Source organism: Panthera tigris, chromosome X (assembly GCF_018350195.1).
Source record: "Panthera tigris isolate Pti1 chromosome X, P.tigris_Pti1_mat1.1, whole genome shotgun sequence".
NCBI classification, from domain to species: Eukaryota; Metazoa; Chordata; class Mammalia; order Carnivora; family Felidae; genus Panthera; species Panthera tigris.
The window spans coordinates 37,941,809-38,230,166 of record NC_056677.1 but is presented as its reverse complement, the minus strand read 5'-3'; the positions used below and the strand labels follow the sequence as shown (position 1 = coordinate 38,230,166).

The 288,358-nt window shown below is 44.0% G+C and overlaps 2 protein-coding genes and 1 non-coding gene across 3 annotated transcripts; 1 reads left to right on the top strand and 2 right to left on the bottom strand.

The window, feature by feature from the left end:
• Positions 1–109,833: 109,833 nt before the first annotated feature.
• On the top strand, positions 109,834–179,848 carry MAOB (monoamine oxidase B). The gene is made up of 14 exons (XM_042975057.1): positions 109,834–109,928; positions 111,136–111,273; positions 149,584–149,688; positions 150,388–150,479; positions 155,839–155,980; positions 157,575–157,724; positions 158,761–158,920; positions 164,607–164,703; positions 165,749–165,802; positions 169,118–169,175; positions 171,889–171,986; positions 176,353–176,464; positions 177,499–177,561; positions 178,844–179,848. Exons 1-14 carry the CDS (start codon positions 109,836–109,838, stop codon positions 178,994–178,996), a joined length of 1,515 nt encoding a protein of 504 aa, XP_042830991.1. The 5' UTR covers positions 109,834–109,835; the 3' UTR covers positions 178,997–179,848.
• Positions 179,849–200,530: 20,682 nt separating this feature from the next.
• LOC102961954 lies at positions 200,531–270,388 on the bottom strand. The gene is made up of 15 exons (XM_015538513.2): positions 268,308–270,388; positions 249,276–249,370; positions 241,070–241,207; positions 222,070–222,174; positions 221,279–221,370; positions 216,556–216,697; positions 215,729–215,878; positions 215,272–215,431; positions 213,357–213,453; positions 209,705–209,758; positions 204,746–204,803; positions 203,585–203,682; positions 201,300–201,411; positions 201,026–201,088; positions 200,531–200,869 (listed from the first exon to the last, which is right to left on the bottom strand). Exons 1-15 carry the CDS (start codon positions 270,088–270,090, stop codon positions 200,723–200,725), a joined length of 3,294 nt encoding a protein of 1,097 aa, XP_015393999.2. The 5' UTR covers positions 270,091–270,388; the 3' UTR covers positions 200,531–200,722.
• LOC122235656 lies at positions 252,992–253,098 on the bottom strand. Its single transcript, XR_006213682.1, has one exon. It is a non-coding gene; the product is annotated as a U6 spliceosomal RNA (small nuclear RNA).
• Positions 270,389–288,358: the final 17,970 nt, after the last annotated feature.

Here is a 288,358-nt window from a genome sequence, read left to right as displayed (position 1 = left end):
ACGACTTTTTGGGTACCTGCTGTTGGAAGAGGCCATAAGAAACCATGGTACTAACATCAACACTGAAGAGGCACATGGAAGGCATGTGGTTCACCTCTCTCATTTTATAGAGGTTTTTGATTCTGTGTCTTCTGACTGCTCCACCAGTACTCACGCTGTTGGCCAATGCGATGTTCCCAATTCTTCTTGCCTGACGACCCCTCACGCACAATACACAAGCATTCTTCGCTATTGTCCTTGAAACTGACATCCTAAGATTTTGTTTTGACTGTTTGCCCCCTTTCACTGACTAATTCGTAGTGCTCAGCACACATACTGTTGCATGTTAAGAGCATTGGGCACCTGGGTGGCTCAGTCGGTTGAGCGTCCAACTTCAGCTCAGGTCATGATCTCGCAGTTTGTGAGTTCAAGCCCCGCACTGGGGTCTGTGCTGGTAGCTCAGAGCCTAGAGCCTGCTTCGCCAGACTGCCTAAGTTCACATCTCTGCTCTGCTGTTTCGGAGTCATTTGACTTTCAGACAAGTTATTTGGCCTTTTTGTGCCTTGGATTCTGCCTCTGTAAGTATGTATAAACTTCATGGTACTGTTATGAGGATTAAAGCGAGTGAATGGGTGATGTGTAGAAATCTAGAACCTTACCTGACGCCAGAAAGCAGTCAGAAGTATCAGCTACCATTTACACTACCCATTCATAGTTCAAGCAAGCTGTAACTTCTCAAATATAGCTTCGCTGAGGCTGAACATTCTGCTTACCCATATTTTTTCCCAGCAAAAAATATGCATTCTTAGGATTTCTTGTTATATGACTCTGCAATAAAAAGTTTTAGGTTTTTTTTTTTTTTTTTTTAAGGTTATAGTACTACATTGATAGAAATAAATCAGAGCAGGCTGCTATTTTATAGCTCAATTTTTAGCCTGGGTATTCTGCCTGAAAATTACATTCACGCTACCGGCCGAAGATACCTATTAGATCATTTTATTTGCCCTCCTATGTGCCTGAATCAGGCTTCTGTGGAAACAACCAAGGCAATGAAACGTACAAGTTTCTCAGTACCTTTTCTGGGAAATTAATTTACTCCGAAATAAATGTATAGCCTTCTTATCCTCCAATTATCCGATTACTCTCAGAAACACTGTTCTCTCTCCCTTTCTCCCTTCGTGTCCCCCACCTTTCCCCACCCTTTAACAATTCCTCTTACAGGTTTGACCTAACAAGCCTAGTCTGAAGTATGGCCTGAGTACTGGCCTGCTGAAAGAACCCCATGAAGGTACATGTTTCATGTACGTGTTCCACCCCAAGGAAGGGAGGATTATAGTAAACAGTACAAGTCCAGACATCGAAATCATTTATTTCTTAAGCTTAGCACAGCTTAGTACACCTGAGTCATTTCTCTCTTACATTAATCCTATTTATCCAAAACTGCAATCTTTTATCCAGAGCCTAAATCCATGCCACCTGATAGAAATGTAATGTGAGCCACATAAATCATTTAAAATTTTGTAGTAGCCACATTAAAAACAATAACTATAGGGGCGCCTGGGTGGCTCAGTCGGTTAAGCGTCCGACTTCGGCTCAGGTCATGATCACGCGGTCCGTGGGTTCGAGCCCCGTGTCGGGCTCTGTGCTGACAGCCCGGAGCCTGGAGCCTGTTTCGGATTCTGTGTCTCCCTTTCTCTCTGACCCTCCCCCATTCATGCTCTGTCTCTCTCTGTCTCAAAAATAAATAAATGTTAAAAAAAATTAAAAAAAAAAATTGAAGCATAGTTAACACAATGTTGCATTAGTTCAAAGTGTACAACGTAGTGATTTGACAAATCTAGATGTGATGCCATGCTCACCATCGGTCTAAAGGAGCTTTTAAAAGAGAAGAGGGGTGGGGACACCTGGGTGGCTCGGTTGGTTAAGCATCTGACTCTTGGTCTCGGCTCAGGTCAACATCTCTCTGTTCGTGAGTTCAAACCCCGCATTGGGCTCCGCACTGGCAGTGCAGAGCCCGCTTGGGATTCTCTGTCTCCCTCTCTCTCCCCCTCTCTCTCTGTCCCTCCCTTGCTTGTGTTCTCTCTCTCTCTCTCTCTCTCTCTCTCTCAAAATAAATAAAATAAACTTGAAAAAATAAAAGAAGAATAAAAAAGAGAAGAGAGGGAAACAAACCACAAGAGACTCTTAACAATAGAGAACAGACTGGGGGTTGACGGAGGGAGGTGGGTGGGGGGTGGGCTGGATGGGCGATGGGTACTCAGGAGGGCACTCTTGTGATGAACACTGGGTGTTGTATGTAAGTGATGAATCACTCAATCCTCCTGAAAGCAATATTACACTGTATGTGAACTAACTAGACTTTAAATTCACAAAAAAAGTAAAAGAAATAAAGAAAACCAAAAAAGGAGCTTTTAAAACATCTGTTGTGTTTTTCACCACTAAAAAACCTTATATTTTTGCCTATCAAGTTTCTCCGTTTTGCCTTTTCTTCGTTTCAAGAGTTGTGCATGGTGATGTTTTATATAAGGGATTAAAACAACGGGAGTGAGCTCATTAAAATCCTGCTTTGACTGATCTCGGAACATGGTGAGTTGCTGATAATGCCTCGTTCATTTTGAGAATTAAAAGAATTTTTAAATACGGTATATTTCATGCAAAATGGATTAAATGTTTCCTTTTCTTTACCCTGCCCCCCAGCTCACTTTTCCTCCTTTCCATTCTAACAAAGGCAGTGAGCCGCAGGTCGCTGGGGAGAGATCGGAGGTCATTCAGTAGGTGGGTGGATGGGTCAGCCATCCTTCTGCTTTTGTGCATTGAGGCCCTGGATAGATGCCAAGGGTATTTGAGGAAACAAGAGAGCAATACAGGCCTTCAGGCAGAGCGCTCATTCATAATTAAGTTGCTTAGTTGCAGGGCCATCAAAGGAAACTTCAAATACCCTGACAGCAAAGCCACCTGGGCTAAAAGCAGAAGCAGGATCATGCCCAAAAAAGGCAGGGCCAATAGCAGATACTCAGGAAGCACCAAGCAGAGAGGACATTTTGAAATATAAAACCAAGAGCCTTGGGGGCGCCTGGGTGGCTCAGTTGAGCATCCGACTTCAGCCCAGGTCGTGATCTCGCGGTCCGTGGGTTCGAGCCCCGCGTCGGGATCTGTGCTGACAGCTCCGAGCCTGGTGCCTGCTTCGGATTCTGTGTCTCCCTCTCTCTGTCCCTTCCCCGTCGTGCTCTGTCTCTCTGTCTCTCAAAAATAAACATAAAAAAAAAAACCAGGAGAGTGATTTCAAAATAATAAGCCGATGACGTCACTCGTGGAATATTGACTGTGCATTGAGTATTGTGCCACACACGACGAGCACAATATCTAATTTCTTCCTCTCGACAACTTTGTTGTTAGCTGCGTTTCACAGAGAGAGAAATCAAAGCCCAGAGAGGCCGAATGATTTGTCCTGAGTCTCAGAATCGGCACGGGGCCGAGGCAAACTGACCACAGATGTCTCCGCTCTGCTTAGTAGCTGGAGATTCTTTTTCTCTTTGCTCCATCCACCCTGTGTCCCCACACCCACCTAGGTTTGACCCTTGAACCGACACATTCCCACTAGATGATAACTCATCAAAGGGTGAGGATCAAAGGTCAATCTATTCTAAAAAAAAAAAAAAACCAAAAAAAAAAAAAACCAACAAAAAACCTCCTACCACTCAAGTCTTTAAAAGACTAGCCCCTCTTCCTAAAAGGTCCCCGGGAGCTTCTAGGAAATCTAGGGACTCCAGCTAACCACTGGGGCCTCGTAAACTTGCCAAGGAAACTTTCGGTCAGTATTTCCTTGGCCTTGAATCCAAAGGGTTTGGGTGAAACTAAGCTGGGCTTAAGAACACCATAAACAGAAGCCTGCCTAGATCGTTTTATTTCACTCACTACAATGATAATGATAGAAGGAGAGGTAGGGGACCATGTCATTTTACATGGGCTTCCCAGAACCCAGGGTCACACTGATGGTAGAACAGGAGAGATCCCTAGAGAAAATCTAGTTGAAGGGCCTTGTTTTATGCATGACAGGCTCAGAGACATTTAGGTCACAAACCTAGCAAACAGCATCATGGGACTGGAGCCCCCATATCTCCCACGAAGGCAAACGGCTACTGGATGGCTACTCCAATCTCCTCCCCCTAACCTGATCCACCCCCCCCACCCCTCCTCCGGCCCCAATGCTCCCGTTCAACTCCAAGTTCAGACTAGGCCCAGCGGCGGGGTGAATTTCCTGAGCTCAAGAATGACGGATACCTAGGTAAGCAAGCAAGCAAACACAACTTCTGATAAATGTGACCTACTCTTTCTAACAGGCATTCCTCTCTAGGAATGTCACGGTCACAGCCACGTAGCACACAGTAGGGGCCCCCTGCTTCCTTCTGTGGCGCTCATAGCAAACAGCGTTTTGAGAAACATTCACATTGCCAAGACATTTGGTACATAGCCTTTAGATGGTGCTAATGTTCTATTATAACACAGAACCTGCAAGAAGTCTATGCTCAGACCTCCTGAGGCAGACTATGGAAACACACCCACAGGCACTTTTTGGAGGTGTCTCGATAAAAGTACCTTTCCGGGGCTTTCACTCCCACAGCAGGGGTTTGGTAATGCTAAACGTAGGAGACTAGCCTAAACAGGTCTCACGAGATCCGCGCCCTCAGTCCGTGTTCAAATGTGAACACACGCTCTCAGAACTCAGATTCATCTTGCGTCTTTGTGCGTGGACTAGAGTTTGTGGCAATCTTGCTTCAAAATGTCCAACTGGGTCGCTGGATTGTGTGGTGGAGCCGTTCATTTTGTGAGGCTGTTTTCTTCGGGAAACCCTCTTTCATTCACTTAAGAAAGAGCTGGTGAAATCCAGCATCATTCTTCAACCCCCTCCCACCCCACCCCCCGCCCCCGGCTCTGAAAAGAGGGGTGGGAAAAAACACATCACGCCATAGCAACCTTTCTTTCATTTCTTCTCCCTTCCACACATTGTGAGGTCCTAAGGCTCTATTTGCCTCATAGTTCTGCCAAAAGACACGATTCTTCGCTATCCAGTTTTTCTTTGCCAATGCAGCGGGTGACAGGCTGTGTCACAGTTGCATTGAGAAGCCCTGGACGTTGTTGAGGTTTTCTATGCAGGGGAGAAAATAACTCCTTGCCCATTCACACGGATGGCTCTGCGCATGTGGGAGCTGACAGAGATTTCCAAAGTGGGACATTATAGTCAGTATATGGGTACGTGTGTGTGTGTGTGTGTGCCCACCTTGAGTAGAGGAGGCCTAGGGATCGGGCAGCCGTGAAAGTCAGGAGGGAGGTAAAGTTCCCATCTGGATCATCTGGTGATAACAAGTCTGGGAGAATCATGATACCGTTATTCTCATGTCTGAAATTCTAGTACAATGGGGAAAAATCAATTTATTCAGAAAGATCATATAAGGAGCAGAATTAGAACCGAAGGAATAGAGGGGGGCCAGAGTGGCTCAGTCAGTTAAGCGTCCCACTCTTGATTTCGGCTCAAGTCATGATCTCACTGTTCATGAGTTTGAGCCCCTCGTTGGGCTCCACACTGACAGTGTGGGATTCTCTCTAAATCTCTCTCTGCCCCTCCCCTGCTTATTCTTTCTCTCTCTCTTTCTCTCAAAACAAATAAACTTAAAAAAAAAAAAAAAAAAAGAACAGGGGCTCCTGAGTGGCTCAGTCACTTAAGCATCCACTTTGGCTCACGTCACGATCTCGTGTTTTGTGGGTTTGAGCCCCGCATCGGGCTCTGTGCTGACAGCTCGGAACCTGGTGCCTGCTTTGGATTCTGTGTCTCCCTCTCTCTCTCTGTCCCTCCCCTGCTCATGCTCTGTCTCTCTCTCTCAAAGATAAATAACAAAAAAAAAAAAAAAAAAAAAAGAAAGAAAGAAAGAAAAGGAAAAGGAAAAGAAAATAACCAAAGGAATTGGAATTTTTAAAGAATAGATTGCAATTCAATTTCAGAAAGAACTTTTTAGTTTTTAAAATTAAAAAAATATTCTAACTTACAGAATCATTGCAAAAAAAGTACAAAGAATGCCCATATGCTGCTAATCTAGATTCCTCAATTGTTGATATTTTTGCCACATGTGACTTCTATCTCTTTCACTCATTTGTGTATTGGTATTTTCTTGAACTTCTTGAGAGTAAATGGCATTATAAATTCCCTATATTCCTAAATATCTCATCATGGAGTTCCTAAGAACACCGTCTTGCATAACCAGACTAAAATTATATACTCCATATTCAAATTTTAGCAAATTGTCCCAATCATGTTCTTTTTTCAGTATTTTTTCCCCTGACCCAGGATCCATTAAGATATATTACTGGTGATGTTTAATAAGTATAAACTTTTTAAGCTTTAGGGTTTTCAAAGAAAAGCAAAGCTGGAGGCATCACAATTACAGACTTCAAGTTATACTATAAAGCTGTAGTAATGAAAACAGTGTGGTACTGGCATAAAAATAGACACATAGATCAATGGAACAGAATAGAAAACCCAGGAATGAACCCACAACTATATGATCAACGAATCTCCGACAAAGCTGGAAAGAATATCCAATGGGAAAAAAAAACTGTCTCTTCAACAAACGGTATTGGGAGAACTGGACAGCGACATGCAAAAGAATGAAACAGAGCCACTTTCTTATGCCATACACAAAAACAAATTCAAAATGGATGAACGACCTAAATGTGAGACCTAAAACCATAAAATCCTAGCAGTAGCGACTTCTTTATAGATGTGTCTCCTGAAACAAGGGAAACAAAGGCAAAAAATATGTATCTGTATTGGGACTCCATCAAAATAGAAAGCTTCTGCACAGCAAAGGAAACGATCAACAAAACTGAAAGGCAGCCTGCAGAATGGGAGAAGATATTTGCAAATGACATATCTAATAAAGGGTTACTATCCAAAACATATAAAGAACTTATCAAGCTCGACACCCAAAAAATGAATAGTCCAATTAAAAAACGGGCAGAAGACATGAACAGACATCTCTCCAAAGAAGGCATCCAGATGGCCAACAGACACGTGAAAAGATGCTCACTATCACTCCTCGTCAGGGAAATACAGACCTTTGAAACTACAGTGAGAGATCACTTCACACCTGTCAGAATGGCTAAAATCAACAACACAAGAAGCAACAGGTGTCAGTGGGGATGTGGAGAAAGGCGAACCCTCTCGCACTGTTGGTAGGAATGCAAACTGGTGCAGCCACTCTGGAAAACGGTATGGAGGTTCCTCAAGTAGTTAAAAATAGACCTACCCTGCAATCCAGCAATTGCATTACTAGGTATTTACCCAAAGAATATAAAAATCCTAACTCAAAAGGTTACATGTACCCCGCTGGTTATTGCATATATATATATGTATATATATATATATGTGTATATATGTGTATATATATATGTATATATATATACATATATATGTATATACATGTATATACATATATATACATATGTATATACATGTATATACATATACATATATATACATATACATATATATGTATATATATATGTGTATATATATATAATATTCCATCGGATATATACATATATATATATATACACACATATATATATGTATATATCCGATGGAATATTATTCAGCCATGAAAAAGAATGAACTCTTACCATTCACAATGACATGGATGGATCCAAAGAGTATGATGCTAAGCAAAAAAGTCAGTCGGGAAAAGACAAATACCATACGATTTCACTCATATGTGGAATTTAAGAAACAAAACAAATGAGCAAAGGGGAAAGAGAGAGAGAGACAAGCAAACCAAGGAGTGGACTCTTAACTATAGAGAACAAACTGACGGCTACCAGAATGAAGTGGGGTGGGGGGCGGCCATAGGTGGTGCGGATGAAGGAGGGCACTTGTTGTGATGAGCGCTGGGTGATGTATGGAGGTGCTAAATCACCATATTATACACCTGAAACTGATATTATGCTGTATGTTAACTAACTGGAATTTAAATAAAACCTTAAAAATTATTTAGGATTTTCAGAAATGAAAGGGGCTGTATCAAATTTTAAACATCAGCTTGGCAAGTATATCATGTAGTTTACCAACTCAACGCGTGGTGGCAGAATAAACAATGTATGTAAATAAATAACCGAAAACACCAAAAACAGTGAAGGCTTTCTGTGTCACGTGCGAAATTTGCCTGCCCCGAAGTCATGGAAATCCCCTCTAAGTCTTCTGGAAGCTTTATAGTCCCAAGTTTTACATTTAGGTTTATGATAACACCCCAAATAAATTTTTTGGTGAATGGAGTGAAGTAGGGGGTCGGGGTTCTTTACAAAAATTTTCTTTTTCTATACTACTGTTCCAGTTCCTTTTTTTTTTTTTTTTTTTAAATTTTAGAACATCAGGCCTCTCTCTGCTAATCACCAGGCGTGTTTCATAGACAAAGAGATTTGGCCAAAGACTTGCATCCAGATGTAGAGCTGAGCAGAGAGGGCATGGCATTGGAAGGATGCGGTCATAGGAGGGGCATTGCTTTGCATTGAACCTCAGTGTTGGGGGTTAGTCCCGGAGCTCTGAGGTGTCACTTGAGGTCTTTGTGCTGAATTTCCGAAGACAGCGAAGGACTTGCCTGCTGCCGAAAAAAACCACAAAAAAACAAAGAACAAAAAAACCATCTATCAGTGGACTGGCCAAATAAGCTATCACTCAGGTGAAGGTATGGCTGCCCAAGGGTCCAGCAGTGCCCAAATCACCAAAACTCGGGAATTCCAACATGGATTTAACGTGAAAAGGACGAAAACCATGCAGAGTCGTTTCAGAGCATGGGCTAACTTAGAAGAGACACTGAGGCTGAGGCTGAAGGATGGGCAGGAGAAAGCAGGTGGAGAGGAGGCTCAAGATGGCACCAGCATGCACCGGCAGCCATGGACGTGGGGTGTGGGAAGAGTGAGGCAGAGGGTGAAGGAGCACGGAAACAGCATGGGCAGGCAGGCGGGAACTGACCTGCCTCTGCAGGGACTTCTGTCATGCTAGGAATCTTAGACTGGATTTTAGGGACATTACGAAGTCTCTGAACATTTTTTTTTTTAAGTTTATTTATTTATTTTGAGAGAGAGAGAGACAGTGAGTGGAGGAAGGGCAGAGAGAGGGAGAGACAGAATCCCAAGCAGGCTCGGTGCCGTCAGTGTAGAGCCGGATGGGGGCTCGAACCCACAAACCGTGAGATCATGACCTGAGCCGAGATCAACAGTCGGACGTTTAACCCACTGAGCCACCCAGGCGCCCCACCTCTGAACATTTTTAAATGTTGGTGACTTTTCTGTCCAGAGAGCTTTCGTGCACAAAAACATTCTTACAATTACTTCCGCCTTACTATTTAACGTTTCCGTGTAAGAGAAATAAAAACCTACATGTTTTAAGATTTGAAGCTTACCTTGTATTTATACTCTGGGTGATTTTTTTTGTAAGAAAAAGAACAATCAACTTAACTGGTTATTTGATTCGTGTACACTCATTTCATAAATGTGACAGATCAGATTCAAAATGGATGAAAAACCTAAATGTGAGACAAGAAACCATCAAAATCCTAGAGGAGAGCACAGGCAGCCACCTCTTTGACCTCGGCCACAGCAACTTCTTACTAGACACGTCACCGGAGGCAAGGGGAAACAAAAGCAAAAATGAACTAGTGGGACTTCGTCAAGATAAAAATCTTCTGTATATGGGAATGCAAGCTGGTGCAGCCACTCTGGAAAACAGTATGGAGGTTCCTCAAAAAATTAAAAATAGAACGACCCTACCACCCAGCAATTGTACTACTAGGTATTTCTCCAAGGGATACAGGGGTGCTGTTTCGAAGGGGCACGTGCACCCCCATGTTTATAGCAGCACTATCGACAATAGCCAACGTATAGAAAGAGCCCCAATGCCCATCGACGGATAAGTGGACAAAGAAGATGTGGTATATAAATATAATGGAGTATTACTCGGCAATCAAAAAGAATGAAATCTTGCCATTTGCAACTACGTGGATGGAACTGGAGGGTATTATGCTGAGTGAAATTAATCAGTCAGAGAAAGACAAAAATCATATGACTTCGCTCATATGATGACTTTAAGAGACAAAACAGATGAACATAAGGGAAGGGACACAAAAATAATGTAAAAACAGGGAGGGGGACAAAACAGAAGAGACTCATAAATATGGAGAACAAACTGAGGGTTGCTGGAGGGGGGATGGGAGGGGGAATGGGCTGAATGGGTAAGGGGCATAAGGAATCTACTCCTGAAATCATTGTTGCACTATATGCTAACTAATTTGGATGTAAATTTAAAATAATAAAATTTAATTAAAAAAAAGTGAAATAAGCTAATAATGTCTCATTTTCTTAGTTTTATGTAACTTTATACTTTCTGAAAATCAAAACCCCCTTAATATATGTGTACTCGAAAAAAAAATCTTCTCCATAGTGAAAGGAACAACCAACAGAACTAAAAGGCAGCCTACGGAATGGGAAAATATATTTGTAAATGACATATCTGATAAGGGTTAATATCTAAAATATATAAAGAACCTCTCAGGGTGCCTGGGTGGTTCAGTCAGACGAGCGTCCAACTTCAGCTCAGGTCATAATCTCACAATTCGTGGATTCGAGCCCCGCATACGGCATTGTACTGACAGCTCAGAGCCTGGAGCCTGCTTCGGATTCTGTGTCTCCCTCTCTCTCCCTCTCCCCTACTTGTGCTCTGTCTCTCTCTCTCAAAAATAAATAAACACTAAAAAAATTTAAAAAAAAATGAACTTCTCAAACTCAACACTCAAAAAACAAATAATCCAGTTAAGAAACGGGCAGAAGACACAAATAGACTTTTTTCCAAAGAAGACATCCAGATGGCCAATAGACACACGAAAAGACGCTCATCACCACTCATCATCAGGGAAATACAAATCAAAACCACATTGAGATTCCACCTCACATCCGTCAGAACGGCTAAAATTAACAACACAGGAAACAACAGATGTTGGCAAGGATACAGAGAAAGAGGAACCCTCTTACACTGTTGGTGGGAATGCAAACTGATGCAGCCACTCTGGAAAACAGTATAGAGGTCCTTCAAAACGTTAAGAATAGAACTACCTTACGACCCAGCAATTGCACTACTAGGTATTTACCCAAAGGACACAAAAATACAGGTTCGAAGGGGTACGTGCACCCTGATGTCTATAGCAGCATTATCTGCAATAGCCAAACTGTGGAAAGAGCCCAAGTGTCCATCAATGGATGAAAGGATAAAGAAGATGTGGCATATACATATACGTGATGGAATATTATTCAATAGTCAAAAAGAATTGAAATCTTGCCATTTGCAATGAGATGAATGGAGCTAGAGGGTATTACGCTACGTGGAATAAGTCAGTAGGAGAAAGGCAAATACCATATGATTGCACTCATATGGAATTTAGAAAATAAAACAAATGAACATATGGGAAGGGGGAAAAACGAGAGAGAGAGAGGGAAGCAAACCATAAGAGACTTTTAGTGACAGAGAACAAGCTGAGTGTTGATGGAGGGGAGGGATGGGCTAAATGGGTGACGGGCATTAAGGAGGGCACTTGTTATGATGGGCACTGGGTGTTCTATGTAAGTGATGAATCACTGGGTTCTACTCCTGAAGCCACAGCATTCTTTGGCTCACGGACCCCTTCCTGCATTTTTAAAGCCAGCAAAGGTGAGTAGGTTCTAACAAAAACATAAGACTTCCTAAGTTTCAAAATATATCCTCCCCCCCCAAAAGAAGGTGCAAATGAAATATAAGATTGAAGAGGAAATTGTGGCTCAGAGGTAAATGAGCTAGTAATCTATAGACCCAGGGTTCAAACCTAGAATGTTTGATTCCCAATCTCTTGCTTTTTATTGCTTTACGTGATAAAGTTCAAAGACACATCTCTTAAGAAGTGGAATAATGGGGGCACCTGGCTGGCTCAGTAGGTACAGTGTGCAACTCTTGATCTCAGGGTCGTGAGTTCAAGCCCCATGTTGGGTGTGAAGTCTACTTAAAAAAAAATGCCTTCGTGGGGCGCCTGGGTGGCTCAGTCGGTTAAGCGTCCAACTTTAGCTCAGGTCATAATCTCACGGTTTTTGAGTTCGAGCCCCGCGTCGGGCTCTGGGCTGACAGCTCAGAGCCTGGAACCTGCCTCAGATTCTGTGTCTCCCTCTCTCTCTGCCCCTCCCCTGCTCATGCTCTGTCTCTCTCTGTCTCTCAATCATAAATAAAAACATTAAAAAAATTAATTAAAAAAAAAGAGGAGCCAAAGGGATAATTACTATCTTGAAATATATAATAGGATTTTCATGGAGATGAAGTGGGTCATTTTTCTTTATTTTCTTAGAAGACAGAAGTACAGTAATAGATTTAAGTTAAAATTGCAGGAAGTGAGATCTTCATCAGAAAGAAAAGTCTTTTAAGAGCAAACACTGGAAGAGGCCTCCAGTGGAAAAGATAAGGGCTCTCTACATAGGGAACCTTGAGAAAGGAACAGAATAACAACTCGGGAGAGGTGGAGGCAATTCCCCAGTGAAGGTCAAGCAAGACCGATGATTTCTGGGGACGTCTCTTCATTCTAGTAAGAGATAACAAGATTCTGAGCGTAGAGAGTGTCATGGCCCAAACTCAAACTGCTGTTGTGCCTGACAGTCACTGGGTCACCGGGAAAACTCATCAGGCCAAAGCACAAAGGAAAGTTTGGGTATCAAGCATTTGGAAAGTAAATGCTTCTTGTTTTGAAGGGATGAGAGGACAACAATGGGAGAAATACCTACATTACTTTTCCAGTCTTGAAGGAAGCAGTGGGACCATGTTTTGGGTTTCTATTCTGATTCTGTCATTTACTAGCTGCGTGATTAGGCAATTGACTGAACTTCTCTGAGCCTCAGTTTTCTGGCCTGTCAAATGGGCATTATAATATATCTACCAAAGAGATTTTAGGAAGACTAAATGAGGGAAAGGAAGGTGGGCCTACACATGACAGACACTCAGTTAACGGTATTCCCTTTCCTCCAAGCAAACCATGAAACAGGCTGCATTTGATTTGAGATGTTTTCGTGCTGCCATGAACTGGCCTGAGTGACACCTCCCTGAGAATGTGCCCTCCATGCCTACGTTTGCTCCCTCCCCCGCCACCGTATTCATATCCCCACCCCAAATTTACATTTGAGTGATCCTTCAACAGATGTTGGGTGAATAAGACATGCTCCTACTCTCAATGACAAGAAGAAAACAGACACAAAGAGACCATTATAAGCATGTATTTGTTTGTTTGTTTATTTTGAGAGAGAGAGAGAGAGCGAGCGGGAGAGGGGCAGAGAGAGAAGGAGATTGAGAATTCCAAGCAGGCTCTGCTATCAGCATGAAGCCCGATGCAGGGCTCCAACTCATGAACCGGGAGATCATGACCTGAGCCGAAACCAAGAATCGGACGCTTAACTGACTGAGCCATGCAGCCCCCCCCCCCCCCCCCCCCGCCCCAGAAACCATTATAAAACAACACGAAAGCCCCATGAGACGTGTTGAGAGCGGCCAGCAGACCTTATGGTCATGACATGCTTGGCAAGGTGGCAGGTGGTAAATCTGAGCTATAAGTTGTGCTTTCTGCTGGCCTGGCTGCACTTTGATTGGGTAGGTGCTCCTGGGGACAGGTGCCTCCGTATTGTTAACTCCAAAGACGCGGCTCTAATGGTGGAAGATACGCTGTTGGTAGTGACTGATGCTTTTGGACCAATTGGGTCCTTTCTCCTTCTCAGATTACCCTACTTGGTCCCTTATAAGATGCATATGGTGGCGATCTCTCCAGGGCCATCTAACCTCATCCTAGAAAGAACCTTTCATCCTTAGTATATATTGTGGAAGATCATTCAGATAAATGAATTACGGTTGGCTGTGAGCTACAGGATCACAAATTCTTCCCCTCCCACCAACAGGTGTAGTCTATTTTTGCACCCTTTGAATTTGGGTTGGCCTTGTGATTTGCTTTGGCTAATAGGAAGTTAGCAAACAGGATGCTTGAAAAGCAGTTGCTATTTCAGCTAACCCCATTCTAGACCAGCCAGCCCACAGCCAACAGGCATCCGACCCTAGACCAGGGGTTGGCAACTATTGTTTACTAGACAGCTGCCTGTTTTTATAAATAAAGTTTTATTGGAAAGCAGCCATGCTCATTCATTCACTACCTATGGCTTCTTCAGTACCATACTTGCAGGGTTGAAGAGTTGTGACAGAGGCTGTATGGCCTACAAAACCTAAAATATCTACTATTTGGCCCTTTTCAGAAAAAGTTTGCTGACCTTTGCCCTGGACACATAAGAAAGCCCAGCCAAGGGCAGCAGAAGAACCCCCCCTAGCCTGTCCCAGCCCAAGATGCCAATCCATAGAATTATAAGCTCAACAGTGATTGGGGTGCCCGATTGGCTCAGTCGGTTAAGCATCCGACTTCGGCTCAAGTCATGACCTCACAGCTCGTGAGTTCGAGCCCCACGTCGGGCTCTGTGCTGACAGCTCAGAGCCTGGAGCCTGCTTCGGATTCTGTCTCCGTCTCTCTCTGCCCCATGCCTGCTTGCACTCTGGATCTCTCTCTCTCTCTCAAATATAAATAAGCGTTAAAAAAATTAGTATATAGGCTAAACAATGATTGCTTTAAGCAGCTTAATTTTGGAGTAGTTACTTGTGGAGCCAAAACTAACTGGTACAGTCACATGAGGATTTCTTAGAGAAGTTTGAGAACGACATGTTCCTTCAGAAGTCAAAGGAAGCCAGTGCAATATTTTCGCCTTTAGCCTTTGACAGTGTTTTGGAAGAGGAAATTGATTTATTTTCATAATATCTCCGCACACATATATGAATTGAAAACAGAGCAATTTGTTACCGGAGTTATACATACGGTCCCACACCTGTTAATCTATGAACACCTATAGACAGATTACATACTTGGGGGGCACAGCCATCAGAGACAGAGAATTTGCAAATCAAGACCCTCGGATATTACATTTTGACAAAACTTTTGTTAAAACCGGTGAGACTCGGCTTTTCATGATAACTATGAATACTGAGACGTGGTCATTAGCATACACTTAACCCAAAACTTAAAAAAAGGCTGTTTGGTGGTTTTTTAGTGTCTCAAGGAAAGATCGTCTGTGTGGTAAGAAAAATGAAGATCTTCTGTTTAACTCCCCAAAAGCAGATGTATTATTTCTATTTCAGCAAGTAGCACTATACTTCCCCGGTCCCATACTCCGGGCCCCCAACTTCTCACAAGGACAATGCCTTTGGGAGAAAAGATCACTTCATCATGTCTATGCAAATTGCTTCTTCTTCTTTTTTTTTTTTTTGCAAATTGCTTATTCTTAATCATTCTTTGTGTCTGTTTTGCAAAAGTTCAAGTAAACATAGAGACCACGTGTGCGTAGCTAGAACTAAAAGCCTGAAATAACTAAATACTGATTGGTCAGTTGATGGATTTCCTAAACCAACATTTATCCAGGTGTATGTGAGAAAATAAGGAATTGTGATCTTCCATTGTGTAAGGGACTAAAGCCAAAAGTTACATAAAACCATTCAAGGAACTCTCATTAAATCTAAGTTTGGTGCCCACAGTTCTTGGAGCCCATCCCAAAGTTAAAACGTCTACATATGAACTGGTGGGGGGGGGGGGTGGTTACATAATTCAGCCCATAAGGCCAGGCTACTGTAAATCCATATCCCTCTGTCACGCTCTAGCTCACTCGTTACACTACTAGATTATGCTTAGAAGTTCCTTCCTGTTGGGGAGCCTGGGTGGCTCAGTTGGTTGAAGGTCTGACTTCAGATCAGGTCACGATCTCACAGCTCCTGAGTTCCAGCCCCGTGTGGGGCTCTGTGCTGACAGCTCAGAGCCTGGGGCTTGCTTTGGATTCTGTGTCTCTCTCTCTCTCTCTCTGCCCCTCCCCGCTCACGCTCTGCCTCTGTCTCCTTCAAATATAAAAAGTAAACATTAAAAAAAAAATTTAGGGGCGCCTGGGTGGCTAAGTCAGTTAAGCATCCGACTTCAGCCTAGGTCATGATCTCGCGCCATTCCCGAGTTCGAGCCCCGCGTCGGGCTCTGTGCTGACAGCTCAGAGTCCGGAGCCTGTTTCAGATTCTGTGTCTCCCCCTCGCTCTCTGCCCCTCCCCCGCTCGCACTCTGGCTCTATCTCTCAAAAATAAACATTAAAAAATAATAAATAAATAAAATGTTAAAAAATTTTTTAAAAATTAAAAAGAAAAAAGAAGTTCCTTCTTGTTAAGAGAAGCAAACAAGACACAGAAAGACAAGTCCTGCATGATCTCATTTATATGCAGAATCTAAAATAGTCAAACACGCAAAAGCGGAGAATAGAATGGTGGTTGCCAGGGACCGGGTGGAGGGGGAAATGGGAAGGTCTTGGTCAAAGGGTACAAAATTTCAATAATGCAAAAGAACGAAGTTCCGTAGATCTATTGCACAACCTAGAGCCTACGATTAACAATACTGAGCCGCATCCTTAAAAATTTGCTAAGAAAATAGATCTTATGTGAAGTGCTTTTACCATACAAGGAAGAAGAAAATAACAAAGAGAGTAGGAGGAAACTTCCCGAGGTGATAACCAAGTTGATGGCATTAATAACACATCAAATTGTATACATTAAATATCTACAGCTTTTTGTAAACAGACAAAGACATATTATACAACACTAAAGTGATTTTTGAAACCCTCCTTCTTTGGGTGAAGATCTTGTCCCTTTAAGTATCTTGTTAAAAATATTACTTGTGGGAAGAGCAAGTTATGTAAACAACAATGCACAACCATATATCTCAGGATTTTCTTACTGTTTTGCCAAAGAGTGTAACTGATTGCATAGTTTCAGTGTGAATCCCTTCCATTAGTCAGCAAGAAGTGTCTGTTTAGCCCTTACTCTACAAAATATTACTACTGACAATTGATCATAGCTACGATTTGTTGAATACCTACTAAGTGATTGGTTGTTTGTGTATGCTATTTTAACACTTAGCAATTGTAGGAAGTGAGTTTTATTGTCTCCATTTTGCAGGTGAAAATCCTGAGACAGAAAAGTTTATTAGCAGGGCGTCTGAATGGCTCAGTTGGTTAACGGACCAACTCTTGGTTTCATTTCGGGTCACGATCTCATGATTCGTGAGTTCAAGCCCCGCATCGGGCTCTGTGCTGACAGCACGGGGCCTGCTTGGGATTCTGTCTCCTCTCTCTTTCTGCCTCTCCCCGACTCACACACTCTCCCTGTCTCAAAAATAAATAAATAAACACTTAAAAAAAAAGAAGAAGGGGCGCCTGCCTGGGCGGCTCAGTCGGTTAAGCGTCTGACTTTGGCTCAGGTCATGATCTTGCAGTTCACGACTTTGAGCCCCACGTCGGGCTCTGTGCTGACAGCTCAGAGCCTGGAGCCTGCTTCCGATTCTGTGTCTCCCTCTCTCTCTCTCTGCCCCTCCCCTGCTCGCTCTCTCTCTCCCTCTCTCTCAAAAGTAAGTAAACATTTAAAAATATTTTTTTTAAAGAAAGAAAAGTTTATTAGCTTGTCCAGATGTACAGCCGGTAAATTTAAATCCTGGTCTACTTGTTAGTACTTCCTTTCCTCTCTATTTCGGAACTGATTCTGACAAAGATTTTACTCTCAGGAACCTGGCATGCTACTAAATGAGCTAAAAAATAGAAATAAAGTAGGAAGAATAGACATGCATGAGGATAGAACTCCTTCCTTAGAAGTAAATTACTGCCCAAACATTTTTTCACTAATGGGGTTTTATCTTCAGCTCCAGGAGGTGATAAAAATGTTAATAATGCTAACAATAATGATAATTCTTAGACCAGGAAATTTGAAGATCTTCATACTTTATCAGTAAAACTACCCAGAGGACACCAAGCATGAGATCTAATTTAAAAATTTTTTAATTGTTTATTATTTTTGAGCGAGAAAGAGAGAGAGAGAGACTGAGAGCAAGCAGGGAAGGGGCAGAGAGAGGGAGACACAGAATCGGAAGCAGGTTCCAGGCTCTGAGCGCTCAGGACAGAGCCGGACGCAGGTCTCAGCCTCAAACTCGCAGATGGAGAGATCATGACCTGAGCTACAGTCGGCCATCCAACCGATTGAGCCACCCAAGCACCCCGAAATCTATTTTATCTAAAAAAAATTTTTTTAATGTTTATTTATTTCTGAGACAGAGAGAGAGACAGAGCATGAGTGGGGGAGGGGCAGAGAGCGAGGGGGACACAGAATCCCAAGCAGGCTCCAGGCTCTGAGCTGTCAGCACAGAGCCCGATGCGGGGCTCGAACTCACAGAGTGTGACATCATGACCTGAGCTACAGTCGGCCACCCAACCGAGAGAGCCACCCAGGTGCCCCGAAATCTATTTTAAAGTAGACATTGTAAGAAAGTTTAAGTCCATCTTGAAAATTGGTATTTTTCTCTGTCACATTTTTGCTGATTATCCAAATAATACATGTTCATTGTTAAAACTGGGAATGGGGCGCCTAGGTGACTCAGTCAGTTGAGTGTTTGATTCTTGATTTCGGCTCAGGTCATGAGCTCACAGTTGTGGGATCAAGTCCTGTGTCGGGCTCCAAGCTGAGCATGGAGACTGCTTGAGATTCTCTCTCTCTCCCTTTGCCCCTCATTTGCATGCTCTCTCTCTCTAAAAATAAAATTAAAAATAATTAAAAGTAAAAATATTTTAAAAACTGGAGAAGCATGAGGAAGAAAATACAAGAGTCTATATTCTTACTTCCAGTGATAATAATCAATGATGTATTTGTAACATCGTACTCATAAGTTCCATGAAATTTTAACGTGGTTGTATAGCTACTGTACGTTTGATTTTGTTCCAGTTTTTTAACCTTAATCACTACGTTTTGTCCCTAAATTCTTTGTGAACATTATTCATGATATCACACCATTTTATTATTGAGATATATCATTTATTTAATCAATATTATATTATTTCCAGTTTCTTATAATTTGAACTTTTTCATGTACAAACAGATTTTTGCATTTAGAATTATTTTTGCTTAAGGGTAGTTTCCCAGGAAAGGAACTAGGGAATCAGAAGAGAGGAACGCTTCTAAGACTGTTGATAAATATTGCCAAATTGCTTTCACAGGGAGAATTCTTATTTTTATTTCCACTGGCAATACAGACAAGCACTCATATAATTTCCTCCACCTTGCCAACTTTGGATTTCATCTTTTCTTAATCTTCTTTAATTTGATAGGTAAAAATAAATTATTTTTTTTTAATATAATTTACCATCAAGTTAGCTAACATACAGTGTATATAGTGTGCTTTTGGCTTCGGGAGTAGATTCCTGTGATTCATTACATCCATACAACACCCAGTGCTCGTCCCAACAAGCACCCTCACCCATTTTCCCCTCCCCTTCATCCCCCCACCAACTCTCAGTTTGTTCTCTGTATTTAAGAGTCTCTTATGGTTTGCCTCCCTCTCTGTTTGCAAGTATTTTTTTTCCTTTCCCTCCCCCCATGGTCCTCTGTTAAGTTTCTCAATTTCCATGTATGAGAGAAAGCATAGATTCTCATTCTTACTTTTAGTTTGTAGTTATTTGATTACTCCCTTTATCAGTAATTTATCACAAGCTTATTCAGTAATTGAATTCAACATTTTGAAGAATATATACTTGTAACGTGGACTCATTTGCATTTGGGGTCATATTCATTTTTGTGTTAATTTCAATTTCTCTTTAATGTATACAAAGTTATGAACACTTTGTATGTAAATGTTTACTGAAAATAGTTTTCTCATTTGCATTTAATATTTCTTGAAATGTAGTTTTTGGTTTTTTTTTTACTTTCTATCAATCAGATCTATTACCCTGTGTTTCCTAACACAGTTTTTAACTTAAACTTAGAAACTGTGCATGGAGGAATTAAATACATGTTTGTATTTATTTCTTTTAATTTTTTTCAATGTTTATTTATTTTTGAGAGACAGAGACAGAGTGTGAGTGGGGGAGGGTCAGAGAGAGAAGGAGACATAGAATCTGAAGCAGGATCCAGGCTCTGAGCTGTCAGTACAGAGCCCGATGTGGGGCTTGAACCCAAGAACCATGAGATCATGACCTGAGCCAAGGTCAGACACTTAACTAACTGAGCCACCCAGGTGCCCCTGTTTGTATCTATTTTTGTATTTTTTTTTCTATTTTTTCCATTTTGTTTTTAATTTACAGTAATTTTTTGTTCTGACATTTACTTCAAGTATTTTGTGTGGTGAGGATAAAAACTGATTTTGTTCCTAAATAGCTGGTAATTTTCTGGCTCATTTTGCTGATTAATTCCTCCTTTTGGTCATTGATCCACACTGCCACCTTTATTACCCATTACATGACTATCTGTCAACAAAATACAGATTTATTGACTGTCAAGGAATTCTTGCATTGGTTAAAGAAAGGTTTAATCATTACCCCTTCATGGTGCATATTAAAAAATGTTTATTTGGGATTTCTGCTTCCATTCAAAATGAAATAACAAGAACACGTGACTTTTTTTGAAGGGAAAAAAATACATATGAAACAATAGTTTTCAAACATTGGACATTAGTGCAGAATGGTAATCCCTGAGAGATTGTAAACGAGCTGAGTCCCATGACTGCCCCCACTTGCTGCTCAGAGAATTTCCTGGCAACAATGTGGGGAGGGGGAAACTTGATGAAGCCCGGTGATCTCCTTGAGTTGAGTTTGCAGGACAGATTACTGAAGAAGAGAGTCTCCAAAAAGAGTTTTCCAGAAATCTTCAGAGGGCCCCCTTGACTCTTCAACTGAGATCTGATCCATGCATGTGCAGAAGGGAACTACCAGAGGCTGGGGAGAAGAACAACCCAAGAATAGCAGAAGAAAATCTCCAGAATTCACACAAGGTCACGAATACTTTGTGTTCCCACCAGCCAGAGAGGCATAACTCATAATTCACAGGGCATCAGAGAGTGTAATTACATGGAATTGACTGACTAACTCATGAGACAAAATGAGACCTATGCTAAAGGTTACCAGGTCTCATCTAACAAGCCTTAAGACAAAGCCTCACAATTATCATCTGTTTCCAAATCACTTAACTACATACGAGAACAAAGCTCACCACGTTTTGGGGGGAACACGAAAGTAAGCAACCACTAATAAGGTAAAATTCACAATGTCTAACAGCCAATCACAAATTATCAGGCATTCAGAGATGCAGGGGACTATGAGCCTAAATGAAGAGAAAAATACACTAAGCAAAATGTATCCACAAATGGCAGAGAAAATAGAATGAGTAGACAAGGATGTTAAAACTATTATAGCTATATTCCATGTGTTGTAAGGTAGAAGATGGCCAAGCATATTAAGTACAGGTATGGAAGAAACAGAAAAGGCTCAAATGGAATGTAAGGGATAAAAATGGAAATTTTTTTTTAACTTTTTAAAAATTTACATTGAAATTAGTTAGCATATAGTGAAACAATGATTTCAGGAGTAGATTCCTTAATGCCCCTTACCCATTCAGCCCACCCTCCTTCCCACAACCCCTCCAGCAACCCTCAGTTTGTTCTTCATATTTATGAGTCTCTTCTGTTTTGTCCCCCCTCTGTTTTTATATTATTTTTGTTTCCCTTCCCTTATGTTCATCTGTTTTGTCTCTGAAAGTCCTCATATGAGTGAAGTCGTATGATATTTGTCTTTCTCTGACTGACTAATTTCACTCAGCATAATACCCTCCAGTTCCATCCATGTAGTTGCAAATGGCAAGATTTCATTCTTTTTGATTGCCGAGTAATACTCCATTGTATATATATACCACATCTTCTTTATCCATTCATCCATTGTTGGACATTTGGGCTCTTTCCATACTTTGGCTATTGTCGATAGTGCTGCTATAAACATGGGGGTGCATGTGTCCCTTTCAAACAGCACCCCTGTATCCCATGGATAAATGCCTAGTAGTGCAACTGCTGGGTCATAGGGTTGTTCTATTTTTAGTTTTTTGAGGAACCTCCATACTGTTTTCCAGAATGGCTGCACCAGCTGGCATTCCCACCAACAATGCAAAAGAGATCCTCTTTCTCTGCATCCTTGCCAATATCTGTTGTTGCCTGAGTTGTTCATGTTAGCCATTCTGACAGGTGTCAGGTGGTATCTCATTGTGGTTTTGGTTTGTATTTCCCTGATGATGACTGATGTTGAGCCTTTTTTCAAGTGTCGGTTGGCCATCTGGATGTCTTCCTTGGAGAAGTGTCTATTCATGTCTTTTGCCCATTTCTTCACTGGATTCTTTGTTTTTTGAGTGTTGAGTTTGATAAGTTCTTTATAGATTTTGGATACTGAACCTTTATCTGATATGTCATTTGTAAATATCTTCTCCCATTCTGTTGGTTGCCTTTTAGTTTTGCTGATTGTTTCCTTTGCTGTGCAGAAGCTTTTTATTTTGATGTCCCAGTAGTTCATTTTTGCTTTTGTTTTCCTTGCCTCCGGAGACGTGTTGAGTAAGAAGTTGCTGCAGGCAAGATCAAAGAGGTTTTTGCCTGCTTTCTCCTCGAGGATTTTGATGGCTTCCTGTCTTACATCGAGGTCTTTCATTCATTTTGAGTTTATTTTTGTGTCTGGTGTAAGAAAGAGGTCCAGATTCATTCTTCTGCATGTCACTGTCCAGTTTTCCCAGCACCACTTGCTGAAGAGACTGTCTTGATTCCATTGGATATTCTTTCCTGCTTTGTCAAAGATTAATTGGCCATACGTTTGTGGGTCCATTTCTGGGCTCTCTATTCTGTTCCACTGATCTGAGTGTCTGTTCTTGTGCCAGTACCATACTGCCTTGATGATTAAAGCTTTGCAATACAACTTGAAGTCTGGGATTGTGATGCCTCCCGCTTTGGTTTTCTTTTTCAAGATTGCTTTGGCTATTCGGGGTCTTTTCTGGTTCCATACAAATTTTAGGATTATTTGTTCTAGCTCTGTGAAGAATGCTGGTGTTATTTTGATAGGGATTGCACTGAATATGTAGATTGCTTTGGGTAGTATTGACATTTTAACAATATTTGTTCTTCCTATCCAGGAGCATGGAATCTTTTTCCATTTTTTTGTGTTGTCTTCAATTTCTTTCATAAGCTTTCTATAGTTTTCAGTGTATAGATTTTTCACCTCTTTGGTTAGATTTATTCCTAGGTATTTTATGGTTTTTGGTGCAATTGCAAATGGGATCAATTCCTTGATTTCTCTTTCTGTTGCTTCATTGTTGGTGAATAGGAATGCAACCGATTTCTGTGCATTGATTTTATATCCTGCAACTTTGCTGAATTCATGAATCAGTTCTAGCAGTTTTTTGGTGGAATCTTTTGGGTTTTCCGTATAGAGTATCATGTCATCTGCGAAGAGTGAAAGTTTGACCTCTTCCTGGCCAGTTTGGATGCCTTTTATTTCTTTGTGTTGTCTGATTGCAGAGGCTGACTTTCAATACTATGTTGAATAACAGTGGCGAGAGTGGACATCCCTGTCTTGTTCCTCACCTTAGGGGGAAGCTCTCAGTTTTTCCCCATTGAGGATGATATTAGTGTTGGGTCTTTTGTATATGGCCTTTATGATCTCATGGTGTGAGGTGTGATCCTTCTATCCCTACTTTCTTGAGGGTTTTTATCAAGAAAGGTACTGTATTTTGTCAAATGCTTTCTCTGCATCTATTGAGAGGATCATATGGTTCTTGTTCTTTCTTTTATTGATGTGATGAATCACTTAATTGTTTTGTGGATATTGAACCAGCCCTGCATCCCAGGTATAATCCCACTTGCTCGTGGTGAATAATTTTTTAAATGTATTGTTGGATCCAGTTGGCTAATATTTTGTTGAGGATTTTGCATCCATGTTCATCAGGGAAATTGGTCTATAGTTCTCCTTTTTAGTGGGGTCTCTGTCTGGTTTTGGAATCAAGGTAATGCTAGCTTCATAGAAAGAGTTTGGAAGTTTTCCTTCCATTTCTATTTTTTGGAACAGTTTCAAGAGAATAGGTGTTAAGTCTTCCTTAAATATTTGGTAGAATTCCCCCGGAAAGCCATCTGGCCCTGGACTCTTGTTTTTTGGCAGATTTTTGATTACTAATTCGATTTCCTTACTGGTTATGGGTCTGTTCAAACTTTCTATTTCTTCCTCTTTCAGTTTTGGTAGTGTATATGTGTCTAGGAATTTTTCCATTTCTTCCAGATTGCCCGTTTTATTGGCATATAACTGCTCATAATATTCTCTTATGATTGTTTTTATTTCTGTTGTGTTGGTTGTGATCTCTCCTCTTTCATACTTGATTTTATTTATTTGGGTCCTTTCCTTTTTCTTTTTGATCAAACTGGCTAGTGGTTTATCAATTTTGTTAATTCTTTCAAAGAACCAGCTTCTGGTTTCATTGATCTGTTCTACTGTTTTTTTGGTTTCGATAGCATTAATTTCTGCTCTAATCTTTATTATTTCCTGTCTTCTTCTGGTTTTGGGTTTTATCTGCTGTTCTTTTTCCAGCTCCTTAAGGCGTAAGGTTAGGTTGTGTATCTGAGATCTTTCTTCCTTCTTTAGGAAGGCCTGGATTGCTATATACTTTCCTGTTATGACCGCCTTTGCTGCATCCCAGAGGTTTTGGGCTGTGGTGTTATCATTTTCATTGACTTCCATATACTTTTAATTTCCTCTTTAACTGCTTGGTTAGCCCATTCATTCTTTAGTAAGATGTTCTTCAGTCTCCAGGTATTTGTTACCTTTCCAAATTTTTTCTTGTGGTTGATTTCGAGTTTCATAGCGTTGTCATCTGAAAATATGCACGGTATGATCTCGATCTTTTTGTACTTACTTAGGGCTGATTTGTGTCCCAGTATATGGTCTATTCTGGAGAATGTTCCATGTGCACTGGAGAAGAATGTACATTCTGCTGCTTTAGGATGAAATGTTCTGAATATATCTGTTAAGTCCATCTGGTCCAGTGTGTCATTCAAAGCCATTGTTTCCTTGTTGATTTTTTGATTAGATGATCTGTGCATTGCTGTGAGTGGGGGGTTGAAGTCTCCTACTATTATGGTATTACTATCTGTGAGTTTCTTTATGTTTGTGATTAATTGATTTATATATTTTGGTGCATCCACATTTGGCGCATAAATGTTTATAATTGTTAGGTCTTCTTGGTCTATAGACCCCTTGATTATGATACAATGCCCTTCTGCATCCCTTGATACAGTCTTTCTTTTAAAGTCTAGATTGTCTGATAGAAGTATGGCTACTCCGGCTTTCTTTTGTTGACCATTAGCATGATAGATGACTCTCCATCCCCTTATTTTCAATCTGAAGGTGTCTTTAGGTCTAAAGTGGGTCTCTTGTAAACAGCATATAGATGGATCTTGTTTTCTTATCCATTCTGTTACCCTATGTCTTTTGACTGGAGCATTGAGTCCATTGACGTTTAGAGTGATTACTGAAAGATATGAATTTATTGCCATTATGATGATTGTAGAGTTGGAGTTTCTGGTGGTGTTCTCTGGTCCTTTCTAATCTTTTGTTGCTTTTGATATTATTTATTTATTTATTTATTTATTTATTTAATTTTTTCATCTTTTCTCCCCTCAGAAAGTCCCCCTTAAAATTTCTTGCAGGGCTGGTTTAGTGGTCACAAACTCCTTTAATTTTTGTTTGTCTGGGAAACTTTTTATCTCTCCTTCTATTTTGAATAACAGCCTTGCTGGATAAAGAATTCTTGGCTGCATATTTTTCTGATTCAGCACACTGAATATATCCCGCCACTCCTTTCTGGCCTGCCAAGTTTCTGTGGTAGGTCTGCTGCAAACCTGATCTGTCTTCCCTTGTATGTTAGGGAGTTTTTTTCCCTTGCTGCTTTCATGATTCTCTCCTTGCCTGAGTATTTTGTGAATTTGACTATGACACGCCTTGTTGATGGTCGGTTTTTGTTGAATCTAATGGGGGTCCTCTGTGCTTCCTGGATTTTGATGTCTGTATCTTTCCCCAGGTTAGGAAAGTTTTCTGCTATGATTTGCTCACATAACCCTTCTACCCCTATTTCTTTCTCTTCCTCTTCTGGGACCCCTATGATTCTGATGTTGTTCTTTTTTAATGAGTCACTGATTTCTCCAATTCTTAAATCGTGCTCTTTTGCCTTAATCTCCTTCTTTTTTTCTGCTTCGTTATTCTCTATAAGTTTGTCCTCTATATCGCTGATTCTCTGTTCTGCCTCATCCATCCTTGCCGACTCAGCATCCATCCGTGATTGCAGCTCAGTTATAGCATTTTTAATTTCATTCTATTTTTTACTTCTTTTATCTCTGCAGAAAGGGATTCTAATCTATTTTCAACTCCAGCTAGTATTCTTATTATGATGATTCTAAATTCTGGTTCAGACATCTTGCTTGTATCTGTGTTGGTTAAAGCCCTGGCTGTCGTTTATTCGTGCTCTTTCTTTTGGGGTGAATTCCTTCGTTTTGTCATTTTGAAGGGAGAAAAGGAATTAATGAGGTAGAAAAATTGAAATTAAAAAATATTAAAATTAAAAATTAAACACACACACACACACACACAAATCAAATAGATGATGCTAGATCCTAGGTGTGTTTTGGTCTGGGTGTTGAAAGTGGTTTGACAAATTACAGAAAAAAAAGGGGGGGGGGGAAAAAAAGGAAATTGTTCGAGAATTTTAAAAAATGAGTACACTGAAGTAGACTAAAATGGGATGATGGGGATAAAATAGAATTTGAAAAAAATATACACAAAAGTAAAGAATATGGTAGAAAAAATTAAAGAAAAATATTTTTAATAAAAATTAAAAATAAATATGAATTTTTTTGTTTTCTGTATTTAAGAAAAAGGAAAAGAAAAAGAAAAAGAGAAAAAAAGAAAAAAGAAATCGTTTGAAAATTGGAAAAGTGAATACACTGTAGTAGACTAAAATAAAATGATGGGAGTAAGATAGAATTTGAAAAAATTTACATAAAAGAAAAAATATAGTCATAAAAATTAAATAAAAATATTTTTAAAAGAAATTGAAAGTAAAAATGAAGTTTTTCTCTTTCTGCATTCAAGAAGAAGAAAAGAAATGAAAAAGAGAAAAAAGAAAAATAATAAAAAAAAAGGAAATTGTTTGAAAATTTGAAAAGGTGAGTACACTGAAGTAGATTAAGATAAAATGATGGAAGTAAAGTAGAATTTGAAAAAAATTACACAAAAGTAAAAATTATAGTAATAAAAATTAAAGAAAGATATTTTTAATAAAAAATGAAAATAAAAATGAATTTTTTTCTCTTTCTGCATTCAAGAAAAAGAATTGTAAAAGAGAAAAAGGAAAAAGAAAAAAAATTGAATAGATGAGCCTGCTAACAGATTGAAGTAGGACTGAAATTGCTTCGTTTTCCCTTAGAGGTCAGTCTATGTAGCTCTTTATAGTCCGTAAATTAAGCCGGCGGTGAGACTTGTGTTCTTGAAGACGGCAGTTGGCCCAGTTGGGCGGGACTCAGTGTAACACCTCCGCCCACCACTAGATGGCGCTGCTAGCCTACTGGGGTGGATTGTTGCCAGGCTCGTAGGTGCGTATGTGCATGCGAGGGAGCAGTGAAAATGGCGTCACCCAGCTACCCAGTCTGTTCCCCCGGATTGGCAATCGAGCACCCGTCCTCTGTCTTCAGCTTTCGTCCACTCCCCACTTTTACACTATCCGTCACCCAGCCTCAGGTAGTACCTCTCTCCCGAGTTTTGTCTCAGATGCGACTGTTTTCCCTGGCCCCTTGCTTCTGAGGGACTGCGGCTTTGATCTGCTCCGCCCCTCTGTGGGAGGGTCTTACCGAGCAATGGCCGAATGCCGGCTGCGCCCAGGAACGCTTGTGGGACCCTGCTGCTGCCGGTGCCCAGAGACTGCTGTCAGCCCGCCCCACAAAAACTTCAAGAGGTAGTGTAGCAGCAGCGCCTCAGGGATTATGGAAAATCACAACACGCATCTGGCCCCAGGCTTCACCCTTCATGACCTTTTTCCGGCACCAGCGAATGTGGCCGTTCTCTGGGTTCTGCTGGGCCCAGGTGGCCTCACAGCCTCTACCAAATGTCCTTCCAGCAGTGGAACCGCTTTTCCCCGTGTGGCCCGAGAACCTCCCGGACCCCACTCTGCTCCTGGGGATTCGCCCTTCCCACCAGAGCACCGCCAGGTATCGAGCTGTGGAGTTGCAGCCTCTGCGCTCCCCTTGTTTCCAGTCTTAATGGAATGTAAACCCTCTCCTTTCTCCTTTCTCCCTTTTTAGTTTAGTCCCTGCGGCTGTTTCCAATTTTCCACTTTCTCTCCAGCTGCTTTTGGGGAGGGGTGCTTTTCCCGTATTCTCCCCCCTTCTCCAGTTTCCGTCCTCTCTCTGCCCGCAAAAGCGGTTCCCTACCTTTTGCGACTTCTCACTCCCCAAGTTCAGCTCTCTGTGCCTCACACCTGCTGAATTCTGTGGTTCAGGTTGTGCAGATTGTTGTGTCAATCCTCCAATCAGTTTTCTAGGCGTGTAGGATGGTTTATTGTTGGTCTGGCTGTATTTCATGGACACGAGATACACACAAAGCTTCCATGCTGTTCCCCCATCTTGGCTCCTCCCCCTAAAAATGGAAATATTTGAGGTGGAAAACACTGTACACGGGATTAACAGTACATTAAACTTTGCAAAGGAAAAGATTGGTGAACTTGACACACAATGATAGTAATTATCAACAATGAAATAGAAAAAGGACTGAAAAGATAAATAAAAATGACATACCAATTATGAGGAAAACAATAAACCCACAAATTCAGGAAGCTCAATGAACTCCAGGATAAGAAACATTTTAAAAACTACAAAATTTAGGGGCGCCTGGGTGGTGCAGTCGGTTGAGCGTCCGACTTCAGCCAGGTCACGATCTCGCGGTCCGTGAGTTTGAGCCCCGCGTCAGGCTCTGGGCTGATGGCTCGGAGCCTGGAGCCTGCTTCCGATTCTGTGTCTCCCTCTCTCTCTGCCCCTCCCCCGTTCATGCTCTCTCTCTCTGTCCCCCCCCCCCAAAAAAAAAAAACTACAAAATTTAGGGGTGCCTGGGTGGCTCAGTCGGTTAAGCGGCCGACTTCAGCTCAGGTCACGATCTTGCAGTCCGTGAGTTTGAGCCCCGCGTTGGGCTCTGGGCTGACGGCTCAGAGCCTGGAGCCTGCTTCCGATTCTGTGTCTCCCTCTCTCTCTGCCCCTCCCCCGTTCATGCTCTGTCTCTCTCTGTCTCAAAAATAAATAAAACGTTAAAAAAAAATAAAAATAAATAAATAAAAACTACAAAATTTAGAACATAATCAAATTGCTTAAAAACAGGGATTTTTCTCATTCTCATTATGAATTAGACTTTATTACTCAATTAGTAAATAGTAACTATATAAAAGTCTGAAAATTCAAATAAGCAGAAGAAAAAAGAATTGTAATTTTCATTAGCTATGACAAGTATATAAAAAAGACAATGCTTTTGTATACTTTTTATTGATCCCCTGTGATAAATTCACTCATTAATTATAATAATTTTCCAGTTGATTTCCTTGGAATTTTCAGGAAAATATTATGTAGTATCCCAATAATGGTTATTTCAACATTTTTCATTAAAATGCTACCTCTCTTGGGGTGTCTGGGTGGCTCAGCCTGTCGAACGTCCGACTTCACCTCAAGTCATGATCTCATGGTTGGTGAGTTCGAGCCCCGCACCAGGCTCTGTCCTGACAGCTCAGAGCCTGGAGCCTGCTTCGGATTCTGCGTCTCCCTCTTTCCCTGCCCTTCCCGTGTTTGCGCTCTGTCTCTCTCTCAAAAATAAATAAACATTAAAAAATTTTTTTAAACTGGTACCTCTCTCTTTTTATTTTATAAGTATACTATTATGGCAGCTATACTGACCAGTATTTAAAGCAGATTTTCTTCACCCTCTTTTTCCAACCAAAAAATTTAGAGATACTTTCTTTCTCTACTTTGGGTGAACATTATAAAAGGGAACCTCTTGTCTTGTATAGATAGTCTTTAAAAATTTTGGCTATTTTTTTCACTTATTCCTTCTTTTGTCTTCTTATTTTCTTTAAATTTTCTTCTTAATGTTTATTTATTTTTGACAGAGAGAGAGAGAGAGCTGGGGAGGAACAGAGAGAGGGGGAGACACAGAATCTGAAACAGGCTCCAGCCTCTGAGCTGTCAGCACAGAGCCCGACACGGGGCTCGAACCCAGAGACCATGAGATCATGACCTGAGCCGAAGTCGGACGCTTAACCGACTGAGCCACCCAGGCGCCCCTTCTTTTTACTTTTTGTTTGCCACCTCTTTGTCTTTGTATTAGTTTCCTGTTGCTACATTAAAAAAAAAAAATTACCGCAAACTTATTGGCTTAAAACAACACAAACCTCTTACAGTTCCGGAGTCAGGAGTTTAAAGTCATCTGAATCAGGTGTGAGTTAGAGGGCATGGTCCACCCTGGGGCAAAATTCTTCTCCGTCTATGAATCTGAGAAACCAGACAACAAGCTAACTGCTTCCAAAAGTCAGTGATAGAATATAACACAGGCTAGACATTCCCATTCCAAAAGGGAGAAATTGAAAGGAAAAAAGGGATCATGGGTCCCAAGGAAGTTCAAAATTCAACAGGAAAAAGTCCATTCGATTTCAAGGCTTGCGAATAAAATTCTCTGTGGCTTCATGCTCTGTCTTTCCTGCCCACTGGGACAGCCTTGACCTTTTGGCCCTGGGTCGCAGCCCTACCCACTGACCCTGAGTGATGGCCCTGCGCTCTGGAACTGAGGCGGTCCCGTTGACTCAGGCCTGTGTGTCTGTGGCTCTGCCCGTCTTCCTTCATGTTATCCCATCTCTGTCTCTTCCATTCCAGGCTGGCAGAGTTTCTGCTCGTGGAAAGTTGTCTAGTGTCCTCCAGGGGCGCCTGGGTGGCTCAGTGGGTTAAGCTTCAGACTTCAGCTCAGGTCATGATCTCATGGTTTGTGGGTTTGAGCCCCGCATCAGGCTCTGTATGGACAGAGCCTGCTTTGGATTCTGTGTCTCCCTCTCTCTCTGCCCTTCACCACTCATGCTCTGTATCTCTCTCCTTCAGATATAAATAAACATTAAAAAAAAGAAGTCCTAGCTAGTGTGCTAAGGAAAGGAACCAGAAAAAATATATATAAACATACGAAACAAAGAATTAAAGCTGTTTTTAAATGCAGATGACATGATTGCATACGCGTGTACATAGCAAATATTTTTTAATGTATTTTGTATTTTTTATGTGTAATAATTTGTATATAGCAAATCTTAAGGATTCTACAAAAAGATGGGGACAACTAATAAATGAATTTAGCAAACCATACAATATAAGGCCAATACAAAAACATCAATTGTATTTTTATATACTTATAACAAACATTGAAACACAAAATTTGAAAAGAACACATGGAACAGTGTCAAAGCATGTAATATGCATAGAAATAAACTTAAAGATGGGGCGCCTGGGTGGCTCAGTTGGTTGAGCGGCCGACTGTAGATCAGGTCATGGTCTCACGGTCCGTGAGTTCGAGCCCCGCGTCGGGCTCTGTGCTGACAGCTCGGAGCCTGGAGCCTGCTTCAGGTTCTGTGTCTCCCTCTCTCTCTGCCCCTCCCCTACTCATGCTCTGTCTCTCTCTGTCTTGGAAATGAATAAATATTAAAAAAAATTTTTTTTAAAGAAATAAACTTAAAGAAAAATACGGAAGCTTTCTTTGCTACAAACTATAAAACATTGCTGACTGAAATGACAGAAGGTTTAAATACATGGAGACCAATATTTTCACTGAAGAGGAAACGGAATATTGTTAAGATGTCAATTTCCTACAAATTGCTTTATAGATTTAATGCAATCTCAATCATAATGATAGCAGGTTTCTTGTTCTGAGTCAAAACGGACATGCTGACTCTAAAATTTACATAGAAAGCAAAGGACATAGAATAGTCAAAGCAACTTTTTAAAATAGAGGAAAGTTGGACAACTTAACACAGTTTGATTTCAAGGCTCACTATAAAGCTCATCCAGTGTGGTTTAGCATAAGGATAGATAAAAAGATCAATGGGATATAATAGAATTCAGAAAAAGACTCATACCCATACAATCAAGTGGTTTTTCAACAAAAGCACAAAGTTTATTTAATGGGGAAAGTAAAGTATATTGAATAAGCTGTTCTTAAACAATTGTGTACTTCTATGGAATAAAATGAACCATATCTTGTACCTCATCCTGTGCCTGAAAATAAATTTGAGATAGCCTTAGACTTAAACGTAAAATCTAAAGCTATACAGTCTCTAACACATAAGAGTGTATCTTCATAACCTTAGGCTAAGCAACATTTCTGATGGAGGACACAAAATCACGAATCATAAACCATCAAGGATAAAATTAATAAATTGGATTTTATCAAAATTCACAACTTTGGCTAATCAAAATCTACCATTAAAGGAGTGAGAAGCCAATTCATTGACTGGGAGAATATACGCATGATACATATATATGATAAAGACATATTCAGAATATATTTTTTAAACTCCCAAGAAAATTTGTAATGTATTTGATTTAGTTCTATATATCCCAAATGTCACAATTTCAACCTCTAATCAACATAAAAGTCATTAAGGGGCATCTGGGTAGCTCAGTTGGTCAAGCATCTGACTCTTGATCTCAGCTCAGGTCATGATCTTGCAGTCGTGGGATTAAACCCATGTAAAATATTAAAAATATGTATTATGTATATGTATATGTACCTATATGTCATTAAGGAGGAATTTTACACTTTTTTTGGTAGAAAGTCTTCAAAATCCAGCGTGTATTTTCCATTTACACTATGTCTCCATTTGGGCTAACCACATTTCAAGTGCTCAACAACTACCACATTCAACAGGCAGATCTAAGGGATAAAGACATTTTTTTAAAGCTTATTTATTTATTTTGAGAGACAGAGTGTGCACGTGCGAGCAAGGGAGGGGCAGAGAGAGAGAGAGAGAGAGAGAGAGAGAGAGAGAGAATCCCACTCAGGCTCCGTGCTGTCGGCACAGAGCTGGATGTGGGGCTTGAACGCACAAACCATGAGATCATGACCTGAGCTGAAATCAGGAGTTGGAGGCTTAACCGACTGAGTCACCCTGGCGCCCCAGGGATAGACATTCTTCATCAAGACTTGAAACTCAGAAACCACTGAGCACAATATAGATATTTTGACTATATCTTGGGACAAATGTTACCTGAAAGAGTTAGTAATGAAATTTGAACAAATATGTGCAATATGGAGGGCAGACAGAAGGTCGATGTCTATTACAAAGGGCTCTTATGATTGGACAAGAGGAGTAGTCAAAGGATATGAATAGACAATTGACAGAAGAGCAAATATGAAGACCCAACAGATGCATGAAAAGATGCAAATTGAATTAACAATGAGATTTCACTTTGTTCTATCAACTTAGCAAAAGTTAAAAGGCTTAATAACAACTACTGCTCTCATACACTGCTGTTCAAAATAGAAAAGATTAAAGTCATTTTAGAAAACAATCTGGCGACGTTTCTTACATTAAAAAATGCATATGCCCTTCGACTGAATGCCTCAGTCTTGGAAATCTCCTCCTTAAAAATAAATTACCGGTATATAAGGATATTTGTGCAAGGATGCTTATTGCTGCGTGGCTCATGGAGATAAAACACTGGAAACAAATGGAATCAAAAGGGGGAATCGTTGAATATATATTATGTCCATCCACTATAGACAATTATCTAACCATTAAGAAGAAGGTACCACTTGATTTGAAGGGATTTTTATAGGAATGTTAAGGAAAAAGATGATACAATAGTAGGAGTGTAATACGATCCACTTTTAATAAATAAACAATGACAAACACCCAAATGTGTGTATGTGTATATACGATTATGTAAACTTGGTAAGAAATATGGACGGATGCATACTAAGTAGTCAACAAGGTGCATGTGTGTGTGTGTGTGTGTGCGCGCGTGCGTGTAGGAGAGGTGATTGTGGGTCAGGGTAGACAAAGGAGGTTAATAGAGGAGCCAAGCAAAAATGGGAAAGGCAACAAAAAGTTGGCATTAATAAAATACGTGCATCTGAAAACATACATGAATTGGCATATGATTTTAAAACATATTTTTAAAAAGAATGTTATAAAGTTTTGCAGGCTTCATATCCATACTTAAAACACTTTTGGGATTTGAAGTTCACTCCTACAGATGTCTTTTGTTTTGAGAGACTTGAGCTAAATAAAGGAAACACTGTTTTCCTCTAAGAAGGATTTCAGGACCATGTAGTTCATAACTTCTGATCTTAGTGCCAAGAAAATATCAGAACCTCAATCTATGAAATCCACCCTTTGTTTTATGTCCTCATATACCATCCCCTACCCCCATTGCCTTGTTTCAGGCATAAACCTCTGGCCAACTTATTTTAAAAATGTTTGTTGTTGTTATGAACAGAATTAAATATTCTATGGCTGTTACTGAAGCCACTGAAAGACAATGTAATGAAATTTGTCCCAGATAAAATTTTTCATTGCTTTGGATGGTTTGGGTCGGAGCAATTACCTTGAGAAATCAAATAAGCAAGCTCTGTTTTCCCTCTAGAATTTAAATAACACCTGCTTTTTCTCAGAACAGTTGGATCAAGCCCTGTCATATGCTATTTACTATAAAGAGGTCCTAGATATGAAGCATCTTGGGCACTGACGTAATTCAGAATGACTTAAAGTGCACTCACTGAAAGAAAGGTCTTGAATCAACAGACTGGCTCAGGAGCATAGGAAACACACAGGAAGTATTTAAGTTTGACGCCCACAGGACAATGTACTAGCTGCTGCTCCTCACACCCCCAAACTCAAGTGAACAAACAAAGCCAGAAGGCTTCTTAAGGGGAAGTGAGATTCTCTGGGGTATTCAAAGAAATGGAGGGACTATTCGTCACTGTTTTTATACGGAAACGAGAGAAGGATGTGAAGAAGAAAGATAAAAAATAGAATTCAGGCACAACTGTTTAAAATCTAACAATCCTGGAAACCTGCTGCTATTGAAACTGATATATGATATTTATTGGGTTTTTTTAATGTTTATTTATTTATTTTGAGAGAGAGCATACATGAGCAGGGGAGGGACAGAGAGAGAGAGAGAGGGAGAGAGAGAATCCCAAGCAGGCTCCACCCTGTCAGCGCAGAGCCTGACGCGGGGCTCAATCCCATGACCGTCAGATCATGACCTGAGCCAAAATCAAGAGTCAGACGCTCAACGAACTGAGCCCCCCAGGCGCCCCTGAAACTAACAGATATTTGAATCTCAGCAACTAGCAGTTTTGTAGAAAGTTAACTTCCAGTTTAATTATGTCTCTTCATCCAGAATTCTAATCATACTGCAGGGGTTAACTTGCCTGCGAATCTAAATATGTGGGACCTTATAAATCAAAATATTAATTTTGTGAATTTATTTGTCTTTAAGGTAATACTCTAATGTGTCTGGACTGTACATGTCAGTGAACTGTGGAACTACATGCACATGTTTCTTTGTGCAACATTTACATTCGTCTTTATGCCCACCAAGTGCATGTAGGGTCAGAAAGAAGGTGCATTGGAGCGCCTGGGGGGCTCAGTCAGTTAAGCGTCCAACTTCAGCTCGGTTCATGGCCTCACAGTCCATGGGATCGAGCCCCACGTGGGGCTCTGTGCTGACAGCCCAGAGCCTGGAGCCTGCTTCGGATTCTGTGTCTCCCTCTCTCTCTGCCCCTTCTCCACTCACACTCTCTCTCTGTGTCTCAAAAATGAATAAATGTTATAAAAAATGTATAAATATTGAAAGAAAGAAAGAAAGAAAGAAAGAAAGAAAGAAAGAAAGAAAGAAAGAAAGAAAGATGCATTCAGCTGACCCCAAATAGTACTTTCCACTGGAAATGTATACTTAAAAGCTAACTCTTAAGTGAGGTGCACCAACACTCAAAATAGCCCCAAATTCTGGGCATTCCAAGTAACTTTAGTTTTGTTGATTGTTTCCTTTGCTGTGCAGAAGCTTTTTATTTTGATGTAGTCCCAATAGTTTATTTTTGCTTTTGTTTCCCTTGGCTCAGGAGACATATCTAGAAAGAAGTTGCTACAGCTGATGTCAAAAGAGTTACTGTCTCTATTCTCTTCTAGGATTTTTACGGTTTCAGGTCTCATATTTAGGTCTTTAACCCATTTTGAATTTATTTTTGTGTACGAAAGACTGGTCCAGTTTCATTCTTTTTTATGTTTCTGTCCAGTTTTCCCAACACCATTTGTTGAAGAGACATTCTTTTTCCCATTTGATATTCTTCTCTGTTTAACCATGTTGAAGATTGATTGACCATGTAATTGTGGGTTCGTTTCTGGGTTTTCTATTCTGTTCTATTGATCTATATGTCTATTTTTGTGCCAGTATTATAATGTTTTCATGACCGAAGCTTTGTAATATAACTTGAAGTCTGTAATTGTGATGCCTTCAGCTTTGGTTTTCTTTTTCAAGGTTGCTTTGGCTAGTCTGGGTCTTTGATGGTTCCATACCAATTTTAAGATTGCTTGTTCCAGCCCTGTAAAAAGTGCTGTTGATATTTTGATAGGGATTGCATTAAATGTATGGACTGCTTTGGGTAGTATAGACATTTTAACAATATTTGTTCTACCAATCCATGAGCATGGAATACCTTTCCATTTCTTTGTGTCATCTTCAATGTCTTTCATCAGTGTTTTATACTTTTCCAAGTATAAGTCTTTCAACTTTTTGATTAGATTTATTCCTAGGTTTCTTGTATTTGGTGCAGTTGTAAATGGGATTGATTCCTTAATTCCTCTTCCTGCTGCTTCATTATTGGTGTATAGAAATGCAACAGATGGGGCGCCTGGGTGGCTCAGTTGGTTAAGTGTCCGACTTCAGCTCAGGTCACGATCTCGTGGTCCGTGAGTTCGAGCCCCACATCGGGCTCTGGGCTGATGGCTCAGAGCCTGGAGCCTGCTTCCGATTCTGTGTCTCCCTCTCTCTCTGCCCCTCCCCTGTTCATGCTCTGTCTCTCTCTGTCTCAAAAATAAATTTTAAAAAAAAGTTAAAAAAATTTAGAAATGCAACAGGTTTCTGTACTTCAATTTTGTATCTTGCAACTTTATTGAGTTCGTTTATCAGTTCGAGCAGTTTTTTGGTGGAGTCTTTTGGGATTTCTATATAGAATATCATGTCATCTGCAAATAGTGAAAGTTTTACTTGTTTCTTGCTGATTTGGATGCCTTTTATTTTTGTTGTTGTTGTTGTCATTGTCTGATTGCTGTAGCTAGGACTTCGATTACTTCGTTACATAAAAGTGGTGAGAGTGGACATCCCTGTCTTTTTCCTGACAGCAGAGGAAAAGGTCTCAGTTTTTCTCCATTTAGGATGATATTAGCTGTGAGTTTTTCATAGATAGCTTTTATTATGTTGAGGTATGTTCCCTCTAAACCTACTTTGTTGAGGGTTTTTATCATGAATTGATGTGGTATATTGTCAAATGCTTTTTTTGCATCTATTTAAATGGTCATGTGGTTCTAAGCCTTTCCTTAAATCTTTTTTTTAAATGTTTATTCATTTTTGAGAGAGAGAAAGCATGAGCAGGGGGAGGGGCAGAGAGGGAGGGTGACAGAGGATCTGAAGCAGGCTCTGCACTGACAGCACAGAGCCCAATGTGGGGCTCACACTCACAAACCATGAGATCATGACCTGAGCTGAAGTCGGATACTCAACTGCTTGAGCCAGCCAGGCACCCAAGCCTTTCTTTTATTAATGTGATGCATCATGTTGTTTGATTTCCGTATATTGAATCGCACTTGCGACCCAGGAATAAGTCCCTCTTGATCATGGCGAATGATTTTTTTAATGTATTGTTGGATTTGGTTTGGTAGTATTTTATTGAGAATTTACGCATCCATATCATCAGGGATATTGGCCTGTAGTTCTCCTTCTTAGTGGTGTCTTTATCTCGTTTTGGTATCAGGGTAATGCTGGCTTCATCCAATGAGTTTGGAAATTTTCCTTCCTTTTCTATTTTTTGGAATAGTTAAAAAAGAATATGTATTAATTCTTCTTTAAATGTTTAGTAGAATTTGCCTGCGAAGCAATCTGGTTCTGGACTTTTGCTTGTTGGGAGTTTTTTGATTACTGATTCAATTTTTTTGCTGATTATTGGTCTGTTCACGTTTTCTATTCCTTCCTGTTTTGGTTTTGGTAATCTATGTGTTTCCAGGAATTCATCTGTTTCTTCTGGGTTGTCCAATTGTTGCCATACAGTTTTTCAATAATATTCTCTTATAATTGTTTGTGTTTCTGTGGTGTTGGTTGTTATTTCTCCTCTCTCATTTGTGATTTTATTTATTTGGGTCCTTTCTATTTTCTTTTTTATAAATATAGCTAGAGGTTTATCAATTTTATTAATTTTTTCTAAGAAACAGTTCCTGGTTTCATTGATCTATTCTATTGTGGGTTTTGTTTTTTTAGTTTCTATATCATTTATTTCTGCTCTAAACTTTATGTTTTCCTTTCTTCTGCTGGCTTTAGGCTTTATTGGTTGTGCTTTTTCTACTCCTTTAAGTGTAAGGGTTTATCTGAGACTTTTCTTGCTTCTTGAGGTAGGCCTGCATTATTATATACTTCCCTCTCAGAGTACATTTTGGTGCATCTCAAAGGTTTTGGACCGTTGAGTTTTCATTTTCATTTGTTTCCATGTATGTTTTTATTTCTTCTTTGACTTACTGTTTGATCCATTCATTGTTTAGGAGCATGTTATTTAATCTCCATTTATTTGTGGTCTTTCCAGACTCTTTCTTGTGATTAACTTCTAGTTTCATAGTGTTGTGGTCAGAAAAGTTGCATAGTATGATGTCAATCTTTTTGTATTTGTTGAGGCATGTTTTGTGACCTAATATGTGATCTATTCTGGGGAATGTTCCATGTACACTTGAAAAGAATGTAAATTCTGCTGTTTTACGATGGAATGTTCTCAATATATCTGTTAAGTCTATCTGGTCTATTGAGTCATTCAAAGGCATTGTTCCCTTGTTGATTTTCTCTTTAGATGATCTGTCCGTTGATGTAAGTGTAGTGTTAAAGTTCCCTACTATTATTGTATTATTATCAATTAGTTCTTTTGTGTTTGTTATTGTTTTATTTATTTGGGTGCTTCCACATTGGTGCATACATATTTACAATTGTTATATCTTCTTGTTGGATTGTCCCCTTTATTATTATAAAATGCCCTTCTTTGGGGCACCTGGGTGGCTCAGTAAGTTAAGTGTCCGACTTTGGCTCAGGTCATAATCTCGTGGTTCATGAGTTCGAGCCCCGCGTTGGGCTCTGGGCTGACAGCTCAGAGCCTGGAGTCTGCTTCCAATTCTGTGTCTCCCTGTCTCTGCCCTTCCCCTGCTCACACTCTGTCTCTCCCTCTCTCTGTCTCTCAAAAATAAATAAATACTTAAATATATATATATATAAATTTAAATGCCCTTCTTTGTCTCTTGTTACAGTCTTTGCTTTAAAGTCTAGTTTGTCCAATAAAAGTATTGCTACTCTGTTTCTCCATCTCCCTCACCTTTAACTTGCATGTGTCTTTAGGTCTGAAATGAGCCTCTTGTAGGCAGCATATACATAGGACTTGTTTTTTATCCATTCTGACATTCTGTGTCTTTTGATTGAAGGGTTTAGTTCATTTACATTCAAAGTAATTATGAGTACATATATATTTATTACCATTTTATTACTTGTTTCATGGTTGCTTCTGGAAATTTTCTCTGGTCCTTTCTTGTCTTTGTCTCTTTCATGCTTTGCTGATTTTATTTAGTCATATATTTGAATTTCTTTCTCTTTGTTGTTTGCATATTTATTAGTGGTTATAGATATATGATTACCATTAGGTTTGTATATAAACTCCTCTGCATCTAGCAGTCTGTATTAAGTTGATGGTCACTTAAATTTGAACCCATTCTTTTCTTCACTCCTCCTCATGTTTTAGGTATATGTTATTATATTTTATATCCTTTGTGTGTGGGGGTGAGTTCCTTGACTGATTTTTACAGAAATATTCACTTTTACTGCTTTTGGGTTTTCTGCCTTTATACTTTCGCTTTTAGTCTCTTCTTTCCACTCAAAGAGTCCCCTTTAATATTTCTTGCAAGGCTGGTTTAGTGGCCATGAACTCCTTTAGTTTTTGTTTGTCTAGGAAACTCTTTATCTCTCCTGTTCTGAATGATAGTCTTGCTGGATAGAATATTCTTGGCTGCATATTTTTCTCATTCAGAACTTTGAATATATCATGCCACTCCCTTGTGGCTTGGCAAGTGTCTGTTGAGAAATCTGCAGCTAGGTCTTTCCTTGTATATTAAGGACTTCTTTTTTTATGTATAATTTTAAAATGTTTATTTATTTATTTTGAGAGAGAAAGAGAGAGTGTGTGAGCAACAGAGTGGCAAAGAGAGAGGAAGAAAGAGAATCCCAAGCAGGCTCCATGCTGTCAGGGCTCGACCTCATGAATCGTGATATCATGACCTGAGTTGTTATCAAGAGTCAGACACTTAACCTACTGAGCTACCCAGCCGCCCCAACGACTTCTTTTGTCTTGCTTCTTTTAAGACTTTTTCTTTATCACTGTATTTTGCAAATTTAAATACAATATGTCTCCATGTCGGCCTGCTTTTGTTGATTTTGATGGGATTTCTCTGTGCCTCCTGCATCTGGATGTCTCTTTCCTTCCTCAGATTAGGGAAGTTTTCAGCTATTATTTTTTCAGATAAATGTTCTGCCCCCTTTTCTCACTCTTCTTCTTCTGGGACTCCTATAGTACGAATGTTATTATGTTTGAGGAAGTCACTGAGTTCCCTAAGTCTATTCTAGTTTTGCAGAATTCTTTCTCTTTTTTGTTCAGCTTCATTACTTCCATTATTTTGTCTTCTAGGTCACTAATTTGTTCCTCTGCTTCTTCCAGCCTTTTGTTCATTGTATCAAGCCTGTTTCCAATCTCATTTATTACATTCTTCACTTCTAATTGATTTTTTTTTGAAGCTTATTTATTTATTTTGAGAGAGAGAGTGTGGGTGGAGGAGGGGTGGAGAGAGAATCCCAAGCAGGCTCCACACAGTGCAGGGCCTGATGCGGGGTTCAAATCCACAAACCAAGAGATGATGACCTGAGCCAAAGTCAGTTGCTTAACTGACTAAGCTGCCCAGGTGTGCTGATTGATCCTCTTTTTAAAAATTTTTTTTTTAACATTTATTTATTGTTGAGACAGAGAGAGACAGAGCATGAACGGGGGAGGGTCAAAGAGAGAGGGAGACACAGAATCTGAAACAGGCTCCAGGCTCTGAGCAGTCAGCACAGAGCCCGACGCGGGGCTCGAACTCACGGACCGTGAGATCATGACCTGAGCCGAAGTCGGACGCTTAACCGACTGAGCCACCCAGGCGCCCCGATCCTTTTTTAATTCTTTTAGCTCTGTGGTAAGGCTCTCACTGATGTCTTCTGTTCTTTTCTTAAGCCCAGTGACTATCCTTATGATCATTTCTTTAAATTCTCCATCAGGCATGTTACTTATAGGTATTTCATTTAGACCTCTGCCCATCTTGTTCTTTCATTTGGGATAAATTCTTCTGTCTTCCAACTTTGTCTGAGTCTCTGCCTTGTTCTATGTATTAGAAAAACCATTTATGTCTCCTGCTCCTGAAGTAAGGGCCTTATGAAGAAGAAGTCATGTAGTGTACAGGGCCTGGTGCTTCAGGGGGTGTCTCCAGTGTATGCTGTGTATGCTCTACTGTTGTGTTTTGGCTGCTCTATCCTTCAGGCCGGTTGTCTGCAGAAGCTATCCTCGCCTGCTGTGGGCACTGTTTGGTCAGTGGCCTGAATGTGGTGAATTTTAACCAAAGGTGCTCTGGTCTGCTTGTGAAATGATTCCTGTCACCACCTCCACTATAACGGAGGCTCTGCAAATGTCTCTGGCTGGAAGATGTGGTGTGGGCAGGGGTTTGTGCTGGTCTTCTGGGGGAAGGGCCCACTGCACTGGGACTGAGGCAAGTGAGACTGAGAAGGGCAGTTCCACTGGAGCACATGGGGTTGGGACTTGGTGTAAACAAGTTAGGCATCCTGTGTCAGTACTGCACTGCTTTCCACAGGTGGCTTGGCATTTATGCTGAGGGGTGGGGAGGGAAATGGTGCTGGCTGGCTCCTTTGTTCCCAGAGAGTTATTACCATGAACACTGCCTCTCAGGGACAAGTTCTGAGAAGAGCAGGTAATCTCCCCACTTTGTGCCCCAGGCCCTCTTCTGATCGCTTTTTCCATTACATCTGTCCCCAGGTTGTTTGCCTGCCTTCTCTCCAGAAGCAGGACCATGCCCTCTGGGATCTATCCCATCCAAGCCTGCTGACCTTTAAAACTCCTGGTCTTAAGCCCTGCTGATTGCAAGAACTTGCAAAACTCAGCCCTTCTCATTTTACAAGCTAATGGCTCTGGGGAAACATTCTCCTTGTGTGTTCCCCTGTGTGCTCCTCTGGCTCTCTCACCCTTGTCTGAGACCATGGCTCCCTCCATTCCACAGTAACCAAGATGTGTTTCTCCCCTAAACCGCATCTCTGTACTTCCTACCTTCTTTGATGTGCCCTCTTCTCTCCCTTTAGTTGTGGAGTTTGTTCTGTCAGTCTTCAGGCCAATTTCTGGGGTATTTAGGATGATTTGATAGTTATCTAGTTGTGCTCATGGGACGAGGCGAGCTTAAGGTCCTCCTATTCTGTGGCCATCTTCCTCGGTTCCTTTCATAAATCCAGTATCTTAACAATCTAGAGTACCCCAGATCTTATTAGGTTGTTGAAGTTACCATGATCAGTCTGAAATACAAAGCCCTTTTCCAGCTTAAAATTATTCAGTGATTTCCCTTTTTTTTCAGATGTGCTTCAAATTCCTTATCCTTAATATGCAAGATACAACATGATTATGCTCCCATCTGTCTCTTCACCTTCTCCTCTATCACACCCTCAGGTTCTTTTCTTTTTGTGAACATTGAGACATCTCGGATGTTATGCTGCATCCATTGAGCTGCTATACCCTTCCAACACAATACTGAGTTTTCCAAAAACACTCTTTCATCTCATAAACTTCTACTTTCTACAAAAATGAATTTTTGTCTATAACATCCCCCAGAAAGCCTTCCCAGCTGGGACTTAACTTTCAAGTCATTTTCAAGATACCACTTAGAGCTTGGTTAAGAGGCTGGGGGGTGGGTTATAAGGGTCAAGAAAAGGACTAGAAACAGGAACTAAGAAGCCATTAAAACCTCTAGGAGTCCTGGGGCACCTGGGTGGCTCAGTCAGTTAAGCGTCCAACTTCGGCTCAGGTCATGATCTCACGGTTTGTGGGTTCGAGCCCTGTGTTGGGCTCTGTGTGGACAGCGTGAAGCCTGCTTGGGATTTTCTCTCTCTCCCTCTCTCTGTCTCTGCCCCTCCCTGAGTCATGCTTTCTCTCTCTTTCAAAATAAATAAATAAACTTAAGAAAAAAACCCTCTAGGAGTCCTGGCATCTTTTCACTTTTCATGGTTTATTTATCCCATTTCCTCTCTGCCAATTACTCCTTCCATGCTTTTAGCTACCTTGAAACATGAAAGATAATCTCTAAGACTCAGTTTCTCAGCTGTAAAATGGGTAAGAATACTAGTTAACTCACAGAAATGCTGCAAAATTTAAAGAAAATGATGCTTGTAAAGGGCTTAGTTCATCCATCAGCATGCAGTAGACACTGGTTGTTATCTTATTAGACAAATCAAAATGGATCATTAGAAAACTAAGGTTCTGGATACATTCTACTCACTTCCAAAGACATTGTAAGAATTCAACACTGAATTAAGTAATACACAAAAGTAAAATGAGCAATGTATTTTATCATATACTTTGGCAACAAAATATAAAACTAAATGAATCTATTTTGGAGTCAGAGTGATATTTCCATTTTCAAAAGCAAAGACAGGGGTGCCTGGGTGGCTCAGTCAGTTGAGTGTCTGACTTCGGCTCAGGTCATGATCTCGTAAACTGTGAGTTCGAACCCCATGTCGGGCTCTGTGCTGACAGCTCAGAGTCTGGAGCCTGGAGCCTGCTTTGGATTCTGTGTCTCCTCCTCTCTCTCTGCCCCTCCCCTGCTCGTGCTCTTTCTCTCTGTGTGTCAAAAATAAACATTTTTTAAAAATGTTTATTTATTTTTGACGCAGAAAGACAGCACAGAGCCCCACGCAGGGCTCGAACTCATGAACCGTGAGATCATGACCTGAGCCGAAGTCGGACGCTTCACCGACTGAGCAACCCAGGCACCCCAAAAATAAACATTTTTTTAAAAAAATTTAAAAAAAGAAAGCAAGGACAAATGGGTTCTGGAACCCAGGGAGGAATGTTCTTGATGGAATTGCTCAGCAAAACTCTCAAACAGATATCAGAGAGATAGTTTGGGGTACACAAATGGAAGGCATGGCCACTGTGTTGGAATGAGATCACCAACAAACAAGTCAAGTTTTGTTTCTTTGTTAATAGTGTTCATGAAACTGGTAACTGAGGGATTTTGCAGGCCTGGTGAATTTAAATTCAACAGGGTACTTGACAAGTCATTTAGTTATGTATTTGCAGAAAAAAATTTTGGATTAGTAGCGATTTGAACAGTTTTGCCCAAAGGATAACGAAGTGATACCAGTCAGGTGTGTCCAGGAGAGAACTCCAGGGCTCTGTACTTAGCCTGGCTTTATTCATTTAACCCCTACAACAACCCTGTGAAGTAGATAGTATTTTTACAATGAGTAATAGAAGCACAGCAAGGTAAGAAATTTGTGCAAAGCCTCACAACTAGTAAATCAGAAGACCTTCCTGGAGGAAGATTCTATCAGCCAACACCATGCGATCTTGGGTAAATTACTCAACTGCTATGGAAATCAACTTCTTCCTTGGTGAAATGTGGATAGTAATGCTTACTACAGGTTAGGATGATGAGGTTGCTTTTATCTATTCATTAAACAAATACCAATCATTGTGCAAGATGTTGGGGATACACTATGGGGGGGGGTGGAGACAGACATCCAAGGAGGAGGAAGGGAGACATATAATACCAAGTAAACAAGCAAATAAATATCAGTTGCAAATTGTATTAGTACAATGAGGCAAAGGTACAGGTGTTGTGAGAAAGAAAACCAGGTAGAAAATGATTTAAATTATAAGAGTTTAGGAATCATGCTTTAGTCGGCAAAGTGTCATAGGAAAGAGAGGGATTTTAAGCTAAACCTTTAAGAATGGGGAGGATTTGGATCATTACGGGAGGAGAGGCAGCCATTCTTAGGCAAGAGGGAGAGGTTCAGGGATGCCTGGGTGTCTCAATCAGTTAAGCCCCCAACTCTTGGTTTCGGCTCAGATCATGATCTCGCAGTTTGTGGGTTCAAGCCCTGCATCGGGCTCTGTGCTGACAGTGCAGAGACTGCTTGGGATTCTCTCTCTCCTTCTCTGTCTGCCCCTCCCCTGCTTGTGTTTTATCTCTCTTTCTCTCTCTCTCTCTCAAAGTAAATAAATAAACATGAAAAAAAATTTTTAAGAGGGAGAGGTTCAAACAAAACAAGATGAATTTAATATTTATTCTGTCCCCCACTAGTACAGCTAATGAGTAGATATTCGTGTTTACCCACTTTAAGTTAAAATATAAGCATCATGTACCTTTAAAGATTATTAAATAAACCTATAAGGAAATTTCACTAAGAAGATAAGCTTGTGTTATTACAGGGCAATTACAGGTTTTGTAGATTAAAAATGAGGACAATACGTACAACAAAACCGAGAGGGAGATTAAGTAAAATGGATATTGAAAATTGAGTGAGAATTGGACAAGAAGGAGCTCTAAACTTAACTTCTTTGAAATTTAATACACTTTGCCCTAGGTAAGATTTATGGCCTGCATGCTTGTGGTTTTGCATTCTTAATAAACTACACCTAAGGCAGAGCATAAAGATAGCAAAGAGGATGAATTTAAGCAAAGTTTTTGGACAAGGAAGCCCTTTAAGGTGTAGGACACACGAGATATTAATGCCTAGATATGGGGCAGAGGTGTTGGGATCTTAGTGCACGTTCTAGTGATAGCAATAAAACCATGTCATGATTTGAGTGGATGGCATTACCATGAGTCAGTAATAGAAAGCCATTTTCTGCACCTTTTTTTCCCCCCTTTGAAAGCCATGCGGTCACAAACTGTATAGGGATGCATGAAAATGCACAGATGGAAGTTGTTTTTTTGTTTATTCTCAAACTGGGTAGATCCATAGTAAAATGGCATATCCATTCTCTGCTTTCAAAAGTGTAGAAGGGGCTAAAGACCCAGGTAATAGATCAAAGGAGGGTCACTTTGGCCAGGAGAACAAACTCCATTAAAAAACTGTTTCTAGGGGCGCTTGGGTGGCTCAATCGGTTAGGCATCCAACTTTGGCTCAGGTCACAATCTCGCGGTTGGTGAGTTCCAGCCCCACGTAGGGCTCTGTGCTGACAGCTCAGAGCCTGGAGCCTGCTTTGGACTCTGTCTCAGTCTCTCCCCGTTCTCTCTCTCTCTCTCTCTCTCTCAAAAATAAATAAACATTGAAAACAAAAACTGTTTCTATTGGGGCACCTGGGTGTCTCATTCGGTTAAGCATCCAACTCTTGGTTTCGGCTCAGGTCATGATCTCACGGTTTGTGGGTTTGAGCCTGCTTGGGGCTCTGTGCTGACACGATTCAGAGCCTGCTTGAGATTCTCTCTCTCCCTCTGTCTCTCTGCCCCTCACCTGCTCTCTATCCCTCTCTCTTTCAAAATAAATACATAAACATTTTTAAAAACCTGTTTATTTTTCCTGAGAATGAGGTGAGCTAATGGGTCACCTTAATACTGCTTTAAATATATAAAGCACTGGGGCACCTGGGTGGCTCAGTCGGTTGAGCGTCTGACTTCAGCTCAGGTCATGATCCCACAGTTTGTGAGTTCAGGTCCCATGTCGGGCTCTGTGCTGACAGTTCGGAGCCTGGAGCCCGCTTCAGATTCTGTGTCTCCCCCTCTCTCTGTCCTCCCTTGCTCATGCTCTATCTCTCTCTATCTCTCAAAAATATACATTAAAAAAAAAAATATATATATATGTATATATATATATACACAAAGCACAGGTTGACAAGAATAAAGCTTAGTTTTCCTTTTCATTGAAAGACGAACCAAACGGAAGACTTCAGCCCAGTTAAGATGGAAGGAAAGAAGGAACCTTTGACAATAATGGTCTTCTAATAAACACCTGACTGGATTACTTGATGATCTTGGAAATCTTCTATTACACCAGTGCTAGGCTGGGGATCAGAAGACCTTTAAGCTTAGTTATTAACGAGTTCCATGACCTTGGGCAAGTTACTTAGCCTCTCTGGGTCCTAATTTCTTCCAAATTTCTTTAAAATGACAGCCTTTGGACTACCAAAGGACACTTTGGATTCTTAGCTGGATTTTCGTCTTTCTGAGCCGATCCCTACCTCATGCCAAGGAAATGAGCTAGATTTCCCTGCTAAGGCTATTCCATGGTTTGTAGTAATGCTTTCCTCTTAAAGCACCAATTCCTTCACATTTTCTCATCATTTCAACCATCCTCTGAGACAGAAAAATGCAAAATGTCTTGTTTCTAACCTTTCTTATCAAACATATATTTACTCTGAAAGGTCAAACTTCTATGTTGTTTGCACTTCGACGCTTTGCCGAGAGTACTATCTGCTCTCTTGGAACACTTTACAACCGCCCTTTACATTCATTCAGTACCAGGGATGAGGTGCGGGCTCAGCTCGCAGAGTCTTGCGTTTCTTTTATGGCCCGAGACACAGAGAACGTAATGAGAATCTTTTCTTCTTCTTCTTTTTTAAGTTTATTTATTTTTGACAGAGAGAGAGAGAGAAGAAGCATGAGCAGGGGAGGGGCGTAGAGAGAGGGGGACAGAGGATCCAAAGAAGGCTCTTTGCTGACAGCAGAGGGCCCGACGTGGGGCTCGAACTCAGGGACTGTGAGATCATGACCTGAGCTGAAGTCGGATGCTTAATCGACTGAGCCACGCAGGCACCTGACAATCTTTTCTTTTAAGCCTCTTTGGGCTGGTACCTTTGGGGTGTTTCCTTGCAAGGCTGCAGATCTACTCGTACAGATACTGATTAATGTCAACTGACATTTCTCACACGGGTTTCATGCTGGGAATACACACAACACAACACCGCTTCTAAAGAGAACGTCACAAAAATGTGCTATATTCTATGATGGAGGCACACACATAGGCCCACAAGGGCCCTGAAGAAGACGTTCAGGCCAACCCAGGGTTTTAGGGAAGGCTTCCTGGAGGACAGGACCCTTGAAATGTGTCCCAAAGAATGACTACGACAGCATTCCCAGCTAGGGTAGCTAGATACAATATGGGACCCACGGTTACATCTGAATTTCACATAATAAACAATTTTTAGCATCTTTTTTGGTATAAACATGTCCCAAATATTGTGTTGGACCCGATTACACCAAACAAAGTCGTCACTGTTCACCTGAAATTCAAATGTAAGTGGGCGTCCTGCATTTTGATTTGTTAATTCCGACGACTCTAGTTTCGGCCTCTATCTGCTTTTTATGCCCCTGACATACTAAAGTACTCATCTGTCCCCAGGGCAGGTTCTGGGGAGCCTCACCCCTTCCTCCTATAGCTTCTTCCCAGAACAGCCATTGCTTACTAGTGCGCCCCGCCCACATTAAGTTAATTACTCTCCCCCTTGTGCTAAACCATCCCTTTAACATTAATTTCTGCATAAAGACTAATCATACTGTATGGCAATTATTTATGTAGTGTCTCCCTTACTATTAGAACATAAGCTTCTGGAAGGGCACCTGGGTGGTTCAGTCAGTTAAGCGTCCAAGTCCTGATTTTGTCTCAGGTCATGATCTCACGGTTTCATGAGTTTGAGCCCCATATAGGGCTCTGTGCGCAGACTGCACAGAGCCTGCTTGGGATTCTCTGTCTCCCTCTTTCTCTGTCCCTCCCCTGCTCACGCTCTCTCTGTCTCTCTCCCAAAATACATAAATAAACGTAAAAAAAAAAAGAACAGAAGCATCTGGAAAAAGATGCCTTATTCATCTTGGTATGTTCAAAGTACCTGGAAGCATATAGATCTCTGTGAACATTTGTTGCCTAAATGAATATACGGATATATATATATATATATATATATATATATATAGGAGTGAATGGGTCCACGTAGCTCCGATTTCCCGCACTAATCAGAGGACAAATAGGAATGACACTTTGAACAGGACTGTTTATATATTTTTTTCTATTTTCCTTTGCAAGTTGAGTATATTGGATGTTTATCACGTAGTGGACACCTTTCTCCCTTTTGACTACCCAGGATCTAAACTCCTTTCTTGCGTTTGGGGAATCTGCCATTGAATTCACACAATGACATGGTGAAGGACAATCTACGGGCAGCTGCGTGACTGTGATAGTCTTGAAGGCTGTTTGCCAAGTATCTCCAGTTCTTTCCTTTGGGGTACATGGTACAATTTCATTTCCCGATGGCCCTGGGGTTGAGTGCAGCCATAAGACCTGTTATGGCTAATGAATTGGCCCGGAAGTAGTCATTGCTAGCTCAGGGCTGAGAATTTAATTGAGACCCTCTGGAGTCCCCTTTTCTTTCTGGCAAGGCAAGGTTTGAGATGGTGGCTGCCTTATCAGTTTGGGGCCCCAAGCGACTACGTTGAGCAGAGGCACTCTGTCAAGCCAAGATGGACCTGTGGATAGAGCAAGAAATAAGCCTTTATTGGTTTACGTTGCTGGAACAACCCAGCCAGGCTTGTAACTTGGGTTTCTGTTTATTTCTTAGCCTGGTTCTTTAGTAATCCCACTGATTCTGTGAGCCAATCTCTATCTCTCCAACAACTTCTTTCCTTCTTAACATAGAAATGAGGGGCATCTGGAGCAGAAGGGAGTCTCCGGAGTCAAGCGCAGACCAGAGGCCCACGGAAGAGGGTAGGAAGGGCGGCGAGGCGGTGCGCGCTCCACGGACTGGCGGGAGGGAGCCGGGGCGGAGGGGCGGCTCGCTGGCCAAGCAGAGCCCCCGAGTCGGGCTGGCAAAAGCGGAGGGGCCGGACAGACTGTGTTCCGACAGCAAGCGCGACTTAGCGTCTGGGAGGTCATAAGTTAACAGCTCTGCTCGGAAAGCGGGAAGGCTGGAGGACAAAGGGAGGGAGAGCTGCTGAGCCCCCGGACGGCAGAGCTCAGCTTGGCGGGGAACAAAGGCGCCAGCGCCATCTCCCCCGCCCATCCCTCAGCCAAAATCCCAAAGGGAACCAGTTCCTGCCAGGGAACTTGCTCGCTCCGCGCAAACACCCAACTCTGTGCTTCTGCGGAGCCAAACCTCCGGCAGCGGATCTGACTCCCTCCCGCTGCCACAGGGCCCCTCCTGAAGTGGATCACCTAAGGAGAAGCGAGCTAAGCCTGCCCCTCCAGCCCCCGTGCACCTTGCCTACCCACCCCAGCTAATACGCCAGATCCCCAGCAACACAAGCCTGGCAGTGTGCAAGTAGCCCAGACGGGACACGCCACCCCACAGTGAATCCCGCCCCTAGGAGAGGGGAAGAGAAGGCACACACCAGTCTGACTGTGGCCCCAGCAGTGGGCTGGGGGCAGACATCGGGTTGGACTGCGGCCCCGCCCACTAACTCCAGTTATACACCACAGCACAGGGGAAGTGCACTGCAGGTCCTCACCACGCCAGGGACTCTCCAAAATGACCAAACGGAAGAATTCCCCTCAGAAGAATCTCCAGGAAATAACAACAGCTAATGAACTGATCAAAAAGGATTTAAATAATATAACAGAAAGTGAATTTAGAATAATAGTCATAAAATTAATCGCTGGGCTTGAAAACAGTATACAGGACAGCAGAGAATCTCTTGCCACAAAGATCGAGGGACTAAGGAACAGTCACGAGGAGTTGAAAAACGCTTTAAACGAATTGCAAAACAAAATGGAATCCACGATGGCTCGGCTTGAAGAGGCAGAGGAGAGAATAGGTGAACTAGAAGATAAAGTTATGGAGAAAGAGGAAGCTGAAAGAAAGAGAGATAAAAAAATCCAGGAGTATGAGGGGAAAATTAGAGAACTAAGTGATACACTAAAAAAAAATAATATACGCATAATTGGTATCCCAGAGGAGGAAGAGAGAGGGAAGGGTGCTGAAGGGGTACTTGAACAAATTATAGCTGAGAACTTCCCTGAACTGGGGAAGGAAAAAGGCATTGAAATCCAAGAGGCACAGAGAACTCCCTTCAGACGTAACTTGAATCGATCTTCTGCACGACATATCATAGTGAAACTGGCAAAATACAAGGATAAAGAGAAAATTCTGAAAGCAGCAAGGGATAAACGTGCCCTCACATATAAAGGGAGACCTATAAGACTCGTGACTGATCTCTCCTTTGAAACTTGGCAGGCCAGAAAGGCTTGGCACGATATCTACAGTGTGCTAAACAGAAAAAATATGCAGCCGAGAATCCTTTATCCAGCAAGTCTGTCATTTAGAATAGAAGGAGAGATAAAGGTCTTCCCAAACAAACAAAAACTGAAGGAATTTGTCACCACGAAACCAGCCCTACAAGAGATCCTAAGGGGGATCCTGTGAGACAAAGTACCAGAGACATCACTACAAGCATAAAACATACAGACATCACAATGACTCTAAACCCATATCTTTCTATAATAACACTGAATGTAAATGGATTAAATGCGCCAACCAAAAGACATAGGGTATCAGAATGGATAAAAAAACAAGACCCATCTATTTGCTGTCTACAAGAGACTCATTTTAGATCTGAGGACACCTTTAGATTGAGAGTGAGGGGATGGAGAACTATTTATCATGCTCCTGGAAGCCAAAAGAAAGCTGGAGTAGCCATACTTATATCAGACAAACTAGACTTTAAATTAAAGGCTGTAACAAGAGATGAAGAAGGGCATTATATAATAATCACAGGGTCTATCCACCAGGAAGAGCTAACTATTATAAATGTCTATGCACCAAATACCCGAGCCCCCAGATATATAAAACAATTACTCATAAACATAAGCAACCTTATTGATAAGAATGTGGTCATTGCAGGGGACTTTAACACCCCACTTACAGAAATGGATAGATCATCTAGACACACAGTCAATAAAGAAACAAGGGCCCTGAATGATACATTGGATCAGATGGACTTGACAGATATATTTAGAACTCTGCATCCCAAAGCAACAGAATATACTTTCTTCTCGAGTGCACATGGAACATTCTCCAAGATAGATCATATACTGGGTCACAAAACAGCCCTTCATAAGTTTACAAGAATTGAAATTATACCATGCATACTTTCAGACCACAATGCTATGAAGCTTGAAATCAACCACAGGAAAAAGTCTGGAAAACCTCCAAAAGCATGGAGGTTAAAGAACACCCTACTAACGAATGAGTGGGTCAACCAGGCAATCAGAGAAGAAATTAAAACATATATGGAAACAAACGAAAATGAAAATACAACAATCCAAACGCTTTGGGATGCAGCGAAGGCAGTCCTGAGAGGAAAATACATTGCAATCCAGGCCTATCTCAAGAAACAAGAAAAATCCCAAATACAAAATCTAACAGCACACCTAAAGGAAATAGAAGCAGAACAGCAAAGGCAGCCTAAACCCAGCAGAAGAAGAGAAATAATAAAGATCAGAGCAGAAATAAACAATATAGAATCTAAAAAAACTGTAGAGCAGATCAACGAAACCAAGAGTTGGTTTTTTGAAAAAATAAACAAAATTGACAAACCTCTAGCCAGGCTTCTCAAAAAGAAAAGGGAGATGACCCAAATAGATAAAATCATGAATGAAAATGGAATGATTACAACCAATCCCTCAGAGATACAAACAATTATCAGGGAATACTATGAAAAATTATATGCCAGCAAATTGGACAACCTGGAGGGGCATCTGTGTGGCTCGGTCGCTTGAGCATCTGACTTCAGCTTGGGTCATGATCGCACAGCTCGTGGGTTCGAGCCCTACATTGGGCTCTGTGCTGACGGCTCGGAGCCTGGAGCCTGCTAAGTATTTTGTGTCTCCCTCTCTTTCTGCCTCTCCCCTGCTCTCGCTCTTGCGCTCTCTCTCTCTCTCTCTCTCTCTCTCTCTCTCAAATAAATAAACATTTAAAAAAATTGTTTTAAAGATAGAATTGATTTTAGTTGTTTAGTACCAAGAATATCAAGTGGTCCATTAGAAATACACTGACAACTATACCAGAAGCTGCTCGTTGCAGTGTCCCAGCTTTAGTTTGTAAGAAGAGAGTCCTTTTGGCCTAAGAGCTGTTTTCAAATTATTGTGGACAAGAAGTAGAATATCCAGGGGTGCCTGGGTGGCTCAGTTGGTTGAGCCTCTGACTGTTGATTTGGCTCAAGTCATGATCTCGAGGTTCGTGAGATCAAGCCCCCGAGTTGAGCTCTGCGATAACAGCACAGAGCCTTCTTGGGATTCTCTCGCTCCCTCTCTCCATCCCTCCTCCGCTTGCATTGTCTCTCTCTCTCTCTCTCTCTCTCTCTCTCTCCCTCAAAATAAAAAAAAAAATAAACTTAAAAAAAAAAAAAAAAAGAACATCCCGGAGGAAAGAACATCACTAGAAATCTTAACATTCTATGGCTTGGGAGCTGTGCCTCCTTTCGAAGATAGCTGCCACTTTACCTTTTGAAACCCATTCTTCTGAGTTTGGTGTGAAGGTCAAACAAGAAATGCCACGTGAAAATGTCCTGTAATTTTAGCAGGGCCTTGCGAACGTGGCAGTTCGTACCTGTCCCAGGCTGGGACGGAGCCAGTCCAAGTCGCGGAGAATTTAAGGAGTCCCACGGCAGTAACGCTTGAGATTGAATTACTAAGTGATTATGCAAAGAACAGATCACTGCAGCCATTGTGTAAATGCCAAGAGGAGATTAGGGACCTTGGGAAGGGATGGGCCCTAAGACATCAGCTGTAGTTTCAGCTGGGCTTAGGTGCCTGAGGTGTTAGAACACCTGCCCTCCCACCCAAGCTGTCGCTAGAATGAGACCAGAATGGCTAATGGGAAGGGCGTCGCATCCAACGAGAACTTCACCTGAAAACTTGTTTCTTACGATGCAGCAACTGCTTCTGGATTCTTCTTCTACTGGACAAACGCATTGTAGCAGACCCTTCAGGTGCATTGCCTCACCTCCTCCCAGCACACCTTTATGCCCCGGCCGTTGGAGTGGCAGCCAGTTCTGCACAAGTATAAACTCACAGCACCTCATTTCAACGGCAGCTTGAACGTCTCGCTTTCTGTCCCCGGAGTTCCTGTGACACCACTGTAGGAAACTCCTGCAGAAACCCTCTTAGCACTCATAGATGCACAAGCTACAAGTGTGGGAGAAGTAGCCCGTGGGCAACCCTTGGCCAGTGGAGGATGTGAGTCAGTGGACAAATGCCCTCTTCTTCTGGACCACTGGCAGACAACTGTGAGGCTCATTCCGTACAGTTCCCCGGAAGGTTCCAGTGAGACTGAAGCCCAGGTGCCCATGTTGTGTCCCTCCTTCCTTATTTCCCTTTTCCCAACCCACAATACCATTCTCTGGAGTCACTACCCCCAGATGAGCTGTCTGCGCGATAGCTGTCCCAGGGTGTGCTTTCCATGGCAACCCAGGCTAAGGAGAGCCCCATATTTATGCAAAGCCTAGACGGGACATCGCTGCTCTCCAGGCTCACCTGTCCTAGCCTCTCCCCTGCTCGTTCCCAGAACTCCTATCTAAAACTCCCATATTCCACACTGGCCTTCCCTGTTTCTCTCTTTCTCTGTTTCTTTCTCGTTCTCTTTCGTGCACCCTCACACACACGCACGGCAACTGCTGGCACTCTTTTATTAAGATCTGCTATTTTTTTGTCTCTGAGACTCAGAATACTCAGAGTTGGCCATTCCACAGACTGATAGAAGTTCCTTAATTATAACAGTAATAATAAATTGGTTGCCTGGTGGGAGGCTGTTAAATTTTAATTGTACCAAGTAAAGGTATTCTAGCGACTATCTATTGTTGACATTATTTCATAAAAGAAAGGACATGAGGGGCGCCTGGGTGGCTCAGTCGGTGAAGCGTCCGACTTCGGCTCAGGTCATGATCTCACAGCTCATGAGTTCAAGGCCCCGCATCGGGCTCTGTGCTGACAGTTCAGTGCCTGGAGCCTGCTTCCGATTCTGTCTCCCTCTCTCTCTGCCCCTCCCCTGCTTGAGCGCACATGCTCACTCTCGCTCTCTCTCTCTCAATAATAAACACTAAAAAAGTTAAAAAAAAGGACATGATAACACCCCAAAAAGCCAGAAGGATATAATCTCCCATTAGGTGATGGTCTCCAAATTAGCATAATCTTAGTTTCCTGAACATTTCACTGCTGTGTTCTTAGCTTTCCCGTTTTGGGGAGGGTAGATAATACATGGTGAGCACAGGCATTATCTGTTACCTCTGGGCTCCCACATGCCCTCTGCTGCTCCCTTCTCAAACTCTTTGCACCCCCTTTTTCTTTGATCTCTGTGTCCCCTCCCCCCATCTCTCTCGGTATTGCCAGCCAGCTCTGTTCCCTGTGCTATGCGTCATTCTTCAGTTGTGTGATGTCCCGGAAAGTCCCAACCTTGGTAGGCACAGTGTCCTTATACTGTCACATGTCCTTACCTGTGTGTTTTTACCAAAGGGGTGACTGGGGTGTTAAGTGATCTTGTAAATAACCAAAGGGTAGGGCTAGAACCTGTGGAATTTGGACTCTGCTGCCCTGCCCCTCTGACATTGACAGCCTCTGCCCAAGCCCCACCCTGGGGCCACCCTGGGGCATGGCCATTCCTGTTAGAAATTGTTAATAATTCTGTCATGGGGCGTGCGACTGTTCTCTTGAAACTTATCCGTAGCTTGGCGTTCTGTCGGTTTTGAACACTCTTCCTCTGGTTAGCCTGTTTTAAATTACTTTTCTACAATTTGCACTCTTTTTTCTTTTCTGCTCTTTGGCTTTCTAAGATTTGCGCTTTTAAAAACTCTTCCCTTGGATTATCTCTAAAATTTATATGATCTTTTATGTCTTCAATCACCTTTATATGTTTTTATGTTTTCCCTTTTTCCTTCCGCTGCACTAACAAGCCCTTTTGATTTCAACTCCTTACATGTTTACCATCTTGTTTGGTTTGACATAATAGTTTAATATGATAAATATCCTCTTTAATTCTAAGTCGTTGACCGTTACCCTTCCCTGTCTGTCATTTCTACCATCCATCGTAACCTGCTGTTATGGTTTTTCAGGAAGAAACAGCTATTTTATTTTATTATTTTCTTCACATCCAGATCCCAAGCCAAGCAAAGTTCTTTTTTATTCTTCCTTTCAAGAAGGTGGCTTGTGTCCAATGAGCCTTCTTATTGACTCATTCTTTTTAGTGTTTGGGCTTCATTCAGGGGTCTCAGTTCTGACATCTCATGCAGCGTGAGTCCAAAGCACTGCCTCCTGTCCTGTGCTGCCTTTAAAGGTCACTTCCTGGGGTTAGGAAAGTCATCAAAGACCCCAGCGTAGCTGTAGTTATACAGAATCACTTGTATTTCCATCTGCCTCTTAAGTTTTGGTCCCTCGTGATTTTTATCACTTTCTTATTAACTTGGCTATACATTGAAAACAAGGTTCGTTATGTCTCGCTATACATTTTACTGAGATGACATTCACAAAGCATGAAATGAACCATTTTGAAATGTACAATCCAATGACATTTAGCACATTCACCATGTTGTCCAACCAGCACCTCTGTCTACTTCCAAAACATTTTCATCACCCCAAGAGGGAAACTTTTACCCAATGAGCAGTTAATTCCCCATTTCTCCCTCCCCCGAGCCCCTGGCAACTATCGTTCTGCTTTATGTCTTTATAGATTTACCTATTCTGGATATTTCATATAAATTGTATCATACAGTATGTAAACTTTTGTGTCTGGCTTCTTTTATTTATTTCTTTATTTTTAAGTGTTTATTTTTGAGAGAGAGGGAGAGGGAGGGATCGAGCACAAGCGAGGGAGGGGCAGAGAGAGAGAGGGGGATAGGGAATCTGAAGCAGGCTCTGGGTCGACAGCAGAGAGTTCGATGAGGGCTCGAACTCAGGAACTGTAAGATCATGACCTGAGCTAAAGTCGGACACCTAACCGGTTGAGCCACCCAGGTGCCTCCGGCTTCTTTTATTTAATACAACGTGATGTTTGTTATGTTTTATGTAGAGTTTTTAGCTATTTTGTATTAGGAGAATTTTCTATGTTTCTGGAAATAGAAGTCCTATATCTGATTATTATTTAATGTTATTATTAACTCATGTACCATGAGTGGGAAATTAAAATTGAAAATTCCTTTTTTTTGAGAGAGAGAACTGGAAAGACAGAGCACACAAGTGGGGGAGAGGCAGAGAGACAGGGAGAGAGAGAATCCCAAGCAGGCTCTGCATTGCCAACTCACATCCAGATGTGGGGCTTGAACCCACAAACCACGAGATCACGAGCTGAAGTCAAAAGCTGGGCGCTTAACCAACTGAGCCACCCAGGTGCCTCAAAAATTCCTTTTAACTGATATTTATCTTTCAAAGCTTCAAAACTTTCACTCAATGCTTTACATTAAAAAAAAAAACAGCAAGGAGAAGAGTTTTTCCTAATATTTGATCAATAATTCCCTAAAACAGTGAACATTCAAAATATAAATTCATTTTATCTTATTTTGAACCCCATATTAAACTTTAGTTAATAAATTATCAGAAAGATGGTTTTTTTTCTAATTTCACCATAGGAAAAAATAATTTCTTGAATCAGGAAAAATACACTGATTTAAAAATACACTTGCTTTTCTTTGCCATAGGAATCAATTCTTGGGAGATGCCAGATTTTCAAGGGTCTCTCTCCTTTTCTTTTATCTCTGGCAATTTTTCTTCTGCCCCAAATTGTGGATGTAAAAGCATTTATTAAAGGTAATCATCTCTGTGATTAACCAATAATGACTTGCTTTTTATTGTCAGGTCCGTCTATTTCAATGAGCGAACCTGACTGAGGCTGGCCCAGGATCACTGAAGTCAGGACCTTTGAAGTGAACATATGTGATCTCAACGGATATAGTTCATCATTTTCCTTTTCATCATCTAGTACTCACGTCTGGCAGCACTTTTATTCATCTTAGAGACAAGCTTCTCAAATGCATAGGCTTTATTTGCACAAATTGTCCCTTATTTGTCTCATTTGGAGAGGAAAAGAATTACATTAGAGGCTTCTTAGACATCCAGTTCAACTGGTACAGTGGGCTTTCATCTAGACTAACGGTTCTCAACAGGGGGGTAATTTTTCTCTCCCAGGGGATACTTGACCATGTCTGGAGACATTTTTGTTTGTCCCAAACAAATGGGGAAGGGGGCAGTCGTGGAACTTCTCAGCCTTCACAAGTGTGCAAGCCAATTCCTAACTAACAGAACCAGTAGGATGGAGAGATGATAGAGATAGAGATAGAGATAGAGATAGAGATAGAGAGATATATAATGAAGAATTGTCTCGCACACTTGCGAAGGCTGAGAAGTTCCACGATCTGCCATCTGCAAGCTGGAGACCCAGGAAAGCCAGTGGTGTAATTCAGTCCAACTCCAAAAGCCTGAGAACCAGAGGAGCCAATGGTTCCCATTTTAGTCTGAGGGCCAGAGAAGATGAGAGGAGATGTCCCAAGTCAAGCAGGCAGTCAGGAAGCAAGAGGGGCAAATTCTTCTTTCCTCCATCTTTTGTTCTATGTCAGCCCCCAGTGGATTGGATGATGCCCACCCACGTTGGGGAGGGCAGCCTGCTTTAGTAAATCCACCAATTCAAATGCGAATCTCATCGGGAAAGACTCTCACAGATATACTCAGAGATGCTTCATCTGGGCATTCTGTGGCCAGTCAAGCTGACGCACAAAATTGACCATCACACCAGGAATACCGCTAAGCATCCTACAATGCACAAAACAGCCCCCATAACGAAGAGTTTTTCTGTCCAAAATGTCAACTGTGCAGAAATTGAGAAACTCTGATCTAGCCTGAAGCAATTCTAGAGTTCAAATCTTGTTCCTTCTTGGGCTCAGATGCTTTTAAATGACTTTTTAAAGTGCATTCAAAGTCTGCCAGGCCAGAGAATATGCTCTTAACACTTCATACCAAAATGTTAAAAATCTAAGATTTAGTCTCTCAACTTTTCGTTTTTCCAGCTCGAGAGACTTCACACCTACATTCTAGTTGAACATTGCTCAAAATACAGTCCTTGGGTCACCAATGGGTGACAGGGTTCCCCTGGAGAATCGTAGGCAGACCTCCCAATGTGTTTCCAGAAGCATCGCATGCCATTCTGTAGACTTTAATTTTGTTTCCCTAGTTCTTTTTCTACTGGAAAGTGCAGCGAGTAGAGTCGGCAGCTGTGGGATCTCTTGCTCTGCCGAAGTCATTCTCGGTCACAAAAAAGTTTGAGAACCACCGCTATTGAAACTCTTCTTTGTAACAGCTTCAAGACCCACCTCAAGTTCCCCTCAAACTGATTAACGTATTCATTTATTCATTCATTACACACATTGAGACTCTACTCAACATCACCACCACCATGCTAAGGGCTGAGGACATAGGAAGACCGTCCCCCCAAAGACGGAGTTCCTTGAGTAGCTCATTGTTGGAGGAATTCTGATCTCTGTTAACCCTGCCCTTTCCCTGCACTCCACAATTTAATACGTGCTCGTAGATGACTGTGTTACTCTCAAATTGACCTCTTTGTGTTGATTTCTCCTCCTGAACCAGGGCATAGTATCTTTCCTGGCTAGGGTTGCCAGATAAAGTGTGGGGCATCTAGTTAAATTTGAATTGCAGATAAATAATGAATGATTTTTTTTTTGTATGAGTATGTTGCAAATGTTGCAGGGGACACATTTATATGAAAAGAGACAATTCATTGACCTTCAAATGCTAATTGGGCATCCTGTATTTTTTATGTGCTAAATCTGACGGCCCTGTTTCAGGCAAGGGTTCTCTAATATTTTCCCTACATCTCCAAGGACATATGAGAGAGGTCTGGACGCACAGCTGGTCCTCAAATAAGCACTCATACAAGCAGGTGTCTCATTACTTTGAGGTAGACAGAAAGTTAAAATATTCTTCCTCGCAAGGTAGGGACAGTGAGTGATTTCTTCTAGCACCCTTGGCATTGTTAAATCAGTTGTGATCTGAAGGCAGGGCAGGCTTCCAGGAAATGGTGGGGTTTAAAATATAGCTTCTAAATACCAAATCAGGACAGGAGAGAATCCAGGACCCAGGGAAATTTTTTCCCCCGGGGGAGGAGACGGTGGGTGAGTCTGTCTTTTAGTCCTGAACGTTCACACAGGGCATTGGTATATTGACAATGCCAGGAAATAACTTTAACTTGTCTCCAGTCTCAATTACTGAGATAACTAACCATGGAAATTTCCATAACCATGGAAATTTAACCCTCAATAGTATTGCTTTTTCATCTAGCATCTTGCCATCAGTGAACATTATGCTGTTTCTCTACAGTAGACATTGTGGGTGAATGTACTTTGAGCTGCTCCTGAAAGCATAAACAGCTATTGCTAAATGGCATTCATTCTTTCTGATCCCAGTGGATCAGAGTTTCCGTTTGCAACACCAACAGCAAGTATTGCCTTTCTGGAGCCCGAAAATGCCCTGCTATCTGGAATTTGTCAGTAAATGTTACATGCCCAGTCAAATATTATACAAACAGGGACTCCAGTCACATAAAATGCCACGACAACTGGAAAACACGTGAGCTTTTTCATGTGTTTTTTGTTTTGTTTTGTTTTGTTTTTTTAATAACCAGGAGTCCTGCGTTCTAATCTCGGCTGTCAAAAATCGCTGTCGGGGCACCTGGGTGGCTCGCTTGGTTGAGCGTCTGACTTCGGCTCAGGTCATGGTCTCATGGTTCGTGAGTATGAGCCCTGCGTCGGACTTTCTGCTGTCAGCACAGAGCACACTTCGGATCCTCTGTCCCATTCTCTCTCTGTCCCTCTGTTGCTTGCACTCTCTCAAAAATAAATATTAAAAAAAAAATGTGTGCTGTTGGTTGCAGAAGGAAGGGGTTTCCTATGCAGGCATAGTATGTATTTGAATTATTATATCCAATATTATTTTATTTCAGAGACCTGCTCAGGTTTTCTACCTTTTAGAATACATTTCAGGTTTTTGCAGCATCTGGCCCACTTTTTACTTCACTTCTTTTTATAACTGTCCCTAGTTGAAACCTTTAATGAGTCCCAACATCCATAGTGAAAAACAAATTTTGTTCTTTTTTTTTTTTACATTTATTTACTTTTTTGAGAGAGAGAAAGAGAGAGAGACAGAATACAAGTGGGGGAAGGCAGAGAGAGGGAGACACAGAATCCAAAGCAGGCTCCAGACTCTGAGCTGTCCACACAGAGCCCAATGCGAGGCTCGAACCCACAAACCGTGAGATCATGACCTGAGCTGAAGTCGGACGCTTAACCTACTGAGCCACCCAGGCGCCCCACAACAAATTTTGTTCTTAAACACTTTCATTTGAATCATGTCTATAAACTGGATTTCTATTGAAGAAAAGACCTCAAATCAACTCAAGCCCCAGCTATTAGCATCATTTTGTACCGTGTAACTGTCCTCATCGGGAATGTGACCTGAGTGGCAGCCATTTGTCAGGGGGTCCCTCTTGTCATCTGATTCCTAGAATCACCAGACTCTTGATTGCAATCATCATCTGGAGTGTACATGACACAAATATCTACTTATAAGAAAACATGGAGAGATGATTTCACCCCGGACTACATAAAGGTAACCAAAGGATCGATTCTGTGTCGGTGATCTCACACTACGAAATTAGAATCATCCGTGTAAGAATAATTAATTAAAAGTAATACTGTTCAACAACCCATAATTAGTATCCAGTGGGGCCGCAATCATAATTTCTAATCTCCTCTTCCCCAAAGAATTTGTGAAAACCTTCACGCCGGCATTCTTGGGCAATGTCCGTTCTGGTAGTCTCTTCTTCCTGAGCCAAACGGTTGCCTGTTTGCGCTTCCTCCATGTGTCCCATACAGCCTCCGTCACACCATCTGTTGTGGTATGTCAGGCCTTATGATAAAGTGATTAGGAGCCCATATTACCATTTGGAGAGATAGTCTTAGTCGCGGCACTAGTCACTGCAAAAAAATCACTTTGAGGACAGTTGGTTTAGCACTTACTTTGCAAATAAGGTTTGGTTTTTGTTGACATGCTTTGCCACGTGTCTATAGGTGTGACCTCTATCTTCCTGAAGTCTTGGAGCTTGGGGTCTCTGCCTGACTCCCTATGTCTGTCTCCCTTGGCCTCTGCCCTGCCCGTGCTGTGGAAATCAGGCCACAGGGGACAGAGCCCCACTCCGGTTCTATGGGCGGGAAGATTTCTCTTCCATCTCAACCTTGTGTCTATAAGCCAGCTTGGCACATGCCCACAGCTGTTGGCCTGTTAAGGCAAGTCATGAACACCCACCTGTCGCCTGGCTTGTTCCCTCCAACTCTACTCAGGCCGGTTCCTGACCGGCACCCTGGCCCTGGAACACGTCTTTCCTTTGGCATCTTAAATCAGCCTCTGTACTTTGACTCGGATCTCCAGCTTCTAGCCCAAGGTCCAGTGAAGGGCTTTGGCTTCGATTGAAGCTGGGTGCCCCCTAACTCTTGGGCTGCTTGAGGATGTGGCTCCCCTCTAAACAAGTCCTTGAGGCCAAAAGCGAGGTCTTGGCCCATTGAAAAGTCACCTATTGCCTCCTCGTTGTCCCCAAGGAGGGGATCTGGACACTCAGATTAGGATCCAAGCTGATGATGGATACCTCACTGGGTAGAATCAGAGGTCCTAGAACACTTAACAATTGTTAAACTGTTAAAATTCCAATTTAACATTGTTCAAGAACTGTCCTGGCTGCAGTGACTGACCCTTTCATCATTCGATCCCTCAGTGTATGTTTTTCAAAAGATTAACAAAGAAGTTGGGGGAAAAAACACGGTAGGCTCTAAATCTCATTTTGAAACAAATTTTCCAGCCCCGGTCAAACCTCCAGTGTTCAAAACCAGTGAAATGCACAACATAGATAATATCTGGTGAACTCTGTTCTGCACAGCCTGTCTCTTTATTGAAACCTTTTGTGGCATCACAAAAGACTCGCTGAAATATCCATTCATGAAAAGCTGGACGGCAAGAAAGAAGTAATAAGGACCTTTTATTACCTTGGCAGTGTTCTAATAAAAAATGACAGGAAAGTAAGTTCCTTTTAATTGACGAAGCACGGATATCATGAAGTTGGAAAGGCAAAGAAACACTGCTTGGGGCAAACGGCATTTCTGTGCGCTTCTTAGGTAGAAGTGTTGAACGCGGCTCCCCAGCAACATGAGTTAGGTTTGCTGTAATTGTCCATTTTCATGCTTGTTTTTTGGAAGATTCTTGTTTATAAGGGCGTATGTCCAGTGATGAGTACACGACACAGAGTTGGTGCTCAATAAATCATTCTTGGATGGATGAATGAAAGAGGGCGCATGATCCCTTTCTGCAGGAATCTGTTACCTACTTGGGAAAAGAAGACACACCCAAGGTTAGATGGTGCTTCCTATCGTTTTATTCATTGTTGATTTTTCCCCGTTCCATTCTTATTATGCACTATTAGTTTTTGCGGTACGTGTAATAAGTCTTAAAGGCGGTCAAAGACGTTCTTTGTTCACTGGACTGTGTCCAGTCCTCCCAATGCTCCAGCCTCGTACTCTGCCTGGTGTGCTCATCCTCAATAGTTGATTAACCCCGGTTCATCCTTCAAGTCCCAGCGAAAAAGTCATTTCCTCCTGGAGGTCCTCCTCGATTGCCTGGGCTAAGTTCTCTCGCCCTGCTACGTGTCCCGGAGCAACATTCAGAATTACGCTTGTGATTACCCCTCCTAGATGTCTTCTCTGATGCAGTGTGAACCCCGAGAGGGCAGAGGGCAGGGGCAGCTCTGTTCTTGTCCATCAATTCCCCAGGGCTCAGCATAGCATTTATGGAAGACGTATAACGACCAGACAGCTTCTCATTAGGACCACCTTGAGACAGGTCAGGGGCTCTGGAGTGTGGAGCTGGTTCTGGAACTGTTGGAAGAGTAGAGGCCTGGAGGAGAGGAGAATGTGCCCAAGGCCTGTGGACCAGCAGCACTAGCATCACCTGTTGCTTATTAGAAATGCAGCTTCTCAGGCCCCACCCCAGACCTGGGTGCTTTATACTTACATTCAAGTTTGAGAAGCACTGCTCTTAGAGGCTTTGTGCAGAGAGAGAAGAGGAACCTTGGGAGGTATCCCCTGTAGGAGACGGACCCTGAGCAGGCCTGAACGACCCCTTGCATGCAGGGATAAGGTGACCTCAGAGATCCTCTGAAGGCTCCTGAGTTCTCAAGCCGGTTTTGACCTCACGGAGCACAAGGTTCACTGACTACCTTCGCCTGGGGAAAATGCTGTTTGCCGGTAAGTTTTCTCCAAAGACGCCACGGTTCCTCTCCCGGCCTTGTTGCCAGGTGGACATCGAGAAAGGATAAGTTGGTCAGCCTGCCTTGAACTCAAAGCTTCAGATGCCCCGGGGCCTCCTGCTGACTCCGTATTTTTGGACCCACGCCAAAGAGATCCCAGGCAGACCCTACAAGTATCCCCTCCACCCATCTCACCCCACCCCACTGGACATGGGATTCACTGGCAAGATAGGTGAGGGGCCAGAGTGTCCACAGCTAAGAAGCCCGAAGCTTTAGGGCCCTGTGGACAGAGGCAGACAGGTAAGGCTTAGCGATGAGGAGGCCAGCCCGGGCTCTCTTCGGGATGGGGCAGTAGGGACCTAGGTTCAGGCCCAGGGGCTGTTTAATTAATTAATTAATTAATTATATTTTCATTTATTTATCTTCGGGGGAGCACAAGTGGGGGAAGGGCAGCGAGAGGGGGACAGAGGATCTGAGGCGGGCCCTGTGCGGACAGCCGATGAGGTGGAGGCTTGTTTCAAACAATTCGCTAGGCCTGGAGCCTGCCCCCACCAAACCTGCAGCTCCCCTGCCCTGAACCGAAGCCCTTGACACAATTAGTTCTTGAAAAGCCATCCCACATTGCTTCTTTTGACTTTGGGAAAGGTGGCTAAACACCTGTAATATTGTTGAACCCCCCCCCCACCACCCCCCCCCATGTTTGGCAAAGCCAAGGTCCCTAGACCCACATCCCAGGGCCACAAATAACTCCGCTTGCTGCTTTAGCCTCCCGGAGCTAATTGCGGACATAAGGGCAGAGGGAGTGGGGGAGGGGGAGAGGTGGGTATTTGGAAGGAGGACGAGAGGGGCGGAGAATGCCTCCCCAGTACATGCCAAGATAGTGGCAATACCGGGTGGTGGAGCAAAGTGAGTCTCGGAGCCTCGCTGGCCTTTTTACCTACTTTATCTCGCTTTTCTCATCTGTGAAATGGGTTGTTAGAAGGCTTAACCGGAATCATGCAGGCAAAGCGCTTAATGCGGTGCTTGGGACCTGGAAAACGCTCAACGAACGAAAAGTCCGGTGTTCTTTGCATTGCTCTATTTGGGGGAATAATTGCAGGGGGCTGGAGGCAGACACCCAAAGGGGCCACCGCCCACCCCCCAGCCCCCCAGCCCCCCAAGCTCAATAACGCACTACGGAGGCTGATGGAGAAATAAAGGCCGTGCTGAAGGCCCAGGGGAGGTGTCCCTCCCCCCTCCAGGCTCCCCGTGCGGGCCCCAGGTGATCTCTCCGCCCCCGCGCCCGCCCTCCCCAGGTCTGGGCGGCGGAGCTCCGGGCGGGGGGCGGGGCTCGGCGGCGGGCGATATAGCGGCTGGGCGGCGGCGCCAGTGCGCGGGGGCAGCGCGGCGGGCGGGGGCCGAGACCCAGACCGCGGAGCGGCGGGCACCGGGGCGGCCCGGAGCGGGGCGAGCACCATGAGCCACAAATGCGACGTGATCGTGGTGGGGGGCGGTATCTCAGGTCAGTCGCGGCAGCGGCCCTCCTTCTTCCTCCTGCGTCCGAACAGGTGGCCGCCTGGGTGGGGTGGGGGGCGCGGGCGGACGAGGGCCTTGGGGGCGGGGGCCGACCCCGGGAGCCTCGAGCCTGTCCGTGTGCGCGGGCGGGGATCTCGCGGGCCCCGAGTGCCGCGCACGGAAGCTCCCACGAGGGGAAGGATTTGGTGCGGTCCTGGACAGAAGGCGGGGGAGGGGGGCGGAGGGACGAAAGTCTGTGGACGGGCCGGGGCCAGGCTTTGAACTTCTCCCTCCGAAGGCTGCTGGGCCTGCGCTTGCGGGAATTTTCGAGGCGAAGAGAAAGGGGGCTGGTTAGCGCGCGGGAGGTTTCTGCTAGGGGGTGGCGCAAAGGTCCGTCACTTTTTCCAAGCAAAAGTCAGTCATCTGCTCCAACCTGCCCTGGGCGCTCGGCACCCCAGCTTGAAGCAGGCGTGCACCACAGCGTACTATAACCCTGGCAGCAGGGGAAACGACCTTGAACAGTTAGCTCCTGGTTCAGAAAGCAGGGGTTGGACCCTGGGGCGATTGATTGACAAATACCGTCCTGACCCTGATTCTCTGTGGTTCTGTGATTGTCACGGGTCTCTCCCTGGGGCTGCAGGGCCTTTTGAGCAAATAGCTCTTCTCACCACTACCCGCTTCCAGAACAGGCTGAACAAACTGTCCAGTGGGGCTGGGGTGGGGAAACTTGACTCTCTGGCCCAGCCTATGTTTGGCAGGTTGGAGACTACCCTCTCAGACACAGGGAGGCTGTGTGCGCAGCAGGGCGCAAAGACAGAAGCCAGAGGGAGGGATGGAGTGGGTGGAGAAACCCATCCTCTAACGAGGGTCAGGCGGATCCTATGGGTGGGGGTTAGTGAGAATAAGCAGTGTTCCCAGAGCGGCCTAACAGCCCCCTGGGGCCGCTTTGGCCCCAATCCCGGGGCCTCCTGGTTCCTGAGAAGTAATTGGGATGCTTCCCAAATCCATGGATATGTTGCCCAACCCTTGGCCCTAACCAGGTCTCAGGAGCAGGGTTAGCCTTTGCTCTCCATGGAGTGGGCAGGGCAGAGGTGCCCCGACTGCTGTACCTGGTGAGGAAACCAAGACCTTGGATGTTGGGGGCTGATCCTGGTCTTGTGCCGCTCCCTCCACTGCAGCCCTCCTCACCTTTGGGTCGAGTCTCAGGCTACCATTTGTGTTCGCGTGGCCCTCCTGGACTCACTCAGGCCAGGCCCTGTGTCCCGTGCTGCAGGGTACACAGACGCATAAGACAGTGGCACGCCAAGGTGGGCCAAGGGTAGGTTGATTTGGCTTGCTTTCAGTATTTTTGACATCTCTTCTCCTATGGGAACTTGGACTTCAAAGCATATGTAGAAAATATTATTCAGGGGCACCTGAAGTTCTCTTGCCAGGCCCCCGAGGTCCTGTTTTCGCCCAAAGTCTAATGGGTTCAGATTTTTCTACTTCCCCCCCACACCCCTTATTTTGCCCTGTCTGATTCATACTCCAAACCTTCAAGATCACTCAAATAAATCATGTTAGACTCGTTCAGGAAGGGTAGATAAGGGTTTGGCTATTTCCACAAGCAGTGGTGAACTTTTCTATTGACCCTCAAACTCTGAAGACAGGGGTCAGGTGACTAGATCTGCCTTCTTCTCAGGAACATTCCATGGAACAGTCGTTGTTCTAAAAAGCAAGAAAACAGGGTTCCAAGGCCTTACTCAACTGCTTTATCTGCTGCATGAGGATAACACCAACTAGTCACAGCTAGATGATGACAGCATCACGGTGAAGGGCAAGAGCAACAATGCATGTGAAAATAGCTTTGCAAAGGCTGACATGACAAGAGGTCCTACAAGAATTGTACTCACTTATTCAAACAGTAGGCATTAGAGTAGGCTGTGGTAGGGGATGCAAAATTGGGTCACATTGCTTTTGAAGATGTGTCAATCCAGGAGGGGAGAGGAGATACCCAAACAAAGACAACACAAGGTAGGCAGTGGTGCATGTGATAGATGCTTTAGTGGTGCATGCACAGAGTCCTAGGGAAGGTGATTGGAGAGAATCTCCAACTCTGCTGAGAAAATCTGGGCAGACTTCACAGAGGAGGTGACATTTGAAGTAGGTGGGAAAGGAGGACTATGAATTCAGCGGGAGACTAGATGAGGAAAGCATTTTGAGCTAAGGAACCGCTTATATAAAAACACAAACGTGTGAAGGAACACGGTAGCCAGGCTTAGGAAACCTCGAGAACTTCCGTGTGGAGAGGTGAGGGAGGGAAGGTGTGGTGGCACGAACTTTGGGGAGTTTTGCGCATCATCCGCAGAAGGTGCCGTTCTTTCTGTGGTCGGTGAACGCCAATGGGGATTTTTCATTCCCAGAAATACAGGGATGGTACTAACCAAAAGAGGGAGGTGAAGGGGGAAGAGCAGGTTTAGGAGAAGGATGGGGCACGTGGAGTCAGAGGTGCTGGGAGGACCACGGGAGAGGTGTCTGGCAGGTGGATATTCAGGGAAGTTGGGCTCAGAGATACGTGCACGCGAGAGAAGTTTGAGCTGAAGCCACTGATGCAAATGAAATGACCCAAGCCGAGAGAGAGGAGAGAGGAAGTCTGGAACAGACTAGATGAGAGGGTGGAGGAGAGGAAGGTGTGTCCATCATTCTCTGTTGTCTGAGGACCGAGAGGAGGAAACCGAGACACCGGAAGACACTTAGTTAACCTCACAGCTTAGCTGAGATATCATCTCCCAAGGCTGCCCTTCCGAATCCCCCCAGATTGGGTTAGATGACTCCGTTTTATTCTCCCCTGCCGCCTGGTCCTTTTCCCTGAGGTGTTAATGGCTCACTTTCCCCTCCACTAGACTGTGAGCCTCCAGAGCCCAGGGAAGTGTCCCTTTTTCTCTGCAGAGAACCCCCAGCCCCCAGCTCCAGAGCCCTGCCTGGCCCAGTTGGCACTGAGGACTTGCTGTTGGCTTAATGGACTTTACACCAACAAAGTAGCAACTGATTGGATTTGAAACTCACATCCACTGTAACCACCAATCTTTTGCATTTCCCTCCAAATCACCCTGACAGCAGGAGAAGCAGTCAGATCGGAATTTTAGAATTAGTAGGTGACCGACCCAGTGTTTACATTTAGAAGTGTCTGAATTTGACTCTGCTTTTTAAAGTTTGTTAGTTGTTAAGCTTGGGGCGTTCTGCTAATTCTCTAATCGTTTTTGAAAGCCGTCAGCAAATTTTCATCACTCCCTTTAGGATAAACACAGATAATGGGAGGGTCAGCCAGTTAATATACAACCTTCTTTTTTGATGTTTGAAAACTTCCAGGGCAGCTGTAGAATAGTTTTTTTAAGAAATGTGTGCGCTATATGAATACATACTTACTGAAATCTCTTCCACTGAAGGAGCAGGTGATCCCTGGAGTTTTGACAGAGTAACAGCATTTCCCACATGGAGCTGGACAGCAGCATTTTGTTTCTGTCCCGAGTCTCGGTTTCAGTGTTTGGGTTGGTGAAACCATGGAAACTATCTTTTGCAAATCTGGATTGGCTCTTGCTGAATCCTCAGGAAAAAGCACCAAAAAAGGGAAATTTGAAGCAGAAAGGACAGTGTTTTTGCCAGGCTTGCGAGAGGAGAGTCAGCTGTCTGGGGTTAGTGGGCACTTAGCCGAGATCCCGCAGAGCTGGGAGCCAGCCTTCCAAGTTGTGACCAACACCTGGCGAGGAGAGCAAGCCCGGTACCGGCTGGTGGGCCCGGTCTGGGCAGGGTGGTGTCACAGATGGCCCAGGAGGGATCATGAGTTGAGTTGGAACACAGTCGGCAGATGTGGCCTGTGTGTTAATGGCAGAGCTTCATCTAGAACCCACCCGAATGTTCTGAAAAATAATAACTGTGTAGAAGTTGCTTGGAAATCTGTCTGTCCCCATCAAAGAGAGGCTATAGAGAGGCAGTATGGCAATGTTAAAATGATATATATAGTTTGGTATCAAACAGACTCATTCTACACTTATCCTACTGTGTTACCCTGAAAGTTCCATCACCTCCCTGTTCTTCAGCGACTTCATCTTTTTTTTTAACGTTTTTTTATTTATTTTGAGAGAGAGAGAGAGAGAGAGAGAGAGAGGCAGAGACAGAGCATGTGAGCGGGGGAGGAACAGAGAGAGAGAGGGAGAGAGAGAGAATCCCACCCAGGCTCTGCAATGGCAGCACAGAGTCTGACGGGGCTCAAACTCCTGAACCTCGAGATCATGACCTGAGCCGAAACCAAGAGTCGGACGCCAAACCGTCTGAGCCACCCAGGCACCCCCAGCGACCTCATGTTTTAAATGAGACTCCTAATGCGTTTATTGGCAAGAGGGGGTTGTTGCTAGGATTAGAAAGAATGTACATTGGCAGTCACATGGCTTCAGCTTACACGTTTTGGAAAATATATCCTTGTTTAGACCCTAGGATTTTCCGGTCTGTGGGAGGAGAAGCAGGCATTTCTGCGTAATCACTTCGTCCTCTTCACCCCTTACAAAGGCTACGTATATGTGCAGGCATCCGTCGGGGCCCGTCTGGTTGCAGCCCCATCCTGACCCACCCCATCTCTTTACTCCCTGCACCGAAGGGCCTCAGGAGCTCAGGCTCACCTCGGGTTCAGGAAAAATGTTGGCGGCCCCAGATCTGCATTTCAGCCGCACCCCAGCCCGGCTGTTATTCAGATTCTGACCAGGTCCTCATTCCCAGCTACCTCACTCCCATCTTCGTGATGATAACAAGTGCATTCATAATGAATGCAAATCTTATTTATTTAACAGGATCAGTTGTTTCTTAAGAATAAATAGTAACAAGAGTTAGCATTTCGAGGGCCGTCCACAGGCTGGGCAAGGCGTTGGGAGCTTAACTTTTCACGGCAGCTCTGTGCGGGTTGAAAATGACAAAGCCCTGTACCTTCTGCTTGATTCTAATACTTGGGGTGCGTTTATGGGAGGCGCCTGCTTGGTTGGCCATGTGGGCAGAGCCAGGGGCCACTAGAATGACAATTTCTAAGTCCTTCTGTATCTTCCAGGTTTAAGGCTTGGCTTGGCCATTCTCCATGGCAGCAATTTCCTTGGCTTATGGCTGGATGTTGAGGTCTAGGCTCCGTGTCACACAGGGCACACGGAGCATAGAGCATAGTGTTAAGAGCGTCGCGTCTACCCTGGTTCCACCAACTAGCTGTGCTACCTTAAGCGAAATTGGTGACCCTTTCACGTCTTAGTTTGCTCATCTGGAAGATAAGGATAATAATGGTATCCAGTTCAAAAAGTGGTTGAGAGGATAACAAGAGAAAATGCATGCAAACGGCTTAGCATCTGGCAAGCACTCGGTAGATACTGGTTATTATTCTTCATCAGGCTGACAAAATGGCCACTAACCACAGACGGGTCTGAACAGGCACCTTGCCAGCTGACTCCACTGTCAGAGTTTGGGTTGAGGAAATGGTTAGTGACCGTGCGGGCAGTAACATGCACACACGCACACACACATACACACACACACACACATTCATGGACTATTATCTTATATAGGGATGTTGCTTTGCAGCTCTACTTTCTTGGCTTGTATATGATATGAAAACACAGATGATATAAGAAAGCCAGCAGCGGGGCTCCTGGGGGGCTCAGTCGGTTAAGCGTCTGACTTTGGCTCAAGTCGTGATTTTGAGGTTCGTGAGTTCGAGCCCCGTATCGGGCTCTGTGCGGACAGCTCGGAGCCTGGAGCCCGCTTCGGATTCTGTGTCTCCCTCTCTCTCTGCCCCTCCCCTGCTTGCACTCTGTCTCTCTCTCTAAAAAATAAAAAATAAACATGAAAAAAAAAAGAAAGCCAGCAGCAAAATTCAAAAGGCTTAAACTCTAATGACTTTGAATATGTACGTGAGAGAAATACGTGAGAAATTCTGAACACAGGACACCTTTCTATATGGACGCTTCTAACCCGCTTGGTACCCTGAAGATGTTAATATTAGGCTCACCCCCACTGTTACTCAGTTTCACATTTGTTTCCTTGTTTGATGTCTTCTACTCCCGTGTAAATGTCATCATGGGAAGCAGCTGGTTCCAGTCTGTTAACCTTTCCCCATCATCACATCACTTGTTCACACATTTGTTCACACTCACACAGGTGCAAAGGCACACACACATTGAGAGGATTTTACCGATGCGGCTGCTAATGTGTGCCATCAAAATGTGTTTTAAAACACGACAGCTTAGAAAATTCGCTGCTTTAGGGTTTCTTGCATTTTTGATAATAAACACACAGGTGGCCCCTCTGGTCAGATCTATCTTATGAACTTGAAGAGATCATTTAGTTTTATCATTTTATTTTAAGTAGGCTTCGTGCCCAGCCTGGAGCCCAACGTGGGGCTTGAACTCACGACCCTGAAATCAAGACCTGAGCTAAGGGACGCCTGGGTGGCTCAGTTGGTTGAGTGTCTGACTCTTGATTTCGGCTCAGGTCATGATCTCACGGTTCATGAGTTCGAGCCCCAAGTTGGGCTCTGTGCTGAGCATGGATCCTGTTTGGGATTCTCTCTCTCTGCCCCTCCCCTGCTCTCTCTATCTCTCAAAATAAATAAATAAACTTTAAAAAATAATATGTAAGTGAGCTCTGTACTGTGTAAGCCAAGGGCTAAGTTAGATAGAAGGAATGAATCATTGAAGACCCAAGGGGTTGGAGAAGGTGCCATTAAGCAAATGGAATGTGAACAGGTGCTGAAGAACAGCAATAAGGTGAATCATAGGGCCATGGGCTCCAGTTAACAGCTAATATTTCTATTTATAGGAAGGTAGAAATCCCAGCAAGGCAAGAGTAATAGGGATGGGGACATGTGGGTAATAAACTTAGTAGAAGGAGGGAATCAAACAGCGAGACATTGAAAAGCCAAGTGACGAACCTGGCTGGTTCAGTCAGTAGAGCATGCAACTCTGGATCTCAGGATTGTGAGTTCAAGCCCCAGGTTGGGTGTAGAGATGACTTAAAAATAAAATCTTAAAGGGGCGCCCGGGTAAATCAGTCAGTTGAGCATCCAACTGTTGATTTCCGCTCACGTCATGATCCCAGGGTCGTGGGACCGAGTCCCATGTCAGGCTCCAGGCTGAGGGTGGAGCCGGCTTAAGATTCTCTGCCTCCCTCCCACTGCCCCTCTCCCCAGCTTGCACTCTTGTGGTCTCTCTCTCTCTCTCTCTCAAATAAATAAAATCTTAAAAAAAAAAAAAAAGGAAAGAAAAGCCAAGTGAATAGATAGGGTTTTCTGTGATTGGAAACAGGGAGCCACTGAAAATTTGTGTATAAAGATAAAGGGGGCAGTTATGTGCCTGACAGGTGGAAGGCAGCAACCCTAGGAGCCAGAGAAGCCAAGAAATGAGTAGCAATTCTGGAACAGGTTGAAAGGTGACCAGCTGCTGAGAATGAATTGGGTTATCCTGACCCCCAAGGCTAGTTGTGAGAGAAAGTGGGGGAGGGGAGGCAAGAAGGGAAGAGGTCTTCGAGGGCACTTGGCTTTCTTCTGTTTTGCCGAGAGCTGACCCAGAGGAAGTATCACAAAATAAGTAATTCATGTTTTCTCTCTGAAGTTTTATAACTAGAATCGAAGGACATGACTGTATTTACATTTTTTTTTTTTTTAAATCAAAGAGATTTTCTACCCAGGGCTTTGACCCAGCTTACTAAGTGACAAACACACATCTTGGGCAATCAGAAACATGAAGTGAAGAGTTCATCCTATTTGTTACGTCAAAGTTGTCCTTGAAACCTACGGTTTCGTAAAAAGAAAAAAAAATTAACAAAAAAGGGGGGAGGTGCCTGGGTGGCTCAGTCAGTTAAGTGTCCAACTTCGGCTCAGGTCATGACCTCAAAGTCCATGAGTTCGAGCCCCATGTCAGGCTCTGTGCTGACAGCTGGGAGCCTGGAGCCTGGAGCCTGCTTCAGATTCTGTGTCTTCCTCTCTCTCTCTGCCCCTCCCCCGATCGAGCTCGCTCTCTCTCTCTCTCTCTCTCTCTCAAAAATAAATAAATGTTAAAAAGAAAATTGAAACATACTGTTTTATGAGAGAGAGGGCACAGTCAGAAAGTACCTTCGGGTAGGAATGACCTTTCAAATGTTAGTAATGTCACCATAACCTCTGTTTAATGGTATCTTAAATGGCATGTTCCAGTTAACTTCCACTTTATGTCAGAAGGGTAAGCTCTTGATCCGATGTTAATCATCTCTTCCATAGGCCATTTTTTAACTCTGGCCACATCCTCCCTCTCAACATTTATCAGAATTGGACAACAGGGAGGTTCGCTCTCCTTCCAGCCCGAATAACCACTCCCTTTGGGTGTATTTCTCAAATGTCTCCAATGATCCTTTTATGTTGAATTCTGACTCCTACCTCATGCTTTGTAGTTAGAGCTACTTTCTTTCTTTCTTTCTTTTATATTTTTTAATTTATTTTTGAGACAGAGAGAGACAGAGCCTGAGTAGGGGAGGGGCAGAGAAAGAGAGGGAGACACAGAATCTGAAGCAGGCTCCAGGCTCTGAGCTGTCAGCACAGAGCCCGATGCGGGGCTCGAACTCATGAACTGTGAGATCATGACCTGAGCCGAAGTGGGATGCCCAACCGACTGAGCCACCCAGGTGCCCCGAGCTACTTTCTATTCTTGTGATCCCAGTTGTGTTTCTGTCTTAAATTGTGTCTTTATAATTATGTCTTTAATTCCATCTCACTTGTATGGATTATTTCCCGGTTTTCTACATTAAAACAAGTTCTTTGGGAAAGCTTTTGTTATCCAACAGAGCCCCTTTTTCAGATAATTTAAGATAAAGTAAATAATTAAGAGGCAAATTAATTACTAACCAAAATTCCCACCAAAAGTTTTAAGGAGAGGGGTGCCTGGGTGGCTCAGTGGGTTAAGCATCTGACTTTGGCTCAGGTCATGATCTCTCACAGTTTGTGAGTTTGAGCACCGTGTTAGGCTCAGGGCTGACAGCTCAGAGCCTGGAGCTCTCTCTCTCTCTCTCTCTCTCTCTCTCTCTCTCTGGCCCTCTCCTGGTCGTGCTCTGTCTCTCTCTCTCTCTGTCTCTCTCTCTCAAAAATAAATAAATATCTAAAAAAAATTTTTTTAAGTTTTAAGAAGATAAGCCACTGATACAAAGGAAAGATGAAATCACATTTTTTTCTTGGTGATTTATAGTTTAAGGACTTTTTTGGAGACATGGAACATTTTTTAATAACCTGAATTGTAGAAATAATACCTGTTTATTATGAAAATCTGTAAATTGCAGAAAAGGACAAAAAGAAAATGAAAATCATCCATAATTGTTTTCTACAAAAAAAACTAACCACTGTTATTAATGCCACCTGTATTTTCTTTTTGTAAACCACCTGTTGGATCTATTTGTCTGTTTTTATTTTTTTAATGTTTATTTTGAGAGACACAGAGAGAGTGAGAGAGCATGTGCAAGCAAGGGAGGAACAGAGAGAGAATCCCAAGCAGGCTCCAAGCTGTGATCTCACAAACCCTGCGATCATGACCTGAGATGAAATCAAGAGTTGGACAGTTGGGGCCCCTGGGTGGCTTAGTCGGTTAAGCGTTGGAGTCTTAGTTTGGCTCAGGCCGTGATCTCACAGTTTCATGAGTTTGAGCTGGCAAGGTGGAGCCTACTTGGGATTCTCTCTCTCCCTCTTTCTCTGCCCCTCCCCCACTTGCGCTGTCTCTCTCTAAATATAAATAAATAAACTTCAAAAACAAAAAAGAGTTGGACATTTAACCGACTGAGCCACCCAGGTGCCTTTATTTGTTTATTTTTAAATAAATAATAACATGACCATTTAATCATGTCTTAAGTGCTCTTTTCCCATAAGATCTTGAGAACTTTCTATTTCTCCATATGATTGTATTTATTTACCCAGTCTCCTATTACTGGAGATTTGCATTTCCAAACTTCTGCTATTTGAAAGAAAGCTGTTATAAATATCATTACACCTAAACCAAATTGTGCATGATTCTGATGATTTCTTTTGGAACCTTCTAGAAATAAATGTTGGGAATCCTTTGAAGGCATTTAATAATTATTGCAAAACCGTCATTCCCAAGAGAATTTCACACTTACTTTAGAGTGGAATTGTAATAATGGGCTTCTTGGTTACCTCAACAGGCAACTGACATCCGCCCCCCCCCCCCAACTCTGGCACAATACCGAGAAAGCCATGGTTCTTCACGAGCTCATAGCTGTAATTTAATGAAGTTGTAAAATCACAACCCTCTTCTGTTTTGTAAAATTTGTAAATTTCAGTGGTGGCAAGTAAATTTTGCTCTCTGCAACTGATTTCTGCAATTACGGCTTTATGCCCGCCATTATTTACTAGGAACATACCTTTTTTAGAGTACCTCTAAATTCTTTGGGTGCCATTTATCCGCTGCGTCTAGAAGTTTGCCATCCTCAGTTAGATCATTCTGGTGTGTTTCAGTGCCACAAAGCAAACAGCCCGGTGACAAATCACTTTCTATGATTAATTATTTTTACCCCTCTAGATAAGACATGAATATAGCCTTTGTCCGCAGTCTGTTTTAACGGCTGATCAAACAGCTGTTTCATGTTTTACATTTTAATTTCCTCTCTAGTTTGCCTTCACATCTGCCATGGATTTTAGTTTATTTAGGAGTCCTGTCCGATGCAGTTGACGGTCTCAGAATAGCCCTTTTGTGCTATGCCAGTTAGTCAAAATCAAACAGCCCTTGTTAAATACTGAAGATAAGCACGCACAAAGGCGTACACGCAAATGAGCCCCTCATTTCATCGAACGTGGTGCCCTATCTTGTTGTTTCTGCAGGGGAGAAAAAGAAGGCACGTTTGCTCATTTCCTCGATGCGCTCACTCGTTCAATAAACGCTTATCGAATGCCCCATTTGCCAAGCATTGGGGTGGCGGGGGGGCGAACACATGGGTTATGCGTGTTTCCGTCCCGTACAGCTACACACAGGTGAATGCTCTGAGGGGGCATGGGTGCTGAGAAAGAGAAGTGCATCTGGTTCAGATGCCACAGAGGAGAGAAGGATGACGGCGTCACCTCGGGGCCTCAAAGAACCCGCTGGAACATTCAGTGACAGGATTTGCCGGAGAGTTGATGGGCCAATTCAGATATTGTTCCGTAAACTGTAGCTTTAAGTGGTTGAGATTTCAATCTACATTCTAATGTACACAGGCCGTTGAAATGGCAGTTTCGCCCTTCCTACTGTAGGGCCTAAAATGGCAGCACAGGGGATGCTGTGGTTGGCTGTTCGAGCCCCCTTCGGGGCAGTGATTCCCTCACCTGCTCAGAGGGTTGGCCGCCCGCTGGTGCACTGCTGAGTCCATCTCTGGAGATTGCCCTTGACTGAGGGGAGCCAACTCACCCAAGAGCTTGCCCCTTCCTTTGGGGACACCCTCACATCAGGACGACTCGGACAGGCCCTCTCAGCTTCTGTTGTTCAACTCCTCCCTGTGACCACTCCTGCCTCTCTTACTGCCTGACACGTGTTGAACCCCGATGAAGCTCCTACGTACAAATCTGTCTCAGAGGCTGCCGGCCATGAACCTTAATCTAAACAGACAGTAGTTGAACAGTATTTTTGTTCTGTACATCACAAGATGTTCTAACCATGAAGCGTTAGTCACTTGGAGGTGGACGCCTGGAGAGAGGGCTGAGCCTCCAGAACAGGGTGGAGGGTGGAGGCCGACCTCTACCTCAGCTCAAACAAGCTCCAGGGAATCTAATTCTCTTACCACTCTGTGGGCTGATTTAGAGCTGAGATGCATAGCCTCTTATCTGGAATTTGCTATAAACAATTAGAAACACTTGTGGCAGTGGAACCAAGGGGTGAATTATGAAACACACAGCCCTAATCAGTGAAGACTGGACACAGAAGGTCATGGACTGTCCATCTATCCTAAGCTACCATTTTGGATCCAGCTCAGATTCTGGGTTCTTGGCAAAATAGTTCTGTTGGTGTGCGCCTCTAGTCTTCCCATAATCCTACTACTATTTCATTCAGCCTCCTATGGCCTTTCTCACAAGGAATTGTAGCGATTGTAGAAATTGGACGACACAACCCAAGATGGGCAAGGCAAAAAGGGAGCTGGTTGGTGGTGTTTGAGTGGAGAGGTTAGAGGTTGGGGGTCTTTGGTCCAAGGACATTCATATTAGAGGGAATTGACAAAGGAACTAGAAAAGCTAGATCGTGATCGTGAAGGAGTGCATTGTGGAGTTTTCACAGGTAACCTTTAGAATGTCCTCTTGGAAATGACCACTGATAGCATTTACACGAGTTGCAGCCTTCTGAATCGGCATGCCCAGAGATACGATCCTCTGTGCGATTCAACAATTGATTTGGGGGGGGGGGGAGAGAAAGAGAGAGATCCTGTTCTTTCCATGCCCCACCAAGCCAAACCTTACAGAACTAGACTATTAGTATTACAAGGACATTAACACTTTGAGGGGTGTGTTCTCTGATTGGAAAAAGACCTAGCACATTACTTACAGAAATATCTGTAAAAGGAAATTGTGAGCTAGATGGCTGCCCATCTCTTTCCATCTGCCTGCGGTTAGTTTTTTACTTAGAAAACAAGAAGTGAGTGCCTTCTACGTGCTAGGTGCCAGGAATGAACAATCCAGAAACAATTCCAGCTTGACACATGCACACACACAAGAAATGATGTGAAATTACATTTCCCGTGCCTATTAACTGTTGGCTCACGCACACACAGCAATGTACTTTTTTAAGTAAAAGACGCCTCTGTATACCTTTACAGGGCTCCCATCTGAACCGAGTCAGAACAGATGCTGAGACAACTCGGGTTTGGGCTTCTAGGTGTTGTGTCATCCGCTAACTTTGCAGGCTTTACTCATAGGTGGTGTGATATTCCTGGCCTTCTGAGGGGTAAGTCAAATATCATACATGCCTTTTATGCCGTCGGAAATCGGCTGCATGCCGGAGTGGTCAGAGGCTGAAAGGAAATCACATGGTCCCAGCTGATAAAAGCCAGCACATCCAAAATACACTGCCTGTGATCCGTTTTTCTCTCCCTTGTTCCTTTCTCTCTGATATCATGGAGAGTGCGTCCAAGGGGAAAATGAGTTTTCTGTAGATAAATCAGTCTGCCGGTCCACAATATCGAGCTTCCAGCAGACAGGTCTGAGAAATGGAATAAAAGTACAAAGAGGTTAAGATGACTGTGAGGTAGGAAGGGAAGCAAAACCGTTTTGTGTGCAGAAGAAAAACCATTTGGGACTTAGGCATGCTTTCATTTCTGGGTTTTAGTATGTGAACAAAAACCCGTGAAAAGCTGATGAAAATGACAAAACAGTTCTTTCCTCCTCCTGTGTTGTCTTCAAGGTATGTTTCAGGAAGCCCTTCTTCTAAATCTGGCTCCCTTCCCTATGGATGAATTCCTTTGAAAGGAATTTGCAGGTTTAAAGATGGCTTGAGAGTAAGTTTAAAAACCAACCTTTAAAATGAAAAGCATTCGCGAATGTTACGTTTCCAGTGAAGGTACATGTGCGCGCTGAGGTGTTGGAATACGTTTTCTTTGACAATAGAGATTTAGAGAAAAAAAAATGGGGGCACTTGGAACTTAAACCCGTGTTCAAACCCACGCTTTCTCTATATAAATTCTTGGCATCATTTTGCAGTATTTTTCAAATACAACGGATGAAGGCTTCAGTGCCAGTGAACAGTGACGTTTGCAAGTCATTTGCAAAGTGCAAGCTTACTCAGTCTTGCTGTTAAAATAATTGCGGTGTCCGTGCAGAGCCCAACTCGGAGCCCGAACTCACGGACCACGAGACCATGACCTGAGACCAGGAGTCAGACGCTTAACCGACGGAGCCATCCAGGCGCCCCTGGTTGAATACTGTTTGCTGCATGTTTGGCATTTTAGCTGTGTGGTGCAGAGCGGTATAGGGTTTTCGGTCCCTGTAAACCGCTGTTGAATGACTAGTGTTTTCCGAAGAAGTTCCCACGATCCAAGAAAAGATTTTCCAGCTTCTCGTGCTGTATATTAGCCGGGCGTTTGAAAGCATCACTTCTTTCCACCTCCCTTCCAGTTTCCCGCTGCCCTCCCACCTTTCGAGCTGCTCCTTCAGACTCCTTCACCCGCTCCCACCTGCTTCTCCTTCAGTATTCGCTGTTCCGGGAAACAGAACCGCCTTCAGATCAGTTTTTAAGCCAAGACCCCTGACATTTGGAGCAGACACTGTAAGGGTCCTACCATTGCCCCTCAGCACCCGTTCCCGTACACGGGGACCTGTGGCTTCTGGCAGCTCCAAGTCTTTGCCCGAGGCCTTTCTCCGGCCACTGGGGCCCCCCACCCCACCCCACTCCACCTTGGCTCCCACCCCGGCCGCCATCTGCTCCTAGGACTGGCCTGCTCAGTAGCCTGGATTCCTCATCTGTCAGTTGGAACCACTGAGGCATGTTCTTTACTGTCTCCCAGAGGCCCCCAAGTGGGATGGAGCCCTAGTTGGCCACCGTGGCGTCCTGCTCAACTCTGCAGCCCTTATTGCCTACCCTCTCTTCCTTGTCTCACCTCCCCAGAGCCTACGAGGCTTCTTGAGGTCACTTCCCAAACCAGCTGTTGGCAACCAACTGCCTTGTTTCAAGGACTGCCTTTGGATACTAGATACTAGAGGTTTTCTTCTCTACTCCCCGTTATTAACCGCTAAAGCCCTGTTAGTTCCGGTTTCAAAATATGGCTCAGACAAGTCCACCTCACTGTCTCCGTGCCCTCCCCTGACCTGGGCTTCCTCACGTGGACCAATGTAGTTCCCAGAGTCTGCTCATTTGTATCCTGCCGTAGGGTCCAGCCCTCTCTATTCCTTTTTTTTCTTTTTTTTTATGATAAAATATACAGAACATAAAATGCACCATCTGGACTATTTTCAAAAAAAAATTTAATGTTTACTTATTAATTTATTTTGAGAGAGAGAGAGAGAGAGAGAATGCACGCAGGAGAGGGTCAGAGTTAGAGGGTGATAGAGAATCCCAAGCAGGCTCCGCCCTCTGAGCACAGAGCCCGATGAGGGGCGCGAACTCACGAACCGTGAGATCATGACCTGAGCTGAAATCAAAAGCCGGACATGTAACCGACTGAGCCACCCAGGTGCCCCTGGACCATTTTTAAGTGTACAGTTCAGCCCCATTAAGTACATCCACGCTGTTGTGCAACCCAGAATTTTGCCATCGTCCTAAACTGACACTCTGTCCCCATTTAACAGTCACTCCCATTCCTTGCTCTCCTCGGCCCCTGGCAACCCCCATTCTGCTTTCGGCCTCCACGAATTTGACTATTTGTCCTTTCATGTCCGGCTAATTTCACTCACCATAACGTCTTCAGGGTTTTATCTACCTGAAGTAGTGTCGATTCTTACACGAAAGGAAGAATAATTTGGCTTTAATGAGAACAAAATTCAACCTTTGATGTTTTTGATGTTTTCAAGCCACGGAAAGATGTTTACTGTCAGAAGTGAAGCAAATGAAGTTGTTCAGAGACAAAGCTAACTATCCGTTGGCCTTCACCCCATCCTGACCCTCTTGAGGTGACCCCGGTTAACAACCTGTCATGTATCCTTCCAGAATGTCCTCCCGGCGGGGCAAACTTTCTAAAATGTAAGTGTCATGAGGTTACTCCTCTGCTTCAGAGCCTTCAGTGGCTTCCATTAACATCAGGATTAAGTCCAAAATGATGACTCTGGCCCAGACGCACTGGAGATCTGACCCCTGCCCACCTCAGAAAGGACATCGGCCACCACTGTCTTTGCTCTGCCTCTGCACCGGCCGACTGTTGAATCCTCGAATAATCTACCTCAGGCTCTGGCCTTCTGTTGCCACCAGACTTTCAGCAACAAGTTAATATATGGGAGTCTCGATAAAGTTTCCCAGTTTGAAGCTTTTGATATTTTCACGGCAGCGTTTCAGTGACATCTGCTTTTCTGTCCCTCAGGGTAGGAACATCACATAAACTCAACCCCAGAGGAAGTACTTGCACTTCTCCATGTGGAAACTCTTTCTAGCTCTTCTCCCCGCTCCACTCCCTTGCCACTTTGGTGACTCTTGACCATCTTTCAGAACTTAGTTTGTTATTTTTTTAATTAACTTTTGAGAGAGAGAGAGAGAGAGAGCAAACACGAATGGGGGAGGGACAGAGAGAAATCCCAAGCAGGCTCCGCACTGTCCACTCAGTGCCTGACTTGGAGCTCAAACCCACGAACCGCAAGACCATGACCCAAGCTGAAATCAAGAGTCGGCTGCTTAGGGGCGCCTGGGTGGCTCAGTCAGTTAAGCGTCCGACTTCAGCTCAGGTCACGATCTCGCAATCTCTCAGTCCGTGAGTTCGAGCCCCGCGTCGGGCTCTGGGCTGATGGCTCAGAGCCTGGAGCCTGCTTCCGATTCTGTGTCTCCCTCTCTCTCTGCTCCTCCCCCGTTCATGCTCTGTCTCTCTCTCTGTCTCAAAAATAAATAAACGTTAAAAAAAAAAAAAAAAGAGTCGGCTGCTTAATTGACTGAGCCACCCAGCTGCCCCCAGAACTTACTTTAAAACTTTTTTTTTTTCTTAGATCTCCGTGTCTGACAGCCTTCTGCACACAACGTGCTGCCCACACCACCCCCCGTTCTACCCTCCTGGGGCACTCGGTTTTACACCTTTTCTGTCCACCCTTCCGGAAGCTCCGGGAGGGCAAGGACCCCATCTGTCTTCTTCACCACCTAGGACGGTGCCTGTACCTCCTGGACTTCACAGTCGATATTAATTTGTTTATTGAATCTTTCTTTGAGAGCTTCATGAAGAGCCTTGGTTCTATATTGCATTTGTCCCTCTCTGTGTGGGCCCCCTCTTCTGAGTTTTCTTGTCCCGTGCCCAACACCCTCGTCCTCAGCACTCATTTGATGGCAGCGACAGCTGGCACAGGACTGTTACATAATACATGCCTCTATACCGTTTTGTCCCTTTAAAAAATCTGAAAGTAATTGAAATTCTGCAATGCATTCAGTTCCCAAGGTTTCCAATCATGGAAGTCTTTTAAAATAGAAACTAGGAGGGGGCACCCGGCTGGCTCATGTCGGTTGAGCGTCCGACTTTGGCTCAGGTCATGATCGTATGTTTCGTGAGTTTGAGCCCCGCGTTGGGCTGTCTGCTCTCAGCGTGGAGCCCGCTTTGGATCCCCTGCCTCCCTCTCCCTGCCCCTTCCCCTTTTGCGCGTGTCCGTGTGCTCTCTCAAAAATAAATGAGTAAAAAAATAAAATAGAAACTAAGAGGAGGGCATACATTGAAAAATACAATACCTAAAATGAGATGGGCGTATACTGTTACGTTCATCACGAGGTTTTTGTTTGTTAGTTGGTTTTTTGCTAATGCATGTGGCTCATTGTTCTCAACAAAGACCTAACCGTTCCCACCAGACTTTCAGCAACAAGTTAATATAGTATCCCAGTTTTAAGCTTTTGATATTTTCATGGCAGTGTTCCAATGACATCTGCTTTTCTGCCCCTCAGAGTAGGAACATGACATAAACTCAACCCCAGAGGAAAAAGAGGGTTCCCTACTCACCAAAAAGTTTGCCTGACTCTGGAACCTTCCATGTGCTGGACTCTGACAGCCCCGGTGTCCCTGAGCTGCTCCGCTGAAGCCCTTGTTGCTGTTTCCATGGGCCGGAGACACAGTTGATGTTTCTGCAGCCCTGAGCTGGGAGCTGCTCTTTTTACACGTGTAGGGTAATGCCCCAGAATCCTCTGGTCTGAGCCCCCAGGGGAGACAGTGGCTCCAGAGACCGATGCTTCGGAGGCCACCACGTTTCACATACAGCCTGGTACTTAAGATGGGCCACAGCCATTATGGCAATTTAGGGAAACTCCGCATTATTTGTAAACATGAGTCAACAAAATCTAATTCTAAAGCTAGCTCTCTGTGTTGGTGAAACGTAGCCACAGAAATGTTCTTTTAATGACTTGACCCATTATCACTTCAGATCTTTCTAGGGAAGCAAGATACAAATATTAGTTGAGAAGGGAGGAGAGAGTAATGTGTATTGTGGCTTGGCTTCCCCTAGAAGCTGACCCTGAGATGGAATGTGAGCGGAAGTCATATATTTGGGGAGTGATCTCAGCATCAGCAAGCAGGAGTAGAGGGGGCAAGGAGGTCAGGAAAGGGTGATGTTCAGGTCTGTTTCCACTGTGGGTGGCCAGAGCCCAGTCCTCCTGGGGACCTTGGAGAGACAATGCAAGCTCCTGTTCAGTTTATCCCGCACTGAGGTATGAGGCAGTTGGGGCACCTAACGTTCTAAGTGGTGACAGAAGCTGGAAACAAGCTGTGGGACAGAGTCAGTCACTGGCTCAAGTCTGTGAGAAGGCAGAGGGTATGTGGGGGGGGGGGCATCCACAACACCTCTTGCAACATCTTTCATTAAAACTTCAAAATAGGGGCACCTGGGTGGCTCAGTCAGTTAAGCGTCCGACTCTTGATTTCGGCTCAGGTCAAGCCCCACATCTGGCTCCACACGGATGGTGCGGAGCATGTTTGGGATTCTCTCTCTCTCTCTCTCTCTCTCTGCCCCTCCCCAGCTTCTAAATAAATAAATAAATAAATAAATAAATAAGCATTTAAAAAAATGCATATGACCAAGAGGGAAATCGGCCTGTGTTTAGTATTTACATTGAACACCAGTTTCATAATCACTGCCTTACATGAAAACTGGTTAAAAATAATAAAATAAAATAAAATAAAATAAAATAAAATAAAACAAAACAAAATAAAACGAAACAAAATAAACTGGTGGGGAATTCTGTAACCTCTTTGCTGTTTTGATACCTGCTTTTTGTTTTGTAAAAATGATAAAGTTCAGAAAATAAAATGTCAGTGTTGAATTAAAAAAAAAAACAAATAAGACCTCAAAATAACGCCTGGGTGGCTCAGTTGGTTAAGCGTCCGACTTCAGCTCGGGTCACGATCTCGCGGTCCGTGAGTTCGAGCCCCGCGTCGGGCTCTGGGCTGACAGCTCAGAGCCTGGAGCCTGCTTCGGATTCTGTGTCTTCCTCTCTCTCTCTGCCCCTCCCCTGTTCATGCTCTGTCTCTCTCTGTCTCAAAAATAAATGTTAAACAAAAATAAGAAGAATGATAGACCTTATTGAATTCTGAAGTTTCATCTTAATTGTTTTGTTTCTTAAATTCCACACGTGAGTGAAATCATATGATATCTGTCTTTCTCTGACTGACTGATTTCACTTAGCATGATACTCTCTAGCTCCATCCGTCAGAGCAAATGGTAAGACTTCATTCTTTTTTTTTTCAAGTTTTCATTTATTTACTTTGAGATAGAGAATGAGAGAATGAGTGAGAGAGGGGCAGAGAGAGAGAGAGATAGAGAGAGAGAGAATCCCAAGCAAGCTCCACACTGTCAGCTCAAAGCCCGATGTGGGGCTTGAACTCAGGAACCGCGAGAGCATGACCTGACCCGAAACCAAGAGTTGGATGCTTAACCAACTGAGCGACCCAGGTACCCCAAGATATCATTCTTTTTTATGGGTGAATAATATTTCATTATATATATATATGAATATATATACACATACATATATATAATATTCCATTAGATACGTAGATAGATAGATACACACACCACATCTTCTTTATCCATGTATCTATGGACACATGGGCTGCTCCCATAATTTAGCTATCGTAAATGATGCTGCTATAAGCATAGGAGTACATATAGCCCTTTGAATTCGTGTTTTTGTATTTTGGGAGTAAATACTCAGTGGTGCAATTACCATATTGTAGGGTAGTTTTATTTTTAACTTTTTGAGGAGCCTCCGTACTGTTGTCCACAGTGGCTGTACGGGTGTGCATTCCCACCAACAGTGCACGAGGGTTCCTTTCTCTCCACGTCCTCACCGACACTCGTTCCTCGTGTTGATTGTAGCCACTCTGACCGGCGTGAGGTGGTATCTCATTGTGGTTTTGATGTGCATTTCCCTGATGAGGAGTGATGTTGAGCATCTTTTCATGTGCCTGTTGGCCATCTGGATGTCTTCTTTGGAGAAGTGTCTATTCATGTCCTCTGCCCGTTTTTAAGTTGGATTATTTGTTTGGGGGGTATTGAATTGTATCAGTTGTTTATATACTTTAGATACTCACCCTTTATCGGGTATGTCATCAGCAAATATCTTCTCCCATCCCATAGGTTGCCTTTTAGTTTTGTTGATTGTTTCCTTCACCGTGCAGAAGCTTTTTATCTTGATGTAGTCCCAATAGTTTAGTTTTGCTTTTGTCTCCCTTGCCTCAGGAGACATGATTAGAAAAACATTGCTACAGCCCATGTCAGAGAATTTACTGCCTGTTCTCTCTTCTAGGATTTTTATGGTTTCAGGTCTCACATTTAGGTCCTTAATCCATTTTGAGTGTATTTTTGCATATGGTGTATGAAAGTTGTCCAGTTTCATTCTTTTGCATGTAGTTGACCAGTTTTCCCAATACCATTTGCTCATTAGTTGAAGAGACTGTCTTCTCCCCATTGTATATTCTTGCTTCTTTTGTCAAAGATGAAGTGACCATATAATCATAGGGGTTTTTTTGTGGGCTCTCTATCCTGTTCCATTGATCTATGTGTCTGTTTTGTGCCAGTACCATACTGTCTTGATTACTACAGCTCTATAATATCACCTAAAATCTGGAATTGTGATGCTTCCATGCGATGCTTCCAGATTTTTCCATGCTTTTTTTTTTTTTTCAAGAGTGTTTTTGCTGTTTGGAGTCTTTTATGGTTCTATACAAATTTTAGGATGATTTTTTCTAGTTCCATGAAAAATGCTGTTGGTATTCTGATAAAGATTGCATTATATCTGTAGATTGCTTTGGGTAGTATGGACATTTTAACAGTATTTGTTCTTCAATCCAAGAGCATGGGTTATCATTCTATTTGTTTGTGTCATGGAACACATTTCCACTTATTTATGTCATCTTCAATTTCTTTCATCAGTGTTTTATACCTTTCAAAGTACAGTTCCTTCACCTCTTTGGTTAAATTTATTCCTGGACATTTTATTATTTTTGGTGCAATTGTACATAGGATTGCTTTCGTAATTTCTCTTTCTGTTGCTTCATTATTAGTTTATCATTTTAAATTTTTTAAATAACAGCTTTATTGAAGGGTGCCTGGGTGGCTCAGTCAGTTAAGCATCTGACTCTTGATTTTGGCTCAGGTCATGATCTTGAGGTCGTGAGATCGAGCCTGGCATGGAGCCTGCTTAGGCGTCTCTCTCTCCCTCTCACTCTGCCCCTCTCCCTGCTCTAAAAAAAATACACACACACACACACACACACACACACACAATCCACGTACCATACATTCATTTAAAGTATACAATTTAATGCTTTGTAACATATTCACGAGGTTGTATAATCATGACTCCAATGCAGCTTTCGAATATTTTTGTCTCCCCAAAAGAAAACTCCACACCCATTAGCAGTCATTCACTATTTCCCAACACCATCACCACCACCGCCAAACCCTCCCTGCCCCAACCCCTGACAACCACTAATATACTCCCTGTCTCTAGATACTTGCCTGTTCTGGACATTTCATATAAATGGAACCATACCATATATGACCTTTGGTGTCTGGTTTCTTTTCAGTCAGCATGTTTCCAAGGTTCACGCATGTCGTAGCATGCACCAGTACTTCATTCCTATTTATGGCAAAATAATATTCCCTTGTATGGATAGAGCACATTTTGTTGATCTATTCACTAGTTGATAGGCATTTGGGCTGTTTCCACTTTTTGGCTATTGTGAATTATGCCACTCTGAACATTCGCGTGTAATTTTTTGTGTGGACGTAAGTTTTCACTTCTCTTGGGTGTATGCCTAGGAGTGGAATTGCTGAGTCATATGGTTACTCTGTGTTTGACCTTTTGAGAATCATCTGAAAATTTTAAAATGTGATCCTCAGTGATTTTTTTTTTTCTGGATACCACTTAGTGTGGGTGCTCCTGGAAAGTAATTATTTGGTATTGCCTTCTGGAAAGAGGAGCCGTTGACTTATGAATCAAGAAGACTGGAAGGAGACAGGAGGGGCCTGGCTTTCCCCAGATGGTTGGGATGGGAACAGATCTTTTGGGAAAAATGCCCCAACATGAAAACCTCTGCCAAAGAAAATCCTTTCCTGTTTATTTAAATATATGCTTATATATAAAGTGTGATATTTACATGAATAGATCTGTGTGTACATTTAGGTATTACATTTAACATACAGTAAGTATTTTCCTTTCTGCAGCTTTCCCATGAATTTCAGGGGGCATGTTAGTTTCAGTTCGTGATGCCAAATTCAGTCCCTTAACTGGTGAACAGTAATTGCTCTGTATACAGCAGTTTAGAAGGCACCATATAAATAATGTTATTAAGTTCCAAATTTTACAGGGTAATCTAATAATGATATATTGGTGGTATTGAAAGAAAAAAACAATTAAGGGAAACAGCTCCCAAGCCTTGAAAAAATACCGTACATCTTTCTCTCCCTTCCCCAACCTGATCCTTAGGTTGTAACTGAAGTAAATTTCATAAAATGTCACGTAATTGCTTTCATTTTGATTTGATTTGATTTGGTATACAGTTGACTCCTCGGAAAGCATTTCTATCAGTGAGCTTGCCTAGAATTTTTTTTTCTGAAAAAAAAAAAAAGGTCAGTGGCGATACGAAGAAGATAGACTGTGCTTTATAGATAATTTATGCAGTTATGTGGCTCTGCTTAATTTTAGGTCTCTAAATTTTATAAACTTGTAACAAAAGTCAGTCATTTATACAGCAAATCCTGGAAATAGTCTAGTAAGTGAAACGACTCACATGATATCATGACCAAATAAGTTATTTTTTTATACTAATTCTGGATGGATTATCTTTAAAATTTAATTTTTAAGTCCTACCGTCCAAAAACAACCACTGTTAATATTTGGGTATATTTTCTCCCAGGCTTTTTTCTGTATTTGTTTTCTTTGAGAGTGTGTGTGTGTGTGTGTGTCTGCTTGCGCACACCTGTGCCACACGTTTATGTTGTAGACACTATTTAATATCTTTCACCTGATATTAAAACACAAGCATTTTTCACAATATTGCAGTCTTTCTGCACATAATTTAATTAATATCAAATAGCTGTGCTATAGCTTACTTAATACTAGATTATTGGACATTATGGATATGTGTGCTATTGCAAATGACACTGCCCTGAATCTTGAGGAATAATAAGTTTTCCATATTTGGTATCATTTCTTAGAATTGAATCATAGAGCAATCATTTCTGATTTAAAGACGGACACGGGGCGTCTGGGTGGCTCAGTCGGTTGGGCGGCCGACTTCCGCTCGGGTCATGATCTCGCGGTCCATGAGTTCGAGCCCCGCGTCGGGCTCTGTGCTGACCGCTAGGAGTCTGGAGCCCGTTTCGGATTCTGTGTCTCCCTCTCTCTCTGACCCTCCCCCGTTCATGCTCTGTCTCTCTCTGTCTCAAAAATAAATAAACGTTAAAACAAAATTAAAAAAAAAATAAAGATATGGACAGTAGAGGGACGCCTGGGTGGCTCAGTCAGTTAAGCCTCCAACTTCGACTCAGGTCACGATCTCGCTGTCCCTGAGTTCGAGCCCTGTGTCGGGCTCTGTGCTGACAGCTCGGAGCCTGGAAAGTTCTTCAGATTCTGTCTCTCCCTCTCTCTCTGCCCCTCCCATACTTGCCCTCTGTCTCTGTCTCTGTCTCTCTCTCTCTCTCTCTCTCTCCCTCGAAATAAATAAACATTAAAAAATAATTAAAGATATGGACAATAGAAAGTTTTTGCCAGATACTGCCACAGCGTTTTTCTCAAATGTTTTAACAATGCACATTTCAGCCAGATTTGTTTCATCACATTGCTGGCAACATTTAATATCCTCTCTCTCTCTCTTTTTTTTTTTTCAATTTTTCTCAGACAGCATAAAAATGCTATTTCTCGGTTTCTCAAACTGAGAAGTGAAAATGGGCGTTTCTCATTTTTAATTACTAGCCAAGTTGAACATTCTTCTTGCAGCCAGAATAGGGGGTGGGATCCATTCTTCTTTCTGAATCACCCGGTGTGTGTATGTTTCTGTTTCTGAACCGATAGGCAGCTAATACTAGAAACATCTTAGCCAAGATGTTGAAGTGCTCTGTTAGGAGACCCATGATGCCTTTCCGATGCACGGAGTCCTCCGTGAGCCTCTCGACCACTTTTGGTGCACAGATTTCACACCCAGGTGTGTGGCCGTTTGCCACAGGATGATTCTGATACCGCAATTAAAATGGCCTAATCCAATAAGGAAACTTCCTTGAACGTGTTTTTCTTGTGGTATTCTTCTACATAAAGTTCGTATTGTGAGTCTACTTTTACAGAACTCCAGGGGAGCTCAGTGGTTTCAGAACTCACCTGTACTAAGGTGACCTCCAAATCCCTGTATTTTGGCCCAGTCAACATTTGGGAAAATAAAGAACTAACTATTGGCTTTGTATTTGGGTCAGCTGAGAGAGAGAAGAGGAATTGGGGAGGTGGGGGACACAGATGGACATAGTGAGACCCAGAGCCAAGAAAGCGCATGGAGGGGTGCCTGGGTGGCTCAGTCGCTTAGGCGTCCGACTCTTGACTTCGGCTCAGGTCGTGATCTCGTGGTTTGTGGGTTCAGGCCCCGCATCGGGCTCTGCGCTGACAGTGCGGAGCCTGCTTGGGATTCCCTCTCCCTGTCTCTCTCTGCCCCTCTCCTGCTCTCGCCCGCATTAGTGCTCTCTCTCTCTCTCTCTCTCTCTCTCTCAAAATAAATGAATAAACATTAAAAAAAACTTTTTTAAAGTACATGGAGACTGTCACGAAGATATATACAGAATAAAGGAGTCCCAAAAGTGAAGACTCGTGGAATCAAACAGAAACTCAGAGGGACCAAGGGGCACAGAAGAACATGACATGACAGCATGATTTTCCAGATTTAAAATGTTGTCACTAGGGGCACCTGGGTGGCTCAGTCCGTTAAGTGTCCAACTTCAGCTCAGGTCACGATCTCACGGTTCATGGGTTCGAGCCCCACGTTGGGCTCTGTGCTGACAGCTCGGAGCCTGGAGCCTGCTTCGGGTTCTGTGTCTCCCTCTCTCTCTGCCCCTCCCCTGCCCTCTCCCTCTCTCTCAAAAATAAATAAACATTAAGAAAAAGAGATTTTTAAAAAAATGTTGCCCACTAAAGGCTTTTAAATGTATTTTTTGCTACCGTGGGTACAAGTGGTGACATTGGCACTTTTAGTTCCATTTGCTCCTTTGTTTAAGAGGAATTGGTCCAGGATTGTAGGATGTCCAGGTGTGGCTTACACTTCCTTTCAACAAGATGGAATTGGCCTCTTCCATTAGAGGTGGCTTTACCTTTCAAGGTGGAATGCTGACTGATATCACAGTTTTGGGCTATGCCCAAAGCTTAAGTACAAAGGGTTTGTTTAAGGTACTTAAACACACACAGACACACACACACACACACACACACACACACACACACGCATACACATACCCACACAAATATTTCAGCTATAGCATGAAATAGGAGAAATTTAACACAGGAGAAATTTCGGTGAGTAACTAATACATCATAGCGCGAAGTATCTTTCTGTTCCATAATCTAATGGTGCAGGCACAGGCTTTAAATGCTCCTGAGGAATTAAGAATGAGCAAAGCCCTTAAAACACCTCTTTAAAATATCAGATGCTCAGCTGACCACTGGCAGAAGAAACAGTTTAATTTTCCGACCAGGTGCCCGGATGGTGTTATTGATTAAAGAAAACTCTAGAGACTTTAGATGTGGGGCAGAGGGAGTGCGGCGTATTGTCAATATTTCGGGACCTCTTTGAATCCTTGGCATTTTTTTTTCCATATTGGCATTTTTTTTCCTCGCAAAAATTTTGTGTTATATTTGTAATTTAAAAGATATGGGGGGGGGCGCCTGGGTGGCTTGGTCCACTGAGCATCCAACTTTGGCTCAGGACATGAGCTCACGGTTTGTGGGTTCGAGTCCCACGTTGGGCTCTGTGCTGACAGCTCAGAGCCCGCAGCCTGCCTCAGATTCTGTATCTCCCTATCTCTCTGCCCCTCCCCTGCTTGTTCTCTCTCTCTCTCTCTCTCTCTCTCTCTCTCTCTCTCTCATAAAAAACATTAAAAAATGTTTTGGAAGATATTTGGATCAGAAAATTGGGGGCTGAGAAATTTGAAGGACACCTGTGATCAAATGAGCACATGGACATTGAAATAAGTTTTGTGATACAGCACTTTTTGTGTAGAAATGCATTCTGAGGAAGCCACCAGAATAAGTTCTTTGCAAAATGAACCCCTCTTCATCCTTCACAGATGAGCTAATTGATTCATCTGAGTTCTTTCATGCCAACAATAAATAGTTATTTTTTTAAATGTTCATTTATTTTTGAGAGACGGAGAGAGAGCACAAGCAGGGGAGGGCACAGAGAGGGAGACGGAGGACCTGAAGTGGCTCCGAGCCGACAGCAGACCGCCCGATGTGGGGCGTGAACTCATGAACACGAGATCATGGCATGAACCCAAGTTGGTTGCTTAACCGGCTGAGCCACCCAGGCACCCCAGCAACAAATATTTATTGAGAACATCTATGTGCCAAGTATTCGGCCAGGTCCTGGGGATAAAACAGGGAACAAAAGAAATAATCTAGTGAGGAAGGACACACAATAAATAACCAATGAGTCAACCAAATAAACACCTATCTACTTACCTACGTATATTCAAAGTACTTCCAGTAGTAAGTAGTCCATGAAGAATAAAACAGATGGGGTGATGGAGCACAGTCCCGGAATGCCTCTTCCTTAGAGATGAAGTATAAGCTGAGATATAAGATGTTGAACATGTAAGTATCAGGGGGAAGAGTATTATTGGAGATGGGAACAGTTGGTGCAAAGCCCCATGTTAGGAACGAGTTTGACACGTTCAAAAAACAGGAAGCAAATCACGATGGCTGGATTGGAATGAGCAAGGGGTAGTAAGATAAGATAGGTAAGCGGAAGATGAGGTCATATGGGGCCTTATAAATTAAGCAATGGTAGGCTCACCTCTTTACAATGTAAGTCACTGGGGGATTTGAAACAAGGAGGTGCCACGAATTTGATTTTGTTTTAAAAGATATTCTGGGGGCGCCCGGTGGCTGAGTTGGTTGAGCGTCCAACGCTTGATTTCGGCTCAGGTCTCGATCTCACAGTTTGTGGGGTCGAGCCCCACGTCAACTCCGCGCTGATGGTACCAATCCTGCTTGGGATCCTCTCCCTTTGTCTGCCCCCCTCCCTCAAAATAAGTAAATAAACTTAAAAAAATTATTCTGTGCTTTGTAAATGGAAACATTACAGGAGAAATGGTGTCATCTTAGACCAACGTGGTGGTAGGAATGGTTCAAAGAAACAGTTGTATTCAGGTAGAATTGACCCACTGATGGAGTGACTGGAGGGTGAGGTGGTCAGGGGAAAAAAAGAATCAAGCATGATTCCTGAATTTTGGCCTGAACAACTGGGTCATTTGTGGTACCATTACTGAAATGGAAAATACTGGAAAAGAACTGTTTTGGGGGAAGGGACTCAAGAGCTCTGTTAAGTTCAAGATGATAATTACATAGCAGAAGGCACTATTGAGTCGGTAATGTATATATCAGACTTGGAGCTTCAAGGCTATGGGATTAGGTGAGATCACTTGGGAATGATGTTAAAAAAAAAAAAAATAGGTCCAAGGGCTATAGTCCTGGGGCTCTCCAACATTTAGAGGTTGGGAAGAGGAGAAGGATCCAGCAAAACATCTGAGAAGGAACAATGAGACAGAGAGGGAGAAACCCAAGGAAGTGTGTGGCCCAGAAGCAGAGTGAAGACAGGAAGACAAGAGCAAAAGTTGCTAAGAGAATAAGTAGTTTAAGGACAAAGACTTGACCAGTTGGATTTGGCAGTGTGAAAATCACTGGTGTCCCTGACAAGAACCGTCTAGGCAGACTGGTAGGGATGAAACCCTGCCTGGAGCAAGGTGGAGAAAGAGAGGCGATGCGTGTAGATAACTCTTAGAAGAAGTGTTACTGGGGGGCGCCTGGGTGGCCCAGTCGGTTAAGCATGGAACTCTTGGTTTCTGCTCAGGTCATGATCTCACAGTTTGTGAGATCGAGCCCCACGTCAGGCTCTGCACGGACAGCCAGGAGCCTGCTTGGGATTCTCGCTTTTCCTCTCCCTCTGCGCTCAAAATAAATAAACAAAACCTTAGAAAACGGAAAAGGAAGTGTTACAAAGGGATGCACGGCAGGGGGAGGGGTGGTTATAGGCAGAAGATGTTGGGCCACATTTAGGTTTTTTGGAAATGAGAGCTCCCAGAGCAGGTTTGCATACTGATGACCCTGACCCGGGAGAGAGGCAGCAATTGGTGATGCAGGAGAGAAGTACATGATGAGCAGATCAAACCCTGGAGGGAATAGGATCCAAACGAGCGGGGAGGGGTGGCTTCCGTAAGGAAGTCCTCTAAGTCCTCAGACGTAAAGCAGGGCATACAGGCACAGGTGAAGGTGTATCTGCATTTATTGTGAGAAGATGAATGTGTTCTTTCATTTTCCCGATAAAAGATGCAGAGTCACCAGCTGCAAAGGGCTGGGATGGGTAGTGTCGTGTAGGAAGTTTACGAAAAGGTACGAAATAGCCATTTTGGACAGCGAGAAAGCACACAGTGAAGTTCAAAAGTATTATTCGTTTAATGACATGAATTCGTTCGAATTCATTCATTCGAATGACATGTCATTCGTTTAATGACAGGATATCTGTCAAATACAGTGGTCTTAATGTGAGCAAAGAGATGTTAAAATATTATTTCTGGTGATGATCAATCAAAAGATACTGCTTAGATTGTTCCAAGTCCGTGATGAAAATGTTATCAACAGAGAAAAAAATTGCTTTACCTCTTCTCTGCTAGGGTCGGTGGGCATTCATGTAGCTCATGATATAATTTATCCAATTCCTTTTTATAGGTGGGAAAAAAAGTAGTTTAAAACCAGGTCATTTTGGGGGGCGCCTGGGTGGCTCAGTCAGTTAGCGTCCAACTCCTGATTTCAGCTCGAGTTATGATCTCAGGGTTTCTGAGTTCGAGCCACACGTCAGACTTTGCACCAACAGTGTGGAACCTGCTTGTGATTCTCTCTCTCTACAGCCCCCGCTCATGCTCTCTCTCTCTCTCTCAAGATAAATAGATAAAACTTAAAAAAAAATAGAAATATATCACATAATTTTTTTTGGTGTGCAATGTACAATTTGAAAAAATATTAAAACCTAGGAGGTTATGCTAATATTTAAAGATATGGCCTTATAGATAGGGGCTCCGGGGTGACTCAGTCGGTTGAGCGTTTGGCTTCAACTCAGGTCATGATCTCACAGTTTGTGAATTCGAGCCCCACGTTGGGCTCTGTGCTGACAGCTCAGAGCCTCGAGCCTGCTTCGGATTCTGTGTCTCCCTCTCTCTCTGCCCCTCCCCTGCTCACGCTCCGTCTCAAAAATAAGTAACACATTCTCTCTGCCCCTCCCCTGCTCACGATCTGTCTCTCTCTCTCTCTCTCTCTCTCAAAAATAAATAAACATTAAAAAAAATTTTTTTTTAAAAAGGGGCGCCTGGGTGGCTCAGTCGGTTGAGCATCCGACTTCGGCTCAGGTCATGGTCTTTCAGTCTGTGGGTTCAAGCCCCGCGTCAGACTCTGTGCTGACAGCTCAGAGCCTGGAGCCTGCTTTGGATTCTGTGTCTTCCTCTCTCTCTCTGCCCCTCCCCTGCTCACGATCTGTCTCTCTCTCAAAAATAAATAAACATAAAAAAAATTTTTAAAAATAAGTAACACATTAAAAAATTAAAAGACATAGCCTATAGATAAATCATCTATACTGAATCAAAACTTGATGAGGCGGTACAAAAATCATGAAGTTGTCAGTATTTGTAGGGAGGTGGAAGTGAAGGAGAAGTAGAGGCAGAATTAATTTCCAAGCCCAGCCTGCCTGTCACCCGGTAACAGCAGGCCCAGTATATGCAAGTAATTTTGTGCACATAATCTTTGCATCAACTCCACCTGCAAGGTATCATCCCGTTTTACAAACCGGAGTTGGGAGGAGTTCAGAAGTTCCTTGCCCAAGACTGTACGGTGCCTAAGAGACCAAGGGGGTGGAACTTAATTCTTCCAATTTCAAAGCCAAATACTTCTTATTTATTTATTTATTTATTTATTTATTTATTTATTTCAATATATGAAGTTTATTGCCAAATTGGTTTCCATACAACACCCAGTGCTCATCCCAAAAGGTGCCCTCCTCAATACCCATCAGCCACCCTCCCCTCCCTCCCACCCCCCATCAACCCTCAGTTTGTTCTCAGTTTTTAACAGTACAAAGCCAAATACTTCTTTTTTTTTTTTTTAATTTTTTTTTCAACGTTTTTTATTTATTTTGGGGACAGAGAGAGACAGAGCATGAACGGGGGAGGGGCAGAGAAAGAGGGAGACACAGAATCGGAAACAGGCTCCAGGCTCCGAGCCATCAGCCCAGAGCCTGACGCGGGGCTCAAACTCACGGACCGCGAGATCGTGACCTGGCTGAAGTCGGACGCTTAACCGACTGCGCCACCCAGGCGCCCCCAAAGCCAAATACTTCTAAAGATGTTGGACTCATCCGTTCATTGAAGAGATACTGTTGGGTATTTACCATGCAACAGGCAATGTGCTGACTGAACACTTATAAATTTTGCCTGAATCACCTTTCACGACTGCTCAGTGAGTTAAGGAATAAATATTTTTACTCTTTTACACGTTAGGAAGTTGAGATTCGAAGAAGGGGGTAAATTTGATCACCTAACTCCTAGCAGACCCAGACCACGAGACATGTTTAATTTTGTAGAAAGGTTAAAATTTCCTTTTTGGGGTAATAACAAAGCAATTTAACATGAGGAATTAATCAAGACAGCATGAAATCTGGATATTCTGGCTCAAAGTGCCTGAATTTGTTTTTGATTTGGGGTAACTGAGCAGATGTCCGAAAATCAGTGGGGAAGCTGGATCCCGGCTACAGACGCGTCTGAAATCATTTTCCCAAATAGCAATAGATATTTTGTTTTTCTGCAAATGTTTGCCCTAGTGTTAATTTCTGTGTGGCAGGCCCTCTTCCGATACTAACTTTGACAATTGAATCCAGGACTTCCCACGGGAATTTCGAGTATAATTTTCCCTGAGAAGAATTGAATCTAATAAACATGGAAGTAATTTCATCTGAGTTCCATTTGAGGCCTTGTCTACACAAACATTGCCAGCTTATTCGGGCTTTCTGTTAAATCTTTTATCAAGCCACAAGCTGGGTTTGGGCCAGACCCGAAGAGATTTCAACCTATCTCTGATCTGTTGGTTTCAAATAACAGGAAAAGGCTCTTGTGGGGCATTGAGGATAGGATGGGATGAGGGACCAGGAAAACTCACAGAAGGAGCCCCGGTTTTAGACTGGACTCCTCGGTAGATGACTGGGCCTAAGTAATAAATCAGAAAAAAAAAAAAAAAACGGGAAAATGGCTAGGATTTGATCACTCGTTGGTTTCCGGTTTGTCATTTTTCCTTACATGCTGAATATGATGAAAACTAGAGATATTCTGAGTGGGTTGATGAAGAGGCCTGCTTTGGAATAGGGAGAGCCGCCATCTTTGAAGCCATGCTAAGAGCTGAGGTATCAGTGAGGACCCGGGAAAATGGCGCCCTGCGCTGGAGCCCCATCCCTGTTAACGAGACGAGGCCCAGAAAGTAACTTACAGCAGAGGTTCTAAACTGGTAGCCCACAGGCCAAGTCTTCCACAATCTGGGGATGGCTCTCCAGGGTTTTTCAAATGTAGGTGCTTTTATTCGAGCCACAGTCTTCGGCTCTCCACAGCCCTCGGCCCTGGCTGTTGTTTTTCACCTTCCCACTTCACACCCTTTACCTGCTCTCCCCTGCTCCCCATTGTTTCTGGATTTCCAGTCCCTGACTTGGAAGGAAAAGTAAGGCAAGGTCTTGCCAGAACCTCAGTATCCATAACTGAGAAATAAACCCAGGCAATGTAACTTCCAGAGGCTAGCACTCGCGAGGTGTGAGGTAGAAGTGGTTTACCAGAGCATCTAGGAAAGTGGAAGAAAATTCTTTGCAGCCACATCAGCAAGTACTTTTTCTTACTCTGAAAGGCGGATGCCAGAGTGAGAGGTGCCACGTTTGGGGAAAGTGCTTTTGGGCTATCAGCTGCGCGTAGAGTTCCAATTTTGTGTTGAGATGGTCACAGAATGGGCAACCTGTTTCAACATGCTGGAAGGCACTTTCTAGTCAATACTGATGGTGGGATGCTGGGGGTAGGGGAAGGCTCTGGATCCACTACTTTCTATTTTAAAAGAAAGACACGCCACATAATTAAAATTTTTGTAAAATGGAACACAGAAGAGAAAATACAGTGAAAGAACACAAAGCTTCATGTAAAAGCTGCTATACTTAAGTTTTTCAAACACTATGATTTCAACAGGGTCTTTAACGAAAATTAAAATAGTTGAGGCGTGCCTGGGTGGCTCAGTCGGTTAAGCGTCTGACTTCGGCTCAGGTCACGATCTCATTATTCGTGAGTTCGAGCCTCACACAGGGGGCCCTGTGCCGACAGTGCAGATCTCTTTGGGATTCTCTCTTTTTCTGTCTCTCCCCCACTTGCGTGCACACTCTCTCTCTCTCAAAATAAATAACACTTAAAACCCTAACACCATGCTACCCAAATTCACTCGTCTGGTTGTCCCTTGGCTAACTTACAACACCAGAGAGGTGGCCGCCCACTTTCCCCATTTTCTGAGACTCTAGCTGTGGCCCTGCTCCCAGGCTTTCCAGATTCCTGGACTTCCCTTCTCTCCTTGGCCTGCCTTCTCCTGGGCAGTCCGACTGCACCGCATGTAGGACTAGAAGAAAGAAGGAACCTTCTGTCTCCTCTCTTGGTAAGATGCTGTCTTTTTCCTTCTCCATGTTCCACTTTTCAATAACTCAGCTGAACCAAGGACACTTCCTGCCTCCCAAGGAAGCCCTCTTTCCAGATCCATTACAGTCACTGTCCTCCCATCCCCATGGTGCCTCTCTTGTTAAGCTTGGTTCTCTTCCAGAAGCAAGTCCTGCTTAGACATCAACCCGTTGATAACATGCAGCCTAAGGAGGACAGTGGTGTGGTTGAGAATGTTTGATTTGTTGAGGGAAGAGGGGAGGATTCTGTGACAAAACTACCACCACTTGTGGTCGCACTGACCGAGTGAACTAATTGCTTTAGGTAATATTTCCCAAAATATGTCAGGAGACGTTTCTTCCCTTCTCGAAAATCCCTTCCACCCCCTGTTCCCCAATAAATTATAAAGATGAGCATGTAGTACATTAAAGTCTCTGACAAGTTCAGCTGAACAGAGATTGGCTTAACTTTGTGTGTGTGTGTGTGTGTGTGTGTGTATTCATTTTTATTTTATTTTATAACAGCTTGGTAGCATATTACTAACAACCAATTATTGATATACAAAAGGTCAGCAAACGTTTCAGCATTTGTACTTGAACAATATTTCACTCACCTTTAAGTTGGGTAAACCTTCAGTATTTTGCAGTTGAAAATATAAGGGCGCCTGGGTGGCTCAGCTGGTTGAGTGTCTGACTCATGATTTCGGCTCCGGTCATGATCTCACAGCTGGTGGGATCGAGCCCTGCATCGGGCTGTGAGCTGACAGTGTGGAGTCGGCTTGGGATTCTCTCTCTCTCACTGTCTCTCTGCTCCTCGTCTCACTCATACACATGGTCTCTCTCTCTCTCTCTCTCTCCAAATAAACATTATATATCTGTATCTATATCTATATCTATATCTATATCTATAGATAGATAGAGCGATTGATCTGGAGTGCCTGGGTGGTTCAGTCACTTAAGCCTCTAACTCTTGATTTCAGCTCAAGCCATGATCTCACAGTTGTGAGATCGAGCCTCACATCGAGCTCACACTGGGAATAGAGACTGCTTAAGATTCTCCCTCCTTCCCTTCCCCTCTGCTCTTCCCCCACTTGCACTGTGTCTCTAAAAAATATATATTATATATATTCTAATATATATATAATTATATAATATATATACATATTCTAAGAAAATCCACACATTTCAAATTTTTTTAATGTTTATTTTTGACGGAGAGAGAGACAGAGTGTGAGCAGGGTAGGGGCAGAGAGAGAGGGAGACACAGAATCCGAAGCAGGCTCCAGGCTCCGAGCTGTCAGCACAGAGCCCAATGCGGGGCTCGAACTCATGAACTGTGAGATCATGACCTGAGCCGAAGTCGGCCGCTCAACCGACTGAGCCACCCAGGCGCCCCTAAATCCACACATTTTAAATTACAAATAACCATCTCCATAATTTTGATTTCATGGACAATTTTTTAAAAAAATTGAGATGTAATTAACATATATTAGCTTCAGGTGTATGACCTAATGATTCACTATTTGTATATATTACAAAATGATCACCACAACAAGTGTAGTTAACATCCATCACATATAATTACAAAAACTTTGTTCTTGTGATGAGAACTTTTAAGATCTACTCTCTTAGCAAGTTTCAACTATTAATACAGTATTAGTGACTAGAATCACTATGCTGTACATTACATTCCCATTATTTATTTATTTTATGACTGAAAGTTTGCTCCTTTTGACTACTCACTTTAACTTTTTTCCAGAATGTTCTGGTTACGAAAATTTTCAGAGAATTATACAGTTAAGACTCATGTACCTACCAACCATCTAGATTCTGTAATTAACATTTTTGCTACATTTGCTTTATTCCATTGTACCCATCTATCCATCTCTCGTCCATCTATCAATCCCTCATATTTTCTGATGTATTTTAGAGTAAGTCACAGGCATCAGGACCTTTTGTCCCAAAGACCTCAGCACACTTATCCTTAACCAGCTTTGTTCACAAATTTGCCCAGCGGCGTTGCTAATCTTCTCTGTATTATTCCCATGTTAGTATATGTGCCTGCCAAAGTGAGCACAAGCCAGCTTCGTTTCAATCAGCACTTCCTTGTCCCACAAAAATCAGCGTTCTTTTACTAACACCTATTGATGTCACCCAAATTTCATGTGGCACGGGGCAGTCTTTGGACTAGATGCTTTGGGGGTTATGAAATCTCAGCTTTATTTAAAAGCATTGTCCTGTCTCATTTAGATTGTCACAGAATGGGAAGGGCCAAAATTAATCACAGATGAAGAAAGTGAGGCCCTGAAGGTCAGGGCCTCCAAGGTCAAATAGCCAGACTGTGGCCTATTAGCTATAGAGCTTTTTCTACAAAATGGCGGTGTTCTGCCCTTGTCCTTGAATCCGGTGACATTTTCCTTCTACTCTGGTCATTGCACACTGTTGACTGCCTTGGGCTTTGGCTCACAGAAGTGTTTCAGGGGAGGACAAAGTAAAGCTCCTGGGCTGAGCTCCACACTAGGCTCCCAGAAGATGGAGGGAGGGGCAGGCTTTGGCATAGATGAATGAGTCCTTTGTAATTCCATTTCTTCTGGTTACTTGTTACATCTCACCCAGATTTCTTTTCCTTGGCTGTGCCCACATTTTATCCTCTCCTTCCAGAATTCCTAAAATTCGTCATTTCATTTTTGGTGAAAAAAGATGTTTACATGGAGAAATATTCAAGGCAATCTACAGCAGGCCTCTGGCCCTCTTCAGGGCATTTGTAACACCCAGCTCTTTCAGAGACTAAGATCTAGGGTGTGTGTGAGCCTAAGGGGGAATGATAGCGCTCCAATTTTATATCCTACCTGAAAAAATGTTTGTGATTCTAAAACTCATGCTGGGATTCCATAAGAGGGCCTGTGTCACAGCAATGAGGTATTTCATCCTCAGAGTACAGTCGAGGAAACTATCATGGCATCCTATGGTTACCATCCTATGATACTTCCAAAACAGGGTTTTTTAGTATTTAATTTCTCTCCTAATGATTGGATGTATCTCAGGAAAATTGCTCTTCGACCGATGTCTAGGATTTCTAGTAGTAATTATTATTTTTATAGCACTAATCTTTTCAACATTTGAGGCTAAGCAAATTTAACTCTTTGTTTTCTGCTAATGTCTTCTTCATCTGAGAATTATGTTCTTGGTAATAATGATTGTTGGGATCCCAGTTATTATAACCTATTTTTTAAAGTTTATTTATTTATTTTGAGAGAGCGAGAGAGCCAGGGAGGGGCAAAGAGAGAGGGAGAGAGAGAATCCCAAGCAGTCTCAGTGTTGTCAGCGTAGAGCCTGACACGGGGCTCGATCTCACTAACTGTGAGATCATGACCTGAGCCGAGATCAAGAGCCTGACGCTTAACTGACTGAGCCACCCAGATACCCCACCAACTATTATAACGTAGTAAAGATTCTGTAATTATTGACTGGTTACTATTGATTGATCGATTGATTTGAATTCCAGTATAATTAATATATGGGGTTCTATTAGTTTCAGACGTACCTTATCATGATTGAACAATTCTGCACATGACTCAGTGCTCATCACAGAAATGTACTCTTCGTCTCCTTATTTATACACATTCCATGGAATTTCCAAAAGGATTTGAGGCCAGTGAATGAAACATTTATTTTTCTGTAACAAGTTCTTGTGTTACATTCTTCATTTAAAGAAACTGCGACAAAGCTGTAACTTCTGGGTTTGCATTGTTTTTTTCATGGGACTCCATATTGAGGTAACGTGAAAATAAAGTTTGTCTGCCCCAATTACAATATTACAAAAGCTCTCCCACTCTTTTCCAACAACAAAGGGTAAAAACAAAAACTTGGTTCTGAAATAAGACTTACCGTGATTGCTGACATTTTAGGAAATTGTAATCATTTATATATATATAAAGCATGATGAAGAAACCATTTTTATGGCTTTAGACATATTCTCAAAAGCCCTGGAAGCAATCTTATTCTAGTATCATCTGGAGAAAGGTTTCTATGGCAACTCAGGAATGCTTGGTGTCTTTTATCCTTTTCAAGAGCATAAATCATCCTATGGTCCGAGGCTTCGGTAAAGGTCTCTTTTATTTTACAAACTATTGCCATTTGTTTTTCTGATATGTTTTGACGGTCTTAGGGAAAACAGAGCAAAGGGCTTCCAAGAAAGCTTGGAATCTGTTTCGCATTTGCGAGCAAGACGTGAATAGCTTAAATCTAGACTTTGCTTCTTAGTGATGAGAATGACGGTAGACTTTCGGTAGCTTGGTCTCTCTTTTCCAAAAAGTGGCGAGTGGTGCATTGTCAGGAAAGACAAGTCGGTCTGTACTTAAGGAGAAGGAGCTATTTGGTCAAAGCACTTCTTAAGGAATAGTTCAGTGGAGGTGACCTTGAGGGCACTGCATTGATCTAGAAGCTTTCAGATCGTCCTGTAATGATAGGGTCTCAGGGCTTTGGGCATGACAAGCTGCAGGTGATTTTTATCCATGTAGCCTTTCCAAGAAAACTAATAAAGATAGATTCTAATTTTAAAATTTGGCATCCCTAGAGAAATTTTTAAACATAGGCCATGTTAAAAAAAACAAAATTTTTTAAACATAGGCCCTGTATGTTATAGGAAGTAGTGGGACTAGTGAAAAATACATCGGGCCGAGAAACAGAACTGGATTTTAGATCTACCTCTGCCGTAGCTGGTTGTATGAGGCTGAGCAAAAAATAGGAACAATAATGCCAGCCTCACGGGTCATTGTTAAGGACTGAATGGGTGTGAATACAGAAATCTGCAATGCTGTACAAATCTAAGGTGGCTAACATGATCAGTTGGCTGGCTTTCTTTCCAGCTCCTTCCCTTTGAAAAAGTCCAAGGTGTCCTTTACCATTTCGGGTGTCACCAGAGCAAATCAGTTTCAGCGTGTGCAAATATTTTGGTGTCTTATACCATATTAAATACACCCTGTTTACGCAGATGCCATCGCCGCCATTTATCTATTTATTTATTTATTTATTGCCTAAGTAATTAAATGTCATCTTTGTGGAAGGGTAGTAAATGAATCCATTCAACAATCACGTAAGGGCCAACCGTGTACTGGCACGGGGGAGACAAAGAACAGATAATTAAATTCTTATCATTCAGGAAATAAGTTTTCTGAGTTTCAAGGCCACAGCGCAGTCTCTTCAGGCAGTGCCCTGCACAAGCTCGCCCGGCTGATGCAGTCAAAGAGGGGATGCGATCCAGCCCACCTTTTGCCGGCCCAAGCCACTTGTACCGGTGGGTGCTGCATTTCACCGGAAAGGAAGGACACCATTTTGAAATTTACCTGCCAGGCGCCTGCCTCTTCTTGTAATTTACACAAAGGCATGGAATGTGCTGGCAGTGGCCTGTGATGTTTAATGGAAGGCTTTCAGTGTTTCACGGTTTAGTATGAGGAAGGCTGATGGGCATGTTTGTTATCTGAAGTCAGAGCGCCTGCGTTTGAATGTTGACTCAGTCCCTTGGTAGCTGTGAGACCTCGGGCATGTTACTGGGCCTCTCTGTGCTTCACTTTCTACATCTACCCACTTCATAGAGTTGTTGAGAGGATAAACAAATTCTTACATGTAAAACACTTAAGAGTAGAAGCTGGCATACACTCAGTGCTCAAAATGTTGGCTGTTTTGTGGTATCTTTACCTGGGTCTCTGTGTTGAAAAGTTCAGCAATTAACAACTGAATTCCACCTACAAATACCATTTTCCTTTAATGAATTTATTTCACAAAGGGGATATTTTTCTCCTTAACCCAGACCTTGTGTGTGTGTGTGTGTGTGTGTGTGTGTGTGTGTGTGTATTTGCGTTAAATAGCTAAAAGGCATTCTCTTTAGAGACATTAAAGAATCTCACTTCTTTGATCCGAAGGTCACTTGGTTGTTTCCAGAATTTTCTCATAAAGCCTTTTCTTTGTCGGAAGTGACAGAGGTGTTGAAGGCTATTTTCATATTTTTGCCTTTCATCCCTCCTGGGGAAATGCTTGTATCTTTTACCAAGGTTATAAGGTTAGAGATGCTTTGAGGTACAGTGAATTTTTTTGTCAGTTTTGGTTAGCGTGATACTTTTTTTGGTGGGGGAGTGCCTTTAAACTGAGAAAAAGTCCTCCCATGGTATTGAAGTATTGATGTTTCATAATGTTTTCAAAACAATTAACTTTGCATTTTATTAATAAACATTTTTTAAATGTTTATGTCTTATTTATTTTGAAAGCGAGAGAGCGAGCGTGCACATGAGCGAGGCCGGGGGGCAGAGAGAGAGGGAGAGAGAGAATCCCAAGCAGGCTCTGCACTGTCAGCACAGAGCCCGATGGGGGGCTCGAACTCACGAACCGTGAGATCATGACCTGAGCCGAAATCAAGAAGTCAGATGCTTAACCAACTAAGCCACCCAGGCGCCCCAATTGACATTGTGTTTTAAAACTCTGAAAAAGTTTTGTTAAGTGTCAGGTTTTGATACGAAGGACGTGAGCCAGATTGACAAAGCAAAGCATGGGGCAAGAGGTGATTGTGATTTTTCTCTTCCTTCTGCATCCTAACCCCTTCTCTGCTCCTAAAACGCCTTGAAGCACCCCTTCTGTTACCAGCACTGCATATTTTACCATCTCCTCGCATCATCCAACTTCTGGGTTGTTTTTCCGTGACACATAAAAAACCTGGAAGCATTGAATGCTAATAATGCTGCACACCACTGATACTTAGATATTTAAAATCATTTGCACGCCTAATCCAAACCGAAGTATGCAAATGGTCGAGGCAGTCATCACTTTGGTGAAACCTTTTCCAAGTAAATTACCTGAGAAGAAAGACACAGTGTTTTTATAATTTCATGGAATTAGGCATCAGTCCATCATTGTGCTGTGCTATTCGTCATTCATCCAAGGAAGCCTCTTTGAGCCCAAACACCGTGGACCCTGCACTATCTGGAGTCTACAAATGAGATGATCTTATCAGGAGCCTGTGCAGGGCACAGAGGAGCTGCTGCTGAATATGCCAGCGATAATCCGTTTGTGAAATATTAATTGATACTGCGCATTAAGTTCTGGTTTAATTAACTTTTTAAAAGCACAAAGCAGGGGTGCCTGCCTGGGTGGCTCAGCCGGTTAAGCGTCGGGCTTCGGCTCGGGTCATGATCTCACGGTCCGTGGGTTCAAGCCCCGAGTCGGGCTCTGTGCTGACAGCTCAGAGCCTGGAGCCTGTTTCAGATTCTGTGTCTCCCTCTCTCTCTGCCCCTCCCTGGCTCATGCTCTCTCTTTCTCTCTCTCTCAAAAATAAACATTAAAAAAAATTAAAAAAAAAAAAAAGAAGTACTCCCAGGGACTCCTCCCTGATGACTGGGGAAAGGACTGATAGTTTAGCCGATGGAAGAATTAATAAGCCAAGCAATGAACTCTACAGAGCTGTCCAGCCTACGACAGGACTCTTTCTCAAGAGTTCATGTCTCTGCCGATTTGGGGGAACTTGAAACACATTTTGCCATAGAACAAAAATATGAGGGATGGTGCATTCTCTGGGAGGTCTGGGGATTTTAAAATGCAATACTAGGGGCAAAAAAGAAAAAAAAAAAGCCCAAATCAGAAAGTAGCAGAAATATATTTGCCCTAAAACACCAGACAGTGTCATGGGCGCTGTTTAAACACTTAAGCAATCATTTCCTGACACGTTAAAAAACTACAGCAGGTTCTTTTTAAACAGAAAATAACAGGCACTGTCATAAAACACAGCATTCGTTTTATTCCGTGTGAGGCACTTTATAAGCAAAGCTCATCTGATCTTCACAGTGCTGAAAAAAAAATTTTTTTAAGAAAAAAATGGAGGTTTAAAGACATTCACTGACTTGCCGTTGATTACACAATCAGTAAACAGCAGCATCAGAGTTCAGCCCCAAACCTGAACTCTTAACTACTATCCTTGAACCAAAGAGGAAAAATGAAAAATACAGTAACTCCATTACAGTGAGTCACATGAAATATCTTAAAGCATTCCGCTCTCCATCTAAATATAAGAATCTTAAAGTGCCAGTTTTTCTTATACATGGATATTTAACTTTTGTAACCCATTTAAGAGCGAGCTTATAATTGCTTTGTACTTTTAATTTTGTCAGCATTTATTTATTTATTGAGAGAAAGACAGAGCGTGACCTGGGGAGTGGCGGAGAGAGACACAGAATCTGAAGCAGGTTCCAGGCTCCGAGCTGTCAGCACAGAGCGTGACGCAGGGCTCAAACTCACGGACCATGAGATCATGACCTGAGCCAAAGTGGGATGCTTAACCGACTGAGAGCCACCCAGGCGCCCCCTGGAGAGCTACTTCTTAATCGCCTCCTGACCAGACTCCCAAATCCTCCGTTTCTTAAGTCTTCTGAAATTCCCTTCTCCTAAACCACAGTGACTTCTTTAAGCCACCCATAATCGGACCAATTATTTTCCAAATCCATTTTTGCCACTTGATGTCCGGCAAGCAATTGAACACCCCCGCACTCCCCCCATGGTGAATATTAAGCAAATTGTGGGGTATTTCCAACCACATACCCTCGTATTGCCCTGTTTAAAGATATTTTTGTAAGTTTCTGGGTATGACTTTTTAAGGCACACAAGCACAGAGAACTGTCTATCGAATGGTTTGATAAGACCCTGGCTTGTTTTAATAACTGTTCGTGTTTAGCATCAGATACTGTTGGGTAACTGCACAGACCAAAAGACAGTGCCTTTTGTGGAACAGAAAATGCTAGCATGTGTGAGCGATGTTGTATTTCATTCTGAACCCTTTTGTTTAAGCCTGGGCGTGCTCAGCGGGTCTGTCTGAATTCCCTGATAACAGCGGTTACTATGGCTGCGTGTTATTTCATATTTCATTTGTTGAACTGATGCTTGATAAGAGAAATGGCGTTGAATCGTCTGCAATTTTGAAATTGTGTTCTATCTAAATAGAAATGTTTTCTCCTTTTTTTTCCTCATGGAGGTCAAATTAGCACTGGGGTTAAAAATCCAAGCCTTATATTTCTAAATGAGGGTGTGCAATCCCGTATGCACTGCGTGGGTGGTTGGGGACTTTGGGACCCTAACTCTGCCACCAGCTGAAAGCCTCCTGCCTCCAAGGACAGGGCATGAAAGACAGATTAACTCCAATAATGAAATGTCAGATCAGATCAGCCTTTTTTTCTAAAAAAAAAAAAAAAAAAAATGGGTTTCCTCTTTTAGGGTAGCTGATAGACAATGAACAGAGCCCTGACTTTTCTTTATGGCTTTTACGGGTGGGCTCATATTTTATGTTTTATGGATTCTTATCGGACCACAAGATACAAGTGTGTTTCTAAAATGTGTTGATCCAAATAAAGTAAAAAATATCTTTTGAAATGTAATTTCCCCCCGGCGCAGAAATGGGAAGATGCCATCTCTGGAGACGATGGCCGGGAGGCTCCGTGGAAAACAGTGCGTGTGGTTAGGAATCCTGACCCGGGAGTGAAATTGCCTGGCTTGGCTTTGCTGGCTCGACGTGAGACCTTGTGTGTTTCAGTGTCCTTGGCCATAAAATGCAAAGATCAACAGTGCCTTTTCTCAATGGGTTTTTGTGAGAATTCACTGAATTAATATATAAAAACAGAACAGGGTCTCAAATGGTAGGGAGTATTAGCTCTTTTTATAGGAATCTTTCTCTCTCTCTCTCTCTCTTTTACTTTGCACCCAGTGGGGTCTAAAAATCCCAGAACTATTATTTTTGAAAGACAAGATAGAAGCCAGTTTCATTTCTCTGTAACGCACAGCGTCTTGGCATTTCCTCGATTTTGTTTGTTCTCAGAAAGCAAATGATTAAGGTAATTAGAACTGAGGAAATTCAGTCATCATGGTAAGGGCTCCAGAGCTCTCCTGTCTGAGAAAGATCTTACTGAGCTATGTAAGGTGGTTTTAAAGATGCACGATTTTAAGATCTCCGAGGTCAAAAACTGCACCTAGGGAGGCCTGGGTGGCTCAGTCGGTTGCGTGTCCGACTCTTGATTTGGGCTCAGGTCATGATCCCGAGGTCATGGGATCGAGCCCCTCATAGGGGCTGCTTCGCATTCTCTCTCTCTTCCTCTGCCCCTCTCTGCCACTTGCTGTCTGTCTGTCTGTCTGTCTCTCTCTTTCTAAAATTAAAATTAAAAGAAAAAAAAAGAGAAATAAGTCAATGGCTACATTTGGTCTGGTGTTGACTGGGGCTTGTGCTTTTAAGTGTGGCCTTGTGTTTCCGTTTGTACTGTCAGACACGTAATCGTGCGATTTAGTCCTTAAAGATAGACATTTTGATACAGTGACCGAGGATGTTTTTAAGATTTGAGACATTTACCGAAAACGAAATCCCTTTTGTTCTTGCTAGAAAGACCAGTTGGTTTCCCATTCTTGGAATCTGGGCCTCTATTGAGAAACCCCAGCCACCTGTAAGGTGCACGTAACGGTAAGCCATGTGTGTGAGCCATCGTGGGCTTTTCTCATCGACGTTAACATGAGGCGCTTACCCGGAATCCCTGTGAGGTCTTTGATGGTGATTGTATTTTCTCCCAGGTATGGCGGCAGCCAAGCTTCTGCATGACTCTGGCCTGAATGTGGTTGTTCTGGAAGCCCGGGACCGAGTAGGAGGCAGGACTTACACCATCAGGGTAAGTAAGACATTAAGGGTGGGATGGAGAAATGTAGGACGGAAGCAGAGTTACTGTGTCTTTTTTTTTCTTTTCTAGAAGTCTTGAATTTCATTTGACTCTTACTAAAAGAAACATTCTCCACAGCCTCTCAATTTGCTACCTTTTCCACATGTGCTTCTGTCTCTTTTCTTACCTCACGATGCCCCATAAATTATTGCACCAATAAGGAGGTGTTTGGAATACATCAGTAAATAAACTAAAGATTCCCGCCTTTGTGAAAGTTATGTTCTCTTCGGGGACAGGGGGAGCTAGACAACAAAAGAAAACAAGAAACACCTTCTATGGTGTCCCCGGCTGATAGGTATCTGGTTATGCCTGGACGTGTTCAGACATAGGGAGCTTTTGTGGTTACTTCTTCTTCTTCAAAGATTGGTCCTTCATCATTGGAAACGAAGCTGATTTGTAACCATATGGAAGACTTGTTTATGAACATAGGAGAGCAATTTCAAAGGTTCACATTATGGCCAAAATATTCCCTGATGCTATCTTTCAAATGTCTGGATTAACCACAGAAGTGATCATTTCCTTTCTTCGTTTTTCTCTAGCATTAAGTGGCTCAAAATTAGCCTGAAGTACCAAGTAAAGAGAAATGCATCAACGATTCATAGCTTACAAATTCAAGGCACTAGAAAACAAACCATGAGGTGGTATATATTGTGAGTGATGGCATTCAGAAGTCTCCTGCCTATTTAAAATTCAATCCAGGGGCACCTGGGTGGCTCAGTTGGTTAAGCGTCCGACTTCGACTCAGGTCATAATCTCATGGCTCATGAGTTTGAGCCCCATGTCGGGCTCCGTGCTGCCAGCCCAGAGCCTGGAACCTGCTTTGGATTCTTTGTCTCTCTCTCTCTCTCCCTCTCTCTCTCTCTCTCTCTCTGCCCTTCCCCCACTCACACTCTGTCTCTCTCTCCCTCAAGAATAAATAAACCTTAAAAAAAAAAAGTAAAGTTCAATCCAGTTTGCTTTAAATTGCAGAATGGTTTAAGGACAGGTAAGTCACATGAATGAAGTACAGTTGAAAATAGAATCCCATTTTCCACGGATACACCTCAAGGTCTGTGAAATACCCATTTATTGATTTCAGAGCTCTCTCTTTTTTTTTTTTTAATCTAGGAAGAACATTTCCGCAAATATTTATTTCTGGTTTTTTTCCCTGGGAAAACAGAACCAAGAGGTTAAATACGTGGACCTCGGAGGATCTTATGTTGGGCCAACTCAGAATCGAATCTTAAGATTAGCCAAGGAGCTGGGATTGGAGACCTACAAAGTGAATGAAGTGGAACATCTCATCCACCATGTAAAGGTAGGCCTGGGCCAGCCTTTGAAAGGTTTGAAGACTTCTCTATGGGTCTTTCCATATATGAATTCCAGATCCTTCACTCAGAGAATCTACTGTAGTCCTCAATGATGTATGTGTACTTTATAAGTGTATTTTAACCATTGTGAAAATGTTTTCGCTGCCACCAAAGGAGAATTAAGATGAGAATTCTAACCTATTTGGGAAGGTTGTTGACAAAGCGGCATTGCCCATTTGGCAAAAAGTTTCACAAAACCAAGAGAGAAAAAAATGCAGTCAATTTATTAAGTGCCTCTATTTAAATATCTGGGTTCTTTCATGTGATAGAGTACAGTTTTATAAAGGCTGCCCTAGACTTCATGTTGTAAAGAGTATTTGTAGTATGCCTAACGTAATATTTTGAAATATGTCATTGTATTCTACATATCATTAAAGGTTACTCTTCTTTGGAGATTTACATAAAAGTGGCTCAAGTCCCAAATTCCATCTATTGTGGGGAACCTCCACTGATCTCCCCAAAATTTCTGTGAGTTGACTGGGTCTCCCATTCCCATGATCATTTGTGGCTCATGGTTCTTGCTTCCATGATGCCTCTGCTCATTCACATCTTATGGCCTGTGACTCTTTCTCTTCCCTTCGCTTTATGCCAGCCTGTGTTCAGATTCACCTCTTCATCTTGATTTTCTTCAGACCACCCCAAGCATTTGTGTTGGACACACTTGACTGAAGTTTTGAGCTCTGGGGGTGGGAGGTTTAACTGCAGAAACAAACAGCTAAGAATCGAATATTGGACATTCTTACTCTAATAAGCTATTAGACCAGTGAGCCCCTGGGGATTTCTTACCGGCCACACTTCTCTGTGCATCCAAGTCACCCACCATGGTGATGTCTCCAGACTCCTCTCATATCTCCCTGATCCTTGTTTTCCCAGCATCATTGTCTTCGTCCAAAAAGTCACTGTTGTTCTCTGACCAATAGAGTCACCTGTTCTGGGCCCCATCCTGGAGTCCCATAGAAGAACTGTTAGAGGTTTTGAACTTCAGCTTTTCCTCTCTTCCATACTTGCCTTTGTAGGTGGAAGTGAGAATACAGAGACATACTCCTCCGTGGTAGAAATCCTCCCTTTAGAAGACAGAAGAAACTAGCAGCAGGCAGTTTTGATTTATATTCACAATGTTGACACCCTGATATTCTTTGTGAGTGATAATATCAAGAAGGACAAATAACAGACTGTACATTATGAGTTATTTAATAAAAGGGGAAATAAACATCTACATGCGGGTAAAAGATTTCCTTGATTTTTACATAAATGTTTGGTTGACCTTCAGATTTTGTTTTATAAGCCTTTTCGCCTTGCTTTCCATCTGTGTCTAGCGGAAGAAGGGACACATGAATTAGAAATGAAAATGTAGCATGGTGATAGTGCGATTTGTTGAGCATCAATCCACAAGCTTAGCAAAGATCTTTCATTGGGTTCCTTGCTTTTATTTTTATTTTTTTAAATGTTTTTTTATTTTTGAGACAGAGAGAGAGCATGAGCAGGGGAGGGGCAGAGAGAGAGGGAAACACAGAATCCGAAGCAGGCTCCAGGCTCTGAGCTGTCAGCACAGAGCCCGACGTGGGGCTCGAACTCACGGACTGTGAGATCATGACCCGAGCCAAAGTCGGACGCTCAACCGACTGAGCCACCCAGGCGCCCCGGGTTCCTTGCTTTTAAATGTAGGTCACGCTGACTGATTTCTTTGACTTCCCAGAACACTAGGATCTCTTTTAGGTTTTTTCAGACAAAGGAAACGATGTTACACTGAAATAATTTTTCAGGGCTATGGCCAGACGTGCTGCTTTCTTAGACGATTTCAAATAATCTATGTGCAGCTAAGAAAAAAATACAAATAATTAACCAGTATCCCTGACTTGATACAGGATAAATACATATGCCGACTGTGCTCCTTATGAAATTTCAAATAAATGCCATTGCGTTTTAATTATCACAAAAGTACAAATATAATTAGAAAAGGCGGGTAAAGGAAAACAATTTAAAAACCCTTCCATGATCCTATCTAGAGAAAATCATGCTAAGTATTCTTCGGTTCATAGATTTTCATATTCCTGTATTGCTATTTTCTGACCTCTACTGGAAGAAATGAGAAATATCAGTACACTTAAAAATATTGCATACATATGCATATATGTATATGTATTTGACATACTGACTTACTCTGTAATTTATTCTCACTGCCAGGACAATTGAAACGCTAATGAGTCTACATGAAGGTCTTTTTCAGTGTTGATAGAGGTGCTAATTTGACCTCCTGTGGTCATATCCAGTGAGGAGCTGCATTATAATAAATGATAAAGAACTGATACCTAAGAAGTCCTCCCAAAACTAAATATTTGTCCTCCACCATCACCACCTCCATGTCTCTGGTAGCATGTCATTTTTTTTTTTTTTTTGCTTAATGTTTATATTTCTTCTTAAGACAGAGAGAGACAGAGCATGAGCAGGGGAGGGACAAAGACAGAGTGGGAGACACAGAATCCGAAACAGGCTCCAGGCTCTGAGCTGTCAGCACAGACACCCATGCGGGGCTCGAACTCCTCAACCGCGAGATCATGACCTGAGCTGAAGTCGGATGCTCAATCGACTGAGCCACCCAAGCGCCCCTCATTTTTCTTATTTTTAACCTGTGAAAGCATTTTGGATGGCTACATCCATTTCTGGAATCACTGATAACAACTCTAGTGTTCTATCTCCTACTACATGCCAAAGAATATCGTTCAGAAATTTGTCTCCTCTGTCCTGGTAGGCAGTACTGTAGGCGTTTGGATGTTACTCTCTCTTGCCTATTTCAATAACTACTGTTCCCAAGTGCAAAGTATGGTTCACGCATATATATAGTACATTTATGCCTTGTTTCATCAGCGGACCCATGTGTGTTTCTTAACCCAAAGCCTGAGAGTATTAAGTATGCTACTTACCGTATTGTCAGATCCTGCTCTTCAAATCCGCCTGCTCGAGGAATCTGCTTTTCAGATTTTTTACATGGACGTTAATGGAAAACAGTTTTATGGGCAGCTTTAATACCATTCGGCTAAGGAATTTGACTATGTTGCAACCAGCAGTTTCAAATTGAAACTGGCGAGGGACACCTGAGTGGCTCAGTCAGTTGAGGGTCTGCCTCTTGATTTCGGCTCAGATCATGATCCCAGGATGGTGGGATGAAACCTTGAGTCGGACTTCGAACTAAGCATGGAACCTGCTTAAGATTCTCTCTCTCTCCCTCTCCCCACTCACGCACTCTCTTTCTCAAAAACGAACAAACAATCAGTGAAACAAACAAACATAAAGAAACTGGTGAAATGGAGCTACTCATAAAAGCAGGAGGGTCCAGGGACACCTGGGTGGCTCAGTCGGTTTAGTGTCCAACTCTTGATTCTGGCACGGGTCATGATCTCATGGTTCATGAGTTAGAGCCCCGAATCAGGCTCTGCGCTGGCAGCATGGAGCCTGATTGGGATTCTCTCTCTCTCCCTCTCTCTCTTCCCCTCCCCCACTTGCATTTTCTCTCTCTCTCTCTTTCTTTCTCTGTGTCTTCTCTCAAAATAAATAAATTAACTTTAAAAAAAAAAAGCAGGAGGGTCCAGCATCTCCCAATGGGCTAGCTCTCCAAAGGAAGGGTGTCTTTCTCAAGAAATGATGACTCCCAGTATCACCAGTTCCCTGGTATCTGTGGAAGAAATAGTCTGCTGATAGATGGGGTATGTTCATGCCATGCCCCATAACCAGCATCCACACGCTCTTGGTTTGCTGTGATATGCAGCCTCTGTCCTGTCTGCCTCTGATCTGTCAGAAATGTTTATTACTACTGAGCGGCATTCGTTTTTAGTACTACAATAGATCTGTCTTATGTGGCTAAAATGTGGTTTTCTAAAGCCTTGCTCGTGAATAAAAGATGTGATCTCAAGCTATGTTGGGATTTAATTATCAGTGGGAAAAGTGATCACTTCAGCTCATGTCTTTATAATTTAGAAGGTGTTTTCCTCACTTCCAAAATCTGTAATGTGGCGGTTAGTGCTTAACAGTACTGAAATTTTTAATCTGTTTTGCATGCTAATTTCGTTTGTTAAATATTTTTTAGTGTTTATTTTTGAGAGAGAGAGAGAGCACAAGCAGGGGAGGGGCAGAGAGAGAGAGGGAGGCACAGAATCGGAAGCAGGCTCCAGGATCTGACCTGCCAGCACAGAGCCCAACGTGGGGCTTGAACTCACGAACCGTGAGATCATGACCCGAGCCGAAGTTGGCCGCTTAACCTTAGACTGAGCCACCCAGGCACCCCTGGTCATGCTAATGTCTGCTAGTATAGTTTAGAAGGCAACTGTTTAGATACCTTGAAAGTGACTTGTAAAACTTGTTCCCTTTTGGGGACTATCTCATAATTTAAAAAAAGAAGACAAAAAATAAAAACTTAAGAAGGATCTTCACAATATTTTGATTTATACCCCTTTCTCTTTCATTGTGTGTGTGTGTTTGTGTGCGTGCATGTGTGGTGGTTCTCATTCATCTTTTTGTTCTCTTGGGCTCTTCTCTTAAAGAAAGTGGAGAAAAGTCTTGTACAACTTAGGCTATCGGCAAATACAGTTTCTCTGTTTCAGAAACTTCTGTAAGTCTGAACTTTGGAACCAGAGTCTAGTCCAGCATGAAACTGCTTTAGCCCAACTCCACACTGATAATCCTTTCCAAACCTCAGCCATCTGGAGAAACTGAGGTGGGGGGGAAGATCCTCTGGTCTTAGTCTGCTTCCCAGCAGGCAGAAGCCAAGCTCATTGTTAACGTCCCTTGTGTGTATGTCTGGGGTCAGCCTCAGTGCTTGAGGCCTGCAAATGAGACCCCTCTCAAATATATTGCACCATTTGGCTCAGCACCTGTTTATTGGGAACCCAGAAATCCACTGGAAAATACCACGCGCAAGAAGCACATAAAAGACAGAGAACAGAGACTGGATCTCTATCAACAAGACCTGTTCTGTGAATTTCTCCAAAGAGATCACAGGTGCTGAAATGCCTATCGGTTTTGGGGAACAGCAACGGAAGGAGAGCCCAGGGGCCCCTGGGTGGCTCAGTCGGTTAAGCTTCTGACTCTTGATATTGGCTCAGGTCATGATCTCACCGTTCATGGGATTGAGACCCATGCTGGGCTCTGCACTGACAGCGCGGAGCCTGCTTGGGATTCTCTGTCTTCTCTCTCTGACCCTCCCCCACTCCTCCCTCCCTCCCTCTCTTCTCTCTCTCACTCAAAATAAATAACTCAACTTTAAAAAAAGAATGAGAGGGGCGCCTGGGTGGCTCAGTCGGTTGAGCGTCCAACTTCAGCTCAGGTCATGATCTCACGGTCCATGAGTTCGAGCCCCGCGTCGGGCTCTGTGCTGACAGCCCGGAGGCTGGAGCCTGCTTCAGATTCTGTGTGTGTGTCTCTCTCTATCTGCCCCTCACCCACTGATTCTCTCTGTCTCTCTCTCCGTCTCTCTGTCAAAAATAAATAAACATTGAAAAAAAATTTTAATAAATAGAAAGAAAGAATGAGAGCCCAAATACTGAGAAATAAAATTTTCAAATTAACATTGTATTTGGCAAACAGAAACTATCCTGTCGTGAAGGACCTCAGCATCTCTCAGAAATCAGCAAATCAGAAGTGTTGGGTCTTCTTCAGGCTCTTAATATTCCCTTCTCCACACCTTTATCTCCAGTCCTATTAATCCAGGGAAGCCTGGATCAAAGTCCAGAGTGCACTCGCTTCTCTTATGATGACAGAAGCCCCCGGGAACAGGTTAGACAAACTCTTGGATTTCACACAGGAACAGCTGCCCATTTCACATGAACTTCACACATGCCACACAGAGCTCACTGGCTCCGAGAGTCTGCCCTAGCCGAGATGGGCTTTGGGAACCTTCTTTTCCCCTCCTACCTATATGCCAAGACATTTCTTTTTTTGCTGGAGACAAATATCTCTTAATCATCGTGGGAGATTTTTTTTTCAATGTGGAGAATAGTCATTTCCTCTTCAGCAAGTGGAACCCATTTGTCTAGTGATCATTCTGAAGCTTATTTTAAGTTGTTCAAGAAACCATAGTGCCCATTTGTGTTATTTAAAAAATACGGTGGGGGCGACCGGGTGGCTCAGTCAGTTAAGCGTCCGACTTCAGCTCAGGTGAGGATCTTGTGGTTCACGAGTTTGAGCCCCGCATCGGGCACTGTGCTGACAGCTCAGATCCTGGAGCCTGCTTTGGATTTTGTGTCTCCCTCTCTCTCTGCCCCTCCCCTGCTCATACTCTGTCTCTCTCTCATAAATAAATAAAACATTAAAAAATTTTTTTTGATAAAAAAAAGAAAATACAGCGGCTTTTTGGCATGTAATAATTCGCTGAAAATTATGCTTTCAGTGGCTGCATTTGGAGCACTATTTTGAGATAGGAGATGAATTTATTCTAGGGCCTCAAGGTTTCCATTTGGAACTGAATTTATGATAAAATCAGTAAACATATTCTCTATGTACAAACATATACATATGCACATTCGGATAAACTTAAGAGGGGCTAGAGTAGCACAGAGTTACTTTTAGATCTAACCTGCTGAAGGTGGAGGGCAGAGAATGTATAGAATTCAGTTACAGTGGGGTGCCTGGGTGGCTCAGTCGCTTAAGCATCCAACTTCGGCTCAGGTCATGATTTCACGGTCGGTCTGTGAGTTCAAGCCCCGCGTCGGGCTCTGTGCCGACAGCTCAGAGCCCAGAGCCTGCTTCCGATTCTGTGTCTCCCTCCCTCTCTGCCCCTCCGCCATTCATGCTCTGTGTCTCTCTGTCTTAAAAATAAATAAACATTTTAAAAAATTAAAAAAAAAATCAGTTACAGTGGTGAAATTCACTAAAGGAATAGGCCTGCAGCTTAACTCTTGTGCCACATTTTACAGCCCCTGTACCGTGTCATTGTGGGGTGTGGCCAAGTAGTCCAAGGAAGATGCAAGGAAAGGGTCACATCTTGCCAAAGAACGGTGGCGAATAAGGGCAACCTTGTCACAGGTCAAAGAGCGTTAGCAGCCTGCACGTACCGAGGGAGTGACAGGACGTACAAAATGGCCTAAACGATGTTGGCCTGCCTTGCCACACCCTCAGCAGCAGCCTGCGGAGAGACTTAGATGCAGATTCTGAGTCCACTGCTCACAGAGCACTTGCCTTTCTCGTGGCCTTTGCTACAACCAGCAAATAATAACAATGGTAACACTACTGGGATATGGACGTCTGGCTCCTACCAAGTACGTGATTTTACACATGCCATCTAATTGGTGAGTCCCAAATAACCAGAAGTTATTTGGTTGTGAACTCAAAGTTTTGGCCCCATTTCACAGGTAAGAACATAAAGGCTAAAGCGATTAATTGCATATGGCAGAAAGCGATGGGTTCAGAGCATGAACCAAGGTCTTGGGGTGCCAGAAATACACCATAAGGAGTTTGCCGTCCCCTGGATGAGAAGCTTTCCGTCGTTTCCTTCTGAGCCCCAGCCCCTGGCTTGCCCGCCTGCCTTCCTTCCAAATGTACACTCTCGCATCTTAGAAAAATCCAATTCAACATTTTCCTTTCCTTAAAAATTTCTGCAGTTGACTACAGTTACTCCACTGGTTCCTTCCCAAGCCCTGTTTCTTCCTCACTTTCCTGATTATACTTTCTCACAAACCCTGTTGGAAAGTAAGATGAATAGCGTTCCATTATTTGTGCTTCAAGATTACACACACACATACATACACACACAGAGCATATTTTGCTTATATTTAACATTCTTGGATCCCTATTTTCATACTTTCACATTAAGAAAGTTTTTAGGTCTGGAGCACCTGGCTTGCTCAGTCGGTTAAGCGTCCAACTTCGGCTCAGGTCATGATCTTGCAGTTCATGAGTTCGAGCCCCACATTGGGCCCTGTGCTGACAGCTCAGAGCCTGGAGCCTGCTTCGGATTCTGTGTCTCCCTCTCTCTCTGCCTTTCCTTTGCTCATGCTCTGTCTCTCTCTCTCTCTATCCTTCAAAAATAAATAAATACTAAAAAAATTTTTTAAAAAGGAGAGTTTTTAGGTCTGCTTTTTCACTCGTAAATATTTCACGAATACTTTCCAATGTCGTTAAAAGTTCTTTGTTAAAAAAAAAGTTCTTTATAGATCCCATTTTATTTTTTTTTAATTTTTAAAATGTTTATTTGTTTTTGAGAGAGAGACAGACAGACTGTGAAAGGGGCAGGGGCAGAGAGAGAGGGAGACACAGAATCCGAAGCAGGCTCCAGGCTCCAAGCTGTCAGCACAGAGCCTGACACGGGGCTCAATCTCACAAACCGTGAGATCAAGACCTGAGCTGCAGTTGGATGCTTAACCAACTGAGCCACCCAGGCGCCCCTGTAGATCCCATTTTAAACAGATACATAATATTCTGTTGCAAGAACACTCTGTAATATGGTGGATATTGTGCCAATCAGTTCCAATTAATTAGGCATCTATATTCAAATCGTTACTAGCATGCGAGGCACTGGGCTAAGTAATTGAATTTGAGACAGTTTGGGCTACAGTCAGTATGAGAGTGGTGAGATCAAAGATTTCCCTGTCAGTGTAAAAGGAAATGCTTCTAATCCTGGCTGCTGAATCCCAGAGTTCAACTGTTGCTGAAAACGTACATATTACAAGTAAAAGCCAATGATCACAAACGCTTCAACAATTTCCCTTAGAGCCCCAAGACTGGTAAGTACTTGGTCTGCCTTTCAGATTATCCAGACAACAGTTTTACCAATGCCTTTCCACTTTCTCTACCTCTTAATCCAGTGGCACCCTAGGTGGGTAGGTAGGTAGGTAGGTAGGTAGGTAGGTAGGTAGTTTTTATTTTAATCTCAGTTAATATACTCTTACAGCATTACATTAGTTTCAGGTGTACAATATAGTGATTCAGCAGTTCTGTACATCACCTTGTGTCATCAGACAAATGCACTCCTTAATTTCCATCACCTGTTTAATCCAGTGGCACCATATTTGAAATTTGGTCATGGGGCACCTGCGTGGCTTAATTGGTTGAGCGTCCAGCTCTTGATTTCGGCTCAGGTCGTGATCTCATGGCCGTGAGATCACGCCCCCCCATTGGTCTCCTCACTGGGCATGGAGCCTGCTTGAGATTCTTCTTTCCCTCTCTCTTTCTGCCCCTCCCCCACTCATGTGAGTGCACATGTATGCTCTCTCTCTCTTTCCCTCTCTCTAAAAAAAAAAGTCATAAGAACACTTCACTTTAAGGTATCATCAAATGGGATCCAAAGAACTCAGGAATGGGTAAACTTTGGTGAAATTGTTGCCAAACAGTAAACACATTTAAATAAAGACTTAAATTTAAAGAATTAGGAGATTTGTGGTTAGAGTACAGAATGTACTACAGACTGTATTTTTCAAAAAAACTTTATATTATAAAAAATGATATAATCTATAGAATCAGAATGTGGGGAAGGTGAGAAGGTAAGAAGTATAAGCAAATGGAGTGCTAGTGACGTCTTAGTTCATTAGCATGGAATCGGTGTGTACCAAAATTAAACTTGTAGTCAATAAAGAAACACAGACTCAAATCGCCTAATGGTTTTTATGATCTTTTCATTTTCTGCTACAGGGCTCTTTCAGGAACTCCTATTTCTTAGGGTTATGCAAGATTTATTTGAAATTTAGTACTTCCTTCAGCTCACTTGAGTTTGTGTTTCTTCCATTAAATTTGAGTACATTTAGGTCATTAAAACTGGAAAATACAATACGATTTGATTCTCAAATATTTGCATTTCTTTCTTTGCCCCTTCCTCCTTTCCTTCCTCCCTTTTTCTTTCCTTCTTCCCTTCCTTCCCTTTTTGTTTCCTTTCTCTGTCAGTCACCCACTTGTGCATTTATCCATCCATCCATCCATCCACCCACCCATCGATCCATACTTCCATCCATCCATCCATCCATCCATCCATCCATCCATCCACCCATCCATCTTTCTATCTTGTAGATGCTTATAAAAGGGTCTGGAATGTCATGCACCAAATGTTACAGCTATTTTGTTAACCTGGATGGTGTGATTTGAGATAATTTGCTCCATTCTTCTTTGTATTTTTTAGTACTGCTGGAACTTTTTTATAAAGAGCTCCTCTCGTTTTTATTTTTAAAAATGTAATTAGACACAGACTCTACTTTTGAGAGCTTATGGACTATGAGAGGAAATTGGGCTCTGTGACTCTCATCTGCCCAGCAGTGGTCTCCCGGGTTATATATCTATTAACAATGACCAAACTGCTTCCAGCTGGGCTTAGTGACTGAGCTTCAACCCTTTGAGTTCAGACGGTCTAGATCCCAAAGCAGCTGTTTGAATGCAGAACCACAAAGGCTCTTATCCTGGTATTACTGGGCTGCAGAATTTCCCCTGTCTGATACACACACACACACACACACACACACACACACACACATTCATTGTTGACCCTTTGTGCTTTAATTTCTCTATTTGCAAAAAAAGAATATTTGTACCTGTGCTGACTAGTGCCTTGAGCCTTTAAAGAGACAAGATGTTAACAGAAGACACTGATTAACATTATTCTCGCCAACAAGGGGGGTACGATACACTGAAGATACTAAGACTGTCTCGGTAGGAAGGCTTGAGTCTATTTACTTTCCTTTAGAAAAACTTTTCTAATACACTGTGCAGATTCTCACTCCCAAGTATTTGAATGGCCAGGTGCCAGCTGGGATGAAACTGTACACATTCTTAGCAGAAGAGAACCAGGCCAGTAAACTCATCCTGCAGATATTTTTATAGGCTCCTTATATACTGAACTATAACTCTTCCTGCTTTTAAATCCAGCCTTCTTGTCTTCTTTACCTGTATCCCATGTTATTAATAGGCTAGGCCATCAGCATTTGGCTGCAACTAAACTCACGTGCCCAGACAAACAATAAATAGATAATAGAAGAGAGGGAAGAAAATCTCCTTTCCTGGTTGTTTGCCTTCTATGTTTCCTTCAGCTCTCCTCTGATTTCTTTAAACCCTAGCATATGAGGCCCCCTTGGCAACCTTCCTTTCAGCTTACTGAGTAGCAATGCTGGTGTTCTTTTAGAACTTTCAGGGGACCGTGGGCATGTCAGAGTTGACGAATCTATAAATAACCTAAGTTCAGAGGATCAAAACACGTTATTTCTTTTTTTTTTTTTTTGACATAGGCATGAAATCTGGGAATACTCAGTAAAATAGCTTAGAACAGCACTGTCCGATAGAAATAGATGTGCACGTGTGTCATTTAAATTTTCTAGAAACCATATTGGAAAGTAAACCAAGGAATAGGTGAGGCTAACTTTTAATAGTATGTTTTATTTAACCCAGTATATTCAAAAGAGCATTGTCTCAACATGTAGTCAATATAAAATGTGATCAAGAAGGTATTTTACATTCTTTTTTTTTGTACTAAGCCTTTGACCTCTGGGTGTGTATTTTATACTTCTAGCACATCTCAGTTTGGACTAGCCACATACCAAATGCTCAGTAACCACATAGGCTAGAGGCTACTGTACTGGATAGCACAGACCTCAAAGGTTAGCAGACCGCGTGTATTTTTGCAAACACTTCTCATACATCTTCAATTTTGTAGAAACCTGTACAAAACATACACCTAGATCCCATCACATAAATGCTACACGATGGCCCAGATTCACTTCACTTATTCTGGCATCTTCAAATATCTGGCATCACAAAGAACTTGGAAGTAAAACAGAATGAAATTCCTCCTATGTATTTTGCTTCCTTGTGGCAAACCAGCCTTGAATCACATTTTTAAAAATGTTTTATTTATTTTTGAGAGAGAGAGAGAGTGGGGGTGAGGCAGAGAGAGAGGGAGACACAGAATCCGAAGCAGGCTCCAGGCTCTGAGCTGTCAGCACAGAGCCTGACACGGGGCTCGAACTCACAAACCACAAGATCATGACCTGAGCCGAAGCTGGATGTTCAACTGACTGAGCCACCCAGGCGCTCCTTGAATCACATTTTAAAACTCTCCTAGGTGCACAGGGAGGTACCGTGTGTCTGTTATCTTTACGCATGAGACAGTGAGCAAATTGGAACTATGTGAGGTCAAGGTGGTCAGAGACACTGCCATAGACAATGTTGTGAACACTTCTCAAAACCTCGAAGGACATCGCTAAATAAATTTACGGGGATCACTTTATGGAGAGCACAAAGACTTTTTGTATACAAGCATCATTATCTTAAAAAATCGTCAAATTGTCCCTGACTACGACTAACTCAGGGGGAACCATAGAACTGGCCCAAAGTACTCTAAATGATTATTGTCTTAAAACACAGCGAGAGAAGATTCCCGCAAGTACTGAGTTGTAGAGAAGATAAGCCTGTGGTTCGTTGCATAAACTCATTTATTTACTCATTTCATCTTTCAGCACACATGCTCCATGCAAAACTCTCAGCAAAAGGGCTGCAGAGTGGCCCGGAGCTTTTTACTGCTGACATTTACTGTTTCCCCTTTTTTAAGTTGGCAAATGTTAAGGGCAGCTGCCACAGACCGTGTCTGGTCATGTGCAAACCAAGAAAAATAAATCCATAATTCATAATCACCAATAGTTTAGGCTCCCACATTGAGCCCAACACACATGTGCCTCATGGCCCCTGGCGATTCAGGCCAAAACTGAATTTAATAATGACAAGAGCCAACATCTTTTGAGATTTCGATATATACCAAGCACTATTCTAAGCATTTGATACGCATTATCTCACTAATACTCAGAAAAGCCTGACGGTTATGATTATCCCTTATTTACAAATGAGGGCATGGAAACCCGAAGCGTCTGGGTGATTTGCTCAAGATCCCCCAGTTGGTAAGTGATGGAGTGGGGTCTCACTCCGGAGTTTGGGTACTTGGCTCGAGAGCCGAGGTGCTGACCCGCGCAGAAATCGTACATAAGGGTGGGGAAGTCTCCAGAGAGACGAGAAAAGGGTACGGGTGCAGAGAACGGAACCCTCCTCGTCTTTCTAATCAGGTTCTTGCTGCCTCCTGCTGCGTTTTTCTGTCTTACGCCCCATTGCTGATTTTTGTGTAATCCTCATTTGACCTTCTGGGACCTCCCTGATCTCCTAGTGGTAGTAGGAGCTCGTGGAGGCCAGTGACATGAACTGACCCGTTTGGTTAAATCAAGAGCTATTGGGAGACAGTGGGGTCATCTTATTTCATTCCTAATCCAAAAATTTTTTTTTTAATGTTTATTTATGTTGAGAGAGAGAGAGAGAACGTGCGAGGGGCAGACAGAGAGTGAGAGAGAGAGAATCCCAAGCAGGATCCACACTGTCAGCTCGGAGCCTGATGCAGGGCTCGATCTCACAAATCGCGAGATCATGACCTGAGCCGACACCAAGGGCCGGACTCAACCAACTGAGCCCCTTAATCCAAAAACTCTTAAAGCATATGAAAGGTGCTCATTCTGGGGAGCCTGCTGGAACCCTGTGTCACATGAAATACACACGAGAGTAGACAGCCGTACACACATCCGGGGCTCGTTTCACTTTTCCATTGCAAAGTATAATCACAATAAAGTGACAAGAAGCGTTGCTTTATAGAAACGGCTTCAACCTTAGGCAGAACAGAGAAGATAAAACTATACATTTAAGGGTGACCTGTGTACAGGAGATGTTTGGCGGTCAAGGGGTATCATTATAATGATACCTAATGACATTGATCCCTTTGGATTAAAAAGAATGAGAGTCCATCTAAAAACAACAGGTTGTGTTAAGCTGCTACTGCTCTTTCTCAGCCCAGGATGCTTGTACTGCTGCTATTTTAGCGGCCTCATTATTTCTCCCTTATTGGTTCCAGGCATCTCTCCCAGATCTCTCCTGACATCTTGTCTATGTATCCAGGCTGGAGCCACGGTTTCTTGACTGTAGAACCCTAGCGCAGAAAAACGCAATACAAAACGATTCGAAACATGAATAAAATTAAATTGTCAGCGTGGCCTACAAGCACCTGGAGGGTATGTGCTTACCACGATCCCGACCCAGTGCACTCTAGACCACCCACTCTGGATTCTAGTAAGTCAAGTATATTCCTGCTGTAGGGCATTTGCACCTGAAGACAGGCCAAAGATGGTCACAGATCCTCTGACACTCCTCCCATAGAGAGGCAGAGGTGGGTTCTGTGCACCCTCCCTTTGAATCTTAGGGGGGGCTCTGTCATTGCTTAGACCAGTAGATATGGCCGAAGTGATGTTGTTCCAGTTTGGGCGTTCAGGCCTTAAGAAGCTGGTGTTCTCTCTTGGTCCTGTCTGACGCAGCCCCACGCGTGAGCTCAAGCAAGAACCGCCCAGCTGAGCCCAGTCAACCCACAGACCCGTGAGCGATAATATTGGATTAACGTTTTAAGCCCTGAAGCCGTGGGGTTACTTCTTTGTGCAGCAACGGATAACCAAAACACGCCTGCTGTTTCCTCCCCTGGGGATGCCCTTTCTCCTCTCTCAACTCAAACACCTCCTCTTCAGAGAGGCCTTCCCCGATAACTCTATCCTAAGGAATTGCCTCTCCCACCCCACCTGGTATTCTCTATCCCTAATTTGTCCCTTTTCTACTTCATTGTTTTCCCATAGCACTTGCAAATGCTTAACATCGGGGCGCCTGGGTGGCTCAGTCATTTGAGCATCCGACTTTGGATTTCGGCTCAGGTCATGATCTCACAGTTTGTGGGTTCAAGCCCTGTGTCCGGCTCTGCACTGACAGTGCTGAGCCTGCTTGGGATTCTCTCTTTTTCCCTCTCTCTCTCTGCCCCTCCCCTGCTCTCTCTCTCTCGCTCTCTCAAAATAAATAAACATTTAAAAATTTCAAAAAACAAACAAATGCTTAACATCACATTATATATGTATATGTTTTTGATCTGCTTTCTCCTGGTAAGTTGTAAGCTCCATTTGGGCAGAAATTTTTTTTTTCTATTTTGTCCACTGCCCTATCTCTAGCACTCAGATTGGAACCTAGCACATAGTAAGCTTTAGATAAATGTTTTTTGCATGCATGATTGAAAGAAAGGGTCTTTGCGTCTCTGCGTCTCTGCGAGTCTGTCCCTTTTATTTATTTAAAAAATGTTTTTAATGTTTATTATTTTTTGAGAGAGAGAGACGGAGCGTGAGCAGGGGAGGGGCAGAGAGAGAGGGAGACACAGAATCCGAAGCAGGTTCCAGGCTCCGAGCTGTCAGCACAGAGCCTGACACGGGGCTCGAACTCACGGACCAAGAGATCATGACCTGAGCCAAAGACGGAGGCTTAGTAGACTGAGCCACCCAGGCGCCCCAAGCCTGTCCCTTTTAGAGCACAGTTGAGCAGACCTTGATTTGTATTGCGCTTAGGGCAAAACGGAACCATTTAAGTCACAAGTAATGTGGTCCTATAAGGAAGATGAGTGCCCTACCATCTCAACACCAGCTCCCGTCAAAATTCCACAGCTGAAGACTATTTTCTTTGTCCACACAGCCAAGTCACAAAAACTTACAAACACAGAGGCAAACAACACGGAAAAATCTTTGTCCTCGTGGAGCTTACGTGTTGGCTGGGGAAGACAGGCGATAAACAAACAAACTATATAGAAGGAACAAGTGATATACCTAAAATAGAATTCGAATTTGCCATGCTTGATTTTATATTGTGTTTCACATTCAGTTAGCAGGCCCAATTAAGACATACGGTGTAGTGCAAAATAAAAAAGATGGATTTGCTTAGCATGAAGTTAATTCAGAGGTATAAAAATTCATGTATTGCTTTGTCTGAAACTTTAAAAATGTTAATTTTGTTGGGGCGCCTGCATGGTTCAGTCGATTAACCACCTGACTCTTGATTTTGGCTCAGGCCATCTGACGGTTCGTGAGTTCGAGCCCCACATTGGGCTCTGCACTGGCATCACAGAGCCAGCTTGGGATTCTTTCTCCCTGTCTCTCTGCCCCACCCCTGCTCGTGCTCTCTCTCAAAATAAATAAACATTTTAAGTATTAAAAAATGTTAATTTAGTTTTACACTCTCAATTCTAATAGGTATGTGAGCTGACTTTCAAATGTGTTTTAGAGTTAAAATTCAGTTAATCAGAATTATGCAAAAAGCTTGGGGTTTTAAAATCTGTTACTTTTCCCATGTTAAGATTGAATAATTTCGACAAAGGGTTTGAGCTTTTTAGCCAGATCTGTTAAATCTCTCATATACATTAAAAGCAACGTGTAACACGGGGCGCCTGGGTGGCTCAGTCGGGTAAGCGTCCGACTTCGGCTCAGGTCACGATCTCTTGGTCCGTGAGTTCGAGCCCCGTGTCAGGCTCTGTGCTGACAGCTCGGAACCTGGAACCTGCTTCGGATTCTGTGTCTCCCTCTCTCTCTGCCCCTCCCCTGCTCACGCTGTCTCTCTCTGTCTCTCAAAAATAAATAAATGTAAAAAAAAAAAAAAGCAATGTGTAATAAAACATCCGCTCAGCCACATTTGAAAAAAGTATACATACAGTTGACCTTTGAACAACATGGGTTTGAATTGCATGGGTCCGCTTATATACGTGGAAATGTATTTCTCTTCCTTATGATATTTCTTACTAACATTTTCTTTTCCCTAGCTTACTGTATCGTAAAAATATGGTGTATGATACATGAAATGTACAAAGCATGTGTTAATCGACTGTTCATGTGACCTGTAAGGCTTCCAGTAGACAGTAGGCCATTAGTAGTTAAGTTTTTGGAGTCGAAAGTTATTTATAGGCAGATTTTCAATTATACATGTCATCAGAAGGTCATGAGTGCTACGGAGAATGAGAGGCTTCGGGAGCGGTGTGAGACAGTGGGATCCTGTTTCAAATAGAGTAGTCCGGGAGGAGGTAACATCTCAACAAAAACTTAACTCTCATTGTAGGGTTTGCATGGTGTCCATACTTCACCCCACAGTTCATGGTAACCCACCGACTTGTCACTGAACGAAGAGCTGGGGGATGAGGACAGCCAGTTCTCCCAAGCCAATATGTGTGGATACCAGCACGACACGGGAAGGTCAGAGAGGTGTATAGACAATTATGAGAACATTGGCGTATACTCTAGGCGATATGAAAAGCCATTGGAAGGTATTAAGTTTGCTCAGGAGCAAATAAAGACAGGATGTGTGTGTGTCTGCGCGCGCGTGTGTATGTGCACATTTGCACACACATGAACTCGTGGGTATGTGTGTATTTCTTCTTCATAGATGTCAATTCACTCCAGCCACCGTTCTGCTCTTTTTGAGGGGCAGAGACCAAAGATGAATATACATCCTTCCCTGTGAAGAGTTGATTCTCTTTCTTCATTCATGCCTGTAACCAAGAACCCTCTAAAATAAAAATGCCATGGGGCGCCTGGGTGGCTCCTCCGGTTAAGCATCCGACTTCGGCTCAGGTCACGATCTCGATCTCGCGGTCCGTGAGTTCGAGCCCCGCATCGGGCTCTGGGCTGACAGCTCGGAGCCTGGAGCCCGCTTCGGATTCTGTGTCTCCCTCTCTCCCTGCCCCTCTCCGGCTCATGCTCTGTCTCTCTCTGTCTCAAAAATAAATAAAAATATTTTAAAGAAATTTTTTAAATACAAATGCCATGTGTCATCGTGATTTTTAAGAATACGTGGCTTATTCGACCTAGAGCTTCTCATAAAAGTGAAGTGCAGCACAGGTCGCGAAGGCTTAAGTTGTCATCACAATTAGTTCCATTATTTCATCTCATTAATTGGTGGTGAAAGGATCCTTGGGATCCTGCTCGGAAGCTCATAACGTTCTATTGAATGTTATTCTATTCAGTTCTATCCTGATGGGTGTATACTTGGGAAACTTAAGGGTTTTCAGCAGACATTCAGTAATTTTGAAGGGGAACATTTTGAAAGTGTGTTTAGACCACTCTGCATTTCTGATTGCCACGGCCATCGTTTAAACTAACTGCAGGTCAGCGTAAGGTGGCTATCACCCTGTGGCCTGCCTTGGAGTGTGAAGTAATCATATGAAACAGTATCCTTGAACAGCATTCTAAAATTGAAGTTATGCATAGGCATGGCGTCGGAGGTATTATAGGAACATCCTAGGTCAGTAGATTAATTTTGAGGGAGTCTAAATGACACAGATGAGAGAAGGACAAAATACTTGTACAGTGACAGACTTCCTGAGCATAAATACATAGGCTTGAGCATGGAAAAAGCGAGATAGTTGAAAAGAATTTCAGGGAAGAGAAAGAGGTAAACGCTTACAAACTCAACATAAGCCGTGAATTCTAATATATCTTAAAAAGCATTTCTCCCAGCTATGAAAGAGATAGGCTTTGCTCTAGTAGTTTTTACTAATATCTTCCAACAGCTCCAAGGTATGTTGGAATTATCATATCAGAGCTCCTCTAGCCATATATATATGTCATGGGGGCACTTGAGTGGCTCTGTTGGTTAAGCATCTGACTTTGGATTTCGGCTCAGGCCATGATCTCACGGTTCATGGGATCGAGCCCTGCATCAGGCTCTGCACTGATGGCACAGAACCTGCTTGGGATTCTCTCTCTCTCTCTCTCTCTCTCTGATTCTCTCTCTCTCTTTCTCAAAATAAATAAATAAACTTAAATACACACACATACACACACACACACATACACACACACACACACACACACATATATATGTTATCAACTTTTAAACTTAAAATATCAAACTTATCAAACTTTAAAATATTTATTTATTTATTTATTTATTTATTTATTTATTTAATCAAGTGTATTTGGGGGGGGAGTCAAAAGATAAAACACCCAGTCCATCCATGATAACATAGAGACTGAGATCACAGACCTAAAACCCAGAGGCCTGGATTCAATTTTCCGACTCACTACTTAGCTGTGTGATTGGAGGCAAGTGTCTTAACGACGCTGTACCTTTGTTTCTTAATCTAAAAAAAAAAAAAATGAGGATAACAATAACCCCTTCTTCATATGGTTGTTGAGAGAAAGAGATGAATTAAATTTGTAAAATCTTGAAAGAGTCCCCAGCACATAGCAAGTGTTCAGGCAGCGTTAGCCATGATAGGGGCCCCTGGGTGGTTCAGTCAATGAAGCGTCCGACTCACGGTTTCAGCTCAGTTCATGATCTCAAGGTTCATGAGTTCGAGCCCTGCGTCAGTCTCTGTGCTGACATTTCAGAGCCTGCTTGGGATTTTCTCTCTCCCTCTCTCTCTGCCCCTCCCCCGCTTGCGCTCTCTGTCTCTCTCTCAAAAGAAATAAGTGCGTTTTTAAAATTTTTTAAAAGGGAGTGTTAGACATGATGGTGGTGGTGGTGGTGATGGTAATTATGATGCTTTCTCTCATCATCCTTATTTCTCTTACCCATTTTCTTATAGCTCATGACTTCTCCTTTGCAATGCTTTTCTTTTTTTTTAGAATATGGATGTCAATCCAAAAAAGTACCACTTAAGTGAATTTCTTTGAAAACTCTTTCTTCCTGAAAATAATTGTCTCAAATAACTGGGATAATCCTTTCATCTCAGTACAATTCATAAAGTTTGAATTCCTTAAAGTGTCTCCAGGGTGTCATCCATGTAAAATTCACAAGTCGCCTCTTTCCCATACTTGCCTCTTCCTTCGTCTGAATCTCGCTCCAGATTTCTCCTGCCACATCATTTCTTTACTAGACCCCAGATGTTCCTCTAACTGGAATCTGCCCAGCACCCTTCTCACTGTCTCGACAAGGGATCGTCCCTTAAGTCAACACAGTTTCGCTACAAGGGATTAATGTTCATAGCAGCAAAGCTCCTTTGGGGGCCAAGGAAACCCTTTTATCTATGCATAAGTCTCTTTTGATTTATTTCAAAGTAGAGTTCTTATATCGAAGCATTGAGCTTCTTTTGGGAGGAATTTTCTGACTCAGCGAAGTAAATCATCATTTTGGTTTCTACCATTAGAGAAAGTAAACATGTTCCTCAAACAATTCATGGAGTGAAAAGTTGGTATCTTTGCCAGTATTGATCAGAGCCTGACTCTGGAACTGAGTGAGTTACTCAATGGAGTGTACAGAGAGCAAATTGTGGGTACAATCGAGCATCTGAATTTCCATCTTGTGACAACCTCTCTGTAGAGAAATACAGACTAAGTCCGGAGTCACAGGCTTCTGTCAGAGTCCTGGGCTTTCAGTAGATTCACCATGGATCGTGGCCATGCAATTTACGGATTCCTAGAATGTTCAATTCCTATCTATTAAATGGAACTATTAGTTTCTACCTCCCAGTGTGGTCATCGAAAGTGAATACGATAATATATGTAATGACTTTATAAACATTAGGTATTTTCACCATTGGATTTGTGTCTTATATGGTAGAGAAAGTCTTTAGGAGGGAATTGTTTTTGATAATTTGCTATTTTATTTTTTTAAGTTTATTTAGAGGGAGTGCAAGCAAGGGAGGGGCAGAGAGAGGGGGGAGAGAGAGAATCCCAAGCAGGTTCTGTGCTATCAACTCTGAGCCTGATGCAGGGCTGGAACTCACAAACCGTGAGATCATGACCTGAGCTGAAACCAAGAGTTTGACACTTAGCTGCCTGAGCCACCCAGGCGCCCCAGTAATTTGCTGTTTAGATGCAATTTTTCCAGACTTCGGTCATCACAGATCCTCAGATTTCAAAATGATAGTCTGGTAACCCAAAGATGATAATTGACATCTGAAGAATGACTCCTTTTGAGAAAAATCCTTTGTTTTTAGAAGTCCTTATTTCTCTTTCTTTCTCCTTCCCTCCTTTCTTCCCTCCTTCCTTTCTTTTTTTTCTTCTCTCTTTTCTTTCTTTCCTCGCTCTCTTACCTCTCTCTCTCTCTTTCTGTCTCCATACCTCCCTCTGTTTCTCTCTCCTTTTATATTGTACTGTGTCTATATCCAGGTTACTAAGAGCTTTTTCATCATCTCATCACTCTACACAGTTTAGGGACATCAAAAGCATTTGGATCATATCTTTGAAAGACCAGGGATGCACCTGTCGTCTGGCACCTGTGACCCCAGGGAGGCTATAGTTGAGCTAGGAAAGGGGTGCATTTGTTGGGGATTAGCTGAGCCACTCTCTGAGGCTGGGGTTCAGTGTCTGGTCCTGGAGGTTCAGAGAGGGCTTGATAGAGAAGGTGACTGACGAGCACCTGCCCTGACAAGAGGGTGCTGGGGTGAGCAGTCGGAGACTGGTTTTTCTGCTGGTAAATCCCAGCATGACAAGGGACGCTGTGAGAGCAAGAAGCTTCATGTTTCCTCCCACCAAGTCTTCTGTCGCTCACACAGTGGGATTCCCCTGCAGGGCCTGGAGAACCTCCCTTCGTGGGAAGCTCAAGATATGACATCTGGCGATACCTTTCACGGAAGGAAGAGCATAGGGACGGTAGCGATGATATTAGTCAGTATTGACACACTTACTTTGCGTGGAAATCTCTTCGTGGAGATGCATATACATCATCTCACTCATCGCTGGCAGTGACACCGTGACATTGGTTCTGTTTACGTCCACATTATAGAGAAGTGTGTTGGGGAGGAAGAATTTCCTCCGACCTTCAAGGTCCTTCTCTCTGGACCAGGAATCAAAGAGACACGAGACAGATTAACAGGAGAAAATCACATCTAATAGGCGTGCTTCGACACAGACGTGGAAATTCCAAAGACACTGAGGCAACATGAAGCTTTAGGAGCTAAGGAGAAGGATAGGCGTCTGAGGCCACCCCAGAGCCCCGAGACTGAGATTCTTTAGACCTTGCTACAGTCTGTTGTGCCCCTTCCAGTGAAGGGCTGTTGCAGGAAGTTCCCCAGGAAGCAGGGTCTGAGACAGAGATTAGCACGCAGGAGGGGATAATATTTTTCTGAGGTACTCTGGGAATCAACAGCTGTGGATAGGAGGGAAAGAGCCAGCAGAGGGAGAAGCCAAACTGTGATGCAGTTTCAATGGAAGCCTCAGCCAACCCCACAAGGGATTCTGAAGATGGGGTGACCCCTCAGAGCTGTCCTGAGTGGGGCAGAAGGGTGGACAAGAACTTTATACCCTCCTATCAGTCAGTCATTGGAAGTGAGCTGCCCAGAGAAGGCGGCCTAACCTTGGACAAAGTGGGTTTTTTTGCAGCTGGGGTAGTGTCTGAAGGAGGCTAAGAACCAAGGGCTGCCTGCCAGGAATAATGCAAGCAGCCGAAGAAATAACTCCCTTACTTCCAAATGGGGATGTGGGCAAGCTTATCACAGCATCCGCCACATTGACCACTGGATAGACCCCTCTCCTCTTGAGGAATTCTAGGCCAAGCTTTACTTATTGGGGCTTCCGTAGACCTTGTCACCTGGCTAACAGGTTGGCTCTGGGCAGAGACGCGTAGGAGTGTCTCATATAAGATAGATGCTAACCGCACTCTCGGTGAAATAGCCCCCTTTCCTCCAAAGACTCCGGGTTTCATCAAGGGACGTTATAACCATGGTGCAGTCATTCTCTGCTTCCGTGAACCTGCCTCTCCCCAACTAGACTTTGGAACTCCGAGAGGCTGGGACTGTGTCTTACTTCATTTTTGTATCTTCAGAGCATTACATGGTGGCTGTTTCATACCTCGTGGTTAATACATTTTTGCTGAATGAAAGAAGACATTGCCCAAGCGTCAGCAGCACTTAAAATTATGATGCTTAAAAATTATTCCTTAAAAAGGAATGAAATTCTGATACACGCTGCAACACTGGAAAACATGCTAAGTGAAATAAGATACAAAATCCACTTAAAGAGTTATCTAGAATAGGCAAATTCAGGGCGCCTGGGTGGCTCAGTCGGTTAAGCGTCCGACTTCAGCTCAGGTCATGATCTCACGGTCCATGAGTTGGAGCCCCGCGTCGGGCTCTGTGCTGACAGCTCAGAGCCCGGAGCCTGCTTCGGATTCTGTGTCTCCCTCTCTCTCTGCCCCTCCCCGGCTCATGCTCTGTCTCTCTCTGTCTCAAAAATAAATAAAAACATTAAAAAAAATTTTTAGAATAGGCAAATTCATAAAGACAGAAAGTAAAATAGAGGTTACCAGGAATGGAGAGGAGTTAAGATGGCGGAGAAGTAGGGGGAACCCTGGACTTTCCTCGTCCCTCCAACACAGCTCTATTGAGGTCAGGTCACTCAGAACACCCAGGAAATCACTCTGTGGCGTGGCAGAAGGATCTCCGCAGTTGAAGGGGAGCAGCTCGGCAGGTGCAAGGTGGGTGGAGGTTACCAGGATGTGATGGGAGGGGGAAATGAGGAGATAGTATTCAGTGGGTATGAAGTTTCTGTTTGGGATGATGAAAATGGATAGTGGCGATGGTTGCACAACATTGTGAATGTACTTAATGGGGTCAGCTAATCTATGCTTCTTAAGACATTCTAGGGCTCCTTTTCTGGGCGCTAACCTTCCTCACCCTGAGTTCAGACGTTACATCAACCATCAGTTTTTTTAAAGCCACTTCATTAAAATAGAATTCACAAAGTATGCAGTTGTCCCGCTTAAAGTGCACAATTCAATGGTTTTTAGTCTATTCAGAGTATGTCAATTTTTACTGGTGGACAACATGTCTACAGAAAAGGAGACCTCCATAAAGGTACAGCTGGATGAATGTCCCCAAAGCGAACACAGCCATGAAGCACCCAGACCAAGAAACAGAACATGATCAGCCCCCAGAAGCTTCCGCACGCTCCCGTGCTAACACTATCCTATCCCCAGGGATAACCGCTATCACGACTTCTGTTACTTCGGGAGATTAATTTCGCCTGTTTTAGAACTTTATACAAACGGAATCTTCCAGCCTGTCATCTTTGGCTTGGCTTCTTTTGTGCATTTATGTTGTGAAATTCATATTTGTTACCATGGGTCATTGTAGATCATTCCCGTTGCTTTATGGTGTTCCACTGTGGGACTATAATTCAATTTAGTCATCCATACTACGATCCGAGGACATTTAACATTCTTGTGTGTTGTTTGGAGAACATTTTCCTGGGCATCAAGAAATGGGCCGTAAGCTACGCACAACATTCAGCTTTAGTAAACATTGCCAAACAGTTTTGCCAAGTGGTTAGACTATGTTACGGTCCCATTATCCAGGTGTAATACTGTCATCACACTTGTAATTTGCAAAATTGTTTTTCATGTTTATTTCTTTTTGAAAGAGAGAGAGCACGTGTGTCAGGAAGGGGAAGAGAGAGAGAGAGAGAGGGACAAGAGAGAGAGAATCCCAAGCGGGCTCCGCACCGTCAGCTCAGAGCCCAGTGAGAGGCTCGAACCCACGGACCGTGAGATCATGTCCTGAGCTGAGGTCGGACGCATAACTGACTGAGCCACTCAGGCGCCCTGTCATCACACTTTTATAACCTCAAATTCCTGCACTCTTGGCGAAGGACCCACGGGGGCGTGCCAGACACACTCAGGATTTTATGCAAGGTGGCCTGTATGCGTGCCCTTGACTGGAGAGATTCCATGGTTTTCAACAGATTTGCAGGGAGGCCCTCGTCCCAGAGAAGGTCAAGAACCCTGGCATTGTGATGGCACAGCATTTTGTGTGAACCAGGACTTCTCCCGGGAAAGCTAACACTGCCGGGTAGTCCTCCTATTTTTGAAAAGTACATTATTCAGGGCCAGAGCATTCTGGAACTTTGCTAGTGCTGGCACATGTTGGGTAATGCGTCGTTCAGAAATTATATGCCCTCAATAGAGGGATGGTATTTATTGGGATATTTTAGATGCCTGTGCTATTTGGTCAAATAAACGCTTATGTGTCTACTAATTCAAAGACTGAAAAAAATTGGCACAGGAAAACAGATTTTAGCTGCGGGCATTATTCTGCTTTGGAAACAACCTCTTGGCTTCAATGGTGTGTCCTTGATGGTTTGCAACGTGATATAGCTGGAAGTGGCTGATGTAAGCAGCACGTGATTAAAGGCATGAAGCTTCATGCCTTTCCAGGGATGCCTGACTCGGTCGGTGGAGCGTGCAACTCTTGATCTCAAGAGTTGTGAGTTCGAGCCCCACGTTGGGTGTCGAGGTCACTTAAAAATAAAATCTTTAGGCCAGGGCAGCTGGGTGGCCCAGTTGGTTGAGCGCCTGACTCTTGACTTGGGCTCAGGCCATGATCTCCCGGTCTGTGAGTTCGAACCCCACATCAGGCTCTACGCTGACAGTGCACAGCCTGCTTGTGATTCTGTCTCTCCCTCTCTCTCTGCCCCTTCCCCGCTTGCTCTCTATCTCTCTCTCTCAAAATAAAAAAAATTTTTTTTTGGTTAAAAAAGAAACAAAATCTTTAGGGGAGCCTGAGTGGCTTCATTGGTTTAAGCCTCCACCTCTTGATTTCGGCTCAGGTCATGATCTTGAGGTTTGTGAGATCCAGTCCCACGTCAGGTTCTGCACTGATACGAGGAGCCTGCTTGGGATTGTCTGTCTGTCTGTCTGTCTGTCTCTCTCTCTGTCTCTGCCCCTTCCATGCTTGTTTGCTCTCTCTCTCTCAAAAATAAATAGACATTAACAAAAAAACTCTCCATATTTCTCAACATGCTTATTCTTTGAGGTAAATGTATGAGCTAATTTTGGAGACCCTTCCCTGTGGAACTCAGGGTCTGTCCCCATTGGCAGGTGTATTGATAACAGATTGTGAAGATAAAGAGGACAAAGACATTGATTAGGCCTTTGGGGGGAGGAGTCACAATTTCCAGCTTCCTACTCGGAGCACTTTATGTTTTTAAAAAAGAAATTTTTTTAACGTTTATTTATTTTTGAGACGGAGAGAGACAGAGCATGAACGGGGGAGGGTCAGAGAGAGGGAGACACAGAATCGGAAGCAGGCTCCAGGCTCTGAGCTGTCAGCACAGAGCCCGACGCGGGGCTCGAACTCACGGACCGCGAGATCATGACCTGAGCCGAAGTCGGCCGCTTAACCGACTGAGCCACCCAGGTGCCCCACACTTTATGTTTTTCAGGAGAAATTAATTTTGATTATGTTCAGAAAACACTCAGGGCCCCTCTCCTAAAAACTGTCACACGGGAGGTTAGGTTTCAACATACGAGTGGTGTGGGAAGGACACGAACATTCAATTTCCAGTCACCCGTCTATCCGTCCGTTCCTCCATTCAATCATCCAAAGCTTGTCAAACACTGATTGAATATATAACGCTCGTAAGCGTTATGGGAGCATTCAGATGATTGATTCCTTTCCTGAAGGGACCGGAAAGAGAAGAGATACCCACTCGGAACACCTAGAGAATGCTATCCAGATAACAAAGTGGACAGGTGCTGGCCAACACAGTAGGGGCTCATAATGGAGTGAACTTTATGTTTAGTGCACCGATTGGGGGTGAGGTGAATTTTGGAAGGCTTCTAGAAGAACCTGTCTTGTGCTGGGCATAGAAAGCTTTGCACCGACGGAGATCAGAAAGCAACGAATCTTCGAGGGAAGAAGCGGCAGTAACGCAGGGGTGACGACGGGCTGCTAAGATCGGGGAAACTTGTCCGCCTGACCAGAGCACAGAGGCCATCTCCTCGGCAGTCACCTCCAGAAACAGACTCAGGTGCCTGGATTTGTTCCAGGGAGCAAGGGCGCATCCCAGTAGCAGGGATGAGATGGAACTGGCCTCCTTCCTTTCCCTTCTGAAGTTCAGGAATACGCCCATGTCAGGACACTGTTCCCTGCCCTCCCAGAGAGTCCCACGGTTCTCTGTCCTCTTTTATCTTTTCCCTCAAATGTCACCTTCTCAGCGAGGTCTTCCTTGACCACCTTATTAAAATTGCAATCAGGGGCACCTGGGTGGCTCAGTCGGTTAAGTGCCTGACTTCGGCTCAGGTCATGATCTCACGGTTCCTGGGTTCCAGCCCACAGCGTTGGGCTCTGTGCTGTCTCTCAAAAATAAATAAGCATTTAAAAAATAAAAAAATAAAATAAATAAAAATAAGTAAATAACAAAAAGTTAAAATATAAAACTAAATTACTTAAAAATTTTTTTAATAAAAAAGTTTTAATCAAAAAAGAAAATCTCAAGTGGTTACTGGATCGAACTGGCCTTCCAGAGACCTTCTTTAAGTGAACTGAGCAGAGGCTCATAGAGCAGAGACCTAAGTAAGAGCTTGAGCCCTGAATACATGAACCCGAGGTTAAATTCTGTTCTCACTGCATGCAAGCTGTGTGACCTTGAACAAATTACTCAACCTCTCTGTGTTTCAGAACTCATTTGTAAAATGAAACCTACAATAAGCAGCTTACGCATGGAGTTGTTGTGAGCATTAAATTAAATACTTTAATGGAAACTGTTAGCCCTGTGGTGTTTAATAATTATAATCAAGAGGCTGGGAAGCTTCATGATCAAGAGTAGTGGCCTTTGAATGTCTGAATTTATATCCCGCTGCTGCTTATTACTTATGAGACCTTGAGCAAATGGTCATGATTTCATCTGCCTCAGCCTCTCCTTCTGAAAGGGTTGTTGTGAAAATTAATGAGTCAGTACAGGCAAAGTGCCTAAGAGAACAAGGTACACACTCCGTGTTAGCTGTTGTCTTACTGTTTGTTATCATTATTCCTGCAGGGTTTTGCTTAATATCTTAGCCATCACCACCCCCATTTCTCCCTGCATGGACGGTTCCAGGCCTTTCACGGGCTATCGTGCTGCTGGCTGGTTCCAAAGACCTTGCCATTGTCTACCCGCTCCCTCCAGCTTTCCCATGTGGTGATGTAATCAGAAGACAGTGTCGGGGCGCCTGGGTGGCGCAGTCGGTTAAGCGTCCGACTTCAGCCAGGTCACGATCTTGCGGTCCGTGAGTTCGAGCCCCGCGTCAGGCTCTGGGCTGATGGCTCGGAGCCTGGAGCCTGTTTCCGATTCTGTGTCTCCCTCTCTCTCTGCCCCTCCCCCGTTCATGCTCTGTCTCTCTCTGTCCCAAAAATAAATAAAAAACGTTGAAAAAAAAAATTAAAAAAAATAAAATAAAATAAAAAAAAAAAAAAAGACAGTGTCAATGCCAGCTCACGGTGCTTAGAAATGTGAACTCAAAGGGGCACCTGGGTGGCTCAGTCAGTTAAGCGTCCGACTTCGGCTCAGGTCATGATCTCGCAGTTCACGAGTTAGGCATCTGGCTTCAGCTCAGGTCATGATCTCACAATTTGTGAGTTTGAGCTCCACATCAGGCTCTGTGCTGACAGCTCGGAGCGTGGAGCCTGCTTCGGATTCTGTGTCTCCCTTTCTCTCTGCACCCCCCCGCCTCAAAAATAAACATAAAAGAAAAGAAATGTGAGCTCATGAACAGAGGAAGAAAACCATTTGCTAAGTAAAGCTTATAGGACTTCCTTCCTCTCTCCCCCATGGGCAAGAATCCGTTTCTTTTCTTCCAAACTGGAAGTATAGACTGACAGTAAAGCTTGGTCCTCCAAATTTGTTTATGGCCTAAGCATAGTCCTTGCTGATAGCTATAAAAGTGACTGAGTTCTGGAGGGCTGGGTGGCCTTCTCTGGCTCCCCGCAGGGAAGGAGGGCAAGATTCCCATGAACAGCAGAGAAAACCCCCTGAGAGGAAAAGGTCACTCTCGAGGAGCTGGATCTAAGAAGAGCCAGGCCACCTGTTCCTACTGGCTGAGACTGAGGTCAGTGCTGGGAATAAAATGGCAGAGGGACTTCCCTGATGGGACAGAAATCAGGATGCAGGGTCTTTGCCTCCAGACAACAAGAGCAGGACATCTGGAGCATTGAGAGTGATATTAGTGATGTGGTGTCACTAAGCCAGCCTGTTTCTGAGAGCTTCTCACCTGCTTTGGTAGGTGGGGAATCCAGAAGGCAGATTTCAGATGTCTTTCCTGAGTTGGCTGAGGCTCACAGACTACAAAATAGGGTCACGTGATCATTAAGTCAGTTGCTTTTTTTTTTATAATGCTCATTTATTTATTTTGAGAGAGAGAGAGAGAGCAAGGGAGGGGCAGAGAAAGGGAGAAAGAGAATCCCAAGCAGGCTCTACACTATCAGCACGGAGCCGGACTCGGGGCTCAAACTCAGGAGCAGTGAGATCATGACCTGAGCCAGAATCAGGACTCAGACCCTTAACGAACTGAGCCACCCAGGCGCCCCTGAACTGTTTTTCTTAACACAAGCACTGATGGCATAAATTTCACTTAACATCTGCTTGGAATATTGTGTTTTCTTTTTCTTTTGTTTTGAGGCGTATTTTGATTTACCGTTCGATTTCTTATTTGACCTGTTGCTTGTGCAATAGTGTGCTGCTTAATATTTACATATTAAATATTTAATATTTACATTGTCAATTTTCCAGCTCTGTTTTATTGTCGGTCTTTAGTTTTTGTGGTTGGAAAATGTACTTGGTATGGTTTCAGTCTTCTTAAATTTATAATATTTGTTATGTCTCTTTTTATGTGATTTAACTGGGGGATTCTTCTGTGTGTACTTGAGGAAAATGTGTTTTCTATTTTTCTTGGGTGGAATGTTTTATATATATATATATATCTTTTAGAACCAAGTAAAAAGTCTTCATGCCAAGAATTTTCGATTCTAAGAATTTATCCAAAGGAGGTTAATCAAAAATATGGATGTGGATGTATGGGTAAGAGGTGGGTGGTTGTGTAAATGACGGGACATTTATCATGATCACAAAGCCATCAGCAACATCTGTTTAATGAGCATATTTTGTTTGCTATGTATAAACTCACTTAATGCCTATAAAGCCCCTGTGAGATGGGTGCCATTATTCCAAATCTACAGTTAAGAGAACATAAATGTCAAGCGACTAGCCTGTAGTCACACAGCTATCAAGTTTCAAGAGTCCATTTAAGTCAGTTGTGTTGGCCTCTTAAAAGCCATCCTGTGTCCCTTGCGGTGCTCTTCAAACTTTTACATTCTTTAAAAAATTTTGTTAATGTTTATTTATTTTTGAGAGACAGAGAGACACAGAGTGAGTGGGGGAGGGGCAGAGAGAGAAGGAGGCACAGAATCCGAAGCAGGCTCCGGGCTCCGAGCTGTCAGCACAGAGCCCGATGTGGGGCTCGAACCCACAAACTGCGAGATTATGACCTGAGCCGAAGTCGAACGCCCAACCGACTGAGCCACTCAGGTGCTCCCAAACTTTTACCTTCCTAAACATGAAGAACTTCGAGTAGCTTTTGCCCATGTGACTCTGTCTATCTTTACTATATTAGAAATTAAAATTGAGGATTGTTTGAATATTAATTCACCGAAAATAACAATAACCCAATTACTGTCTGATATAACATATTTGTACGAAATGCATAGTTTCCAAAACAAAAAAAAAATGCGTGAGTGGCATCGATTTACATTCTGCATATCTTTTTCACGTCTGCTTGATAGCCGAGAGCTGGATTCTCGTATCTGTGTTGGCATTCAGTCCATTGCAGCGTGTTGTTTGGGTTGAAATAAATAAAGGAAGTCTTCCTTCACATGTGCTTGGAAAAGGGAGACCCTCACAGACTCTCTGAATGTACTTTAGGGAGCCCGAGGGGGTCCTTGGATCACAGTTTGAGAAACTCCTGGTCTCTGCGTGGTGTGGAATGTTACGTAATCATCAAGGGAAGTATGCTTCTCGGGGACATAAATGACATGGGAAGTGTTGAGGATACGGTATTGACTGGATGCTAGCAGGGCGGTAATTGTGTGGACGGTAGGGCCTCAAGTGTAGAATTGTGAAAATACATGAAAGAATGCAAGAAACATAGCTGAAATGTTCATACCCACTATAGATTTCCGCTTGGTGGGATTTCAGGAATACCTACTGTTTCTTTATTTTCTTTGTCATGTAAAACTCCTGTAGTAGAACACACACACATATACACATCCCTATGATGTGTCACATCAAGCATGGTTCCTGGGATTCACCTTCTCCCCACCAGCAAGATGTATGCCTTTCAGCCATGAAGTGACCCCCAAAGAGCTTGGACTGCTCTGTACCATGTGTTTGCCGCTCACTTCGCTCCACTGTTTATTCTAGAAAGCCCGTAAGACAACGTGCCTTGGTCTCAAATCCTTCCTCATGGTGCTTGCTACGATGCTTACTCAACTTGTATCACGGGGTGGGGCGCCTCGGTGGCTCAGTCGGTTAAACGTCCAACTCCTGATTTCAGCTCAGGTCACGATCTCACGGTTCGTGAGATCAAGCCCCGCATTGGGCTGTCTGCTAACAGTGCGGAGCCTGCTTGGGGTTCTCTCTCCCTTTCTCTCTGCCCTCCTCAGCTTGTTCTCTCTCTCTCTTTCTCTGTCAAAAAAATAAATAAACAGGGGCGCCTGGGTGGCAAAGTCGGTTGGGCATCCGACTTTGGCTCAGGTCATGATCTCGTGGTTTGTGTGTTCGAGCCCCGCGTCGGGCTCTATGCTGACAGCTCGGAGCCTGAAGACTGCTTCGGATTCTGTGTCTCCCTCCCTCTGTCCGTCCCCGACTCGTGCTCTGTTTCTGTCTCCTAAAAATAAATAAACATTAAAAAAATGTTTTTTAACAAAAAAAATTTTAAAAATAAATAAATAAACCAAAAAAAGTTTTTCAATTTGTATTGCAGGGATTTTGATATTAGCCACCAATATATACTTACTGGCTGGTGGATGGCTCATGATGATTTGCCAGACATTTCCCATCCATTCCCCGCTACACTCACTGTGACTGTGACAGAAAGAGATAAAGCCACAAGCAGATGGAACAGTCACCCCTTCCATGGGAAGAAAAAACCACCACCACCAAAAAACCCTTAGGACCAAGATGGAGGGAAAGAAAATAGTACTCAGCCAAACAGTTGAGCTCTCTGGGGGTTTTGTGTGTGTGTTTGTCTTCAGCAACACTTTGGTTCTGCCAGAAATCACCAGCGCGGGGCTTAAAGAAAAGTACAAACAAGCCCAGCAGAATTGGTTAGTTGGGGTCTGCTGCATCACTGCCAGGATCTGCACCAATGGCCAGGGCTGCTCCTGGGAACATAAAGACAGTTGTTTCAAAATCTGAGAACTCTAAAGACGCCTGGGGGGCTCAGTCGATTAAGCGTCTGACCTCGGCTCAGGTCACGATCTTGCGGTTCATGGGTTTGAGCTCCGCGTCGGGCTCTGTGCTGACAGCTCAGAGCCTGGAGCCTGCTTAGGATTTGGTCTCCTTCTCTCTTTTTGCCCGTCCCCTGCTCGCGTGCTCAAAAATAAATATTTTTTTAAAATCTGAGAACTCTATTCTGACTCATGCATGGAGCTTGCCCTGGGGAAAGGTGAAGAACACCTTTTGGGTGAGGGTAGAGTTTCCGATCCCCTTCGGCCACACTGAGGAGTCTAGGGAGATGTCTTTGTTTCCCAGTCTTGGATGCACTCTGCCCCTGGTAGGTAGCCTGACTTGCTTCTTGAATACTGAAGTTCTGTCCCTCACCCTCTTTCCTTAAGTACCTTGTGCGCATGGTGGGAAGGGGGTCAGGGGCTGGCACTCCTCTCTTGGCGGGAATTGGCAACCGCCAGAGTAGGTCTGGGCTCAGTGGCAGACTTGAAAAGAAGAAGGTTGGGGCACCTGGGTGGCTCAGTTGGTTAAGTGTCCGACTTCAGCTCAGGTCACGATCTCATGGTTCGTGGGTTCGAGCCCCACGTCGGACTCTGTGCTGACAGTTCAGAGCCTGGAACCTGCTTCAGATTATGTGCCTCCTTCTCTCTCTGCCCCTCCTCTGCTCGCACTCTCTCTCTCTCAAAAATAAAATAAACACTAAAAAAATTAAAAGAAAAAAAGTAGGAAGTTAATAATAGTGTTAAGAAATCTGCTCTACACTGAATGTGGCTCCCCCAAATTCACATGTTGAAATCCTGACCCACAATGCGAAAGCATGAGGAGATGGGGCCTTTGGGAGTGACTGGGTCCTGAGCTGGAGCCCTCCCGAATGAGCTCAGTGCCCTTATAAAATTATGAAACCCCAGGGAGATAGATCCCTTGTCTCTTCTGCCATGGGAGGACACAGCAAGAAGACCGCCATCTATAAACCGTGAAGCGGCCCCCACCAGACACTTAAGCTGCCAGCACCTTGATCTTGGACTTCCCAGCCTCCAGAACCGTGGGAGAGAAATATCTATGGTACTTTGTTATGGCAGCCCAAAAGGACTAAGAAAAAAACCTAAGTACAAACGATCATTGTGGGAATTGAGGACGTTGGGTGTCGAGCAAATAGCCAGTTCAAGGTCCTACTGCTGAGATGAACTCACCTGTCCATCGCAGCAGTCCCCAGGCATGCGGAGGTTAGGATCACGACAGTAGCAGCTGCAGCAATAGCAACACAACATTTATGGAGAACCTCCCGCGTGCTGGCCAGCGTCCAAAGTGACTTACGTGGCTCAGCTCACTTCATTGTCCCAGCACATCCGTGAGGAAGCCGCTGTCGTTCCGTTTTACACACGGCTAGACTGAGGCCCAGAGAGGCTAAGCAACTTAACACAGCTGGTGGCTGGCAGACAGACCCATCACTTGACCGAGGTAGGCCAACTGCAGAGCCCATGCTCTTACAGCTGAGATCCCAGGGGGTGACACAGAATGAGAAATACACGAAGCTGGTGCAGTGGAGACAGTGGCAGATGAATGGTAAATGGAGAGCTCTGGGACACTGAGAAGGCTCCCTAACCCAGCCGTTTAAGGTAATCTGGGCGTACTTCCTGGAGGAAGGTGATGCGGCCAACAGATGTTGAGTTGGAAAGGTGCCGTCTGGGGCCCAAGGAGATTAAGCAACTCACTTGCTCTGTGTCAATCAACTTAGGAAAAGGCAAAGCCGGAACGGGGACTCAGGCGTCCTTTGTGGAGAGTGATCCCGTGGGTCGGTCACAGATCTCCACTACGTTCTGTGTGCTGAACACTGATACAGGCATAAGGAGAGGTTTTAAAAAGTCAGCATGTGAATTGTATGATATGGTAGAAGAATTATATCCCAATAGAGCTGTTTTTTTTTTTTTTAAGTCAGCATACCTGGAGCAGCCAGAAGCTGCTTCCTTTTTGTTTTTTAATTTTTTTTAACGTTTACTTATTTTTGACAGAGAGCGAGAGAGAGACAGAGCTTGAGCGGGGAAGGGACAGGGAGAAGAGGGAGACACAGAATCTGAAGCAGGCTCCCGGCTCTGAACTGTCAGCACAGAGCCTGACGTGGGGCTCGAACTTACAAACTGCAAGATCGTGACCCGAGCCAAAGTTGGACACTTAACTGACCGAGCCATCTGGGCACCCACTACTTTTTTTTTTTTTTAATTTTTAACTTTATTTTAGAGAGAGAGAGAGCACGAGCAGGGGAAAGGGCAGAAGGGGAGAGAGAGAGAGAGAGAGAGAGAGGGAGAGAGAGAGAGAATCCCAGGCAGGCTCCATGCACAGCATGAGTCCTACGAAGGGCTCAAGCCCATGACCCAGGAATCATGACCTGACCCCATATCAAGAGTTGGACACTCAACCAACTGAGCCACTCAGGCACCCCCCAGGAGTTGCTTCTAAATATCATTCTTTTGCTAAAAGGAATGAAGTCTCCTTGAAAAAAACAGCAGATCATAGGGTTGAGGCAGAGTTAATAGAAGAGGAGGCCAGAGAATCTTCTAGTGCCAGAAGTCGAGGAAGTGCTCAAGAAACAAAACGATGGGGTCATTGCAAAGGACACAAGAGCCAGCCTGAATGAGCTCCTTGTGGACACGAGTGGAACAATTTGAACAACAAAATAAATAATACAGTATTAGATTACAATCCAGAGTATGAAGCAAATATATGAGTCCATAGTGATGCAAATAGGTGATTGAACAAATAAATAACAAGGGGGAAGGAGGCAAATCTTCCTTAGAGAAGAATTTTAATTTTTTTTAGCGTTTACTTATTTTTGAGACAGAGAGAGACAGAGCATGAATGGGGGAAGGGCAGAGAGAGAAGGAGACACAGAATCTGAAACAGGCTCCAGGCTCCGAGCCATCAGCACAGAGCCCGACGCAGGGCTTGAACTCAAGAGCCGTGAGATCATGACCTGAGCCATGTCAGACGCTTAACTGACTGAGCCACCCGGGAGCGCCCCCCCTCTCCTATCTCCTCTTGAGGTTGGACTGAAATTAGCGACTCTCTTCCAAAGGACAGAGCACGGAAAGGGGAAAATGGTAAGTTTACAGTGGAGAAAGTGGACAGGAGCCACCCTTAACCAAGGGATCAAGATTAATATCATCAGTGGTAAGTCATGTGCTTCTGAATGAGGTGATGAGAAGGGCACTTTGCAAGAGAGTAGTTCTCATCACAAGGAAAAACCCAGTTTTGTCTTTTTTTGGTGTCTATATAAGGCGATAGGTGTTAACTAAACTATGTAATCACTTCATAGCATATGTAAATCAAGTCATGAGGCTGTACATTTTAAACTTCCACAGAGTTTTATGTCAGTTATATCTCAGTAGAACTGAAAGAAGGAGCACCTGCGTGGCTCAGTCATTTAAGCATCCAACTTCGGCTTGGGTCACGATCTTGCAGTTTGGGAGTTCGAGCCCCGTGTCGGGCTCTGGGCTGACCACTCAGAGCCCGCTTCAGATCCTCTCTCTCTGCCTCTCTCCCCCCTCTCTCTTTCTTTCTCTCTCAAAAATAAATATTTATTAAAAACTGAAAGAAGACATGTAAACTTAACAAACCAGAAGTGACGGTTGTGTGACCACAAATTAAAGTTACTATTTTGGGGGCCCCTCCAGAGGCCCAGGCAGCTAAGCTTCCGACTTGGCTCAGGTCATGATCTCGCAGTTTGTGGGTTCAAGCCCCGTGTCAGGGTCTGTGCTGACAGATTAGAGGTTGAAGTCTGCCTCAGATTCTGTGTCTCCCTCTCTCCCTGCCCCTCCCCTACTCGTGATCTGTCTCTCTCTCTCTCTCCCTCAAAAATAAACAAAACATTAAAAAAAATAAAGTTACTATTTTGTTTTGTGTGACAATAAAGAAAAGGAGGGGCAGGAATTGATTGGCAAGGGACAAAGGAGAACTTTCTATGGGGTGATGGGAATGTTTTCTATCTTGATCATGGTGGTAGTGACATGGGTGCATACATGTGTCAAAACTCCCCAAATTGTACATTTAAAATGGTTGCATTGTATGTAAATTATGCCTTAATAAAGTTAATTAAAAACTGTGATGGTTAATGTGTTAACTTGGCTAGGCCACAATAACAATATTTGGTCAAACACTATCCTAGATGTTTCCATGAAGGTATTTTTAGGTGAGATTAACATTGAAATCAGTAGACTTTGAGGGGGGGCGGTGCCTGGGTGGCCCAGTGAGTTAAGCGTCCTTCTTCAGCTCAGGTCATGATCTCATGGTTTGTGGGTTCAAGCCCCGCGTCAGGCTCTGTGCTGACAGCTCAGAGCCTGGAGCCTGCTTGGGATTCTGTGTCTCCCTCTGTCTCTGCCCTCTCTGCTCTGTCCCCTGCTCGCTCGCTCTCTCTCTCTCTCTCTCTCTCTCTTTCATACACACACACACACACACACACACATAAACATTAAAAAATTAAAAAAAAAGAAATCAGTAGACTTTGAGCAAAGTAGATGAGCCTCCATAATGAGAGTGGGCCTCGTCTAATCAGTTGAAGGCCTTAATAGAAAAAGACCACGGTCCTGGAAGGAAGAGGAAATTCTGCCAGCAGACAGCCTTTGGACATGAAGTGCAGTTCTCTGGCTCTCCAACCTGCTGGCCTCCCCTGCAGATTTTGGACTTGACAAGCCTCCACAATTGTGTGAGCCAATTTTTTAAAATAAATCTCCTTCTCCACACCCTGCCACACACACACACACACACACACACACACACACACACACACAATGGTCTTGGTTCTGTTTCTCTGGAGAACTCTACATAACACAAGAAGAAAAGTAAGCCTGCATCATAAATCTTCCCTGAGAACTTTACGGCCTCGTTCGAAAGAGAAGACCAGCATGACCACAGAATGAATACAAGAATGAGCACAAAATGTCTTCTCATTTCCCAACTCATTTCTCTGCCTACAAAATCAGTGTGAGATGAGTCTTTCCTGACCGACTCAGAGTTACGGTGACATTTTGGCTGACCACAGACCTTGAGTTATCCCACGTTGGGGGAAAGATGATGTCAGAAGCACAGCCTGACTTGTGACTCAGGCTTTCAGGTTAACCCAAAGTGCTTTTTGTGCGTGTCCCCAACTGCCATTGGGTTAAACTTCCCAGAGATGATTTACAGGCTGTCTTATCACTAATCTTTGGAGAAATGTGTGTCCTTTATCTCTGTGTTGAGGTGTCCCTACCCTGCTGGGAGAACCAGGTAGTACAAATATGTTCCCAAGAGAGGCTTGAAACTGTTTCTTCTTGGGGCGCCTGGGTGGCTCAGTCGGTTGAGCGTCCAACTTCGGCTCAGGTCATGATCTCACGGGTTCATGGGTTCGAGGCCCGCATCAGGCTCTGTGCTGACAGCTCAGAGCCTGGAGCCTGCTTTGGATTCTGTGTTTCCCTCTCTCTCTGCCGCTCCCCCACTCATGCTCTGTCTCAAAAATAAACATTAAAAGAAAAAAGAAATTGTCTCTTCTTTATTTTTTTTTTTAATTTTAGAGGGGGTGGGGAGCAGGTGGAGGGAGGGGGAGAGAGAGAGAGAGACAGAGAGAGAGAGAGAGAGAGAGAGAGAGAGAGAGAGAATCTTAAGCAGGTTCCACACTTAGCATGGAGCCTGACAAGGGGCTCAATCCCATGACCCCGAGATCATGACCTGAGCCGAAATCACGAATTGGACGATTAACCAACTCAACCACCCAGGTGCCTCTGAATTGTGTCTTCTTTCTGCTTTGACCTTGAAATTCCTCCGGGAACTCCTTGTTGACCTAGCACCTATGATTGCTTGGAAAAGCTTGCTGGGCTCTGTCTTACGGCTCTTCCTACATATGCTTACATCCCTACAGTCGGTTTTTCATCTTCTTCTACCTTGTGTAACATTTATAGTTGTAATTTTCTGATCCTCCAGACCCATAGGGTCCCATCACTCTGAGGTATTTGCAAGTATCACTGGCAAATGAGATAACTTTTGGTAACCCCACTAATGTACCGGCATTTAAATTTTTCGTGGTAGGGGTTCTAATTTCAGAGAGAAACCTTTTTATTGTTTTTTTGGGGGGGTTGGCACCAAATTTATTTAGGTAACAGAGAATTGAGCTGGAAATTTCTATGCTGAAAAGCTAAGTAGGGTTCTAAGGACACAAGGAATTAAAACACTTAAGTGTATGTCACAAATTGACAAGGAATTTGAGTATTTTTACATTATAGTGAATGTTTCCTTTTAAAAATACCTTCTATCTCACAGGGCAAATCATACCCCTTCAGGGGCCCCTTCCCACCTGTGTGGAACCCAATTGTGTACCTAGATCATAACAACCTGTGGAGGACGATGGATGACATGGGACGAGAGGTAAAGCTCACTAAAGCTTCTTTGACTGCATTTGTATTTTTCATAAGCTTAGTCCTTAAGAGAAGGAAAGGATTATGTATCAGTAATGCCTAGCGTATGGCTTCGTACAGAAGGTATCTCCGTGCAGATTTACGAAATGGGCGAATGAACCTGTTTCTACCCTCTAAACGAGTAAGACGTCCACCAGAGTGCTGTCTGTGTATCACCGGTGAGGGGGGGAGAAGACGATATACCACTCAGCCTTCCTGGCAGGACGTTTCTAATTTAGAAAGTCCTCAGGACATAGCAGAATAAGACTCCTAAGGTCTTTTGACACACACGGAGCTTGACCTGCAACTCCAATTTAGGTGTGACTTAGTACGCCTGTCTGGTCCTGGTTAAAGAGCTAAATTTATGAATGCTGCCTCTAAAGGAGTAACTTGGTCATCGACTTTTGCAAGTGGCCCGATTTCAACGTAGCCTCCGTTGATTGTGCGGGGCGTGTTACCGGAAATTAAATATGGATCCGGTGGTGTAGACCGATAATAGGAACGCTACACAAACCGCTTCAGTCAGGCAGTAAAAATCCTTACTGGGAGAATTTGGAAAGCTTACGTTTTCTTTCTTCAAGGTAGAGTTTTTAATACTATTGAGAGCGATATTTAAAATGGAAAGTTACATTTGTGTTTCCCCCCCCCCCGAACCCTTACCTGAGTGTAGATCCCCAGTGATGCCCCGTGGAAGGCACCCCTTGCAGAGGAGTGGGACCACATGACCATGAAGGAGCTGCTAGACAAGATCTGCTGGACAGAGTAAGACTCCCCACGCAGGCATTTACTCCGACCATCTTTCAGGTTTATTTAGCGGCACCATTCAATGGCTCTGGAACTGCTTTGTGTCTAAAACCACGGCATTCGGCCCCATGGAATGCTGAGAAATTTTGGAAGTGGCTTCGGTCCTGAAGATGTCTAGACATCTTTAGAATAGCTATGCATCACAGAGGGGGTATTACCCCCCCCCCCCAAAAGTCCTCAGAACAGACCAGAATGTGCCACCATCTTTATGTAGAACAACTTATGGGGTGCCTGGGTGGCTCAGTCGGTTAAGTGTCCGACTTCAGCTCGGGTCATGAACTCACAGTCCGTGAGTTCAAGCCCCGAGTCGGGCTCTGTGCTGACAGCTCAGAGCCTGGAGCCTGCTTTGGATTCTGTGTCTCCCTCTCTCTCTGCCCCACCCCCACTCATGCTCTGTCTCTCTCTGTCTCAAAAATAAATAAAAACATTAAAAAAAAATTAAAAAAAAAAGAAGGACGGAGAAAAGAAGAGCAGGAGAAAGGCATACAGGGAGAAGGGGAAAAAGAAGGAGATTCAAAGCATTAATTTTAAAAGGGAAAATTTATATGTTCCCAAAACAAAAGATTGGTTAAATTAATAACGGGGCACCCAAGAACTAGAATACTCTGGTCTTTTAAAATCATGTTGTAGGGGCTCCTGGGTGGCTCAGTGGGTTAAGTGTCCCAACTCTTGATTTCAGTTCAGGTTATGATCTCGGAGTCCGTGGGTTTGTGTCCTGTGTCCGGTTCTGCACCGATGGTGTGGAGTCCACTTGGGATTCTCTCTCTCCTCCTCTGTCCCTCCCCCTTGCGCGCATGCACGCACACAAAAAAAAGTTTTTTTGATCATGTCGTGGAAAAATATTTAATGGCTTGGAAAAACTTTATATTAAACACATATATGATGTCATTTTTAAAGAGGAAACTATATATGTAATGCAAAAGCAATGGACATCCATCAAAATGTTTTTAATACTGAATACTACAGCGCAAACATTGATCCATGTCATTAAAAATGCCTCATTAACTATCATATATTATGATTGCAGAATATTCCATGGAAAGCAAGTGCTATAGTGCATTTATCCCTTATCTTCCTGATGGACATTTTGGTCACCTCCAGTTTTTCATAATTTTTGTTATTATAGAATATTCTGTTCAAAACATCTCTGTGCTTCTCCGATATTTTCAACCTTTGAAAACAACCAATTCTGGAATAGTAAAATCCTTTCATTATCATGAAATCAATGCCTATTATTAATGATATCTTTAAAAAAAATTTTTTTTTACATTTATTTATTTTTGAGAGACAGAGAGAGACAGAGCACACGTGGGGGTGGGGCAGAGAGAGAGGGAGACACAGAATCCGAAGCAGGCTCCAGGCTCCGAGCTGTCGGCACAGAGCCCGATGTGGGGCTCGAACTCACAAACCGTGAGATCGTGACGTGAGCTGAAGTCGGACGCTCAACTGACTGAGCCACCCAGGCGCCCCAAATGATATCTTTTTAAACGCTTAAGCTATTTACCACGTTTTTTTGAGAATGCAGTTTGCAATACAACTTATTTATATTGTAGTCCAATTTCAATATTTTAAATTCTATACATTAGATTTTCAAAATATAGTGAGGATTTAATTATCTGCATTTATTTTATAACTTCCATTACAAAACGCTTTTCATAAAGTCAGTAAGGTTTTTTCTTTTCCAAGAGAGCTTTGAAGCTCCTTGAAGAAGGCACGCATTGTATTTCCTTGGGATTATAGAGATCTGACTTTTTCTACCATAGGCCTTGGCCTAAACCCCCCATTCGTGAATATTCTAGGTTGTTGGTTGACAAAATAAAACACTCTGAGATACTAAGATTATATGAACACAAGGTAATTTTTAAATTTTTCTAGGCAAGATCTACGTGGTATCATTTTCTTGTTTTAAAGGAGATAATCCCCAAAACATCCAACTTATTGTTACTCAAACTAAAGCACAGTTATATGTTCCAAGAATAATGTTGATCAGTCTTCCAGTTATTACCATTTAAAAAGTGTTTTTCAAAAAAAAAAAAAGTACTTTTCAGAAACAAGTTAAATTTACAATGTGGTCAAGGTTATGTAAATACACTTTCCAAAGCCTGTAAACTAAAAAAAAGTCCCAAAATGAAACCAGTGATTACCTTTTGGGGGGCAGAAATATGGAAGATACTCATTCCCTCACCTTCTTATTTTATGAATTTTCCAAATTTTATATAATGTGTATGTATTTTTCATGTAGAAAAATATAACATTTATCTTCTAAAAAGTCAACAGGGCAAAGAACATGAAAATATTATTGCACAAGCTTCCTTGACCTGTTCTTCTCATTTCTTTTCTCACTAAAGCTCCCAGAGCAAATCAAATAAAGGATTAGGAATGGCCTGGCCCTCCAAAGAGAATTACTTTTAGATCTCCCTCCATTTCAAACCAGGATTATTTGTCTCCCACCCAGTTGGCAACAATAATACCTAGAATCGCAGCAGTGTTTTTGTGTTTAATCTTGGCCGTCTAGCTGGGCCACTGCTAAATTTTACTTATTTATTACTCCCCTTACCTCATGCCCCCCAAGTTCACTTACAAGTCAAGGAACAAAATAAATAGGACATGGGGAGACAGCAAAGAATGTTTTCACTTTGAAGTAATATTTTATTTTATTTTTTAAGTTTATCTGTTTATTTCGAGAGAGACAGAGACAGAGAGAGCACGAGCTGGGGAGGGGCAGAGAGAGAGAAAATCCCAAGCAGGCTCCGCCCTTTCAGTGCAGAACCCCACGCGGGGGTCAAACTCACCAACCGCGAGATCATGACCTGAGCCGAAATCAACAGTCAGACCCTCCACCGACTGAGCCACCCAGGCGCCCCTCAAGTAATATTTCAAACTAATGTCGGGGTGTTTGCTTTACACACATGCCACCAATTGCCTTTGCAAAGAAAGCCTGGGTCAACAATCGCCATCCCTTCGGTTATCATGAGGAATCTTAGGAAACTAACTTTAAGCCGCTTCAACATAGATTATTGTACTAGTTTCAGGCTAATGGGACTGTCAGCTCATTATAAAGCATTTCGAGGCCTTAAAAGCATGAGGTTTGAAGCAGGTACGATCTGGTGTGAAGTCGTACCGTTTGGTGCACCTTGTAAGACATATTTACTAGCCTCTCTGAGACGCGGTTTTCAGGCTTGTAACCTGGGAGCAAACTGCTGTCTTATAGAGTTGTTACGACATTTCAGTGCAACAGGTTTGAAAACCAGGGAGTAGGGGGGGTGCCTGGGTGGCTCCGTCAGGTGAGCATTCGGCTCAAGTCACGATCTCACAGTTCATGGGTTTGAACCTCACATCGGTTCTTGGGATTGTCTCCCTCTGTCCACCCACTGTCAACGCTACCAGGTGCCAAGCTCTGCCTCAGATATAAGCAGAGTAACATCATGCACGCTTTCCGTCAAAGCCAAAAGGGGGATTGATTCTTATTAAAGATGTCTCAGAGTACACATCTGTACTAGTGAATTTTAGGAAGTGTTAGATAGGGGCACCTGGGTGGCTCAGTCGGTTGAGCGTCCGACTTCAGCTCAGGTCACGATCTCGCAGTTCACGAGTTCGAGCCGCGCATCGGGCTCTGTGCTGACACAGCTCAGAGCCTGGAGCCTGCTTCGGATTCTGTGTCTCCCTCTCTCTCTGCACCTCCACCCCTCCCCACCCCCGCCTCGCTTATGCTCTGTCTCTCTCTCTCTCTCTCTCTCTCTCTCGCTCTCAAAAATAAATACACACTTAAAAAATTTTCAAAGAAGAAAGTGTTAGCCATAACTGAGTCGTTGGAGTTACATGAGATCCTTCACTTTCTTGTTGGCCTCCAGATACGATATATCCTTCCGCTATTGAACTGCCAGCCCCAAGCAAAAGTTCACCTCTCTATGCTCTGTTAATTGCTTTTTCCCCTTATCCATCTTTTGAGCTTATCTTCCATGAGACACTAAAATAACTGAATAAATAATCACGACTATTTCTGTGGTTGGGACAGCACCCTAGCATATCCTTTGCACATTCTTGGTAATTTTAAAATAATGTTTAACTGATAACTGTTCATGCATTCAGTCATCCAACAAGTAATTGTTGAGTGCTTACTATGCGCCAGACACTGTTTTATTAAGATTCCTGTTCCCATTGATTGATATTATAATGGGGGACACATTATGATGTCAATAGAACACAGTGAAATTTAATTTAAGACAGCAAAAAGGGTTCTAAAGACACCATACAATGGTAAAGTGATAGAGAATGCCAGGGTTCTGGGTATGTGGGAGCTGGTGTTCGTCTTCATGGACCCAGAAGAGTTCATCTTTCTGAGGAGACATTAGAAGAAGTAGAGAGGGGGGACACATGAGTGGCTCAGTCAGTTGAGCATCCAACTCTTGATTTCAGCCCAAGTCATGATCCCAGGGTCATGGGATTGAGCCCCCAAGTCAGGCTCTTCACTGAGTGTGGAACCTGCTTAAGATTCTCATTCTCTCTCTCTCTCTCTCTCTCTCTCTCTCTCTCTCTCTCTCTGTCTCTCAACAAATGTTAAAAAAGAAGAAGAGAGGGTACAGAACAAGGTAGAAAAAGGAGGCCTGGGCTAGGTCACTTAGGGCTTTGCAGGCAAAGGGGAAAGATCCAAATTCTATTCTGGTTTTGATAGGATGCCATTGTGAAGGGTTTAAAACAGGAGAAGGACATGGCTTGATTTACACTACAGAAGGAACACCACAGTGGGGAGTGGGTAAAAAGCTTCTGGCTTTGAGTGCCGTGAATGAACACCAGGTAATGATGAGTGGAGGCAGAGAGACCAGTCTAGAAGAAATAATTACAGTACTCCTGGCAAGAGAGGATGCTAAATTGGTAGTGGTGAAGGTGGAGTGGTGTAGCGAGAGACAACGTGACTTCCTGATTGAGTGGATTGGGGGGCGAGTGATGGAAAGAGAGAAATCAGGGTTGCTTTCTAGAGCGTTGGCCTTAGCAGCTGGGTGAATGATGTTGCCTTTCACTGAGATGGGGACCACGGGAAGAGGAGCTGGTATATGGAGAGAAATCATGACAGCACCCCAAATGGAATACAAGCTGAGTCTCAGTAAGCCGTTTGGGGTAAGGGGAAAATCAATCTCATTCCCCCAAGCTCTCTGATGTCGTGTTTTATAATACTGGACTCTAGTGACGATTTCTAGTGACGACACAGCCAAACTGCGCTACAGTTAGCCAAGTAAGTTTATTGCCTGAATAATTTCCAGGGTATGAAGAAGATGCCCTCCCACGTTTGCTCACTGTGCTCTTGTTTCTTCCTGAGCAGATCTGCCAAGCAGCTTGCCACTCTCTTTGTGAACCTGTGTGTCACTGCGGAGACCCACGAGGTCTCTGCTCTCTGGTTCCTGTGGTATGTGAAGCAGTGTGGGGGCACGACCAGGATCATCTCAACAACCAATGGAGGGCAGGTACCCATCCATTCCCCCACCATTCCAGCAGAAAACCGCCACGCCTAAATAAAAGAGTGGTATCATGAATGGATGGTATTCACGATGGATGAAGCAGGAGGCAGGCTCGTGGACGTTGGAACTTCACGATGGCAGCTCCGAGTGGCTTTGGTTAAGGGACAGCCTGTTCAGTACACAGCGTGAGAGCCCAGCAGCCAATGTGGTTTTAAGTTTAGGCTTACGTCTCTAACATACTTTTGCAGTCAGAAATGCACTTTCAATCGCAAACACACATACCACACAAAATTCATTCACTCATGCCTTCATTCATTCATTCATTCATTCATTCATTCCTTGCTTCCTGAGCCCCAGCATTGTGTGAAGCCCTGTGCCAGGCCCAGTAGGAAGTGAATTAGAGATCTTACATAATCTGCTTGGTGGTCAATTTCCTTCTTTCCCCTTCCTCATTCTCCCCCCCCGCCCCCCGCCGCTTCCCCTCCTCCCCCTCCTTCTTCTCTGAGTCCATTTCCTCTATCGCTTTGTCCTTCTCCTTTTCCTTCGTCTCAGACCCATTTGAAATAATCTTTTAAAAACTCAACTGAACCGCAAACCATAAGACACTCTTAGACGCAGAGAACAAACTGAGGGTTGCTGGAGGGGCTGTGGGTGGGGGGATGGGCTAAATGGGTGAGGGGTATTGAGGAGGGCACTTGTTGGGATGAGCACTGGGTGTTGTATGTCAGTGATGAGTCACTCAATGCTACTCCCGACTGAGATCATTATTACACTCTATGTTAACTAACTTGGATTTAGATAAAATTTTAAACAAATGACTGAACTGAAAATTTAGGAGAAAGCAGTCAGCTCAACCGTGCGCACAGCCACGCAGAACATTCAGAAGCAACAGGCACCTGACCCAGGATGAGATCGGTAGCCTGCAACAGAGAGTCAGGTGGCCTGGGGGTAGCTGGGCCAGGGAGGTTCTCAGCCTGAGAAGCAAGGAAGGGAAAAACAGGCTTAAGTGTGCTCAGGCAAGCAGTGGCCCAGCTGCGACTGGAACTTCACCAGACCTGGCCACCCAACCGAAGGATGCAGGTGGGACACGAGGCAGGGGCAGCGGCCGGGCAGGTGGGTACATGGGGGCCAGGCTGAGGATGTCCAGCAGAGGGTGAAGCCTGGGAATCCACAAAAAACAGTCACCTTGTTAGAAGGCCTGTAATTTTGTCCAAAGCCAGCAATCACTAGTTAGAAAACAATGACCAAAGACGCTGTTGGCAGGGGGCGCCTGGGTGGCTCAGTCAGTTGAGTGTCTGACTTCAGCTCAGGTCATGATGTCGCGGTTCATGAGTTGGAGCCTGCTTCTGATTCTGTGTCTCCCTCTCTCTCTGCCCCTCCCCTGCTCGTGCATGAGCTCTCTCTCCCTCTCTCTCTCTCTGTCTCTCTCTCAAAAATAAATAAACATTTAAAAAAATTGTTTAAAGAAGACACTATTGGCAACAGCAAAATGCAACCTTTCGTGTGTTGCATAGAGATGTATGAGAAAATCTAGCAACTTAATAATTGAAACCCATTCCTATATTTCCTGCCCATCTCTTGAGTCCCCTTTTCTCTGCAGGAGAGGAAATTTGTGGGCGGATCTGGTCAAGTGAGTGAGCGGATAATGGACCTCCTTGGGGACCAAGTGAAGCTGGAGAGGCCTGTGACCCACATTGACCAGACAGGAGAAAATGTCCTTGTGGAGACCCTAAACCAGGAGGTGTATGAGGTAACCAAGAGCCCTAAACTATGGGAAGTGGCCAGAGTCCCATTGATAACCAAAGCTTAAATAAAGCCAAGAATATTCCAGACTTTACAGACATTCCCTTTGCCAAAAGGGTGTGAAAGAAGGGAAAAGAGAACCAGAATATCGGAGGAGAGGGCAGAGTTACAAAATCATATTCAACCCTCTGTATTGGGCTCCTATGTAAGTAGATACCAAAGAAAATATTTATTTAATAAATATCAAGCACCTTCTATGTGTCTGGCATTATTCTAGGAACTGGGAACAGAACAGGGAACAAAAATAAAATTCTCTGCCCTCATGTGGCTTACATTCTAGTGAAGAAGAAAGGGCATAATATGTGGTTAAGATACAAAGTATGGCACATAGTGGTAAGTACTGTGGCAAAAAATCAATCAGCAAGGAGAAGAAGGTGTGTCAGAAGGTAGGGTGAGGGGGTTGGTCATGCAATTTTAAATAAGGTCATAAGATGATACAAAATGAGAGGTTGCGCCATGTGGCTCTCTGAGGAAAGAGTGTTCCGAGTAGACGGAACAGCCAGTGCAAAGGCCCTGAGGTGGAAGCGAGCCTGGCATGATGAAGGAACAGCAAGCGGTCAAGTGGCAGAATCAAAGGAGTGAGGGGAAGATTAATAGGAGATCAGAGCTGTAACAGGAGTTCATTTCACGCATGGCCTTGGAGGTGAGTGTGGGGGACTTGGCTTTGACTCCAGGTGTGATGGAAAGTCATTGGAAGGTTCCAACTAGAGAACAATAAGGGCTAATTTTGGTTTTAACATGATTCTTCCAGTTTTTCTGTTAAGCAGACACTCGAGGGACACCTGGCTGGCTCAGTCAGTGGAGCGTGCGACTCTTGATCTCGGGGCTGTGGGTTCGAGCCCCATGTCAGGTGTAGAGATTACTTAAATCCTTTGGGGGGAAAAAAAGAGAAGATACTCAAAGGGAGCCAAGGGTAAAATAAAGGAGAAACATTAGGAAAAAAAAAACCCCACGAACTCTGTTTAACCACGTTTTTCTTTCAGGCTAAGTATGTGATTAGTGCTATTCCTCCTATTCTGGGCATGAAGATCCATTTCAATCCCCCTCTGCCCATGATGAGAAACCAGCTGATCACTCGCGTCCCTTTGGGATCAGTCATCAAATGCATAGTTTATTATAAAGAGCCCTTCTGGAGGAAAAAGGGTGAGTATTATCAGGAAAAGGTCCGGGAAACTTGGTGCAAAGACATGTATTTGCACGTAACTGGTTTTATTAGAATGCTGGGTATAAAACATTAGTCCAGGTTCTGAGTACAATTCTATCAAATAAAACATATTGGCGCAAACTCATGGAATTCACGTCCCTTGGAATATGACTCTTCTTATAATTTAATATGTAAAGTTTTGCTTTATCCTGCCACAAAATCTTGTGAAAATAGTTATTACTGGGGCACCTGGGTGGCTCAGTCAGTTGAGTGTCTGACTTTCGATTTCAGCTCAAGTCATGATCCCAGGGTCATGGGGTCGAGCCCCGCATCAGGCTCCATACTGATCGTGGAGCCTGCTTGGGATTCTCACTCTCCCTCTGCCACCTCTCCCCCATGCCCTCTGTCTCTCTAAAATAAAAAAGAAAAGAAAAGAAGTAGCTATTACTTTCTAATACAGTTTTTTAAAGTATGAGTTTATAGAGCCATTCACCAAAATAAGATTCTGAAAATTTCCAGGCAGCCTCTCACTTGTGTTGAGATTCCACTATATTAAATTAAGGCAATTTGAGCGTCTGACTTGGCTCAGGCCATGATCTCGTGGTTCGTGAGATCGAGCCCCACATCGGGCTCTGCCCTGACAGCATGGAGCCTGCTTGAGATTCTGTCTGCCTCTCTCTCTGCCCCTCCTTCATTCACGTTCTCCCCTCCTTTGTCTCAAAATAAATAAGCATTTTTTTTAAAATAAAAAATTACAGAAGTGAATCTGTAAAACTTAAAAGTAAAATTTACAAAAACAATAAAAATGTCCCTCTCCTATGGTATGTGTCCTGGCATGTCCTCCCCTTAAGGAACAACTACTAAAACTTGAAGTTGTTTATCTTTAGAAATGTAGCATATGCACAGGTAATACTTTAATTTTTTTTAATGTTTATTTTTGAGAGAGAGAGAGAGGACACAGAGTGTGAGCAGCGGAGGGGTAGAGAGAGAGGGAGACACAGAATCCGAAGCAGGCTCCAGGCTCTGAGCTGTCAGCACAGAGGCCGATGTGGGGCTCGAACTCTCGAACGGCAAGATCATGAACTGAGCCGAAGTCGGCTGCTTAACTGACTGAGCCACCCAGGTGCCCCGATAATACTTTAAATGTATGTGTACACATATGTATTAAAATATATATATATATATATACACTTCATAAATAAATAAGTATATATATACTTTAAATATATATTAAATAATATGTAACATTTACATGCAAATATAATTTTAAATAAACATGTTCTATATTTTTCCAAAAACATTTATTTTAAAAAATTTTTTTTTTAACATTTAATTATTATTGAAAGACAGAGAGAGTCAGAACGTGAGCAGGGGAGGGGCAGAGGGAGAGGGAGACACAGAATCCGAAGCAGGTTCCAGCCTCTGAGCTGTCAGCACAGAGCCCGACACGGGGCTCGAACTCACAGACCGCGAGATCATGACCTGAGCCGAAGTTGGACGCTTAACTGACTGAGCCACCCAGGCACCCCTCAAAAACATTTCTTTTAAAAACGAGATATATACTAAACAAGATATTTGCTTTTTTTCGGTTAACAATACACCATAGACATTTCTCCGCATCAGTGCATTTAAATCTACCTCATTTTGAGAACAATCTGAGGGTTGATCAGGGTGGGGGGGAGGGAAATACGGATGATGGGCATTGAGGAGGGCACTTGTTGGGATGAGCACTGGGTGTTGTATGTAAGTGATGAATCACGGGACTCTACCCCCGAAGCCAAGAGCACACTGTCTACACTGTATGTTAGCCAACTTGACAATAAATTCTATTTAAAGTTAAAAAATAACATAAAAATCAATCAATCTACCTCATTTCAACAACTGAATAAACAGTGTTTCGTTGTACAGCTCCATCAGAATTTACCGCATAGGTCTGCTCTTGATAAGCATGTCAAGTGTTTCCAAGTTTTTGCTATTACCCAACTATGCTGCAGTAAAATGCATTCTTCAGATAGCTCCGCAAATCTGTATAGGACCACTGCCTTTTGATAAATTTGTCAAAGTGGCATTTTGAAGTCGATTGACATGGGTAGATGTTTGAAAATTTTGTTAGGGTTCCTGTCCTTGCCCACTAATCAATCACATTTTCAACATTTTGGTGGTCAATAGAGGAAAATATCCCATTTATCTAGAATTTGTAAGTTTTATTTATTTATTTATTTGGTGCAAAAAAAGGTGATTTTAGTAAAGCACAGGGACAGGACCCATGGGCAGAAAGAGCTGCCTAGAATTTGTAAGTTTTAATCATTAAGAAGGTCTTGAGGCTAGGGTAACTACCTGGATGGCTCAGTTGGTTAAGCATCCGACTTCGGCTCAGGTCATGATCTCATGGCTTGTGGTTTCGAGCTCCGTGTCAGGCTCTATGCTGACAGCTCAGAGCCTGGAACCTGCTTCGTATTCTGTGTCCCCTTCTCTCTCTGCCCCTCCCCCACTCGTGCTCTGTCTCTGTCTCTCAAAAATAAATAAATGTTAAAAATTTTTTTAAAGAAGGTTGAGGCTATATTAAATTATTTTGTAAATTACCTATTTATCCTTTGCCTATTCAGCTGTTTTCTTTTTAAAAAAAAATTTTTTTTTAACGTTTATTTATTTTTGAGAAAGGGAGAGACAGCATGAATGGGGGAGGGTCAGAGAGAGGGGGGGAGACACAGAACCTGAAACAGGGTCCAGGCTCTGAGCTGTCAGCACAGAGCCTGATGCGGGGCTCGAACTCCCGGACCGCGAGATCATGACCTGAGCCGAAGTCGGATGCTTAACCGACTGAGCCACCCAGGCGCCCCTATTCAGCTGTTTTCTGTATATGTTGCAGATTGTCTTTAAAATTTGTTTATGATGGTTTCAGCCTACTGAACTCCCGTATATACGTGGGGCTTTTCTGGATTAACCCTTTCCCCTGTCTTTGTCGCTGGGCTCCAGATTTTGTTTGTAGCCCAATACATAAAAAAAACGTAAACATTGATGACCAGTGTATATGTTTATTCCTAAGTTATGGACATGGACCTCTGGAAAATGCATTGTTATAATTATAAAATATACAAAAGTAGACTTTTTTGAAAAGGTGGATTAAAAAGCAAGAATTTCGAACAACTTCCCCCGCTATCTAGGCGCGCAATCTATGTGTGCACATCCCAGTTTGGAGAGCACATATTTATATTATCCAATCCTGTGAAGTGCCTGTACTGGTTTTCTTTAATGTTTATTTATTTATTTTTTAGAGAGAGAGAGAGAGAGAGAGAGAGCATGCAAGCAGGGGTGGGGCAGAAAGAGAAGGAGAGAGAGAATCCCAAGCAGGCTCCGCGATATCGCTGCAGAGCCCAACGCGGGGCTCGATCCCACACACTGTGGCATCACGACCTGAGCCAAAATCAAGAGTCAGAGGCTTCGCCAACTGAGCCACCCAGGCACCCCAGTGCTGTACTGTTTGGATGACTGTGGCTTTATAATATGTTTGGCATCTGATAGGACATTCTTCCTTATTTTTCCTTCAGTTGTGTCTTTGGTGAACTTCAGTTATTCTTTCAGAGGAGGGTGATCGTTTTCTCTAAACTTCTCCCTCCACACCCCCACACTCAAAAAATCCCATTAAATTATTTTAGCCTGCATATTCCTCTTTTTCACCTCCGATGACTGTCATATCTTCTCCTTTCTCCCTGAGAATGTTACTTACCTCTTTCAGAGAGATGTCTTCTACTCGCTGAATCATTGTCTTGTCTTCCCCAAGAGTTCCTTCTTTGTCCTGGCATATACGGGACTCTTCTCTCTGCCCCTTGTTCCTTCACTTGCGCCCAGTGTGCCTGCATGGCTCAGAGGCCAGCATTGCTCTGGGAAGAGGTGTCTAAAGAACCACTCCATCCAAAAAGCAGGGCCTCCATTCGGGACAGCTGGTGTCCTTCACAAGCTCTCTGTCCAGTCCAGCTGACCCACACACCATCAGTGTGCACTCTTTCTTTTCTCTGGCTCTCTTTTTTTTTTTATTTTGAGAGAGAGGGAGAGAGCGAGAATTCCGAGCAGGCTCCGCACTGTCAGCACAGAGCCCGATTCAGGGCTGGAACCCACGAACCGCGAGATCCTGACCTGAGTCGAAATCAAGAGTTGGACGCTTAACTGACTGAGCCACCCGGGCGCCCCTCTTTCTTTTCTCTTATCACATCCTGTCCTGTTTGTCTTTTCTTTCTTGTCGTCTTATAATGGAGGATTCGTTGGCTATTTCTCTTGGATCCTTAAATCTTCTGGAGTTCTTGGATGGACTTAAGACATTTCTTCTTCCCATACTTCAGCTTTTCTCAACATTTTTCCTGTCCCTGCACCCTGGAGCGGTAGGCAAGCACTGCCCCGTGCAGTGGCTGACTGAGACTTTGATTCTCATGGGTGCACAGCCGGGGGAACGTGGAAGGAGAGAGAGAGAGAAGCAGGTGTAGGTACAAAAAAGCCTTCAGGTATGTCTGCTCACACACAGGTTGAGGGCGGTGTATACCCTCAGGGTCCGTTCTCTGTTTTTTCTTTCTCCTTTTCAAACACTCTCATTGCATTTTCTGCACAACATTTGTTTCAGATCCACCTTAAGTTCGTTCAAACAACCTCAGATTTGCCAGGAAATGATGGGGGGGACTGAGAGAAGCGCTTTTGCCCGGAATGAGCAGATGTTTCGCAAGTTGTTCTGGAGATCGTGTAGCAAATGAGGGTTTGGGACTCTGTGCCCTGTCTCCAGAAAATCAACAACAGTTGGCTTAGTCTAAGTGGCTTCCCCTAAAATGTGAACATTCAGTCCCTTCTATTTTACAATTGACTAGTGTTGTTTTTTTGTTTTTTTTTTTTTTTACACATCTTCGGGTTTATCTGATTTTTTTTTTAATTTTTTTTTTAACGTTTATTTATTTTTCAGACAGAGAGAGACAGAGCATGAACGGGGGAGGGTCAGAGAGAGAGGGAGACACAGAATCTGAAACAGGCTCCAGGCTCTGAGCTGTCAGCACAGAGCCCGACGCGGGGCTCGAACTCACGGACCGTGAGACCATGACCTGGGCTGAAGTCGGCCGCTCAACCGACTGAGCCACCCAGGCGCCCCAGGGTTTATCTGATTTCTTATGAAAGAGGAAATGGGACAGGACCCAGTCTTAGCATGAAAATAAGATTTTATTGAATTGTGGCCTGGAGTCATTCATAACATCACATTGCTTTATTCTGTGCAGAGAGGTGTCTACAGTTTGATTTTTCACAAAATGTTGGCTACTTACCCCTCCTTTTGACATCAGTTTGGTCTGCCTTCATTATTGAGAGTGTAACATCTTATATTTGGCCTTTGGGCTTCTTTTTTTATTTTTCTATTTTTATTTACAAAAATGTTTTTAAGTTTATTCATTTATTTTGAGAGAGAGAGAGAGAGAGAGAGCGCAAGCGGGGATGGGGCAGAGAGAGAAGGAAAGAGAATGGACGCAGGGCTCGAACAAACGAACCGTGAGATCATGACCTTCGCCAAAACCCAACAGGTCAGGTGCTTAACCAACGGAGCCACCCAGGCACCCTGGCCTTTGGGCTTCTTACGTTGAAAATGTATGCTTTGCAGTAACTGTTCTGGGTAGTTTGACAGAGTGATGACTATCTTTTTCCGTTTTGCGCTTCTCCAAGATTACTGTGGAACCATGATTATTGAAGGAGAGGAAGCTCCAATTGCCTACACGTTGGATGATACCAAACCTGATGGCAACTATGCCGCCATAATGGGGTAAGGCATGCTTATGGTGGTGTGGATGCCATTCGGTGTTGCCAAAATATCCCCAGGCTCTTCATAAATGTGCCCCAAACATTGTTAAATAATTTTTTACCCAATGGCACTATTCTCCAAATCCGGCAGTAGAAAAATTCTTAATGCTTTTAGAAAAAAATAATAATGTGTTCCAATGGATAGATATTTAGAAAAGAAGTAGAATACTAAAAATATTTTAAAGTTTGTTATATCCATTTTCTGCTTCGTATTTAGTGCTGGGGAGTAGCTATATTTTGGTGGCCTATCTTTTATGAAAGCATAATATGAAGATGATGTGGGGTGTTTTACTAAAAGGGCTTCTTGTGGATGCCGTATGGGCATCCATGGTACTTAGGTGGGATGCTGAGATTTTCCAAGTCCTGCTAGAGAGGATCTGAGGCCGGCCCAGCCCTCTGCTTGGCAGGGAAAAGCGGCACAGATTGGGGATGTCTTAGTGGTCAGAACCAGTCCAGATTGGTGATTACCTGAAGCAGCCGAAACTGACATGGGCCCTGAGATATATACAAATTTATTTCCAAGAGAAGCACGAGCGACAACAGGGAAATCAAAGCCAGTTGTTAAGTTGAAGGCGATTATAGAGCTACAAATGGAGGCAGATTTTCCGAGTCTGGGCACTAGGGAGACACCATCATGGGGACAGAATCAAAGAGCAAGGGCTGGATGAAGTTGAAAAAGCTCCAACCTTAGATGAGCATTTGAGACCCAAGGGCTCATTCTTGTTGGCCATCAGCCACGTGGGGGAGGTAGGTAATCATAGTCATTATCTTAGGCAGAAATTATGGCCATCATCTGTGTTTAGTCCCTCACATCCCAGAAGCTAGAAGGTGCTTGTCAATGTCAAGGATGCAGCACGTAAATAGTAAAACATTGAACAAGATAAATTAGTATAGAATGTGTTTCTTCTGGTCAACTTTTCGATTGCACTCGAGGCACATGTGTGGCTGTAGAAATGAGGCCAGGATGAAAGCAGCCATTAATTTCCCCCCTTATTTGTATGTTTTAGATTTATCCTTGCCCACAAAGCCAGGAAACTGGCACGTCTTACCAAAGATGAAAGGTAAGAAAAAAAATCACTCTTCTTTCTTTCTTCCCTCCCCCCCTTCCTTCTCCCTCCCTCCTTTCCTTTCTTCTTTCCTTCTTTTCCGCCTACTCGCCTGCCTTTCCATTTTACTACACTTTATAACGTAAAGACCGCCTAATAATATGTGTGCCGCCAATGCGACGGGGGAGCTATGTTAAATATGAGGGTCTTTGTGTAAAGGCCCCGTGCCAATAACTAAAGAACCAAGTATTCAGATGATCACTTGGTGAGTTTATTGTACATAAGATACCATGCAAGGAGCTATCTTGAATACAGAAATGGACATAACCCAGGGGCAGGAAATGTACTTGGGAAGGAGACAACCAGGTAAACTAAATGACTGCATGGCAGGGCAATCTGCTGTGTCGTTGCATGAGTGATGTGTGACAGTTACAGATGAGAGATACAGAGGGACGAGTTTTTCTGGAGGCCGCAGTTTCTTCCAGCAGTTAGTGTTCACCCCCGCCAATTATTTATTCCCACACCACCACTGATGCGGATTTCCCAACTAAGAGCCTCTGAATTGCATTCCTTCCCTGCCTGTTATCACCATCCTCCGGGACTATGGCCACCACTGTGCTTGGCCGGGGGTATGGAGGTCTGATGGGGCCACGCACCTAAAAAAAAATTGCCACTGGAATATTAAGATCCAAGAAGGTAGGAGGTTTCATCTGGCCCGTTCACTGCTGGATCTCCAGTGCCTGGAACAGTGCCTCCAACAACTCTTTTCCCAGTTTATCTTTTGACCATGTTTATGGTTTATTTGTTTGATGCTATAATAAAATTTTAACTTCCTATGAAGTTCAATTTATCAATGCTTAAAATCATTGCTTCCGAATGGTCTTGTATACATTGAAAAGATTTTTTAAAAATTTTTAATGTTTGCTTTTGAGAGCGATAGAGAGACAGAGCGCGAACGGGGGAGGGGCACAGAGACGGAGACAGAATCCAAAGCAGGCTCCAGGCTCTGAGCCGTCAGCACAGAACCCGACCTGGGGCTTGAACTCCTGAACCGTGAGATCATGACCTGAGCCAAAGTCAGATGCTCAACCAACTGAGCCACCCAGGTGCCCCTAGAAAAAACTTCTTTTAAAAATGTTTATTTATTTTGAGAGAGGAAGAGAGGGTGCCTGGGGGAGGGGCAGTGAGAGAATCCGAAGCACGGATTGACAGCGTAAAGCCCGATGTGGGGCTCGAACTCACAAACCATGAGATCATGACCTGAGCCAAAATCAAGAGTCAGGCACTTAACCAACTGAGCCACCTAGGTGCCCCAGAAACGATTTTTCTATTCCAAGATTATCATAAAAATCGCTCATTTTCCAATTACTTTTTCATTTTCATCTATTATGTTGAAGCTCTTTCGTCCTCCTAAATATATTTTGGTGTAAGAAGTCGCAGGGGACTTGAACTTGGTTTCAATCGTGGGTAGCTCTTTGTCCCAGTACCATCATACTGAATAATCTGTCTTTCTCGTAGGTTGTCATGCTACTTTTGAAAGTCATTGCCTGACTCTAAATCATTTGTAAGATTCCCTTCAGCGTTCTATAAAAATCAGACTTGAAATAACTATAATATCATTCCTTAACTGACTAATGCTAACTGTTGGCTAATGTCCAATTCCCCCATGAAACTAAATTTCTTAAGAGCTACCATTTATTGGGGCGCCTGGGTGGCTCAGGTCGGTTAAGCGTCTGACTTTGGCTCTGGTCATGAGCTCACGGTTCGTGAGCTTGAGCCCCACGTCGGGCTCCATGCTGACAGCTCAGACCTGGAGCCGCCTTCTTTTCTGTGTCTCCCTGTCTCTCTGCCCCTCCCACACGCGGGCTGTGTCTCTGTCTCTCTCTCAAAAATAAAATCAACCTTAAGAGCCACCATTTATTGAACACCTGTTATGTCCCAGTTACTGGGCGGGGACCTTTATGTGCTTCACATCAGTGGTCCTCAAACTTGAGAATCTCCTGGAAGGCTTGGGAAAACCCAGCTCTGCCACTGTTGTTTCTGAACCAGCAGGTCTGGGGTGGGGCCTGAGAATTCGCATTTCTTTTTTTTTTTTTTTTTTTTTTTTTTTTTTTTTTATTAACATTTTTTATTTATTTTTGGGACAGAGAGAGATAGAGCATGAACGGGGGAGGGGCAGAGAGAGAGGGAGACACAGAATCGGAAACAGGCTCCAGGCTCCGAGCCATCAGCCCAGAGCCCGACGCGGGGCTCGAACTCACGGACCGCGAGATCGTGACCTGGCTGAAGTCGGACGCTTAACCGACTGCGCCACCCAGGCGCCCCGAGAATTCGCATTTCTAAGTTCCCAGGGTGATGCTCCTGCTGATGATGGTGGTGGTCTGAGGGCCACACGGTTTTACACCAGGAATGGAAACAATCATGCCAGTTTCTTGATAAAACTAAAGCTCAGAGAGCTTAAGGAACCTGCTCAAAATCTCCTAGTATTTAAGTGTTCTGCAGAAGCAGCATGCAAAGCTTTTCTGGCTGTTTCCTCTTTCCGCTCTGGCCATTGCCTGGTTGGGGGACGGAGGCTGACAGGAAGGGGGATCATGTCCAGATCCCTCCAGAATCTTTAGCACTTAGCAGACTGACCGACTTCAGAGGTACACACTGTTTTCTCCTTTTTTAAAAAATGTTTATTTATTTTTGAGAGAGACAGTGGGGGAGGGCCAGAGAGACAAGGAGACAGAGGATCCAAAGCAGGTTGTACCCTGTCAGTGCAGAGCCCGACGCAGGGCTTGAACTCACGAACAGTGAGTTCATGACCTCAGTTGACGTCAGACACTGAAGTACACAGTGTTTTCTTGAATGAATAAACAAATTGCCGGGTGCCCCCTGCAATGCAGGCCATGTATCACTTTGTCTCCCTTAATACTATTTGTGACCTCATAGATTTAAGACATTTGGAATAGATACAAAATGCCTTGTTGGGGCATCTGGGTGGCTCAGTCAGTTAAAGCGTCCGACTTCGGCTCAGGTCATGATCTCACGGTTCGTGGGTTCAAGCCCCGCATCGGGCTCTGTGCTGACAGTTCGGAGCCTGGAGCCTGCTTCGGATTCTGTGTCTCTCTCTCCCTCTGCCCCTCCCTGTTCCCACTCTGTCTCTCTCTCTCTCTCTTTCAAAAATAAAATAAACATCAAAAAAAATTTTTTTTTAAAGAACAAAGTGCCTTATTTGGAAAGACTAAAATGAAATGATTAGTGGAAGCAACAGCTCACAGGGTCTTTTACTTTCTTTTGTTCTTCGTTTTCACTTTTGTCTTTTTCTCCCCCCCACCCCTTCCATAGGATGAAGAAACTCTGTGAGCTTTATGCAAAAGTTCTCGGCTCCCAAGAAGCTTTGCAAGTAAGGCTGTGTTTCATCTCTTTCCCGAGAGAGAGATCTGGCTGTGTCCTCAAGGGACTACTGGGGAGGGGCTCACGCAAGTAGGGTTCTAGAGCCCGTGTTTTCTTGGAAATCTTCTCGGAAGGTCTGCACGGGGCTCGTCAGCTTCCAAGTTGTCCCAGAGAAGATGGGTCCCGGCTGTGCCCTTGGCAGCTCAAGAACCCTGCAGCGCTGTTGCGTATCCGGTGATGCTACACTTGACCCTGAGTTCAGAGCTCTTCCTGGCTCTTGATTTTCTTCAAGATAAACCAGCAGTAACCCCCCACCGACCCAGGTGGATAAAGGCAGGATGGGGCGGGACAGAGAGGCAGTGTGGTAGGGGCATTTGGTGACAGTCAGAGGACCCAGTGTGCCCTTAACCAGTAGCCGTAACCACCTCCCTGCTCCGTCTTTAAAGCAATGAATTGATGTTCTTGTTACATTCACCGGACTGCTGGCTCTTTAACGTTCGAACATGGATTAAAATCACCTTTTGAAAGCGATTATTAAATCCAGTTATCCATGAAACATTTGAAGACAATGGGGACCCATGTACATATGAGCAGTTAGAGCGTGAGAAAAATCTAATGAGGGGGCTAAGAATGTTTAACGTGCTAAGCCTCTTAAATCCAAATCTCCCCAATGCACACCGTGACCTAGTTGAGCAGCTACATGGCTTAATCTTATTACTTTCACACTTATCTTGCTCAACTTCACCGTGGCTCGCTTCCTCCTAGTCAGGCTGCTCTGGCTTTTCAGTTTATCATTTTTGTTCATTCTTTTTTTTTTTTTGTAATGTTTATTTATCCTTGAGAGAGAGAGACAGAGCACAAGCGGGGGGAGGGAGACAGAATCCGAAGCAGGCTTCAGGCTCTAAGCTGTCAGCACAGAGCCCAACGTGGGGCTCGAACTCATGGACCATGAGATCATGACCTGAGTCAAAATCAAAAGTCAGATGCTTAACTCGCTGGTATGGGGTGCCTGCATGGCTCAATCGGTTAAGCGTCTGACTTCGGCTCAGGTCATGATCTCACGGTTCGTGAGTCCGGGCCCCACATCAGGCTCTGTGCTGACAGCTCAGGGCCTGGAGCCTGCTTCTGATTCTCCCTCCCCTCAGTTCCTCCCCTGCTCACACTCTGTCTCTCTCTCAAAAATAAATAAAGATTAAGAAAAAATTTTTTTAACTTGCTGAACCACCTGGGCGCCCCTCTTGAACAGCATTTTAATTAATTTATTTTTTTAAATTTTATTTTTTTTAATTTACATCCAAATTAGTTAACATATAGTGCAACAATGATTTCAGGAGTAGATTTCTTAGTGTCCCTTACCCATTTAGCCCATCCCCCCTCCCACAACCCCTCCAGTAACCCTCTGTCTGTTCTCCATATTTATGAGTCTCTTATGCTTTGTCCCCCTCCCTGTTTTTATATTATTTTTATTTCCCTTCCCTTATGTTCATCTGTTTTGTCTTTTAAAGCCCTCATATGAGTGAAGTCATATGATTTTTGTCTTTCTCTGACTAATTTCACTCAGCATAATACCCTCCAGTTCCATCCACGTAGTTGCAAATGGCAAGATTTCATTCTTTTGGATTGCCGAGTAATACTCCATTGTATATTTATACCACATCTTCTTTATCCATTCATCCATCGATGGTCATTTGGACTCTTTCCACACTTTGGCTATTGTCGACAGCGCTGTTATAAACATTAGGGTGCATGTGTCCCTTCGAAACAGCACACTTGTATCCCTTGGATAAATACCTAGTAGTGCAATTGCTGGGTCACAGGGTAGTTCTATTTTTAATTTTTTAAGGAACCTCCATACTGTTTTCCAGAGTGGCTGCACCAGCTTACATTCCCATCTTGAACAGCATTTTTAAACAGAAAACACCAGTCATGGGGTGCCTGGGTGGCTCAGTCAGTTAAGCATCTGACTCGATTTTGGCTCAGGTCATGATCTTACACTTTTGTGGGTTCGAGTTCTACATCGGGCTCTGCGTTGACAGTGCGGAGCCTGCTTGGGATTTTCTCTCTTTCTCCCTCCCTCTCTCTCTCTCTCTCCTCCTCTCTCTGCCTGTCTACCCCACTCACACCTGCTCTCTCTCTCTCTGTCTAAAAGAAAAATAAGGGCACCTGGGTGGCTCAGTTGGTTAAGCCTCCAACTTCAGCTTAGGTCATGCTCTCACAGTTCATGAGTTCGAGCCCCACGTCGGGCTCTGTGCTGACAGCTCAGAGCCCAGAGCCTGCTTTGGATTCTGTGTCTCCCTCTCTTTCTGCCCCTCCTCCTCTCGCGCTGTGTGTGTGTGTGTGTGTGTCTCTCTCTCTATCAAAAATACACATTAAAAAAATTAAAAATAAAAAAATATATTCATAAATACATACATAAAACAAAACAAAATAAAAGGTAAGACCAATTTAAAAATGGAACAAGACAGTTGCAGTTGACGAACGGTTCCTGACACATGCATCCACCAAGTGAGAGAACTTTTCTTGGGTCAGAATTTCTTCAGAGTTTATTAGCAAGGACACTTAGCTTCCCGAAGATATGTCTCTAACGTTATCGGGCTAAGAAGGCTCTATTTCAGATCGATATTGGTTCTTCAGTAGGAAGCCTACCAGACTGTGTTTGATTTATTCCAGCCTAGCTGGCTTCCTCTGGGTCTCCTCTAAGCTTTTGTCCTTCCGTCTTGCAGCCCGTCCACTACGAAGAGAAGAACTGGTGCGAGGAGCAATACTCCGGGGGCTGTTACACCACCTACTTCCCCCCTGGGATCATGACTCAATATGGAAGGTAGAGCAAAAGCGCGCTAAGCTGTCACTGAAATTCCGTGAGTCTGAATCCAGACTCTAAATGGGTTCCGATGGCTTTTCTCCCTTTTTTTTTCTTTTTTGGTAAATTCTTACAAAAGACAAGAAGGAGCAAGAAATCCCCAGTTTCCTTTGCATCTTGTGAATCTCATGAGTGAAGTCATTCTAATTCTCCATCATGCTGGTGCCTTGCCCTCTGAGTCCCTCTGAAGGAGCGGGCCCAATCAATGTAACCAACGAAGGTTGCCACATAAGAACAGGAATTCAGAGAGTCAGAGGGCTCACTTGTATTGTCAGAAGAATTATCTTTATACTGACTTTAGAGCTCAGTAAGATCTCCTTAAGTGGAACCGTAGACCTGCCCGCATGGGTACAGCATTAATAAAAGCAATCCTCAAGTCAGAATTGCTTTGAAGTTTATTATCAAGGACCCCGACCTGCCCAATTTTTGGATTTGCTAAGTATAGAATACGTCCATAGTAATCGCTTCATTCGGGATTTATTGGCTAAGTGCCAACCATTTGCCAAACACCGTGCTAGAAACTTCGATACTGAGAAAATTCCTCCCTGCCGTGAAGGAGCTGACAGCGTTGGGGGCTGTGGTGGGGATTGAGAGAAGAGAGGACAGCAGACATTGTGGTAGGTCCTCTAACAGATGGGCTTACAGATACCATGGGGGACCCAGGGAGGGATCGGCTTGCCTGACCGAGAGAAATCTAAGAAGGCTTCATAATACACATACCACCTGAGGAGTATAGAAGGCGGGGAAAGATATTGGAGAACGCATCCTGGGCAGATGACCATTATGAGCAAACACTTGGAGTCCTTCAAGTTTATGGGTTGTCTGGGGAGAGTTCTGCATGACTGGGCTCTGGGTGACATTGGAAAGGGAATAGAGAATCAGAAAAGCAAATAGGATCCTTTGCCTCATAGAACACGATCAAGAATACAAAACTTACCCTTTCAACAAAGAACGGCCGATCAGAGCATCACTTTTGGTTTTGGTTTCGTGATTCGATTAGATCTCTGACCACGGGCTGACAAGTTTTATGCTCAATCCCATAAGGTGTTGCAAGAAAATGTCTCTCTGGCATTGGGATGGTGGGGAGTGAAAAGGAGATTCACCCACACTGGCGTGACCCTGGCCACGTGACAGAAGCAATGTAGACCCCATCGTGTCGGGCATTGGTGGTGACATGATAATGCCCTTTTTTCATCTTTATTTCTTCCCAAGGACGTGTGTCAGCCTTCATATCGCTAGCTGCAATTCGTAAGGTAGAAACTAAGGCTCAGTATATCTTCCTTTGACCCTTCAGGTTTATGACATTTGAGATACTGCAGAGAGGGTTATCTTCATGACTCTGGAAGTACACGGAAAAGATCCTGCTTCCAGATGAAGACAGGGGGCAGTATTGACAGTGCTTTAGTAAAGAACACATATTTTACTTATTATTTATTTTTTAACATTTTTATTTTTATTTTTATACATATTTATTTTTATACATATTTTTTAACAAATATTTTAATTAAATATTTGTTAATGTTTATTCACTTTTTGAGAGACAGAGTGTGAGCAGGGCAAGAGCAGAGAGAGAGGGAGGCACAGAATCCAAAGCAGGCTCCGGGCTCTGAGCTGTCAGCACAGAGCCTGACGTGGGGCTCGAACTCACGAGCCGCGAGATCGTGACCTGAGCCGAAGTCGGACGCATAACCGACTGAGCCACCCAGGCGCCCCAAGAACCCATAGTTCTTAAGGAGTTTTACTTCCGGGTAGACAGAAAAACTAATGGTAGTGATGAAGCAGTGAAACACATAAAGAAATATTTTACTCCAGCAAGCCATGAGGAATATACGTGGAAATATCCTTTTTTGTGAATAGATACCATCTGCTCACTCACCTGCGGTAAAAAAGGCAGGGACGTTTCTTCTCCAGCTGTTGGACTTCCCCCCCCCCCCCCCCCCACAAGCGAAGATTTGCACATGGCAAGTAGAGAAAAACTATCTCTCTGTTTGACCTTAATTCTTGGTTTTTACATTTTTACGTGGCAACGTATTAGCCTGACTAGTTCTCTAAGCCTTTCTTCTCTCCTCTAATATTTCACTCTAGGATTTGGCCAGGCCTTCCATCCTGGGGTTTCCAATTTGGGGGTTAGTTCCCTCAAGCTGAAAAAAGCCAACATGTGGTGAAAGCGACATTGTTTAATGAACTTGGAGAAAGCAAATTTACCTTCTCTGGCAGGGAGCCCTTCCTGAATACCCTTAGGCTCTCCAGACCATGCTGGCTATGGATCATTCCAGATTATTCCATGCACTATAGTCAGTATTTAATATTCTACAGTATCTTGTCTTCTACTTCCTACTTGGCAACAGTAAGGGCCAATGAAAGAAAACCCCACTAATTGAAGCATGCCCATTTTTTGGCTGATAAAAGTCTTGGTGGTATACAGGGTTGACCAAGATAAGAGTTTGGTTGTTCGCTCTGGACATCCACATCCTTTACTTGATATAATGGAAACCTGATGGGGAGCCTGGGTGGCTCAGTTGGTTAAGCATCCGACTCTTGGTTTTGGCTCAGGTCGTGATCTCACGGTTCGTGGGTTTGAGCCCCGTGTCGGGCCCTGGGCTGACAGCTCAGAGCCTGGAACCTGCTTCGGATTTTGTGTCTGCCTCTCTCTTTGCCCCTCCCCCACCTGGGCTCTCTCTCTCTCTCTCTATCTCTCTCTCTCTCAAAAATAAATATTAAAAAAATTGTAAAAAAAAAAAAAAAGGAAACTTAAGATAGGATGAATAATGACATCATAACAGTGCTCCCCATATGGTGTTTTTGTCAGGGTAGCAACAAACCATCCCTCTTAGAAGCTAAGTTCTAACACACTTTTGTCCCATTGTATAGCGTATGGGCACTCCTTCCTAACTAGTGACGATGATACACGAGACAAAGCATAGAGGATAAAAAACAGAGACCTGGACCTCTGGGAGACCTAGTTCAAATCCTGGCTCTGCTATTTTCTAGCAGTGTGGCTCTTGGCACATTTCTTCAGGCCTGTTTCTTCATGTGAAAAAGGGGACAATGATAACAGTAGCTATGCCGTGGAGTTCTTGAAAAGGATCAAGTAATTCAGTAGAGGGAAGAAGTATAACCAGGTGGCTAAGACTGTGGGTGCTGGAGTCAAATGGCCTGGGTTCAAATACCAGCTCTGCCACTTACTAGCCATTACCTAGAGCGAAGGACTTTGTGGCTGGTTAGACTCCCCCGGAAGCAGACTCTGAAGCACAGGTAGCACATGAGCTACGTATGAGAGAGAGCCCTTGGTGTCGACGCTTGTGGAAGTGAGAGGAAAGAACCAAGAGTAGGAAGAGGGAGAAGTTGGACCATGATGTAGTCTCGTGAAGGCCTCAGCTGATCCCCTAGGGAGCTCTGGAGGTAGGATGGCCCGTGAGAGTTGTTCCAAGTTGGAGCAAGGGGGTTAGGTCTTTACCACCCCATGATGATTGATCATTGAGTGCTTCTGCTTCTGGGAGAAGGCATGACCTTGAGATGAGACAGTTTTCTTCAGCAGTCTCCAAAGAGGATTGACATCAGAAGGCATGTTCTGGAAGCACCCCCCCCCCACCCCCGCCCCCCGGCCAGTAGCTGGGAATAAATCCTTCATTCTTGCCAGGGCAGGCGGGGGGGTCTTGACAGTGTTTCCCAATGACACACAGTCTCTGTACCTCCATAGTCTCATCTGCAAAATGGGGATGATAACAACACCGACCTCATAGGGCTGTGATGAGGATTGATCCAATTAGAATGCAGTAAAACTCTTAACACTGGTAGAGGGAGGCGCTCAGTGAGCGGTAGTCTTGTAGCCGTCGTCAGACCCACAGATTTGTTACCGGTCACCAGTAGAAAACTTTTTAGAACTCATTGGACCGTGCTCACTAAGAGATGGGGAATCCAAGAGCTCGGCGAGAGGAAGTGATTTGCCAAGTTCATTGCTGGAATAGCCAGGTAGGGAACCGGGACATGTATCACCTTGCTTACAGCTGGTGAGCCATGAACGGAGCTATACATGACTTGGCTCAAATAGTCCCAAGTTCCACGTAGGTGAAGTAAATACATACTCCCCTGATGTCAGTCCCTTTACCTGTAAGCTCTTGGTGCAGGAGGGGACTTCAGCTTGCATTCCTTGTCTGTAACAAGGACCATGCGATAGCTAGAGGAAGCTGTGAACCTTATTCCAGAATTGCCAGTGTGCTCCTGATGTTTAGTATCGGAGGAAACCGACCACACTCAGTCTTTGCGGGCAGGCTCTTCTCTGACTCTCTGAGACTGACCACTTTTACCTCTTTGCTTTTGTTTCAAGGGTTCTACGACAGCCCGTGGGCAGGATTTATTTTGCAGGCACCGAGACGGCCACCCACTGGAGTGGCTACATGGAGGGGGCTGTGGAGGCCGGGGAGAGAGCAGCCAGAGAGGTAAGGCCTCGGGGTCACGGGCTGTGGGGAAGGAGGCAATGCAGGAGTCTGACAAACAGGTCGAAGATGTCTGAGATCCTGGAGGCCAACTCCCCAGTAACCTCCACCTGAAGATCCATGAAACACCGCTTTTAAAAATTTTTTTAATGTTTATTTACTTTTGAGAGACAGAGAGACAGAGGGCGAGCGGGGGAGGGGCAGAGAGAGAGGGAGACACAGAATCTGAAGCAGGCTCCAGGCTCTGAGCTGCCAGCACAGAGCCCGACGCGGGGCTCGAACCCACGAACCGTGAGATCATGACCTGAGGGGAAGTCCGGCACTTAACCGACTGAGCCACCCAGGCGCCCCATGAAACACCATTTTAACAGTATTCTCAGGAACAATGAACATCTTAATCCAGAAGCAATAATGAAAATATCTGTCATGGAACCCAAAGTAAAAAGACCCTATGGGGCAAAAGATCACTATGGATATACTTAAAAGATAACCTAGGTCTAATATAAAACCAAACACATTTTTATTATGACTCAGAATTCATTTATATATTTCCTGACAACCCCTATGATCTCATGTTCAAAACTACTAAAATTTCTGGTGAGCCTAACAGTTGGAGCCTCTTATGTTCTAGATGAAAGACCTTTTAGAGCCTTTTAAAGGTTGAATGGACCACATTGGCTTTTACCCTGGTGTTTTGATGGATATCCCAAGAGACGTTCAGTTAGTCCTGTATTTTTTATTTAAAATTTTTTTTTCTGTTTATTTATTTTTGAGAGAGAGAGAGAGAGAGACAGAGCACGAGTGGGGGGAGGGGTAGAGAGAGAGGGAGACACAGAATCCGAAGCAGGCTCCACGCTATCAGCACAGAGCCAGACATGGGCGCTTGAACTCACAAACCGTAGAATCATGACCTGAGCCAGAGTTGGACGATTAGCCGACTGAGCCACCCTGGCGCCCCCAGTTAGTCCTTCAAAGAGCAGATTCGCAGGAAGATGGTGTCACTTTTACTATTCGCGAAAATAACTCTTTCTTTTCAGATCCTGCATGCCATGGGGAAGATCCCAGAGGATGAAATCTGGCAGGCAGAACCAGAGTCAGTGGTAGGTTGCATTTTATTTCATGAATTTAAATCTCCTTTCTCTAAAAACAATTATTTGCAGAAAGAACCACTTGTATATAGTCCCACGCCTTTCCCTAAGTGATTCAACCCATGCATGCTTAAAAAGATAACCATGATGGAGACCAATTGGACAATAAATTTCATATTAAAAAAAATTAAAAAATTAAAAAAATCAAAATAAAATAAAACCTCCGGTTTTTCAGAAAAAAAATGGAAACCAATTTGACAATGAATTTCATATTTAAAAAAATACATAAATAATAAAAAAATAAAAAATTAATACAAATAAATAGGTAAATAAAATAAAATCACTTACTGTTTCTCAGGAAAAATAAATAAATAAATAAATAAATAGACAGATAGATAACCACGAGTGAGGGCAGAGGTGAGAGAGATGTAAAAGAAATCGATAAATTTGTAGCTGCCACATCCATTGCAGATTATCAGGGGGAAAAAAAACACGATTTTTTTTTTTTGGCCAGAGAGTTCTAGGACATATTAAGAATTCAATGATTGCCTGCTGAATATATCTCTAACCTGGTGATTCCCAACAAGGGGTAGGAAACGAAAGGAAGATATGTCAGCATCCCCTGTCTACAGTCCAAGGGATGCAGCGGAATGAAACGGAGCAGATTTAGATTAAAAACAGCATTTGCAGTATACGCCCTATTACTTTTCTAATAAAACCTCAGGAACTTTTCCTATAGAGCGAAATGCATTGCAGAGGACAAGGGTCAAAAGGGTCAGAGTTACTCCTTGATCAAGGTGAAAAGTAAAGCTCTGCCAGTGCCCATCACTGTCTTAGTGCCTCTGTCAGAGATGGGACTGGGGGCTGAATGGACCGCGGATTCATTCCCCTCAACAAATAGTGCCTTTGTAGCTACTCTGCCGCGGCCACCATGTTAAGGGCCTACCACTGCGTCCACGGGGCGACAACATGTGGGGAGAACAGGTGATAACCAGAAGGCACAAGGCTCATGAACCAGACACGCCAGGAGTGTGAAAACAAGGGGCCATCTTGGCCTGGGGACACAGGAAAGGCTCCCCCAGGAGCCTGTGAACTAAGACTGGAAGCATGACTCCGCATTAGCCAAGTAAAGGGCCTAGCGGAGAATGGGGGATGCGTGTCATGAGCAGCGGGCACTTTATATTTAACGGCCCAGCGGTTGGCAAGAGTGGGTCATGTTCAGAGAGCTGGAGGAAATATTTCTGGAGCAAAGCGCGTAAGCCCCGTACTGACAGCGTATGTTCTCCGAATCCAGGATGTCCCCGCGCAGCCCACTACCGCGACCTTCTTGGAGAGACATTTGCCCTCTGTGCCAGGCCTGCTGAGGCTGCTTGGACTGACCACCATCCTTTCGGCAACCGCTCTCGGCTTCCTGGCCCACAAGAGGGGTCTACTTGTGCGGTTCTAAGGAGGGGGCGTCTGTAACCACACTTTCCCTTTACTCCGTCGGGTGTGTGGGTTTGGGGAAGGGGTTGCAATAAAGTTCCAAGAAGACGTGTAGACTGGAGAATGAGGTGGGGAGCACGAAGACAAGTCAGACTTCTGACCGCAGCACACACAGTATGTCTTCTTCCGTTTGGCCCCTACGTGTGGTCCCCCATACCTGGCTTCGCGCTCTGTCTTGCCCATGTCCCGCTTTACCACCCCCAGAATCTTTACAGTAGCTAAACAGGCTCTTTGAGGTCCTCGCTGTCCCACAATGCACCTTGCCCATGCACAAGAAAGCTAGTTTTTTCCCCACCTCTGTGGCTTTGTGCTCGTCTCTTACATATAACGTCCTCTTCGTCCAAGTTCTCTGCCTTTGTCCTTAGAATCCCATAATGTTATCGCTGGGCCTTAGAGACCACCCAGGCTTCACCTTCTATTATAGTGGTGATCAAACCAAGGCCAGGAGGGGCAGAGCTGAATGAATTGCCCCAGGTCTACAATAAGCCACTGATACCTGGGGGGCTAGAACACAGGTCCGTTGCCTTTCCCACCCCTCAGTATGTGTGCCCTGATCACCCTCTTCCACTCCCTGCCATGGTCACTGATGGCGTTCCTTTGTGTGGGTTTGCTCTGTACTGAGTTGTTACGCGCTACGCAGTGCTACTCGTTATGTATCCTTAAGTCTTACTGTCTCATGCAATGCGTCTTCGGATGATGTTAATTTCTTGGAGGATAGGAATCTTGTCTTTTCTTCCCTTTGTACCCTCCATTGTGTCTGGATACAGAGGTCAGCACACATTTAGGCAATCTAAAATAAAGTTGATTGACCAGATGTCTGTTGTCTTCTTTTGGGGGGTGGTGACTTTCGAGGTTTTGACCGATCAAATCAAGATCCAGTATTAGGCACATAACTGTGGGTTTAATGTATTTGGTCAAAATTTCCTCGAGGCCTAGATGATGCATGCATTTTGACTGCGTGACCCATCATGGGCGATGTGTAGGTGAACACTTGGTAAATGATCCATAATGATATTATAAGGATGCTAAGAGAACTCCTTCCTTTCATACCCCCCCCAAAAAACCTGTCAAAGTAATTGGCATATTAATAAGATGCTTTAACTATTAAGATAATTATAATATTTCAGTTGACTGTTTCATATTCCTTATCAGTGCAAAGCTTTTTACTAGGCACACTCATTAATTTAAAAGTACAGTTTCAGAGTCCATTAAATCCTATTCAAACTACTTTTTGAATAAGATATCATCATTTCAAAATATTCGTGTGTCTCAACTCCCGAGGTCAGTTCTTGTCACAGTATATTTTAAATCCATACGTGACCATTGTCATTCCCTTCTTTAGAAAATGGTATCTATATGAGATGATGATGTTGATGAACCTTATTGTAGTAATCATTTCACAGTATATATGTTCCATCATTGTGATGTACATTTTAAACTTACACTGTGCTGCATATCAGTTAGATCTCAATGTAACCGGGGCACAAAGGTTTACCGAATTTTTAAAAAAGAAGAACCAGGGGCGTCTGGGTGGCTCAGCTGATTGAGCATCCGACTCTTGATTTGGGCTCAGTTCATGATCCCAGAGTCATGAGATCAAGCCCCGAGTTCTGCTCTGTGCTGACAGCGCGAAGCCTGCTTGGGATTCTCTCCCCCACCTCTGCCCCTCTCCCACTCGGGCACGTGCACTCTCTTTTTCTGAAATAAATCAATTTTTAAAAATAAATGGTTTAAAAAAAAAAAAAAAGGAACGGGTGCCTGGGTGGCTCGGTCGGTTAAATGTCCGACTTCAGCTCAGGTCATGATCTCACGGTTTGTGAGTTCCAGCCCCGCATCGGGCTCCTTGCTGTCAACGCAGAGCCCACTTGGGATCCTCTCTCTCCCTCTCTCTGCCCCTCCCCCCACTCATGCATGCTCTCAATAAATAAATAAACAAATAAACAAATGATAAAAAATTAAAATAAAAAAAAAACACAGGAAGAATCACATCAGGAGTTACCTTTTCCAGGAATCTTCTGGACCATCGATCCTCCATTTGGGCCAGATAGTCCTTTTCTTTGTTCTCCCAATGCCACATGCATAGACCTTGTGTCCTACACTTACCACACGATACTGCAATTGCCCAGTCATGTCAATTATCAGTTACCAAGGTAAATCCTGAGATCGACAAAAATGGGAAATGTGAAAGCCGTAAAAAACAGTTTCTTCTCCGTTAAAACTCCTCATCAGTTTTGAGGGTATAAAAAGAGTGGGGAGGCCTTTTGTGAATGGGGTAGATTAATGAAGAGATCTCTCCAGAGAGCTGCCATGCTCTGAGTCCAATGCACCCCAAGGAGGAAGGAGAGGGGTGCTACCTTCTCATCCCAAGCCTAGTGAGAGGGGTTTGTTTCCTCTGAGCGATTGACACACTCCTGAGGAATCTAAAGCCCTGGGCTCTGCTCAAGGTGCTTCTGACCAGAGAGCAAGGGACTCTCACAGAGACTGCCAAAAAATGAGAAGCTGAATAGGTATCAAAATTGGCCATCCGCAGGGGCGCCTGGGTGGCTCATTTGGCTAAGCGTCCAACTTCGGCTCAGGTCGTGATCTCGCAGTTGATGAGTTTGAGCCCTGCATCGGGCTCTCTGCTGTCAGCGGAAGCCCACTTCAGATTCTCTCTCTGTCCCTCACCCCCCTCTCAAAAATAAGTAGATCATTTTTAAAAAATTGAGCATCCACAAGGAAGGCACTGCCTGTGTTGGGGTAGTCAACGTCAGAAAGGGCCAGTATGAAAGTCTCTGAATAAAACCCCACAAGTGTCCCCATAAGAGTCGGTCTTCATGACATTCATGTCCAGAGAATATAAAACCATCGTCCAAGAGGACCACTCAAGTAGGAATGTTCACTGAGCCTCCTTCCCTCGTCCCTTTCCACGCACACCCCTGAAGTCACTTGGCCTACTGAGGCATCTCAACAGCAGTGACCAATGTCATTGGATGTGACATCATGCGATGCCCTAAGATGTCAGGGACGTCATGAGACTTCACTGAACTACAGTGGGCTGATGTCCCCTACTTCACTTCTAGTTTTTCTATGGAAACCGAGTATACCTCTGCCAACATTCCTCCCTCCCATCTGCTTTCTTTCAAACTTCAATTCTCCTTGTCCCCAATTACCTAGTCCTCTGTCACTACACACCCTTTAGGGTTTTGTCTCCTGGACAATCTGTCAGGATCACTTTACTCCCATCTTAGCCCTGGCTCCAAACTAAGAAGGACATGTTCTCATTTCAACAATCGATTAAACCTTATGATCCAAAGAAAATTGTCTAGAATGTTCTGGAATCTAAGGAACTGGGTACACAACCAGGTGCAATGTGGTGCTGGGTTTGTGGTTGTTTGTTTCCTGTTAGTTTGTTTTTTAAGTGCTGAGCAAGATTCATCAGGAAATTCTCCTGGAGAGGGAATCTTAATGACATTTCAGTCTGTAGACACTAGAAGCCAAGCTCCTGCATTGGCAACAACTGATCTAATCAGACCCTGGGCTGCTACTTTCTGATGTGATTGCTCTTGTCATTTCTGCTGAGACCATGCAATGAGTCACTGACATATCATATACCACTCCAGCAGAATGACATTTCAGCCTCTGGCCCCCACCCGTGATCCCTTTTGACCTCTTCTTTCGCCTTTCCTTACTTCACTAATCCTCAACCATTTCTTCCTTAAGCATTCTGGTTCAGTTTATTCTTCTGCTTCAAGGCAAAATGCTGAGTGGCACTGAGCTTTTGCACTTGAGTCTGACATACTGAACTGTCTTACCTCTAGGCCATTTCATTGTATTGTATTTTCTTTTCCCTAACCTGCTGTTGTCATAGACTCTTAAGTCTGAAGTTCTCTTTTGGCCAGCAAAAGGGCGGACGCAGGATTGAAAGCGAGAGATGGCTAATGTCCGGGAAAAGACAAGAGCCCCGAATAAGGGGCCTTGCCCCATTTTTATTAGGATCAGAAGGCTTACAAACATAACGATCGACGTGCACAGGACAGTGAATCTGTGAACATTAGCTTGTGGACGTGAGGGAAAGGGGGTCTCGAGGATACTTGGGGTTAGGGGTTTGGGTTAATACAAAAGAAAATCCAGGCGCTGGGCAGTTGGGAGGAAGGTTGTTTACAGCGGACATGAGGCAGCATCTCTGTTTATCTTTGCCAGCCTTGGGAATGAGACAGATAGGGGGAAATAACCTCAGGGTTGACAAGCCACCTTTTCTTTTGTTAACCATCTCCACTCCAGGCGGCTTTGTTTGCAGCACAGCGGTCCATAGTCCAATTCACCAATTTACCTAACCTGGCCCTATCCTCCTGTGAAAGCAGCTTTCTGCTATAGTATTAAATTGGGGGTGCTTTCACCCTGAATATCTAATCTTGTTATTCCTATGTATTGGGCACCTTTGTGCCATTTCTATTTCAAGCCTTTGTCTCTCTCTATTTTGAGGGGCTCTGCACCCCTCCCTATTTTGGGGTGCCTTTGTACCTCCCTATTCCTGACAGCTTTGTGCCTCCCTATTCTCAGGGTGTCTTTGCACCCCCCTGTTCTTGGGTGACAGTCTGATTTACCCAAACTTGGGGGTGAGCATTTCATGACTTTGTATTTCTTTATGACTTGTCAACCCGTTGGTGTGAGCCTGGGGCGGGGGGCGGGGAGGTTCCTAAGCTTATCCTCCACATGCTGTCAGGAGCTTTTCAATCCCAGAATCTTCCCTGTGTTATAGAAAATCAAGAGGAAAGTCCTGATTTATGGCAGAGGGTGCGGGTGGGGCAGTAGGAAGAAGACCAGAGAGCTGGCTTGGGCTGTGAGCCCCTCATCCCCATTACCCGTTCCTCTTCTCTGGCCTCCTGCTGTCCTCTGTCCGCTCTTCTCCTCTTCTGCTGCTTGTCCTCCAGTGCAGCCAAGTGCTTGGGCCCCAGTCCACCGGTCAACACTGGGTTTGGGTAAATATAACCCCTTCTGGAGTCCAAGGCTCACTGGCGATATTGGCCCTTTGGATTATGCATCTGTATGTTTTAGGAGCATCCCAAGGACAAGACGGTCTTCAAAGTAATGTTTTTCTAAAAGCTGCTTGGAGTGTTAAAATCAGGAAAGAAATTGTGTCCTTAAGTAGTGTAAGAGCCTCCCTGCCAACTCCCTGCCTCCTTGAGCCCCTTTATTCTAGGTGCCCAATGCCAAAAGCACCACTTAAGCAAAGGACAATGTAGGTGATGAAACCTGCCATAGAAAAGAGCAGTATAAGAACGGGGCTCACAGAGGGGGGCTCTAGATGCTACAGGCCATTCCCATCGGCAATGGCCATTTCTTTTTGAGCCACAAGTTAGGGCAAAATGTTGGGTATTAGACTTAGTCAATAATCAATCCTTCCAACTTCTTCCTAATAGAATCTTGCTTTGGTTCAGCTATTTGCCCACTGTTCTGCTGCAGGATAGCTAGGCTGGCCACGTCCTCAGCCCCAAGCTGTGGGTACTGGTCAGTCTAAGCGAATCGTGGTGGGCCTGTTTCCTTTGTCAATGATTGACTTAAGCCTAACTATGTTATGCAATTCTGCCTAATGGAACAAAAGAAGTCTTCTTGGGAGGTAGGCTAGAGCTTCTGGGAAAGTGAGGGAAAGGGTTCCTCACTCTTTTTTTTTTTTAAGATTTGATTTTTAAGTAATCTCTACACCCAGTGTCGGGCTCGACCTTACAACCTTGAGATCAAGAGTCACATGCTCTACTGACTGAGCCAGCCAGGCACTCCAGGGACCTTCATTCTTAAAAACAGACACATGAAATAAAAAGTCCCCTCCCATACTTCCTATGGACAAGTGTCTGGATGAGATATTTGTAATTGCTACAACCATCTAACTTTCAAGCCAATGACAAATCCCACACACAGAACAGGTCAGGGCCAAAAAAGTCACAGAGAGGGATGCCTGGGTGGCTCAGGTGGTTAAGCGTCCGACTCTTGACTTTGGCTCAGGTCATGACCTGACGGTTGTGGGACCGAGCCCCGCGTCGGGCTCTGGGCTGATAGTGCGAAGCCTGGCTTGGGATTTTTTCTCTCTCCCTCTGTCTCTGCCCCCCCCCCCACCCCGCTTTGCACACGTGTGTTCTCTCTTTCTCTCTCAAACTAAATAAATAAACATTTTTTAAAAAGTCACACAGAAACTGAGTTGCATTCCTGATGCACCCTGCTTACAAGCCTACCCTGACTCAGGATGGCTGACCATATGAAAAATAAGTTCAACAGTTTTAAATATGTGTTTTCTGGTATTTAGAGTCCAAAGCATCCTACAAGATGCACCTAACTCGACACAACTTAAGACCTTCTTTCAAGACCGTCTTAGGATAATAATCATGCTTATTATTAATTGTGATAACAGCTACCCTTCATTACGCATGTATTATTTACAAGACACTGTATATCATCTCTTTCAATCCTGAGATCACCCCCATCATCTCCATTATACAGATGAGGAGTCTGAGTCTCAGAGATGCTATGAGACAAAGGTCTCATAATCAGGAAGAGGTGGACATGAGCTTCAACCCCCCACCCCCACCCCGGGAGTTGTTCTAAACCTCTAGGTGTTCTCTTCACTTCCTGAGCCAGGCTTATAAGAAGTTATCCAGATGTCCATCAATGGATGAATGGATAAGGAAGATGTGGTATATACACACAATGGAATATTACTCAACAATCAAAAAGAATGAAATCTTGCCATTTGCAACTACGTGGAGGGAACTGGAGGGTATTATGCTGAGTGAAATTAGTCAGAGAAAGACAAATATCATATGACTTCACCGATAAGAGGACTTTCAGAGACAAGACAGATGAACATAAGGGAAGGGAAGCAAAAAGAATATAAAAACAGGGAGGGGGAACAAACCATAAGAGACTCAAATATGGGGAACAAACAGAGGGTTACGGGAGGGGTTGTGGGAGGGGGGATGGGCTAAAAGGGTGAGGGCCACTAAGGAATCTACTCCTGAAATCATTGTTGCACCATATGCTAACTAACTTAGATGGAAATTTACAAATAAATAAATTAGTAATAAAAGAAAAAAAGAAGTTATCCAGAACACCAAGGACCTGACCTCTCTGAGTTGCTAGTATTTCCAAAGCCTAGATATTTTCCTTTGCAAAACAGCTTTTTTCTTGCTCTCTTAGCACTCTGTTGAACCCCCACATCTTCTTGATATATATATATATATATATTTTTTTTTTTTTTTTTTTTTTGCCTACTGCACTATATGGATCATAGGATCATCCCCATTCAACCATAACTCAGCAAGTATATATTGAATACTATCTCTTCCGGGTCTTCTAGGTGCTGGGAATATAGTTGTGAACAAAACTGAGGAAGCCCCTCCCTCATGGAGCTTAAATGCTAACAGGTAGACAATCAGTCAGTACTGTGATGCACCATCCGTGGAGAGAAGTGTCATCAAGAAAATGCAAGCAAGGTAGGGGAAAAGTTGTGGTGTGGGCAGAGGGTGGTATGCTCTTTGGGGGAAGAGCCTTCCAGGCAGGCGAAACAGCAGGTGCAAAGCCCAAAGGTGAGAGTGTGATTGGAACATCAAAGAAATAGCAAAGGAGCCCGCAAGGCAGGAGCAAGAGTCACAGAAAACTAGCGGTAGAGGAAATAAGGTTGAGAGTTTGACGGGAGCCAGGTCATGTCTTAGGCCATAGTAAGGCTCTGGCTTTTTAGTCTGAGGGTGAAAATCTACTGGAGGGTTTCTAGCAGGCGAGGAGGTTTGGCAAATGGTGGGCCACTTGGGTGGCTCAGTCCATTAAGCGTCTGAGTCTCAGTTTCAGTTCAGGTCACGATCTCAGGGTTCGTGAGTTCAAGCCCCATGTCTGCCTCTGCACTGCTTGGGATTCTCTCTCTCCCTCTCTCTCTCTCTGCCCCTCTCCTGCTCATACAGTCTCTGTCTCTCTCAAAATAAATACACTTAAAAAATGTTTTTTTCCAGGGGCACCTGGGTGGCTCAGTCGGTTAAGCGTCCGACTTCCGCTCAGGTCGTGAACTCACGGTTTTTGAGCTCGAGCCCTGCTTTGCGCTCTGTGCTGACAGCTCGGAGCCTGGAGCCTGCTTCGGATTCTGTGTCTCCCTCTCTCTCTGCCCCTCCCTCACTCATACTCTGTCTCTCTTTGTCTCAGAAATAAACATTAAAAAAAAAAAAAACTTAAGGGGCGCCTGGGTGGCTCAGTTGGTTAAGCAGCTGACTTTGGCTCAGGTCATGATCTCACGGTCCATGAGTTCGAGCCCCACGTCGGGCTCTGCGCTGACAGCTCGGAGCCTGGAGCCTGCTTCGGATTTTGTGTCTCCCTCTCTCTGACCCTCCCCTGTTCATGCACTGTCTCTCCCTGTCTCAAAAATAAGTAAAACGTTAAAAAAAATTTTTTTTTAATAAAAATTTTTTTTTAAATAAAAAAAAATTTTTTTTTAAATAAAAAAAATTTTTTTTTCCGAAAAATTTGTTTGTAAGAATTACTTTGTAGAGGATACTATGGTCTGCCACCCAGATCCCTCTGCTGGGGACTAATGGTCCTCCTTCTCCCTGGAAGTTAGGAAGCTGATAGCTCATGGCTTTATCCCTTTCTGTAAGCTGATGAAACCCCCTGGCCCAAAGATCTGCCCCTCCCGAGGGGTAGTCCACATCCAATGACTGGGCTCAGCTGACACCTCTATGGCAATGAGGTCATAGTTCAACTTCACCTTCTGCCCAGTTTTGTTTCCCTCACTCCCTCATAGGTGTTGATCCCAAGGGCACCCTCGGGAAAACTTCCTTGGTTGCCTGGTCTAGTGTAATAGATTGGAGAGATCTATTACATATCCATGGACATCCAAGTGTGGATGGCAGGTAGACTATTGACCATGCCTGTTAGAGTTTAGGGGAGAGTTTGGGGCTGATGATATAATTTGGGGAGCCCTGGGATTGAGTGTAGATAGAGAAATGTCTGGGGATGCGCCCCGAGACATTCGAACATTTCGTGTGAAATGTTCCGTATATATTCGCTCAATTGCAAGCAGTTGTGATTCTGGGGCGCCTGGGTGGCTCTGTCAGTTGAGCATCTGACTCTTGATTCCAGCTCAGGTCATGATCTCACAGTCCGTGGGTTCGAGCCCCACGTCAGGCTCCATGCTGACAGAGTGGAGCCTGCTTGGGATTCCCTGTCTCCCTCTCTCTCTTCCCCTTCCCTGCTTGTGTTCTCTCTCCCTCTCTTTCAAAAATAAATAAACATTTTTTAAAAACCCAAACAAACAGCTGTGATCCCTAAAAGAACCATGGCAATTAGAGTACTCAGAAAGACTGCTGCGATCATCCATGATTTCACTCTGATCATCCATTATGAGCTACATTATTACAGCTTTTCAGTGATGATAATAACCTGATGTTAGAAGGTGAGTAGTTATTTTTTTAAATCTCCTGAAAACATTTGTTGTATATTTCTGATGTTCAGACACCTGGTGAAACGATCTGCTGTTGTTATTTATGTATTTGCTTATTGTCTGCTCCTTCCCAAAGGATTTGAGGCAACATCTAGCAGTACATGTAAATATAAAGATAATAAATCAAAACAAAATCAAGACTTGTGCCCTCAAAAAAGATGGTGGGGGGGGAAGGAAGGGGGGAATCTGAGGGACAGGACTCTGGCAAGGACACACTGACCAAGGCCTAAAGTGTCCCTGTTTTTTTAAATGTTTATTCATTTCTGAGAGAGAAACCATGGGGCGTGGGGGGACAGAGGATCCGAAGCAGGCTCTTCGCCGACAGCAGCGAGCCTGATGTGGGGCTTGAACTCCTGAGAAGCGCCGAGATCGTGACCTGAGCTGAAGTCTGACACTCGACTGACAGCCGCCCAGGCATCCCCTCCATTTTATTTTGTCGTACTGTCTGAAACATTACATCAGAAAGCCTCTTGGTTAGGGGTCTCTCAAAATGCACATTCAGCGCACCAAGTGAGCTCCTGGCACGTCTTACCCTAGTGTGAATAAGCTTCATCAGATTGTGGTGAACCCAGAGATAAAATCTTCTCCGAAGATGGATTTCTGAGCAATATTGGCATCAGGTGAGCTCGGGATGTTGGGAGACCCATGATTCTTCCTTCCCCTTCACTTTCTGGGCTCTTTCTCCGGCTCTCCCCTTCAATGTCAGCCTTTCCTCATGTCTCTCCTTGGCCTCCTCCTGGTCTGCTTTTGGTGGGCGACCTCCCCCTTTTCCAAGATCCTGTTGCCGGGAAAGGGCCCCCAACGTGTGCCATGTTTTCCGGGGGTCAGGAAGGGGGTTGCTAAAAGATCCTTTACGTGGCTTGACCTTACGTGTGTCGCCTGTTTGAAAGAGCTCAGTGAAAAAGCACACGGGCCAACTGGGATAAAGATGGGTGACGGGGAAGGGGCTTGGTGAGTTCTAGTGGCCTTTTGTCCACCCAGCAGACTGGGGCCTGAGAACCCTCTATTGGGGCTTGTACTTGTGGGCAATACCTCTTTGTTGGGCAGCCTCCCCTATTGTCAGCGTGGAGAATTTCTACCTTGTGTCTTCAGCCGCTCTGCTCCAGAAGGCCGTTCTTCAGGAAGTCAAGGGGAGGAGGGTGGGCTGGGCCAGTGAGGCTGTACCCCCAGCGCGATCCATCGGGACTTGCAATCACAGAGTATCCCTGGCTTGGTAGGGTGACCCGGATAGGTGAGCAGGGAGAGCAGCAGGATCCCAGGTGGGACTGGCAGGTGAGTTGGTCAAGGTCTCAAGGGAGACTCGGGCAGGTGGATCCAGAGGTCCCACCCTCAGGTGGGGGCAAGGGCAGGAGGTGGGAAGCTCCTGGGTTCCAGCTATATCCTGGCCTCACAGGGCAATTAAAGTGCCCAACGCAGACCACGGGCCTAAGACTGGGTCCAGACCCCATCCTCTGACAAAGATAGGTCTGCCTTAGGGAACAGGACTGAGGTTCTGTGCCTTATAACCATCAGCAGCCCCCTGGGAGGGGGCTTGAAAGCACTCACCTCATGCCAAACGATCCTCATATTGTGCCAATACTGTCTTCTCGCTTTACCTAACCAGAAATTTCACCTTGGACGGATTCATGTGTGTCTCCAGGAGTGGGAGTGCAGGGGGTGGAGGAGAAGGTTGGCCTAACTTTAAAAAATGCGGGCGGGGGGATGGGGGGGAGACCCTTCCCCGGGGTGTGCCCAATGTCAGTCCCAGCCCTTGAAGTGAGCGGGGGCGAGACTGGGTTTGTTCCTTTCTGTGCTGGTTAGTTTTAATTTGTTAATTTTGTATTTCAGCCCGATACCCAGCTTCCCCCTCAAGACTGGGCATGTCATAAATGATCGAGCAAAATAAATAATGAATAAATGCTTCTCTCTTAGATTCCAATTTAAATCCAAGGAGCCCTGGTGAGATCTGAGGACTGTTCCTGTCAATTATTTCTTCCAGACTGACCTCCGGTTACTAATTGGCTCATTTAAATTCCTTCTTTTGAGGGCATGTCGCAATGGAAGTAAAATAATTAAAGAGCAGAAAACTTGAATTTGTGGCTGGATACGTTTGAAGCTATGTCATTACCATTATGATGCCAGGCACCATATGGAATTGTGGTCCAGGGAAATGACAGTGGGTTTTAATTTTTCTCCTGCAAGTGGTGTTTCTTAGGAAAATATGAATATTAATGATGATTTCTGGTCCTTGCTTGCTTATAATCTCTATGTGTACCAAAAATACTGGCTTAAGTAAGTGCTTTTCATAAGTAACACAGGAAAACAACAATGATCGCATTTGTATGGCATATTGGGTAAATGGCTAAGGTCACTCCATGCGTGGAAGTGAGAAGCTTGGGGGTTCCAGCCACCCAAGACCTTGTCCCTCTGCTTAGAGGGCTAATGGTCCCCAGATCTCTGCACATATATACCCTATTTGTGGGGGGCCTATCATTTGGGGAGATATTAGGCATCATTTAAACAAATGTGTGATTTCAAAGTTTTAGGGAGGGAACATCAAGACGATGATAAGAGATTATGATGGAGAATTCATTGTGGGAAAGGGATTGTCAGGAAAGGCATCATTGAGGAAATGATATATCATCAGTGACCCAAAGGATTTAGCCAGGAGAGGGAGAGAGAGAATCTCCACTCCTGATGTGGAGTCCGACGTGGGCGGGGCTCGATCTCACACCCGTGAGATCATGACCTGAGATGAAATCAAGAATCAGATGCTCAACCGACTGAGGCACCCAGGCGCCCCCTTAAAGGCAATTCTTAAAATAAATCAAAGTGTACATGTGGCAATCATAAGTATTCTCAGTTCTGTGTTAAATCCAGGAACTGAAACCAACATGCTTTCCTGTCCCTGAGCTGAACAATACGGGAACCGGTCAAAATAACTTGTCCTAGGACATACTTGCTCCTCGAATACAACGCTCTGAACTGACAAAAATATATTATCTACCAAGACTAAGAGCTTGCTCATCAAGACTCCCTTCATGACCCTGACCTCACTACGCCTGTAGACTCAGCCAATCTTAACCAGTTTTCTGCCTTGCAAGATCAGCCTTAAGGATCACCAAGCCCAAGTTGAAAACCCTAGAACTCCATCAACCCTGCCCTCATTTCTCCACTGCCAATGTGGTGTTCCCCCTTACTGCAGTGAGCCCGACAAACTGAGCGTTGCCCGTTCGACGCGTCTTCTCGTCTTTCGGGAGGCCGACGCTTGACAGGGGCCTGGTAGGATACTTTTACTTTGAGGTTCTGCTAGCTAAAAGGGGGACTGAGAAGGTTTCTATAAAAGCACAGTGTTCAGTCATGGGCAGAGTCTGAAAGAACTTGGGTCAGAGAATAGATATCTCCTTGGATTAGAGAATAAAAATTTCTGTTCTCTCGTTTATTGAGGGTGAGAAACCTGGAGTCTAGTTTTGTGCTGACGTAAGACGATACGCTTGCTTCTCACGATCACAGGTTCCAGTCTTTCCGTATCGAGAAGACAGAACCGGAACCAAGAAATGGTTATAGTCAGATGTGTGTGTGGTGGGGCAGGGAGTGGGGGCATTAGCAGAAGCAGAAGAGAGTGCGTATGTTTTTAAATCATTGAAAGATCTCCCTGCTGCTCCAAATTCAGGCACCTGAAATGGAATTTGAGGACAGACCAATGATGGCATTTAATTCTTGGGTTTCAAGAGCATGAAGGCCCACGTGGCAGGTTGAATAATGACCCTGACAAAGATGTTCATGCCCTAGCCCCAGAACGATGAATCTATTGCCTTACATGGTAAAAGGGACTCTGTGGATAGGATTAAGGATTGTAAAAGAGGGAGGTTACCCTGGATTATCTGGGTGGGCCCCATTTTTAACGCAAGTATCCTCCTAAGAGGGATATCCTCAGGAGGGTCAAAGTTAAGGAGGAGGTTGTGTGTCCGTGGTAGCAAGAAACTGGAGTGATTCTGCCACCAGCTGAGCATGCTGGCAACCTCTGGGAGCTGGACGAGGCAAGGAATGGATTCTCCCCTGGAACTTCCAGAAGGAGCCGGCTCTGTCGACCCCTTGATTTTAACCCTGTGAGACTCATTTCAGACTTTTGACCTCCACAACTACAACATTAAGTTTGTGTCGTTTTACGCCACGGAGTTCGTGGTCATTTGCGATAGGACCGATGGCAAAATAATACAGCCCAGAGAATTAAAACGGCTGACATGGCGGGGCGGCTGGGTGGCTCAGTCGGTGAAGCGTCCCACGTTGGCTCAGGTCATGATCTCGAGGTCCGTGAGTTCGAGCCCCGCGTCAGGCTCTGTGCTGATAGCTCGGAGCCTGGAGCCCGCTTCGGATTCTGTGTCTCCCTCTCTCTCTGCCCCTCCCCTACTCGTGCTCTGTCTCTGTCTCTCTCTCTCTCTCACCTCCCCATGACCTTGTCTTTAGGATGCACACTCTGGCCTGCTCTGCGCAGTCTAAATACAAAACCCATCTCACCCTGGCAGCCGAAGACCTCCTTTTCTTAATATAAATCCAATTCACGGTGAGACCTACGGAGTGTATATCCAGGCTGGGGTGCACGCTTCACCCGCTTGGATGTGGTGTTTCCAGGGCACGATTGCTGAGGTCCTTCTGTTTGGTTCCAGGGACATCCCATTCACCGAACCCGCAGGACTCCCAGACACCTTTCAGGATGCCGGGCACTATTAGCCATAGGTTTTCTGAATTTGCGTAGCCCAGAATAATACAGGCCGTTGGGGGACCTCTAAGGTGGCCCCCGTACAATATAGGATCTAAAAGAAACACAATTTGGACTCCCAACGTGTAAAGAGCCGTGTAGATCTTACTGCACCACGACTCCTAGCTTTCTGTGTTCCTGGCTTGTCAAGGCAGCTTTTGAAAAAACCCCCTCTCTAGGTGCGCTGCCTACCCCCAAGTTGACTTCCTGGAACTTTCTGTTCTCCCCACCTCCCAGCCTCTCTCTCTCGCTTTTTCCAGATTAGTTCCCTGCTAAGGTAAAAGCAATTCCTTTCACCTCTCTTGGCTGCCACCAATTTTCCTCACCCCGGTGTCGTACGGACACAACAGAAACTGAGCCGCCAAACGCTTCTCACAAAACACCTTCCTGGGGGATTTTGGCAGAGGAAAGGCTGTGGACATATTAAGCATTAAATGTTTTTGATCCATGTGGCAACGGGAAAGCAAGAGAGCACAGACAAATGCGCCTGGAGGACATTCGGGGTGAAGGCGACACCCCTTCGTTTCCCCAAGAATGAAAATTCGTGAATACTTTAGGCTTTCCCTTGAAATAGCAGTATTTGGCCAGAAGATGGCACTCTTTTAAAACAAATTTAGGCCGCCCCTTCGCACAGGGAGCTGGAAGAGCGTCCTAGTTGATACAGATCTTGGGGTGCCGAGAAGGGCTGGGTAGAGAACAGGAACAGACTTAAGGTGAACAATGGTCCATGGAGCGAGTGGGACTTAACATTCAGCACTTATCGATGATGCTTGTGACTTTCTTTCCCATGTAGCCATGTTGTCGGCTCTGGACCGAATGGTGGTATCCCCACCAAAATTCCTCCGGTGAAATTCGAACCCCAAAGTTGACGGTATTAGGAGGCAGGGCTTTTGGGACGTGTGTAGGTCATGAGGGTAGAGTCCTCATGCATGGGATTTGCCCTCTTAGAAAAGAAGCTGGGGCAGTTTCCCTCACCCCTTCCGCCAGATGACGACACAGGAAAAAGGCATCGACTGGGAACCAGCGAGTGGGCCCTCACCAGTCACCGAATCTGCTGGATCCAGTGATCTTGGACTTCTAGCCTCCAGAACTGTGAGAAATAAATTTCTGCCGTACGGAAGCCACCCAGTTTACGGCATTTTGTTGAAACGGCCCGAACGGACTAAGCCATCTTATTATTTGGTACTTCCTTTCTCTGTCCGATGCCGTATTCTCATTGATTTGCTACATGGTGACACTTCTAAAGGCTTGAGGACATATCCTGGAAACTTCCCCTTAAATCTCATGTCCTCCCAGAACACTTCCGCCGCATTCGTATATTGTGTGCCTCTCTGTCATGGCACCGACCAGACCCACGGTGAATGTGTTCCTTGGCGTCTACACTAGACTTCGTGCTCCGTGAGGTGAGCTCTGTCTGTCTTGGTCACTGCTGAATCCCAGCACGGTGCCTGTCAGCACATAGTAGGTGCTCAGTAAGTATGTGTTGAGTGATTGTCTGTTCCTCTGATGTCTCAGCCGGCCTCTTCAGGCTAAGGGACACACCTTTCATTTTTACCACCACCTTGGTATCAGGTGGACAGTAGTTTCATAGTTTTTTTTTTTTAATGCTTATTTTTAAGAGAGAGAGAGAGACAGAGCGTGAATAGGGGAGGGGCAGAGAGAGAGGGAGACACAGAATCCAAAGCGGGTTCCAGGCTCTGAGCTGTCAGCACAGAACCCGATGCGGAGCTCAAATTCATGAACCGTGAGATCATGACCTGCGCCGAAGTCAGATGCTTAACCGACTGAGCCACCCAATAGTTTCATAGTTCTAAGAAAATCTGCTCAATATTGATGTCCTGATTACGAGAATTACATCGTGGTCAGCACAGACTGAGCGCTGACAGAAGGATATGGTTTTCCCAATAAAGTTTGGTACTGTTCTTGTCAATCGTGACTTTGACATGACCAGAGATAAGCATTGCCTGGGGTGGGCTGGAAGAAGGGCAATTTCTTGAGGGAGATTTCTGGTCTAAAAGGGATTTTTTTTTTGCGGGGGGGGGGGGGACTCTTTTCCGCTTTGTCTTTTTGTCCTTCCAAACCAGGCCTCTCTTACGTGTTCTAAATAGTTTCACATGGGGCGCCTGGGTGGCTCAGTCGGTTGAGCGTCCAACTTTAGATCGGGTTATGACCTCGCGGTTCACGAGTTCGAGCCCCGCGTCGGGCTCTGTGCTGATGGCTCGGAGCCTGGAGCCTGCTTCAGATTCTGTATCTCCCTCTCTCTCTGCCCCTCCCCCACTCTCACTTTGTCTCACTCTGTCTCTCAAAAAATAAATAAATCTAATAAAAAAAATAGTTTCACAAAATGGTCACTGGTCTTATAGTGCCACTTCTCAGAAAAGCAAAAGCACCCAAAAGAATTTGTTATTTAGGGACCCCTGGGTGGCTCAGTCAGTTAAGTGTCCAACTCTTGATTTTGTCTCAGGTCATGATCGTACGGTTTGTGAGATGGAGCCCCACATCAGACTCTGGGCTGGCAGCGCAGAGCCTACTTAGAATTCTCTCTCTCCCTCTCTCTCTGCCCCTCTCCCCTGCTCGAGCACTCGCTCTCTCACAATAAATAAACATTAAAAAAAAAAAAAAAAGAATTTGTCATTTAAGTGACGTGAAACCAAACCCTGCATTTTTATCTATCAGAAACTTACAGAACAATTTTGACATGTGAGCAAAGCCTTCAGATGTTTTCACTGGTTAGCACTCTTTTAAAGGAATTCGAATGTAAATACTGTTGAGAGAGGCACCCACCAAGTCAGCCACAATCCCTGCTACTCTCGAGGGCACCCTCCCTGCTGCTTGCTGTTCATTTTTAGCTGACTGACTCCTGAAAACATCAGATTCGGGGCTGTTGCTTATAAATGCACATCTCCCCTGCTTTGATCCGCTAGTAACCTGTGGAAGGGGCTTCTTCATTGAGACGGAGGTTGAATGATTTCCAGAGTTTCTTCCACTTCTGACTTTTTTCTTGCCCATACATAGCACAGAAGTACAACCTTCTAAAAACGGTTTCCTTATCTAACAGGGATAGGCTCACGGAGATAGCCCCGTTCTATCTGTAAAACCGAAGCTCAAGTTCACGTCTTTTCCGTGACAAAGGGCGACTGTATGTTCGTGGGGAGTCAAGTGGATACCACATGCCCCTCCCCAGATTTCCCAGCTACTGGCAGTCGTCCTTGGACCTGCCTCACCCAAGTCAAGGAAACACCCCCTCCACAGAGGGCAGCTAATGAAGGGAGAGAGGCCAGATCCCCTGTCTCAGTGGGGATCAATTCTGAAGCATCTTCCCAGCCCCTCCTGAGGGTCTGCCGAGGTCTCAGCTGCAACTGCTTTCTAGCCGCCAACTCCTGCCCTCTTCGGCCTCGCTCACCCCCTTCGCTGTATTTCCTGAGAACTGTCCCCAGTAAAGTTTCTGCCCCGACTCTGTTTGTTTCCAGGGAGCCCGACCTAAGACAAGGAATGAGCCAAGACACAGGCTGAGGGGCAGCTGGGTGGCTCAGTCGGTTAAGTGTTCGAATCTTGATTTCAGCTCAAGTCACGATCTTGTGGTTCGTGAGTTCGAGCCTCGCGCTGGGCTCCGTGCTGATAGCGTGGAGCCTGCTTGGGATTCTCTCTCTCCTCCTCTCTCTCTGCCCCTCCTTGGCTCACATTCTGGCTCTCTTTCTCCTCCCCACCCTCAAAAAAAAAAAAAAAAAAAGATAAAAAAGACACAGAAAGGCTAAGCGACTTGCCCTTACAAAAATAGAGTGCTAAGCGAAATAAGGCAGTCAGAGAAAAGACAAATATCATATGATGTCACTCATATGTGGAATTTTAGAAACCCAACAGATGAACGCAGGGGAAGGGAAGGAAAAATAAGATAAAAACAGAGAGGGAGGCAAGCCATAAAAGACATACAGAAAACAAACTGAGGGTCGCTGGAAAGGTGGTGGGTGGGGGGATGGGTTAAATGGGTGATGGGCACCAAGGAGGGCGCTCTTCGGGATGAACACTGGGTGTCATATGTAAGAGATGAATCACTGGGTTCTCCTGAAGCCAAGACTACCCTGTATGTTAACTAACTTGAATTTAAATAATAGGTTTTTTTTTTTAAAGGATGCAAAATTCAAAAAAAAAAAAAATAGGCAGAGTGCTGGCAACAAATGTGTACATCACATAATACTGACATGAAAAAGAATCTTTAGAAGCCATCAAGTACAGCCCACCCTTTTCCAGATGGAGACTGAAGCAGAAAACCACAGTGATTTCTCAAGGTATCCTAAGCTGAGAAAGCTTCCATCAGACTCCACACTGTGGCCCCGTCGGGAACACAATGTGCTAGCATTTAATCAGCTCCCCGGAACCCTCGGTATGACAGAAGAGTCACGTGGAAGTCTGAGAATTTGGGAGTCCATACAAAGTGGCCTTTTCAGCCCATTATCCATGGACGAGGCCTGCTGGTGACCTCCTGCTCTATGAAGCCAGCTAACCTGGGGAGCACTGACTGAAAAGAGGAGCCAGGTCTGAATCAGGGATGGGAGTGCACTTTATTAACAAACAAAACAGTACCACACAGGCAAAGTCGTATTTCAGTGGCAAAACACACACATACGTGTACTCGCACATGTAGCACTGGGGCACATTTCAGACAGAGCACGAGGCACCAAGTTCACAATCCAAGTAAACATAGTTCACAATCCTTCGGTAGTTTTCCTTCAGTGTGGTTTAAGTCGTTCTTCAACATCCGTGACAGAAAGGTTCGCTTTTTACGTCTACTTCTCGACCTTACTATGGAGCGAGGCCTACTCAGCCTTCAGAACTGGGAAGCTAACGCCAGGCCCTATGAGCTGCTTAAACTGCCTTTCATTTCTCAGGGTTGGAAGAAAGACCTACCTATGGGATCTTGGCAGTGGACAAACAAAATGGCGGGTGTCCTCAGCTCTGATTTCCTACCTAGGTACACCTGGACTAGCATTCATTTTTAAGCTCAAGCTGCAGTTTAACAGGGCTGGTTCTCATCAGGAGAAAGAAATGGGTTTTCTAAAAAGTTTGAGAAGAGGGTACATCACAGACTCAGGAGTCCTTCTACATTAAAGACTTAGCTATGCTAACAACCTCCTCCCAGTTAAAGCTGTTGCCAGTTAAGAGGTTTAAATCAGCATTTCCCAAAAGGTGTGTCAGAACCACGTTAATCAGTAAGTGAACAGAAACAACTGAAATAGATCAGGGATGTGATTTCTCTAAGCGGTTTGATATAGTATGCGGCAACTCCTTCCGGACTGGAGCACATCCAAGGCATTACCCAAACTCCTACGTTAGCTAAAACGCTTTTCAATTACAAAGTAAAGAGTGGCAGAAAAATCCTACTCTTTGCTCTTAGGACAGGCAAAACTGGAATACCTTAAGCCCTCGTTATCAGGGTCCAGTGACTTGCAAATTTATAAAGTTAATTATGCAATAAACTTGGGTTGATTTTTCTCTGCAATCTTTCATTCCCATTCAATAAGAGATAGGAGATGAGGTCAAGAGGTATTAGGATAATAAGGGTATGAAATAAAATCCTGAATATGGGAGAAGATAGAAGGAGCAGTGGTAGACTTAGCAGCTATAAACCAATCATGTGACATTCAGCAGAGGGGTAAACACAATGGTATCATTCTCTCTTATGAAAGTATAAAATAATTGAGGCACTTAACGATTGACCTAATTAAAAAAAGATGAATTTGAATCTTGTTTGTTGAATAATGTGTGGAAGTATGCCCATCAAAAATTTTATGTAAACTTTTTGGTACTTTAAAGACTACACTTCAACTATCTAGAAACTTCCTCTAAAATGCCTCGTTCATCAGTGATGTGGGATAAGGTATTAACTGCGTATCCACCTGTGTACCCAAGTTCGCTGAATCTTGTCAACTGCTTTATTTGATCACATCGGTGCTGATTTTTCTTCGGGATGCTTATATCTAAAAAAGTAGTCTTTTAAGGCTGAAACCCTCTGGAAGGGGCTTTAAAAACAAAACAAAACAAAAACAAAACAACAACTGAGGTTTTAAAATGGGAAAGGCCAGAAAGAGGTGGGCACCATTCTGGGCCCACATTACTCCTAAAATAGAGAAGTCACTCTTCGTATTAAAATCAGTCAATGTCGGGGCGCCTGGGTGGCTCAGTCGGTTGAGCGTCCGACTTCAGCTCAGGTCACGATCTCACAGACCGAGAGTTCGAGCCCCGCGTCAGGCTCTGGGCTGATGGCTCAGAGCCTGGAGCCTGCTTCCAGTTCAGTGTCTCCCTCTCTCTCTGCCCCTCCCCCGTTCATGCTCTGTCTCTCTCTGTCTCAAAAATAAACGTTAAAAAAAAAAAAAAAAAAAATTAAAAAAAAAAAAAATCAGTCAATGTCCTGTCTGTCATGAATAACTAAAGCCAGTGAGGGTATGCTAGAAAGTCCCAATTTCCTTTCTGTATTTGGTAGTCTCAACAAATAGCAATTGGAAATTTATCAGATGTATTTCAGTTCCTACTTGAGAGAGATTAGCATACCAGTATTTACTCAAAGGTAACTGTGTCATTTAAGTTAACAGACCCGCCTAATTCTACTAAGGTCCTAGGACAAAAGAAAAAAAAAATATATGCCACTAGGGGTCTTCAGACAGCCAGGGTCTACCTGCAAAAAGGACAATACTTTCTTGAAATCGGCGTGAATATTATCACGAATGATGAGTGAAGTGATGTTTAGCCATCTTCTAGGAGGAAGAGAAGATACCAAATGCAGCTGGTCTCTTGCAGAGCTCATAAGGACTGTCCTTCCGGGAGACAGTCCTGCCACTAGTTTACTGTGATCCCCTGGGGAGCTACACAGAAGTCACAGCAAGTCAACTGAACATTAGATCGGATGTCTAGAAACTTCACAGGAATTAGAAGCGGCGGGAGATCCCTGAGGCACAGCCCACAAGATGTCCCCCACTAATGGTCTATGTGTACGGCTTCCATTTACCACCCCTCATCCAAAGGGGGAGCCTCGCACCCCCAGGAAGCTATGAGCCTCTGGGCTTCACCATTTCCTAAGGACTGAAAAGGACAGTCACAGGCTGGGCCTGTGCCTACGCAACCGCTCCAAGGAGAAAGTGAAATGCTTCATTTGTGCAATCATCAAGCATTTTGTGTTAACGAGGAGAAAAAACCCGACATGGTAATGGTTTCTGATCAGCAATTCAATTTGATGCCTTGAAATTAAGAAATCGATCACATGGCTTTACTCTCCCAATCAGAACAAATCAGTCTACACAGGCAAATCATACAATGCAGTTTGATCTTATTGAAATTACGAGGTGGTTTTTTGGGTTGTTTTTACTCTGACACCGAATGAGACTACACCGAGGGGTTAAATCCGGTGCATATTAACAACAGTCCAACGACACAGCCTTTGCCAACAATTTGCTTTTGATGCTGCCGGGGAAGAGAAGCAGAAGGACACAGGCAGAAGAACCTCATGACCGGGACAGGAGCCTGAATTTGTACACCACAATCCATGCGGCAGTTACTGAGGTGGTAAATCCGATGATCTTCAGCAGTCCTGACACTGAGGGAAGGTTCCTCTCCCAAAAGGTACGGGTGATCTCTACAGCTGGAACGTCCTGCACGAATGAGCAGAGATCATTAGCAGACAGCTCTCGCTCGCATGGACAAGGACGGGCGGAACGTACCCGCCAAGTCGATGCATGTGTGTGTCCTAGAGCGGCACAGTTTTTTATGCAATTACTGGTCAGTGGAGGTGAAGCTGCTAGACTCACCTTTGATTCAGGTTCTTGAACCTGGATGTCCTTCTTCGCCACCTTCCCCAGAGCATTCAAGACCTGCAAGAAAGTGGCCACGGTATTATGAAGTGACATTCTGTAGGTCCGACCGATTTAAGGTTGGGGGTAGCCACAGATGAGCCCCATGAGTGGCGTGAGCGGCCGAGAAGTGGATGCACAAACGTACCAGAGTCAAGATCCAGAAAGAAAGGCCAGATGCCAAAACCGCCACCGCACTCCGGAGGGCGAGTGACACGGCTGTCTCCCTTACCTCTCTAGCAGCCCGTTCTCCAGCCTCTACTGCCCCTTCCATGTAACCGCTCCAGTGTGTGGCAGTCTCAGTGCCCGCAAAGTAAATCCTGCCGACCGGCTGGCGGATCACCCTTCCAGGGAACAGAGAGGTCGCGCACAGTTACTTGGGAAGGCACTGAGGGTAAATGAGCCCATCGCCGCCCTCATTTATTTATCCCACCCAAGACAGGGCAACACCAGCCGTTCAAAGACTCCCATGCGGCCCAACCGAAGGTGAAAGGCTCCCCCCACACCCCTATTGTCTGGGCCTGCGCCCAAGGGGCTGAACTTTCAAGCCAGGGAGAATCAGGCTGCCAGATCGTCGGTCGCTAAAGGGGACGTTGGCCTTTTCCTAGCCAACCAGGATCAGAATACAAGAAGACACGTGAAATCCGCAATCAAGATTTCCTGGCTGTGGGTTTCCCTGTTTGTGGTCCATTCTGGTCCCTACACGGTTTTTTCCAAAGGGGTGCGTTCTTCACAAGAGGGCATCCGGCAGCAGACCCCAGCCGTGCAGGCACTCCCAGTGTGTCAGGAGGAACCGCAGTGGCCAGTGGGAAGACAAGGAGAGCAATGGATTTCTAGCAAAGGAGGGACCCGAGGGATTCTATGTCTGTCTCAAAATAACCAGCTCTGTACAGTTAGCTTCTGTGAATTTATCTGGCGCCTGGCTGAAGACAGGGAACTGGGCCTTCTCTCACAAAGAGGTCTTGGAAAGGGGAGCCTGGGTGGCTCCGTAGGCTGAGCATCCGACTTCGGCTCAGGTCATGATTTTGCAGTTCGTGGATTCGAACCCCACATCGGGCTTGGGGCCGTCAGCATGAACTCACTTCAGATCCTCTGTCCCCCTCTCTGTCTGCCCCTCCCCTGCTCATTCTCTCTCTCAAACAAACTTAAAAGGATCAAATAAAATAAATAAAAATAAATAAAAGACAAAGAAACATCTCATGTAAGGAAAGGGTTAACAAGTCCTTGTTTCTCTGTGGACACATGTGACCTTGAGTTAACTTTCTAGCTCCGTTCCTCTGGGAACCCGCTGAAGGTATAATGCCAGGGACGTTACCAGGCGACACTGCTTCTGCAAAAATGCCTCCCCCCCACCCCCTACACACACTGGTGATCGCATCTGGGGCGGGAAGACTTGTCATGAATTGCAAATACCCAGTAGGAGGCTGTCAATTTGGGCTTCCCTGAGTGTGGGGCCTCTTGTAGCAGGGCATATCTCTTGCAGGAACCCTGGATGGACACTATGCGTATGAGGCTGTTACAAGAGACAGTGGCTCCTATGGGGCAGGGGGCTTCTAAGCTAAGGTGGACTCCCCTGACGCTGTGCGAGATCACCCCCGCTGTGCAGTGGGGACGCCTCCCTGTAAAGACGAATGGCTGCAGCAAGACGTGTTTTGCTAACGTCCTTCTGCGTAGAAGGCTACCCAGAAGCCTAGGGTAGTCATGTGAAACTAAACGTCTGACTGAGCTTAAGAAGGCCCCTTGGAGGGGTACCTGGGTGGCTCAGCCGGTTAAGCGTCCGACTTTGGCTCAGGTCATGATCTCTCGGTTTGTGAGTCCGAGCCCCGAATCAGACTCTGTGCTGACAGCTCAGAGCCCGGAGCCTGCTTCGGATTCTGTGTCTTCCTCTTTCTCTGTCCCTCCCCCGCACACACTCTGTCTCTCTCTCAATAATAAATACACAGGTAAAGAAAAAAAAAAAGAAAAAGAAGAAGGCCCCTTGGAGGACAGTGCGGCTCGAAGAGTCCCCACATGGAGCACTGACACCCGAAATCCTCACCCGTGCTCTGCTCTCATTCAATGTTCTGACAACTATTGTTCTATGTACCGACATCCTTATTTTCCTATAGACGTCCAGAAATATACACACTAGCTACCAGGGCATTCCAAATCAAAGTGCTGACTACTATTTCTAACTTTCCATCGAGCTCTGCTTATGAGTTTAAGTTTGGTGCATGTCTTTTACATATATATATATTTGGGGGTGTGTCTTTCTTTTTTTTTTAATTTATTTTGAGAGAGAGAGAGCAAGCAAGCACGGGAGGTACAGAGAGAGGAAGAGAGAGAGAGAGAGAGAGAGAGAGAGAGAGAGAGAATCCCAAGTAGGTTCCACGCTGTCAGCAAAGAGCTCAGCTCAGATCTCACGGTTTGTAAGATCAAGACCTGAGCTGAAACCAAGAGTCGACGCTTAACCGGCTGAGCCCCCCAGAAGCCCCGTGTGCATGTCTTATATTAATCGGTATAGTGGCCACATAGTACCTTCCATATTGAGTCATGATCCCAGGGGGGAAGTAGGCGGTGTAACAGCCCCCAGAGTATTGCTCCTCGCACCAGTTCTTCTCTTCATAGTGCACGGGCTGCAGTTCAGTGGGGAGAAAATTCCAAAGGGAAGACAAAGCTGAAATGCAACTTGTCAACAACGAAGTCTCTCCGGTATCTTACTTTAACAACAGGTTTATGTTTAAAAAAAGGTGGCCCTGTGTCGCGATTTCGTTTAAGGGGAAACATGACGGTACCAAGCAAATGGCCTTCTGTGAGGTACCAAGTGACAGAACATGTATATTTTGGTTTTCTCAACCTCTTGGCGAGGGGAGCCACGGAGTAGTCCATTATCTGGCAGAGAGGGCATCGCCACGCAGACTCTGAAGTCTTTAGAATAAGTCTGCAGGAAACCCCATCAGGGGTCGGGTTCTGGAAATCTCTGGATTCTCTAAATAACAGACCTTACTTGCCCATCCACCAGGGCTGAAAGAAAAGGGTGGAAGGGAGAAAGCAGAAGATAAGCACAATGTCTACGAAAGGCTTTCTTCGGAACCATTTCTCCGAGCTGGAAAAGCAAATGATGGGAATCCTGTCTAAATGGGGACCACTGAAGATGAAAACTGGTTTCCAAGGGACACAAGTGAACATTGTCTGAGTTTTTCCTTGACACGGTCCGCAAGTTTATTATTGAACAGTTCAGAGATAATCCCCTGAAAAAGCCTCCAGCGATCTAATAGGATCCTCAGATAGAATCCCTAAGTGAGCTGTGAATGGAGTCTCCAGATGGAAAAATCAATTAGGATGACTTTGACCTGAGAGAGTCTAGATTCAGCACTCAGCTGGCTGGTGGGGGGGCAGGACCTCCATCCTGGGAACTGATCTCACCCAGCTCCAGACTGACTGGAGCTCTGACTGCAACTGGCGGCCAGTTTTCCAGTGAGCATTGAAACAGCCCAAGAATTACTGCGAAAGAAATTGCATGCACCTGCCGGCAGCCGTTACTGGCTTTTTTGTGATGGAAGTTAATCCTCCAGTAAGTGTATATCCCTTTATAAGACTCTCTTCATAAGACTGTCGGGAAGCCGGAATCGGCTTTGCTTTACCACTTAGAGCAAACAGAGCAGAACCTTCTAGGGATTAGAGCTGAGGGTTTCTTACGTGTAAAGCTTCTTGGGATCCTAGCACTTTGGCGTACAGCTCACAGATCTTCTTCTTCCTATAAAAAAGAATAAAAAAAAATGTGAAGGAAATAATAGCTGAGGAGTATAGAGTAAACATAATGAGTTCCAGGGCTGTTGCCAATGAACCAGATTTATTAAGAAAAAATAAAATCGATGGTAACTACACAAAAGGAACAGTTCCACGGATCTCTGCACTCAAATTACCCCTCCACGCCTCAATATAGTCATTTTATTTGAAGACTCAACAGAATTTTCCTTTTACATTTTCACCTCTTTTACTACCCCATATCATGTCTATTCAGGATTCAAATGGGGAAAATAAGATTAGATTTAGTGCAGGCAGTTTAGGAAATGATGTTAAGTCACTTTTCTGGACTATGGAGACTTCTAGGATAATCCCTTTTATAAGTCTATAATACATATGACCGTGTCTTTTAACTATCCTCTATTTATGTTTTAAAGACCTATGAACAACTAAAGTTCACTTAATCTTTTACATATAACATAAAATATTCTACACCATGAGAGGCCTAAGGTCGTCCTAGTCTAGTAATCAGTCACTTGACAGAATGGTCTGTGAACACAGTACTTCCAAGGGCAACTGACATGCTGTGCCTCATGACGTTACCTCAGTCTCTGGCTACCCTCATAATTCATTAGGTAAACAACTCTCACAGAACATGGCCTGTATTAGGTCTTAAAAACCAGTAGCTTAACTGATCTAAGCACTTCCTCAAACATATTTTCACACTCACAGTGACTCTTGGTGAAATGAAAAAGTTCTTGGGGTGCCTGGGTGGCTCAGTCAGTTGAGCATCCGACTTTGGCTCAGGTCATGATCTCGCGGTTCCTGAGTTTCAGCCCTGTGTCAGGATCTGTGCTGATGGCTCAAGGACTGGAGGCTGCCTTAGATTCTGTGTCTCCCTCTCTCTCTGCCCCTCCCCCCTCCTTCCCTCCCTCCCTCCCTCCCTCTCTGAAAAATAAACATTAAAAAAACATTTTTTTTACGTTCCAATTTACTAAAATCCCCCCCTTTAGAAAGAAATGGTTCAATTTCAGGATTTGTTTGAACAGCTTCACACTGATCCAGTTATATGCTTTGGTATTTACCTTCCTTAGTCTTTACATAGTTTAAACACTGAAATTGCTCCAAAATATTTGGTATACGCTAATGAGCAACTGAAAAAAATGCTTGGTAAAAAATGTGGTGAAGGGCTTAACTCAAATCTGAAAGATGAGCCCTGAAAGCTGAAGAGACAAATGGCCAAAAAAGAGAGGAGGGGAAAGGAGGTAAGGGAAGGTTATATTTACTAGTAATAAAAGAAACAGAGGTTTTTTAAAAATGAAAATTTTAGGGGCGCTTGTATGGCTCAGTTGGTTGAGCCTCAGACCTCGGCTCAGGTCATGATCTCACAGTTCATGAGTTTGAGCCCCGTGTCGGGCTCTGTGCTGACAGCTTGCAGCCTGGAGCCTGCTTCAAATTCTGAGTCCCCCCCTCTCTCTGCCCCTCACCTGCTTGCATTCTCTCTCTCTCAAAAATAAATAAATATTTAAAAAAAATTTTTTTACGTGACAATTTTATGTTGCCAATAACATTAGAAAACATTATTTAATGTTTATTTTGAGAGAGAGAGCATGCCCTCAAGCAGCAGAGGGAGAGGGAGAGAGAGAATTCCAAGCAGGGTCTGAGCTGTCAGCATGGAGTCCCACGCGGGGCTCAATCCCATGAACCGCGAGATCATGACCTGAGCCAAAGTTGGACGCTTAACCAACTGAGCCACCCAGGCGCCCCCATAGAAGGTTTTAAGGGAAAGACAAATGTGATGGCTAAGGTGATGTCCTAGAACATTCATGGCTATGTAAGTTCCAGCACAAACAGGAAAAGTTTCGTTTCCTTGAAAGAGCTGTTCGTAGTACAGATCAATAATCATAAAGGAAAGGCAGAACTACTGTCTGCCTGCCTGCCTGCCTCTGTCTAATCTATGCCCCTCATGTAACGATGAGGTGGCTGAGGTTCAGTGTGAGCAGATGGGTACAACATCACTCAGCAAATTAATGGCAGGGCCAAGGCACTTACTCTCCTGAGCAATCCTGCCTGCAGCTAGTTGCTCAATAAAAATTTACTGAGTCAAAATCCGTCCTCGGCCTAGTACGGTACCCTCCTTCCTACTCTGGAAGGAGATGACTAATTCTTACCCACCCACTTCATGTGAGTGTTAGGAAAGGAAATGCCAACATTTGCGAGTCAACCAGAAAACAGAAGTATGGACAAGCATTATTCTGTAGGTATAGTGATGCTTAGCTTATTTTGGGGACATGTGATAAAAATCATTAAAACAGAGCGAAATCTTGGGGCGCCTGGGTGGCTCAGTCAGTTAAGTTTCTGACTCTTGATTTCGGCTCAGGTCTTGATTTCACGGTTCGTGGGATCAAGCCCCACATCGGGCTATGCACTGACAGTGTGGAGCTGGCTCAGGATTCTCTCTCTCCCTCTTTCTCCTAAATTCCAGTCAACTTACATTGCAGTTAATTTTTCATTCATGGACAATAAGTCACTTATATAGAAACATAAGTCATTATTTACTGTATTTTGTAGTATTAGATGAGTCAAGGATAAGTTCATACAAATACATCAGGAAATTATCTTCCCTATCCCTTCCTCCCATTAAATTTAAATTTTTAGGGGGGCACCTAGGGGGTTAGGGGGGCACCTAGGGGGCTCAGTTGGTTGAGCAGTTCGCTTTTGATTTTAGCTCAGGTCATGATGTCACAGTCATGGGAATAAGCCCCAAGTCGGGTTCTGTGCTGAGTGTGGAGTCTGCTTAGAATTCTCTCTCCCTCTCCCTCCCCCTTCTGCCCCTCCCCTGCTCTCTTTCTCTCTCAAAATAAATACTTAAAAAATTTTTTTTGTAAATGTTTGTTTATTTTTTGAGAGAGAGAGAGACACAGAGTATGAGCAGGGAAGGGGCAGAGAGAGAGGGAGACACAGAATCCGAAGCAGGCTCCAGGCTCTGAGCTGTCAGCACAGAGCCTGACGCAGGGTTCGAACCCACGAACCATGAGATCATGACCTGAGCTGAAGTCGGATGCTCAACTGACTGAGCCACCCGGGCACCCCAATAAATAAATACTTCTAAAGAAATTGCTGATTAAAAAAATTTTTTTTAACTTAAAAATTTTGGAAAAGTTACATAAGTCAAAAATGTTAGAGCAATGCACTGATTAGTTGGACTTTAAAAGTAACAGAACATAATTTAAATGATGGCCAATAGAGGTCAGTGTGCAAATCTCTTGTAGTTGTATTTACTCACTGGTTTCTAAATCTGGCTGCTCATCATAATCATTTAAAAAGATTGTTAAAAGGGGTGCCTGGGTGGCTCAGACAGTTAAGCATCCAACTCTTGATTTCAGCTCACCCATGATCCCAGGGTTATGGGATCGAGCTTTGTGCTGGACTCTATGCTGAGCGTGGAGCCTGCCTGAGATTCTCTCTCTCCTTCTCCTTCTGCCCCTCCCCTCTCATGCTCTCTCTCCCTGTCTCTCAAAAAATAAAAAGAAAAGCAATTAAAAGAAAAGCTTGTTAAAAAATACAAAATACTCAGGCCCCACCGCTAAGCTACCAAAAATCGTAATCTACCAGCCTCAAAAATATATATTTTCCAAATATATTTTCCTGGTATATTTTGAGGCAGTCAGGTCTGGGAAACTTGCTCCAGTCAATGACATATTCGGAGTTCTAAGGGTTGTGCCTCATAAAAACTTTTGAGAAGCTCAGCCACCATGTGGAATCAACCAAATGTCTACATCCAGGCTGGTATTTATTTTACTATTAATAAGGAGGGAAAGCAGGAAATCCAAAAGAAAATGTCAAGCTTAGTGTGGCGTAATGAAAAAAAACGCATGCGTTAGATGCTATTTCTAACTTTGTCGCAAGCTAGCTGTGGAGACTTGGACAAACCATTCCCCGTCACTGGACCCCAAATTCTTCCTCTTTTGACTGAGTAGGTGGACAATGGTTTCCTTCCCGAAATCAGATCTCATGGTAATTCAAATAAACACATTCATGCGCAAATGTGGGAACCTCTGCAGCCTGAATCCCAAAGTCATCGAAGTAACTCTCAAAGCAAAGGCGGCTTGTGCATTTGCTGCTTAATTTGTTTCAATTAAACGCAGAGAGAAGTGTACGCGTGTGCGAACTGGTCCCCTAACAAAGGATTTAGGGCTACCCTCGAGAAGGCAAGCCCAGAAAATTCCCCGAGGCAACCCCCCAATAGCCAAATGACTATTTCCAGGGAAGAGTTCCTGGTAAGATTTTATTTGAATGAAGGAAAGGATTCCAAGGCAAAATAAAACGAATACAACATGGCAAAAAGAGAAAGGGAGAAAGAAAGAAAAAAAAGCCACTGTCCTAAAATGACTGTGTTTGTTATAGTAGGAAGCTATCGAAGGGAACATCAGAGCTGCATGCTAGATAAACAAAGGGGGACATATGCACACAAGTTGCAACACGCTGAAACACAACTATGCATTTGCCTTCCAGAAAAAGGATACGCCAGTCCGAGAACAACATCAAAGGGCTAATCTGAGAACCATGTCAAAGGGCTAATGGTCTCACAAGGTGAGCAGGACTCAGCCTCAAGCTTTTTGCACAGCTAGTGTTTCCTATCATATTTCCTCCATCTCTCCTGCAGAGAAACCCTACTTCTCCACCGCTGCAAAATAAACCCAAATATGTAAAACTAAATTAATATACGCATGTGGGCAAGCACTGAGTCCACGGGGCTGTAACCAAAAGTTTGCAACAAGGTTGATTTGTCACGTTGTTGAGAATACTCGTGGACTGTGGTGTTTTTCATGATGCCGTCAGACTGTTGTTAGTGCAACAAGCACAATAGAAAGCTAACGTTTCGTGTAGGTTTCCAATGTCGATTCTTACCTGATTTCTTTATGGAGCTTGGCAAGTCGGTCTGCTTTTCGGGCAAGTATGAAGCTGGAGAGAGAGGTTACATGTGAACGATTAGGTGACAGGAGAGTTGCCTTTTTTTTTTTTTTTTAAGGTGTTCTTGCCTCCACATACTCAACATTGATTAACTCTCCCACACACTCCCATTATTTCCCCCTACAATAGCAAATGCCATACTATCTTCTGTCTGCCTGTGTCCAAAACCCCTCTAGGCTGTGGGCTCCTAAAGAACTGGTTACCTCCTACTCAATATTTTACCCCCAAAGTTCAGCACAGTCCTTGGCATATAGCTGGGAGAGCAAATGTTAGTTGAATTCATGTTGCATTAAATGATATCCTGGGAATGACTGTTACCCTCTGCCAAACACTTGATAAAAGCTGGAAAAACATGAGATACCTGGGTGGCTCAGTCAGTTGAGCGTCCAACTCTTGATTTTGGCTCAGGTCATGGTCTCACAGTTTGTGAGCTGCAGCCCTGTGCCAGGCTGTGCGCTCACAGCCAGCGCGAAGCCTGCTGGAGATACTTCCTCTCTCTCTGCCCCTCCCCTGTTCGCACGCTCTCCATCTCTCTCAAAATAAATAGATACACTTAAAAAAAATTTTAAAGAGCCCAAATGTCCATCAACTGACGAATGGATAAAGAAGATGTGGTTTATATATACAATGGAATACTACTTGGCAATGAGAAAGAATGAAATCTGGCCATTTGCAACAACATGGCTGGAACTGGAGGGTGTTATGCTGAGTGAAATAAGTCAGTCAAAGACCGATACCATATGTTTTCACTCATATGTGGAATTTGAGAAACTTAACAGAAGACCATGGGGGAAGGGAAGGGAAAAAAATTAGTTTCAAACATAGAGGGAGGCAAACCACAAGAGACTCTTAAATACAGAGAACAAACTGAGGGTTGAAAGGAGGCTTGGAGGGGGCGGGGAAAATGGGTAATGAGCAATGAGGAAGGCACTTGTTGGGATGAGCACTGGGTGCTATATGTAAGTGATGAATCACAGGAATGAATCTACTCCCGAAGCCAAGAGCACACTGTATACACTGTATGTTAGCTAACTTGACAATAAATTAAATTAAAAAAAAAATTCTTTTTTAAAAGCTGGAAAAACATCTATAAGTAAATAGCTTGTAGTGGATGTCATGGTGAGCCACCCAGATCCCTCTTCAGGATCAAGCACTCGTTACCCTCAGCTCATGGGTGAACACTTTCCCAGCCACTGCATTCGGCAGCAGAGAACTGCCTGGCTTGAGGTCCTGCCACTCCCCAGAATGACTAGCTCTGGGGTGCGGTGAGGGTATCAAAGCCCCGCACCTCAGTGCACGACACCTCTGAAGGGCCATCCCAGCTCTAGACCTCCTTAAGGGCTGGCCGAGACCTCCAGTGGGACAACACTGGTGCCCAACCTCTCCCCCTGCCCTGTCCTGACTCCTTCCCTTCCCCACAGGCAATAACCCTGAGCGCACACCCCAACGGACCCCCTCTACCCAAATCTCCATCTCCAAGTTGGCTTCTGAGAAACTGGCCTAGCAAAGCCTTCAAATTCAATCACTCAGTAAAACTCAGTTATAATTTATCTGTAACGCTGATATTACTAATTGTTCAAAAATCCAAATGAGCTACAGGACAATGAAATTTTTTCTCCGATGAAATTATTCGAGATCATTCTGGGAAGCAAAGATTACAACATGCATTTCGGGGGAAGCTGTGGACTACTTAAGAAATTGGAACTAATGAACTTTATGGGATATAGTCCTAATTTTGCTTGATTTAACACTGTTACATCATGGGGCTTGCTAGAAACGATTCTGGTTAAATTTTACGAGTATGTCAGAATCAGTCATTTTAGGCTTACACAGGATTTCAATGAAAATCCCCAGTATCCAATGAAATATTAAATGATATATCTGAAAACCTTTTCAGAGCTTGGGTGCTTCTTACAGTTACTTTAAAAAATTTTTTTTAACATTTATTTATTTTTGAGAGATAGAGAAAGACACAGCATGAGCAGGGGAGGGGCAGAGAGAGAGGGAGACACAGAATCTGAAGCAGGCTCCAGGTTCTGAGCTGTCAGCACAGAGGCCGATGTGGGGCTTGAACCCACTAACCGTGAGGTTATGACCTGAGCCGAAGTCGGACCCTTAACTGAGTCATCCAGGTGCCCCTTACAGCTCCTTTCCTAAAGGGCGGTTAGTGTTGGCCGTTCCTGTCAAATCTCAAATCGAGAATGAAATAACCCCTTGGATCTAATTCTAACCACAGACGACTATTCTTTAACTTTCTTTGCTGTTTTATTGAGGAAATTAAACATGCTGGCTTTGGGTGGGGGACATTTCACAGTTCTGAAGTACAAGGTCCTTTCTAGTTTCCAAAAGGTACTAGTTATCACAAACACAGTGCTAGGCAATTACCACCCCTATCGTTAAGGCTTTCATTGCCCAGAGCAAAGAGCAGGGTAGAGGCAATCCAATGTCAAGGCAAGAACAGGGTGGAGGCAATAAATGTAGGTGTCCAGATAAGACAGATCAGAATATCACTTTTTAGGAACTGCCTAAATAGCCCTATTCCCATCTGGAAAACTACATGTCTTTGTTAATAACAACACTAAAGAAAGCCCAGAAGGGCAGAGGCCATAGTATCTAACTCCCAGGGCAAGAACATCAATGTCCTTCCATCCACAGTTGGATTGCTGTTGATGGACAGTCTCCCAAAACCTCCACCTCAACCTTCTGTTTTCCTTTGGCATAAAGAAGGCGATGGCAAACTGCCCACGTAATCTGGACCCCTTCTTGCCCAGTGGGGTTAGAGACAAGGAGGATGTGTTGTTCCTGTGATCGTTCCTTTGTGAGCGCCTGCCCTTCACCCTTCCCAGGGAGGCCAGCGCCATTTCTGACAATTTACAGCCAGAGAAGTGGTTGCAAAATATCTTGTGAGCAGCCCAGGAACGCAGCCTGCAGAGTCCTGGGTCTTGGGTCTGCTCCTTTTGGTTTGCTAATTTCCCTTCTATGATGCAAACCTGCGTGAGCTCAACTGTCCCCAGGGAGAAAGGGAAAACCACCCTGTCTCTCTGAAAGTCGCTTGGCTGTTACAGAAGCTGTGCCCTTCTGGTGTCATGTGGTAGAAACAACAGCCCTTTTATTTGTGTAGCTTGGAGGCCACAGTAGCTGTTGGAGGGGGAGGGCGGGGCGGGGATGGGAGGAGAAGCGGGGAGGCTCTCCTCTTCTAGACACAGAACCAAACCCTGAACCATCCCCAGTGAGGACAGCCGTGGAGCGACCTACGGGGAAGAGTGACATCCACTCGAGGCCTGGCTCTAATTCCAACAGCACTTCCTCATTGGCTATCTCTCTTATATACCAGGGTAATAATGAACGTATTCAACAGATGCTATGCGGTGATACTTGGAATGAAGACAAAGCTAAAGCCTTCCCAGGGTTCTTGTGCCACATGCAAAACACTACTCTAATATTTTAATACTTGGAACAGGATATATTTCTGTAGGGTTATTTATGACTGCTTGCATTCGATTCCATATGCTCTGCCAGCATCCACACCAACACACCAATATGAATTAGAAATTTAGAAATTTAGTTAGAGCATGCAGCTGTAACCTACCCCATGATAGCAGGCAGTGATCCATCTGGTTTGGTGTCATCCAGAGTTATTGAGACGGGTGCTTCCTCATCTTGAATGATCATACAGCCACAATAATCTTAATAAGGAGAAAATCGGGAGATTGAAATTGACCTCATCCGAGATTTATGGGAAAAATACACACACACACACACACACACACACACACACACACACAAACTATTTTGCTGGAGCGCCTGGGTGGCTCAGTCAGTTGAGCGTCTGACTTTGGCTCAGGTCATGATCTCACGGCTTGTGGCTTCGAGCCCCACATGGGACTCTGTGCTGACAACTCAGAGCCTGGGGCCTGCTTTGGATTCTGTGTGTCCCTCTCTCTCTGCTCCTCCCCACTCACACTCGGTCTCTTTCTCGCTCAAAAAAAAAATAAATAAACATTAAGAAAATTTTTTCTTAATAAAATAAAATAAAATAAAATAAAAATAAAACAGCAACAAAAAAAAACCTCTACAGGGCGCCTGGGTGGCTCAGTCGGTTAAGCATCTGACTTCAGCTCAGGTCATGATCTCACAGTTCGTGAGTTCGAGTCCTGCATGGGGTGAGCCCCACTTCTCTTTTTTCTGTCTCCCTCCCTCTCTGTCTCTCTCTGACCCTCATGGGATTCTCTGTCTCTCTCTGCCCCTCACTCACTAGTGCCCTCTATCTCTTTCTCAAAAGAAAAGAAATATGTAAGACAAAAAAAAAACTATGTTGCTAAGAGGAAGGCAAATCTCAAACCATAGTCTTTGCCCCACCCCTAGTAGATATTTCCTGTTCAATACACACACTAACTACACAGGGTGTCTGTGGAGCCAGACACATGGAAAATGACCCATGTCTATGAGCTTTACATAATGGTCATGTATGACCAATGCATGGCTCACACTGTACCGTGTCCCTGGAGCCCTGGGCTACACGGGGTAACAGGTGCTTGAGTTAGACGGAATCAGCCCTATGAGCCCATGGAAGAAGCTGGCGGAAGGAATCCTTTGAGTATGAGCAGGTTTAGCAACGACAGCCACCATATCCACCCAGGCCCTGCCTCATCTCATTCTCGGAACACCCTGACAGTAGGCCTCCTTGTTGCCATTCTATACAAAGACACGGAGGCAGAGAGGTAGTGCCACACCAAGGCCGCTCAGCTGGTAAGCCAGGGAAGCCCAGGACTGCGGGACTTCAGAGCAGCGGTCTCCCCACAGAACCCCTCCGTGTCACTCTGATCATGAAGAGTAAGTGGCAGGACCCAAGGCAGGAACCAGGGCCCCACAACTGGTGGGGTCTCTTCCTTTCCTTTCATTGACAGCAAGTGGTGCTGGGATCATTTTGTGTTGCTAGAGGCTATGAAGAGATGGACAGCCTGAGATTTCTGATCCTTTCTCTACCCATTTAAAAACACTTACCTTTTTCTTAATGTTTATTTGAGAGAGTGAGAGAGAGAACAAGCCGGAGGGGGAGGGGCAGAGAGAGAGAATCCCCAGCAGGCTCTGTGCCATCAGCGCAGAGCTCGATGGGGAGGACTCGATCTCATGAACCTGAGATCATGACCTGAGTTGAAATCAGGAGTCAGACACTTAACTGACTGAGCCACCCAGGTGCCCCTTTTTAAAACTGTTTTTAGATAGAGAGAGTGCAAGCAGGGGAGTGGGGGCAAGGAGGGAGAGAAAGAATCCCAAGAAGGCTCTATGCTCAGCACAGAGCCTGATGCGGGGCTGGATCCCATGACCCTGGGATCATGATCTGAGCTGAAATCAAGAGTCGGACGCTCAACCGACTGAACCACTCAGGCGCCCCAAACACGGACATTTTTAATCTATTTTCTGTTCGGTATCTACCATAAGGTCCCTAAAAGAGTGTGGTCCTTTCACTTAACACATTTTAAACATGAGTAAGTTCAACCTACCGTTCTTCTTCCAAAAGGCCTCCTTGTAATACATCATGCACTTAATGATAGATCCCATCGGAAGACGTTGAATTAACTGGTTTCTCTCTGACGGAAGCTCTGGTTTGAAGTGCATCTTGGCAGTCAATGTTGGAGGGATGGCGCTAATTACGTATCTGCACTGAAACACACAGACACAAAATACCACCTTAGACGCGTGAGTGTCGGTCTTCACAGAGGGTGGGAAACATCATATTTACCATCTTGAATGACCCTGAGCAGTTACCACATACAAACTGAGGCCACTGTGAGGCGACACAGCAGAACAAGGCAGGTCAACTAAAAGTGGTCATTTGGAAGACAGAGGGCGAAACGTGCCGGCACTAATTACCCCACTGTCTGGGTCACATTTGGTTACAAGCTGCAGAATACACGAGGCCTGCTTAGTATATGCTCTTTTTTGGCTAGGCTGAATTACCTCATACACTTCATGATTCAACGTCTCTATGATGATGCTGTCACCTGACTGGTCAACATAGGTGACAGGACGCTTCAGCTTCACCCTGTCCCCGAGGCGGTCCATTATCCGTTCACTCACTTGACCAGATCCCCCCACAAACTTCCGTTCCTAGAGGAGAAGGCAGGTGATGAGGCTACAATCACAAAATAGCAGTTCATGATAGCTCAGAAAGCAAAATACAGGTCAAAATAAGCAATGTGGAATTTCTAAGTATAAAGATACTGAAAAGATGCAAGTGTCCTACATTTGCTGAAGCTAAGGGTCAAATGGGCAATAGCTCTTGGGGCCACAAGAACAACTTAGAGAGTTCTGGAAATTTCCTAAGGAGAGGAACTATTCACTGGTTGGAGAAAGACTCTACACCTTGCGCATGTACCATGTACCATGCAGTACAGAGCATGTCTAGAACAGAAATAGCCTGAAGCATGCTCATTTTACCCATTTGAGGATTTTTTTCGAAAATCACTTGATTTGTAGGAATTTGGCTCCTCCTACAGGGACTAATTTTCCCTACCTTCCAAAAAAAAAAAAAAAGGAAGGGACTGAATTCCCCAAACCTAATTAATTCGAGACGGAACATTCTTTAGCTGCAAACTCATCTTCAGGAAGGAGAAAAGGAAATGAGAACTGTTTTCAGGCAAGTTGCTTGAAACCATTTCCAAAACTCAGGTTCCAAATTCACTCACGTTTCAAAACGTGGAAGCGGTTACCTTGTAAGACACTACCCTGGGTGAGGGCAAAATCACAAAGAAAGTTGGTGGGTGGGGGGAACGGACACTCCGTACCTGGCCCCCGTTGGTAACCGAGAATATCCGAGTGGTGCCTCCACACTGTTTCACGTACCACAGGAACCACAGCGCAGACACCTCGTGGGGTTCAGAGGTCACATTGATGTTCACGAAGAGATACGCAAATTGCCTAGCAGTCCTGGTCACATAACAAGAGCAGCCGTCAGGCGTAAATACATACACGCTTCACAGGATATCACATCTTTTTAAACCACAATTTAGAAAGCATTTGTGTTGCTTTTGGGGGGAGAAAAAAAACTCTCGCGGGCTCAGTCTCTGAAGGAGTGCATGTTTTAACTCTTGGTGAAAATAAGCTTTTCCTTGCTTTTAGGGAATTCTGGGTCAGCTCCAAATATATTCATTCTGGAACAGTCTAGAGGGTCAATATTCTTGAGACGGATCATTAAGGATGTAATTCTCATTGATTTGAACAAACATTCTCTCTTCTCTGCCTCCACCACTTACTTCCACTCTGATCCAGGCCACCAACATCCCTCACCTGGAATGTGAGGGCAGTGGTGACTCCTCCTGGCATCCCTACCTGGTTTATGACCACACCCTCTTTTGATCCTTTGCCACGTTACAGCCAATGAACTCTTTTGACAGTGCAAAACAAAAACACACTTCATAAAACCCTTCAATGACATGCATGGTAAAAGGCAGAAATCTTGAATGGGGCCACGATATCTTGCACCATCAGCTCCCAGTGAGCTCTCCGACCTCTTAATTACGTCACTTTGTCATGACATCCTTAGAGTCCAGGCATACTGTCATATCATTGCAAAAACATGTCAATCTCCCCATCTCAGGGCCTTCAAGAACTGTTTCCCCGCTCTCTCTACATGGAAAACTGCATCCTCCACACCACTCACCCTTCCTATCTCCCACCACCCACAATGGCTCACTCCTGGAAGATACCATCCATTACGCCATCCATCTTTCCGGTCTCCCCCATCCACAGTGGCTCATTCTTGGAAGATACCATTCATCACACCATCCATCCTTCCGGTCTCACCCATCCACAGTGTCTCATTCCTGGAAGATACCATCCATCCTTCCGGCCTCCCACCATCCACTGTGGCTCTCTTCCGGAAGATACCATCCATAATGCCATCCATCCTTTTGGTCTCCCCCATCCACAGTGGCTCACTTCTGGAAGATACCACCCATCCTTCCGGTTTCCCCCATCCACAATGGCTCACTCCTGGAAGATACCATCCACCACACCATCCATCCTTCCAATCTTCCCCATCCATAGTGGCTCACTCCTGGAAGATACCAACCATCACATCATCCATCTTTCCAGTCTCCCCTATACACAGTGTCTTATTCCTGGAAGATACTATCCATCCTTCTGGTCTCCCCCATCCACAACGGCTCACTCCTGGAAGATACCACCCATCACGCCATCCATCCTTCGGTCTCCCCCATCCTCCACAGTGGCTCACTGCTGGAAGATACCATCCGTCACGCCATCCATCCTTCCAGTCTCCTCTATCTACAGTGGCTTATTCTTGGAAGATACCATTCCCCTAACAATGTTCACTCTTCGTATCTCCCTTAAACCTTGCTCATTCCTGTGATACCATCCTCTAACATCACTCCCTGATACTGTCTACACTCATCCACTGCACCTCATTCTTGGAAGTTACTTAACAGGCATATCATTCACCCTTCCTGTCTCCTCTTACAGCAAGGTAGCTCGTTCCTGGATGGGACCATCCCCTCACACCATCCACTTTTCCTGTCTCCTCCATCCACTATGGCTCATTCCTGGAAGACAGCATGTTCCAACATCCCTATTCCTGTCTCTCATCCACAGACATGTAGCTCATTGCCAAAAAATACCATCCCTTACACCATGTATCCTTCCTATGCCCCCCCCCCAACACACCTGAGTCACTGTGGTTCCTTCCTGGAAGATACCATCATAAAATGGGCCATCTACCCTTCCTATCCCCCAACATGTACTATGGCTCATTTCTGAAAATACCATCTCCCTATACCATCCACTCTTCCCCATCCCTCCATCCACTGTGGTTCAGTCCTGGAAGATACCATCACCCCCACCCCTGCCATCAACCCTCCTGTCTCCCCCTACCCATGTGGCTCATTCCTGGAAGATACCATCCCCCTCATCATTCAACTACCCTTTCCAGAAAATTATCTCACTACCACATCACCTTCCCGCCCCCAACCCTACCCTCACCACCCCGATCACTGTGATTCTATCCTGAAAAATATAATTTCCCCACCAGCCACTCACTCTTCCTGTCTCCCTTAAACACTGTGGCTCAATACCGGAAGATACCAGCTCCTCACTGTATCTGCTATTCCAATGTTCCCCCATCAATTGGCACATTTCTGGAAGATACCATGCCCCCCACACCATCCATCCTTCCTGTCTTGCCCATCCACAGTGGCTCATTCCTAGAAGATACCATTCCTTCAAACCTTCCTCCCTTTCCTACCTCCATGGATAATGGCCCATTCTTAGAAGATAGATACCATCCCACCAATCCATTCATTCTTATTTACAGTCTCTCTTCACTCACTGTGACTCAGTCCTGAAAAATGCCAACTCCCCACACCATCCAAACTTTCCCACCTCCCCCCATCCACTGTCGATCCTTCCTGGAAGATACCATCCAGTCAACAACTCTTCCAGTCTTTTCTCTTTCTATAGGGCATTTCTGGAAGATACCCCCCCCCGCACCCCCCCCCCACACACACACACCATCCATCCTTCCTGTCTCCCATCACCCTTGTGGCTCATTCCTAGATGATACCATCCCCTCACACCATTCACTTTATCTCCCCCATCACTATAGCTCTTTCTGGATGATAATATGCTCCAAAATCATCTACCTTTTTCAGTCTCTCACAAACAGTCACTATAACTCATTCCTGGAAGATAAAATCCCCTACACCATTTATCCTTCCCATCAGCCCCCGCCCCAGTTACTGTGATTGCTTCCTGGAATATACCATTCCCCCACCAACCATCCACCATTTCTGTCTCCCGCCACTCCCCCTCCATCCACTAGGCCCTATTCCTGGAACATAACATCCTCCACACCATCAATCTCTCATGCCCTTCCTCATCCATTATGGCTCATTCCTTGAATATACCATATTCCTACACCATCTATTCTCCCTGTCTCCCCCCACCCCCCACTCACTATGACTCACTCATGGAACATACCATCCTTCCACACCATCCATCTACCCTGTCTCCCCCATCCACAGTGGATCATTCCTAGAAGATACCATCCCACCACACCATCCCACCTTCCTGTCTCCTACCACGCACTACAGTTTATTCTTGAATATACTAACTACCAACACTATCCATCCTTCCTCATTCCTGGAAGATATCACTCCTACAGACTATCAACTGTGCCTCATAAAGCTTGCTCACGGAAGACACTATCCCACCAAGCATCCATTCTTGTCTCTCCCAGTCTACTGTGTCTCATACCCGAAAGATACCATCCCCTCACACATTTCATTCTTACTCTTTCTCCCATCAGTTGGGTCGTTCTTGGAAGATACCATCCCCCCACACACCATCCAGCCTTTTTGTCTACCAGCAAACACTGTGACTCATTCATGGAGGATACCATCTGCATATACTGTCCACCTTTCATTTCTCCCCCCTTCCACTGTGGCTCATCCCTGGAAGATACCATTCCCCCACACCATCCACTCTTCCTACTCTCCTCATCTGTTACAGTTCATTCCTGGAACATGCCATTCCCACACCATCCATCCATTTGATCTCCCCCCATTCACTGTGGCACATCCCTTGTTGATAACATATTCCCACATCATCCTCCCTTCCTGTCTATCCCCCAATACTAAGGCTCATTTCTGGAAGAGCCTTCTTTCCACACCATCCATCTTTCCTCTCTCTCTCCCCTATCCACTATGTGGCATTCCTGGAAAATACCTTGTCCCCCATACCACCCACCCTTTCCTGTCTCCTGTCATCCACTGTGACTCATTTCAGTTAATGCCCTAAGTCCTTGGTTTATGTTTAAAGACTGCTGCATCTAGGAATCTCTCCCTCACCTTCAGGTCAAGTTCCCTGTTACAGTCACTCCTGCAACATAATGAAATTATGTGTATAATGTCAGTCTCTCCTGCTAGAAGAATATTCCCTCTGTGAGTTTAGGGGCCATGCCTAACAAATTCCCTGCCATTTCCCACAGGTTGGTATGGTGCCTTCAGATAGCAGCCCCAGAAAGCTGACTAAATGATCTGTAAGTAACTCAACTAATGACACAGGTTCTCGATGAAAACATTAGAAAATTTCTATTTCTCATTAACACAGACCAGCTTTCCTTCAGTTTCGTATTTTTCTATACCTGTAGGGAATTAACTTTGATACCTTCCCAAATTGCTTCTGTAGCTGACCACTACAGAATCTGAGTACACAACTACTTGCTTTACTGCAAATCACACAGCCCTTTCGTTTAAAAAAAAAAAATCTACTTCCTTCGCCTCCTCTTTTTCTATTATTTTAGGTTCCTTTTATGTTCGTACCCACTCTGAAGTGTCTGAAGTTCCCCCCCAAGTTGCTCCTGACTTAAAGATCATTAGGTTTCCTCGTAACTTTTTTCCTCCAGCTGATTACAAAAAACACCACAGTGCAAGATCGGACAGAGAAGATCCAAAGAAAAGATAAAAAAGTGAATTTTAAATAGTCGAGGATTACTTTGTCCAGCAGATTTTATCGATGAGCTCTTTCATGGTCATCTTGTCCCATTCCTTAGCATGTGGGGCCTCCCATGGTGCATCGGCTGGAATCTGCAGAGGAAGAAGGGCCCACAAAGGTGTGCTGGTTACTGCCTACTGCCCCACCAAGAAGCCTTGAGAAGCACCCCTTAACTCCAGCCTCTGTGTCTGTGTCGGAATGAGTGATTGTCATAAAATTCTACTATAGACAGTGATGGGGTTGGGATGGATAGGTCTTTGGATTCTATGCCTTAATGCTGTTGCCAAAATAATAATTATTATTACTATTATGCAAAAAAGGGGGGAATTACACATAAATGTATATATAAATTAATATGAAATTATGATGATGTTGATCATCGTTATCATTAAGTTCCCAATTTAAGTATGAGAGCTTGGGACAAGGCAAAAATACTCTGGGGGAACAAATCCCTCTTTCCTTTACTGTCTAAAGTGGTATCACACATGAGTAAGACAACTACGAGCAGGACACCTGGCAAGAATATGTCACATGAGTTCTCACGTGGCATAGAGCTAGAAGCACACAGGCATGACAATCAGAGCATGACAATTCAATGGGTTTGAATCCTGGTTCCCTTGCCGTGTGGTGTTGGGCAAATCGACGTAACCCCCGGCACTCATTTTCCTCACAAGTGGAAATGATACGCATTAATGTCCAGAGCAATGTTCCCTGCACTGTTGGAAGGATATGAAACAGGTGCTATTGTTATTTTAGTAACAGGTCACAGGTAAGCCGAACACATGTTTTACCTCCTTCCCCATGTTATCCATTGTCCGCCACAGATTGTTGTAATCCAAATACGCGATAGGATTCCACACCGGAGGAAAGGCGCCCCGAAAAGGATAAGTTTTCCCCTATAAGACAAAAGCAAAGGATAATACCTTAAAATAGGATGGCATTCGAAAAGACAAAACCAAGCCAACCTGACAGCCATTTTCAAACTAACAGTATCCTCTACTGTTACAAAAAGCGTCACCTTTGATGGAAAGTAAATAACATTCTGCCTACACCAGCCCCAAATTTCAATTAGATTAGCAGAATTCCCCCTGGTGCTGTGCTACTAGTTTTTAATTTATAGGGAATAATACCTGTGAACTTATTTCTGCTTATAGAGAGAAAATAAAGAAAGGTAGCTCATCCTAATATCTAATGCCGATGCCGCAACATTCTCAACCCTTGAGTTTCTATCTAATCTCTTTGGAACGATGTTCCCACTCAGATGAGACCAGAATGGTGACACACATAGAGGACCTTGGACCACATAAAGGGCTGGAACCACAAAGCAGAATATCTGAGACTGTGCTGTAGGGTTCAAACAGGCGAAATAAAGAGACCGGCTAGACCAGCAACGGTGCCTGAAGTCAAGAGTCAAAATATGAGAACCCGGAACAATGGGCATTTGACATTTCTTGGTCGCCCAGCATCCACACTTCCTTTCAAGTATTATCCTGGTTTCTTTCTGGGAAACTGCTTCTCCTCCTGGGTATCATCCCCCAGTATAGCAGGCAATGGGCTAGATCCTTTCTCCACCCACCCTGGCTCCTGGTGCAGCCAGGCTGAGCTGGGCCAATCACACACTCTCTGACCCTGGAACGAGTCGCCCAACAACAGCAGGAAGCTGACTATGGGTTCTTCTTTCCCATGGCAGCATGCTGCGCAGATGCTTCCTGCTCTAAACACTATGGCTGTGGTTCCTGCCTCTGACTTGCCAGAGCTCCCCTGATCTCTGCCTATTCCCAAGTGTGGCCCTCCAGGCTCTCGATGATTCCCTTGTTGGCCCGAGTTGCTTTCTATTGCTTGGTACCAAGACCTCTAACACAAAGACAGCGATTGACGAGCCGCCATTTATTTCATCTCAACTGCATGACAAGCCCTGCGCTGTGTAAACACAAGCGTGAGGCAAGAGTGAATCCTTGGGAAAAAGAGACCAGGTCTAGGTATGTTCTAAGGTCTTATTTCTTAATTTAGTTCCTTTAAAATAAAACATCCAGAAGATCAAAATGTCGTCTACTAATACAGTTTTGCATGAGATTTAAAAAAAATTTTTTTAATGTTTATTCATTTTTGAGAGAGAAAGACACAGAGTGCAAATGGGGGAGGAGCAGAGAGAGACGGAGACCCAGAATCCGAAGCAGGCTCCAGGCTCTGAGCTGTCAGCACAGCACAACGCAGGCCCCAAGCCCACAAACAGCGAGATCAGAGCCGAAGTCAGACGCCCAACTGACTGAGCCACCCAGGCACCCCTATTTTTTTATCACATAAAAACATACTCAATATTTGCAGAAAGCCTATTGTATGCACTGTACAATATTAAGGACTGTGTTGGACTTAAAAATTTTTTGTAAGTTTATTTATTTTGAGAGAGACAGACACAGTGCAAGTGAGGGAGGGGCAGAGAGAGAGGGAGACAGAGAATCCCAAGCAGGCTCCGTGCTCTGAGCACAGAGCCCGACACAGGGCCTGAACTCACGAAACCACAAGATTATGACCGGAGCCAAAACCAAGAGTCATACACTTAACCAACTGAACCACCCAGGTGCCCCATAACTGTGTTGGATTTCAAAAGGTGGGAGGTAGCCAAAGCAAAACTCTTGACCATCAGGGAAAGGACGCAATCCCTAACAGCATTTGCATTCATGTGCACACACTTGCACATGGACGCATGCACACACACTTCAACTGAGTAACAATATACGGCAGCCATTAAGTGATAGCTAGTTTTGCCTGCCACAGTAGCAAATTCAAACAACCTTGGCAGATCATGTGATCTTGTTTCTTATCTGAAAAATGCGATGTTGTTATGCTGCAACACGACTCCAAACCTTTATCATCACCACTGCCAATATCACCACCATTATTTCTGACATTCATTGAGATCTTTCTCCATGCCAGGCCCTGGCTAAGCTCTTCGTATGTATTCTCTCTCCCCAACCCTGTGGAGGCAAGCCCTGTTACTATTTCTATTTTATAAATGAGGAAACTAAAGCCCAGGGATATGAGCTAGAAAATAGTAGAGCAGAAATGTCCTGTTCCCAAAGACTCTTTGCTCATAAACATTAGGCTTTCTGGCCTCCTATGTGGTCAACAGAATGTGGAGATAGAGACATCTTAACCTTCCAACTAAATGAAAGACAACTTGGGAAATGTGAAAGTTTAGAAATCTTCCACACACATTTTTTATGTTTCTGAGGAATGCAGATGGAGACGAAGAAGCTCGGGGGTATTAGCTGACTGTTGAGGAAACAGGGTGAACCCTGAAAAATGCTGAAGCATGTTTGGAGGAAAATAGGCAGACGTTTTACCCAGAACGCAAAACCAGCTATGGAAAGGAGTCAGACTGGGCTTAACAGCTCATGGGCAGCCTTCAGAACAGCTGGTTCTCATTACAATTCTTCCCTTAATTGAAATCAGGAAAAATCTACATTTTTCTCGGTAAAATGTGTTTATACTCAAGTAATAGTCTCATATGAAGCTGATCTTTCCTTTGAAAAAAAGGATTTTTTTATAAAAACAAACATGCTCAATCATCTGGGGACATTGAGAAAAGTATCATAAAGATAGTTCAACAGGGGCGCCTGGGTGGCTCAGTCATTAAGCGTCCGACTTGGGCTCAGGTCACGCTATCTCGGTCTGTGAGTTCGAGCCCCGCGTTGGGCTCTGTGCTGACAGCTCAGAGCCTGAAGCCTGCTTCTGATTCTGTGTCTCCCTCGCTCTCTGCCCCTCCCCACTCAAGCTCGCTCTCTCTCTCTCTCTCTCTCTCTCTCTCAAAAATAAATTTAAAAACATTAAAAAAAAAAGGTCAACAAAATGTGTTCCACATTCCTAATGTGAAGTTCTTCTTAGGGTGGTCAGGGTGATCTGACCACCCTGGTTTCTGAAAGGAAACCAGAGTCTCCTTTCACACAAGGCCCGAAGACCCCGTGATCTGCACCGGGATAAACAAATAAGTGGCAGGAGAAGTAAAGAATTCAAGGAGACGGGGGGGGGGGGGGGGGGGGGGGGGGGGGGGGGCAGTCGGCTAAGCATCTCTCTTGGTCTCGGCTCAGGCCGTGATCTTAATGGTTCCTGAGTTCAAGCCCCACATCAGGCTCTATGCTGATGGTGCAGAGGCTGCTTGGGATTCTGTCTCTCCTCTCTGCCCCTCCCCTGCTTGTGCTCTCTCTCTCTCTCTCTCTCTCTCTCTCTCTGTCAAAATAAATAAATAAAGTTAAAAAAAAAGAGAGAGAGAGAGAGAGCGCGAATTCGACAAGACAGAAAAGTCTAGCCTGGCAATCTTTTTAGAAACGGGAACCATGCAGTATTTTAAAAGATCATCAAGGCCCACCACGACATTAATTTTTATCATGTTGACAGAGGTACCAAGTTGATAACGGGATTTTTCATAAATTAGCTTCACTCTTCATGTCTGGCTTCTCTGTTGTTTTTTTAATGTTTATTTATTTTGAGAGAGAGAGAGAGAGAGAGAGAGTGAGAATGTGAACAGGGGAGGGGCAGAAAGAGAGGGAGACACAGAATCCGAAGCGGGCTCCAGGCTCTGAGCTGTCAGCACAGAGCCTGACGAGGGGCTTGAACCCACAAACTATGAGATCATGACCCAAGCGGGAAGTCGGATGCTCAACCGACTGAGCCACCCAGGTGCCGTCTCTGCTCTTATTCCACTAAAGAAGTTCATATATATGGGCACAGGCACCTACATGTCACCTCTACCTTTCTCAGAAAGCTCTAGAAGGCTTATTTCCTCCACGGCCTGCTTCTAAACTCAACAGCAATGGCAGGGAGTGGAGCTGTCTCTTGATTGAGTGAGAATGGCCTGCAAACCAGACCTTCTCACTCTCTTAAATGTGATTGTATTGTTTTCTCACAAAGATGTCCGCCCTTTTTCAATATTTCCAAATGGCTACTGCTCCTTAGAAATGAAAGGGAAAAAATCTTGAGTAAAGGTCAAGTCCATTTTGTACCTATACTCTGGAGCTTTCCACCCCTTCCAAAGTGGCCTTTCATCTCTAAAGCACAGTGTCTTTGACACAGCAGAAATGGCTGAGGTCGAGAAGAACACAATGTCCCTGGAACCGTGCCCAAAATACTTAAGTCCCTTTGAGAAACCACATCCCTCATCTACTGATGTTTGTAATAACAAGAGACTATTGCCAGGAGATGGCAGTTTACGGCTCCCACATCATTCTTTATTGTTAGTCCTGGAAGATAAAGCAAGTTTAGAGTAAGCAAATAACATTTACTGATTGGCAACCTTGTTGGGAAAGTTTCATCTCTCTGTACTTTTATTATTTTAGTTAAACAAAAGGAAGTGGGTGTTATTAAAGAGGATCACAGGCCACCGAGGAAAGCTGCCAAATATTTTTTTAATCATCTTGAAAATAAACAGATATGTTCTAGAATGGTTTAGGAACAAGTCTGCCCAACCCCTATGAATTCCTTGGCACTCTTCTAGTCCCACTGTTTTGCGACAAGCCTACAAGAGAACGATTTTGGTTTGTTTTCTACAGTACACAATAATGCTTTAAATAAAGAAATCAGGGGTGCCAGGATGGCTCAGTCGGTTAAGCATCTGACTCTTGGTTTTGGTTCAGATCATGGTCTCACACATAGTTCGTGGGTTTGAGCCCCACATTGGGCTATATGCTGACATTAAAGCCTGCCTGGGATTCTCTGCCTCCTCTATCTTTGCTCCTCCCTGAGCATACCCTCTCTCTCTCTCGAAATAAATAAATAAACTTAAAAAAAAAAATCACCTAGGCGGGGTCTGGCTGGCTCAGTCAGTGGAGCATGCGACTCTTGATCTTGGGGTTGTGAGTTCAAGCCCCATGTTGGGTGTTGAGATTACTTAAAAATAAAAAAAAATCTTTAAAAAAAAAAAAAGGATGTCCATCAACTGATGAATAGATAAAGAAACTGTGGTTTATATACACAATGGAGTACTACAGGGCAATGAGAAAGAATGAAATATGGCCCTTTGTAGCAACGTGTATGGAACTGGAGAGTGTGATGCTAAGTGAAATAAGCCATACAGAGAAAGACAGATACCATATGTTTTCACTCTTATGTGGATCCTGAGAAACTTAACAGAAACCCATGGGGGAGGGGAAGGAAAAAAAAAAAAGAGGTTAGAGAGGGAGAGAGCCAAAGCATAAGAGACTCTTAAAAACTGAGAACAAACTGAGGGTTGATGGGGGGTGGGAGGGAGGGGAGGGTGAGTGATGGGTATTGAGGAGGGCACCTTTTGGGATGAGCACTGGGTGTTGTATGGAAACCAATTTGACAATAAATTTCATATATTGAAAAATAAGTAAATAAATTAAAAAAAAGGAAAAAAATAATCTAAAACGAGACCCATTAAACAGGATGGCAGTATTGTGTTGTATTAGTAGCCTCTTGGATATGTAAAGCCAATTGACAGAGCATTCGAAAAATTTGTTTTCCTCTTCCACAAAAGCCATGAACTGAGGAGAAACGGACAGTTAGAAAAAAAGATGAAAATGTTACACTGTGAAGATGAGTGGCTGTTTTTCCAGAACGGCTTTATTAAGACATAATTCATGTACTCAATACTCCACCCATTGAAAGTGTACAATTCCACGGGCTCTGGCAGATTCACAAAGTCACGTATCCATCACCACATGTGACTTTAGAACATTTTTGTTACCCTAAGAAGAAACCCTTAGTCATTAACAGTCACTCTCCATTCTTTTGCAAAACACCAGCACCTTTTTACATTCCCACCCATAATATATGAGTTCCAACAGCTCTATTTCCTCACCAACCCTTGGTATTGTCCTTTTGATTCTAGTCATCCGGGTGGGTGCACAGCGGTATCTCAAGGTAGTTTTGACTTGCGTTCCCCTAATGACTGATAATGGCCAAAGTCAAATTAGGCTTGTTGAGTGGATGGTCATGTTGTTCAGTACATACATCGTCTCCATCTTTGCTGCCATGGCCACTTTGATATGCAGGCCCACTGAACAAGTGATAACGGAAAGAGAGGGTGTGGTGGTTTTGTAAGGTGTTGAATTGTCCAAGCTGAACTGGATTTCCCAGAATTTTCTTTCCTATATACTTCTGCTAAAGGTAGCTCATAGCTAGACTGTGGTACATCATATGGACAGGGGCAGGACAATAAATAATCCAATCTTACTCTCCTAACCAGTGTGCCATGTTCCAAACCAACCCAAAGCCATTGGGCAAGGGAGTCCAGTTGATTCTGACCTTACAGGTCTGCTTTCCTGGGTGGAGAGTAGGGCGGAGAAGGGTGGAGAGTGGATCTGAAGGTACTTACAGGTTGAAAGATAACAAAGACACTGCTATGTTTAATGACACAAGGATGAAAACTAACAAATCACTTCTGTTTGCTCTGAATCCATCACATTGGCTATACAGACTCTATCAGCTCTCAGGTATATGATTACTATTGGCCAGGCCTTTGTCCCCCAATATGGTATGTTCTAATCATACCATAGGTCAAAATGCATCAAGAGCTTTCTACAACATGATCTTTGGGTTCTTTTTTTTTTTTTTTTATGTTTATTTATTTTCAGAGAGAAAGAGAGAGAGAGTATGCACGTGCACACAAGTGAGGGAGGGGCAGAGAGGGAGAGATAGAATTCCAAGCAGGCTCTGCACTGTCAGCATGGACCCCAATGTGGGGCTCAAACTCATGACCCATGAGATTATGACCTGAGTTGAAATCAAGAGCCAGACACGAAACCAACTGAGCCACCTAGGCACCCCATAAGCCACTTCTTTTTAGTCCTTCTTTTCATTAAACTTTACTTAAAAATACTAAAAGAAATGATACTTTCTGTTGCGGTTGCCCATTTCCTTCATTAATATTTATTTTCTCTTATACTTTTCCTTAAAAAATCATTTACTTGCTTGACTCTTATTATGCCCTGATCTCATGTCTGATTTCTCTTGGTTTTCACTGCTCCTAGTTAAAGTCTTGCGATTGTAATAAGTGAGATGCATCACAGGCTAAAAACTTTGGGCTGCTTTTGATGAATTTAGCAAGTTCACTATGTCTTTGAAGATATTCGGAAGTCCACATTACATATCTATTAGATCTGTAATATATAAGTGGGTATATATGGGCATATATGTATGTGTGTGTACGTGTATAATTTGTTTAATCCTAGCTGGTGCCTGGCAGCTAGAGTTCATGACTCCAGGATCTTGGTCTGGACTCCCCTGCCCTTCCCCTCTGTGCCTTGGTCTCCATGTCAGGAAAACTGAATCTGCAGTGCCACTGAGCTGGACCCTCCACCAGGAGCTTAATAGGACGTGCTTTCTAGATGTGGAGGTTGCAGGTATGAGAAAACACTGATCTGAGAGAAACATGGTCCCAAAGATTCCACCTAGCTGCCTAAGTCAGAAACCACTTCTGCTTCCACTGGCAGACTAGGGCTGCCGTGGCACCTCGCCATTTTCTACATTGTATTAAACTGATTTAGGGGCACTTGGGCGGCTTGGTCGGTTAAGCGTCCGACTTCGGCTCAGGTCATGATCTCGCAGTCCGTGAGTTCGAGCCCCGCGTCGGGCTCTGTGCTGACCGCTCAGAGCCTGGAGCCTGTTTCAGATTCTGTGTCTCCCTCTCTCTCTGCCCCTCCCCCGTTCATGCTCTGTCTCTCTCTGTCTCAAAAATAAATAAACGTTAAAAAAAAAATTAAAAAATAAACTGATTTATGTAAGAACTTTCCCAACGAGTTTCAACACACCTTAGAAAGACTGCACCTCACACATGTTCATATCTCTTACACTCCCTTGCACATTCCAACGTTCTGAGAAAAGCTCGTTAAAGGGAGGACTAAAAGGGAGAAATACAATTCTTGCATTTACAACCCATCTCTTATCCCATCTAGCTCTCCCAGGCTCCAGAAAGGGTCCAGCCTCTTTCTACCCAAATGGCTTCCTCCTTTCCCACCTAAGACAAGATCTTCTTTTTTTTTTTTAATTTTTAAAAGATTTGATTTTTAAGTAATCTCTACACCCAACGTGGGGCTTAAACTCACAACCTCGAGATCAAGAGTCCCTTCTCCACCATCTGAGCCATGCGGGCGCCCCCCTCTCTTCAGACAAAATCTTCTAATGAATGCCAATTTAGTGCTGATTTTTAATGATCAATGCCATGTACATACCTTTTCTAAAATAGCCATAATCAATATTACCGTCAAATTTACTAGAACTCCCTATGTGTACGGTGTTGAAAGGAAGAGAAAAAGATGGAAATCTCTCAAACCATTTCCTATGTGAGCATTTCTCATGCTCTTTATGGGTGCTGTATGAAAATGGGTTCCATGGTCATAGATCTGGGAAACTCTGGCTTAGAGTCAAATAGCTTTTTGATGTTTAATTTTTTTTTTTTTTCTGCCAGTCCTCATAGGACCCCTAACTTGCTAACGGACATCTCAGCACTCAAAGACAAGGCTAGGACACGGAACATTACCAAAATGTATCTGACCAAGAAACACCCACTTTTGCAAAGCACTTTTGGCATTCTTTCTTCCTATTCTGGCTGGCACTGGCAGGGGCCTGAGGGAACATGGGAGAACATGGGCGAGAAAGAAGAGCTCTGAAAAGCAGAGGATTTATTTTCCAAATGATACTAACGGGAAGATATTCTCATGTGTACGTTTCCTGAACAAGAGCGTGCGTCATCCCACAACAACGAGTCAAACAGGAGAAATAAAATGAAATCACTTGTTGGTCTAGCTAAAATTGCAAGTGCTCTGTTGTTGAATCTCGAGCCTGGGACTCGGCCCCACGGAACAGGGCAGTACAAAGAGAAAGTACGTCGGAGCAGGTCGAGAGGGTCAAGGGCAAAGCAGAGCTTCCTGCCAGACGGGGGGTTAACTGAGGGCATTCATCTTGTGTATCCCAGTGACTGGGCAGACGCAACCCTGCGACTGTGGCGCATGGGATTCCTGTAGTGATGTCTCCTGTGATCGTGATGGTGGAGACATGGGAAGGAGAGGGGACCACAAGCCTTTAGATTTTTAGCACAACCTCCCCCACATTTGAACATCAGAAAAGGATTTCTAAAAAAACCTACAAATTGGGGGCGCCTGGATGGCTCAGTCGGTTGAGTGTCTAACTTCGGGCAGGTCACGATCTCACAGTTTGTGAGTTCGAGCCCCACATCTGGCTTGCTGCTGACAGCGCAGAGCCTGCTTCAGATTTGGTGTCTCCTCCTCTCTCTGTCCCTCCCCCTGTTCACACTCTCTCAAAAATAAATAAACAATTTTTTTAACGTTTTAAAAAATCAAAGATAGACAAATAAAAATCTACAAATTGGGGAAAGTCACAGACACTCAGGATTTCTTTGGCCCAAAGAAGTATGTAGATTAGCGACTGTGCCCACATCTGTGCCCCAGGGTCAATTTTTGTGACTGCTTGCTGGATAGCAAGTGTGGGCAGAATGGTGATTTCTTCCCATCAGCTGTGAAGCCTGAGGTTTTTTGTAGAGACATTCACCTACTGGGTATGGCTGTGGAAACTAAGCCACCAAGTACTTAGTAGGCAAGCACAGAGAATTAAATCTCGGCCTGAGGTTCCCTGTGTATCACTGGAGTCTGACAAATTACACAAGTGCTGTAGGAAGGAAAGGAAATGGACTAGTAGATCAGGAATCAAACTCTCTGAAAAACATGACATGTGAAAAGTCCTTTAAATGGAAAGGACTCAGTTCCACAGCTTTTGGGATCAGAGTGTTTATTACATTTAACAATACTCAACACTGGGGTGCCTGCGTGGCTCAGTCGGCTAAGCATCCAGCTCTTGATTTCGGCTCAGGTCATGATCTCAAGGTTGAGAGATCGAGCCCTGAGTGTGGCTCTGCACGGGGTGTGGAGCCTGCTTAGGATTCTCTCTCTCTCTCTCTCTCTCTCTCTCTCTCTCTGTCCCTCCCTTTACAAAAAGCAAACAATAAAATGAAGTGCCATGAAAACAGTACTGGGCTGCTCAAATAGAAGTATCCACATTATTATCATTATTTGTCTCTTCAGTTTCAAGTTCTGTGTTCGCGTAGGTTAGTTATCAACTAGGCTTCTGCCTGCTTGTTTCTCTCTCACTCACTTCTGTAGGACCTTGAACGAAATACTTGCATTCTTACAACTTTCTCTTATCTCTTAAGAAAAACTGTCACTTACTAAAACTCTGCAGTCCACCCAGTTTTCAAAAGGTATTCATTCAATGACCTTGACACAGAAGCAAAAAAGCTTAGGGCGCCTGGGTAGCTCAGTCGGTTAAGGGTCCGACTTCGGCTCAGGTCATGATCTCACAGTTCATGAGTTCGAGCCCCGCGTCGGGCTCTGTGCTGACAGCTCAGAGCCTGGAGCCTGCTTCTGATTCTGTGTCTTCCTCTTTCTCTGCCCCCTCCCCTGCTCACACTCTGTCTCTCTTTCTCTCAAAACTAAACAAACATTAAAAAAATAATAATAATTAATTAATTAAGGGAAAAACAAAAGAAAAAGCTTAGAGTCCACATCTGAGACAGAGGGCTATATAACAGCACCGATCCTATTAAATGGCAGGACAGGGCAATGAGAGCAAAAAGTTTCTGGCTGGGTCAGTGTATCCATGTGACAACGGAACTTCCCTTCTTCAGGAAGTGCCCAGAATGGCCCAGGTATGGGATTTATAGGACGTTAAAGGGTGTCTCCGGTTTCAACTGTTAGAGAAGGCTACTGTACAAAAGTTTGAAACCTCAGGACGGATGATGAAGTCTTTTGGCTGGGACAGCAGACTTGTGCTCTGGGGTAAGGTAGGGACTACAGAGGGGGAAATAGGGAAGACGTAGAAAGCAAGAAGGGGGGAGGAAAAAGGAGATGTTTTTTGACCTCGCACTGGCAACCACATTCTAACTTGAAAGCTCAAAACCTCCAAGAGTGGAGTTATCAAGGAGACAAGAGCAATTTCTCTCGAGGAAGCTGCTTATGCGAGGTTTCATTCCATTCACAAGGTTCTTTTTTTTTTCTAATTTTTTAATGTTTATTCATTATTTTTGAGACACAGTGTGAGCGGGGGGAAGGGCAGAGAGAGAGGGAGACACAGAATCCGAAGTAGGCTCCAGGCTCTGAGTTGTCAGCACAGAGCCCGACACAAGACTCGAACCCACCGACTGCGAGATCAGGACCTGAGCTGAACTCAGATGCTTAGCTGACTGAGCCACCCAGGTGCCCCTCCACTCACAAGGTGCTTTCTGCCATTACCCACAATGCCCAGGCCTCAGTTGAGGGAGGTGGCTGCAAAGTTCCACAGCCTTAGAGAAATCCTTTGTGTCTGACCTAATCCCCTTTCTGTGCCGTCACTGAAAGCCAGCTCACTGAGTCACAGAGGGCAACTCTGGGCTACTTCTCAATGAATAGTTGGAAAAAGATTGCTGTCATGAATCGCCCTCTATTAAAAATGAATAGCAAAAAGATGAAAAACTTTCGGTACAGATGATGGGTGTACAAACATGTGAATTTACCTGATGTTGGAGAACTGTACACCGAATGGTTAAGAAGACAATTTTTATGTTATGTGTATGTTACCATGATTTTTTTCAAGAAAGAAAAAAAATAGAGGGGGTGGGGGAAAAATAACAAAAAAAAGGGGAAAAAATGGAAGGAAAAAGATCTAGTCATTAACCTGACTTTGCTATGTATTGGGCTGTCGCTTCAACCGAGTGGAAGGTTTGCTCTCTACAAACTACATCTGAGATTTATCCCTGAAAGTTTCTAGGAAAAAGAAAAGAAGCTTTGAGAGAAAATGGCTAATGCTGACCTAGCTTTCTAAACACTACAAGGCTTTAAGAGTGATTTCTGTCATTATGCTTTCCTTTAAACAAAAGAAATAAATGAAGTCTTTTAAACATGGAGGAGGAGGGGTGCCTGGGAGGCTCAGTTGGTTAAGAGATCGGCTCAGGTCACTATCTCCCGGTTTGTGGGTTTGAGCCCCACATCAAGGCTCCTCCTTCTCTCTCTGCCCCTCTTCTACGTATGCTTTCTCTCTCTTGAAAATAAATAAATAAATAAATCTTTTTTTAAAAATGGAGGGGGGAGGGGCGCCTAGGTGGCTCAGTCGGTTAAGCTGCCGACTTCGGCTCAGGTCATGATCTCGCGGTCCGTGAGTTCGAGCCCCGCGTCGGGCTCTGTGCTCACAGCTCAGAGCCTGGAGCCTGTTTCAGATTCTGTGTCTCCCTCTCTCTGACCCTCCCCCGTTCATGCTCTGTCTCTCTGTCTCAAAAATAAATAAACGTTAAAAAAAAAATTTTTTTTAAAAATGGAGGGGGGAAATGAATGGAAGTTACTAAAACCTTTTTTTTTTTTTACAAGCTATGTCCATATATCTTTGTACTAAATACTTGATAGACCAATGTGAGATTATATGAACATTTTTAGTCTCTCTGCTTTTAAAAAACCTACGTATAACTGGAATTTAGAAAAGAAAACAAGTAATCCCTCTTGTATTACTTCATTTCTATGATCAAACAGAATTTCTATCATGAGCACATGCCCATTACCATTTTCCTGTTCATACCTAATTGGTTTGGTTTTTTTTTTCATCTCTACCCTGACTTCTACAGCTTACAAATTATTTTAAATCCTCTCTCTTTTTTCTCTTTAAACCAAGCAGGATATAATGGCATAAAATAAAATACTCTGATCTGGGTCATACTTTGACGAGTAAGTTCACATCAATCAATTAACAAAAAGAATATACAGCCAACTATTCCAAACCGTGCTGTAGACTTAGTGTTTTAACATAATAAGGGGACTCATCTGCTGAGCCCGCTGAGCCTAACTGGGGTGGTCTGGGGGGTTGGTCAGGAGTCAAACGCTCACTGAAGGCCAGAGGCACCCCAGATCTATGGCTCAGGGTGCACGAGAGGAGAAGAAGCCACCCTGGTGAAAGGGACCACATACAGCTCCCAGGTACCCCACAGGACCTTGCCTGCGTCCAGAGGAGCCCCTACCATTTGAGTGGCATGTTAGGACTTCAGAGCCTATCAGGGTAAGGTGATTTTTATCATACCTTAGAACGGGTTATTAAAAGGGATTTATAGGGGTACCTGGGTGGCTCAGTCGGTTGAACGTCCAACTCTTGATTTAGACTCAGGTCATGATCCCAGGGTCATAGGATCAAGCCCTGCTTTGGGCTCCAAGCTCAGCATGGAGCCTGCTTAAGATTCTCTCTCTTTCTCAATCTGCCCCCTCACCCACTTATGCTCTCTCCCTCTAAAGTAAATAAAATGGGGGCCCCTGGGTGGCTCAGTAGATTAAGTGTCCAACTTCGGCTCAGGTCATGATCTCGAGGTTCAAGGATTCAAGACTCACGTTGGGCTCTGTGCTGACAGCTCAGAGCCTGGAGCCTGCTTCGGATTCCGTGTCTCCCTTTCTATCTGCTCCTCCCTTATTCGTGTTCTCTCTCTCCCTCCTCTCTCTCAAAAATAAATAAACATTAAAAAAATTGTATAAATAAAAAATAAAATAAAATAAAAATTTTTAAGGAATTTACAAGTTGACTTTCTGCCCGTGGAATAAGGAACTTTGTGATGTAACCCCCAGAACCCTGAGCTCAAGAGCCAGAAAGCCTTACTTTGGTGTCTAAATTTTCTGAGCCTCAGTTTTTTCATCTGTGAGATGGGGGGAAATGCTTATTAAGCCATAGGATCACGAGGTAACTCAAATGAGGTGACACAGGTATAGGAACCTTACAGATGGAAGGCAATACCAATGCATGGAGTGAGGCGGCCGCCGGGATTCAGGGGATTAAAAGAAAAGAAACAAAGACACAACAATCAATATCCCTAGAAGAGCCTAATGCCCTTGGCTTCCTGCCTTTCCTACAGAGCGGCGTTGAAAGTGAAAGTATAACTTTCTTTGAACACAAAACATACGCTTCTGTGATTTGGTATAGAAAACGGTGTTAAAAGCAGCTTAAAAATATATGTCCCTGATCCAAAAGAAACACTATTATAAGGGGTCAGAACGCAGTTATTTCTGGCAGGCATTAATACATCCTAACAAAAATAAATAAATAAGTAAATAAGTAAGTAAGTAAAATAAATAGATCCCCTGCTTTCAACACGGCCTACTGGCAAAAATAAAGTCCACCTCTAAGCAACAACAACAAAAAGTTGACTTAGTATTCCAGAACACACATATGTGGAAAGCCTTTGATTGCAGTTATTGGCCTAGAAACCTTCAAGTAAATGGCTGTGGGAAGAAAAGAACCAGTACTAGGAAAACCTGCTTGGTGAGCTGTTACTATCAGGAAAGCCTAGGTTGTTTAAATAAATATCACACCATTGTCTAAGAAGAAATGGGTGGTATATATTTATGGTCTCTATTTTTTTTAAGTTTGTTTATTTATTTTGAGAGAGATTGAGAGAGAATGAGCAGGGGAGCGGCAGCATAGAGCCCAATGGGCTCGAACCCATGAACCAGGAGATCATAACCTGGGCTGAAACCAAGAGTCGGACACTCAATCAACCAGGCCACTTAGGCGCCCCTAATAGTCTTGACTTTTATTTAGGGTGTGAAAGCAGGGAGAAAGTGGGAATGCATAAATATGTCAACTTCTCCTTCAGAGCAGCACCTGCAAAATGCAGTGTTCTCCCTCTCTCCACCCTACCTGTATTATTAAGACCTGGAAGAACCCAGGGCGCCTGGGTGGCTCAGTCGGTTAAGTGTCCGACTTCGGCTCAGATCATGATCTCACGGTTCGTGAGCTGGAGCCCCATGTGGGTCTCTGTGCTGACAGCTCAGAGCCTGGAGCCTGATTCAGATTCTGTGTCTCCCTCTTTCTCTGCCCCCTCCCCTGCTCACCCTCTGTCACTGTCTCTCAAAAATGAATAAATGTAAAAAAAAAATTTTAAAAAGATCAGAAGAACCCATTAAAAGAAGGAAAAAAAAAAAAAAAAGGAAATCAAGCATTTCTGCTTTCCTCTCCAAGACCTGGCACTGTAAAACTTAACAAAAAGCCTCCACAATTCAATGAAATTTACTCATCAAATAACCCGTAATGATAGTGCATCTAATTCACTAATGCAAGTAATGGGTCAATTAATCCAAGAAGCATTCAAGTCCACCTGCTTCCCTTACACCATCCAAAGGAAAAGAATAGATGTTTTAAACACATTTAGCTGGTGCTACTTCAAATCCGCCTTTTAGGTTAAAAACAACATGGTTAATTTAATTTCACAAAGCAGATATAAACTCCTAAATAAAGCCATTATCAAATTCACAACATTCATAAAACCTGTCCAAGAACCTATTCTATAAGAATCAGGACCTACTAGGGAGCCTGGTTGGCTCAGTCAGTAGAGCATGCGCATCGTGATCTCAGGGTGGTGAGTTCCAGTCCGACACTGGGTGTAGAGATTACTAAAATAAATAAACTTAAAAAAAAAAAGAATCAGGATCTACTAAACCAGAATTACAATAGGTATTCTACGGGCGCCTGGGTGGCTCAGTCAGTTAAGCATCCGACTTCAGCTCAGGTCATGATCTCACAGATTGTGAGTTCGAGCCCCGCGTCGGACTCTGCACCGACAGCTCAGAGCCTGGATCCTGCTTCATATTCTATGTCTCCTGCTCTCTCTGTCCCATCCTTGCTCTCACTCTGTCTCTCTCTCAAAAATAAACATTGGGGCGCCTGGGTGGCTCAGTCGGTTGAAGTCATCCAACTTCAGCTCAGGTCATGATCTCGCAGTTTGTGGGTTCGAGCCCCACGTCGGGCTCTGTGCTGATAGCTCAGAGCCTGGAGCCTGCTTCGGATTCTGTGTCTCCGTCTCTCTCTCCCCTCCCCCACCTCCCCCACTCGTGCTCTGTCTCTATCAAAAATAAATAAAATGTAAAAAAAAAAAAGTTAAAAATAAATAAATAAATAAATATACAAACATAAAAAAATTAAAAAATAAAGATAAAAAAATAAAAAAAAAAAAGAACAGGTATTCTATTCACAAGGTCCACGAAGGATACAGGCAGAAATGTGAGCTAATGGTAAGTTCCATGAAAGCAGGAGCTTTGATCATGTGTCCACCACTGTATTTCCAGCCTGGAACAATACCTTGTACAGAGGAGACTATCCAGTAACTGTTCATTGAACTGATGAATTTAGCATAATGATTTGAACCTTCTATGAATGAAGTAGACAGACATAGTCTCCTAGGAAGGGACAGAGTCCAAAACACCACTAAATGTCTATCTCCACTGCTCAGCTCAGAGGCTCAGGCTTAGAGTCTCAATTTGCCCTGTAAACACAATCTAGCAAGGGTCAAGAACCATTCTTTGGTGAATACTAACAATCGTTCTAGAGGGGCACCTGGCGGGGGCCCAGTCAGTAGAGTATGCGACTCTTGATCTCGGGGTTTCGAGTTCGAGCCCCACGCTGGGTGTAGAGATCACTTAAAAACAAAAATCTTAAACAAAAAATCATCCCAGAATACATTGAAACTGGATCCACTACAGTCTGCTGTCAGAAGAAACAACCGAGGCAGTCTTTAAGGCTGCGCGCTGGGAAAATTTAAAAGCTGAAGCAATCTGGACCATAAGGAATATGGCTTGGTTTAACTAGACACTGGCAATCTTCTGGATTCACCTGCTTCATTTCGGTGGTATTCACTGAAAAGAATGCACTGTGGTAGATTACAGAGGCTGGGGTTGTCTCGAGAGCCAATTCAGAGTGTCACAAAGACAATCTGCACTATTAACCCGGCGCACTACGGTGATGGGGAAAAGTCCATTCCCCTCGCCCCCTGCCACCCCACCAAAGTGGACACAGCAGTAAGGGTTGAGATATTTTTAAATAAGTGGAATGATTTTTTGCTATACGATTTGTTAACAATCTTCCACGGAATATAGTCTTCCTGCCTTTCCCTAATCTGGCTGCCTCACTTTACAGGGACTCCTTCAGCTCAAATAAATAAACCTCTAACTGACCCACAATTATCTTTAGCTGAACATTGTGGTCTACCTTGGGTGAAAATATGTGTGCTTTGGCAGATTAAAGTATGTGAGAGGATGGTTTAATGGTATTTCCGTGCTCCATCTTTTCTTTAGATGGGATTGTGTCTTAAAAGAAAAGAATGGTGCTCAGCACCTTAAATGTGTGCTTCTTTGGAAGCCAGTCTTAAAATGCATGAATGGTATGAGCTCGGGGGGTAAAACAGACCATTACTCGTTTCATAGTCTTGTCGAGCTGCTTTATCTTTCTGAACCTCAGTTTTCCCCTCTGTAAAATGGGGATAATCGTGCCTGCCTAACGAGGTGTATGTAATGATTTACGGAGATCGTGCATAAAAAAATCACTTAGTTGTTTACTGTGAGACTTCAGGGAAAATAAAAAATCTCTCAGCACCTGAATGTGAGAGAGGAAGAGATCATAAGCATGAGTCTGCTCAGATTCCAGGACAATCATCAGACTCACTTGCTTCCTACTTGGACTGAAGAGTGAATTTATGGGACTGTTTATTTAGTACTCCATGCAAAGGATTTGGTCTCTCTCCCTACATTAAATATGCTAACACATGTAAAAGTGCTCAATAAATGTTAGTTACTATCATTCTCACCATTGTCATTATTTGCTAATCCAGGGAAGCACCCTGCCGTGTAGACAGAGAAAGTGATCAGGAAGCCTACCGAAGCTAGCATTGTATAGTTTTTTATACTTTCTTCATTCCCCCCCTGACCTCTGAACCCAGTTTCTCTCAAGGCTGCTGGTTTGTTTTTGTTTTTTCACATGTGTAACTGCCAGACCCTTCCCCAAACAACCCAAACCATCCCAAACCATATCAGAATGTCTTAAGATCCCCTGACGGCGCATCAGTGTGCACATATCACAAGTACCCTTGACTCCAAGCTCCGAAAACCCCCCGAAGGCTCCAGACCCGTGTGACTGAGTGGGGTAGAGCCGCTCAGAGAGTGACGTGATCACCGGTGTGGGAATCCTACCATTAGAACGAGTGCATGACCCCTGCCCTCGAGATGTTAGTTCTGGGAAGCCGGCTGCGAAGGCAGATCGGACAGCCTGACCTCTCAAGGCACATTTCCAACACTCCAGCTGCTCCATGTTTGGCTTCAGTGACAAAGAATAACTCTGGCAACAGCTGGATATCAGCAGAGTGAAACAATCTTGTTTAAACAGTGGTAAACCACACAGCTCAGCTAGACTTCCCAAGAGTCAAGGCTCAGTACGGAGGAAATTATCAAAGAGTGCAAAGAAACGCCAGGTAACGATGACAATGTATAACCTGCTCAGTCTTAAGAACTGGCCTTGGACTACTGTGTTCCTTGGGGCCTTAGAATTGCCTCATAGGTGCCTCAAGGGCTGCCTGTGGCTCTGTGTGTGTGTGTGTGCGTGTGCGCATGCGTGTGCGCACACACATCTGTAGGCACATCCATGTGTCTACCACAGGTAGCTCCTGTCCCCGCCCCCTTGCTCCCCATAGACACTGAAGAAGGAAAGAAGCTGAAAGCCTCATACCCTTACTCCAGTTGGACTGGGGGTAAGGGTGCAGCCTTTAAGGGCCACAGTGTGTGATGTGCAGAGGGGGCAAACTGAGGCATGACCCCTTACAGGGATTCCCAGGGTCCCCAAGGATTTCTTTAAAAAGAAAAAGAAAACGCAGAAGACTACTATAAGGCTGAGAGCCTATTTTTACAATTGCTTTGAGAAAAAACTAGGAAGAAAACCGAATATTTTCCCAAATACAGTGCTCCCCCACTGGTCACTTGAGTAAAATGTCAGGCTTACCTTTACATATTGAACAAGCCGCTCACATACGTTCACTTTGTAAGTTTCTAGACCCAGCTCCTTAGATAACCGTAAGATTCTATTCTGGGTTGGTCCCACATACGCCCCGCCAACATCTACGTAATTGACGTGTTCATTCTGTACAAAGAGAAAAAGGGGCCAGAAGACTTTAGTTAACACTTGGGGAAAACAAGTTTCTATATGTTAAATTTTTTTGTAATGTTTGTTTATTTTTGAGACAGAGAGAGACAGAGCATGAACGGGGGAGGGTCAGAGAGAGAGGGAGACCCAGAATCCGAAGCAGGCTCCAGGCTCCGAGCTGTCAGCACAGAGCCTGACGCGGGGCTCAAACCCATGGACCGTGAGATCATGACCTGAGCCAAAGTCGGACGCTTAACCAACTGAGCCACCCAGGCGCCCCAACAAGTTTCTATATCTTAATTAAAAACAAAAAAATTTATTTGTTACACCTTAAATGTGCCTTATTTCTCTCTTATAAAGTGCAGCTGAAAATACCAATTTTTTTCTCTGTCACCCAAGAACTTGGCACAACCCTGTAGGACACTCATCAGGAAACAATCCCATTTGTATAGCTACTGGTGAGGTGGATTCAACAATAACATGTATAGTAGATAAAGAACGCTATAGTACACCCTGCCGATCTAGATCCTTTTCCAAGCATTTAGGTTTTTATGCAGGCTTTTCTTCGGGGTTGTTGCTGGAGGAACCACCTTGAGATTTATTAGGCCCAATTCTCTGATTTCCAACAGATGAAGTTTTAAATCAGAACACACTGATGGGCTCTTGAGCTTATGTTAAAATACTTTCTGGATCATTGTTTTACGCTTATCCTTTTTTGGTGCCTTGTTTTCCTTGTATGATTTCTCATTTTTAACTATGAGTTACTTCTTTTCTTTGGAGTCTATTTCTGCCAGCCAGTGTGGCACTTTACATAGTCTGCCTGACGTTTAGCATGCCATAAAGGTAGTGTAAATTTGGGTGGAAACCATGAACGAGGGCAAGGTTTATTTTTCTCCCTTTCTGAATGGTAAGCTTTATCACACTTCCACGTATGAAGCATTCCAATTGGAGCGTTTCCTATTAAAATTCCCTATCTTCAGCAGGTTCGGAGTTTCATCTACTGTTCCCTGCACGCCATATGGCCGTCACCCTGTAATTTGCAGTCTTTCGGGCTCAGTAGGCATTCAAGGTGAAAGTCAAGTTTTGAGCTCATTTACTTCCTAGGCTTCATGTTTTTACTTTGCTCTGGGGATTCGCTTGTTTATTCAACAAGCAAGTACCTTGCTCTCCTACAAGGTGCCAGGTACTGTTCAAGGAGCTTCTGTTACATCAGTAAACCAAACAAAGATCCCTGCTCTCAAGGAACTTACATTCGATGGGAAGAGACAGAAAATGAACCCAGAACATAACAACGAAGTCTCTCAGAAGTTGATAAGAGCAACGAAAATCAAAAAGCTAAAGTAGAACATGGGAGACTGAAACCGCAGAGAAGAAAAGGAAAGACTGCAATTTACAATGCACTGGATATGTAGGCCGCCTTGAAGAGGTAACATTTGCATAAAGACTTTAAGTAGATGAAGGAGTTATCCATATGCCAGGACAAGGGCATTCCTGGCAGAAAGAACAGCAAAGACTAAGGCAGAAGGGTGCCTGGTGTGTTCAAGAAACAGGAGACCAGGGGTTCCTGGGTGCCCCAGTCGGTTAAGCATCTTGACTCTTGATTTTTGCTGAGGTCATGATCTCACGGTTCATGAGTTTGAGCGCCACATCGGGCTCCACACCGAATGTGCAGCCTGTTTGGGATTCTCTCTCCCTCTCTCTCTGCCCCTCCCTCCACTTGTGTGCACTCTCTCTTTCTCAAAATAAGTAAGCATTTAAAAAAAATAAGAAATTGGAAGCCAGTATGGCTAGAACAGAGTGAGCAAGGAAAAGAGAATTAGAGATAAGGCTAGAGACGTTATTGGGGGGCAGGTCATGGGAAGCCCCAAAGGTCATTGTAAGGACCGTGGCTTGACCTCTGAATGAGGAGAGCTTCTGGAAGCTTTTCGGCAGAGACACGCCAAGATCTGACTTAGGTTTGAGAGGCTCATTCTAGCTGCGGCACTAAGACTAGATTATAGGAGGCCAGGGTGAGAGCAGGGAAATCAGTTAGGAAGCCATTGAGGCATCTGGCTTAGAGATGGCGGTGACTGCCCCCAGGAGTTGCCATGGTAGCGGTGCAAAGTGTTGGATTCTGGATGTATTTCGAAGGCAGAGCCAACAGAATGAATGTGAGGCATGAGCATATTGGGTGTGACTCTGAATTTTTCGGAACTGTCATCCTTTCCATCAAGGCTGCTGGAACGGCGGTCTTGAAGGAGAAAGTCAGAAGTTCAGATTGGGTGTGTGAAACGTGAGCTGTCTGTTCAGCATTCAGGAGGCCCGCAAATTTCCGATTTCCGTGTCAAGGCAGCAGAGTGTATTTTATACAACATTTTACTGATTCCAATGGGGAGAGGTAACCAGGGCTTCCATTCTGCCACAAGACCAGAAATGAAGTGTGCCTCTGACTTCTTTAAACTAACCCTGCGGCGCCTGGGAGGCTCAGTCAGTTAAATGTCCGACTGTCTCAGTTTTGGCTCAGGTCACAATCTCACAGTTCATGAGTTCGAACCCCGAGTTGGACTTTGCACTGAGCGCAGAGCCTGCTTCAGATTCTGTGTCTCCCTCGCTCTCTGCCCCCCTCCCGCTCGTGCTCTGTCTCTAAATAAATAAATAAATAAATAAGTAAGTAAATAACTTTTGAAAATAAAATAAATATAAAACAAAACTGGTTAAAGTACTTGCTTTAACCAAGCAAGAAGGAGTCGTGGGAATTTCCAAACATGATGTCTTTAGATGACAGACACTAAAGCCAATAATCCTAAGTGCAGGATTATGAGGCATATTGCAGAACATTTCCTTTTTTTATCATACAAATTGTTACAACACTATCGACTATACTCCCTATCCTGTACTTTTCTCATGTCTGTGACTTACTTATTTTATAACTGGAAGTTTGTACCTCTTAATCTCCTTTACCTATTCTGTCCACCCCCAGCCACCTCCTTTCTGGCAACCACCAGTTTGTTCTCTGTACATAGTGTGCTTCTGGTTTTGTTGGTCACCTATGCATTCATTTGTTTTCTTTTACAGGATGCTTCTTTACAAAGGTGAAAGATTCTTTTACTTTAAAGTTTATTCTTATTTACTTTGAGAGAGAGAGAGAGAGCAAGCAGGGAAGGGTCGGACAGAGACAGAGACAAAGAATCCCAAGCAGGCTGCATGCTGTTAGTGCAGAGCCCGACGTGGGGCTCAAACTCACAAACCATGAGATCATGACCTGAGCCGAAATCAAGAGTCAGATACTTAACTGACTGAGCCACCCAGGCACCCCTGTCCATTGTTTCTATTTAGTGGAGTCCTGGTGGTACTTTCCCTGATGGTACTTTCCCTGATGATATTAAGGCAACAACACAAATTAATTAATTTGGTCCTGAAGAATTACAGAGGAACCACACGAAGGAAAAACTGGGAAGTTCTAAACTGACAGGAGATCTATCTGAACAGTGGCCAAGTGACAACACCAAACGTAGTATTTCGGTACTTAAAGATCCAGAGTAACTGTTAGGGCGTCTCCACCCCAAATTATCCTAATTGACTCAGAATTGCTCTTACAGGGGAGCCTGGGTAATGATCTCAGAGTTCGTGAGTTCAAGCCCTGTGTTGGGCTCCGTGCTGAGAGTGGAGCCTGTTTGGGATTCTCTCTCTCTCTCTCTCTCTCTGTCGCTCCCCCACTTGCTCGTGCATGCGTGCTCGTTCGCTCTCTCTCTCTCTCTCTCTCTCTGTCTCTCTCAAAAATAAATAAACTAAAAAAAAAAAAAAGAAAAGAAAAGAATTGGGGTGCCTGGGTAGCTCAGTCGGTTAAGTGCCCGACTCCTAGATTTCGGCTCAGGTCATGATCTCATAGTTCGTGAGATCGAACCCCACACTGGGCTCTGCACTGACAGCGAGGTACCTGCTTGGGATTCTCTCTCTCCCTCTCTGCCTCTCTCTCTCTCTCTCTCTCTCAAAATAAATGAAAAAAATAAAAATTAAAAACTTAACAAAAATAAATAATAAATATTTTAAAAATTGCTCTTAGTAGAAATTCTAACAATATCCAGTTCAGTTTCTTATTAAATACCATTTCTGTTCCTTTTTCTCAAAGCCCTTTATTCTCCTTCTATTCACTTGAAATCTTACAAATGTTAATTCCTACTTTGTAAGCATTTCGAAGCGCATTTCAAAGTTCTTTCCTCATATACCTAAAGAGTTACAATTATGCTTCACACACAATACTTCCTGTATGGTGCTGACGTATGTAAATGATACCGCCTGAAAAATCAGCCTGGGGCAATAACACAGATGGGGACAGGCATGTTGGAATTCTCATTTCCTTTAGATCAAGAAACTTGTTCTTACCTGAAAATCTGCAACATGACTGATGCTCCTATTTAATAACCAAAAGGTTTTAGAGATAAGAAAGGAGGGCTAAGGAATAGCTGAATAACTATCGCCAAACTGAAGGCATAATCTTCTGAAAATGACAGGGGACTTGTATCTAATAAGGTCAGACACGCAGAATATGCAATCCTTCTTTTGCACTACAACACACTGTCTTCAACTAGAACTTGAAGTTGCCAGGGAGCTTGAAGTACATTTAGATTGTATCTCACGGCCCGGGTGGGAAGACAGAGATGTGAGGTGCCAGAAGGACTTGGCCCAGGTTAAGAAGGGATGTCAGGTAGTACAGGGGCCAGAATCTCAGTCTCCTCAATTCCAGACCAATAGCTTCCCGGTGCAGTGGGAAGCGCTCAGAAATTCTCCAGATACAATTAATCGGGATTCATTTAAAGCAAGCAAGCAAACACACCCCACAGAGCAGCACTGCAGTAACATCCCCTGGGGAGCTCGTCGAAATGCAGATTTGGATTCAGTGGGTCTAGGACCAGGGGCCTATGATTCTGCATCTCTATCAAAGCTCCTGAGGGGGAGGTGACTCTGAGGCTACTGGTCCATGGATCACACTGAGTAGCAAGGCTGTAGAACACTCTTAGAACTGAGTAAAGTGAAAACAGACCCATGGTATATCCCTGTGTGTATCTTTTTTTTTTCATCCCTGCGTGCATCTCAAAAGGTAGGGGGACGCCTGGGTGGCTCAGTCGGTTAAGTGTCCGCCTTCGACACAGGTTATGATCTCAAGGTCTGTGAGTTCGAACCCCACGTCGGACTCTGTGCTGACAGCTCAGAGCCTGGAGCCTGCTTCGGATTCTGTGTCTCCCTCTCTCTCTGCCCCTCCCCTGCTCATGCTCTGTGTCTCTCTGCCTCTCAAAAAGGAACAAATGTTAAAAAAATAAAAAATAGAAAATCATAAAAAGGTAGGAAGCAGGGGTGCATGGGTGGCTCAGTCGGTTAAGTGTCAGACTCTCAATTTCATCTCAGGTCATGATCTTATGCTTTTGAGAGTTCGAGCCCTATGTCGGGCTCTACCCTGACAGCGCAGAGCCTGCTTGAGATTCTTCCCCTCTCTCTCTCTCTCTCTGCCCCTCCCCTGCTCGCACTATCTCCATCTTTCTCAAAAATAAATAATAAATAAATAACTTTAAAAACGTAGGAAGCAAATGACAGGGGGAGCATGGCCTGGTCTAACGGAAAAACATAGTCTACAATATTCTAGTTCACATGTTGGTTAGCTATTCCACATCCACTCATATTGCCTTTTCCATGCCTGCTTGTATTATGCAGTCTGGAAATGCTAAATGCTTGCTTTCCCGGGCTCCCCAGCAGCTAAGGGCATAGCTATAGACTAAAGCAAATGTCTGCTGGGGGTCTTCTGGTAAAGGAAAAGCTTTGTTGCAGATAAAGCTGGGGCCGCCTCACCACAAAACAGGCTCTTAACTACAGAGAACAGGGGCACCCGGGTGGCTCAGTCAGTTGAGCGTCTGACTTCAGCTCAGGTCACGATCTCGCAGTTCATGAGTTCGAGCCCCGCATCGGGCTTTGTGCCGACAGCTCAGAGCTTGGAGCCTGCTTCGGATTCTATGTCTCCCTCTCTCTCTGCCCCTCCCCCACTCTCACTCTGTCTCTCCAAAATAAATAACTACAGAGAACAAACTGATGGTTACTAGAGGGGAGGTGGGTAGGGGGATGGATGAAACAGGTGATGGGGATTCGGGAGTGCACTGGTCGTGATGAGCACCGGTTGTCCTATGGAAGTGACGAATCACTGTATTGTACACCTGACACGAAGGTTACACAGTATGTTAAGTAACGGGAATTTAAATACAAACTTAAAAAGAAAACCTCGTCTTGCCTCTTCATCCTCTTTCCTGTCCTCAGTGAGGACTGATGCTCAGAGTTACAGCAGCCATCTGGTGCCCATTAGGCAATAAGACAATAAGACAACATGCAAAGAATGGCTGAGCAGAAGACAGAAAGAGCATAAAGCCTTGATGACAAAGCCGAGCCCCCCCACCGCCCCCTGCCCTGCGCCAGTCTGGACTCCTTGCCACCAGACCACTTCTTATGCAAAATAACTGCATGTTTGGATTGCTCAAGCCATTGTGACTAGCGCTGCAGAAGCCATTTTGCTGTAAGCCCAACACATCTTATTAGATAGATGCTGCCTCTCTTTCCGGTCACTGCAACCGGCTGCTTTCGTCCTGTGGATCTCCAGCCTTTACCACTCCATTTGCAGGCTGGAGGAAAGGCTCTCATTAATGACCTAACTGACAAACACAGGGGCTTCCTCTTTCCTCCACCCATCTGCCTCTGCCACCGCTGCTTCGCTTTGGCTCCGCTGCCTCTGCACCCATTAAATCTGCATGCTCCCCAAACCTCTGCCTTTGGCCCTATCTCCTCCCCACCCCATGTCGTCTCCCTGTGCGCATCCATCAGCTCCCACAGACTTGACTGCCTACGACCGTGGCCTTGAATAATGGCAAGCAATACTTGGGATGCGGTTTTTTGTTTTTTTTTTTTTCTAGAATGGTGACATCAGCCCAAGTCTAAAACGGCAGTGATGTAGCAAGAACTGAGCTTCGTCCTCATGTCTAGCCGACCTTACCCAAGCAAAGAGTGTCCCTCCCAACAGCTCTCCTCTTAGGAAACAGGGGCCAAGGACAAAGTTGCACAAAAATATGCATTTTGCTTCTGCTTACTGTAGCCGCACTTTTTTTCTTTCAAGTTTATTTATTTACTTATTTGCTTATTACAGAGATTGCACAAGCAGAGGGAGGGGCAGAGAGAGAGAGGGAGAGACAGAATCCCAGGCAGGCTCCATGCTGTCAGCACAGAACCCGACATGGGGCTCGAACACACACACCGCGAGATCATGACCTGAGCCAACATTAACAGCTTGACTCCTAACCGACTGAGCCACCCATGTAGCCATACTTCTTTTAAGTTGTGTATCCTTAAATAAATAAAGATGGAACCTATACTCTGTGTGTGTGTGCGCATGTGTGTTACGGGTATACAGTCATTTCAAGTCCAGTCAAACCGTAACCCCATCTGAGACACTACCTAGTCTACTGAGGTCTCTGGTATGGAAGTTATGACAGTGTACTGAAGTTATTTGTTCACGTTTGTTTTCATCACTAGACTATAAGCTACTGAAGGTCAGAGGCGTTCACTCTTCAGTGAGTGTTTATTTGGTTTGGTTTTGTTTTATTTTTATTTTTTCAATTAACATCCAAGTTAGTTAGCATACAGTGCCACAATGACTCCAGGAGTAGATTCCTTCATGCCCCTTCCCCATTCCGCAGCCCCTCCAGCAACCCTCTGTTCGTTCTCCATATTTATGAGTCTCTTCTGTTTTGTCCCCCTCCCTGTTTTTATGTTATTTTTGCTCCCCTTCCCTATGTTATCTGTTTTGTCTCTTAAAGTCCTCACATGAGTGAGGCCATATGATATTTGTCTTTCTCTGACTAACTTCGCTTAGCCTAATACCCTCCCGTTCCAGCCACGTAGCTGCAAATGGTCAGTGAGTGTTTGTTGACCACAACAGATGCTTACTTGTTGGAGTAGCTGAAGGCTCTAGAGGACACATGGCTTCTGTGCCTTCCATCGCTCCCACTTCTAGTTTGAGTGAGAAATCATACGTTAAGCATTAAAAATCACTTACCCTCACAGTGTATGTTCTTCCTCCAACTCTGTCCCGCGCTTCTAAGACCAAAACATTCACTTCATGTTCAGCTAAGAGTTTGGCGGCAGACAGCCCTACGAGGAAAATTTAAAAAAAAAATCAAGGAACATGTTGAGACCTGAACATGAAACATCCAAGATTTAGCCAGATCTACACATAAAATGAGTGCAGGAAGGACATCCTTCATAATCCACAGATTCTGCTATCTTTCTAATAAACTCCGACCACAATGTGATTAACTGAGCTACGAGTTTTATCATCTATCCTCTGTTACATTAACATAATGCTATTATCCATCATGAGGCTGGTTGACAAAATGTAATAATTTTTTTCATTTAAATTCAAGTTAGTTAACATACAGTGTAGTCTGGGTTTCAGGAGTAGAACCCAGCGATTCATCTCTCATATAGGACACCCAGTTCTCATCCCCAAAAGCACCCTCCTTAATGCCCATCACCCTTTTAACCCATCCTCCCACCCACTTCCCCTCCAGCAACCCTCAGTTCGTTCTCCGTGTTTAAGAGTCTCTGATGGTCTGCCTCCCTCTATGTTTCTATCTTATATTTCCTTCTCTTCCCCTGTGTTCATCTGTTGTTGTTCTTAAATTCCACAGTGATAATGCAATCTTACTTAAGAGAATGTGTCGAACCCTCAGTCAACCCTTATCGCGCCCTTCATCCAGAAATCCTGATGGTATAAAGAGAAGGGTATGTTTTCCTGGAAACTTCCTCTGGCTACACCAGCCCTCAGTATATCTGTGCTTTTCTCAAGTTAAAAAACCCTTGTAATCACCTCCCATGATTTATCTCTGGATTACATGTTTGCTAGTTGTTTTTCCCACTAGATTCCAAGTTCCCAAAGGGAAGAACCATGCGTCGCACTTCCCTCATTGGCTCAAAGCACAGGTTTTTATGTGTAAATAAAAACTGTCATAAAAGATCGATTTAAAACCCGGTACAGTAATACCAGAAAAGTAGGGAAAATATGGTGGACTGACATTATAACAAGGATGTGTGCTATTAACATGACTTGTCACTGATGTTAATCCTGATTACCTGGCTGAGGTGGTATTTGCCAGTTTTCTCCACTGTAAAACTACTCCTTCTCCCGTCCAATCCTGTATTCTTTGGAAGGAAGTCTATGCACACCCCACACTTTTTAAGACGTGGGGAATTATGTTCCACTTCTTTGAGGGTGATGTGTCTATATAAATTATTAAGAATTCTCCCACACGGTAGATTTCTCTCCCTCCCCCGTTTATTTACATATTCAATCATGACCTTATTACATCAGTGTGGACCCACAGATAATTGTATTACACTTTGGGTTATAATCCGATAGTATGTTATTTATTTTGTTGCTCAAACCCTTCCAGCTTTGGTCTCTGAGAGTTCTTTCAGTTGGCTCTTGTGTCACTCTGACATGGCCCCATCACTGTGTGTGTGTGTGTGTGTGTGTGTGTGTGTGTGTGCTTGTGTGTGTGTTTGCTTGGGCGCTTCCTTACTTTCTGGTAGGCTCTTTCTGTTCTAGGCTCAGCTTGTGTCTCTCTGTGCAGCCCCCGAATCAGCCATTTCTCCGATGAGCCTTGACAGCATTAGAAACCAAGATTTGGGCTCTAGGTGTGCTCGTTGCTGCTCACAGATCTCACAGATCTCTCAGCTCACAGAGTAAGGAAATCTATGTCGGCACACACTTATTTTCAAATCTACGTTGTTTTTGCACTTCCAATGCTAGCTTATGCCTAGTTATCTTTAAACTCCCGTTACGAAAAGTACGAAGCAGACTAGAGATAAACACACTTCAAAGAGAAAAAGAGGGTTTGTTAGCATATTAGGGTGAAAGAGACATAAGAAGGGCACCTGGGATAAGTTGAGTAAAATGGTATAAACGTGATTTTAAAACTCAGTAATCTGATAGCTCACTTCTGACAGTATACATCCGGAAGACAGCAATCGTTTCCCTGGTGTTGGCATTAGTATTGTCATTTTGAGGCTATTATGGATGTAGTGTGGGATAAAGCGAATGCAGAATCAGGCCGATGTCACTGAGAACCAGGGTTTTTGGCCTGGGGATAAGGAAATTCAGATAGAAGAACAATGACATTAAGTAAAAATCCTGTAGTCCTGAATATGAATTGGAATTGCTGGTATGATCTCCGGCTAGATTCTATCTTCAAAAAATACAGGGGCGCCTGGGTGGTTCAGTCAGTTATGCATCTGACTTTGGCTCAGGTCATGATCTCATGGTTCGTGGGTTCAAGCCCCACATCAGGCTCTGTGTGGACAGTCCAGAGCCCGGAGCCTGGAGCCTGCTTCGGATTCTGTGTCTCCTTCTCTCTGCCCCTCCTTCCCTCTCTCTCAAAAATAAATAACATTAAAAAAATACATATTTCTTAGTCCTGCCCAGTGAAAAAGCTTGGAAAAAATTACCTACCTAGAAGCAGTGAACACTCCCAACACCCAGATTCTGGTTCCTAAACAATGAATTTCCAATGAAATGAATCATGGCTTGTGACCTATTTCAGCTGTAGGGTAGGAAATGTGCAAAGATGGATCTGGAACCAGTCATACCAGGAAGTGAGGGCTACGTGAGACTGCCTGGATTGTGACAGAAAGGCTCAGGAACCTACCTATAGAAACTCCCACTGGCCAGAGATGGAAGAATTTGAGTATCAAATCAAAATAACAGCAAGAGGGAGAGGGGGTGGAGAAAAAAACCCAAAGAATCCCAACTGCGATGCTGAAATCCACGAATTCATAACGATATTAAACAAAGAAAAATTCTCATTGGTTCATCTTTGGAGAATGCTAAGGAACCACCTTACCAGTTTGAAAATGACTGAAAGAAAAGAATCTGACAGTCATCCTACCTTTCCTATTTGCAGTGAACCTCAAAGCAACCAAGTAGCTAACAAAGGGAGGTTTTGTTGTATAAAAGTACGCTGGCTAATAAGTAAAGACAAGTAAAATTAGAATATCAGCATTTTGCGGGGCGCCTGGGTGGCTCAGTCAGTTAAGCGGCCGACTTCGGCTCGGGTCATGATCTCACAGTTCGTGAGTTTGAGCCCTGCGTCGGGCTCTGTGCTGACAGCTCAGAGCCTGGAGCCTGCTTCAAATTCTGTGTCTCCCTCTCTCTCTGTCCTTGCCCCACTTACAGTCTGTCTGTCTCTCTCTCTCTGAAAAATAAAATAAAACCAGTAAAAAAAATATTTTTTTTAAAAAAGAATATCAGCATTTTGCGCCCCCTAATTGATGGATCTAGTGTAATAATCATTAACATCTGCTAACGTCACACAAAAAAAGAAAGAGAACCAGATGTTATCTGCCTCCCGATGGAAGAAGTAGTTAGGAAGGAAGGGGAGCAAACACTAAATTCTAACGTAATCAAGCCTCCAGATCTGATACTCAGGGGCCAGAGGAACACGTTTAAATAACACTACCAGATGCAATCAACAAAATCCAGATTGCAGGAACTGATACAGGACTACTCTGTTTTATTTTTTATTCTTTTTAAGGTTTATTTATTTATTTATTTATTTTTGTTCTTTTTTTTTTAATATATGAAATTTATCATCAAATTGGTTTCCATACAACACCCAGTGTTCATCCCAACAGGTGCCCTCCTCAATACCCACCACCCACCCTCCCCTCCCTCCCACCCCCCATCAACCCTCAGTTTGCTCTCAGTTTTTAAGAAAAAAGATGGAACGCTTCATGAATTTATGTGTCATCCTTGCACAGGGGCCATGCTAATCTTCTCTGTATCATTCCAATTTTAGTATATGTGCTGCCGAAGCGAGCACAAGGTTTATTTATTTTTGAGAGACAGAGAGCGTGCAGGAGGAGAACAGAGAGAGGGAGACAGAGAATCCAAAGCAGGCTCCACGCTATCAGCGCAAAGCCTGATGCGGGGCTTGAACCCACGAACCATTAGATCATGACCTGAGCCAAAGTCGGATGCTAAACCGACTAAGCCACCCAGGCACCCCAACCCTGGCTTATTTTTTTTAACTACTTGCCTGCACCCGCTTTTTCTCCCCTTTATCCTTTGCAGGCTTCCCCTACAATAAATCTCTTACAATGGCGAGTTCTGTCTTGATGTCTGCTCTCAGAAGACCCAGACTGACACGGTACTTTGTTCATATACAGAATCAAGGATGAATTTGGGTCTAGAAGACCGAGCATGCGGGGAGGCTAAAGCATAATATCCAGCCCTGCTATCTGCCAATGTCTGTTTGTACGTAGTTTTGACCTGTTCAAGTACAATGTACCCTTACATTGTTGACATTCATCAAAGATTTAGGCATGCAACAAATCTTTGGAATCTGCTCACAAAGAAAGCATCCATCCCGTGACATTTAAATAAATGCAAACCAAGGTCTGCAAACCTTGGTGCAATATGTTTTCTGGGACAGAGCCAAAGGCAGATTCTGCTGCTGGTCATTTAAAAAAGGACGAAGGTGTTATTAAAAGCATGCTTGTGCACACATCTGTTCTTATGTCAAACTACCACTCTGTATTTAAAAGCAGAGAAAGGCAGATACGAAAAGGTTAATTTGTTCCCAGTTCACCTTAACCAATGGAACTATAAACCAATTAGAAAAAGACAGCCAGGGGTTTATTAGAATTAATCGGTAGCTCCTCTTCTAAAGCAAGGGACACCAACCCTCTGCGTGTTGCCTGCGGAGAGGCAGAGGTGGCTTTGACTTCCAGCAGCAGTGGGTCCCGTGGCGTCCTGTCGGTTTGGTGCTACGCATACAGATCAACTTCATGTGCCTTTCCTGTTACCCCTCCGCAACCAGCCCTCGGGGTAGACTTCATTATCCCCATATTCTCTATGGGAAAGCCAAGTAACCAACAGGACCGCAACAAAGTCTCCTGAAAGGTGACTGGTTTTACTTCTCACACGCTCAGTTGGAGCCTGAATAAAATCCAATCTAATGTGTAACTCTAAATAAGCTTGGTGAATCGCCTTCTCGGCCTTTTGCCTAAGATCTAGTAAATAAGCTGGGTGAGTGGCTTAATAATACATAAGCACCCTTCGGGAAGCTAAAGGGGGGGGGGGGGGGGGGAAGCAGAGCCAGCTGAGCCAGGACAATGATCACACCAGCGACGAAAGTCATTTTGCAACTGGCCATTTAAGGCTACAAACAAAATTTAAAAACTGACCATTCCAATGGTGGCTTCTGCACTACAGGAAAATGGCTGGTCCTATCTCAGCAAGGAAAGTGTCAACTCTTAGTTTAAGAAATAAGGAAAATGTTCAAAACATTTTATAAGGATTTCAGAGGGGGGCAATGGTTTTAAAAAGGTCTTGGGAGTTTGAGGAGGGAAGACGTAAGTCACTGAGAAAAGTATGTCTTCTACGGTGCTGAATAAATGGGGTTCTGGTGTTTCAGTTTGTGTGTTTATTGTGAACAACACCCTGATGAGGAACTTCCACGACCACCGGACGGTGAGAAAATATAGAATACGGAAAGAAAAGCAAGGTGCCATTAAAAAAAAAAAAAAAAGTTCTTTTTGAATAAGAACCAATAACTAAGTTTGAATAAATAACTCAGTCAAAAATAAAGCACAGGGAAATACTTGGGGTCCAGAAATGTAGCAACTGTGGCTGTTGATTTGAATGAAAAAAAAATGAAGATGATGCCTGCTTCAAGATGTAAGTCTTAGATTCTACTCCTTAACTCTTGTTTTTTTAATTCGAGAGAGAGAGAGAGAGAGCACGCCTGCGAGTTGGGGAGGGGAAAATCTCAAGCAGGCTCTCCGCTCAGCACAGAGCCCAACGCGGAGCTTGATCCCATGACCTTGGGATCATGATGTGAGCGGAAATCAAGAGTTGGATGCTCAACCGATTGAGCCACCCAGGGACCTCCTTAGCTCTTTTTTTGTTCCTATTCTGTGTCTCACTGTGCATCCTACCCTCCATCACCACAGAACTCAATAATCACTTACAGAAAAAAAAAAAAATCAGATCACAACTACACAGATTAGCTTAAGGGCTTTGAGTTTATCTTTCAAAAACATTTATTGAGCTTTTTTTTTTTTTTTTTTTTGGTAAATGGGATGACACTGTTAGAAACAAAGTGTTTTTAACTATTTTTTTATTTCTTTAGGTAACCTCTACACCCGTGGGTCTCAAACTCACAACCCTGAGATCAATAGTCACGTGTTCTACTGACTGAGCCAGCTGGAAGCCCCAGAAAAGAAAAGGTTTTTACGTCTGAAGGCAAGCCACCAAATACAGTATAGCTACTAGAAAATAGCTGCCATCTATCACCAGACAACGCGGTTACAATACCATTGACGATATTCCCCATGCTGTGCCTTTCAGCTCCATGACTTACTCCTTCCTTAAAAAGATTTTATAATCAAGTATTTGTTATTTTCATATTTGTTATGAAAAGAGAAAATCTCATATTAAATCTATTTCATCTTGTTCTCAAGAAATATAGATTCGCCAGAGCTAAGAGCACTTTCATTCATTTCCCTATCATTTCATTGCCACATGGAATCTTGAGTGATAGAAGAGACTCGCCCCTGATCCAGCCCTCCAGCAACACACAGCCCCCACTCCCCCTGCCCGAGATAAGGAAAGGGTCTGATACCATGGTATGCTGCTAAGTGGTTAACAACCGTCTCTGGGCTGGGGAGAGGGACGGGGCCACCTGATTTGAACCATTTGGGTTTCCCCAGTGTATAGACACTCCCATCATGTCTGATTTCAAACTACTTATTTCAAGCTACTAACGTAGGATCACCGAATGTGGAATTGGAAAGAGGCCTCTCCGGCCAGTAAAAGCTGGCTCCCACACACACTGTCAGAGCTAGAAACTCATGGCCTCAGATCAGAGAGGGGAGGGATAAAGTCAGGGAGAGGAGAGTGTCTGTTAAGTGTATGAGATTCATTGGGTTGTAAGGGATGAAGGGCCACCTTGGAAAGGTGTCCTAGACTCTCAGTTTCCCTAGTGTCGGAAGTCTATGGTTCTCCCCTGGTTCTTCCATGGAGGGAACGGTTCTTCCCTCCATTTGAAGGAAGAGGTCTAAGGGGCATTGGCAAAATCTACCATCCCTCACGCCTGCACAGACAGTTCTTTCTCTCCCCCATCTTGGCAAACCAAAATCCTTAGGCGCAAAAGAGCCCAGGACTCCCAAATGTCCTGTGGTTTTCCATGAGAGTACAGAGCCCCAAGCAGCTACATTCACAAAGAGTTTGGTAAGGACTTATCAAATAAATAAGGATCTGATCACTTTCTAAATGAAACAAAACAAAACCTGAACAACAGGAAAATCAGAGGATCAGGGCACAAGCAAATCTTTACCCACTTTGCACGTAAGTATTTTATTTTATTTTTAAATGTTTATTTTTTGAGAGACAGAGAGACAGAGTCCAAGTCGGGGAGGGGCAGAGAGAGGCACACAGAATCCGAAGCAGGCTTCAGGCTCTGAGGTGTCAGCACAGAGAGCCCCAGGCGGGGCTCAAACTCACGAAACACAAGATTGTGACCTGAGCTGAAGTCGGGCACTTAACTGACTGAGCCACCCAGGCGCCCCATGTGCTTAAGTATTTTAAATAGGAATGAGGACTTTAAAACAATTCCTGTTCTGATTTTTCTTCAATCGTTTGGGTTTTACACAACCCCAAATAAAATAGGTTAAAAGATGTATTAGAGAGGCTTAAAAAAAAAAAAAGAAAAGCAAGTCTGCTAAAAGCACCCCTCGTGTGAGAGTTCAAGCAATTGTTAATGCTGGTTATTAGATCGGGAGAGCCTGGGTGAGATGGTGTATGCAGCCAGCCCCTGCTACCATGGCAACCACAAACCAAGCTCCAGCTTCTTAAAGGCACTGCTGTGGAAACTGTGTTCCTACAGATTGTTCGCTGCTTCCAATGTCCTGAGAAGCAGGACCTCCCCAGGGAAATGGTATAGGGATGATTTAACGCGCACAGCACCTGGAGCAGGAATTAAGAGTCTCTGCAATGAAGCCTTCAAAGACACGGTCCATGCCTCCTGGGATATAAATCTGTTACCGTGGAACCCTAGCTTCACACTTAACCCCTGCCTCTTCTAAATTTTTTTTTTTTTTTTTTTTTTTTTTTTTGAGAGAGAGACAGAGCATGAGCAGGGTAGGGGAAGAGAGAGGGGGGCACACAGAATCCAAAGCAGGCTCCAGGCTCTGAGCTGTCAGCACAGAGTCCGATGGGGGCTCAAACCTACGAACTGCAAGATCATGACCTGAGCTGAAGTCAGGCGCTTAACTGACTGAGCCACCCAGGCGCCTTACCCCTGCCTCTTCTAACCTCGCCAAGGGCCCTTCCCTTTACCTTCCTTCTTCAAGTACATTCATATGACTCTATTCTAGGAAAAAAAGAAATTCATCCATTTGATTCATGCCACCCTTTCCAGTTCAATGTCTGACTTTCCTTCCACAACAAATGATCTGGTGTCTCCACTCCTTCACTAGAAAAAACCTTGAAATGTAACGTGTTCCTGATGAAAAATGTCCAGGGACCCCGTGTTCAATACAGGCAAGTGTTTTAAATCTCCTGCCACACTCTGTCCCTGTTAGCCTGTCTGATGTTTCTTCTTAGCGCCCAGCACCACCTGGCAGTAGACATACAGCGTTTAGGTCACCCGCACTGGAATGAAACCCCCGAGAAAGTAGCGTCATTTAGGCATCTCGAGGGCAATACATCTAAAACAGGACACTTGGTATTTCCCCCACAACTCATTCCTCCCCTGGCCCTTTGCAACTTCGCAAATGCCACCACCATTTAGTCAGCTGCTCTGATCAAAACTCTCAAAGCCATTTCTGAGCCTTCTCTTTTTGTCATATACCTCATCCATTCAAGTGGCAAGTCCTGTTAGACGTAGCCTCAAAATATGCTCTGAATCTGCCTGCTACCGACTGCAACCACAGTCACCCTTGTCTAAGCCATGGTAGGCTTCTGCCTTCATCCGAGGCACCTGACCTCTCGCCCAGAGATCTGACTCCTAACGGGTGTGTTAGGACCTTCCTGAGAACAGAAATGTGTTCTACGTCTTCGCATTCCTAGAATAGACCCTGCCATGTTGCAGGTGCTCAAATGCTCGTTGCAAAGACCAGAACAACCACACACCAAGAAAACAAAACCATGCTCACTTGGATGAGGGCAACAGGGAAGTTTCTAAGGCTTAGATTATATTTATCTTGAGCAACCAAGAAAGACTGACAAAGATAGGGTCCCACATCATTTTAATGTTTATACCGAAATAAGTCAGCAGACTCCAAATACTAGGAGTACATTTTCTTTTTTACTTTTTGTTTATATTTTTTTAATGTTCATTCATTTTTGAGAGAGTGCGCGCATGTGGGGGGCGAGGCAGAGAGAGAGGGGGACGGAGAGATCATGACCTGAGCTGAAGTCGGACATTCAACCAACTGAGCCGCCCAGGAGCCCCATGAATATATTTTCTGGTCTCTGAACCAATATTGCACTTTTTAGCAACAGAGAACAGAGAATATCAGCATACACACAAACTTGTCCCTGATACATGTAACCATTTCTTTCTATCTATCCATCCCTCTATCCATCTGTATTTTGTGTTTCCTTTCCGAGAAATAATTCTCTGCTTTTGCAAATGCCAAATCTTCTAATCCCCTTGATAAGCTAAAGAGACAGTACTGTCTCAAATGATAAGTAGATGAAAGCTAACAATTAACTTCAATTTGCCCTGAATTCGACAGACGGATTGTCTAGACAGTCCTAATTTATTTGATTATTGTCCAGCATTCATCTTCCCTTTAGATAAATGGATCTCACCCGAGTTAGGGAATGCAATTATCCCTTAATTCATTACCCGCCCCATTCTTTCACTGAAACTTAAAAAATCCACACCAAAGACCCTCCACACTGCTGTCCTTAGATTCTGCACCCCGGGATGCACTGTGGTTTCAAGCAATAGTTTCCAAGATGTTTTATAGAACACTACTCTTCAAGACGCTCCAGGGAAAAGTATCAATGTTCCTGGATGTTGGGACAGGCCATTTCTCCTTCTGGGAAATGTGTGACACACACTGGCATATTAAAGACCCTAATAAGTCCTGCAGTGAAGAGACCTGTTTGACTCCGCATTTGTCCACCTTCTGCCTTTAAGACAACAACAACAACAACAACAACAACAACAACAACAACAAAACCCTATTGGGAAACACACTTTGGGAAAGCTGGTTTCATCTGTCAGAAGACTGTCCAAATATTTACAGTAATAAACTCCCCTGGGCAAGGACCCAGGTAAGCAATGCTTAGAACACAACAAGCTAAGCGTTTTGAAGCAAAACTTTAGTACAGCTATGGCTTATGCTCTGGTTCTCCTGGTTCTTCCTCTTAATTGCTAAAAGTGACATTTTTCTTCAACTTTCACATTCAACATCACCTAGGAATGTGAATAGTGTGTGTCCCATACAAAATTTTTTAAAGTTAACTTTCTATTATTCAGCAAGGTGATCTCTGGCCCAGAGAATTCTTACATAACCACACGTTTGGACTCTTGGACTGAAGGCTCCGAGGACAATAAAAAGTATAGTCAAACATCAGCTCACTGAAGCTTTAGAAGCAATGCTCCAAAGCAAGAAAACATAAATTTCGCTCACAGCACGTACTGAGCCACTCAATCGACAGATATGTATTGAATGAATGAATGAATGAATGAATGAATAAGTGAATGAACAAATACATGCAGGTGTGCCAAGAAAAAGGTCTTGAATTTAAGCCACCGTTCCCAGCAAACTCATTGAATCTGGAAATGGCCACCTTTAAAGGTTATCTTTAGTATGTCAACTATACTTCAATTAAAAAAAAAATGGGGGAGCCTGGATGGCTCAGTTGGTTAAGCATCTGACGGCTCAGGTCATGATCTCACGGTTTGTGAATTCAAGCCCCGCGCCGGGGTCTATGCTGACAGCTCGGAGCCTGGAGCCTGCTTCAAATTTTGTGTCTCCCCTTCTCTCTGTCCCCCCCATGCTCATACTCTGTCTCTCAATAATAAACAAATGGTAAAAAAAATTTTTTTTTTAATGTTTTGGCACACCCGGCTGGCGGAGTCAGAGAAACGTGCGATCTTGATCTTGGGGTTGTGGGTTTGAGCCCCATGTTGGGTGTAGAGATTACTTAAAGATAAAAATCTTCTAAAAAATGTTTTAAACACAAAAGAGGGGCGCCTGGGTGGCTCAGTCGGTTAAGCGGCCGACTTCAGCTCAGGTCGCGATCATGCAGTTCGTGGGTTCGAGCCCCGCGTCGGGCTCTGTGCTGACAGCTCGGAGCCTGGAGCCTGCTTCTGATTCTGGGTCTCCCTCTCTCTCTGCCCCTCCCTTGTTCATGCTCTGTGTCTCAACAGTAAATAAATGTTAAAAGAATAATAATAAATGTAAATGTTCATGAAGCAGTAACATGCCACATAATATATTCTAAAATGTTAATTACAGTGAAACAATAGTCACAAAGTTTCAGAGCATCAAGCATTAAAGTAAAGCAATAGGAAGGTTCACTGCAGTTCTATGACTAGGCCTATAAGGCCAGCCCAGTGAAGTGGGGTATGGAAGCGGTACTGTCCTAGCAGTCGATATTTTAGGGGTCCAAGGTCGAGTTATGCCAGTAAGAATTTTGTGGCACTTGGTAGTTCATTTCATCCCTCTGAGCCTCGGTTTGGTCCCTGTGAGCCCTTACAGGCTGCAACTCTGTGACCCTTGAACATGGTTAATATGTAATAAACTCAACTCTCAAAGCTTATCGTCTGATTTTTATGTTCCTATTGACACTCTTACCTAATCAATTGATTAACTATTGCTATAAAGTGGGGTTTTATTTACTTTGGCTTAGCAGCAACTCCAAAAGGGCTTTGAAACAAGGCTCAGAGAAGTCATGGAGAAGGTGTGAATGAACATGTGTAAGGGAGCCCCAGACCCTGATTTTAGTGTAGGATGTAGGGGCGCCTGGGGGGCTCAGTTGGTTGAGCAGCCGACATCGGCTCCGGTCATGATTTCAGCGTTGTGCGTTCGAGCCCCGCGTTGGGCTGTCTGCTGGCAGCACAGGGCCTGCCTCGGATCCTCTGTCTCCCTCTCTCTCTGTCCCTCCCCTGTTTGTACTCTCACTCTCAAAAATAAATAAAACGTTTAAAAATAATTTTTACAAAAATTTACCGTAGGATGTCAATATGAGAGATCATGCAAACCATTTCCAGAACACAACATGGAATTAAAAACAGGTTGAGGATGAGTCCAAAACAGAAAGCTGCAGAGACAGTTAGGAAAACTACTAATTTCTAAAAGAGATGCTGGAAGAGACATCACATATAACATAATCCAACTTACTCCAACCTCTAATTTTATATATGACAAAACCACAGTTTAAAGATTTTAAACTATGCCCTGGGGGTTCCTGGCTGACTCAGTCAGTAGAGCGTGCGACTCGATCTCGGGGTCGTTGAGTTCGAACCCCACGCAGGGTGTAGAGATTACTTAAAACTTTTTCTTTAAATGTTAAAAAAATATATTTTAAGGTGCCCTAGTTCATAATGCTAAATGACAACATAATAAGGAACAGATCGTCAATGTGGCAATCTCAATTCCTGGTAAACCTGTATTTTTCACAATAAAGGAAAAAAGAAAAAAACAGTCCTAACGATCAACTTGTCTCAAACCTTACAAGAGTAAAAAACGTACTGAAACTTCTTTTGGCTGATCCTGTGCAGTTCTCATCACTCAGACAGAAAACGAAAGGGAGCTGTCATTATGAAATCTATCCATTTCATACGTGCAAGTGTAAGTGTTCAAATGGACGCTAATTGGATGTCTACACTCTTGCGAACCCCTGCATGTGATAGAAAACCACAACAGGACCTCAGGCTTTCTGGGTACACCTGTAAAATATGTGTATGTCACACCTGCACAAGAACGGTATGACCCATATTCACCACTAACAGGCTTCCGCATTTCCTACTTCAAAAAATCAGAACGCAAATTTTCTTGAATTCTTTGTTTAACATCAAAAAAGTATCTAAAGTGAAAGCATCCTAGTGAATTTTTGAGGGGAAAAAATGCAAAAGAGAGGCAAAGAAGGGTCCAGAAATGCAGAAGAAAAATCAACGCTCGGTTTGCGCTGAACCTCAGAGTATCTAAATAACTAAGGCGCCCAAAATAAGCTGCATTTTTAAAAATGTTTTTCTTAATCACTACAGAACCACAAGGATGTGCTGCCAAGTTCTGGGTTAAAATGGCAGAAATGCTCTCCGCAGAACTGACTCTTCACGGCGATGTATTTCAGCAAGAAGGCAAATTGTGGTATGTCTCAGAGGATGGGAAGGACTCAATCCCTGCTGATTTTACATAACACAGAGTTCTGGGTGGCTAGTGCTCTCTATTCTTTTAAAACAATGGATTTTTTTTAATTTCTTTTTTTAATTTACATCCAAGTTAGTTAGCATATAGGGCAACAACGATTTCAGGAGTAGATTCCTTAGTGCCCCTTCCCCATTTGGCCCATCCCCCCTCCCACAACCCCTCCCGGAACCCTGTTTGTTCTCTGTATTTAAGAGTCTCTTACGTTTTGTCCCCCTTCCCTGTTTTTATATTAGTTTTGCTTCCCTTCCCTTATGTTCATCTGTTTTGTGTCTTAGGAGTCCTCATATGAGTGAAGTCATATGCTATTTGTCTTTCTCTGACTAATTTCACTTAGCATAATACCCTCTAGTTCCATCCACGTAGTTGCAAATGGCAAGATTTCAAAAATACAGGGAAGTTCCACTACTCAGACACTAGTTGGAAAGATCTCTTTCTACATGACACTTAAAAATTTCAACAAGCATGCAGAAACTACCTACCCCGGACTATCCAGCGTTATCACTTGGAAACTTATCTCTCAAGGTCCCAAGACTTTGTTCGCATTCATGCCATTAACGTTTCTCTCACTGTATGAATGTCAATTACGCTCTTCCTTGATTACTTCTAAAAAGAGGACCAGGCACCTTATGGGCGGAGAAACTACTTACTCATCATCATCCCTCTTTCCCCGTGATCTTGCCATCGCCTGGCATATGGAATAGAGGCTCCCAAAGGGCTTGGAGGAGTCCAGGCACACAAGGACTTGCTTTGAGGGGCAGAGCATTCCCCTTCCCTAGACGTGTTCAAAGCTACAGCCAGACCATCGCTAAGGAGATGCCGTCAAGAGGATTAAAATCTTAGGGGATTGGACTGGACTGCCTTTCCAAAAACCCTTTGGCCCAAAGACTCTGAAGTAGACACTGTCCCCTGGAGATGGGCTTTTTTTTGTTTGTTTTTTTCTTTTCCTTTTTTCTTCCCCTTAAAGAGAGCCAACTCAGAAATGCTCAGTTCAGGGCAGATTTTTAAATCTTACCCTGCTTCGTTTCTGCCATCTGCTCTCTCTCTGTCAGCTCCTGAGTAAAAACTAGCATCTATAGTCAAGGACTGAATTGCCATAGTTAAAATGACATCAAGAGGGTCGCCTGGGTGGCTCTGTCGGTTAAGTGGCCGACTCTTCATTTCGGCTCAGGTCATGATCTCACGGTCCGTGAGTTCGAGTCCCACATCAGGCTCCGCGCTGATGGTGCAAAGGCTGCTTGGGATTCTCTCTCCCCCTCTCTCTGCCCCTCCACTGCTCACATGCTCTTTGTCTCAAAATAAAAAAATAAACTTGAAAAAAAATGACATCAAGAAATACACATAGAGACAGAAAATGAGTGTAGATTGTTAGAGAGGACAAGCACTAATAGAGAGAGAAAAATCAAGGCCAGCCAGGGTGGTCAAGGAAAGGGTCATGAATCAGGTGACGAAGAATGGATAGGATGTAGGCAGTGAGAGAGAAGCACTTCCATGTTAAGAAACACAAAAACAAAGCTCAACTCCATGCTGGGGGCAGTGGGAAATGCTACTTGTCCAACAAAGTGGGGCCAGATAATTGGGGATGCACTGGGGAGTTTGAGAGGCTGGGAGTAGACCAGGGAAGGTCTTGAGCAGAAGAGCAAGGTGATGAAAGAAGTGTTTAAAAAAAAAAGCAAGTCTGGAGGCGCCTGGAGGGCTCCATCGGTCAAACGGCAGACTCTTGATTTCGGCTCAGGTCGTGATCTCATGGGTTCAAGCCCCCACATCGGGCTCCACGCTGATGGTATGAAGCCCACTTGGGGTCCTCTTTCTCTCCATCTCTCTGCCCCTCCCCCGCTCATGCTCTCTCTGTCTCTCTCAAAAATAAATAAATTTTAAAAAAATCAAGTCTGGTTACGGAATGAATAAGCCACAGGGATGAAAGGCAGAGTATAACGAATATAGTCCATGGTACCGTAATGGCAACGTAATGGGGCAGATGGTAGCTACACTTGGGGTGAGCACAGTGTGAAGTACATACAGACTTGTTGAATCACCAAGTTGTACACCTGAAACAAATGTAACATTGTGGGTCAACTCCGCTCAAGTTAAAAAAAAAAAAAAATCAACTCTGGGAGAACACTGCAGGATGGACATGAAAGGAAAACCTAAAGTAAAGGGTGGCCACTGGAAAGACGGTGGTAACTTGGAGAGCTGAAGGCGTCCAGGGTCTATTCTGGGGACGGGGGGAGTCACTGGGAATGGAGAAGAGGAAGAGCCCAAATAAGGAACTGAAGGTGGAGCCAAGAAGTGAGGGAGACAAGCTGGGCTGGGACGGCAAGGAGGCTTTTGGACGTGATGAATACGAAGTAAGAAGAGGACACTCAAGTGTGAAATATCCAGCAGCAGATAAGCTGTAGAACAGGAGCTGAGAGAACGAAACAGACCCCAATTAGAGACTTAAGAGCGTTCTATAGATAAATCTGAAGTTCCAGAATGAGAAAGAGAAGGGAGAGAGTGCATAAGAGCCCAAAAGTGACCAACAACGGAGACTCGGGGCCATTTCAAAACGAGAAGTTCACAAGAATATGGGCACATGAAAGGAACAGAAAAGGAGCGATCAGTGTGGGATAAAAAATTCAGGATCCAAGTGTCACAAAATGAAAGGAGTTTCAAGAAGGACTTGGTGACAGATGATGGATGACACATAAGGGCCAGAGCATGCTAAATGTACCATTATATTGCTTACAAATGGGCAGGTGGGTTTTCCCATCTCCACTAGTGACATAGTAGATACAATTATGTAATTGATTAGTGGACAGAAAAAGGGGGTTTGTGGCTATAAGACATGCTCTGTTTTATGTTGTTTTTTTTTTTAATGACAAAAGAGAGCTATATTAAGATCCTGTCATTCTGTTACTATAGATTGATTTTGAGGAATGTCATGTGGAATTTGTACTCTTCTGGGAGCTGCTTTGTTACAGATGCTAAGTATTAAGTATTGGCCATGTATTGTAAGTGTGTGAGTAGCATATTAAAGCGTGCAAGTCCTGACAAAAGCTGTAAGAAATATCCCAAAGCATTTAAAAACTGATAGAGGGATTATTAAGTAACTCATGGGATTTTGCCAGGCCCACACAAAGATTATGCTTCTGGTATCTCAAGAGCTCTTGGGAAGTAATGCCTCTCACCTCCTCATGAAATACCCAGTCTGCGTGCAGGGTTTATCCTGAACCAGACTTGCACCTCCTTTTATTTTAGTTGTGAACCACCTGGGAAGCCACCAGAGCTGGAATGCAATGTCTCTGGCCAGTTTTGGTGTTAAAAATCACTCAAATCCGGGGCACCTGGGTGGTTCAGTGGGTTGAGCGTCTGTGGCTCAGGCCATGATTTCGTGGTTCATGAGTTCGAGCCCTGCACGGGGCTCACGGCTGTCAGGGCAGTGCCCACTTCAGATCATCTGTTCCCTTCTCCCTGTCCCTCCCCTGCTTGCACTCTCTGAATGACACAAAGAAATTAACAGTCACTAGTGACTACAGACAGATCCAGGTTTTGAGGGGCCTGAAGCTTATATTACTTGCATGCTTTTTTCTAAGAAAAAAAGAATGCCACATTACCAACCCAAGACTCAGCATGAAGCTATTTATTCGGAATGAGAGCCAGAAGGCACCTGCAGCTGTAAGGCCATAAAGCATGAGGGTCACCACCTACACGGTAAGTCCACCTCTGCTCAAGACCACCTACTGGGAGTAAGGTGCGGACAGGGAGAAAGCAGGTAATCAGGCAGAGGGAAAATGAAACACAAAATGCTCCTTAAGGAATACTGGAGCACAGAACAAGAAAAGGACAAAGATAAAATACCAGAAAGAAGTTCGAAGTGCAAAATCAATGGGAGATGGGAGATGGGAGAAGAGAGAGAAATAATCAATTTACAAGGCCACACTATCAGAATATTTATTTCCTAGTGATCACCAATCACATTGTTTCTAGGAGGCTTGCATAGGAGCACTAGGTTTTTGGAAACAACCGTTCTCTTCATTGCAGGCACTCAGCGAGTGTTTGTTGAATGAACGAATGAATGAATGAATGGAAACAAGAGAAATATAGTTCTTTTTCTTACTCGCCACCAGGGTCTGCTTTCCTCCGATGCTCCAACATACATGCATGGTTTTTTTTGGCACTGGCTGGAGTTGTCAAAGCAGCAGCTCAGGCCACCCTCTTCTCTGGCGTTTCAGACTGTTGATCCTCAACAGACCAAGTCAAAAGCTATCTCCACCCAAAATTAATTTGTAAGCATGTTCAGAGTCTCCCCAAAAGAATTATACACAAAAATGGCTACTGTGGGGCTACCAGACTTACTCCCTTCCACCTTCTTTCTCCCTCTTCCTATATCAAATTCTGCAGATACATTTCAGAAATTAACACCTTCCCGCTCCTGGGCAGATTCACACGGGATTTTAGCTAGGGCTGAAACACAATTCCTAAATTTCAAATATTTTACCAATTATGACAGCCTAAGTGACAATTTAATATATCAATCATGATGAGATTTCCAGGAGAATACTGGCAAGCCTCATGCACCACTCGGTCAGCTGCAAAAGCAAGACAGGACCGGGCGAGCCCAGGCTCACCAGTTCCACACAGGACAAGATTCAGATGGTGGGAGTGCTTATAAAAGACACAATCAGCCTCTGCTTCAGAAAAGGGTTCCCTTTGGGCAATAAATGCCCTACACCTTCCTGCAAGCTCTAAGAAATGGTGGGAGTTAGGTTCAACCTAAAAGCCCATCCTCTTCTTAAAAAAGAAATATTGGGGCGCCTGGGTGGCTCAGTCGGTTAGGTGTCGGACTTTGGCTGGGTCATGATCTCGGGGTTTGTGGGGCTCCAGGGTTCCAGCCCCAGGTAGGGCTCTATGCTGACAGCTGGGAGCGTGAAGCCCCCTTTCGGATTCTGTGTCTCCTTCTCTCTCTGCCCCTCCCCCACTGGCACTCTGTCACTCTCTCTCCCCTTCAAAATAAACATTAAAAAAAAATTTTTTTTTAAATGTTTACTAAACGATTCTTCCTTCCTCTTCACTCACCAAATTTTCTAAAGAAAAGTGCTTGGAGAAGAGTAGAACTGGAATAACACTATTACTACCTCCATAGTACAAAAATCCGAACACTGATATCCTGTTTAGGGCAAAGGACATGAAATGAGTGAATCAAAGCAGCCGCCACCTCAGGGATTAGAAGTAAAGGTCTTAACTAGAAAAAAAAAAAAAAAAAAAATGATTTCGCCACTTTCTGGCTAAGTGATTTGACCTCTGGAAAGTTACTGAAAAGTCTCCAGACCTCAGTTTTTTGGTTTTGTAAAATGAGGACGAATATAGTACCCGTCTCCCAGGATTGAGAAAATGCCAGTAACGTACTGAATTTAACTGCACAGCAAGAGCTAGTTAAATGTTAGTATTTAATTGTAGTAGTAAAATTTTTGTTCTGTCTCCCCCAGTTCACACCACAGGCAAAACTGGCCCAACCCCCGCGCTTGCAGGATCCGGGGCCGGGCACTGTTGCACACCAGCATGCACAAAAGAGACCCCCAAACGCCGCGGCGTTACTGCAAGCCCCCACCCCAGGCCGGCCAGGGCTCCTCAGGTTACCGCTACGGCCCACACTGACCTGAGATGCCGCCTCCTATCACGACTACGTCGAACATGTGGCCCGCGACACTCGCCTTCTCCCGACTCGCCATGCTCTGATTGAGACTCTCCCCGGGCGTAGGTATAGAAGTGGGTCCGGTCAAGGGCGGGGCGGACCCTTCTACCGACTCTCGGGGGGAGGCCAGGGGCGGAGTCGATTCTTCCACGGACACCCGAGTGGAGCCGGGCACTGGGGGCTGGGCGGATCCTTGTCCCGACGCTTGGGTGGAGTCCGAGCTCGGGACCTTTCCCTGCTGCGAACCCCGGGGGGAGCCGAGCATTGAGGGCGGGGCGGTCTCTTGCACCGACGCTCCGGAGACGTCAGAATACCGGACAGACCGTTGCAGCGAACCCCGGGGGGAGCCGGGCACTGGGGGCGAGGCGTTCTCTTGCACCCACGCTCCGGAGACGTCGGGGTACGGGACAGATCCTTGCAGCGAACCCGGGGGGGAGCCGAGCACTGGGGGCGAGGCGGTCTCTTGCACCCACGCTCGGTAGAGGTCGAAGTACGGGACAGATCGTTGCAGCAAACCCCGGGGGGAGCTGGGCACTGAGGGCGAGGAGGTCTCTTGCACCCACCCTCCGGGGACGTCGGAGTACAGGACAGACCCTTGCGGCGAACCCCGGGGGGAGCCGGGCACTGAGGGCGGGGCGCTCTCTTGCACCCACGCTCGGTAGATGTTAGTGTACAGGACAGATCCTTGCAGCGAACCCCGGGGGGAGCCGGGCACTGAGGGCGGGGCGCTCTCTTGCACCGACGCTCCGGAGACGTCGGAGTACGGGACAGATCCTTGCAGCGAACCCCGGGGGGAGCCGGGCACTGAGGGCGGGGCGCTATCTTGCACCAACGCTCGGAAGACGTCGGAGTACGGGACAGATCTTTGCAGCGAACCCCGGGGGATGCTGAGCACGGAGGACGGGGCGGACCCTTGCAACAACTCTACAGTGGAGTCCGAGAGCTGGGCGGATCCGTCTACTGACACTCGGGGAAAGCCAGCTACTGGGAACCGCAAGGACCCGTGCTGTGACACTAGAGGGGAGTTAGGTGTGGGAGGTCCTTGCACTGAACTCCGGAAGGAGCCTTGCACTGAGGGCGGGGCCGACCTTTGTGCTGACTCTTGGAGAGTGTTACTGGGTGGAGGAGGTGCTGGTGTAGATACCCTGAGGAAGCCGGGTGTCACGGGCGGGTCGGACCCTTGCATCGACTCTGGGGAAGAGTTATTGGTTATAGGAGGTCCTGGTACTGATACTCGGGGGTAGCCGCGCCCTGCGGCCAGGGTGGATTCAGACACCGACACTCGGGTGGAGTCTGAGGGCGGGGCAGGTGCTGGTACCGATCCCCGACCGTTGCTGGCGTCCGGGTCGGATGCTGGGGCGGCCCTCTCGGCGGTGCTCAAGCGGGTAGCAGACTTGGGGATCTGGTGACTCTGGCCGTGGGCGTCAAAGCGCCAGAGGCTTGTGTTAGAGTCCGTGTTGGTCCTCCGGCTAAGACTTAAGTCGAGTTGGGCCGACGCGCTGGACCCGGAGATGTTCTCGTATCCGGTGTCCGTTGATGCGGACCTGCTCCACGCTTGCCTGGCCAACGAACCGGTCAAGGTCCGCCACTCGGCATGGATGTTCGACCCGGACATGGAAGATGCGGCCGCGCCCGAGATGGAGGCCTGGCTCGGGATCTGGGCAGCGATGCCCTCGGCTCCGGGAGCGCGCTCGGCCCCCCGGCCACCTCGGCCCCCTTGCGAGGCGGGCGAGTTGTGTGCGCTCATGGTGGTGTAGCGCGTGAGGAGGGACGCGGTGTTCTGCCCTCTGCCCCTCCCCTACGGGCCCGCTCCTTGCCGGTCCCTGCTGTCCCGAACCGGCACTCTCCCGGGCCTGCCCGGGGGTGAGGGGCCCAGCCCACTAGGTGGTGGGGAGACCCGGCGCTACCGCAGCCTGGCCCCGCCTACCTCGCCTGCCCCGAGGGCGGGCGGCACCACCAAAGGATGGAGCGGTGGGCGCGTGAGAGTTTCGGCCTAGTGCCGTTACTCTCACGCCGTGACTAAAAGTGGACTGGGCCGGGTGGGCTCGGGAAGGGGACTAAGATGGCAGGGTAATGGCCGCGCCCACCCGCGATGGCTCCTTTGTGACGTCACAAGGGGCCAGGGTGAGGTCTGCGCAGCCGCGCGCGGGCCCTCCCTAGGGAGGGGGCGGGGTGAAGTGGGAACTGTTATTTAGGCTTGACTTGGTGACGATTGGTTCTCTGTGGGGTGGTTCAAGCTGAGGTGCTTGACCCAAATCGAAGCGCATAGGCGAGAAAATTAAGAACTCAACTATCACAGATTAAGTGGGACCTGCACTTTAAAAGTGAAGGTGAAGGGCTGGCTAAGGCGCAGAAACAAAAAAAAGAAAACATGTGTTTCCCCATCCTACGGAAAAGAGGGATATTTAGTGCCTATGTTTCACTGTACAATCAGCCTCTTGCTAGTTTTATCCCTTCTTTATATTTACACTTTATCCTCCTAGAGCTGGTTTGGTCATCATTATTAGAACCCTCGAAAATAGATGTAATTATAACATCTAGGGTAGGTGATGAGAACTCCAGGAAGTTAACTAGAATCTGTTAAATATTTTTTTTAAAAATCAGGGGCGCCTGGTGGCTCAGTTGCTTAAGCAACTGACTTCAGGTCAGGTCATGATCTCATAGTTAATGAGTTCGAGCCCCGCGTCAGGCTCTGTGCTGACAGCCCAGACCCTGGAGCCTGCTTCTGATTCTGTGTCTCCCTCTCTCCCTGCCCCTCCCCAACTTGTGCTCTGTCTCTCTCTCAAAAATAAGTAAACGTTAAAAACAAATTTAAAAATAAAAAAAAGAATCTTAAAAAAAAAAGAAAAAAAAGAAACATATTTTTTAAAATCCACCCTTGGGTGGCTCAGTCGGTTGACAAGCATCAGCTTCAGTTCAGGTCATGATGCCTGGGTTGGTGCTTTCTGCTGTCAGTGTGACGCCCACTTCAGATCCTCTATCTCCCTCTTTCTCTGCCTCCCCCCCCCCCCCACTTGTTCTCTCTCTCCCTCTCTAAAAAACACTTAAAAATCCACCTATAACTCTTTCTCTTGTCCACCTCCCAATTCCGTATCAATATCTTGTTGAAGAAACTGTGAGGGAATATATCGTCTTTATCAGGCTTTAAAAGCTTTTACTTTCTAGAAAAGTGGTTGAGATTATGACTAAATTGATAACATTTTTATCTTGTTAGACATTGAAGTGAAAAGGAAATAAGAGATATAAAGAATTCAGACCTTTCCTAACTATGATTCCATCCAACTTTCTCCATACCCCTATTGCATTCATTTCTTTTCATTCAAATATTTGATTTCATGCTATGTGCCAGGCACAGGGCAAAGTACTGGGGATACGCGGGCAACACGAGACAGCCGGAGACCTTCATCGAACATACAGTCTGCTAAAAGAGCTATAGTAGAGGGTATAGACAACCACACGCTTGATGTGTTCTGATAAATGTTATGTTGGAAAGGTTCCGAGTGATGAGAAAGTGTTAGCGTGTCTTGACCACTCTAGAGGTTAACTTTGGGTTTGGGGGGTGTAAAAGTTTTCCAGAAAGAGGGAACAATGTGGGCAAGGCCCTGTAGTAGAAAAAAGCATGGTTCGTTGGTGAAGCTGAAAGCCGGACAGTGGCGCTATAGCGAGGGGAGGAAAGGAACATGAGAGACAAAACGGCTGAGGTTAGCTGGGCCAAAGTAAGACTCTTGGTCTGTATTCTAAAATTGGTTTCAATGTTTATTTATTTGTGAGAGACAGAGCATGAGCAGGGAGGGGCAGAGAGAGAGGGAGACACAGGATCCGAAGCAGGCTCCAGGCTCCGAGCTGTCAGCCCAGAGCCTGGTGCAGGGCTTGAACTCAGAAACCATGAGATCATGACCTGAGCCAAAGTCGGATGCTTAACCGGCCGAGCCACCCAGGCGTCCCTCTTGGTCTGTATTCTAAAGCAATGGAAGCCACTGCATGATTTTAAGCAAAGGGTAATACAACTAGATGGCATTTTGAAAACATCTATCTGCCTACCATGTAAATAACGGGTTGAAGGAGACAAGAGTAGATACATACGAAGAGTCCAAAGCTTGGGATTTTTCAAAGAAAGCTGTGATGGGGTCTTGGACTAGGGTGGGTGGTGGCACCTGGAGGGCTGTGGACATATTAGAGACATTTACATGTAAAACTGACAGGACTTGGTTGTGGCTAGAATTTGGAAGATCATGAGCCTACTTTTGGACATGATCAGTTTCAAATGACTTTGAGACATCCAGATGAAGGTTATAGGGTAGATAGTTGAACAGAAAGCCAGAGACTCAAAGCAGGAGTTTGGCTGTAGATAAAAATGTGGGAGTCTTATTAATAAATAATAAATGAGGGGCACCTGGGTGGCTGGCTGGTTCAGTCGGTTGAGCGTTCGACTTCAGCTCAGGTCATGATCTGGCAGTTCATGGGTTCAGCCACCCCCCCCCCCCCCCCCGGGTTCTGTTTTGGCAGCACAGAGCCTGCTTTGATTCTGTGTCTCCCTCTCCCTCTCTCTGCACCCTCCCCACTTGCATGCTCTCTCTCTTTCAAAAGTAAATAAACATTTAAAATAAATAGGGGCCCCGGGGTGACTAAATCGGTTAAGTCCCCTTGGGTCACGATCTCACGGCTCCTGAGTTCCAGCCCCGTGTTGGCCTCTGTGCTGTCAGCTTGGAGCCTGGAGCATGCATCGGATTCTGTGTCTCCCTCTTTCTCTCTACTCTCCCCCACTTGCACTCTCTCTCTCTCTCTCTCTCTCAAAAAAAAAAAAAAAAAAAAAAATTTAAAAAAATTAAAATAAATAAATAAATAATGAATAGGATAGGTGAATGGAAATATGGAGATTTCCTCTTTCCATTTTGTTTGTATTGTATATTTTGAATATCTTTTGTAAAAAACCCCAAAAGTTGTTTTGAAATAGATAAATAAAGGAACGATTTCAACATACCCTACAAGTATTATTTCCTCCCTTGTCGGACCTTGGGCAAATTACTTAACTTCTCTGTGCCTGTCTCCTCAAATATAGAATGTCATAAGTTGTATCTGTCAGGGTTCCAGCAGGAAAACAGCAAACTCTTATTCAATCATTTGAAGAGAAGGGGCGCCTGGGTGGCTCAGTTGGTTGAGCGTCCGACTTTGGCTCAGGTCATGATCTCGCGGTCTGTGAATTCGAGCCCTGCGTCGGGCTCCGTGCTGACAGCTCAGAACCTGAAGCCTGCTTCGGATTCTGTGTCTCCCTCTCTCTCTGCCCCTCCCCTCATGCTCTGTCTCTCTCTCTCTCTCTGTCAAAAATAAATAAAAACATTAAAAAAATTAAATCATTTGAAAAGAGTATCATAGAGGAAATATTTTAAAAGGTGTGGGCAAGATGAAGAGAAACCACACGGAATCATAGTGTACCTCCCGGCTGGTGACAGCAAGAAGGCTGATCACCGTGAAGGGGTAAAGAGAGAGAACAGTTCTCAGAACCCGGTGACAGAGGTGTTTGGTCAAGGCTGCGTGACACACAAGCTGTGGCCTTTAGTTCAGGGAGACATCCAGCCCAAAGGAAACTCACAGAGTTTCCAGGACAAATAATACCCAGCCTTCCTCACCTGCTACCCCCTCACCTCCCCCTATTCCTCTCCATTGACCTACCCCAACTAGAATGTAGAAGGCAAGGGATCCTGTTCATGCAGTCCTTGCCAGTCGGCCGTCAGGGGACAGAACACGCTAGAGAAGAGTGGTTAGTGCCCATGGAAGGGCCAAGGGAAGATATCCAGTATCGTCTTACTGAGGGTTCAACAAGCAAATACAAAATACTTAGCTAATTACACAATATATACTCACACTTTAATTTCTAAAAACCACATTATATTCATGTCATGGACTGTACTTTACTGAACTGTTATCCTCTCATATGAAGCGTGTAGAACTTTCCAGCTTTTTTTTTTATTTTTTATTTAAAAAAATTTTTTTTTTTAACTTTTATTTATTTTTGAGACAGAGACAGAGCACGAACGGGGGAGGGGCAGAGAGAGAGGGAGACACAGAATCGGAAGCAGGCTCCAGGCTCTGAGCCATCAGCCCAGAGCCCGACGTGGGGCTTGAACTCATGGACTCACAGACCGTGAGATCGTGACCTGAGCTGAAGTCGGCCGCTTAACCGACTAAGCCACCCAGGCGCCCCAACTTTCCAGCTTTTTAATATAATACGTAACATGGGGATGAATATTGTTCTACATAAAATATTGTACATGTATTTTTACGATTTCCTTGAGATAGAATCTTAAAACTAAAATTATGGGGTAAATTTAAAAGGTCTTTGATTGAAGTTACCAAATGACCTGCCCAAGAGATCATACAAACTTATACCTCAACAATGTCTATGAATGGCTGTCTAAGGCCCTGGAATGTGGACAAAGCTCTTACTTAAGTAGGCTCCATTCCCAACATGGGGCTTGAACTCATGACCCTGAGATCAAGAGTCAGATGCTTTACCGACTGAGCTAGCCAGGCTCCCTCTGCAGTTCTAATTCTATTTTTCACTGCTTCTATTGCAGATATTGACAATGCTATTTCAGTTTAGGATTTTTTTTTAACTTTAGATTAAAAAAAATGTTTTTTAACGTTTATTTATTTTTTGAGAGACAGAGACAGAGCATGAGCTGGGGAGGGGACAGAGAGAGGGGGGGAGTCACAGATTCTGAAGCAGGCTCCAGGCTCCGAGCTATCAGCACAGAGCCCAACGTGGGGCCTGAACCCATGAACCACGAGATTGTGACCTGAGCCGAAGTTGGACGCTTAACCAACTGAGCCACCCAGGCGCCCCTTTTAACTTAAAAAAAATTTTTTAATGTTTATTTATTTTATTTTTGAGAGAGAAAGTGTGAGTCAAGGAGGGGCAGAGAGAGAGGGAGAAAGGGAATCCCAAGCGGGCAGCACAGAGCCCAATGCAGGGCTCAAACCCACGAGCCATGCTTTTATGACTTGAGCTAAAATCAGTTGCCTAAGCGACTGAGCCACCCAGGTGCCCCTAACTTTAAATTTTTCTTGTATGCAACTCACTTTTCATTGATGCCATGTATATCTTGCTGTATTTTCTCCTTATGACGTCCTAATTTTGTGCCACAGAGATCTAGTTTTATGCATTTTCTGAGGATATCTACTGATTGTGACAATGCTCTTCTTGGCAGACACACATCGCGCTCTCATTCATTGCTAGCTCAAGCACACAATGGTACAACCCTTGTGGAGAGGAGTGTGGTAATATCTAACAAAGTCACATATGCATTCAACCTTTGACCCCGCATTCCTGCCTCCAGGAATTTATTCTAATGATACACCTCCACAAACAGGTCAAACATTCACAGGGCTATCTATTGTGAACTTATTTTTTTTTTTCATTGTTTATTTTTTAAATTCATTTTGGAGAGAGAGAGAGAGAGCACGAGCTGGGGAGAGGAGCAGAGGAGAGAGAGAAAATCTTAAGCAAGCGCCACACTCAACCGGGAGTCTGATGCCAGGCTCAGTCATGACCCGAACTGAAATCAAGATGGGATGTTCAATTGACTGAGCCACCCAGACGCCCCTTGAACTTATTTTTACTATTTATTTATTTATTTATTTATTTATTTATTTATTTATTATTTATTTATTTACTTTTAAACTCAAGTTAGTTAACATATAGTGTAATATAACATATAGTGTAATAATGATTTCAGGAATAGAATTCAGCGATTCATCACTTACATATAACACCCAGTGCTCATCCCAACAAGTGCCCTCCTTAATGCCATTCACCCTTTTAGCCCATCCCCCTACCCAACACCCTTCCAGCAATCCCCAGTTTGTTCTCTGTATTTAAGAGTTCCTTATGGTTTTACCTCCCTCTCTGTTGTTAATCTTATTTTGCCTTCCTTCCCCCTATGTTCATCTGTTTTGTTTCTTAAATTCCACATATTAGTGAAATCATGTGATATTTGTCTTTCTCTGACCTATTTTGCTCAGCATAATACAGTCTAGTTCCATCCACCTTGTTCACCTTGTTGCAGATGGCAAGATTTCAGTCTTCTTTTATCACCAAGTAATATTCCACTGTATATACACCACATCTTCTTTATCTATTTGTTAATCAATTGAACTTATATTTAATAGAACAATTCAAAACAATTTCCATGCCATCGATGGGAAACTGGTTGCATAATCTTTGATTATGTCTACATAGTGGACAGGTCATAAAAGTGAAACACTATGCAGCTATTAAAAAAAAGATATGAGTGATTTTCAAGATATATATCTTTATATATGATATATGTGTGTGTGTCTGGTGTATATATATATATATGTATATATTATATGTGTGTGTGTTAGTACATTCATGTAAGAAAGATATGTACCTTTATTTGCAAAGGAAAACATAGGTAAGATAAATCATAAATGGAGAAACAAGGGCGCCTGGGTGGCTCAGTTCATTAAGCATCCAACTTTGGCTCAGGTCATGATTTCGCGGTTTGTGACTTCGAGACCCGCGTCTGGCTCTGTGATGACAGCCTGGAGCCTGGAGCCTGTTTCGGATTCTGTGTCTCCCTCTCTCTGCCCTTCCTCTGCTCGTGCTCTGTCTGTCTGTCCGTCTCTCTCTCTGAAAAATAAATGAACAAAACAAAAAAAGAATGCTATATAGCTGTATATATATAAAAAAAAAGAAACAAAAAAATGGAGAAATGTATGACGATGTAATGGAGGGGATAGGGATGGGAGTGAGATTTCTGAGTTTTTTGTTTGAAAATAGTACAATTCCCATTACGGATTTTCATGGGCTCAACTAAACCTTCAGACTCATAAAACTGCCATGGGCCACATTTGGCATCCGTCTGCTCAGAGAGGTACAGATTGCCAGCAGGGCAGAACGTTCTTTCACGGGACACCTTGCAGTAGCAGACAGATCAGTCCAGATAGCAGACAGTCGGTCCCCCAAGTGGTTGTTCAGGGACAAGGGAAGAAGTGTCACATCAGGCAATATGGAACCTAGCTTGGAGTAGCAGCCATATGCCCCATAGGAGCCAATAACTTATTCATAGTCACAGTATCCAGGGTCCCTCATCTAGGACATACCCAACAGTGACAGTCACCACACCTAGAGAAGCCCAGAATGATGTTATTTGCATCACGTGTCTATAGTTGATTTATAATTTCTACCCGTCTAGATGCTCTTTACCAACCAGAGGGCACCCATGTTTGCTGTAAGTAATGTTGCTTAATCAAACTGGAGCCATTAGAGCATCAAAAGAATTATGGAAAAGATTAATGAAAATGCATTAGGCCACTGTGTTGTGACAATATAAATTAACAAAATATTGGGAGAAAGGAGCTTAAAAAAGGAAAGTTATTCTTTACAGAAACTATCAGGCAGTAAATATAGAATATTTATTGTTAAAACACACCATTTCAACTCTTACAGTAATTGGTTCAAGCAAGGATCTCAGCAGATGCTAAAAACCTTGAGTGAAAGATTATTAGGAAACAGGTTACTCACATGGTCTCCAAGTATTACTCCACAGATAATTTTATTAATTATAAAGGAAAAACATTCCTTTGCAGTTAAGACATCCAGTCGTTATCACTTTAACCAAATGACCAAACTTAAGATCACCAATTATCAATAATCTAATACAAAGGCGCTGGCTGGCTCAATCAGAAGAGCATGTGACTCTTGAACTTGGGGATGTGAGTTCGAGCCCCATGTTGGGTGTAGAGCTTACTTAAAAAAAGGATCTAATATAAAATGTCCTTTGATGTGATGTAGTTACATACACAATCTCACGTGTGCAATATTCTTACTAAAAATGCCTAACTTGAATCCAATCATGAGGCAAAAATCACACAAATCCAGATACAGGACATTTTACAAAACAGCTGGCCTGGATCCTTTAAAAAAAAAAAAAAGTCAATGTTGGAAAGAAATTAAAAGGTGGGGCACCTGGGTGGCTCATTCAGTTGAGCATTTGACTTCGGCTCAGGTCATGATGTCACAGTTCGTGAGTTCAAGCCCTGTGTCAGGCTCTGTGCTGACAGCTCACAGCCTGGAGCCTGCTTCTCATTCTGTCTCCTTCGCTCTCTGCCCCTCCCCATCATGTTCTCTTTCTCTCTCTCTCTCAAAAATACATAAACATTAAAAAAAAAAAAAAAGAAAGAAAAGGCTAGTGCACTTTCAAGATGAAGAGAATAAAAAGACATAAAGACCAAACACTGTGAGAAACCTGATTGGATTCTGGATTGGAAAATAAAAAAAATCTATAGACGTTGTGACAATTGAGAAGATTCAATGAACTATATATTTGATGATGTTACTCATTAGTGTTAATCATACTGGATGTGATAATGGTACTGTGGTTTTGCAGGAGAACGTTCTTACTTTTAGGTGAATATCATGAGTGTTTCAACTTGTTTTCAAATAATTGAGAAAAAAACCTCAAATACTGAAAACGTGTGAAAGTGTGGTAATATGCACAACAATTGGTGAATCTAGTGAAGGGTGTATTAGTGTTGATGAAAATATGCTTTTAAATTTTCTGTAGGTTTGAAAAATATTGTGTTGGGGAGAAAAGAGTTCAAAGGAAAAATTATTTTGAGCCAAAAATTCTTTACCAAGGGAACTTATTAAGCATTATGAAGGCAAAGGAAATTCATTAAATAAGCAAAAAAGAAAGCTTATTACCTCTCTTTCTGAAAGTATATATTTTTTTAGTATGCATTCCAGAAAAATAAGGCTGAAAAGTGAGAAAGAGGGCTATCCCATGGCAAGGACCTAACTGGAAATCCAGTAAAATATCAGGGACCACAGGTTGGCCATCCAGAAAGCAAACAGACCAAGTTAGGATTGAGTAGGCGTTAGGACTACAGTGGATTCCAAATGAGATATAGAACAAGTGAATTGGAATGCATTAGAAGTACATAAATAATACCTAATATTGGGGTACCCGGGTGGCTCATCAGTTGAGTGTCTGGCTCTTGATTTTGGCTCAGGTTATGATCCCAGGGTCATGGGATTGAGCCCCACATCAGGGCTTCCTGCTGAGCATGGTGCCTGCTTAAGATCCTCTCTCTTTCTGCCTCTGCCCCTCTTCCCCACTTGTGGTCTCTCTCTTTCTCTCAAATAAAATAAAATAAAATAAAATAAAATAAAATAAAATAAAATAAAATAAAATAAAATAAGGGGCATCTGTGTGACTCAGTATGTTAAGTGTCTGACTCTTGATTTTGACTCAAGTCATTATCTCACAGTTCCTGAGATCAAGCCCCAGGTAAAGCTCCGAGCTATCAGCATAGAGCCTGCTTGGGATTCTCTTTCTTTCCCTCTCTCTCTGTCTCAGCCTCTGTCTCTCTCTCTCAATAAATAAACTTTAAAATAAAATAAAATAATTTAAAAAAGAAAGCCTATTATTATCCTCTCAATTAAAGGCAGAAACAAAGAAAAACATGGCATTATTGAGCAATTTGTTGCATTTAAGTAAAGCAAATCCAGGGACACCTGGATGGCTCAATCGGTTAAGCATCCGACTTCAGCTCAGGTCATGATCTCATGGTCAGTAAGTTCAAGCCCCTTGTTGGGCTCTGTGCTGACAGCTCAGAGCCTGGAGCCTGCTTCGGATTCTGTCTCCCTCTCTTTCTCTGCCCCTACCCCGCTCACGCTCTGTTCTCTCGGTCTCTCAAAAATGAATATACGTTAAAAAAAATTTTTTTAAGGAAAGCAAATACATTTGATCTTGACAGTAGGAAAATTCTTCTTTGCTTAGCATGAGGATCATGACCATAGAACCAGAAAGAAGGAAACTATATAATTATGCCACATAAGTCAGCTCTACAATTGACTTCTTATTATATAAATATTTTATTGATTCTTCTACTCTTAGAATACTTAGTTATGGTTGCAGAGAACAATACAAATGTTATCAATCTTGACAATAAAAAATAAAGGAACAGCTGACGGATGATGAGGAGGAAGCAGTAGAGAAAAATGTAAAAGGGTCACAATACGTACCAAGTGTCCAAAGATACTGTAAAAAATTGGTAGAAACTGAAATAAGGAGTTAAGTATATTATTGAAAGATATAATGGAGGAAGTAAATTAATGAGCCAACAACCAAAAAGGGGAGTGAGGAGAGAATGTGGGAGCGGTGTAACTGAATGAAATCCTCACCTAAAATACAAGCAAGTCAATAGACAGTGTCTAAAGTAGACAAATGAGGGTGCCTGGCTGGCTCAGTCGGGAGAGCATGAGATTCTTGATCTCAGGATTGTGAGCTTGAGCCCCATGTTTGTTGGGGAGATCACTTTTTAAAAACGTAATAAAAATCTTAAAACCAATAAAGTGGACAAAGGAAGAAATAGTGCCGTGAGCTGGGATTATGGGGAAAAAAGCGTCCCCATATCGCTGATAGAAGTAGGAATCTCAGTAGTCTATTTGAAGGCAATACGTATTAAAAACCTTAAAAATACGGATAGTCTTTCACTTAGTAATTCTACTTGAGCGAATTATCCTGAGGAAATAATTATAAGAGATTTACCTATAAGCATGTTCATTGTTAATACAAGTGCTACATTGAGAGGAACAAATAAAGGAGATTTGTTACATACATTTTGGCTTACCCATAAAATGTATGATTATAACCATTAAAAATAATGATGTATATTTCATTCAGGGGGTAATCACAGCTCTTTTTTTTTTCATTGAGTCATTTAAGAAATAATTATCAAGCACTCATTATGTGTTAGGCACTGTTCTTGATGTTATGGATATATCAGGGGGCAGAACCAATAATGTCTCTGCCCTTGTAGAGCTCATTTTTATTTTTTTACTGTTTATTTATTTGGCGGGGGGGGGGGGGGGGGGGGCGGCGGATGGGCAGACAGAGAGGGAGACACAGAATCTGAAGCGGACCTGGGGCAAAGAGATGTCAGCACGGAGCCCAGTGCAGGGCTTCAACTCACAGACCTCTCGAGATCGTGACCTGAACGGAAGTCAGAGGCTTAACCGACTGGGCCACCCAGGCGTCCCTACCCTCATAGGGCTTAGATTCTAATGGGGTTGGAGAAGACAGGTAAAGAAGAGGAAACAAATAAATAAATAAATAAATAAATAAATAAATAACTATATAGCATGTCAGGTGGTAAAAGTGCTTTGAAGAAAAATCAAGCAGAGCAAGGGGAAGAACCATAGGGTAGGGATCAACATTTTGTATAAGGTGAGCAGGGAAGGCTTCTTCAGTCTGGTGACATTGGTATATCCATGTCAACACATTGAGGGGCAGAGCCAAGAAGATATCTGGGGAAGAGCACGCCAGGCAAAAGAACAGCTAGTACAAACACCTCAATCTAGAAATATGCTTCATTTGTTTGAGGAACAGCGAGGAGACGGGCAATGGTGGCGTGGAGTGAGTGATGCAGGGAATAGTGGGAGACGAGTGAGGTTCAGGATGTTATAGGCCCTTGTAGACTATGTTAGGAACTTTTTTAAAAGACTTATATTTTATTTTATCTTATTTTATTTTGTTTACGTTTGTTTATTTTATTTTATTTTATTTTATTTTATTTTATTTTATTTTATTTTTGATATATATAGAGAGAGCCTGCACGTAAGCTGGGGAGGGGGCAGAGAGAGGGACACAGAGGATCCGAAGCGGACTCCATGCTGACAGGGGACAGCCCTATATGGGGCTTAAACCCACGAACTGCTAGATCATGATCTGAGCTCAAGTTGGGCGCTTAACCAACTGAGCCACCCAGGCGCTCCTATTTATTTTTGAAAGAGAGCGAGAGCATGAGTGGGGGAGGGGGCAGAGAAAGAGAGGGACAGAGGATCTGTGCTGAAACCCGACGGGGTGGGGCTCAAATTCACAAACTGAGATCGTGACCTGAGCTGAAGTTGGATGCTTAACTGACTGAGCCACTCAGGTGCCCCTAGGCTAAGGATTTTGGATTAATTTTTTCTGAGTGGTGGGAAACCATTCAAAGTTTTGAGGAAGGGAGTAAAATGATCTTTCAGTCTAGAAGGATAAAAGTAGCTGACCTGTTCGAAGGTAAGAGGGTGCCCCCACTCCCTCAAACCACCAGAGCTAGCCAACTCTTTCAAGGAGGGCCCCAGCCGGAAAGAGGAGGCACCCAAATTAGGATAATTTGAAGAAAGGTTAGTAACCAGAATATATGCTGAACTGGGAAGGGCCAGAAAGACTTGGAGTCTGGAAAGATAAAGCCATATGTAAAGGACTACCTCAAGAGGAGCAGTGAGAGACACAAGTAATCCCTGAAGAGCTTACAGGGAAGAAACAATGGGTTAAGTACCCCAAACTTTCCCTTTTCCCTGTTATCTCCCCATTGGATGAACTCAACAAGAAGCCAGAGCACATGCGAGTCCGTTACCGCCCATAGAAGACAGCCTTTCATGGCAGAAAGCTGTGTGCAAGAGAGGTAAGTAGATCTAGAGGGGTAACTGGAAAGTATTCAGCACTGGTAGCCTTTTAATGAAAGCAATACTATGAATCAGATACCTTGTTTTTCACAACAAAACATCAGCCTTGTCATTTTCAGGCCTAGTAATCAGAATTCAGGGCGCTTTTTTTAATAAAAACTTTTTTTAAGTGTATATATTTATTTTGAGACACAGAGAGAGCAAGCAGGGGAGGGACAGAGACAGAAGGAGAGAATCCCAAGCAGGCTGAGTGGGGAACCTGATGCAGGGCTCACACTCACGAACTGTGAGACCATGACCTGAGCTGAAACCCAGAGTCGAATGCTTAACAGACTGAGCCACCCAGGTGCTCCTGGCTCTTTTTTTTTTTTTTTTCCCTCAAAGTACAGTTAACACACAATGTCACCTTAGTTTGAGGTGTACAAAATTTATGGCCCTTTTATTTTTAAATTATTTTTTAATAAAGTCATGATAAGGATCAAATGACTTTTTAAAAATATTTTATTCTTTTTTTTTTATTTTTTATAAAAATTTCTTTTTTAACGTTTATTTATTTTTGAGACAGAGAGAGACAGAGCATGAACGGGGGAGGGTCAGAGAGAGGGAGACACAGAATCCGAAACAGGCTCCAGGCTCTGAGCCGTCAGCCCAGAGCCCGACGCGGGGCTCGAACTCACGGACCGCGAGATCGTGACCTGAGCCGAAGTCGGCCGCTCAACCGACTGAGCCACCCAGGCGCCCCTAAAAATATTTTATTCTTAAGTAATCCCTACACCTGATGTGGTCCTCAAATTTACAACCCCAAGATCAAGAGTCACATGCTCTACCGACTGAGCCAGCCAGGCGCCCTTTATAGCTCTTTTAATAAATATATTTTAACTTGCTAACAACCTCAGTATCTGATTGTTTGCCACTCATCCACTATAAACGGTCTTAGCTGCCAAAACCAACATTTTGAGATGTGACCGAGTGGTGTCTTCTAGAATTGAAGGTTAGCAAATTCTCCAGGAATCTGCTGTCTGAAGTGTTTCTTCAGAAATGGCAATTTGAATGTGAGAAAGGGTAACCAAGGGGACAGGAGTCTGCTCCTTGGTGAGTTGCAGATCAGTGGAGTTGTTGCACAAAAGAAACTTTATTTGCATCGTGGGGAATAACTTCCAAAGCCTTGCCTCTCTGAGCAAGGGTGAATGGGTTCCTTTTATTTAGGGTTAAGGTTAGAAAGGGGAGCTTTGTCATCTTTAGCAGAGGAGGGCATAAGGTTGTGCATGTGCCTTAAGGAAACATGCCTACCCATATATTGTATACAATGTAAATGAGGCTTGTGCGCCTTCTTGGGGGAGATTTAGTATTATAATGGGTTAAAGGTAACTGTCAGTCATTGCATGGGTTTAGCTCAAACTAGTCAGGGTGCTTTGGGCCAGCAGAGCTTGTCCTACAGGCAGGCATTATCACTTGAGGGGTAGTATCATTGTCCATCATGGGATGCTATGTGCCCACGATTCGCCTGAGTTAAGAGAGAAGCTGGAAAGAAGGGCTTAAAGGAAAAATGGGGGACAAAGGTCTGTGGGTACAAGCAGCTGAGCAGTAGAGGTCAGGTCTTGGGACCTAGCTGGTGACAAAAGGTTCTCTCACACCGAACTCTTGGGAAAGTGGATTGGTACAAACGTAGTAAAAAAACAATTTGGTGATGCGTATCAGAAGCCTTCATAATATTCACTCCTACTCATGGAAGTGTTCTATTTCTGCGACTCGTTCATAAAAATATAAACCCAGACGAAAGATTTCTGTATAAAGTCTGTAGTTCAATCATTTTTATAATAACCCCTTGCAAAAATGAATCCCTACAGCTCAGAACAACTGAACAGGGCAATAATAAGGCAATGGATAGGAATATGTTACAAATATGCCATTGGACATCATGCAGCCTTCGAAAATTATGTTTGCAAGGGATTTTTTCATGGCATGAGAAAATTATTACGATACAAGATGGAAGGAAAAAAGCATGATAAAAATTTCAGTGGCAAGTGGTCTCAATTGTGTAAGACAAAATATATAGGATCATCACTGAAACAATCAAAAAATTTTAAGGTTTTATTTTGAAATAATTACAGACTCACAGACAGTTGCAAGAACAGTAGAGAAAGGTCCTATGTGACCGTTCACATAGCTTCTCCCAACAGTAACATCTTAAAAAACCACAATACATTATCAAAACCAGGAAATGTACTTACCATGCTCACCAGCATCACCAAAGTTATCTCTGAATAATAGTCCATATAAGCCACTAGCGATTATACTTCATTTATATACATATCACTGTTGAAATGCCGACACTTCAACTTATAAAATATTGTTATTTGGTAAAATGCAAGTAAGAGCTGGAATCTAGTTAATTGCATTGCCGTTATCAATTTCCTGGTTTGGCTCTCCACCTCCCCAGCTCTCCCAACACACACACATTGTATCAGCAAGAGAGACCCAATGTTTCATAATTTTTTTACTATGCTGCTTTTTGGCCTGAATTCTCTCTCTACATGAATTTTTGCTGGTATGTTCTCTGTTCATTTGTTAAAACAGCAACAACAAGCTCAAAATGGAGCCATTTGCCCCCAACGACGGCATACCAAGACTTAATTACAGCTTCAACTCTCTCAGGAATGCGACCTTGTAACAATCGATCTGAAATTCTCTGATTGGCACTAGGAAGGTAATCTGCATGGTAAAAACCCTGCTGGTCCCTTCCCCCCGGCAAAAGAGGTCCTGGCCTGAAATAACCCTTTCTTCTCTTTTGTTAATAACTTTTTTGCCCGACCCTTCTTCCCCTAAGAGGCTTCCATTTTGTATAATTCCTCCACTTGCTAGGTGGACTGCTGCCAGATTCACGAAACACTTAAGAAAGCCAAGGAAATGTTCCAAGTTTACTTGGTTGAATTTTGTTTTCCAGTGAATTTGGGGTCAGCAACGGCAATTAGAAGCTAACCTCCACTGGCATTCGGGAACAACAAGAAACGGGCGAGGTGCCCCCGAAAACTCTTGAGTTCACTGTCTTTCTGGCCGTTTCAAGGGCTCTGGTAAGTTCCTCTCGGTTGAGCTTAGGTCTTGTATTGCGTTCAAGCTCCCGATTTAATTGGCTTTCCTTAAAAGGGCAGGTCAGCTTGACCTGGCAGATGGTCCTGCCCAGGAGCCGAGCTGAGCCGGCAGTAATGCCCCCGCGCCCAACCTGGCTGGCAGACGGGTGGGTCTGCGTGGAGCCATGCCTCTGGCTTTTCAGACTGCAATTCCCCGGGTGGGAAACCCCATGCCCTAGCCCCGTCTCTGGATTCCACGTTGGGAACTGCTGACAGTTTAGTCTGCGGTTCTCCATTTGTTTGGAATTGGCCTGCAGTCCCGGTTCCTCGGGGTTTGCGGGTCCAAGCCCTTTTCCCCAATCCAAGATTCCTCGGGATTGGTGGTGGTGCATAGAGGGCCTTCTTGTGGCCGGGAGGCTGTAACACCTCTTAGTTAACTGCTGATACATGGAGGTGTACGTGTTTGTCTGTCTTGCTTTGTGTAGATAAAGGTTATTGCTAAGTGGGTGTCTCGGGAGCCAGAAAGAAACCCCAGCCCTTTGGTTTGTCCCGTGGACACAGTATGAACAAAGCTTTTAGAATCGTTACATGTAAGGGAGTTGTGTTTGAGTGTTATTCGAGTCCAGCTGCCTGGGAAGAAGGTACTCTGGAGAATGAACCGTTTTTACGAGCTTATATGCTTTTTCACATTTTGTAAAAAAGCCAGAAGATTATAGATTAGCGTACAGACAGGAATCACGGAGTTTCACATCAAGGAATGCAGGGGGTAGGAGCACTGATCGGTGTCTCAAGGACAAGGTGGTTTCCCTTTGGGCAACGCATTCACAAAGCAGGTGCGCATCAGGCTCTGGTTTAAACCAAGTTTACATACAATCATGCCGACCTAGAAGGAAACCTAAGATGGCTTACCTAGAAGGAAACCTAAGATGGCTTTCCTTCTAGCTCAGGCCGGTAAAGACTAGTTTTCTCTCTACAGTCCCCAGATTGCCCCTGGGAACTGTGGGGGCAGCTGCAACCCTCATTCTTTGCAACCTCATTCTTTCAGCCCTTCCCGCACCCCCCACCCCAGATTATTTCTGTGGCTTTAGGAAACCAGAGGCCTAGCCAAAGGAAATGGATCCTTTATATCCAGAGAGGTGAGCATGCGACCTTCCAGCATACCTGCTTATTTTATTTTACTTTGTAATTTTTAATTTTTTACTTGCTTATTTTATACATAAGAACTATAGTCCTGGAAGGTGCGGAGATTTACCAAGCTGGCAAAATTTTACTAAAAACGGCTGGAAATTACAAGGGTCATTATGAGGAATGTTCCAAATAGATAAAATCATTTAAAAAGTGCACTTAAGGGGCGCCTAGGTGGCTCAGTCAGTTGAGCATCTGATTTAGACTCAGGTCAGGATCTCGCGTTTCCTGAGTTCTAGTCCAGCTTCAAGCGCTGGGCTGACAGCGTGGAGCCTGGAACCGGCTTCAAGTTCTGGATCTCTCTCTCTCTGTCCCTTCCCCACTCATGCTCTGTCTCTCTATCTCTCAAAAATAAATAAATAAGCATGAAAAAATAAAAAGTGCACTTAAAAACACGGGCTCCCAAATGAAACAAACAGGATAATATTTTTTAAACCTATTTTAACTAGTATGCAGAAGCCTACAACAGGTTTTGAAATTCCAAAATAGCTTCATTGAGTGATTCATTGCAAAAGGCTAATTAAAGAGATAAAAGGTACCCAAAGCACAAGTTATGAGCCAATTCTTTAGGGAAATGGACACAACTATCCTGTCCTGCCAGTGACTCTCTGTAAGGCCAACGGTGTGGCTCCAGAAGTTCAGAACTTCACTTACCCTTTTGCCAGTTTCCCCAAACCTCCCTATTCTGAAAATGCTTGAAAAAGGCAGGACTTTGGAAACAGAATTGACCCGCACTTACTTAATCTGTGTCTTTGTGATACAAACTGTCTATCCTCATCTTCTCAAGGAGCAGGAGCCATTCTTTGAAATGTAAGCTTTAGGGAGAAGTTTCTCAGAAGGAAAAAAAAAAAAAAGAGGCAGGTATTTGGAAATTAGGCCTATAGTGTCCTCTCCACAAATACTGGTAAAAACAAGAGCTATTAGATCTTTGCGTGTGTGTGTGTGTGTGTGTGTGTGTGTGTTTACCACATACATGTTTTAATATGATGTATTTCTCTATCTCTGGATGGTATAGCTAAATATAATTTGTTAAAGAGCCCTACTCAGTTGGTTTGAAAAGCCAGCATTTGTAAGTCTTGGACATTCTAAAACTTTCATGAAGAAACTAACCCATCCGACTCTTGATTTTGGCTCAGGTCATGATCTCACACTTCTTGGGATCGAGCCCTGCGTGGGGCTCTGCGCGGACAGCGTGGATCCTGCTTGGGATTCTCTCTCTCTTCTCTCAGCGCCCCCCACCCCCCCACCTCTCTCTCAGAAATAAACCAACTGGGGCACCTGGG

Coding starts and splice junctions, on each gene's coding strand:
- MAOB (XM_042975057.1), top strand. CDS start 109,836: ATGGCGGCAGCCAAGCTTCTGCATGACTCTGGCCTGAATGTGGTTGTT. Junction 111,274..149,583: donor ATCTCATCCACCATGTAAAG/GTAGGCCTGGGC, acceptor TCTATCTCACAG/GGCAAATCATACCCCTTCAG. Junction 171,987..176,352: donor ATCATGACTCAATATGGAAG/GTAGAGCAAAAG, acceptor TTTTGTTTCAAG/GGTTCTACGACAGCCCGTGG.
- LOC102961954 (XM_015538513.2), bottom strand. CDS start 270,090: ATGAGCGCACACAACTCGCCCGCCTCGCAAGGGGGCCGAGGTGGCCGG. Junction 209,759..213,356: donor TCACTGCCTGCTATCATGGG/GTAGGTTACAGC, acceptor CTCTCTCTCCAG/CTTCATACTTGCCCGAAAAG. Junction 204,804..209,704: donor AAGCTCCATAAAGAAATCAG/GTAAGAATCGAC, acceptor TCTTTTTTATAG/GAAGAAGAAGATCTGTGAGC.